Raw genomic sequence first — 238,048 nt, forward strand, 5'->3', positions numbered from 1 at the left:
GTGTAGTAAGTTCACAAGTGAACTGTCTCTAACATACTAGAGTGAAATAAGTGCTACTCATCTTCCAGGACATTATTACTGGTTGAGCAAAAAGACCTCATTTTATGGCATTCCCCTTTATCTGGTAAATGATCTAGGCATCAGTGGGCAAAAAGGTATTGATTTTGGTGAAAAGGAAAGCACAGAAGGGGGAGACAAGGGTACATGCAGACACCCTTTCAAATTTATTTCCCTGAGAGAACAAAAAGGAAGAATGGGGGGGGGGGGGGGGGGGGGAGGGTTGAGTAACGGGCTGCAGGCACAGAGAAAGGAAGGGAAAGGGAAGGCCACACACAACTCCAGCCAGAGCTGTGGTATGAGGTTGAGAGAGTGAAGTGTACATAGATCTTCTGGCATGGAGAAGGGGTTGCAGGGAAACCCTGTAATAAGGGGAGAGAGGAGAATAGCACCCAGGCAGCCCCTGATTTGGGGCTGCAAACCCAACCTGCAGGGACAACATTGTATGTTCTGTTGTTCATGGTGGTTAGAGACGTCTGCAAGTAAGATGTCTGCTGTCAGTGAGGAATGTTCTCCTTCCCCGCTCTCCTGCCTGTTGAGAATAAGCAATGCCTTGCTATTTACTGATTCTGCACACACAGCTGCCAACAATTAAGAAAAGTGTATTTTAGTTAATAGTTTATATAAACAGCTTTCTGCAACACTGTGCTTGACGGACAGTTATCAAGACAAACAGCAAATACAATTTTATTTTATTTACAGTGATTTTTGGAGTGGGAAAACTACTGTGAAAACTGCACATTGTGAACCCAGGAGGTCCTGGAGCCAGCGGGTACATGTTCATGTGTTTTATCTTGATAAAATACTTTGAATGAAGCCACACACATTATACAAATGGAGCTGCATGTGGAAAATTTTGTGGGCCCTTCTTTATGGGTTTTACTTACTGATACCTGTTGTCCACCTACTGCTTCTTCCCTCTCAGAAAATAAATCCTGTCACTAGCATTAAAGCCTCTTTGTCCAATCTCTTGTCAGAACCAGAAAGAGATTCAGTTAATACAATTGAGCAGTGGATATAAATACAGTTCTCTAAAATCTCAGCTTCGTGAGAACCTGGACAACAAAAATACTCATCGGCTGACAGCAGAGCCAGAGTTCATTCAAAACTCTGAATTAAAATTCTAGATATTTTGAAAACAAATATATTCCTATAGTTCTTTACACATGTAAAACTCCCTTTATAAAATTAAAACTACTTCTCCAACCCTTACTCCCCTCTCCACTCCCACCCCTAAAAAACCCTGAAGAATCACAATTTTGCAATTCCTATTTGGCAACATTGTATGTCTTTAAACAGATTTGTATCTTCATCCCATTATCAGGCTCTTCACAGACTAAAAACAGTCACCAAAGCAAAGAGAAGTGACTATAACAAAAACTCATGGATACCATGTACACCTTCTGGGCGTTCAGTGCAGAGAGCTATAGAAATTGCACATAGTTTTCTGGAATAAGTCCTCTCTTGCCATTTAGAGTTCCTTCTAGCCATCCTGGTTCTCTGGATAATTGCACTAAAATAGGAAGATAAAAAAAGACCTAGTTATTGAACTATTTTTACAGTGTATTTGTGTTCAATTTGCTGCTTCAATTTTTTTTTTTCAACTCTCCTTACAAAAAGCCCAGAAAAAAAAAAATCAGACCATTTGCACAGACCAAGGGCACCAAACACCTAGCTCACAGGCTGGATCTGGCTGGCAGAAGCCCTTCATCTAGCCGTAGGGAATTTGGGGGCATGGCCAGCAATGGCCTCCTGTGAAATGCAGCTTTTCCTCTCCCCCCAGCAGCAGGCATATAAGCAACCCTGGGACACCAGATACGTTTGACACCCTAGTATACAACATTCTAGACAACATGGGGCAGGAAAAGGGCTAGTATCTCTCTGCTTTTTTAAATACTTGTACTCGTTTTCAGTGGAAGGTGGCCTGTGAAATCCAAACTGGGATGTTTGTAATATTCTTCTAAAGGAGAGTGGAGTAAGATTGGACAGGGGTGTTGGCTGGTCTCAGGATATAGGCAGACAAGGTTCTTTGGGTAAATCAGATATCTTTTATTAGACCAACTAAAATTGCAAAGAAGAATTTTGCCAACTATTTTAGTTGGTCTAATAAAAGATACCAGATTTACCCAAAGCACCTTGTCTATAAGATTGGGCAATCATTTTTGGGGGGTTGGGATGGGGGAGGTTGTTGAACAGAGAGATCAGGATATTTATCTGGTGAAAGGAAGCTCTGGAAGGATTAAGGATAGAAGTGCAGAAGACTGCAACATAAGGTACAAAGAGAAAGGTTTGGTTTTGGCTCTCATCAGGAGTTTAAGGCGATAAAGTAAATTTAGAAGCCTAGTGGGGACTGGCTAGAACTGTTGTCAAGCATGATAAGGACAAGTTAATAGCTGGGACAGAGCAAGGCAAGGCAAAAAAAAAAAAAAAGCCGCCAAAATAAGACACTTCCATATGTAATCATTCTACTGATCACTATAAGAATTGCTGTATATTATCTTCTTTGCAAAGCTGTAATTACATCAGCCTCCTGCAATTTCTGTGTATGCCTCCTGGGTTGACATTTTGTTTCTACAGTTGCCTGAATAACAAAAGTTTAAACAAAATAGTGCAACACCTTTGTTTAGGGCTTAATGGAGAAGTCTGACAGCTTTGAGCTCAAGGTAAACGTCAGACTGGGTTATACTATATGCAGTTTAAGTTGAACATGTGGAAGAAGGCGGGGGGGGAGGGGGGACACACAACTCAAATCTCATAACAAGGAAGTGCCATCTCTAGACAGATGAACTAGTTGCATCTCGAGTCATGCGAGGGCCTATCACTTCTGTGGTGCCCTTGACAGCTCACTGAGAACACCCCTGCCCACTCACATGCACAAATCTGGAAAGAGGCAGTGGAGCCACATTGAGGGTGTCTCTTGCTTCAACTCTTGAGATCAGTCTCTGTCACTTGACAGCAGCAGCAGGGCCCCTTCAGGGTGGGTTCATCGCATCATGTCCTGCTATGTTACTCATAAAAAAAAAGTTTGCCCTATATGCTTTCCTTCCCTAGGTGGGTACTATTGCCAGTTTATATGCAAACCATGCTGCTCAGACAAGTACAATAAATGAAATGTATTTTTTAAGAGGACTTAAAAAATCAGATAGCAAACCTGCTTTTAAATGACTGTATTACACTTTCCAGTCATGGCAAAAATCTAGGAGTGTATTCACAATGGAAGGTTTTGATTAAAAATTTGCCACAAAAAAATAATACATAGAAAAGTACCTTTTAAGCATCTCTGAGCACACAGTAACTTCCAGTGCAATTAATAATTAGCACGCTCTCCCTCCCTCCCTTCGTCACTTTCATCCCGTGATTATACATTACACACAGACTTGTACAAGCAATGCTCTTAACTCTACCACAAACCTCCCTCTGGATATCCCACCACCACAGCTGTAATTCTACCACCTCGAGCAAACACAATGACAATGCTAACAAAGTGCTTCCCCTTTTCTGGAGTGAACATATCAGCATGACTGGCCGCCACAGGTTTGGAAGCTTATCTTTATTAGAAAGGAACTTGCAAACAAAAGAACAATAGAGAGACAAAGACAAAAAAAAAAACCCCATCAAAATATTAAACTCTTCCTTGCACTTTGGAATTTAAAGTCAGTATATTATTTGGGTCAGCCTGGTGTGTAGACAAGATGAGAATTTGGATAGATGGTCATATTTGCAATTCGAAGGCCCAGTTTACCATCCAAAATTGTGTGATTAGTTAGATTTGATATTGTGTTTAAGAAGAAAGGGGCCGAGGGCACCACAAAGTGAAGTTCTGAAACTGGTGAAGAGGAAATGTTTGATGAAGTACACAAAATAATTGGTCTGGCAGCAACATAAGTTAATTTTAAGAGAAACATTTTTTTTTTTTTTTTTTTTTTTTTTTAACAGAAGTTGATTTTTTCATACCAAAACCTAAATAACACAACCTTGGGATGCAGCCCACAGAAACAGCCTCGGGTGACAGTGGCATTTTGTCACTCAAGGAGGATTAGGAATGGACTGGCAAAGATGCTGCAGAGTCAGAGTCCACAGCAAGTGCAGCACAGCTTTATTTAAGAAGCACATGCAGCAAACATCCTGTCGAGCTCAAGGCAAAACTATTTGTGCTCACAAAGCCCGACAACACTTGTGTGCATTATAAAGACTAAAGATAAGGACAAAGCAAGTAGGACAATGGCCATGTCAATACTGCTTCCACAGCACTCCTGAGAGGTAGTCCTCAATATGGTTTCGCTGCCTTGTTTCCCAGTTTGGCACATATGGAGCGGGAGTAGGTGGGTAGGTGTGCTTCTTGGCAGCGTACTCAGGAAAGGCTATGAAAGCAGCCCAGACATGTTCAACAGGACTGCCATGTTGGGAAATGTTGATCTGTTCCTCACTGTGTGGGCAGACTGTTGGCACTTAATTTTAAACTGTCTTGATAACTGTTCCATTTATTAACTGGTCCATTTAGTAACCAAGGAACAGCCTACAGATGGGCTTCCCCACAGGTCTAGAGAATAATAGGGCACTACTGATGTAGTACAAATGAAGGAGATGCCCAAATTGCCAGCATCTTCCACAAGGCAAGTGAGAATAAAAAAAGGGAATGGTCCACAGGTCAACCTATTTTAAATTCTAATAATCCACTATTCCCTATTACTATTTCTCCGAAGTATACTGTACAAACACATTCACTAACAGTCTTACCACATTCAGTGACTCTGGGATTGCACACAGTGCGCATGCTCTCTTTAAAGCATGGGTTGTTTAGATCCATTTTTCCAGCAATCTCCTGCTCAGGAGAGGTTCTTCTGCAGTGTCCCCTTTCTGTCATTCTCTCTCAATCAGCATACAGTCCTTAACACTTTCTCGGGACTGCTTCATTTAAAAATACCTTGCTGCAAAATCTAAGCATTTGGCCTTAAAACGACTATCCATTATTGGACTATGGATCCCATAGGATTAAGTTCTATATTGGCTGGAGACAAGAAGCGAAAATATTTGTAATTTAAAAGATATGGGGACACAAAATTAAAATGAACTGTGACACAATGACATTAAATGGTACGTGGAAAAAAAGGAACTGCAGTGCTGGCTACAGAATGACTGTCTAAAGTTACTATCTGTCGAGATAGTGGAATAGCAGCTGGACTTCTGAACCCAGAGCAACAGAGTTTCTCCTTGTTTTTGTTTCTAGGATCCATTTTATTTGCCCTTGTTATATTAGTTGAAGCACCATCTTTTTATTGGGCAGATGTCTGTCACCGGAAAAGATCAAACTGCCATGGGAAACTATGAAAAAATACACACAAAACCCTGAGACATGTCAGAATAATATTTCTCTAGGTAAGCAATTGAGAGGGTTTCCTTTACATCTGTAGTACACCTTGTCTTCTTTGAATAGTGCCAATGCTAAGTAGATATTTAGGCCCAAAGCTTTCTCCACGGGGGGGGCTTTAAACTTGACACCTGGCATCTCTAGCCATGCTGCCAGATTGGGGGTGGATGCACAGGGGGGAATGAGAGGCTCCTAGGGAGGAAGAGGGAGTGGGGGGGAGATGCAACAGATAGATGCTGGCTATGTGGTTTTGATAATTAGCTGACTGCCTGCCCTGAACTGGACCTAGAACTATTCATGATTGGGGCTGATAGTCAGCTCTGGATCTGGCACCTGACCCAGGACTATCCAGGTAGGGCCAACAATTAGGTAATTGTGAGGCCTGTGTGTGGGGCTGCAGCACTCAGTTTTGACCTTGCCAGTACAGAGAGCACCCAGGATGAATAATCCCAGGCTCCTCCTGCACTGGCAAGTAGCAATGGTGCGACTGGGATCTGATCCCCAATTCCAAAACCGTGCCTCCTGCCATGCATGTGTGGCATGGCAGAAGGCACAACAGTTGGGATCAGGGACCAGATCCCACCTCGCTATTAAAAGAACGTGTGCCAGAGAAATCTCATTGCAAAGAGAACAGCAAGAGCAAACTGCATTTTGGAGACATCCGTCCTACTGGGCAGTGCTGAGGCTTAGAAATGTTTGGAGCAATTTCTAAGGATAAGTCTACAGCAGAGATGTACAAATGTTTAAACAGGTTAAGATCAATATGGAGCTAAAGCACATTTCTAAACAGCTCGCTGCTTCCAAAGTAATTCCAAAACCCTGAAATCCATGAGGAGAGAAAGTATTATCGAATGCATCAAGCATGGGACTAGCAGCCAAGAGTTCTTATTTTTTGCTCTGCTGCAGATTTGCTGTGAGATCATAAATGACGCAGTTTGCTTCTGTGTTTCAGTGACTCTGTGTAAAATGGAGATAATTAATGCTCCCCAATGCATAAGAGCATTGGTAAGGTGCTCTGAAACGTGCAGATAAAAGGCGTTGGAGGAATGCAAAGGAGTATCACCATAATACTTTATCCCTGTTTTTCTCTTTTGGCACAAGGATTCTGTCCATGTACCATTTAATATTACATCAAAGACCAAGGCGAAGTAGTCCTCCAGGAAGGCTAATCTTTCATTCCTCGATACCACGTGCTGAATATGAACCATTGTAAAGCCAGAGCATGAACTGGTGAAGAAAAAGCCTTAGAAGGCAAAGAGCAAGAGACTAAATAAGCTGATGTGTTAAACCAGCAAAGATACTGACAGGCAGAAAAGGCACGCTGCATCTTCCATACAGAGAGAGGCCCCATGTCACCAGGTGACTGAGTGATACTCATAGAAACTATACTTTTCCTGTGAAATGTGTGAGAACTAAACCATTTTGCTAGTTTCCTTCTCCTTTTCCTTTCCTCTCAAAATCTTGATTCAAGTTTGCCAAAAGACATCTAGCCAAATGAGTTAGGAACTGCCAGCATTTGAACTGAAAGCACTTGCACAAAATGTCTAGTAATGCTAAACTGGCATACATGAAGTTGTGTAAATACCATCTATGCTCTTGGAACAACACTTAATACATTGTTGTCTCCAAGAAGGCAAGATTCCAATGGACGCTGGTTTGATTCTTCTTTCCCGGGACACTGGGAATGATGGTCTCTGCAGAAATATCCCGCTCGTGTACTTATCTAAAAACTGCCAAAATTCTTCCCAGCTGTTTCCTTATCTAGCTGCAAAGTCCTCCAGCTCTGCCGCTAGCTAATTCTATGTTGCCGTTTATGTGCTGTCAGTAATACAATCTGCCAGGATCAAAAGAGGTGGGGACACCCTACAGTAAATTAAGACTTAATGACAACACCAGCAGTGTTGTTCTTCTGGTTGTATGATTCACTTGTAAGTATTGTGTTCAGATGTCCAGCAAATGACATCAATCCTTCTTACAAACTTGAACTAGAAAAACAATTTGAGGTAGATATCAGCTATTATTCTCAAACACTAAGAGGGAAAACTGAGGCATGGAGTAACAGATTACACCTATTTTTGTACCAAACACTTAATTTCCACAATTGATGCAGTGGTGTATTGTGATATAAGCCATCATTTAAAGCCAGGATGAGCAGAAGGATTTTGTCCATGACTAACTGGTGGGAGAGAACTACTGTAATCGTCACTAGAGGCCAAAGACAAAAGCAGAAGGAAGGGAAGGAAAAGAGAGGAGAGAGAAGGGAAAATGGGAGAAGGAAATAGGCAAGAAGCCAGAAAACAGCAAGAAGAGGTGACAGAGGTACAAGACCCTCCCTAATGGAAGCAGTGCTCTTATCAGACATTAATTTATCAGTTACTTTAATGGTTGATACTAGCTGTATGTCAACTTGATTGATGCATTGTCACTTTGATAGTTAAGGTTATTGGTAGAGCAGCAGAACTGATGTATTATTACTTTAATTCTTCATTTGGGGGATTATTAGGGCATGTGGGGATTTAAATTGAGTAAGTAAAGAACCTGAATTGATTCACTGGAGTCTGGTTTCACTTTTTTTTTAAATGCATTGGGGTTAGATGGCATGATGGGGAGGAAAGAGAGAGAGATACCTCTGTGAAGGAATTTCACAAGATTGCTGAGAATAAGGAAATGGCTTTAAATATTTAATGTATATGAAACCCCTAAACACCTTTCCATTCTGATAAAGCCTATTTGTGCTATGTCTAACTATGAACAATTATGCACCACTGTTTTATCCTGATTACCATGTTTGGTTACCACCTTGACTATATTACTTATATACTGTTCCCTTCTCCTTGCCCATTGCCTGCCTGCCTGTCTTATCATTTATACTGTAAGACCATTGACTATGCCAACTTTATGGTTGTACAACACCCAGAAGAGCAAGATGATATAAAAACAAACATATAAAACCCCACAGGGACTCCATAAGTGAGGCTATAATTAGCTTTCAACTATAAAAACTTAATTTTATTCATGCTCACTCCCCTCTCACTTCCTCCAAACAGACACTTTTACTGAAGCTTCTTAAATATAGATTCCTGGACTGCAGTGAGTTTGTTTTGGAAAGTTTAAGGCCTAGTGAATTCCTCGTACCTCCTGAAAATTACTTAATTTCTGCCAACCTTGAAAATATGAATTTCTAGAGAACCCAACTTTATTTGAAAAACAAACAGTCTGACAGCTAAGAGCATTGCCCATGCAGCCAAGAGCTTTGGGCGGGTGACTTACTTGTAGGAGTCTACTATAGATCCCCCCCACCAAGAGGAAGACCTAGATCGGGAATTCAATAGGGAACTGGTCGAAGCCGTGCGCTCCCGATGCATGATCATCATGGGGGACTTCTACTTCCTTGACATCTCTTGGGATGAGTGCACGCCCAAACCTGACAGCTCACGTAGCTGTCTCACGAGCATCGAAGACCTCTACCTAAGCCAGGAGGTCTATAGGCCAACTAGGGGAGAGGCATTGCTTGATCTGGTCCTAGCCAAAGGGGAGGACCTGGTAAGTGATCTGCGGATCAAGGGGAAGCTTGGTGACAGCGACCATGAACTGGTCACCTTCTTAGTTCACTGAAGAGCAGGCAAACCCCTCAGTAAAACAGAAGTCCTTAACTTTGGGAAGAGTGACTTCTGCAAACTGTTAGAATTGATCAGTCAGGCAATCAGAGGCCATGCCCCCCCCCCAGAAAAGGGAGTACATGAGGACTGGTCATCTCTTAAAAACATAATCCTTGAAGCACAGGACAAAGCCATACCAACTTGCAAGAAATGCAGTCAATGGGCAAGGAAGCCCCCATGGCTGAACAAGGAACTGTTGGACCTCATTAAGCTCAAAAGAGTAGCCTACACCAGCTGGAAAACAGGAAACATTATCAAAGAGGATTACTCCGCACTCACCCACACCTGCAGAGAGCGGTCGAGAAAAGCCAAGGCACAAACCCAACTTAGGCTAGCTATGGGGATCAAGGACAACAAAAAGTCCTTCTTCAGATACGTGGGAAGTCGGAAAAAGAACAAAGATAGCACTGGGCCCCTGAGAGATCCAATGGGGCAACCGACATCAGATGCGCAAGAAAGGGCCAATCTCCTAAATGACTTTTTTGCATCAGTTTTTCACCCTCCCAGGTGGGTCACACTGCCAAGAATGGCACAAACCAATTTGGGAGCAGGTGACGGGCTCAAAATTTATGTGGATCAGGTGACGGAACACCTTGAGGAACTGGACGTTCACAAGTCCGTGGGCCCAGACAGAATGCACCCGAGAGTCTTGAAGGAGCTGACAGACATCACTGCATCCCCCTTAGAGAGATATTTGAAAAATCGTGGTGCTTGGGTGAGGTCCCGGATGACTGGAAAAGAGCTAACGTGGTCCCTATCTACAAGAAAGAGAGGAGGGATGACCCGGGGAACTATAGACCAATCAGTCTGACATCTGTCCCTGGAAAAATCCTGCAGAAAATTGTCAAGGGATCCATCAACACCAGACTAACAGAAGGCTGGCTTCTGAATGCCAGCCGACATGGCTTTGTGACTAGCAGGTCTTGCCTGACTAACCTCATCTCCTTCTATGACCAGGTAACATGTGCCCTGGACAAGGGAGATGACGTGGACGTCATATATCTGGACTTGAAGAAGGCCTGTGACCTGGTTCCCCATGATGTCCTCATGGTTAAGCTGGGGAAGTATGGCCTTGATCATCATATGGTCTGATGGCTAGGCAACTGGCTATGGGGTTGGACCCAAAGAGTACTAGTTGAAGGGAGCAAATCAACATGGCACAGGGTGACCAGTGGAGTCCCTCAGGGCTCAGTACTCGGGCCGGTACTCTTTAACATTTTCATTAATGATCTGGATTCGGGAGTCAGAGGTGAACTGGCCAAGTTCATGGATGATACCAAAATAATGGGGGAGGGCGGTCACACCGCAGGACAGACTGGGAATACAAGATGACTTGGACACACTATCAAGGTGGGCTGACCAAAACCTGATGGCCTTCAATGCAGAAAAGTGCAAGGTGCTGCACCTTGGTAGGAAGAACCCCCAGCATACTTACAGGCTTGGCAGTGCTACGCTCGCTAGCACCATGACCAAAGGGAACCTGGGGGTCTTGATAGACCACAAGATGAATATGAGCCACCAATGTGACGTTGTGGCTGGTAAAGCTAACCAAACTCTGGCATGCATCCACCAATGCATCTCAAGAAAAAACAGGGAAGCCATCCTCCCACTTTACTCAGCCCTGGTGAGGCCACAGCTGGAGGACTGTGTCCAGTATTGGGCCCCCACTTCAGGAAGGATGTGGAGAAGATTGAGAGCTTCTCGTATGATCCAAGGCCTGGAGGAAAGGCTGCACGAGGACAGGCTGAAGGACTTGGGACTCTTCAGTTTGGAGAAGAGAAGGCTCAGGGGGGACTTGGTGGCAGCCTACAATTATATAAGAGGGGTACATCAGGACCTGGGAGAACAGCTGTTCACCAGAACTCCCCAAGGGATAACAAGGTCTAACAGCCATTAGCTCCAAGATGGCCGATTTAGACTAGACATAAGAAAAAAAAAATCTTTCCAGTGCGTGTGTCCAGGGTCTGGAACAAAATCCCCGTAGAGGTGGTGCAAGCACCTACTCTGGGCTCCTTCAAAAACCAGGTGGATTTATTTCTTACTGCAGTCACTTGATCCCAGCTGACTTCCCACCTATGGCGGTGGGGCTGGACCCGATGATCTCACAAGATCCCTTCCAGCCCCTAATATCTATGAAGAGCATTTGGCCCAAAGTGATTGGGATTTTACCTCAAAACTATCTTGCTTGCATAAAGTAGGAGGGCTGAGCAGGGGAGCAATACAGAGGAAACTGGATTCTGGATAAACCTTGATGATGCCATAGGAAATATAGCAATATGCCTCATGGCTAGCACCTGCTACATTTCAGCAAAAGCCACCAGCTGAAAGACAGTGTTCTGTTGGGCTACCATGGAGCATAGCAGCTAGCGGCTGACTTGTGGGACTCTCCCTTTGCTTTAGATAAGAAACGACCTGTAGCAAGGCAGAAGCACCAGCTCTCTTCATCTGCTTCTCCCTTTGAGAGTGGAACCCACTCCTTTGCATACTGTGTTCGAATTCTGATTTCAGAAGCCATTTTCCCTATATGTACCCCTATACCTACAAATCCTTGCTAGTCTTGATTTTTTTTCAACCTAAATTAAAATAACTTGTGGTTGAGACTTTGAAGAGAAAAATCATTTTAGCTAATTTCTCTTTAAAAGGTTTCCCACCTAACTTGATTCAGACGTGATCTGTTTCCAAGGCAGCTCTCTGAAAGGACACACATCCGACAAATACATTCTCTTCATGTGGGAACTGCTGATGGATGGGATGATGGGGCACAGGGCCCTGGCCCCTCTTGTCCGCTGTAACACACACAACTGAAATCAGGAGTTGACTTGTCAAGGGGAATCTGGCTTGGGTTTGTTTTGGGTTTTTTTTTGGGGGGGGGGGGGGAGGTTTGTGCGTGGAAAAACAACACACACACACACTGCTAAAGGTCATCACTTGTTTCACCTTGTTTAAAAACAGGAATGTTTCTGGCAAGGCTGGGGGTGGACGGGATGAAAAGATTTTTAGCTTGAGAAATTTTCCCACACAGATTTGGTCCAAGGTAACAAAGCTGGTAGGGTGCATTGTGGGATTTATAGGCCATATTTAGTTACTTTTTTTTTTTTTTAAATAAATGCTTGTGGGTTGATTTTTTCAACTGCTCTGGCCTATGAACTTTTCTCCTTTTCCTGCTGGATTTCAGCTGGGAACTTGGAATTCGCTCTACTTCACTGGACATACAAACAGATTTTCTCCCTTGGCATCTGGGTGACTGCACAGCGCATGCCAGCCAAACATGGCTGGGCAGACTTCAATCCCACCCACTCCTTCGATAGGGTATATCAACTTTCTGACCTCTTGGCCAACTGAACAGCTGAGAGAGAATTAGGACTGGGGAGGGGTCATAGTAGAAGGAAGAGCTAGCTCCTGGGTTCTTCAGGAGTCAGAGTGCTCTCTTGCAAGATTTTCAAGCAATAAAATGCTAAAGATTTTGGGGCCCTTCAGACCACATCAAGCTCAGGTAAGCATCACAGTGCATTCAGGTTTACACTTTTTTTTAAATGGAATGTCTTTTTTAATTTTTTTTTTTTTTTAAATCAAGGCCTCATAACAGTAGCAGTTTTCAGGTACTTGCTTGATGCTTTCCTGGGATAGCAACACACTGCATTCACAAAGCAATAATTGCCAAAAAAAAGCTTCTCTTAAAATTTTCCATTTCACAACAGGAGCTTCATCTCCTCCAACTACCCTCACCTTCTCTATGCAGCTGACATTGATGATGGTGGGGAAAAGGAGAAAAGGGAACACCTGGCTCTAGTGTTTTTAGGAGGTAGCTGATATACTGAAACCCATCCAGGATCTTCAGGGCCCTTGGTAGCAGAAGGCTAAAACTACAAGCAGAGCTGTTGTCAGCTGGGAGTTTCTGGGGCAAAGGCAGTAGAGTAGAAGCCAGGATGAATTTAAATGTGGGGTCATGAACAACACAGAATATCTGGCAAGTATGCCATCAAAAAGGTCCTTTGGGGGACGTCTATATTTGTGTGGATTTGAGTAGGTACACACACACACACACACACACACACACTCAACAGACCCCAAGAATAACCCTCTTATATACATGTATGCACTATCGCCTGGTTCCCCCAACTTCCAAAAAGACCAAATGCTTCTTCCCTTTAAGTTGAAACCTTGCATGCATGCTTTCAATCCTCAAGTATATTTTTTGGAAAGTACTTTGTAAATTCCACATGACTATCAATGTTTATTGAGAGTGGGTGTATAAAAAGGTAAAAAGGTTGGTTTTCATGGGCCAAGTTGCTTCTCTATGCTGCCAAATAGCCTTTTTTTGTATTGCAGTTAAAACCTCTTGAAAAATGCTACCAACCAAAACTGTCTCCTCACCTGAACTATCACTCTGCAATCCTCTAATACATGCCAAATATCATTTATATCAAGAAGCCAGAAATCCTGTAGGTTGCTCATTGTCTGCAGTCAGCCATCTTGGCAGAACAATTGTTAGGCTAATATTTTTGTTCAAGGACATTTCAGGAGGATTTTCAGTTTGTTTTCACTGCTTGATGCTTATGCATACAGTACTTACCATCTTCAAAAATTGCTCCTACACGAAAAGATAATTCAGAGCTATGTTCTGCCTCACAGGGATACACCGCTCTTGCTTTTCTGGGAACAACACTGGAAAAAGAAACATAAAATGAAATACTCTCACTAAGGGTTGAAGAAGCCACACTATCCATTTCTAACACATTTTGAGATTACTTTAAAATCTTAACACACAATTTCACATGCACAACTATGAGTACCAAATTTGCATATATTAATACAAAAATTGCCATTTCACAGCTTGCTGTCTGCACCCCTAAATATTTAATTTGCACATGCAATCGTAACTATGCATGCACACACATTTTGCACATCTGATTTTAAAAACCAACTGACTTCAGAATATGCCGCAAGGAAATCAGAAATGAAATCAATGCTAGGTAACCTGTACTTGATCTCAAAATAATCATCTTCAGATCCTTGGACCTATTTCTTCAGGGAATTTCAACTTTGAATTTCTATTATACTTTCAGAATCCTGTTCTGAACTGTCCTTTTTTATATCAGAACCATCTAGAAAACTACAGAGAATATACTGTCTTAAGTAGTGCAGAGAATTTGAGACACAAATCTTTTAGAGGCATATATCAGATGCTCAATAATGAACCTTCAATATTAATTTGTCCAAGATAGATATGCATTTCTCAAGCTGCCATTAGAAGAGATCTTGGAGCTTTATTTCACCTGTCTCACTTAAAAATGCTTCCACAAGCTAACAATACGTGGGGGCTCTAAGTGCTTTATTTTGACAAATCATTAATTCATCATTTTTAAACCCTGGCAGGAGAAACTGTACAAAAAGGTCTGGAAGAGATTGTCTCTGCCCCCAGGAACTTTCTTATAGACAAGACAATCAGTATACACCATGCAAGAGATGACCAGAAACAAAACTTATGACAAAGTATATCTGCTTTACTTTGCAAAGCAAGTATATTCTTTTGTGCCAAAGCTGACACACAAGAAATGTTTAAAAAATGAAAATTGAGAAAGCAGAGGCGTGATGCATCAAAAGAAAGACGCTGGCTCATAAAGGGGACATTATGGAAGAAGGCATAGGTGAAGAGAGTAGGAGGCAAGAACACAGAAACAGAGAGAAAAGAAAGAACAGATATGGGCAGGGGGAACCTTTTGTAGAGCCTTGAGATCAAGAACAAACCATCTGAATATGAAATGGGAGGCAAAGAAATCGCGCATGTGTGTTTCAATGGAGACAGCATGTAACTGCAAAATGCTGAGGAAGGCAGCAATTACAACATGGGCAAGTAGTAGAGGGCTATGCGAACAAACTTATCCCTTGGTCTTACCCACCAAGCTGCTAATCCACAATCTTAAAGAGCACTCTTTGTCTCTCCTGCTGGTTAACAGCTGCAGTCCTAGTTTTGATTTGGTTTCTCTGACAGGGCAGAGATGATTGCTTTTTCTGTATTACAATGATGCAAGAAAACAAAACACCAACAAGAATTCCAGTGCACGGTGTACCTTTCCGCCGGTCTGTCACTCGCTGTGGTAGGGGTGGGAAAAGGGATAGATGATGGTGCTGCAGTAGCAGTAGCTGTAGCTGAGGTAGCAGTTGTCGTGGATGGTGTATTCATCCAAGAGACCATAGACGAGCGTGTCAGATTGGGGCTGAAGAGGAAAAAAATCCACAGGGGAATAAATTACCTGCATGCAATTCCCTTTCACAGATTCTAGGAGAGTATTTTGCACTAGAGTGGCTAGTTAGCTCCTTGCAACTCAGGATTAATGATGTCACTGAACTGATTTTTCCAGCCATGACCATCATATGGTTCTGCCTTGGCTCTCTTCAAAGTACTTCCCCTATGTGACCTATATTCCAGGACAAGGAGACTTTGCCCAAATGGATGATATACTTGACAAAAGGCAAACGGCTCCCTACTCCTTATTACATAAGGCAGATACAATGAAGCCGCATCTAGCAGACTATTATTTGAGCTGCCACTATGCCTTTACAAGTTTTGACAAATCTATTTTAAAACCTTCTTAATACTACATTATGGCATCTGCGGCTGGAGGCTTTCAAAAAAGGCTGCAGCTAATACAATGGAGAGATCACAATGCCAGCACTGCTAGCAGTCACCGCTCAAGCATGGCACGTGCCTTCCTAGTCTCTGTTGGTTAGACTGTGGTGATGTTGAGATCTAAAGGTCACATAGCCAGGCCAATTCAAGGAAGTTTCTGATTGATCAAAATCTTTGAAAGAAGAAATCTGGTGGATTTACAAGTCACCATGCAGATTGGAGTAAAGCAGGGGTGACAAACTTCTCTGACCCTGTGGACTAGATGAGTGTCATAGGGTTGGTCAAAGGCCAGATAGGGCCCACAAAACCCCTCCCCCCCGCAGTGTGCTGGATCCAGTGTCCATGGTTCCTACCCTGGGACCCATGCCACATGCTGCACCCACTGTAGCCTGTCCAGGATTTGCAATGGGTGTGATCCATCCTCCCCTGGCCTGCCCTCCCTCCCAACTTGTGGGGGCATCTCATACTGGCTGGATGGGAGCACCACATGCAGTGTGGATCCTAGACTGGCTGCCACATGCAGAAAAGATCCTGAATTGGCCAGTCCCAAATCTTGTGTGCAAGGTCGGTCCCATGTGCTATGCCACATGTGGGTCAACTGAAACCCAGAGGCAGCATCAGGGACCAGATGACAGGACTCTGTGGGCCAGATCCAGCCCCACAGGCTGTATCTTTTACAACCCTGCAGTAAAGGAACTTATTCTTTTTTCACATTATTTTTATTTGCTAAATATATACAGTACATTAGCTCTGTAGAGAACAGAAAAGACAACTCCTATTGGGACAATGTAATTACTATATGAAAACATAAGAATGGGTGTGGATCAATGGCTGGCTGGACATGTGCCAGCAGAAAAGGACACACACTGATCAAAGCATATGCATAAGTTCTTCTCCTGCAACATACCCAAAAATACTTCTAATTCTGTCAGTTAAGAGTAAAAGACACCACCTAAAGGCTGTCCCTATTTTAAATCCCATTTCAGTTGGCAGAATATTCATGAAAGGCCAAGTCATTAATATCAATATCTTTTTTAGAATAAAGGAGCAAGAGTTCAAGCAGGGTTTAACTGACTGCATCTAATGAAGTAAATTCGGGCTCATGAAAGCTCATGCTATTATACATCTATGATTTAATTAGTCTGTAATGTACAAATCTATCCTCCCTCAAACATCTAGTAACATCCATTCAAGTTACCACCAGTACCCTGAAGGGCAAATACTCACAGTATTTACTAGTTTGATTTAATCTGAGAACAGACCATCAGCTGGTATAAATCAGCACAGAAGCAGTTAAGTCCTAGAATCCAGTCCTAGATCTTTATCTGACTCAGGCTGGAATGCTTTTAAAGTGAGGAAGGGATTTAAAAATTACCAACTTAAATCAGGATTAAAATCAGCAAGCAGGAAACCCAGATTTTAAAACTGGTTTTCACGTTTAGTTTCAACTATTTTTCTAAAGAAAGATTTATTCTCGTCAATTGAGAAAACCATTTACAAGCAACTATAGCCTTTTACAACCATCTTTGTTACTTCTTTTTATGAATCGAAAGTATACTGTATATCTATGCAAATTAGTCTATGTTCTTTTTTTCTTCATCTATTCTGTTATAAAACAATGAATGATGCATTTCTTGTTTAATAAATGATCTTTTTTTAATCTAGATTTGTGTTGATAGCATTTGGATGCAAACTGGAATCCAAAGGTCCAAAAACACCATTTCAAGATCTATTTAACTAATAAAAACAAGCTACCTTAAATATACTACATTCTTAAGGGGAAAAAAAAGGTTCATCAAAACATGTTTTGCATTTAAGATTGATTTATTAATAAAAAGGAGTGTGAACTATATTTAGAAAACTAACAGATTGAAACTTTGGACTCTGGGAAGTAGAAATAAAGGTGTGCAGATGTCTAAAGATACAGTCCAACATCATTTTCTAAACTGTCTGAATACCTGAAACGCCAAGCTCCTATGGAAATCAATGGCAGCCCAACACCTATGTGGAAATTTTTGAAAATCCTACTAGAAGCATATTTCCGTGTTTAGACACCTGTTCTTAGCGGTTCTTTGCAGACAAAGGTGTTAGGAAGGTAACTACCCATGCCAGTTGCAGGTCTGCAGGTGACTAATCAGTCCAACTGCAGAGAGACAAATCCTGCTGCAGTGGTTCCACATATATGGCTGATTGCTGCTAGATGAGAGTGTATCTTTCCTCCTCCTCCTCCTCAACCTTAATGTTGGCTCTGCACTGACATTCAAAGAAGCTCTTGCCTTTTTGATTTGGAATCACCAGGCACCACAATCTGCAGTCTGTGTTTCCCACAGTTTCTTGTCAATACCGTAAGTAGAAAAGGACCTCTTCAGAGTGTCCTGGAAGTGCTTGCATGGCATCCCTCTGTCGCATTTCCCAGTCATCAGTTTCCCATACAGCACGGCCTTTGGTAGGTGGTTGTCATCCATCCGGGCCACGTGGCCTGCCCACTGGAGCCGAGTGCAGGACAATTGCCTCAATACTGGTGGTATTGGCACTTTGTAACACCTCCATGTTGGTGACATAATCCTGCCAGTGAATCTAGAGAATGGTGCAGAGACAACGCTGATGTAAGCGCACAAGGTGTACATGGTGTAGATATAAGACCCATGACTCAGTGCCGTACAGTAGGGTGGAGATAACAGCTCTGTAGACCTTGACTTTGGTCTGTGCCCATAGGCTGTGACTATTCCAGACCCACTTGTAGAGTCTGCCAAAGGCACTGCTAGCTTTTGAGAGTCTGTTGTCTACCTCCTTGTCGATTGTAACGTCATACAAGATGACACTCCCCAGGTAGGTGAACTGCTTGACAGCATTTAGGCTCAGTTCCTTCGATAGTCATGTTCAGTGGCACATAAGCTTGGCGTGGAGCTGGCTGATGAAGAACTTCAGTCTTCCTCAGGCTTATGGGTACATCCGAAGAGTTGTGCTGCTGTAGCAAAGCAAGTGGACATGCGCTGCGGATCATATTGTGTATGGCCCACCTGAGCACAATCATCTGCAAACAGAAGTTCACACATGAGCTGTTGCGAGGTCTCTGTGTGAGCCTGTAGCTGTCTGAGGTTGAAGAGGTTTCCACTGGCCCGGAAGCAGATGTAAACACCTTCACCTTCCCCACAATTTTCTGATGCTTGCTGCAGCATCATGGTAAAGAAAATGGTGAATAAAGTAGGGGCAAATATACAGCCTTGCTTAACTGCACTGGAAATCAGGAAGGGACCCGAGAGGTTGCTGTTGTACTTGACTTGTCCACGCTGACTGTCACTGAGTTGCCTGACCATGGTGAGGAACTTAGGTGGGCATCCAAGCTTCTCAAGACTCTTTCAGAGGCCATTTCAGCTTACAATGTCAAACGCCTTAGCAAGGTCAATGAAAGTGATATACAACCCTCTATTCTGCTCCTGGCACTTTTTCTGTATTTGCCTGAGCACAAATACCATATCTATCGTGCCTCTGCTTTCTCTGAAGCCACAATGGCTCTCCAAGAGGAGCTCTTCTACTATGGCAGGCACCACCCTGTTGAGGAGGAGTCTAGCTAGAATCTTCCTAACAATGAACAGAAGGGTGATCCCTTGGTAGTTGGAACAGTCTAACTTGTCACCTTTATTCTTGTACAGGGTGACGATTACTGCATCATGCAAATCTTGTGGAATTTTCCCTTGCTCCCAGCAGGCTATAAAGAGTTCATGACACGGAGTGTAGGGCGGGACCACCATATTTCAGGGCTTCACATGAAATTCCATCAATTCCAGGGGCTTTGTTGCTTTTTATCTGGTTGGTAGCAGTGAAAGTTTCTTCCAGTGTAGGACACTCATCTAGTTCTTCCTTAACAGGCAGCTGCTTGATGCAGTTGATGGCAGACTCGTGTACTGTGCATTCAGCACTAAAGAGAGTTTAAAAGCGCTCAGATCATTGGTCCATGACAGTCTTTGTCAATGGGTAGGGTCTGGCCGTCAGAGCTCCTCAGCGGGCTTTGGATCAAGAAGGTGGGGCTACAGGCAGATTTCAGTGCCTCGCAAAAGCTTCTGGTGTCTCCATTATCAGCATATAGTTGCATTCTTTCCACAAGATTAGTCCACCATTCGTTTTGGATGTCACGCAGTTTCCGCTGAAGGGTGTTACATGCCTGGCGGTAAGCTGTCTTTCTTTCTTGGCTAGTTGGCTGTACTAGAAAAGCTTGATAAGTGGTTCTCTTTTTTGTAAACAGGGTTTGGATGTCTTTGTTGTTTTCATCAAACCAGTATTGGTTCCTCTTAGTACTGAGCCCAGCGATCTCCCTGGTGGTCTCCAAAACTACTGACTTGATGTGGTGGTCTCCAAAACTACTGACTTAATGTATTCCCAGAGTCCATCAGGTGAGGTGCCTGCAGTATGGGCTTGGCTTTCAAGCTTCAACTGAAGCGTTGTTTGAACTTTTTGTTGGCAAAATTGATTTTGCAGCATGGAAGCATCAAATTTATTTGAGAGGTTGCCTGCGTTTGGGCTGAGGCTTGAAGTGGAAGGACAACTTTGAGCAAACGAGTTGGTGCTCAGTAGAGCAGTCAGCACTAGGCACAACTCTAGTGCAGAGGGTACTTGGGAAGGGGCAAGGGAGTATGTATAGGTGGGCAGGGATGGAGCCCCACCACCCACCACCCTGCACCACCACCTCCCAGGAGCAGGGCCAGGTGGGGGGAAGCGGGGGGTGAGGGCAAACAACTACCCTCTGTGGGCCGCACAGGCGCCTCCCGGCAATGGGGGGGGAGGGCTCACACACAACTGTTGCTGCTATCCACTACCCTGAGCCGCCACATGCAAGCCCTCCCCCACTCCGCCTGAAGGGGTACACTCCTTAAAAAAGGCTGAAAACCCCTGCTCTAGTGTTCAGGACTTCCAAGATCACAGTGACACACTCAGATGTAATCTATCAGGTGCCAATGTCTGGATCGGGGATGCATCCAAGTGGTCTTAAAATGATTTTTCTGCTGAAACTGGGTGTTGGTTATTGCCATCTGTGTTTCTGCACAGAATTCCAGAAGCAATCCGTTGTTATTATAGTTTCCCAATCCATGTCTTCCAAGCACACCTTTCCATGCTAGTTACTGCCAACTCTTGCGTTAAAATCACTCATAATGACGCTCCTATCTTTGGATGGTATTTACTGGATAAGATCGCAGAGGTCAGTATAGAACTTAGGCTCCTATTGATTTCCATGGGAATTTAGCACCTATGTGGAAAATTTTGAAAATCATACTGGAAACATATCTTCATGTTTAGACACCTAAGTATTTTTTAAGAACTGGGACCTGTATATTGCAAGTTTATAATAAAGTAGATCTCAGCCTCCTGCTTCTTGTTTTTATTTATTGGAAATAGAAACAGCTTATTCTTGCTTCTTCATAACACACTTTCTCAACTTTAAATGAACTAGTGCAAATGGGGAATACATTCTCCCCAACTGCTGGCTAAATTGAAACCAAAGATAATTGAAGCAAAAAGCTTTAAACTAAAAGCACGTCATTTGGAAAACTGTAAATACCAGCACTCGCTCTTCATCATAATGACTCAAAATAGTAGCTACACTTAATGGTATGCCTGATATTGCAACATTTATAAAGCTTGAGAATATCTTTACTTCCTGGCCCTTGCAATTCTGCAGATCAGTGAGATGTAACCTTTTTGCTCAGTGCACTACAAATTAGCTCCACATCCTTCCTGGGTGTGTCTACACACAAAATGAATGCTATAAAATAAACTCCAGTGCATATCATGCCAGGGCTGACTGCTCCCAGGCACCACATCTTCATGTGTGCTCAAGCCTGCAGCATGTTGAACCAGGTCAGAGTAGCCCTGGCTGGCAGGGAGCCTGGGAGGTCAGCCTGCCTGCCTGAGACTGCTCTGACTCAGCTCAACATGCTGCAGAGAGTCTGGCTGGGGCATGAGGGTACTCCAGCATGAAGCTAGCCAGCAGGAAGTCCCTGCAATGAAGTTGTGCCCCAGCCAGCCCCATCAGCATCTACACGTGCTTTGCTGAGTGCTAAAAAATACTGCTGCAGGATAATACTTGTGTTTACAAGTACTGACTTCCAGCGAAGTTAATTAGTTTACTGTGACCTAATAGGGCCACTCATGTAGACAATGGGCATGTCTACACGTTGCCCTACGGCAACGTACTGATGTGCTATGTAGCCATATGGTGTGCTATGGTGACACAACAATTATGTGGGTCTACAAGTAATTGCTAGCTACATTGCCATAGCAGCGCACTCCCCACTTATAGCGTTATGCAATGTAGCCAGGAAATCTAACTGTGTGCCATCCGTACAATGAAGTACAGGCAGTTACTGTGCCGTGTTTCAGTATTGTCAAGAGGAAATACTAAAACACGGCACCATAGCAATGTTGCCATATGGTGATGTGTAGATGTGCCCACTGAGACTTTTCTGTGGAGCTAATTAGTCAGCTCCATAATAAATGTCTCCTGTAGATGCACCCCATGAGGGCCACACTGATCTCCTTCCTCTACCTGATCTGCTCTGCTTTCTCCTTCCTGCTCTGTGTTGCCTGCCTGATGTCCTGTTCTGCTTCCTGCCCTATCTGGTCCTGCGGTGCTTATGCCTTCCCTCATCTGTTGCATGCCACGCACGCACGCACAGACACACACACACACACACACGTTGCCCATGCCACTTGTACTTTGAGTTCGCCATGCCTACTGTCTATCATTAAAATATAGCGCTGTCTCATAAAGCCTTAGAGCCACATTGATATGGCATTTAAATTATTTTAACAGATTATAGTAAAATTCATACTTAATGTAAGTTGCCACTTTCTCATCAAATTTTAAAATTGATTATACATACATCCTTTTTAAAAATATATAACACTATAATTTAATTCCAACCTATACATAATTTAAATCCAAACTGAGCTATTTTATATTTAAATTTATAAAATATTATTATAATAATAAAGTAGATTGGTCTCTCATTTTCCTTAACATTTCTAGCTTTCAAGATAGCATCAGGTAAATGACTGAAACTTGCAAAAAACATAGGAAAAGGGAGAAATAGTCTGGATGTCCCTTACTGGCAATATTAAAAAGTCTCTAATGCTCTTAAAGAACTCAGTGTAGCAGTCAGAAATGTTTCATGGATATTGTCCTAACAAATGGAGCCTCCTGTGACAATGCAGGTCAAATTTGGCATCCTTGGCTCTAGACCAGTGAATAGTGAAAGCATTCTTTTGTGACCATTTAGTTAAAAATTTGACAAGTATCTATGTCAGTATTTCACTGGCTTTACTAGGGAATACTACATAGTGCTGTGTGCAAGATAGAGGGGTGTGGAGTTCATAACAATAGTTATATTTTCTTTAAAAATATTCTCTCTCACAACAAAGCAGAATCGTGATGATACACAGAATATAAAGATTGTTCTCCTGTTAATGTTTTTAGGAGAACGGGGGGGGGTGGAAATGTATGTCTATAGGGAGACTGGCATGGGATGAAATACCATGTTTAGCCAATGGCATTATATTTATGTTCTGAAACCATGTGGGAATTTTTACAGCAGACTGGTATCATATTAGCCAAAAAAAAAAATACACTTCCAATCACACCATGGCATTGTATTAAATCAAGTGGAATCTAGATATGTTTTCTAGGATACTTGTATGGATCCAACAGCACCAGTGGAAAAACCCTTTAGAACTGAAGGCACCTCTGAGCTCTGTGCAGCTCCCTCCTCCACTTTTTGATGTATTCATTTAATACATTTCAGTGGTAGAGAAAGCACTGCAGCACTGCTCTTGAATTCACCTGTCAGTTTCAGCTTGTGGTTACAGATCAAGAGTTCATGGTCTACAATGCCGCAATGAAAAATTCTATTTCTGAATATAACAGGGTGAAACGATCACTAACAAGAAAAAAAGGTTTAATAATGTTAAATATTAAGCACTTAACTGACCTACTTGTATTTCAAGTATATATACTTTTTTTTTTTTTATTTGCTACGCTTGGCTATCTCAGGAATCACTGACAAAATTTATTTTTAAAACATAGGTTTTACTTGCAAGAAAAACATCTTTTTTCATTGTTCTGCTGGTTAAGCCACAAACTGTAATTTTCTTTCTTTTTTCATTTTTCCCCCCTTTAAAGATTTGTATGATAGGAAAGTTAACTTGCAAGAAAGCTTTCAAGCCTTGTTTACTAAAGTGATCATGAGCTAAAAAAACCTGTTCTCTTATCATACTGTATCTCAAATTTAAGGAGGTTTGTTAAAGAAATCCACTCTCTTCACAGAGGAAAAGTAATGCAAAGCATTTCCTTTGGGATGGAGGGGGGAACCCTGACATAATCATCTCTCTTGGAGAAGAAATGTTATTGTCTAGTACAGGGAATCCGGGGTGGGGGTGGGAAATGGCGGGAGTGAAAATAAGCTAGAGATTTTGTAGTGATATTCGGAAACAAACTCCTGAAAACACGATTTTATTGGATCGTTATCTGGCTGGTTCCTAAGGTAACCCAGCTGAAGAGAAGCCTCTTATCTTAAGAGTGAGCAAGAGAGAGTCTATGAAAGGAATCTACACTGTAACTCTTTAGAAAATAGGTTTGTTTCATAGAGCAGTTTGGCAGCTGTGTGGCTGTCATAGTGTCTGACAGACATGAAGCTCAGTGAAAGCCTTTTTAAGAGGTTTTATTACAATAAGACATAATATATCAAAAGGTATTGGCTATTTCTGTTTCAATATGCGATCCAATACTCTCCAGCACCAGACAACACACTCCATGCATATTAAAACTTTCTCGCTGTATGGCAGCTCATGCAGCGTGGTGGGGGCGGGGAAGGGAAAGGAAAGATACACTGCTGAATACAGTGCCTGCTGCTAGTTGTAACTGCTGTAGTTTCAGCCAACACCCAAGAGCAGAGCTCCCTGATACGGGCTAAGGAGACTCGGCACCAACGCTCTGAAGGGAGTGTCTCCCAGTATTTAGAAAATACATAGCTCAAAAAGCCTCTCTAAATCTTCATGTGTTGAACAACAACAACCAACACTAAAACAGAGGTTTCTTTAATCCTACATAGTGACATTTCATCTCGGTAAGGCAGCCAACACATTAGTCCAATGATCCTTAATGCCAATTGGACAAATCTGAAGTATAGATCTACAGCAGCCTGTCCTAGACCGAAGCATTCTATAACTGAAAGTTTAGTTAGAACAAAATAAAGTATACGCGTCTGTAGGCTATAGCACATTGCTGACCAAAACCAATGGTTTGTTTCTCTTACAGAAATTTTATGAGATCATACTGTTTTAAGGAAAAGAAGAAAATGGATTATGGTGTTTTTTTCTGCATCCCCTAGCATATATACTGTTTATCCCACACACCAAAACAGTGATTCTGGTGTAATGTATCTAGCTGTCTAACCCACTTTTTAAAGACAGTCGAAGAGATGGCCAGCCCTGTTTTATATGAATCACATGACTACAGCACTGTGAATTAGATTATTCCTGCTTCAATGGAATTGGGAGAGGAAAAAGATAGCTATCACTCCCCTTGCATGACAAAAGGATGCATAAAGTATGTGACATGTGACACCACCCCCCCCCCCCCCCCTCAACCCTCCCACCCCCTAGCCAACATACCCATCCTGGAAAACTGTAGAGTAACTAAGTGGATATTGCAGAGATGAAACACCAGGCTACAAAATGATCAAAACTACAGCACATGATTTCTGTGTAGCTGGACTCAAGCTAGTAAGTGTTTTCCTTTCTAAAATAAAGACATCAGATAACTATATAGGTAGACTATAAAAAGATTTAAATCTTTGGCATTAAAATCACCTGTCACCTGTTCAGAGATGGTGAATTCACATCACTGCCTGGAGCTACACACAGACGCTTCACTTTTCAGGGAGATTAGCTAGCTGACTGTAGATATAACAAGGCTGATGGGAATTCATTTAGTAGTCAGATGAAAATATGTAATTATCTCCAAGAATTTTGTTGCATTTAGGACATTGCTGTGTCCTCCTCTCATCTGACAGCTCTTTAGGCATCAGTTTGCCTCTTCTGGAGTTCAGCCATCCTGTGATTTCCTGGTGCTTTGCCTTTATCATTGACTTCTTCACTAACTGTTCACAAATATACAGAAATGCCTTTCTTGCAGTGCAGCATAGGCTGGTCACTGTTTATGAAAAAGTATCCAGTAAGTTTTGAAGAGTAAGAGATGGATTAGGTAGTATGAGTGGAACTTGGATGGGCCCAGTAAAAGAGGACAGATTATACGAGTCCTGACTTTCAGTCTCGGGTCTGCCACTGACACACCATGTGATCTTAGATGAATCACTTTTCTCTATATCACTGTTTCACCTCCATATTTTTTTTTTTTTTTACTCTTGCCTATTCAGATTTTCATGGGGTGCCTGATGCGTTTGTACAGCACCTAGGACCATAAAGCCCTAAACAGATTGAGGATTCTAGAGGCTACTACAACAACATCAATAGCAGCACTCAAATCTCATGAAGCCCTTATGGGTACTTTGGTTTATGTTCTTAAACATCTACTTCTTTAACAAGGCTGAGTATCATTGGTATTCACCTTCATTTACAACAGGTTTAATGTTAGAGATCATTTTGCTAGACTATGAAGGATAAGAATCCTCTTGCAACTGCATTTTCTCAATCTCCAACTGCAAGTCCATCTCTCTTTCCACATTTATCTGCATCAAGTGATTATGGGACAAAACCAGGTATAAGGCTCAAGTTTAAACATGACACAATTTCCACTATATAAAAAGGAAATTGTGCAATGTCAACTTTTTTGTGCATAAAGTAGTTTAGCGATGAAATATTTTGCACGTACTAATGTCTTCTACCCAAGAATGTTATTATTGAAGTGCTTTATAAAATCACTATGATTTATAATAATTTCCCCATGTTAGGCATGAGGAATCCTGTGGTGTTGACAGATTAAGTTACAAGAAACATACAGGAAAATCTACTGCAGAACCAGGAACATTAAGTGGATCCAATTGTAAGCCCAATAACAATTCACAAAACATTTTCTTTCCTGTTTTAGAGGGGGATGGAGATATCAGTAAGATAAGTACCTTTTTGCAGAGAGTATCTATTAATTATAAATTTTAAAAGAAATACAGATGTAACAGGTATGTTCAAAGGTAACAATTTACAATGTAGACTAAAAACAGAACTGGAAAAAATGGCCTTTGCCCCACCTGAAAGATTCCAGGTTTTGGATTCCAACATTAAGTCACTTCAATTTAGAAAACCTAAGCCTATGCAGCATACTGTAGGAACAAAATACAAGAGACATCAAAAGGTATATTTATTTTAATCACATGAAATTCATGCCTGACATCACAATTTAGGCTTTAACTTTTCTGCTCTAAGAAGCAAAGTTGTTACAAGGCTGTGAAGAGACAAATTCTTTATCCTGTGGGTTCCAATTTACATGGGCTATGCATAACTTTTGCCTGCATATGCAAAGCCAAAATGCAACTTGTGATCTTCAGAGAGCACTTTGAATGTTCCATTTCAGCTGCTCCTTGCTTATATATATGGTTAGCAACAATGCTAAAATCTGGTGCTCAGTCATTGCCAACCCAGTGCGCCCTAAAGCCAACACCAGTCACTGAAAAGTTTAGGGACTCTTCAGAAAAGCCAGTCAAGTTTCAGTGTACAAAATAAGAAATGAGAGTGTGACCAAGATGCTTCTTTCCTACTGCCAATCGGAACACGAAAAGGCACTGCCAGAGTCATGTCCATCAATGAAAAGCTCTTGAATCCCTTGCAAAAGAGAAATAGCAATTTAAAAAAAAATAACCTAGAAGAGTGCAATTGAAAGAACTGAAGCCTGGGTCAGGGCAACAACTCCATCCAAGGAGACTATTCCAGCTTGAGTATACACAGAAGTTACTATGTAAGGTAAGCTAGAAAGCACTAGATACTCCACATTAACTCAGATCTTATTCCACCTACTAGGAACCTAAATGGAGTTAGGGGGGCAAGTGTGGCCTACTCTACCCTGTTCAAGTCCCTGAAGAAAAACATCAATGTGCCAACTTTAGTAACATGCATTACAATTAAGTCACAACAGCAACAAAGAAGATTACCTACCCATGGTTGCACTGACTTTTCTATGGGGACTTAAGCATGGTGGAATGGAATGGGATCACACATAAAGTGTCTAAGAGGAATAGGATCTGACCCTTAGGGTGAACTAAAAGTGGCTCTGGGCAAAAACAGTTTACTTAAAACTAAGTGTCCACAAAAGAAGTATGGGGGTCTAGTGCATGCTAAATTCGCACCTTAACTCTCTGCCCCGATGCAGACAAACCATGGAGGAAAAGGTTTCTCATCTTTTGATTGCTGTTACAGCATCCCTTCCCTTTCTGAAAATTTGGCAACACAGCCTTGTCTCTAAATTTTCATAGTCTACTATGGCATTGTTTTGTCCTCTTCCCCCTCTTACCCCTCTTTTTTGTCTTTGTTATATGGCTCATTTCCAATTGTTTTCAACTGTTTTACTTCCTGGTTTTCATTCCCATTTTCATTAATCCCCCTTACTCTCTCCCTGCCAGGTTTATACTCTCCTCTCATATATCTTCAACATACCTCTGATGATTCCAGCAACATCCCTACAAAGTGTTTACTACCACTGAATTTCTGTAGGTTGCCTGTTTCCACAGAGTCTGCAGAGAGCAACAATATAAAACAGCACACAGAAAAAGAGAGATAGCAAGGCATTACTATTATAGAGTGGGAGAGAATATATGCCCACTGTCAGGAAGGAATTAGAGTCAGATTAGTTTGCAAAGGGGAGACATAAGAGAAGAAGTGCTAGAAAATAAAAATGACCACCACAAGAGAGAAGAATGATGAGTATTTATTCTGCTAGTAGCACAGAAACAAAGAGAACCACTCTAAATTAAAAAGACAACACATTTTAAAAGAGATTAGATATAATTTATGAGCAACACAACAAACATGCAAGTTATGGGGTTTTTTGCAGCATCTTGTGAGAGTGAATTCTTCATCTTAACTGCAACCCTTAGAGATGATGTACACGTATAGCTGGATCCGTAATAACATCAGCCTCACATATGCCTCGTGTGGCACTATCTGCGCTCTCTCATGCCCTGTGCCCTCTTATGCTCCTGTATAAGGATAAAGAGCAGGGTAACTGGGCCCCTCCCTCAGTTCTACTGCAGTTCAAAAGCCAACGGCTGCCAGAGACTCAGAGGGGATAGAGGACTGGTTATTGGCTCTATGACATCTAAAAAAACCACAATTACTGTAGAGCAGCTGCTTTCCCCACCCCTCACTGTGCATCATTATGAATCCTGTTGTAGGTGACTTGCAAGCTGCATCCCTTCTGGAGGGCAGAAATGACGAGCTGCAGCTGCATCAGTCAAACTGTGATTGTAGTACGGCTCTCCTAAACTTGGCATCTGGCTCAGCAGCTACGTCCAAGGCAGTGTAATAAAGGTCAGTGGGTCATTCCACTTTGTTGTTTACAGATTTCAGATACTGTCAAGTTCCTGAAGTAGGCAGAGGATGTTGTTTATGCTCTAGTAGCACGAGTCTTGATGTCTAGTGGAACAAGTACACCCCCAGTAAGACTGGTAGTGTTAGGAATTTTAGATATTCCTTGTAAGGAGACGGCAAGACCTTTAGAATATCTGGCTGTGGCAACAAACAGACAGAGGGGCCGGAACGGATTGGTCCTATTGAATATAATACATCTAGTGTACACAATTTTCTTCCTCCCAAAAAATCAATTATGGCCTCAGAAAGACAGGTTGATCAACTGGTTTTGATGAATGAACTCTTTGTGATCTCACTACCACCTCATCCTGCTATAAACTCCTGAAACCTGCTCTTCTGGCAGATGTGATAGCTACTAGGACCCTGTTCTGAATAAGTGTATGCAGCAATCTAAGAAGTCTACCAAATCTGCGTTCTTTGGGCCCCTGTCCTTAGACGTGCCCTTTGTAGAAACTCTGATTTTCCTTACACTGTGGAGACAACCAAAGAATCTGAGTCAGAATGGGCACAGAAGTGCAGAAAGCCTTTTTTTTTTGTTTTGGTTTGTTTTTTTGGAGATAAATAGTAAGCAGGGCCCAATTACTATTCTCTGTGTGTTTGGAGATGAATGGAAGAGTGGCTAGATATCTGCCATGACCCTTTGGCTGATAGTTAGACTTTTTGTTAATGGAAAAATTAATTTGGGCTGGTGATATCAACTCACAGTGGCAATTTATTATACTTTTCCTTTAAAACAGGCAGTTTCAGTGTTCTGTGACCCTCTCATTTTGGGCAAGGGGTCCTGGAACTTTTTAAAGTCACTGAGTGGATTCTCATATCATTGCCTCATCCAATAGCAAAGGAGATTGCTAAGAAAGAGGTGGTAAATATTGTTCTGTACACCTCCTATTCCACATGGTAAAGAAATGTTATCTTTAACCAAATCCATATAGGCGTACTGGAGAGAATAGCTGGTTGTACCTTTACTGAGTGATATCATACTGCCAACAGAGACAAGGGAATTTTCTGCTCTCACACACCGAAATAAGAAAGGAGAGGAGACATGCATGGCTCTGGCAAACACTGCTAGTCAAAAACTCCAAATCTCAGGCATGCAAACATGTAAAAGTAGGGACCATCTTGACATATTCAAAGAAGAACCTCAATAACATTCAGTTCAGTAAGGTTCCGAAAATATTGGCAAGTATACATAGAAACAACAGCTTCTAGGTGTATTGTATATAAGCTTTAGTATAGAAATACCCGATTTCTTCTATGCCTATCAGCTGCCAGATCAAAATATTCACATGACATTCATGGCATACTTTTTAAAAGGTGGGGCAGGGAAGTGAGATGCATTACAAAAAATGCTGTGACAACAGCGATTCTCAAGGGAAATCAGGGTTTCTTTTGTTTAAAAAAAAATATAAAATGTCAGCTTGCTAGAGTGCTCCATCACAGGTACTTGAGGACTATTTGTGTAGAGAAACTACTTGATAGATAGAAAATTATGTTGGTACACCTGAAAATTTTTGACCTAAGATATAGTATCCTCCAGTGAAACAAAGCAAGTGATTGTACTGCAGCAAGAAGAATCTATAATTCACGTTACTGAACAGCTCCATACAGACTAATCACCAACAAATGATACCCAGAAGTTAGGAACATCAGCAGAAACTTGAGAAACCAGATTTTCCTACATTTCTATCTGCCCTAGGCTCTGTATGGCCTAGCCTAGTTGCTATAGTTGGGTGGAGAACTGTATCTGTTTCAAAGAAACTAGCCAGATTTTTATATTTTACTATCCTTCCAATTTGGAACAAAACCCAAACGTTTTAAAATCCTCAACTGATGTTTTTTGCCCTTGCTGAGGAACAACAGGCCTTGTGGATTCAGTTTAAGATGCACACAATTCTCTCTCCTGGTGTGGCTGACTAGTGCCTCCAACTAGTAATAAAACCACTAGCCATTCCAGTGCCTTCCCCAACCCAGAAGCTTACCTAGTCTAAGCAGCCAAAAAGCTGTAGTAGAACACACTATGCCAAGATCCACCAGGATTGCATAAGTCTTTCATGCATGGTCTCAACAGCCTGGACCTGTTTCTGACTCTCCAGGGCAAATACTTACCAGAGCCGCTGCCTAGAACCAACATTTCCTTCTCTATTCCATGAAGCTTACTAAAACACATTTACTCAATTAGCACTCCCTATCTGTATAACTACTGAGGGGTTTTTTTTTAATTATTCACAGCACTCATTTTGCCACAAATATTTGCTTTCAATAAACACTATTTCTTTCTCATTGGGCCTGTTACTTGCACATGAACACCTTTAGCTCACAGAAAAAAAAAAACCTAAATCAGAATAATAGCAGGGGGTAAAAATAAATAAATAAAAGATTACAATTCTCAACCAGAAATTATTGCATTTGTGCAAAAATCATTGTGAATCTAGTGTCCTTTCACCGTATTTGGGGAAAATATTACAATCAATAAGCACTCACTATTGCTATTTATGGAAAGAGCACGCGTGCACACACACACACACACAGGTCAGGCCATTCAAAATGCCATTATGGAAAATATCTGTAACAAAAAAGCAAAATCTTTTCTCCAGACTTACTTCATCTACCTTCTTGGCACTCAAGGTTGGAGAGTTTTTCATGACATTTTGTAGGAATAGTGAACTAGGGAATTCACTCAGAGCTTGATTTATGATCAAAAATGTCTAACTCCTTATGTTTCAGACATGGACGTGTTGTGAATTGAGCCATGGTGTACTAAAACTCACAATGTCATTTTTACTGAATTAGAATCAAGCTTCCTAACTAAAGAGCTACAAAGCCTATTCCAAGTGACAAACTGCACAGCAGTTTAATTTAATGTATGGAAGCATTCTTATATGTTAATGCACTATCAACATCTAATTCTGCTCTTGACTAGCAACGTTCAACTCTGATCAACTTTAGTGCACTTGGTATGTATATACCCAAGGATAGAATTTGCTCCTAAATCTCAAACACAGTGTATTGGCCAGAGTTAAACTTTGTCTACACCTTCGGGCTAGCCATATAGGTAGATACATTGGTTAGAAAGTCACTTGAAATAAAATATTCAATGTATAACATTATTTTTTTTACCTATGCAGTGCCTAAATAAAACACTAAATTATAAAACTGCTAGAAGCAAAATATCTTGACTCTCTATGTGATGAAGCTAAAGTGTGATTTGGTGTGTGATTTGATATACTGTATTTACTCACATAGCATACACACCTTTTCCCCAAAACTTGGCTACTGGGAACTTGTGTCGGGGGGGGGGGGGTTCAAATGAAGAAATGCAAGGACCAGAGGGCCTGATCACATGGGAGCATGCTGCCCAGCTCCTCTTCTTGATCCAGCTGGGCATTAGAGGTGCCCACCAAGTCAGCTGAGTACCTACCTGGCTGGCAAAGAAGGGGCCGGGCAGTTCAGCTCAAGCAGGATCAGGTCCTCAGTTAACTCAGCAGGTGCTGGGGTTAAACCAAACTTCCTAGCCCTGCTTCGTGAGCTGGGTGAGGTTTCAGATGACTCAGCAAGTGCTTGCTGCCTTCCCACCCAGCTCAAAAACCAGGGCCAGGAAGTACCGGCCAGTCAGCTGAGGGCTGACCCTGCAGGAACCAAATTGCTTGGCCACTGGCCTCTTCTTCTCCAGAGGGCAGCCAGCAATGCCTACCATGTCCTGCAGCTATGGGTTAAACAGAGCAGCCACAGGTTTGCCTCCCCGCAGCTTACTGCAGCAGCCTGTGTTCTATCTGTGGAAATGGTTACTGATATTTTCAAGGAAAGATCTTTTTTTTTCCCCTCATTCCACCTTCCAAAAACAAGGTGATCACCTTATTCGGGAGCATGTGGTATGTAAGAAAATATGATAGAACTGCTTTTTGTCATGTAAAGCCACACCAAAAGTCTTTTTTATGGATTTATTTATGCGATTCCTTAGTTAAAGCAATGTAGTCTATACATTCAACTACAGTCACTTTGGGTGCATCTACTAGGAGAAGATGAGGGAAATACATTTTTTGAACACATATTCGTGTTAAGGCAACAGAGCATTTTTTTCCAAAACCAACTGATTCAGCATAACTTACTGATTGGTTGCCCATTCCCCTCCGTCGCCACTATCCAAAATAAGATGATTTTTGTCTGGCCCAGAAGGGCTGCTGGAGATTGCAGGTGTAGGAGACTGGGATGAAAGAGAATCCATGCTGCCAGTAGGAGTGTCCTCTTTGGGAGAGCTATGACTGTCACCTACAGAAGGAAAACATAAGAATAAAACAGGTTAGAAAATCAATTGAATACTTATTACCTTCCTGTCTTAGAAGTATCCACAAAATATGCTGCATGGGTATCACTCTAGAGATTTCCTGATGATGTGCCGCTCCACCATTGTTAGAAGGTTACTTTTGCTAAGCAACCCACATCTGACATTCTTCTGAGTAGTCTTTACAATGGATATCCTAATTCAGCTGGCAATTTTATTGACAGATATGACCAGTCACCTTTATTTGTTGTAATTCTGTTAACAAAGTTCATAAAACAGTTAATGTTGCCTTACAATTACAGTAATTACAATCCTATCAAAGGTTAGAAGATGGAATTTGCAGAGGTCACAATAAGCCACAAATCTGTAAACAGCAGACACTTGTGAAATGCACCAATACTAAAAGTATTGATTTTAGGGTGTTGCTATTGCTACTCTGTAATTGGCCTCATTGTTTCCTTGTCAACTGATTGATGGATAGGCTGCTCCAAAAACATCAACCTACAGCGTACACATTCAGAAGTGCATTTACTTTGCTGGTGCCTCCATTTCTCTGGTATTGAAGACCACAGAGAATGTATTTCATTGCAAATGTTAAGGAATAAAGTTGAAGGTATTCATCACTGCAAGCTACTACATATGAGATCATTCTGCCATAAATACATCTTTTATTGATGTGTTCTGCTTATATTTATCCATTTAGAAATGTCAAATTATATTTTTGTATGTGCATTTAAAACCAAATAAACATATTTATATAATATATACCAACAAGAATGAATATTCAAGGCAACCTCCTTGGTCTCTCTGAATATCAGATTTTCTCTCATTTCCATTCTATTCCCACTATATATCTATATACCCATGGCAGTGGCTATTAATTTCATTTTTATGTTTCTCAACAGTAGACTAGTACATGTGCAATGAACACACTTGTGCCCTGGTTTAGGTAGCTTAGCTTAAGCTACCCTAACCCAACCTGGGAAAAGTGCTGGCAGATGTTTGCCACTGTTGGGAGGGGGATGGGCAGACAGAGTAAGTAACTTGGAGGAGGGGGGATCCACCTTCGTTAGGTAGATCCAAATGTAATGCTTGTATGTACCCATAGGGAGTTGGCCATTCAACCTCCATAAAATAATTCAACTCCTTCAAGAAAAATAGTTGAAAAGTAAACCCCTACATCCTATTATGACTTCATTTTTTTTAAATCAAAGCCATTAAAGCATGTATTAGCTTGAGGAGCTGTAGACTCTATATACAATATTGCATACAAAAAGAATAAATCTTTAAAATTTTCTGGTCCAGTTTTTATAATTTATATAATTAATCTTTGTAGAGGACAGCTGAATTTAGCTCAATTTAATCAGAGATGAACTATACTATTATAATGATCATCTCTCCTCCCACCCTTTTTTTTTTTTTTTTAAGTAAACGCAGCCAACCAGGACTCACCTTCCGGGATAAAAGCCGTTGCCCTGACACCTTACAACTGCTTTATCTAAATCAATTCTTTCTGCTGAAAAAGTAGAAATTCAAAGCAGTAAATGCCTGCTTTTGCAGCCATCTCCAGTAATTTTGAAAGAACTTCTCTAGAGATTAAAATGACATACAACTAAAACACTCAAGTGATAAAAGTGATCATCTGAAAATTTCTCCCTAAAGTAACTGCTAATTTAAGGATCTAAATTAGCTTGTAGTAACAAAGTATGATAAGCTCTGAGGAGAAGATTGTTAGCCTCAAAAAAATCATTCAGATTAGCATTCCAACTTAATCCTGCTCACTCACGTAGCAGCTGCATTACACCTTACTTCTGTGCAATGAAGCCTTTATGTTGCAGCTGAAATTTGCATGACATAACTAGAGGAATGTCAGGTAAAAAACAATTCATTAGGTTTCATTTGCAGTCATACATGCTATGCTGATAAACATCTGATAAAACAGAAATATTATCTTAATTTACTGAGAAATGTAATTCTTTATTGCACATTTCTCTTCAAAGACTTTCTTTCCAGAACCACTGGTACAGGTGCAGCTCAAAGCCATCTATTAGAAGGATTTGTCTTGTTTCTACGAGTCACTAAATAACTATCAATCAATCAAAAACCAAACAGGAATATAGCCTGCATAAATGTATACACTGGCAGGTGAAAAATATGAAGTATCACTATATGAGATTTTTAAAAACAGCTAGAAAGCACTTACATATCACAAGTGGAAGGTACAGTATAAATTCCTTAATATATAGGGTGAAATTTTAGCCCTACTGAAGCCAATGACAAAACTCCCAATTTCACAAAAACAATTTCACTACTCCACTAGTAAAACTCTTTTGATAATATATTAACTTCTAGTCACATGAAACATTTTAACAGAATGTAGCTATAACCAGCATCTCCCAAACTTCCAAATAGAGGGTGTATGTACATGTCTGGGAGGCTGCTCTGACATGGTGTAATTACAGTGCATCAGAGCAAATTCAATTAATCGAGTCTGCTGGAGTATGCTAATTAGCATGCTCCATCCAGCCTCCGCATCTTTTGCTTCAAAATGGCGGGGGGGACGCTTTAACAAAAGCTCATTTGACCAGCTTTAGATAAAGCACCCCCACTGCTATTTTGAAGCACGGGATCCTGATACACAAGACACTGTGGGCACTTTAATTAGAACAGCTGTCAGACCTGCTCTAATGAAAGCGCTCCCACCTCCAAAACACATGTAAAAATGCCCAGAGTGTTTAAGGCCATAAAGGGACCATAAGATCATCTAACCTAGCCTCTTATGCATCACAGATTATTAAATTTGACCTAGTTACCTCTGCATTGAGTCCATAACTTGTGTTTCATTAAAGCATATTCCAGAAAGATGTCCATTCTTGATCTGAGGACACCTAGAGACAGAATCCACAACCACCCATACCAGAAAGTTAAACATTACTACCACTCTCACTTAAGAGTGGGTCTTCCTTCCAATCTGAACTCATCTTGTTTCAACTTCAAACCACAATTTCTTTTACCCCATTCTTTCCTAGTTCATAGGCCCTTTTGGTATCTAGTGCTTTCCCCCTACAAATATACTAACACACTATTCAATTCATTTATCTACCTCCTTTCGGACAATTAAACAGACTGAGCTTTTTAAATCTCTCACCGTAAGGCATTTTCTCCATCCCTTGTGTCATTCTGCGTCCCTCTTCTATATCCCTCTATAATATTTGAGCATTGTTTTTAAACTGTGGGTATCGGCCATGTCACAATGTTCTGTTGTCTCACCAGTGTCTTCTTCAGAATTAGAAGTCGACTTTTAGTCATGACTGCCTTGTTTATATATCCAAGGACCACATTATTCTTTTTGGCTAGTGTTGCTGTAGGGAAATTATGTTGAATTGTATGTTTACCATGAGAAAAAAGGGTGTAGTACAGTCACGGATTTCTAGGATACAGTCCTGTATCCTGTAAGGAGTGGGCTGCATTTTTCTTCCTAGATTCAAGTTTGCATTATAATACAGCCAAGTACATTTTATAATCCAAATTCCTCTGTATGACTGCCCTGTCATCATTATTTACCACTCTGCCAATCTTTGTGTCATCTGCAAATTTTATCAGTAGTGGTTTTATATTTACTTCCAAATTGTTGACAAAATGCTAAATAGAGTTAGACCCAAGAGCAATCCCCATGGAACCAAGTAGAAACACCTCCTATTCACAGCTATATTCTGAAACATCAATCAGATGGCTCTCTGCAGTGCCTAAAAATTAGGTGGCTGGCTTCACTGAGCTCAAGTTATGTTCTCCCCTGCTTGCTCTCTCTCTCTCTCACATTTCTTTCTGCCTAGTTTCCCACCCCATAAGGAGGAGTGGAGAATGTCCCATTATAGACTATCATATTTTCTCACATACAATACAAAATAAGCCTCCCAACATTGGGGTACATATTTTAAGCAGGGAAGCTGTTTTCTTCACTGAAAAAGAAGCATGCCTAGAGACACTGTTCATGTTATACAGCTGCTAGAATGGTGGAGCCCTGTGTTAACCCCTGTCACAGCCATAGCTATTGACTGAGCACTGTAGCTTGTGCCTGAAGCAGCAAGTGACCTGCTGGTAGTAATTTTGATGAGGCTTGTGATGTGAAATCAACATATATGCACAATTTTGACACCAGCACCCCTTGTTTTTTCTCCTCCTCCATTTGTGTTTCCAAGTGACACTAATTGCAGCATTTTGCACAGGGTTCAATACAACTCAAGGTAAGTTAAGTGTAGCTTGATGGTATCATTTTTTCCACATACAACACATACAGAACAGCTGCTGAAAATGTTATTTAGCATATGTGGTTTCAGCATATTGTTTCAGCTAACAGTGATGTTATCACCAGTGGGAAGAGCTTGATGGTCACCAGGTAGCATTGTAAATGGACACAAGTCAACAAAATGGGACATAGTTTGCCCTTGGTCCACAAGGGCATTTATTGTCATTGTGAACCCCCATTGGTATAGATTTGAGACAGTGACCCTTCCCAGATAAAAACCGGTTGAGAAATGCCCAATAATGGCATGGCCAGTTAAATCCTGGTTCACTGAGTGTAGGGTCAGAGATAATGTGGTGACTGATTGGTGCTTGTGCTGACCATTCTTCATGCCAGTGAGTAAGTCAGAAAAAGTCAAAAGGTTTTGAAAGGGTGGACCATATTGGGCACCTTGAGGGGAGCTGAGCTATTGGTGGGTGAAATATGTTCCAATACACTAGCAGCATAGGATTATCTTGGAGTCTGGCTAGTAAGTTTACTTCAGCATTTGTGAGGTGGAGATGAGGGGAAGCAATGTTACTGAGTATTGGTAACCACAGGAGTGGCGTGAGGCACAATGCGCCTGACACAAGACGCACTGTAGCATGCAGTTGAGTGAAAGCTGGAGTGCGCCTATACGTGAGAAATATGTTAAGATCAGAATCTGCAGTTTACTGGGTGAGACCAAAAGTAAATTTCTGCAATGATACATTGAAATCAATACAAATAGCAGGGTTAGCTTCCTAGCTGCTGCTATGTAGTTGCTTACAAGGAAAGGTTTTTTCCTTCATTCCGTCTTTCAGAAACTAGGTATGTATAATATTTCAGGGCATGCTACATGTAAGGAAATATGCTATCTAACAAAATCAGTAGGGGTGTGCGAAGCAGGCTGTATTCGATTCGGATTCAGCCCGATTCGGGGGACAGTGAGAAGTCCCCGAGGACTGGAAGAGAGCCAATGTTGTGCCCATCCACAAGAAAGACAGAAGGGAGGACCCAGTAACTATAGGCCAATCAGCCTAACTTCCATCCTAGGGAAAATCCTAGAAAAGTTCATCAAGAAGTCTATCTGCAATAAGCTTGTAGAAGACAAGATTCGGAATGACAGTTAGCATGGCTTAGTTGCGGGCAGGTCTTGCCTTACCAACCTCGTCTCCTTCTAGGACTAAGTAACTCGCCACCTGGATACGAGACAGCAGGTTGACATTGTGTACTTAGACGTCCAAAAGGCCTTTGATTTAGTATCCCACAATGTCCTCACCAGAAAATTGGAGGATTGTGAGTTTAACTCCAAGATAACCAAGTGGGTGAGAAACTGGCTGCAGGATAGAACCCAGAGCGTCGTAGTGAACAGATCTGTGTCATCCTGGCGAGAAGTGGGTAGCGGTGTCCCGCAGGGGTCGGTGCTCATTCTAGTACTTTTCAACATCGTTATTAATGATTTAGATGTGGGGGTGAAGACCTCACTGGCCAAGCTCGCAGATGACACCAAGTTATGGGGAAGCATGGTTACGCTTGAAGATAGGGTACAGATACAGGCGGACCAAGACAGGCTCTCAAGTTGGGCGGATCGGAATCTGATGAAGTTCAATGTTGAGGAATGTAAAGTGCACCACCTGGGGATGAGCAACCCCCCAACACACCTACAGGCTTGGCAGCACCAAATGAATGAAAGGGACCTGGGGGTAATAACAGACCACAGTATGAATATGAGCCGGCAGTGTGATGCTGTAGCCAGCAGGGCAAATAATACTCTGGAATGCATCTCCAACAAAACCAAGGAGGTGATTCTTCCGCCCTACTCGGCACTGGTGAGGCCACAGCTGGACTACTGTGTCCAGTTCTGGGCACCACACTTAACAAGGACGTGGACAAGCTTGAGAGAGTCCAAAGAAGAGCCACCCGTGTGATCAGAGTCTTAAAAAGCAAGTCATATGAGGAAAGGCTGAGGGATCTGGGACTCTTCAGCCTGAGGAAAAGAAGGCCGAGGAAGGACCTGGTAGCAGCTTACTGCTTGCTACACTAGAGGAGTACATCAGGGGCTCAGTGAGCAACTGTTCACCAGGGCACCCAAGGGGAAAACCAGGAGTAATGGCCACAAACTCCTGGAAGATCGATTCAGGCCCAACATTAGGAAAAACTTCACAGTCAGGGTGTCCAGACTGTGGAATAAGCTCCCTCCAGACGTGGTGAAATCACCTACCATGGAAATCTTCAAGAGGAGACTAGACAGTCACCTTGCTGGGGTCACCTGACCCCCCAGTTACCTTTCCTGCTTGGTGCAGAGGGCTGGACCCAACAATCTTCTGAGGTCCCTTCTGGCCTTGCAATCTATGAATCTATGTGATAGGGGTACATAATCCTGCTTCTTTCCAATTACTGAATAAAAATGCTTATTTAACACTTCCATCTTCTTTGCATCACTAACAATTCTACTGTTGCTATTATTTCTTTTGTGCTTGAAATGCTTAAATTCATTATTTTCCTTGATGCTGCCCAGCCATTGATTCTTCCATATATGTTTACCTTCCCTTATCAATTTTCCTCCCCTTTGCAACTTCTAAATTATATTGTTTGACTTTTTTTTTTTTTGTTTAACATATTACTTTGAGAAGCCAGTAAAGATGCTGAAAGGTTTGAAAGGTAAAAGCAACTTTTAAAACATTGCTTACCACTCTAGCTTTACTAGTCATAGCACTTGATTGGCACAGTCATTATTAACAGCATTACTGTTGTTATTCCTGTTGCTGCTGTTTCTGCTTTAACTGTGTTACTTAGAAAACTCTAATCATAATGCTTCTTATTTTCTCTCTCTATACACCGCTTCTACAGTAAGCAACACTGTCAACTCCTCCACCTGTAGGAAATATTATATTTGTATATTGGATTGATATCTTTTATGCTTTCTATTTTTTGACAGGCGATCCAAGAACTTCCTATTCTTCCACCCACTTTCCCCAAAAGCCCCATCATCCTGCCATTATCTGTATAGCAAAACAAACAAGACAAGGTAACTTGTGAGGCTCATTGATGCAATTCTCTAAACTAGCTAAAGCACTCTCACAGATAATTTCTTCTGTATAATCTCTGGCGGATTGCTGTTTTCACTTCTCATGGATGTCACTAGCTTCCATCTCCACTTCTCAAGATGGGTGTTATCATCTGCAAGCCTGATTTTGGCCCAGATGCTGAGAACTATGAGAAGTATCTGTACGAAAAGAACCGTCTTCACAGCACCTCCTTCTTGACTCAGTTTTCTTGTTGAGTTTAATTGATAACAATCAATTAAACTCAACAAGAAAACTAAGTTCGTGATCCCAATCCAATCTTCTGCAATGCTGGACAAAACCACCATTCTCTGTAGATTATTTCAGTCAACAACCCAGGTATCAGCTTTGACTTCATCTCCTCTCTAGAGTAGTGGATCTCAACCTTTTTAGACTCAAAGCACCCCTCTGAAAGTGCCATTCTTAGTTTTCACTTGGTTTTTTTGACTGCAGAAAAATAATAGATTAATTCTTCTCTTGCAAAGGACTCAGAAACACCAAAGCAGGTCAGAATGTTATTACTGTGGATTCCTATTTCAAACCTCTGAATTTATCTTGTGAATCATATTTGCACATCTAACAGGACTAACATTGTGTGGCACTTCACAGCACCCTTGAAAGGATCTCAAGGCATCCCAGGGTCTCATGTCAACTTGATTAAGAATCACTTCTTGAGAGGCATACCTTCAAGGCTACCTCTTGACATATTTTGGGATCTGTCCCAAAACATGCAAGATCCAATCTTTACTTTCCCTATACAGAGCTAAAAAACTTATGCTACCAAAACCTCATCACACCTTGTGTCTAGACCTCTTCCTGGCTCACTGTTCTAACCACAATACCCATCTGAGCCGCTCTGCTAGCTCTCCATTTCTCCCCACACTCTACACAAGCATTTTATCTTTACAGCACTTCAACCCAGCACTAACTAGCAAATCTACTTGACTTACATAATACTGTTATTCACCTCTCAACCCACGCCGTCAGCTTGTACTGCCCACTGTTCCACTTCTCCCTCAAAAACCTCTAACCTTTCTTTTGTGTCACCCCTTATACTTAAGGAAGCTGCCTAGTAAAAGCCATTTCAGCATTAACGTATCTGCTTTTAAAGCTCATCTCTCTTATACTGTACATAAAAGCCTGCCCTGTCTCCCAGCAATCATGCACCTTCATTTCCCCTTCCCCTCAGAGTGCATTTGGGACGAAAGCCTTCTCTCTATAAAATGTGATATTAGCTCTATCAGAATCTGAATTAATCAGCACTTTGCTGACAGACCAGCTAATTCCACCCCCCAAAAGCAACTGGAACGCACGTTCTCATCAAAGAATATTTTTTGTTGTCGTCCAAAACTGAAAGAAACTGAAACATCTTGGAAACATCACTAATCAGTCCTTGGCTTCAATCCAAGAATTTTAAAAAAGAAAACATTCATTTGTTACAAAAATTAGGAAAACCAGACCGTTAACACCCTCAATCAAGCTATTAAGCAAATTCTCTGCAAACCTTAAATTGAGTAAGCTACGGAATTACAGATTTCAGCATCAAAGAAAAAGATGAATCTTTAAGGTTATCCTTTCTACCAACACCTATGGATCAAAAGTGGTCATAGGATAAAAGCCATTTATAAAAGTAAAGCTTCTATAGTAACAGTGGAGATCACACTTTTTATTTACACCATGATTATGAGCCAAATATAATTCTCAGGCAAGTTGTAGGTGTCACATTAGCTATCCAGATATGTCACAATGGGAGGTTAAAAGACACCACACTTTTTGCCTTGTCATCTGTAATTGAAGTCTAATGTAGCCAATTAGCCAATAAATTGGAAGCATTCCTTCACCAGAAATTATTTTCCTCAATAAGTCACAAATCTAACCAAGCAGAAAGTTGCTCTATTCTTCTGTGAACTTAAGAGTATATCTGATGTTTTCGTTAATTAGGAACTTCACAGGTTGGGGATGAAACAGATATGCCCAAACAAAGATGATCTACAGTTAGGAAGAAGAAGGCTCAACATGTTACAGCTTTAGTGTCTAGAGATACACAACTTAAGATAGAAATGGGAAGCAAACATGACAGAATCAATTGTGCCTCAATGTCAGTGTGAGTTAAAAGAAACACAGATCACATTATGAAGTCAGTAATGGCTAATAGGCATTACATTACGACACGAAGAACCACCTCTACTTCAAAGGTTGAATGAATTGTTATGTGAATTACATTACAAACTGAAGGGAACCACTTAGGTTACAATGTCAGAGAAAGTCAAACCAAATTACTTTATACCATGAAGCAGAATATTTACATTATAATCAAAAAGGAAGTCAAAAGGAACTGATTCCAAGAGAAGATATTTAAACTTCCAAAAGGAACCAGCCTACTGCTATTTGCTTCACCAGAGTTATCACTTAACGAATGTTATTAGCCCCTGTAGCAAGCAGGTGCAATTTGTACCCAATTTGCCAACAGAGGCAGACCACTGCCACAAAAAATTCAATCCTTGGAAAAACTAGTAGTGTTTACTGATATCCTATATCCAGGGATTCCACTGGAGGAAGGCAGCTTTCTACTATTGACAAGACTCATTGGATGACACCATGGTGAAGGCACTCTGGGAGCTGTATTAGTATTAGACTATCTCCAGAGTGCATAAGAGGTACTAGCCAAGTCTGGCTGGTTACAGTTTGCAAACTCATGTTGCTGCACCCACCCACTCTCATTCAGGGTGAAGCTTTCCACAATTACAGTTCCCATTGTGATAGATGTCTATAAAATCATGAAGAGTGCGGACTAAGTGAACAGGGAATTACTGTTCACCAAGTCCTAGAATACTACAACAAGGGGGCACACCCAGTGAAATTAGTAGATGACAGTTAGAACTAACACGAGGCAGTACTTTTTATGCAAGAGGTAGTTAACGTGTGGAATTCATTGCCACAGGACATGGTAGAGGCAGATAGCATAGGCAGTTTCAAAAAGGGACAGGATAAACTCATGGATGATAGATCTATTAATGGCTATTGAATACAATGGTTGGAGATGTTGCCTCTGGCATCTCTAAATCAATAAATGATGAATGCCAGGGAGGGTAGTGAATAGGAGGTGGATCCCTCTAGAGTTTGGTGCTTTCCCTATATAGCATCCATTCCTAAGACAGTTGGAGACGGGATACTGAGCTAAATGGACCATTGGTCTGACCCAGTATGGAATTTTTTATGCTCTTCAGCTTTCCACAACTGCAGTTCTCATTGTGCTCCACCAGAACAAATAGTAGAACTCATAAGCGTTCTTCTATTTATTTTAATTTCTTTCAAATTTACTAAGGACCCTTCCAGTGCTGAGTAAATGAAGATGGCTGTGTAATTACCTCCTTGACCTGAAAGAAGTAAGGAGAACTCTGATCACTACCCATATTAAGTCTACCGAAGCAGCATTATTTAACAATACCAGCTTCTAAATTGACATAGATAAATCAGTGCAACTGTGGTCAGCAACCATTTAGCTTATTTAGTAGCAATTTATAGTAAACAATACTAAAATTTAAAAGGGGGAAAAAAGCCCTTTACATTTCAAGGTTCCTAAAAAAATGTACACAGAATGAAGGATAGCTCTATATTACTGCATTTCATTAGATGAAAAATAACAAATGGATTGCATAACAAATCCCACAGACTTTCACTGCTGTATTAGTATTCAGTTAGAATACATAAGAAGTGGTATTAGCTCTTACATTTAATTAAAATGTTAAGAAGGACTCTTTCACCCTGGAACCAATACAGATTTATCTGAGATAGCAGACAGCAAATGACCTGCTTATCCATCAATACAATATTCTCTTTCAACACAGGCCCTGTAAGAGTTCAGGTTGCAGACTCTTATTCAGTCTGTTTTTTGCATGACAACAAAAGAATTACTATCTGACTTCACTTTTTCTCTGTCAAATAAACAGTTTTGATTTATTTTATAGTATGTATACACACAAGAATGCATGTCATACATGAAGTAGTTTTCCTGTAGGAAGATGATTTCCCCCAACTCTGCAACGATTCAGAAATGGTAGGAAGGAAGGAAGCTAGAACCGCAAAATGCTGAACTTCCTTGAAGATTGGCCTAAAGTCTGCAGCCACAATTGGGGGGGTGGGGGGGGTGGAATTGTCTATCTATAAGACATCCATGAACTTGCAGGATTCTCAAGGCACTTTTGAATCTCTCCTCCCCCAAGATTTCTCACTGATTTTCAAAGGGAAGGGGGGGGGGGGGGGGGTTTGTTGGGTTTTTTTTTTTTAAAGAAGAATCATAATTAGTTGTAATTTTCCCTATAATATCATGGAGCTACCTTCATACAGATCTGTTTCTCTTCAGATTCACCTTTAGAATTCAGGGTGAAGAATTTTTAGATTGCCTAATTCCTTCAATAAAACCCACATGTGCAGAGAATGGTAGGTGAACCTTTCACTGGGATAACTAAAAATAAAATGCTTCAAGAATCACAAATTCTTCAACCTGTGCAAAACAGTTCAAGGCAGACTCACAGATCCAGTGTTGGGGTGTTAATTTAGACCTCATAATTAAATTCTGAGCTACAAGAGACGAAAGGGGAACTGTGTGAAAGTCAGATAGCAAGCAGAGGGTGGAGTTCCTCTCCCTATTCTGTGGGTATGATGTCTACACACTGGCTGCATGCTGAAAATTAAACCTCTGCCCATGGGTCTCCAATAGAGTGGAAACCTCCAGTAGAAAAGCCCTAGATTCCTAAACGATGAAAATGCTACTGGAAGCAAGAACAATCTCAGAGACACGATTATTGGTGAGAAAGCAGTACTAGGACCAAGACCATACAAAAATACCTAATGATGGGCAAGCAATGGTCCTCCTCACAAGGAACTGAATAACCTCAAATCCAGAAATACTTTCTTCCAAGTTTTTTTTTTTCCTTTTTGAGGCAAATGCTATTTTGCACACCTGTAACACAAAGAACAAATTCACCTGGAGCATCAGTGTATTATCAGGTAGAGGGTGCATTTACAGTGAACTAGAAACCCTGCCCTAATCCTCCATGTGGACGCACTTACACACACACTGGGCATGTCTAGACGAGCACACACATTAGCTTTGCGGTGCCTTAAAGGATTTTGAGATGCCACAAAACGCACGTAGCACGTGTTAAAAGGTTTGTGCTGCATATTTTCAGTGAGGAGCCAAAATCAGACACCAGGAAGTCCCAGTATCTAAAAAATTGTGTTAAAAAAAAGCAAGGTAGTGCACATAGCTGTAGCATACACCACCCAAAACCAGAGCCTGGCTGGCCACAACCATGCTCCGGCTGCTGGCCAGGCTCTGTGGGAAGCCCTCAGGGCCCCAAGTAAGGCTGCTGGGGCCAGTCAGGTGCTGGCCCCAGCCTCCTCTACCACCACCCCTCCCCGGGTGTACTGAATGCCAGCAAGTGTGTGCAGGGGCATTCCCCGGGGACAAGTAGTAGTACCACAACTATATGCGACTGCTATTTATCCTGCAGAAAATGCACATGCCTGCTCGTCTGGATGTGCCCACTAATCACAAAGTAAATTACTCCACTTTCAGAAGTGAAGTAAGCTGATCTCACACAAAGGCATTCTTAGACCACAGTAAGGCTCCACCATTAGTGCAGACTAGCTAGCGCACTGCAAATTCACAGCTTTGCATACCACACATTAATTTCCCCTGTGTGGACAAGCCAAAGACATGTGATCTGGGCAGGAGCTCTAGACGAACTTCTGGCTTTATTTTGCTCTGCCTTCTAAGATCTGAATTCTTTGGTTTGGCAATCAAAGGAGCCATGTCCGATACTGCTGTGGAACGCTACAGTTCCTTTTTCCAAAAAGAGAGTCAAAGCATTCAATTAATCTCTAGCCAGCTGTCAAACAAAGGCCAGATAACTTTTTTTTTTTAATCCAGTCATCTTTACTATTTGGTATGAAAACCAAACAAAACCTAAACACCACACACTTCCTGCATTTCAGAAAGAAGCCACAGTCTTAGCAGTAATTGAACTGGTTGTATCAGCACCACTGTAACAGAAACTGGGCCCCAGTCACACTGCCTATTTCATAGTTTCATAGTTGGTAGGGTCGGAAGGGACCTAAGCAGGTCATCAAGTCTGACCCCCTGCCATGGGTAGGAAAGAATGTGGAGGTCAAATGACCCCGGCTAGATGAGTGTCTAGCTTCCTTTTGAAGACCTTTTGAAGACCACTTCCCTTGGAAGTTGGTTCCAGCTCTTAGCCGCCCTGACTGAGAAGTAGTGCTTCTTGATGTCCAGCTTGAACCTACTCACAGTCAGCTTATGGCTGTTATTCCTTGTAACTCCCGGTAGTGCTTGGGGGAACAGGGACTCTCCCATTGCCTGCTGGTCCCCCTTGGCCAGTTTGTAGGTGGCCACCAGATACCCTCTCAGCCTTCTTTTGTGAAGGCTGAACGGGTTCAGGTCCTGTAGCCTCTCCTCATAGGGCCTACCCTGCTGCCCCCGATCATGAGTGGCCCTCCTCTGAACCCTCTCGATGCTTTCCACATCCCTCCTGAAGTGCGGCACCCAGAACTGGACGCAGTACTCCAACTGCGGCCTGACCAGTGTCACATAGAGGGGGAGGATCACCTCCTTGAACCTGCCTGAGATGCGTCTGTGGATGCATGACAAGGTGCAGTTAGCCTTCCTCACTGCGCCCCCACATTGGCGGCCCACGTTCATCTTGGAATCAATAGCGACTCCAAGATCCTTTTCTGCATCTGTGCTGACAAGAAGAGAGCTCCCCAGCCCGTAGGTATGCTGCTGGTTTTTCCTCCCCAGGTGCAGCACCTTGCACTTGCCCATATTGAAACCCATCCTATTCTCATCCGCCCACCTCTGTAACCTGTCCAGATCTAGTTGTAGCCTGTCCCTCTATTCAAGTGTGCTCACTTCTCCCCATATCTTAGTGTCATCTGCAAACTTGAACAAGGCGCTTTTCACCCCCTCGTCCAAGTTGCCGATGAAGATATTGAATAGTGCGGGCCCAAGGACCGAGCCCTGGTAGACCCTACTGCCCATGTCCCTCCAGGTCAAAAATGACCTGTCCACCACCACGCTCTGGGTGCGGCCCTCCAGCCAGTTTGCGACCCATCTGACTGTGTAGGCATTCACACCACAGACGCCTAATTTTTTTAATGGGGATTGGGTGACAGACAGTGCTGAAGGCCTTCCTAAAGTCCAGAAAGACTATGTCCACAGCAACACCTGCATCCAGGGCTTTTGTGACCTGGTCTGACAGGACCTGCCTCTAATGAACCCGTGTTGGTTGCCCCTAAGCATAGTCTCCCCTGCTTGTCCCTTACAGATGTGCTCCTGGATAATTTTCCCAAAGAGCTTCACCAGGATCGAGGTAAGACTAACGGGCCTATAGTTTCCTGGGTCCTCCCTTTTTTGAAAATGGGGACCACATTGGCTCTTTTCCAATCCTCTGGCACCTTGCAAGAGCACCGTGAGTGCTCGTAAAGCTGTGCCAGGTTCCTACAATGACCTCTGACAGTTCCCTCAGCACTCTGGGGTGGAGATCATCAGGACCTGCTGATTTGAACACATCTAGTCCCACCAGAAGTTGCCTGACTAGATCCTCGCTGACCCTAGGCCTGGCTGCACCTGCCCTGGGTCTGTCTGGATTCCCAGGGGGGGGGAGGGGGGGGAAAAATGTCCCTGTCCCTGCTCAGAAAAATGGAAGAAAAGAAACTGTTAAAGAGATTAGCTTTGTCACCTGGTGCTACCACCAGATTACCAAGCGTGGCCTGCAGAGGCCTCATGTTACTTGGTACCTTCTTTTTACCCACTATGTATTTAAAAAAGGACTTCTTGTTATCCTTGATCCAGGTCACTAGTCCCAGTCCCATCGCTGCCTTAGCCTTTCTAACAGCCTCCCTACAATCTCGAGCAATGGAGGTATAATTCCTCCTTGGTGATGGCCCCTCCCTTCCATTGGGTGTATGCCTTTTTGGCTTTGAGGCGTTCCTGGATGCTTTTGGTGAGCTATGTGGGCTTTTGCTCTTGCCCCCTTTGATCCGCGTGGGGATTGTCACCCTATGGACTTGGAGGATCGTCTCTTTAAGGGACGACCACTCCTCTTGGACTCCCAACCCCCCTCCCCTCCGGGACCTCAGTGCCCCCCTGACTAGTCTCCTTACCTCATTGAAATCCGCCCTCCTGAAGTCCAGGGCTGCTGTCTTGCTGCAGGCCTTTGACACCCTGCGCTGGATGGTGAATTCCAGTAGGCGATGATAGCCTACTGGAAGGTTAACAAGGCAACCTATACTGAAATGTCTGCAAAACTCTCGACAATTTCCCATTTTCCCCTCTTTTCCCATTTTCTTTAACACATAATTTCAGTCTCCCTTGTAGGTAGGTCTTAAGCTGTTTACACTACAAAAACGCCTGCCACAATAACATGCCAACACAGCCCACCAGGGTAGACACTGTACATCAGAATCTTCCATGTTTGGGATTCATGGTTTTTAGTATGCTAAACTGTCTTGCTTATATTATTGTGTGTCTGAGTGTCCATGTGCAGAAGTTGGAGCATTAAAGAGATGATGGAAAATTACAGAAGATCCAAGGTTTCTAATGATGCTCTCTCTCAAGGAAAGTCTGAATGTGCATCCAAGAGTCCCCTGTATTCCTTTATTATTTTCACTTTTCCCAAGTGCCCTTTCCTCTGCTTTCAATGACCACTTTACTTTTAGCTATTATTTTAATACTCCTTTGAGATCTGTGTGTTGCCTACTGCAAATTGGAAAGCATATTGTTTCTGTACTTCATTTCCCAAGCTGGACTAATGCCAGAGCCTACTGAAGCAGTGCAACAATAAGCAACAAAGAGAGGTAGGGCAGGTGGACGGGCAGAGCTTGTGTGCGTGGGGTGGGGAACAGGGAAAGAGGCAGCACTGGAGCGGCGGGCCTAAGGCTAACCGGGACAGAGGCTGTGAGGGAAGGCAACCGTTATAGCTCCAGCCCCAACCCCAGGTCATGGGGAGCAATTGTCTGCCCCCTGCTCTCGCATCATACTTGAATCCAAGATGATCCCCCCTCATGTTAAATGAGGAGGAGGAGAGACCTCATTTTACAGGGAGACATTGGATATAGGATGCTACATGCATTTCTGCTCAACTAAGATGAAGCAGCAGCTATACTAGCTATAACTCCAAAAGTTTTGTACTACCTATATCAGTTATGCTACTGCAGAGATGCACAAGCTTTGTAAGCAACTGGTGCTTACTGATGAAGAATCCACCTGAGAGCCACAGGGCAAAAAAAACCATAGCAGACCCTGCAGAATTGCAGTGATGAAATCTGCAACATCTTAAATTCTACAATAGCAAACAACATACAATTATGATCTTTCTTTTCCTTTTACTGTATTGGGAGCACCTATTTGATAACATATCCACATGTTCCAGTCAGTCCTAAGCAAAAGCTTTGCAAACTACTGATGAAGCACTTATGTCTAATCCATGTTGCTATGGAGCAGCAGAAACACAGAGTAAAGTAATAGTCTACCAGGTTATCTAAATACTTTTATCAGCAGAACCTAACAGCAACAGTGTCTCTCGGTTGAGATGATCCAAGCACACCTCATGCCCACCTATTTTTACACATGTGCTCCAAACCAAGAAATACACTAGTTAAGTCACTCTGGGTGCCCCTCTGCAACCACTCTGAAGTTCTCACACTGCAGTGTGCCTGGGAGCAACCACTAGAAAAAATGCAACTTTCGGCAACATATTTCTGGAGCATGCTTAACTATCAATAGGAACAGGTAGGCAAAGTATGCTAGGGATTGTTCTGGTGGCTGCTGCTTCTGGCCATGTCTTCAAAAGTAGGGTCTAAACCATACACTTTACAGGTTTGCATTTCTCCAGTTCGAGGCTACCAAAATTATTACAAATCCAAGGCCACTGCCAACTACCTGCCTCCACTTTCAAGAATTTGGAGTAATGGTTCTATTATGTCAGGGGCAGGCAAAATACGGCCCACAGACTGGATCCGGCCTGCCTGCCCATTCTATCTGGGCCATGGAGCCCCTAAAAAATTTAGAAAATTAATATTTATCTGCTCCTAGCTGCCTGGAGACAGGGGCAGTAGGACCCAGGGGAAGCCAGCAGGACTCAGCAGCCTGCACGGCCCCACCCCACCCCCAACTGGAAGCCCTGTGCTTAGCAGAGCCTTCTGGCCTGGGCCCTTGGGGATGTTCCTGCGTCACTACACCCCAGAGGGAAATTCAGATGAGAATGGCGGGGCAGGAAGGGGAGAGCCGCGGGTGATCACCCTGATCCTCGGGGCCGGGCCAGGCTGGGCCAACTCCTCCCAAGTCCTGCAGTCCGGCCATTCAGCCAGCAGCCACACGGTGCTGGAGTGGCCAGCAGCCAGCAGGAAAGTGAGGAAATAGCAGCTACAGGTGTGGGGAGTGAGAGCTGGGCGAAAGCACAGGGCCCACACTGGCAGGGCCCAGAGCAGGGCAGGCAGGAGTACGGGGTCCCGCACCAGCTGTGCTGGAGGGGGGGGCAGGGGTCCCATGCTCCTGCTGCCCCACTTTGGGCCCTGCCAGCACTGGCCCCGGGACACCAGCACAGGCCCCATACTCCCACCCAGCTGTCACTGTGCTCCATGTGCCTGGCTGCTGCTCCTTCCCCCAGCCTGTAGCTGCCATTTCCCCACTTTCCTGCCTGCCGCTCCAGGTACCAGGGCCAGGAATGGGAGTGTGTGTGTGTGTGTGCGTGTGTGTTCGTTCATAGGCCAAGTTCCACACTCACACCCCACCATACTGCCATATACAGATACCTACGCCCCCTCACACACCCCATCCTCCCTACCCCCATACAGCCCCCCCACAAGCCCCATACCCACCCCCATATATCCACACACACACCCACACCTATCCACCCCCCACAAAACCCTCCCACACACACCCACAGCCTCCCCCACACTCCACAGACCCACAGGCCTCCACAAACCTATACCCACCCACCCACAACATACAAGAGTAAGACTTCATTTTAAGCAATTATATACAATCACCTCTGTGTACACTACACAAATACATGTAAAATAGGACAAAATATTTTTTTAATCAAATAAATTAATGTTGTAGATGTTCACTTTTTAGAATATAATTTGATATTTTTCTGGTTCCAAGATGGCAAAGCCCCTTGCTGAAAGGAGTACTGGCTGGGGCAAGGGGAGGGACTTTTGGCAGCAAAGGTCAGGGGCTAGGGGGTGAGACTTCCAATCACAAGATGGTGACTAGAGGGTGGAGCATCTGTCAAGGTGTGGGGCTACCCATGTGGCCCTCAACAGCTTGCCAAATTTGACTCAATAAGGAGCCCTCCACCCAACATAATTTCCACTCCCACCCTGTATTATGTAGTTATTTTGGGGAAGAAAGAGAAGGGTTGGGATCAATGCCTGTTTTACCATTTTCTTATCACAGCATGGGCGGGGGGGAGCAGGAGGGGAACTGACACAATATTTCTGAGGCACAGTGCAGACTAGTAGCTTCAGCACATGAACTGAAATTCAGAGACACAAAAGACCTATGGCCGGTTATTATTTATGACACTGCCAACCCAGTCTCCACTAAAACCAACATCTTGGAAAAAATTCTCCCATCTTTCCAAAGGGAATAATACAATCCTAATTTTAAGGGTTAATGTTTACAGAAAGTTTAAGTATGTAAAGTGTTAGGCAATATTCTGAAGTTATAAGCCATATGGTTTTCTGGAAGTTTGGAAAAACCTTTTTTTGTGCAAGTATTATAAGTATGCCCTATGAAGTTTAGTTCCAGCCATAAATAACACACCTTATAAGGTATAGTAATAAAAGAAAGAGTGCCCTTTTCAAAAGAGACCATTCTGTTTTTTGTATATGAAAGAGAGAGAATGATTTTGCTCTCTAGTAGCTGGCTCACAGAGATGGAACAAGCTCATATTACAAAATAAGTTTCACTTCAGTAAAGGTCTATTTTTCCGTAGTTGGACAAACCCAAAGCTTGAGCTCTACTTTCCTACTGTGTGTATAATGTGTGTAACAGTTATCTCTCTGTTGTTTGTACTAGTTAGATGACAACCTAGGTATTTTTTTTGTCTATTTATGTAAAACTTTTTCAACTGTGTTGTTATACTGGCTTTGCAACTAAAGCAATTCATTAATTGCCATGTTGATGGCGTGCAAAAGGTAAAGCAAACAAAGGCACCTGCATTCCTTTTAAACTATCTGAAAGAAAATGGGGGGGGGGGATGTAGAATGCAAATATTATGTTAAATAAAAAATAATAATTTCGTTCCCTTGCAATTTTATCTTTTTCAATGTCTTTTGGATCAAGTATAAATAGACGTCTCCTCTGACAATCAGAATGGAAAATATAGGCTCAGTGAGATTTTGGGACAAAAAAAGGATAAACTGCCTCTTGTCCCAGTCAGTAATCTCTCTCAGTAGAACATATTTTAATATTAAATAAAAAAAAACTCTATCTGCCTATAGCTGAATTTGTAACAGTTAGTATGACATGCTAACCTTAGGAGTCACTGCACCCCAGGTTCTGACTCACTATAACATTCTCTGGGATAATACATGAAAGACATTCTTTCAAAAAACAATTTCTGTTCTATCTGCTAGCTGTAAGAGAACAAGAAAACTCTGAAACAGATCACAGTATCATTCAGAGTCAAAACTTCTATACTGCAGTGTGCTGAGAACGGTGGTTCAGGTCATATCTGAAAATACGTGACAGTTCCCTCATTAAGTGTGGTTCAATTTGAGATACTGAGATACTGGAAGACTTTAGTATGAAGATTTAATACCTAGTTTTCTTAGGGAAAGCTAACTGGGGAAAAAAACGGGAGCATCTTCTGAGACTTAGTTTGTCTCCCTCACAATGAAGATCTTTAGGTTAATAAAAAGAATACTTAAATTGTTTGTAAATAGGTTTAACATCATCTAATTACCATGTGCAAGAAAAATCCATGTGCTATCAGAATTTACTGCAGCTAATTCCTTGAAGGCAAAAATAAAGATTTTAATCAAACAGAGTGTGTTCTTCTAACTATTATGGCCATCAATATTTACTCCAGTTACAGTCCTTTCTGGTTGGTTTCTGCAAACAGTATGTGTGCATTTAAGAAGGCTTGTGACTTGAATGTGCTTTTTAAAAAACAAATCTGGCCCAGACCCTGTGTTTTCAATCCAAGCTGTGGATTCTACAGCCTGTTGACTCCCTGAAGCAGCTGATAGTTAAAGGCTTGTTTCCGCTTTCTTAACAATTTCCTGGTTTGCATAACAATCCTAAATGAAACACACTCAACTAGTTTTCCAGAAGAACACTGCCTCTAGCATATTTTTTATACTTCAAGTTGAAACAAATTCTTAAATTTTGTTAATAAACGATTAATAACTGCGCACGTTTTAATGTATATTTGTCTCCTTATAGATGTTTATGTAGAAATATATTGCAGCTACTTCAAACAGCAAGCTCATGACAATTTGGCCAAATCCAGGAAATACAAAACTTTAGCTGATGCCTGATACTTAAATCATGCCATTGTGAATAAAAATGGGGGGAGGGGAATGATTTAATGTTTAATTTCCTGTTAAAAAAAACATACACGTGGGATAAAATCTTTCCAGAGCAGTTATAAAACATGTATTTGTTAGCCAAGAAGTTAGGTAAATATGGACTAAAGCCCAGTCACACTTCTTATTCCTTCTGTCTTCCTCGCCTATAAAAAAAACTTTGCAGAGCATATTTGGAGCTGTTCAAGTCTAACCAATGAGTAGATAATTAATCAGCCTGCCTGAGGTATGTATTGTATAGCCAATCCACGGGAATAGTTATTTCGATACTATAATGACATAATTGGGCTAAACATACTGAACTACTGTATGCACTGAACCGTGCATATGAAATAATCAGGGAAATGACTACCAACAAAAGTTTCTGATATAACTGCATAACTAAAATTAATGTGCAAGCAGTACAGGGTAGCACCTGTCAAACCAATTCTTAGCAACAAGAAGGGCTGAAGCACCTTTAGCGAATGCTACCAACTTCAAATTTAAACTAAGGATACTAAAGAAGACATTTTTCAAAAGGCATAAAAGGAAAGTAGACATTTAACTTCAGCTGAAATTCAGTGGCAGCTGGGTAGCCAACTAAGCCAAATACCTTTTGTATTTTTGAAAGTTTCCTAGTAAAAAGTTACTGATGGGTAGGGACCTACTCAAATCACAATTTTGCATTTTTCACAGAAACCTCTATTTGAGGTGGTTTTCACAAAAAGTGGCATTCCCCACAATTTTTGGTGGAATCACTGGGGGGAGGAGATGGGGGGGTTGGGGATGGGGGACAAACTTACTGAAAATAAAATGTTGGCTCTCCAGTGGGAGCCAGCACTTCTCACAGCCACCGGCACAGAGAAAGGGAGCCAAGATGATGGCTGCCACCTCCTCCTTCCACTGCTGATTGGCTAAGTAGGCTGCCCATCATGCAGCCCTGCCCTCTCTGCCAATAAGCACTGAGGGGTGAAACCACATGAATGGCAATCCATTCAGGCAATCAGCGGTGAGGGGCAGGGCCATTGCCAGGGCCCCTTGACAAATCAGCGGTGTGAGGGGCCTCACTGCAAAAAACCATGAAAATGGTGGCACGTGTCACGATCGACCCGCAAAATCACCCACCTGCCTCCTAGATTTCGGTAGGTCCTTACTGATGGGTCCTTTGACAGGACAAAGTCCTACATTGTGAAATCTAAGTCATGACAACCATGGACTCAACAAAACCTATTAAAATACCATCACATTGGGTGATCATGCAACATCAATTCAGCACCATGGCAAACCTCAGGTATAGCAGTTTATCTCAGCCTGTGAGATCCTTTTCAGGGTACTGTGCATTAGCATTGATGGGAGGAGGCAGGGGGAGGGAAGACATCCCTGCACATGGTTTACAAGATAAACACAGAGATTTAAAATAGGAATCCATAGCGTCAACAATGTTTAGACCTGTTGTGGTCTTTCTTTGCAATAGAACAGTGGTTCCCAACCTTTTTTGTGTTGTGGACTGGCACGGGAACAGCGCAGCTGGCTGCCTCCCTTCCAGGACTGCCCCGCCCCCCAGCTTTAACCCCGCACATCACTACTGGTGGCAGAAGCCGCTCACCCAGGCAGACAGACAGGAGGCTGAACCGGGGGCTCATGACATGATCCGACAGCCAACCTGCTGTAACCTGCTGTGGCCCAGTGGTTAGAAACGTCTGCAATAGAAAAAATGCTCTATCATTTTCCATAGTCAAGAAACAAGTAAAAGCAAAGAGCTGGCATTTTCCAAAAGGCTCCTTGAGTTTAATGACGGCTCCTGGGAGTCTAAAAGGTTGAGAACTACTGCTCTACAGGATCACAGCAAGTGTTGAATTTTCTTGTTATAGACTGATAATCAATTTTTAACCTCTGTACTTCTTCGTTATTCAAAAAATATTCAAATTAAAATCACAATATTATCCTGGATTAATGGAAAGTCTCTACAATATTTATCTTGTAACTGATACCATTCATTTTTTAGACCAAATCCTGTCCCCAGTGAAGCCAACAACAAAAATATTTTATTGGGCTCTAAATCAGGCTCTTAATGTAAAGAGCTGCAATGGTGTGTAGGGAGAGGGGGAGATATGGGTGGGTGTGCATGCATGTGTGCATGTAGGCCAGAAAGACGACTGGCTCTTTGCATGCCCAAACAGAGCCTTAATTCGAATGGTGGACATATGGTTGGCAGAAGCAAATCTGCTCAGCAACTACAGCCGTTTGAGTATTTTTTTTCAACTGAAAATTAATTTATGTCGAAAAAACGTTTAAGATTTCTGTTAGTTTTTGGCAACATGGTCTTTGAACCATGATCATGCCACAAAGCACACCTACATGCTATGTTATCCCTTTCTGGGATGTGTATCTAGTTTGACTGAAAGAAAGAAAGCAAAAAAAAAAGAAAAGAAAAGAAAGAAGAAAAGAAAGAGCACAATAGAAATGAACTGAAAAATACTGTAGACATGCTGAATCTTTCAGTCATTTCTCAGACCCAGCCACCTGACACAGCTGTGCTGACTCTGCTTCTACCGCTTGGTTTTGCAGCTAAGGTGGTCCAAATTCACCAATGTATCAATAAATCCTATATTCATATATAAGGTTCAAATCTTGAGCTTTGTTTACTTCCCTGGTAACTACACTATGTTTCGTGGTCCAATGCTTCTTCTATGAAGGGATAATTAATTAACACCATTAAGAAGAAGAAAGGGGATAGGGTGGGCAGGAACTGCAATACAAACAAAACTACCCTGCTTTCTCAGAACTGCACATGGCCCCAAAGCAGGATACTCAAAATATTTTATAAACCCTACTCCGCTGTATGGCACTTCTCTATATGGCACATTTTCTGTTTTTCACCAGCCAGACCAGCCTGCAAGTATTTACTTCCACTGAACATCAAGGTACTAAAGATACAAATACAAGTAGTAGTATTCTGCAGTGCAGTGGGTGATCTGAGCCTTTAATCCAGATGAATTTAACAATAGAATGCATTAGCTCTTCTCATAAAAAGATCTGCTTTAATTTTAGTTCTCTCTCCATTTATCTTATGGTTATGTAATCTTCAGTAGAGGTCAAACAGATTTTCCCAAAGAAACTACAGCTGCCTTTTTTAGAAAGGGGAAAAAATATTGATGCTTTAAGCTGCCACACTGATTTTAAATATGATGTGTAGTATGACAATCCCCACGCTACCCTCCCAGCCCTTCTACATGTAACAAATTAAAAAATACAAATGAGAAATGAAAAGCTCCGCTAGACCGTCCCGACAACACAAGACATAACAGCAACAGCAATCTGCTCCCTAAGTCGGAAAATACAATTAACATCTTACCATCATCCAGATCAAGACAAAGATTGTAGACAGCCACAGGCCTCTTATTACGCTGCCCTTGTCTTCTTGATTGCCTTGGTGGGGCATTTGGAGGAGCTATCGACATAGAGATTGGCTCAGGGAAAGTGGCATCAGGCAGGGTTCTGAAAATCTGCAATCAAGAACACAAAGGGCATTAATTATTTACCACGAACAGCAACCTGTGTAATGCAACTGTAAACCATTATCAAACAACATTTGTTTTGGATTTCATTCAAAGCAGACAGGAGCCAAAAATCTATTCCTTCAAGTTTTGGGAGTGTGCCGTGGGTCTTTAATGAGTGCTTTAAAAATAAATAAATAAATACAAAATAACAATAAGCAAGAGCACAGTCTACCCATTAACCAAGCTGCAAATCAGTACATCCAAAAACCAAATATGTGCACCTATGCTTGCCAGAGGGGGAAAACAAGTTTATTTGCCCACTAACCAAAACCAAAAAACAATAAAAAAAGCATTCTACGATTTTAGTTCAGACCTGTAACTTAGCTAAAGCGCCCATCTTTAAATTTTCCGAAAACTTATGACAGAATGATATGATTATAATATCATCCAGGTTCCTTTCTAAGGAAATATTAGCATGCTCCTGAAGAGAGTGGGGATTTGAGAAGTGGGAGCCTAAGGAGAGAAGGAGGAATATTATATTGGTTTTGGAACGTTCTCAGTTAGTCATTTTATATTGAGTTATGAGGCATAACCATGAAGACACCCACAAGGTGCGCACAAAAGGGATTATGTTTCCTTTCACCATTTTATCTTTTGTTTCATGAGCAGCAACATCCAATAAAGTGCTGTGTCACTGCTCTTTGGGTGAAGCAGCAATAAACATTTGTTCAAGTGTGTTTTTTCATTTCATTCAGACAAAAGGAGAGTCTAATGATGCTTATTTACCTATAGCAGCTGATCAACAGTCTAATACAGTAATTAAGTAGCCTTTTCCATTTGATCATGGTGGATTCACATAAGCAAATAAGCATGCTATTGGTATATTATTTCATTAAAAACAGCAGTACTAAAAAAGAACAAGCACACACAGCTTCACAAAAATGAAGCCTTCTGCTTGTATTATACCGTACAGCACCAGAGCATGATAATACAACAAGACACAACATAATAAAACAGTATTTGACATTACTTTATTCCAGAAGTCTACAGAGCTAAACACTTTGTATGCAAAATGTAACAAGGAGAGGGTTCATAATGAGTGTTCTGAGAAGACTTTTACTAAGCAAAAATGCATACAGAAGGTGTAAATAAAGAGACACTGCAGGCAGCACATTTTTGGATTATTACAACAAGTCTCAGGTGCGGCATGAAGCTAAAAGCCAAGTGACTAAACACACGAGGACAGTAATCACAGTGTGATAAACCACTCTGGGCCTCATGCTGGCCTATTATCCTGAGTACTGTGTATATACAAAATTAGATTGTAACAGTAAATATCCTCAAAGGCAGAAACTCAAATTTATGCTGGTTTCTTCATGGCATCAACTTAGGTTTACCCTGATGTTAGGTTGTAGTGGCTGTAAAATAGCCAGAACCACTATTCTACAAAAAATGGAGGTGGGGAAAGGATGAGAACATCACAATACTAAGCATCATTGACTTGGCAACAGACATGTTATCCAAAGGAAGGCAATGGTGGAATGTGCCCCCTCCCACAGAGCAAATACCCCCTATACATTTATACATCCACACACTAGCTTTAAAGAAACTATTTTCTCTTGTACATGTCTATAAACATTGATTATATGAGAGAAAAAGAATACTGCATGAAACCCTTGAAAAACAGAATTGTCTGGACAAGGAAAAAAAAGACTGAACCATGACAGTTATTGCCTGTGTAGGTGCCATGCAACTCAAGACCAAGTCAGAAATACTAATTATGATCACAGTTCTAAACCATTTCTTAAAACCTAATGCAATATTTAATAACATCTGAAGTGCACATACAGGGTATTTAGCTAACAGTACCATACTGCCCCCTTATGTGTAAATATAACAAAGCTGGATTAAGCTATTTTATAGACAAGTATTTGCTTTTGGACAAATTCAAGAGACTGCCAAAAAAGCCTAATGCCATATTTTCATGGGTTCAGTGTTGTATTCAGGCTCTCTGCAAACAGCAAACCACCTAGAAATCGTTAAAAGGTTTTGATGTTTTATTTGCTGCCCTATATTCCACAGTGGGGTTAATCTAACTCATATCCAGATATCTCAGTTAAAAATCAAATGATATGGATGGGAAGAGAAGGTATTGTCCAGTGGCACAACAAAAAAATAACACTATCTGTATGAATATGACTTTGCATGAGCTAGAGTAACACTCCTCGATTCTCTCAGTCCTGCACAAATTACATTGTCCTATAAAATTACTGGTGTGAGAAACTAAAGAAACCACCAAAATAAAATATAGAAACACCAAACAAACCATAAAACTAATTTTTATTAGGCAATACTAATCCTTATTTAATGACATGTCTAACACCATGATAGGCACAGGCAGTAAGTAAGGTAATGAACTGGATACTGCGAATAAGCCCATTAAGAACTCTTAACTGTTATTAGCAGCATGATGATGAAAAATATTAGTTAAAAAGCTATATGCTACACAAGGGAAATAACCAGCAATTCCAAACTGACTGTGCTAATAAGCTAGAGAAAGTAGACTACTGACCTGGGAAAACAGAACACATACCTGAGCACTCATACAGCAACCTGTTACTGCCAAGTGCCATGACAGAAGCCCTACAGGCAATTTACAGAAGAGTTTCTTGCCCTTTCTTCCCTCCCCTCACCTAAAACAAAGGAGAGATAAACAGCACCAAGCTTTCTCCTTTGTTGTTACCAGGGTCCCTATAAAGTTTGGTTTCATCTCCTGGCTAATTCAGGCATGCCAAGCCCAACTTCCTTCATGCAGCTAGGCAGAAGGCAGGACAGACCTTATAGACTAACTAAATAAGAGATGCATAAGCTGCTGTGAGTTCAAGCTCACTTCATCAGGTGCTATGAAAAGACACAGCTGTCATCATCAGCTGCCAAGTGAAATAATAATGCACTACAGTTGACAATATTAAAAGTTGTTTAATTGGTGAAATAGCAAAGTTCGTAACAGTACCACCCAACTCAAGTCACCATGCAAAGCCAGCCTGGGTTCCTTTATGAAATCATTCAACAGGGCATCAAGCTTCAAAAACCAGTGTCAGGCCATAGGCAGATAAACAGACTGTTATAATTTATATCAGTGTTGTATTCCAATGTAAATCACATTAGAGATCAGGATTGGACAGATGCATGGCTATCTTGTAGTAGCTACCTACTGTGTGAACTATTACAGCTGCTCACCACTAGGCAACAGGAGAATGAACAACTACTCCAGGATGCATGGACAGATCAAATTTAAACTCATGTAACATATAGCAGTAGAATTTTACCCCTGATTTTTTTCAGGAGTAATTCTCCACTGGCTTGGGCAAAGTTATTCTGGTTTAGGGGCTTAGATGGTCTATCCTCCAGGTTTAACCATTTCATCTGTCCATGCTCTCAGAGCAGAACCCCATCTCTCCCTTCCTTCCTAAACTCTCCAGACATGTCAGACTGCAAAAGAGGTATTATTTCTGGTGCATGGTAGGGGAACAGGGAATACCTCTACAGGTAATATATTTTTCCATAAGGAGCTCAAATTATCTCCAGGGCACTTTCAGATAGCTTGTGCCCCACACTCAGTGGAATTATAGTATGAGTAGAAGTAAACCTCATCCTATCTTTACAAGATTTCCTTGGTCATCTGCTATACTAGGGAGATTTTTGCCAAATTCCAGGTAATCTCCATCCACCCTTGCTGCATAGGAAGGGCACCTGAAACCTACCTCCCAAATCTGGATAAAAAAGAACTATTTAGATAAGGAATAGAGAAATATAGTCACTTAATTGTTAGCAATAGCTCTCAGCAAGTCACACTTAACAACCATGACCTGTCTTACAAATGCTAGTGGTTACTGTGCTGGCTAATGTGGACAATCCTATAGGACTCCATGTAACCAACTCACAGCAGTACTTTGCAAGCTCTGGATCTACATACACTAAAATGTTACTATGCATATCAAGACTATCCAGTCACAGATACTTTACCAGGACATTAATGTAGAGTTACTTTTGTTCTTCCAGGCTTTTCATACATTCCAGTAACACAAGCTTTTTAACTGGTTCCATTTTTACAAAAATGGGATCTAGCATAACCTTTTCACAACTAGACCTGTCCTTTCAATAGCAGTAAATTGTCTCTGAGGTAAACGCTGCAGTTCACACCAATTTTGCACAGTGTTAGTATTTGCAAAACAGGAAGAGGACCAGAAACTGCCCCCTGAGGGGCACACAGGGCTCTCATGGACTTCCCTTTTCTCACTTTCTCCATGTTGGTGTAAATGATTCTACCTTCCCATAACATAAATGCCTTTTATTGTGTCCTGACCAATATTTAGCTGTCGCCAGTTTTAAGTTTGATTGAGAATTTGAGTACAACCTGATAGATCTAAAAGAGAGGGATGGATTAAAAAAATAATTTCACCTTTATTTTGATTAGTGATCACAGGAAGCATTCTAAACATTTTATAGTCAAAACAAGAGATTACAATCTAAATAGCTTATATATGGACAGAGATGGAAAAGCTAAAAGAAACAGGAGATGATAGTTTACAAACACTTAGATGCTTTGACTTAAAGGGGAGTGCAAACGTAAAACTGACCAAGCCTCAGTTGGCCCTTTTGGTACAATGAATCATAAATATTAAATGTGCAGCAAGTCTACTGAATGCATCCAAGAGTGTGGAAACCCAATCCAGGCAAGCCACCAACATTAAAGCAGTACTAAGCATGCTATTTCATAAAATCTTTAGTTCCCTGTTACGCCAAAGGAGCTCCCCTCAAACATAAAATAAAAAATAATAAATAAATAAAGCTCCCACTGTCACTGTTCACATAGATTGTAAAAGTTGTGACAGCAGAGACATTAGTTTGTGTCTAGGCAATTAAATGAACAAACTTTAGCTATTAAATTACCTGGGTTTAGCAGAGATAAAAACAAGTAATCAAACTTCAAGAGGATAAGAAGATTACAGTAACATGGTGTGATGTAGGCTTGAGAGGCTGTCACCAAACTGTGCTGGATTTACAGTAGAATATTAATACTTTTCAACTTTGTTCTCACTATTGTTCAGCATTTTTCATTTCCCAGTGTCACTTTACTTGCCTTAAATCAGCTTGTGGTCAAATACTGAAGCTACCTACATAAATGATTTGTAGTTACCTAAGAACCAACACAATTACATAAGCCATAAAAAGCCTGCTCTCAACCACTCTCTTCCATTATACTGATAACATGCGAGAGGAAATTTTAAGTTTTTAAAGGTGTTTTTTTAGGGGGTGGTTTTTTGTTTTGTTTTTTGCTTATAACGCAAGGATTTTTTTTTCATCTATATACACACACACACACAACCACACTTACCTTGTGTGATGGACAAGGAAACCTCAACTGAATACAGCTTACTCCTCAATACTGCAGTCAGCCATGGATTGTACATGGAATGGTAGACCCTGGCGCTATAGAAAAGGCATAGCCAACCTGTGGCAGGCATGGCACAAGTGTCACACTCAGCCTCTATATAAGGCTTGCGCAGATCGCAAAAGGGAAAGGTGTAGCACGTTGGTAGACAGAACAGAAAGCAGAGCAGCAGATCAGGCAGGGGTTGGGGATCACAGATTCCCATAAGTTTAGGGCTGGAAGGGACCTTGTGAGATCACTGGGTCCAGCCCTTCAGCTCTGGGCAGGAAAGACTGCTGGGATTATAACCCCAGCAAGGCGGCATTCGGGGAGAATGCAGGCTAATGTGACACACTGGCCAGAAAGGTGCTCCCACTGCCATTCAAGAACACCAAATACAGTCTGCCACCTCTCAGGCAGAGGTAATTCATAAACTTTGTAGCAGAAAGCCCCCTTTTTCTTTTGCCTGCAATTGCTCACCCCTCTTTGGATATGTTTCTCTTTTTCTACCTTTTCTTCCTTCCTCTCTCTTTCACTTTAAGATAAGGAATTGTGTTTTAAAATTTGTATGTGTGCATTTTGTATCTCCCCTTGTATTTTGGTATTTTTATCTATTTGTGTGCCATGGCATTTGCAGCTTATATTTTATACGCCTCACCTTTCAACTTTCAACTAAATGTGTTTAGTTTCATAAGTAAGTTATACATTGTAACAATGTTAACAAGGGCAGGAATCAAACTGCCCTTCCCTGTATCAGGCTGGCCCCTGAAAGAGCGAGTGAATCAGCGATTGAATGTGTAACACTGTAGCAGCAGGCAGCAATTAACACCTGGAAGCTGCAGATCAGCCAACGGAAGAACTCAATAGAAGACAATGTAACAACCGGGAAATCTCTAAATGTCACTGATCAAGGGCTACAAGCCCTGGCCTGAGTTAATCAACGCCGGGGACCAACTTTTGGGCTGAGTATCTCCAAATCGACCGCTCCCAGAGCCCTATTCAAAATTCATCAACAGACTCCCAAACCTGCACGTACATGCAGATGACCAACAACTTGATACTACCTTTAGAGCATTAGGGGCAACTACAGTTCACTTAAAATCAGTGCAAGGGAAACATTAAGGAGAAGATGCAGAAAAGAGGGAGGAAAAAATAAGGGAACCAGACAGAGCTGCAAGGAATAAATTTAATGAAAATCCTTAATATCTGAAACTTGCCCCCAGTTTTTGTCATGAGGCAAAAGATCATCTATTTTCACATTACTCGCCACATGGAGTATGCATGTAGTTATCCCTTGAGTATATGAGCAAGAATCCAAAGAGAGTCATTTACCAGTTAATCCCAGGATGTTGGAAAAGTGGGGACACGTCATGTCAAGTCCTAGATCAGGGGTGGGCAATTATTTCAGGTAGGGGGCAGCTTAATGAGTTTTATTGAACTCTCGAGGGCCACATGGGTAGCCCCGCCCCTTGACAGTTGCCCCACCCCTGGTCATAATCTTGGGACCTGAAATCCCACCCCCTAACCCCTGACCTTGGCCACCAGAAGTCCTTCTTCTTGCCCCCCAGAAATACTCCTTTTGGGAGGGGTGGGGGTTGCCATCTTAGAACCAGAAAGAAACCAAATCATAAACTAAAAATCAAACACCTACTATAATGTATTATAATTTTATTGCAAAAAATATTTTTGTCATGATTTGTATTTGTACAATATACATAAATATAGACAGGTGATTCCATAATAACTGAAAAATAAATTCTTAGTCTTGTATAGTGTGTGTGTGTGTGTGTGTGTATGGTGGGGTGTTGAGGAGGTGTGGGTGTATGGTGGGATGTGGGGAGTGTAGTTGTGGGGGTGGGGCATAGGGTACACTGTGGCCTGCATGCTATGGGGAGATCGTGGGGGGGGGGAACCCCTCCCACCCATATGTTGCACACCTGAGCTGCATGCTGCCACCACCCTCCTGGGTGCAGGCTCCACACTGCCACCAGCCACAGCCCATGCTCCGTGCTCCCACCCAACTGCAGCTCTGCCCCTGCTGCTTCCCTACCTACTGCCAAGCCAGCAGAATACCTGGGAAGCTGAGCAGGTCCTCAGGAGTTGCAGCAGTGGCAGCAGCAGCCCCTCCCAAAAGCTGTGTGCTGGCCAGTCTGAGCCCCACCATCCACAAGGGTGGGAGCAAGGCGAAACAGAGTATGTTGGGGGGGGGGGGAGGGGGGTATACACATGGGCACCTCGCTCTTACCCTCATGGGCAGAAGGGCTGGGCAGGACACAATTTGTTGGTGGGCACCGTGGGCTGAATGAAAATGGTTGGCAGGCTGGATCCAGCCCAAAACCCATATTTTGCCTGCCTTAGTCTCTCTCCCACCAAGATAATGTTTTCAGTTGGTTTCTAGCCTCCCAAAATAGTACTCTTTCAAGGAATTTGGTGCCATAATACAAGATTTTATCTTGTAATTTCCTTCAGTAGAGGGGTCCATTGGAACTGATAAATAAATAGAAACATACACAAAAACAGTTCAAGTAATTTTTATTGAACTTAAAACACTAACCTTCTGGATGAAATATACCACTCCACCCTTGTGCATTATATGGTTATTAATCCTTGTTACTCCTCGTCTTCCCATGGTAACTGGCAACCATTTATGGTGGCCTAAGAATATTTCACACATTAAACAGCCAAAGTAATAGTCCAGCAGAATTTTTTACTATCACAACTCCTTCTTTTCTGGTTAATTTTTTGTTTGAATACAGGACAGAACTAAATGGGTTTAAACCAGGTAACCTGTACAAAAACAAACAAAAAAACACATTTATTAGAGATATAACAATGCTCAGAAAAAAAGGAGTTAAAATGGCTGATTTACAATGCACGCTTACTCTGCTGGAATCTTTATCCAGTTCATCTCTTGAAGCAAGAAGACAGTGACTCTGGCATTCCTTAGGTCATTTTCTGCAACATAAACCAAAGATGTATTTATAGCAAATCAAGTCTTTAATGTAGACAAGCAATCAGAAGCAGTTTAGGATGTACAAGGTGAAATCCACAGAGTGCTATAAAATATAAAGTATTCTACATCTGAACCAGTAAAATAATATCTTAGAAAAAATGCTTAAAATATTCAACAACAGTACTCTTCAATTTAAAAGTCTGAGCAATAATCTTCCTATCTCAAGACAATACAATAATCACAGATCCTATGTCACGATACAGCCTCCCCGGGATGTTGCTAGGGCACTATGACCATGCCGGCTCTACCCTATGGGTGCCTACTAATCTCATCTGCCACGCCTTGCTTGTATAAATGATAAATCAGGAGGTTGTCCTCAAGTTGCTGCTCAGTCACAGTCCTGACAGACTCCTCTAAACCCTGTGGGTTGTTGGACCCCTTACTGGGTCCCATGCTCAGGAGGTGCCTTACAGTACCCCCAAGCCTTATGGGCTAGGTGCATGGCTCCAACACCTCCTCTTAACCATGCCCCATGCCTTGTAGGTGGTATTTAAATGTTGTCCCTATTTTGATGAGGCCTCAGTCTAATTCAGCCTCCTGTCATCACAGGACCCTTGGCCCCTGTAGCTGCACCCTCTCTGGTGCCGGGCTCGCTGCAGCCCTGTCTCTGCACCCTTTCTGGCACTGGGGCTCTACACTGTAGTGTACCCCCTATAAGGCCTCCTCCTCCCCACCAGCCTCAGTCCGGTCCAACATAAATATGAACTCCTGGGCTATAACATAATACAAGTAATGCAAGCCACATTCTATCTCTTTAAAACACAAAACTACTCCTTGGGTATTGAGTGCCTCCCTGCCCCAGGTACCTTGTAGACTCCTGGAGCCTCATTAGCCCTGTAAACAGTCTATCCAGCAGCTACAGTGTTCCTGGATAGTTCTTCCCTGCAGGAACGCCTTCCCCTGGCAGCTTGCCAAAGAACTCAACCCTGCTGGCCTCAGCCCAAGGGCTTATATGTGCCCAGGCCCTGACTCCTTCCGGTCATTTGACCGGGTGCAGATGCAGGCTAATTCCCCCATTAGCCTGCTGCCCAGGAAATCTGCAGCTGTGGAGCTCTGTCTAGTTCCTCAGGCTCTCTAGCCAAGCAGTTCCTGCCCTTAAAGAAGCAGGCACACCTTAGTGCCCTGCGACATCCTAGCACCAACATAAGCAACGTTTTTGGCTGGAGCACCAAAAAAAGCACAGTCTACCTTGTCAGATGCTGGCATGCCATAGAACCAAAACCAGGGTGGGGATACATGGCAGGATGCACTGCATATTAATATAGTTAATAATCATAAATGTTGTTTGTTTGTTTTTACAGTAAATACCAGGTTTTCTACAAATTATAAACCTGGTGACAATAAACAAAACTTCATTTGCTACCTCTGTTCTTGAATATTTTTTGTTAAGCATGCTCTGATGAGAGAGAAAAAAGAGAAAGGGAGAAAGAAGAGAAAAAGAGAGAAAAAACAGAGAAAGAGGGAAAGAAGAAGAGAGAAAAAAAAGGAGAGGAGAGAGAGAAGACGGAAAGAGGGAAAGAAAAAAGGAGAGAAAGAAGAAAAAAGAGAGAAAAAGGGGAGAAAAGAAATATAAGAAAAGGAGAGAGAAAAAAGATGAGAGAAGAGAAAAGCCCTAACCACCTGGGTGGGAGCAGGGTGGGCTCAGTTGCACGGGGCAGGCCATGCAGTCAGGGCAGCGCTGGGAGGGGGAGGTGGCAGTAACACAAGCAACACTGGAGGGGTGGCTATGGGGGCAGCTAAGGTAAATTTTGGGGTGACTATAGCCCCCCCCCCCAAGTTCTCCCCTAGTGCGGCCCCTATGCACTGGGTTCTAGAGCCTCAACCAGGGGTGACTGCATGCACCCTTCTGGGTGGATGGCAGGGGCGAGGCATGAGGCAGTGTAACCTCAAGACCTTCCCTGACCAACTGCTCTGAGGCGCAGGGCAGATGATGGGTTGGGGCAGCACAACCCCAGCCCCTCCACTGCCGTCCACCCGGAGTCATGCACGCCTACACTGCCTCAGGTCGCCCCCCTGCCCTGCAGCCCGAGACACGTGTGCAGTTGCCGCTAGCACGGAGCTGATGCTGGGGCTCTGGAGCACCAGCACCAACTCCATGCTGGCAACTGCACATGTGCCTCAGAGCATATGGTGGGAGAGGATCCTGGGGTTGTGCTGCCTCAGGGCCCTCCCCCACCACCTACCCAGAGGGGTGCATGCAGCTGCTGCTGGCACAAAGCGTGGGTGGGGCTCTGGAGCCCAGTGCACAGAGGTGGTGACTGGGGGGGAGGGAGGGAATTGGGGAGGCTATAGCCACCCCAGAATTCACTTTAGTCTCCCTGTAGCCATCCCCCAGTGCCGCCCAGGCCACCATTACTAACTCCACAGCGTAGTTCCCCCATCAGCTGCCACACCGGGAAGAGGCTGGCACCAGGTTCTGGGTAGCTGCTGCCAGCCATGGAGCTCGGGCTTCTTGCAGCAGGGTTTGCAGCCTCCCAAGCCGCTGGCTGGAAGCAGCCCAGGCTTCGTGGCTGGCAGCAGCTGCCCAGAGCCCAGGCAGGCCATGGCGTGCCAGGCAAAATGGCCTTGCATGCTGTGCTCTGGCACACATGCTGGGGGTTGTCAATCCCTGCCCTAGTAACTTTTGTAAGACTAACATTTTAGAAGTACTGGTCAACACATTTTAAAACACTGATTTTTTTTTTTCACTTGTGCTTTCGCCATTTTTCAGATTGCTAAAACTAAATATTTTAGATATCAATTATTTCATAACATATGAATTTTATTTTTAGCATTTCATCCTGTTTGGGCAAGGATCAGTCCATTTTGCTCTTGTTCCGAGTTAGTCATGGTCTATTTCACTTTCCTGCCCTCATTCCCACAATTTGGTAAAACAAGGCGTCACACTGCAGAGAGTTATCTTTACTTAAACAAAAACATTTTTTCATTGTAATAGACAAAGCCTTTTTTGTTTAACCAAATTTTTCACCAATACCTGAATTATGCAACATTTAGGCAACACAACACTTTAATTGATATTTTAAAGTTCCTTACCTCTCTCTGTGTTCACCATTTTGCTTATTGAAATACAGGCATTCCAGCAACACAACAGCTTCCTCTTCTCTTGTTCTTCTTCAGCAACATCATAACATAGGATTTCCTGTACACTGGATAGCACAAGGTTTCTGGTTCTAGGGCCCTTTTGCAATGTGAAAAACACCTCCATACAGCATCTGTGATCCTTAAGCTTGAAAAAAAATTCTGATGACAGCAGAATGATGCCTAGATATCAATTTCTTGTGAAGAACCCATCAAAAGGCTTCAGTATGACCTTTGCTGTCCGCCTTATCCAACCTTGAAATAATTATAAATCATCGCATCTTTGAAAAGGCAATGGGTAAAGTCAAAGCTAGAAACAGGAACTAACCACGAACACACTACCGTTTTCCTGAAATAACAGGACATCCCCAGACAGCCTCACCTTCATTAAAGTTGTACTGGTCAGACTGCCTCAGTTAGCCTGACTACTATAGCCTAAAGTGTTACTTGTTGGAACCTGCAGACTCTACGGGTCTCAATCCCATACTAAAAATGGATCATCCATCTGCTCCTCTTTATACAAGGCTCTTGAGCTCATGACACTGCCAAAGCAGCTAAAATTTGGGAAAATTTCACTCAGATCTGATGCATCCATATTCTCTTAGACCATTCATTTGGAGTTCTTTGCTCTGGACTTTGTGGCTCACATCAATATTGTCAAGCACTATAATAGGTAAGTAGGTTTTCTAAAACAAGATTATGGTTGGAAGGTCAGTTGTGCAAGGGTAAAAAAAGAGAAAAAAAATCAAGGTTAAAACACATCCTTTAATCGTTTGCAAGTTATGGGTGTGTTGACTCAGCCTTTTCTAAAAGTAGCAATCCTGGTACAAAGACTGCAACTTCCTCTGTATCCTGATCTCATTCCACATTTTAACAATTCATAGCAAGAATGCTCCTGGTAGCAGATAACGAACAGGTATCAGCCAGTACATTTTGTTGCTGTTTTCTGAAGAGTGGAAGAGAGAGTTAACAACGCATATGCAAGGATTGAAATACCCACACTTCTCTTCATGGTGTGAGCAGAAATAGCAAATCCACCTTCTCTTATTACTGTAGTTACCTACCCTAACCTGCATGAAGGAGAATTAAAAAAGGAATGCCTTTCCTTAAAGGACAGCCATGGATAGCAGGCTTTGGACATCTTACAAGAGATTTAAAAGGAATACAAATGCCTTTAAACAAGAAGGGATATTAGTTAATCCTATTTTGTAGCTATCTTAAATACAGCATACATATTTAGTTACCAAAATGCAAACAGGGAATTCAGGAACAGAATATGTGTATATCTCTTCAAAGAGAATAAATAGCAGCTGCAAAGATAAAAGGCTGCTTTACTAACCTAAGCTAAGGTTTAACCAAAGAATAGCTATTCACCAAATTGAACAGACCACAACCATGCCCGATTAGGTAATATCCCATTTTGCCTTTGGTGATGAGAATGTATTCAATCTGTGCAAATTTTTATATTAATAATGCAAGCGGCTTTTGACTTTGAATCAATGTGCTAGCTGTATAAAACATGGGGAAAAATGGTGTAGAGTCGGATCCTTCGGCAAGGTGTAATATTCTACACTAAAAAAGAATGGTAAACAACAGTACGGAAGTAGCCTGGAAATTTATTTTTCCTCCAGGAAGTACTCTGATGTTACAATAATGATTTGTATTGTTAGCTGAATTTATGGTTTGACCACAACTGTATATCTCCTTCCTAACAGATCTCATATTCTTCCAGGCTGCTTTTATATTCACCTCCTGGCCCTTTTCTTACAATTAGCCTGTAAGGACTCTGGAGTAAAGACCACTGTTTCCAGTTGTATGTGCAACATTTATCAAAATGGGGCACGAATAGATGAGCAGTGCCAAAAGGCATGACCACAACTGAACTGGCAATGGTCCACTTTGGTTGCTTAAAATATTTGGTTTCTTAAATTAAATGAACACCTAGCTTGATTTGCAAGATGTCCTCAATATGGCAAAAACCTGGAAAAATTCACAATGAATGAAAACCAGATTATGAGCTAATACCCAGTGCTCTCTAGCTGCCAAAACTGGACAGGATGTAGCTTGGATGCACTTAGCCAACAGAAAGCAACAAGCTGGAGTTTATTTTGCTTGTCTGTAAATTCTGTGTTTCATTTAGTGTTTGCCTTCAAAAAGGGAAGCTGAAGTAGAGGGTAATCTGAGGTTGTACTCTTTATATCTGGACTACCACCACAATCACGTTTCTCTCATAGGATGTTTTACAGCATATTCCTTGATTTGAAGCAGTAAACATTCCTTCTGGGATTCTCCACTGTGATCTCGAGGCTGAACACATGCAAGTGCAATACTTTTGACAGAGCCAGCAACCCAGCCCTAAATACAGTATTTATCATCAGAATTCCATTTCTCATCCTCATGTTTGTTTGCCTGCTTAGAAATTTTGTCAGTGCTTTTAGAGAACAAAGGTCTACTCCGCTTGAAAACTGTGCATGAAACTGGGGGAAGTATCCCAAAGTAATGCACTGCATGTGAAAAAGAAAAAACGGAGAATCGTGTGCTTCAATGCAATGCCCGTGCACACCGAAATATTTTTACTGCAATGTTTTGACAGGCTGCTTTCAATCCCTAGAATCTGAAGGGACTGGTGCTATACATTTTGGTTTTCTCATACTGCAATACACTGATCATCAGTATGCAGTTCTCCTGCTATGTATAAGTTGCTCCAAGATTTACTGAAAATGAAAACATTAAAAACATTTTTGGCAAGGGGGGGAAGAGATCTGTGACTTCATGAGAATCTCTTGTGGCTCACCATGGCCCCTTTGCCCAACTGCTAACTTTTGGGAACCAACTCCACAGAAGATAGAAAGAGCTTAAAAACCTACCCACTTCAAAGGAGTAGAGCACTGCCATCACAGTACATTGTTTTTTGTTGTTGCTGCTGCTACTGTTCATAGCACTGAAACGGACAACTTCATCGTTACTCCCACCGATGTCACCAACCACACATGCTTAACTTTAAGCTCATGTTTAAATGCTTCACTGGATTGAAAACCATGTGTTTCTTTATAAACCATGTTACAAAAACAGGCTATGAGCTTTGAAAGGCATTCTCCACAGGCCATGTCACACATTGTCTTTACTGATTTACTGTATTTACTGATACTTCTGCCATTAAGAATAAGATGGTGCAATAATGCTGTTTCCTACCATTGGTACAGGTTGAGCTTCCATGCAGCCCTGCCCCTCCACCACTGATTTGAGGTTTTGCTGTTTTTCATTTGCGAGACTGAGGAGGAAGCAAAAGCTTTGTCTTAGGAGACAGCTCTGTCACCCTGCCCTCGAGGGTGCAGGAGTGGTGCCCCTTCAGCAAACACTAAAATATCGCAAAGAATGCTGCCTGTGTAGCCACACCTGGCTCAGGCAGCAGGCTTCATCATCTGACTTTACCATCTGCAAGAAGGGAATACTTCCTACCTATCTCATGAATATTGTGAGACTGGTTTCTGGAAAGTGCTTTTAAGACAAAGAAGTACTAAGTATTATTACACGAAGCAGCTCTTGGTTTAACAGGGAAATATTAAAATACTATTCCTTGTGCTAAAACTGGGTTTTAGACTTAAAAAGAGTACTGTGATGTCTTCTTTAAAACAAAATGATGAAAATAAATTAAAATGTGTACCTTAATGAGTTCCCCATATGAACAAGCTAAAATAGCACATAACTCAAATATACATTCTAACTAAGCTACATGAAAACTAATTAATTACCCGTAGCATTTATCAAATTGAACAAGCAAAATGGATGAACACATTCTTCACTCTTCCGACAGCAATTAGCACAGCTTGTAAAAATGAACGTTTTTTGCCTATAGGTTTAAGCTTTCTGAATTCTCTGGTGGGGGTCTTTCATTTTCCTTTCTTCCTTTCTGTTCCCTTTCCTTAGCAGACTCTGGTTTCCTCCTTTCCTGAAGGAACTCTTGTCTGGCCCCTTTGTTCCCTCCTCTCAAGTTTCTTCCTTTGCAATTTTCATTTTCTTCTGTTTTTGCCATTCCTTCCTGCTCATCTTTCCTCCCCCGCAAGCAGACTTGTCCATTCAATTCCCACTGAGACTATTCCTAGTCAAAAGTATTCTCCCTCCTCTCCTAACCCCATCTTCTAGCCCATTTAGTTTTATCATATTTTCTTTTTTTCCACCTTTGTCTAAGCATTTTTTTTTTAAATGGAAGTTCAGAATACTGGTAAATACGTAACGTGTTCAAAAGCAGTGTCTCAGTTTAAAGGACTTTTTTACCAATGAAAAACCAACATAGTACACTGATAAGAACACATTCCATTTCATCCCTGTAGCATTTTAGAGCTTAGACCACTAGCTCTAAAAAAAGAGCTGCCAAGAATTCCTGGCTTTGGCAGCTCCTGGAAAAAGAAGCTTAATAAAAGCCTTTAGTGCCACAGGAAAGGAAAAAAAGAGAAGTCAAGGCCTTTTTCATCCAAAGTTGATTATTGTTAAATCAGTTAATAAGGTGTTGCCTCAGGACCAAGAAAGAATGGTGCCTTGTTGCAGTATGCAAACAGAGTATAGTACCCCTTCCCTAGAGTGCTCACTATGTAAGATGGACAGAAATGGGATAAGAGGGAGGAAGGGATACAACACCCAAGCAAAGCAAACGTGGTGGCAGAAAATGTCCCGTTAGCTCCTCTATTTTAGAACATGGGTTTTGTTAGAAAGGGATAACCCAGGGATGAGCAAAATACAGCCCGTGGGCCAGATCCAGTCTGCCGAGGGATTTTGTCTGGCCCATGGTGGGTCCTTTAGCTCCACCCAGCTCAGGTATGAGGCAGCCCAAACCACGGTGCATGCAGCCAGTCCCACCACCCCCAGGCATGCAGAGGGACTGGAGCGGCGCAGCAACCAAACTTGCTCCCCAGCAACCCCCCCCCAGCAACAGTGGCTCCTTCCAGCTGCCACTGCCCGTCTCCTCTGACACCACTGAATCTAGTCCTGTTGCCTGGGCATCCTGGCCCACGTGCCCTGCACCCACCACTGGGAGTACCGAACAGAGTGGGCAGGCAAGGTCTCTATGGAGACCAGTCTGAGACCCATGGAGTAAAGGAACAGCATCCAGGAGTGGCACGAGTGAGTGGGGCCAGAGCCAGGGCTGGAACTGGGACAGGACAGAGCCATGAGTCACTGCCTGCACATCCCTGCGATGGATACCGATTCTATGGGCAGGGGTGCACGGGGAGCAGATTGCAGCTCTGCCCTGGGCCCATGCTGTCAACACTCTGCAATCCCGATCCTGGTCCGACCTGCCTGTGATGCTGCTCCTTGTCTGCCCACATCCCCATCCCATCAGCATGGCTGCACACAGGGCAAAGCCACTTAGGGAATTTTGGTGAGCAGGCAGATGGAAGAGGAAGGAATGACCCAACATTGGGGGGGGCTGACCTGACCCACAACAGCTCATCAAAACTCTTTAATTGGCCCTCCAGCTCAAATAATTGCCTACCCCTGGGATAAGCTCAACAGAGAGGATATAAAAGGAACATGGGACATTGAAGTAAGAGTTAAGCAGGGCAGGATAGAAGAGCCTATGAAGGCTAAAATGTAAAGAAAAGCAAAGGTGAAAATACCTGAAAGTTGAGGGAAAGAAGGATTGGAGCAAACAGCCCATCAACACAGGCAAAGGAAGTCACATTAGTTCTGTAGAAATGACTCAATGTCTGAAGGTCCCTGGCTCTGGTTGCTTCTATAGCTACCCCTACTGGATAGAAACTTCCTTGAGTTTTTCCCCTAGGCCACATGGCCTGGTGTCTGGCTCCCCTGAAAGGGAAGTAGCTTCTTTGATACAGTTCCTGGTTTGAAGAAATAGTACTCAGGAAATCCTTTCCCCATTTACCCCTGTGTTATTCAGAGCAGCAGTCACTAGTTTGGTTGCTTCTGCAACTTCCCCTTCCAGCTAGGGCAGGCACCACTGGATCAGAGATAGAAGCCACCAGTTATACCTATCTATATTGGACAACTACAAATATTGAACTGATATTCCCTTAATCCTTATCTGTCCCCTTGCATCCTTACTCCTTGTTTAATTTTAATGCCGGGTACTGATATCTCAGGGTTTTTTTACCTGCAGCAATCACTGTTTCCACAATTTCAATACCGGTCTGATTTTCCTCTACAGCCAGTACTACAAAGCTACTGTAATTGGCTTGCCACCACCAGTTGGAAGTACATATAAAACTCTGTAAATAAGGTGAATGTGGCACCAAGTAGTTTCTAGCAAGCAGAAAATAAGTGTACTTATCAGCAAATAGCTTCTGCATTAAGCAAATAGCTTCTGCAATAGCTTCTGCATTAAGCAAAATATTCTTATCCCAGGGCAAGCCCCAGAGCCAGTTTTCACCACGCAAACTACATAAAAGTTCTCTAATTAGGACTCAGTCAAGTAACGATGCTTGAGTTACTGGACCAGTACTTCAAAGCTAGCAACCTAATTAACTATTTCTCTTACTAGAAATGGATTGTGGAGATTCTTCAACAGCAGTACTTAGTGAACACTAATGATGTCTAATGACAGCATGATGGCATCATAAATAATGTGCTGCAGTTTTACCAACGTTCAAAAGTTATAACTTACTGAGCAGATTAGTATTTGGAGTACAGGAGAAGGAAACCAACTGATTCAATATCCATTTCAGAAACTTTGGTCTTATTTTTGATTATCTGATTGAACCTGATGTTACAGTAAAGAACAGCTTTTCCTGAGTAGTATGCTAGAGCCAGCCATTGTGCAGGCAGAAGCCAGGAAAATGTTACTTCAGACTTCTGTCTAAGCCCCTCAGTCTTGACCCCACAGCACACCCTCTAGGCCAATTTCATCTTCTCTTAAAGAAAAGCTGCTAATCACTAGCAAGGACGCATATTTCAGTCTGAAAGAAGTATGTAAAAGGCCAGGATTATACCCACAGCTGTTAGACTGTTTCCTGAGATTTCAACAGGGCTATAAATAAACTAAAAAATAATATAAAGTATCTTTTGACAGTCTGATGTAGATGTTCAAAACAACAAAAACTGACTGTGCAAAATCAAACACCTGACTGCTGCTGCTAAACTGGTTCACATATACTGCCAACTTCTTGTTGGGAGCCAGGGAAAGAAAAAGTAATTTTTAAAGGAAGCGTGCTTAGTCTGTCCACAACTGCTGCAACGCTCCCACATCTATTTGGCTATAATATTTGGAGTTCACCTACCTGTTATACCCAAGCTCCCTGACAGTTTGGACAGCAGCCATCTGTAAGTGGCAGAAAAAGGTCAGTGGAATAGGCAAACCCTTGGCAAGATGGGTAACTGTAGAAACTGAAGACCTTTTAGGCAAAAATACAAATTTTAACCTATTGGATCTGAAAAGAGGCATAAAAACTGAACTGTGGAAGCTGATGCAATATCACTTTGATGTACTTTCCATACTGCTCTTCTACAGTTTCTTCAAGAACAAGAAAAAAAAAACTATAACTAATGTTTCAAATATGAAATTGCTGTCCTGCTTTTAAGTAAAAATAAGCAGCTGAACTGGCCTAGTACTCAGCATGGAAAACTGTACGGTGGTTTCGGAACTAAGCAGAAACTCAACTGCCCACCCAGGGCTCCAGATTTCACTTACAATTGCCAATAGGTTGGACTTTATTCCCCCCCACCCCCCCTTCTTAATATCCAGAATCTAAGCTTTCCTTTAAAAAAAAAAAAATCTCCTCCTTTCTCCCACCAAGTAACATGAACTGAGGCTGATGCTTTCACTTGCAGAACGTAAAACCAAGTGTTCTGAAAGGTACAAACTTTTACCCATTCAGCTCTTTGCCCGCTATCTCAGATCTGCAATTGTAACAATACTGACATTAAAAGTAACAACTTTCACTATTTGAAGAGTGTGAGAGGAGAGGGCAAGATCATTTGCTTGAGTTCTGCCTGATCTAGTATGACAGCTTGTGTTGTCAAAACAAGCTAATGGCTTTCGGAGCTTTTGCTTTTCTTCTTTTCTCCCAATCATTACAATCTAAAAAGAACAAAACACATAAGAGCCCAACAGAGTCAAGCAAGGCCCCCTGGTGTGTTTAAACTACAATGATGTAGTGCAGCATCAGCAATTTCCATTGTAACTATTGTGATGCTTGGGATCAAAGACTTGAAAATTAAATTCACAGCCAAACTTTTAAAGAAATATTCTTAGTGCTTAGCTTTCACCCAGTACTTTTACCTGTAAAGTTCATAGTACATTATGATATTTTATTGTATGAGTTCTGGGGGGGAACAAAAGGGGAAAAAGATTAAGTGCTTTGACTGAGATGTCACAAAATTAGTGTCAAATGTGAAAAAAGAAAGCAGGTTTTTTCCCATCCAGTCTCATATTGTGTCCACTGGATCGAAAGACCCCGTTTACCTTGCATAAAAAACCTTTTTTGCACAGCTAGCACTAAGGTATGGATAAACTGAATAACTGTACATCTAAATTAATGAATGTGCCTGTTGATATGTCAGTTTAAATATACACAAAAGGTAGCTAAGCACAGGCATATGCACATATGCAAAATGTAAGAATGAACACAATTCCATAAAATGCAAGAGTTAATTCATGCTACACTTGTATGCTTACTTGTACACTTGTATTTACATTTGCATGTTTACAAATAAAATCTAAATATTGAATATACACACACACACGCACACAGTCTTACCTTCTCATGGTTTTCTATAAGGATTTCCACCACAATATTCTGAAACTTTAGGTCCATGATGGCTGCCACGGTTTCTTCCTGAGGCCTCATTAAGGTTGGTCCAAATACCACTCCTAAATTTGCTACAGTCATTAGATTCTTCTTGGCGTGATTTGAAACACTTTTCAAAAAGATTTGAAGTTAAAAACAGGAATTAGGTTATGAAAAGTTTCCATTACTCCTAGAAAATGCAGTATACTTTACAAATGTAAACACTACATTTCCTTAGCCCATGTTTTAGAAGTTTATTTTGTGCAAAGGTTCTTCATATAAAAGCATAATGAATTCTGGAAAATAGGAAAAGCCATTTTCCATCAGTATTTTATGAAACAAAAGCTGTCGCTTATTGAACTTATACATGCACAATGCTTTTAGCCTTGGACTTGGGTGTGAAACCAACCTAAATTTGCTAACAGTTCTCCACTATTCTCTTTGCCAGAATTTACAAAGAGAAAGTATAGTGTTCCTTTTCTCACTTCAATCAAACATTCAATTGCTGGCAATGTCACTAAGTAAATGCTTATATGGCTTCATTAAGAGATTAGATTTCTGCCCTCTTCTCCAAAACACACACAGTGAGAATCAAACTTCTCGTCTGCTTTTGCAGGTTTGTTCTTGGTATTGTACATGACAGTGTCATGACCTGCCTTGGCTCCAACTACAATTAATTTGGTCCACAGTAGATCTCTCAAAGTGATGGGAGAGGGGCCATATTGGGGGAACTTCTCTGAAAAGTAATAAAATGAACTTGGGGTGCTTACTTTGCTAAGTGTTTCACCAAAATGTCAAGCATCTCTTTGTTTTTCTCTGGAAGTTTATGAACCAAGAAGTGTATGGCACTCACTCGGGACTCCGGACTGCCACTTTCTATATGAAAACAACAGGAATAAGCAACTTCATCTGAAAATTAGAAACAAAGGTCTTTTCCCCCATCCCAACAACAAAAGCTTCCTAGGATAGCTTGCTTCAGCACTAAACACCTCTTAATACAGCAAAACTGAACATATGTGCTTTGTTTTCAAGTAATCCTGCTTGTTGCTTATCTGTAAAATGACTGTCAATCCACCTGCAAAAGGAAGCTTTTCTCTGCTCATCTATATTTAGAAACTGGCAGATGTAGTTATTCTTCTGCTGTACTCATCTGCTTAGAAACATACTGCAAGGTAAGAAATAGTGTTGCTGGTAAAGCCTCTCATTGTAAAAGCCAGGTGTGAAAGAAGACTTCCTTATCCTTTTAGCATCATTTATTAATTATCATCATAATTTACATCCAGTTTTGTAAGTGCTAGACAACTGGTGACATTGCATCTAAACACCCTGCATCAGCAACTGCACAGGATAACATTCAAGGGGGACTAACAGGCTCCAAAGTGATAACACTTAAAAAGAAAAAAAAAAATAATCCTAGTCAGATTGCACTGCTGAGTTAGATTATCAACATAAAGGATTCTTGGCATCAGCTATGTCCTTTACTGGGTGTAGTTAGTTAGTAAATCTGAGTGTAATGGATTCCTTGAGGATAGCCAGGGGAAGAAATCATTTTGGCTACTTAGGCTTATATATTAAATAGATGAGAGCAGGGTTCTAAAAAGCTGAGAAGTAAATCAGCTTCTTTCTATTTTTCCTAACTTGATAAAACAGAACAATCAAGTTTAAAGAATGACTAGCCGTAAAATGCCTGTAAGACCTCCCTTTGTGTCAGAAAGTACCGAAGGTAAGAAACAATACAGAAAAGCATGAGGAGCCATAGGAAATAATATGAAACAGGAAGTTCTGACACTATCATCATTGTCAAACACTAGCTGTGATAGAACTAGGGTTACCATATTTCCAGTTCCAAAAAAGAGGACATCTGTTGCATGCCCTGGAGAGGTGGGGGTAGAGGTGGGGAGGGGGAGGTATACAATTGTGAGTGCCCTGGCCCTACCCATTCTGTTGACCCTCAATCCCAAGGCACAGCTCCTCCCAACCCTGCTGCTACAACTCACTCCAGACCCGGAGACCCCTGGCCTTGCTGGAGCCCCTCATTCCAAATCCACAGTCCCCTGCCCCCCTGGGCCATGCTGGAGTCCCTCACTCCAGACCCGCAGCCCTGTCCCATACTCCTGACAGTCCCCCGCCCCACCCTTCCAAGCCAAAGCCCCTTGGCTCCCCTATCTCCCAGCTGCCCCACCCATGCAACCCTTATTCCCCACAGTGGGCTGCTGCCTACAACCCAGCCCTCTCTACAAGTTGCAGTCCCCATGGTGATCAGATGCTGCTGCAAGAGAAATAAATGTAAAAAGGCATGTGCTAGGATCCTTGGGACCTCTCCTCTGCCACCAGGCAGCCCTGCAGCTCCCTGCTGCCCCTGAAAGGCCTGGGCCCCCTTCTCCGCCTCTCCTCTCCTGCCCTGCTGCAGCCCCAGCACCTGGTCAGCTTCTCCCAGTGCCAACAGGCACCCGCTCCCTCACACAGCTGAGCTGACCAAAATCCTGGACATCTGATCCTATTTAAAACAAAAAAATGACCAGATGGAGATCAGAGGACCCAAAAAGAGGACAAGTCCAGGAAAACCAAGACATATGGTAACCCTAGATAGAACTGCTTTTATACTAAATACTTATTTATTAGATGGTTCCTTTTCTAGGTTTAAAAATATGTTTGTAGAGAACATGCTTAGTCATAATTCACCAGGGAAAAAATGTTACCAGAAGACAAATCAAAATTCAGGGGCAATCCTAATAAGCCTATCAAAATTCAGGGGCACCAGATTGTAACGCCAGGGAAAGAAATCTTGCCAAGATTTTGTACAATCCTGACTCTAGTGTAGTGTTATTATTGAATCATAAAAAATTAGGGTTGGAAGGGACCTTAGGAGGTCATCTAGTCCAACCCCCATCAACTGAACTGTATGTAACAGTCAAAGACTGACTACATAGTTACAATCAGTATTGTTAGCGTTTAAAATTACAGATGCAAACCACTTTTACTAAACACCCTCAAAATATTCCTTACACTCTGCTTTTCTACTCAGGATTACAAAGACAATTTGAAAACCTGTTTTTTAAAACTTTAATAGCCAAAGTCCATTGGGTGAGTTTCTCCCCTTTATTTTTCAAATTCATCCCTTCAACTAAACTGTTAGCATATTTGGATCTAGGACCTGGACCCTTGTTTCCCTAAAACTCTTCAGCTTTTTCATGTGCATTACTGAAATGGAGGAAGAGAAAATACATGCCAAAACTACTGTCATATTGTTATGACCTATGAGTAAAATAAATTAATTGAATCCAATCTTACATGTCTGTGTAAATACATATTATCTAGGTAAGTATCTTGAATGTTACAAATTGGCCTCAGTGATATTTTATGGCTGTTTCACAAGACCTGTATCAACTGAGTTAGGAATATTTCCTTTTTAATGTTATGACTTCTGAGCTTTACAAGAGATCTAATTTTATCAATGACCACAAATAAGCAAGCAGACAGACAAACGGTCTTGTTTTGTAACTCTCAAGACAGTAAAAGCTTTATTTTTCTCTAAGTGTTAAAGCACTCTAGTAAAGAAGAGAAACCTGAATTCTGCTATTTGATGCCAGTTATAATAGCAGGCCAACAAGATAAAATAATTGTCCTCAAAATTTACTTTAATTTTTCTTCCCATTAATTGTCAGAAGTGCCACAAGCTAGAAAGCAGATCAGTTACATATTTGTTTGATATTTTGCCAAAACCTTTTTCTTCTTTACAATTTCTGCTCAAAGAATTCTATTTACATTAGCTATCATACAGCTGAAGTATAACTGCTGCTGTACCTTCTCTTTAACTGCAACAGTTTAATTTGGTCTGTATGTTCCCTTTTTCTAGTGATACATGAGAAAACTTCAGCTGGCTTTAATACAGAACTCACAGGGAGATGGCACTAAAAACAAGAGTCAGGAGTCATCACTTTTATGATCCAGGGGCTTGTATGGTTTTTCTTTAGCATAGTGTTCTACTAAACTTATTTTTTTTAAAAGTGATTAGATGGATTGTGACTAGAGGATATGAAAATTTAACCAACCTGAACTACTGTAGGGCGTTCTACTGTGCTGTATAGAAAATGTTCACTATGATATAACCAGTCAAACAGGAAGAAAAACAACTCCAATTCAAACTTATAATTTCATATAAAAATAAATACACAGTGAAAGGTACTAAGTCAAAGCCAACTTTGTCCAACTGAAATTATCAATATGCTGTGCATTTAAGATTTCTGTACTTTTAAAAAAATTACTCCATGTGTTGAACCAAATTATGGCACCTATGGTATATTTATATATGATTTCATACAATAGTCTTACTTCCATGTAAAAAAAATCCCAGTTATCTTTTATACCTATTTCTTTCTTACTTAGTTGAAATAAGCATTTGTCCCTGAAACTGCATTTGCAGCATCTGTTCCTGAACCACAATAGTGCTATCATAAAAAAAAGCAAACAAAAAAAACATCGTTCTATTTGAACTCGAGTCAAATATTTACTGGCAGGAACGATGAACTCTCCATGCAACTCGTAAGTCATTAGGGGCTCTGGAAGGCTTCTGTAAGACAAAAATGACATGCAATCACCAAATACAGTAAGTTCACATAGGTTCATTCCTATTTGTATTTCTGCTGAGCAGGAAAGCCCTTCAAAAATACTGATGTGTTACCTTTCCACTGGGAACAGCCCTTTTTAGGGTCAACTCACAAACTGCAATGATTTGCAGCACACATGGAAATGGTGCGACATTAAGCTCACAATCTAGGGAAAACAAGACTAAACAAACTTTAAATTCCATCAGATGAAGTGAACCTTCTAATACAAAATAAATGCCTTCCACAGATCTTGAAATTAAGAAATCATAGGGATGCTGTATACCTCATCCCTTTTTTATTTTCTTTTAAAACTGTAAAAATAAGGAAGTGTGACAGAACTGATTTGTAAAAAACCCCGCCCCCCACCTCAAGTGGGTTTATCCACTTAACGTGCTTCTTCTTTGTTCCTGGGATATTCAAAAACCAGGATCATGATTTTCTTTAATGTTCTTATACACAAGACTCACAGCTTTCTTGTGAATTTATGTAACTATAGAGTGATCACAAACAGTTATTTGCAATTCTTTTATATTTTCTCCACTGGTTAATCGTGACTGGTCAGATAAATGGCAACACTGATATGGAACCTGAGGTACTTAAACTTTAGGTTATTTTGGGGACTAGACTTTGCAAGATGCACCACTGGAAAAGTTAGGCCCCTTGCAAAGATCAGGCTAAATACTCAGAATTACTAGTAAAAATTTTAGCCCTCAAGAAAAAACCTTTATTACATAAAAATAATCACAGAACAATATAGGAAACAGATTAAACCTCCCTCATTTCCTGGGCTGACTTTCTGAGGTTTTTAAATTATTGTAATACATAAAATGATTTTATACTTTGGACAGGCAATTTTAATCTTACGCATGTGAACAATTATTTTTCCTCCTATCTATCTATATCAGTGGTTCTCAACTTTTTTGTACCAGGACCCATTTGTAAACATTGATGGCCAGTCCTGATCCAGTGCCCCTTTTCAAGCCACTGCCCCCAGGCCCCAGCCCCCAGTGTAAGGGGGGGGAGGGGGGGCAAGCAGCCTCTTGGAGGCTGGAACTCTGACAGCTTGCAAGGGAAAAGCCACAGTTTCCCATGTTTTTCTCCTTTAAAGGAGAATCCATTTTTAAAGTCTATTTGCGACTCTTTCATATATTCTTGCGACCCATTTTGGGTTGAGAAACACTGATCTATATGTTATACTTAAAATCTTAAGATTAATACTCCAGAGTTCCCACATATTTTCAGATACCTATGCTGGCAGTAGCTGAAACCTTATTTTCACTAACTTACGTTTTTAAAAGAGCAATTTACTTTTTCCACATGCACTCATTTAGTTTTAAGTTAAAAAAAAAATCCATGCTGTGCTAATATGAAACCATAACGGGCTAACAAAAAGTTGTATGCTGTGAATTACAAAAAACATAAAACTTAATACAAAGTCAGATTGGTTACAGAACTGATCCAACACTCTTAAAACTATATCCACCCCGCCCCCTGATTCTATCTGGGAAACAAAAGAGAAAAAATGACAATATATAAACGTTGGCCAAATTCTTCAAGTTTCAAAATGCTAACAATTTCAGATTTCTGCATTTTAAAAATATTTTCATTCATTTCTCCCCCTTGGGGTTTACCAAAATAAAAAAGTAAAGTAAAGGGTTTGCAAACAATCTAACCTGATTTTAAATAGCAACTTTTGTAAGAATGACCAACTCTGAAGAGGGAAGCCAAACATTTAGGCATCTATCACACCTAAACATTAAGTTGTGTCACTAATCTTAACACACTCTTCATGAAATTATGAAGCTTTTCCTCCTAAGGCATAAAAAAACCAGTGCCTTAAATACATATGTGGGATTGACATGCAGTGTGGACTTTTGTCTAAACAACAGTAAAAGCAAATAATCAAAACAGTAACACAGCTCCAGGCTACACCAATTAGAGTTCAATTATGAATAGTTAACAAATAAGCTTGCCTCAAGTACTGCTTCATAGCACTAGTAATCGTCTTCACTTCCCACTCGACAGAATTTTCCAAATCAACTTCATTGCAGGTTTTTGCATCTGCAAAGTGATCAAAGGGGGGAGAAAAAAAATCTAAATCTGCACATATATTAAAGCTGGTATTAATCTAAGTCATGGGACAGCATATGTATGTTTGAAGTCAGACAACAATAATACAATATTGAAAAGATGCAATCAAGTGCAAGACCCAACACAGGTACAAATCAAATTTAAAGTAGATTATTCAGAAATATGTTGTCTTTATTATTAAACTAGAAGTTGAATTCAGCATCAGAGGTATACCCCAATCTTATATTTTTGTGCACTGTTCAAACTATTTCACTGACCATTCTTTCCTCAACTGTATGGTACTGCTCCAAGTTATTTATGGACATTGGTATTTCCAGGCTCTCCTATTTAGAAAAGCCAAGATGCCTTCTTAAGGAGAGAATTGCAAAGAGACATAAATCACAAAATCAATGGGGGGGAGAGGGGAAAGGGAAATCTTAATAAGTGACAGTTTTGGGGAGAGCAGGGGAAGCAGCGATATTTTATTTTTTTCCCCTCGTTACATTAAATTGAAGTATGCTGAGAAAAAATTTCAGATACTTTTAAATAGATTTGTTTTAAGGATCTAATTTGATCCTTGGTGCTTTAGTGCAAAAACATTGAGCATCTACTACGTGATGCTGCTTGCTGCCATTAGGAAATGATGGAAGTGAAAAAGCATAAGGTAAGAGTTTTCTGTTGGTAAACAGTCCCTACAATTTAAGTCAGATGTATGTCTCTTGAATGTTTTTTTTACAGTGTTCCAGCAGAAAGACAAAGGCTTTTGCTTTTTGACAATTTTGTCATTCCACACAATATCCGTGATCTTTTTTATGTTTAGTTATTACCAAGCTAATAAAATAGGGTTGATGAAATTGAGCTCTCATGAAGACTTATGACCAAGTTGGGCAGATCCAGGATTGCAGTAAAGGAGATGCGGCCACATCCCCTTCGGCAGTGGGGGTGGGCACAAGAAGTGAAGAGACACATAGCCAAAGGTGACGTGGCTACAGTCCCTTGCTGTGATCCCGAGGGTGCCACTGAGCTGTTGGCAGCTCCTGGTGGGAAGTCTACATATGATCTCTGAGCTCACCAGTGCAGGGTCTGCCCAGATCCTGCTTTCAAGCAACTCCAGGACTTGCTGGTCATCTTTCCACCCTCCCATTAATTGAGCAGCCAGGAAAGGAGGAAATGGGATGAGAAGCAGAAGCATGGACCTATGGAGCTGCGTTGCTACCAGCTGCTTCTCCCTCCCTCCCACTGTTGTGCTGAATTCAGAGGGGGATGGAAGAAGAGAGGGGAAGAGCAAAGAGAAGCAGATACTCCAGGCAGAGCCCAAACCAAGTAGTGGCAAGCTCATAGTGCTCCCAGAGCTCACTGTGCATACAGCACACAGTCAAAGGCGGGGGGGGGGGGGGGGGGGGGGGGGGGGGACATGAAAGGGACCACCTGGATCCCCTGGATCTACCTTTGATGCCTGTGAATATAAAAAGAAGCAAGACAACATACTGCCACTTCCCAGCAATTTTAAAATTTAAAATCAAGTCTCAGAGCTTTAGAACAGGAAGTGATGGCTATTTCACAGCCAAAACATCACACGTACATAGCCAAATTACCCGAGATGTCTTGTGACTTTAAGCACTTTCAGCATCTTTTGATTACAGAAGCTGACAGAAACATGAAGTAAAATACAACGATAGTAATTGACACTGATTACATTTTGATCAGTTTGTACAAATCAGAACTCATTTGTTACTGTGCTCGTCAGACAAACGACAGATACATGTGAAAAATCAAATTAGGCACCCTGATTAAAGGTGCAGTCCTTTCTAACTGGGACTAAATAATTCTGTTCTAAAAGCTGTGCCAACCAATTATTTCTGTAACTGAATATTCCCTCTCATTACATGAATCATTTAAATCTCATTTTAAAATACAAGTCAGATAACGTTTTCTATCAATTTGCTATGAGCCAAACACCATCCAAAAACCTGAAGTCTGTCTAAATGAAATCTTTCCTTTTCTTTTTTTTTTTTTTTAAATGTGCTATATTCCTCTGTTCTCTGAGATCACATTCTTTCCACTGAGAAGGAAACCTTTCTGCTAACTTCATGGAATAAAAAGAAGCTGTCACATCAGAAACTAATAACTCTATAGAGACTTTGTTAGCAATCCACTATTAAATCTTCACTGTTTTCAAATAACTCCTCAATCATCATTGATTCTCCTTTGCAATCAGAAGATGCACTTGGTTCAGTGCAATTTGTTAGTGACATATTTGGAATTCAGACTTAAACATTTTTCAGAAAACCCTGCTTAATTAAAAGATATCGTTCGTCTTGCAAGAAAATGCTGGGAAAGGATTTAATTACTAACCCCTGCCGCACTGGAACCTTTTAAGAATACCCTCCTATTAAGTCTAGCTCAAAAAATACACAACATGAATGAGAATGAGATTTAAGGCATTTTTTCTTGATGTTCACTCTGACTGCTGCCTTATCAGTCATATTTGGCTGTTACCACTCTACTTTTTCTGAATATTTAAGGACACACTTGGCAAAAGGGCCTCAACAGCATTTCTAAACTGGTACCAGCACTTGTGCACAAACCACTATTTGTCAATGCAACAACTACATTTTCATGCAAGAACAGCATGTGCAGATGCAAATATTTACATATGCACAAATAACTTGTCAGCAAACCATTTTTGAAAATCCAAAGTCTTCCCCTAATATTTCTGGCATGATGGGAATAGGGGTTATAAAACCAGCATGTCTCACTAGGTGCTAGGTTATAAGAAGCAGGTTTGTTTCTGTTTTAGAGTTTAAAAAAAGACTATTGAGCAAGTTTAAATGGATTATATCATATATAAAAAAAAGGGCAAAACAAAGAATTCAGTGTTGAAGCCCTGACTGTTGTTTACATTAAAAGGTAGATGTTCTCCAAAATTATTTTCTATGAAATGCAACACTTTTCATTTTTTACGGTTATCAGTGTCAGAAGCTGAATGGGAAGCCACCGTTAGAATATTCAAGCCGTTAATACCCCCCTCATCATGAAGCAATCATTTCATGAAAACTGGCCTATATTTTACATACAACAAACATAACAGCACATTGTTTATTTTGCTGATCATATGAAAAGTAAGTGGCCCCTAGAGCATATTTGAGCGTTCTAGAGGCTGATAGTGTGTTCTGAATAGCTTATGATACCTTTGAAGTTGTGATTATTGTTCTTTAGAATAAATTAAGGAATTAAATTCATATACATTTCAGGGGAAAGGGAGAGAGTTGTTTACAAAGTATTTTTGTTATCCAAATTTAAAATGAGATGATGTTTAGAAGTCAGGTCACCACAGCACCGTGCAAGTTATAGGCAAATTCAAATTATAAGTTAATTATGAACTTTTCCCACTTCTACATAATGGTATGAACTTTTGCTTTAACCTAATTTTATAATGGGTCAGGCCCAATTACACAAATTTTCACTTGGACAGATGGGAGGCTTTGTGTGCCTAACATATTGTAGAAGCAGGACCATAATTTGGGTCTTTCTATCAACATGCTCTCCTCACCTCTCCCTCTGATTCCAGAATATTTTTCAAAGAGAGACAAGAGCTATATGCAAGCTCTTTGACTAACATTTGGAAGTTTAACTCATTCTCTTTGCACTCCAGACCACTCAAATTTGGTAGCTCATGGTAATTAAAAAGTAGCTCAAGCTCACTTCAGAATCTTATTAAAGAAATAATATAAAAGTTTTAGATTAATCCAATTTCAGTTTTGTTACTTTTAGCAAAACTAGAAAGAGCTTTTTATCTCAAAGGATATATAAGACGCTTTATTACTCAATCAGATATTTTGTATTCTTCCATAATGCTGAATAAAAAAGAAATTCTTCTCAATTCTTACATGAGAATAGAGTCAAAATGTACATATACCTTCTGGCTGTACTGTAACTATTTTCTATTCAGTGTTTCTCTGTCTTGATACCAGTGTAATCTTCTGATTCCAAACGATTATGTGAAACTTGGAAATGAGCAAAAAAAAGTGTTTCTAATTTTAAAATTAAGTAAAAGCAGATGCTGGAATCCCCATTAAACTCTTCCAGCTGCTACTGAACCACTGGCAACCTGAATCTATTTCATTTGGATACCACTAATGGTAAAGAGGAAAATATGACAGCCAAAACTGCACACCCAAGCTAAATGAGCGAACAGAAAAAACAAAAGATAGCCAATGACAGCAAATGCATTCTAATAAGGTTCTTTGACCAATGACAGATAATCCTTCCTGTGGTTAATGGCTAAAATGGGATATTGATTATTAAGTCTTCAATTCCTAAGCAGATAACCAGTCATCAGAATCAGTTGCATGCCAGTTATTTATTGTTAATGTTATTATTAATTTTGGTTTATCTTTCTTAACATTGTCTTGCTACAATGCTTTATGAAGCAGACAGGTTTATGCGCATTGACTGACTACCTCAGCATACTGTTAATATTGATTAAAGTAAGATATCATATAAATTAATATTTAGCAAGGTCATTATGACGGATTGATATGACATACAGGTCCTCAAGCCTGATGTCGTATCACTCCTGAAGAGACAGCCTGTAAAAAAAGTCTTACAGGTGGCACTGAATTGACAGCAGTATATAATATAAAAGCGCTTTGTCATTCACATAATGTCTGGGGTAATGAAATGAATTCACTTTCTGGTTTCCTCTAGTCTGCAGTGCCAAAGAACACTGTGTTATCAGCACAGATGGAGCATGCATGGTTCTGGAGAAGAGCCTGGTGCAAACTGCAAACAAGCTTCTCTGCATACCAATGAATCCCTGAGAATCAGACCCTTGCTGTCAAGTGACAGGTTTGCAAGCTCTATAAAAACGAACTAATCCCAGTGGTCTTGTCTGACTGCATGCACTTCCAGTGCTCAAGACAAGAATTTGTAAATGTTGCACATCATGCAGTCATGGCTACTGCTTTGATGAGAGATTCTAAGCTGGTGAAAGATTCCTACCAGGTGCCAATACTTTTCTAGGGGGCAGTAGAGTGGCAAAAGATGTAGCTAAACAAGCATCAGGTTCCCCAGAAGGAAATATATATTACACACACACAACCTTCCCGAACTTGTGTAACTTAAACTGCTTGAGGCATGTTTACACTAGTAAAACTGCATTTGTACTAGAGTTTATATTCATATTTGTGAATACATATTATACAGACACACAGAGTCAGGTGTGATTTTTACACACACACACACACACACACACACACACACACACTATACATGTCTATAAATCAAATCAAACCCTAACAACTGTGCTAGCATAAAAATAGAATGTAGACCATACTTAAGTTGCTTAAAGGAAAACTAGGAACAGGAAGATATAGTAAGAAGAGTCTCTTATCCCTAACTTGTATAGACATTTTCTTCAAAAGCCAGATTCTTTTAACCATCTGACACCACACCCATGATTTGTTCCAGTATATTCTTTTGGCTGTTTCCTTGGTTTACACTAACAGCTAAGTCTTTATACATTCCTTATCCGGGTGGTCACAGTGAGTGCTGAATGGGACATTTATCCATGAGTAGGGCTAACTCACTTTTCCCGAAATGAAGAATATGCAAAATACATATTACATCAGATATTAACAGTGAATTATTAACATTAAAATTAGAATAGCCATGAATATAAATCACAATATAGTAAAAAAAAATATTATAAAATAAGAGGCGTACCCATCAACAAATTCAGAAGTCTCTGGACCTTAGAACTCACCCCTACAACTCTGTACAATCCTTGGTCATTAATACCTATTAGGAAAGGAAAAAAAATAAATGAAGGTCAGCTACAGCATTAAGGTATATAGGAAAATAAATTAAAGCTTTAAAATCTTTCCCCGGCTATCCTCAAAGTCCTTTTTTAGCCAAGATTACAAAAAAAGGATTTGTTGAAGGCCAAAAACAGTTACCTGTTATCTGTTTGCTGACCATCCATGTGTTAAAGATAAACAAATCTTAAGTTACATTTTGGTCAACAGAATTACCCTATTAGGACATTTCTGACAGACATTTTTTTTCCCTGTTTGCCTATAAGTAACTAAGGACAAAGAAGGTTTTTTAAAAGATAACTGTTTGCTCTCATTTACTTAAGAAGAAATCATCCAGTATAAGCATTTCCTTATTCACATTCTGACAGAAACAGACCCAGCAAATGATAAATTGTCATTTCTTACTTTAGTTAAATTTTACCCTTTCCACGATGAATGAAAAGATTTGGGGGGAAAAGAGGAACCAGATCTTTTCCCAGCATTTCAAACTAAAGCTGCTTTTTTCTGTGTGCATACTTGGGTGCAAGTTGTATATTCCACGTACAAGGTATCAATCCAACCCACTGCACTCCCCATGCTAGGTACACCCAGAAGGATTCAACCCAAGACACTGTAGTCAGTACTTCCTATGTAAGCGGGACACAACAGCTGTAAAAGCTAGAAATATTTACTAAATGTTCATAAAAAGAGTTAAAGAAAAAAGGTAAGGTCTGTCTGTATCACTCTGCTGTTGCACTCTTTTATCATATGCTTTGTTAGAAATCAATTTCAACTTACTGAAATATAGTGTTGACACTAAATAAGGCCTTTGTGCACTAGTGCAATTAAAGCAAACAAAAATAAACACCTCTATTACCTGTGTTCAGATGGACCTAGAAATACTAAAATACCACAAAATCGGAATAATATGAAAAAAATCTTTAAAATTAAATTATTTAAGAATACAGCATACAGAGAGAAAACTTGTAGAGAACTTCCAGATTCAACAACAGATGGTTCCAACACAGAGAAAAAGAAAAAGAAAGCCAAGTAGAACTACTCAAATAATGGAAAGTTTATTCCTGAATAAGTATAGGATGCACTATCCAAAAATTCATTTGCATTATTCATAACAAATATTATTCTTAATGAATTACTCAACCAGCTGCATAAATGAGACATACCACCACTATCCTGTTATACTCAATATTAGTATCTTGAATTCTGCAAAGTAAAACATTCTGCTTCTAAGTTTACATCCTCTTCTTCTTGGCCTTATTTCTCAATTGCAGGATAACCATAGGAGAAATAGATGAACTTCCTAGAGAAGTCTGCTATTATAGAAGTATATTTAATTGTATTAGTGGGCAGAATTAAAAAGTAGGCTGTAAACTAATGTTATTATAAAGTGAGTTTACCAAAACTCAGAAAGATTACAAAAAAAGACTGTCAATCTCCTTCCACTAGATTTTCCAGTGGGTCACATTATTAAAAGCATAAGGTCTTCAGACAGTTTATACTGTGTAACTTAGAAAACTGCCAGCACTAATACAGAGTAAGATTTTCTGATCCACCCTAAAGCAGGAAGTACCGGCAATTTAGGGTTATTGAGAAGCATGTGAAGGGAAGGGCAACTCTTGCTTCAATTTCCCATGTGTTCCTTTGAGATCTTTAGTGCAAAGATAATCTTTGACACAAACACCAAATTTCATGAGGCTCTGCCAAACTGCACCAGGCCTTTTGCAGGATGATTCATCATTAGTTTTAGTGCTGCAGAACAAGCCTTTTGCATATCACGCAAGAATCTAAGAAAAAGCTGAAGAAACATTCTTACAATCAAATGTATCTTACTGCTTTTTGCTCATCTCAGAAGCTCAAGCTCTCAGATTGTGTATTGATTTTCTGCATTGCTAACATTAAAACTAATATGAACAAAATTGTGCTGACTCAAACTGTTGGTACCTTAAGTTTAAGGATTTAAAAATAATTTAGGCCAAACTTCAGCAACTCATTGCTCAGTATTAAAACAGTTGTGCAGCTGTGAATGTGTCTGAAGTGACAGTGGCATTGAAACCAGAAAGTTACTTGAGTTATGGAGCAATAATCATCATTCAGTGCTGGTAATTACTATCAGATAATTGATCCAGTTAAAATGACTCAACCTAAAAGAAGCAGAGTTAATTGCTAATGCAAAATGAGGTGTGCAGAGGGGAATTAATACTTCAGTACAGTCCTTACCTTTTAATGAAATTTTAAATAAAACATTACACATAAAAACAGTTGGAAATTATGTTATTTCTGATCTATTCTATGAGAGCCACAGAAGTCAGACTGATAGCTGTGGAAGAGGTTTCCCTAAACACTGAGGGATTCACAAGATGATTCTTTTTAGATTAATGGCTTATTGCTGATTAAAAATTAAAATTCTGACTGGTTCACCAAACAGAAGTGGCCCTCAAACCAAGCACCCCAAGCTGCTTTAAGTGCTGCAAGGTTTCTTAGTACATATTCTGATTCTCTTTGTGTTTACACAAGTTAGAGGTGACTAGCACTCAGATACCAGAGCCTGACATGGCAGCCAATTTGTTAGACGTGCCTACAAATAATAAGTATAAGCCGAAACTACAGTCTCAAAATTACACTGTAGCAGGCAGAATATGTCCACTAAGCAAGTATGGCTTAAGGTTTATAGCTGATGTAGGCTTTTAATAGAGCTACAGAAATCACTTATTTTATGTCCAATTACATGGTACAGAAGTGATCACTCATGCACGTTCACAATTCAAGGTAATATCAGGTTGTTTCCGTGGGAAGGCTCTCTATTTTCTTCCCGCCAGTTAAACAGAAACATTCTTACCTAGGAAAAAACTGGGATGACAGCTCACTACTGCCATCTGTCTCTACACCTTGAAACAGCTGCTGCTGCGAAACTAATATTAAGTGAAATGTTATTCATCCTTACGAATGGCACTTTAGAGAATGCCAACTTTGCCATTATACACCAACACATCTAGCTGTTACCCCTGGAATTAACTGCACTCAGGTAAATCTCATGCATTATTTACTGAGGTACAGAAATGTAAATCTAAATGGAATAATAAAATCAGAACCTTGAGCCTTGCACTTGTATACAGTGCCTGAGTATAAATCCCACTAGATTTGTGTGTTGAGTGAAAATAATGGGTCTGAGGAGTTAAAAATACAATTTTAAAATGTTGGTTAGGTAACTCTATTTTTCCAGTCCAATAAATAAAGGCTACAGTCATAGCCTCTCAGGAAAAATATTTAAGAATTCCAGTCCACTAGCAAATATGATTTTTTAAGTCATATACAGTATTTGGTTTTTCTATTCATTCAAAATGAATAATTCTTCTCAGTTTTATAAAAATGAACACAACTGAGAAAATCATCCAGCCATTGACAAGTTTATGTTCAATATGTTATCCTTTTCTTCTCTCTCTGAATACCAGAGTTTTTCTGCTATGACATGACAAGACTATTCTCAGTTTCCACCCACACTAGACTGTCCTCTCTTTCCACCCACACCAACCTCACACCCGTTATGATTAAAAGAGATAAAAACATGGCATATAGACACAGACTCTGAAAAGGCATCTGTCCTCTATTTTCTTCTATTGAATATAACGTGCTCTTGAAAATGTACTGCAAAAGTAAAATAATCACAGTAGAAGTTGTTGTAAGAGCAAATATTGTATATTTTCCTACCTAGACATAAAATCTGGAGGCCTGTAGGATATCAAACTTTCCTCAGTGCACAGCTCATGTTATTACACAAGTGCACCAAGGAGACTTGTACAAACAGCATCCTCTCCTAACACCTGGATAGCTCAGCAGACATCATTGGGTGTAAGAGAGAAGAAATTAATCTCGTCTCCCTAGGAATGATTCTGCAAACTATGTGCACAAAACAAGATTTAAAAAAATAGCTTATGTTCATTCTCAGTAACTAGAAACAAAGACAGCTTTGTAAGAGTACAAAGGATAGTGGACATGACGCCTTCAGTTCCCTCCCACATGTGGCAACCCTATGTCTGCTTCATTTTGCCTGACCTCAACAGCTATTTTGGGTTTTAAAAAAATCACTCTTTCATAGGTTTGGTTTTGTTCCTCTTCCCTCCCCATTTTTCCCCCAAAATGTTGTGCCAGACGGAGCAACATTCACACTGTCACATATAAGCAAGACCACATAACTATTAGAAATGTGGTGCACTGCTCTGCTTACAATACCTCAAAGACCTACAGTTCCTGTAGGGTAAGAAACCAGTCTTTTGGTCCTCTTTTGAATTTACATTTTGATACAGTCTTCAGGTACATAACTGCATACTCTTTTTTCCATAAGATTTTGGCCCCATTCATTGTACAGGACAGACCTGTTTTAGGAATTAATCAGGTTTTTGTAGTGAAGGAGCTGGCTTTTTGTGTGCTTTATTTGTGATATGTCCTAACTCAAACACAAAAGAGCCTAGATTTATGTGACTGATATAAAGCAGATACTGGTAATTTGACAGATATCTGAAAGCCCAGAAAACCCAAAAAAGTGTCAACTCAAATCTAATCTAATCTGAATTTATTCACAAATCTGTCAGACTGAACTGATGTAAATAGAGTCCAAGTATAAAAGACTTCTCAGATTTTTCTTTGCTATTCATGGTTAAGTCCCCAACATTTTGGAACTACTTGTATTTATCAATTATATTGCATTCTAATCTGTACAGGTGGAAGATTTTGCCTAATAAGACCTTGCATTCATTGCAAATAACTGAACTACTATTTTATCCCACTATATCTTCTAAACTAGAAATGTGGCATACAAACAAAAGTTATCATTGTTGTCCTCTGTACAACATCAGGTCACTGGATAATTAAAACAACCAAATCCAGCATAATCATATGTCTAAATTCCCCTTCAGGAGTAGAAGCTCTGAAACATTTAGATTGAAAGAAAAGCTCACACCCTGAAATTCCAAACCTTTTCAAAAGGGGGACAAACAGTACTAAAGTTTCCATTTTAATTTAATCTTTTCCTAAAAAGGAAAAGCTTTACCAATAATAGTTTGTTTCACTTTCCAGCCTAGCTAGACACATTTTTCTTCTTGAAAGTCAAATCTAAATAAACCTTTAAAAACACAAAAATCCTCATGAGGCATATGTGAAATGAATATATTAAATGTGTGACGGTCGGGCTCAAATGCAGAACAAGAAACTGGAATCACATACATCTTTGGTGACAGATCAGCAACAACTGGCCAATATCAACAGTTCTTTGAGAGGAAGTGTCCCTTGGTCCTGGGCTAAATTGAGAATTAAGTCGCACACAAGGCTGAGCAGAAGCAAGCTCCAGCCTGTTTCTGATCTCTCAGCTGCTGCTATTCCTAATGGAGGGTATAATGAGACTAGCATCCATTACATACACTTTCCTTACCTCCGCCCCCGCCCACTCCCACCTTCTCCCAGTCCTAAGACATTCATTCATTCTTTCATTTGTTACCTCGTGTTTCAATGGCACTGATGCATTTCCTAATAATTGTGAAACCTATCTTATCCAACTGCGCACCTACAAAATAAAAAAAAAGAAAAAACATTCTGAGAAATTTTTCAGCACAATTAAGTATACACCTCATAAAAAGTGAGGGTTGGAAGGGACCTCAGGAGGTCAGCTAGTCCAACCCCCTGCTCAAAGCAGCAGCATCCACAACTAGATCATCCCATTTCATTTTCTTACAAGGCTTTCCACATTTTTATATTTGTAAAGGCTCGACTCACATGTAGGGCACCTATATATGTGCCAGATATCTGCTCTGACATCTGCTGAATAAATCTGTCACATGTATTCAATGTCCCAAGCTTCAAAATGGCTGTGGGGGCTCCTTAACTAAAGCTCGTCAAATGAGATTTAGTTAAAGCGCTCCCACCGCCATTTTGAAGCATAGGCTGCTGAATACACATAACGCTGCAGGCACTTAATTAGAGTAGCTCCATTTTTAAAGATATATATGTGCATTATTTCACAGCAGCTGCCAAACAGATTACACAATCTATGAATACATCAGTGTTTTGTAACACTTGAGGCCCAAGTTTCTTTGCAGCCCTCTCAGGGGCAGGGTAGGGTTTGAACCTATGTCAAACTTCCCAGCATAGCGCTTTAACTACTCGGCTATAGTTCAGGCACTCCCCTTTCCAAACCTTCTTCTTAAGGCTGGACCCCTGAGCAATCAAGACTGAGAGATATGTGAGATCAGAAGGAAGAGACAAAGCTAGGTGGCTTGTAGTTCAGCAACATGGATGTTGCACTGGTGGGAAAAAGGGCCTGGTGTTCTAGCCTGGATCCTTGTTCACAATAAGGCAGTAAGTTCCATACTGCTCGTCATCCATTTTATTTACTGAATACTGAATGAGAGGGTCAGTGGTCCAACTTCAAAAGAAATGCTGGAGAGGGGACTGGATAATGCCTGAGCTATGGCCAGATGGTTGCAGCACAGCCCTGGAAAGTCAAGAGAAACAGGAATGCCCCTTCTATTTAAGACTCTCATTCAGGTATAAACGAACATAGATAGCCTCATACCTACCTAGCCAGTGCATAGCCTACTGTGCATTCTCAGTGGACATTTACACACTCACAATGCACAGGTAATAGAATTACAAACTCTACATAAATACCAAAAATGCCACTTACATCACTGGAAAACTGCCATTTGGGGACATAGAGTGTAACAGCATTTGGCCCTTAATCTTTGCTATGTTTTAATACACATGTAACAAGTCACTGAGTTACAGATTCTTTGACCCAAAACATTGAATTTTCTGGATTCTGTGCATTTATATTCTGAAACAATGCACTTTTGTTATGTTTAAAAATAAACTTTGTCTTTAAAGTTCTTTGAGCATGAAGTGAGATGAGACAAATGATGGAACAATTTTTCCTCAGAACAGGCATGAAGCTGAACTCTAATCCTACAAAGGGGTTTCTACTGCAAGAAAATCTGATAACTTCTATCAAATTATTCATAAAAATCTATGTTCATAAGTGCTTGCAAGACCAGGGCTTAGTTGATCAGAAGTAAGGTCCTTTACAGACCTAGTCAATGTATTTCAGAATTTTAAAAGTTACCAAAATTTTAATTTTAAAAATAGCTCAAATACTTACTCCCTTCCCTTCTGGTGTTAGGTCTATTCAAATTGATGAACAGCTAGTAGAAAAAACACAAAAAAAATACTGTTCAGTGCAAAAAATATTTATAAACTGAGATTCAAGATGTCCCCTGCTTAATGCAAAAAAGGACAACTACAGCAACTAAATGACTAAAACAATGGGTCACAACCTTTTTAGACTCCAGACACCTCTTTGAAAATGTCAGCTCTTGGTTTTCACTTGTTTTTTTTTTACTTTGGAAAAGAGAAAAGCTATTTCAATGAACTCAAAAGACCACCGCAAGTCAGAATATTGCATTGTTAGGTGTGCAAATACAATTCGCAACATAAACCCAGAAATACTAAATATGAACCCAGTATTAAAGACTTTATGGGGCACCCTGCAGCACCCCTGAAAGGCTTTCATGGGACCCAAGGGTGCTATGTCAACCTATCTGAAAATCACTTGGCTAGATAATACAAGCCTTTACCTAATGTGCTGGGTTGTAAGGTATCTGGAATATTATGACACCTTTCCATCCTGAATCAGAATGAAGGGTCAAAATAGTTACACTATTTGAGATGGGAGAAAAAATTTAAACATTTCTGGATCTGTTCAACCTGAGGTCAGGCAATATCAATCTATACCAAGGGTGGGGCTAAATACAGCCTGCAGGCTGGATCCAGCCTATGGCTGCCCCTGCAGTGCTCCGCATGGGGCTGAGCCCTACTCACTCCTGTCGGGGAAGCCCACACCACAGTCCCGCCCATGCCTGCTGGCCCAGACCCCGACCAGCGCATGCAGTTTTGGAGAGGCTGTTCCTAAGTGCTGCCCTCCTTCCCTTACCTCCAGCAGGAACCGCCCAGCTGAAGCTTCCTTCCTGCCCACCCACCCTGCGATGCAGCAGGGGCAGTAGGGAGAGGGGGAGCCACTGCTGGAGGCAAGGAGAGCCGAGCTGTATCCGGCTGGCTGCAGCCACACTGGGAACAGCACCGCCAGAAGCTGCGTGTGCTGGGTGGGGCCCAGACTGGTGGGGCTACTCTGCTCCCCTCACATCTGATCCACCTGCAGCTCCTCTTCCTGCTCCTGCCCCTGCTGCACTCTGGCTGGGAAGAAGCTTCAGCCGGGTGGATCCTGCCTCCATTCACGGGGCTCCGGCACCAGCTTCTGGTTGCCTTCCACCCACAATGTCCGCCTGCAGGTGGCTGGTCATCATGGGCTCTGAATACTCCTGAACGCTGCTCCCCATCCACCCAAAACCCCATAGGGAGTTTTGTTGAGTTGTTGTGCTGTGTGAGGGAGGCAGGGGGTGATGACCTGGCCTGCAACAGATCATCAGAACTCCCTATGTGGCCTCAGGCCCAAATAATTGCCCACCCCTGATCTATATCTATCTGTTTTGTGCTATCAGCATAAGGGAATTCTAGCTTAGGTATTTCATATTCCCATTCTTTCCGATGGAACACACTCCCCAGACAGATGAATCTCTCATAAGTGCACTGTAGTTTCTCCATCCAAACTGATCCAATGCATTGTGGGAATCCATATATTCATGGAAGATGTAATTTAGCCAGGAAGCCGAGATCAATGTGTGAATGGGGACAAGGCATCTAAATGACAAAAGCCCAAGATACACTATAGTGACTCAGGCAGACAGAGATTAATTCAACTTGAATTGAGATAAAATATTTGATTTTATAGAAATATGAGCAAATGCAAAATATTTCCAATATGGTTTAGATTTTTGTACAGATCTTCTATGAATTCTCCCCACTTCCTCAGCTAACTCAGTCTAGTTATGTAAACTGCATCCTCATGAGTTACAGTAAGTTACATCTCCAGAGTTCTAAAAGTTTTTCACTGCAATACCAAGAATAAAAGAATCAAATTCCAAAATTTGCAGCAACCATCTGTTGTGACACAGAAATAGCAGCACTATCAACTCCCTTTATTCTTGGGCTGCATAACTAATATGCTAGACCAAATATCCTTCAAGCATAACATTAGTGAATCAATGTGCATTCTAATTCTTCAATTCAATTGTACCTCTAAAGTACAGTGAGATAAATCAAAAAGAAGGACAACTCCCCCATTCACTGATTAAAAAAATCAAGTCAGCTTTAGGAAACTGAGAAGTGACATTCTTGAGTTTGTAGTTTAAATTTTCAAAACTATTTTTCACTATATTCACTACACAACTGGCTTATTCAAGTCTGTGCCACTGTAAGGTGGTAAGGTCTGCCAGTAAAAGTGATTAAGTTACATTAGTGATTAGCTAGAAAAGTGACACCATCATTGTATTGGAACCTATACATAAAAATCACTGTTTCTTTTCTTGTTATATGGAGAAGCACCACACCTTCACTTCAGGATTTACAGATCTCTGTCCTATTCCATTGATAGTCTTTCGTCAGTAAATCTATCATTTTCAGAAATATGCAAATACAATGTATTAAAACGCAAAAAAATCATCATTACATAATAACTAAAATAGGGGCTGGAAAAAAGATTATATACATACACCTCCTTTACTATCCAAGGCTTCCACCCACAGCTTCCGTTCGTCTTCAGAGAAGGCCTGCATGGTCACAGGAATACCAGGTCTACAAAATACCAACAGAAGCAAATAACATACATATGACTTCCATTAGCGTGCACTGTGTGCACTGGTACGTCACTGAACATTGCCCAATACACACGATGGGCAAATGTTTTTAAATTTCAGGGATAAGCAATGAAGAATACACACACATACACATCACTGCCATCAAAACCAACAAATCAACTATGAAATATTTCTTTCTTTCTTTCTTTCTTTCAAGTAGAAACTTGTTAATTCCATTAACTAGAATCACTGAATTCTGTGAATTTTAAAACAAACACATGCAAGAGGAATATTTTATCTAAAAATTACTTTGTCTATTTGAAATGTATAGTTCAATTTTAAAATAGTGAGGAAAATAAGCATAGTATTCTTATAAATATTCCAATATTCTTTACAAAAAAATAATCATTTTTAACATAGCGCCTCATTAAAAGAAACCTTCTACTAAAACTTTCCTAACAAGTGAAGGACAGTAAATGTCATTTGTAGGATATAGAGATTAAAATAAATCTACTCTCTCTCTATTTTTGTTTTATTTTATTTTTAAGAGTAGGCAAAAACAACGCCAATAATGATGAAGCTCAGCACAGTGTACACACTTAAGGGAAGTTAAAAGCTGAAATGAAGCAAGAGCAGAGATGCTGGCAATACTGTCTTAAGAAAACAGGGTAGATGCACCTTTATAGACTAACTAAATAAGATCTATATATAGTGAGAGAAAGCACGCACAAGCTTTCATGAACCCAAGTTCACTTAATCTGAAGCTGAAAGATGCATATTTACCCTGCCCTTCTGACTGACTTCAGACTAACAGGGCTAACTACCTCCCTCCAATTACTTTCCTGCCAATTAAAAAAGGGTATTATTATACTCAGTCTGCCACTGAATATTTATATATATGATATATACATCTCGATTCTCTTAATTTCTGCCTTCCAATTACAGAACTAGTCTTACGGAAAAGAAAGTGCCATTTTAATAAGGCAATAGTATAGAGAAAATGTTTAAATTGCTCCCCAGCCTCTATCCCAAAATAGCCTGGGGGCTGCATTCATGTTTGTACTACTAGAAATATTTATGCTTCATCCTCACCTACTTTTTTCAGACTCGTAAATTTATTTGTCTGCCCAATTTAATTTCAGTATAGCAGCACACAGGTAAGTATTAAGTTGCTTTCCTCCCCACCTCACACATGATTCCTTCAGATTACCCTTAAGGCAAAATGCTTCACATAGTCCAAGTTCTTTAAATGAAAGCCCTTGGCCTCAGATTTTAAAACTGTGGCCTTCCCCTTTAGTAGTCCATGCAGAACTCAAGGGAGCCAATTATAATTATGGAAAAGAATAACACGTGGCACAAATATTTCTCTTTAGATCAATTAAAATGCAGGTTCTATCAGAGCATGCATATTTCATCTCCAACCGTCTTGAAAGACAACCAGCACCCCCACCCCCCATTGAATGTAAAAAGCAAACCATGAAGAAAAGCTCCTTGGGGCATTTCATTAAAATTTCTGCACCTACTACTCTTTGTGGCTAAATGTAAGCTAATGCATGCTTATAATAGCAGTAAGATGTGAGAAAAACATTCCTTTCAGGCCAAACAGGCTTTTCAGGTCTTAAATTGGCCATTTAGTGGTATTTAGTTTCAATCATCATAAATATAGAAACTTAATCATTCTGCAAGGGAGAAAAAATGTAGGGAGTAGCTGAACTAGCAGAAAAGACCACACACTGCTTTGGCCCTTTTCATCTCCTTCCTTTCAGTAGTGAAAGCCAAAACCAAGTCACTTTTATACTGTATAAATGTTCTTCCTCCTCACTGGAATTGTAAGTGAAAGCACAAAAATCTGAAATCTAGACAAACAGATCAAGCAAAGTAATCTCTCCAGAAGAATGTTAACAAAATAAGATAAGAAAGACCAAAAAAAATTCCACAAACTTTTTCAGGAGGATCATTTTGTATACTAGTGAAAAGCCTGCCAAGGAGAGATACTATTCCTTCTTGTCCACTTAGACTGAGTACATGCATTCAGATGATGTGGGAGAATTCTCCCAGGTTTGCTTTCCTGGTAGAAAAAACTTACTCAGAGACACAGACATTTAATGCTGAGCCACAGAAAAGGAGAGAGCTGCAGTACTGATGCAGCACAGCCAGGGGTGTCCTATGCATACATCACAGATGGCTCTGCAAGCTCTCTCGGTCTCCCTGGAGAAAGATTGCAGCAGGGCACAGAGAAACCCTGGCTGGCTGACCCAGACTGCTCAGAGCCAGCCTGTCTCTTCCTGCAGTGCAATGTGGGGACTGCAAAGGAAGTGTATTCTGTTCCTTTTTTGGCTGGAGCAGTAGAGTTCAGTGAGGAATATAGCATCTCCCTGGGGGTGGGGGGAAAAAGCACTTTGGGATGCTGGACTGTGCTGTGGCTTCTCTGAAAAGAGAGCTTGTACAGATATTTGCTTTCCCAGGAGAAATTCTCCTAGGATATATTTAACCCCAGTTATTTTGCTGGCGTAGCAGCCATTTTTATGCTGAAAGAAAAATCCTGAACATCTGTACACTCATGGTTTGACCTGAGAGAGCAGTGACTCTCCCTAAAGAAACTTAACATCTGTATGTGGCCCAAGACTATTTCTCTCCATTGAAAATTTTACTTCCCATAATTTGTCACTATTACATCTAAGCTACAAGAGTGATAATGGAGACAGTGTCCTTAGGCTATGATAGCACTTCTCACCATTTCTACGTTTGTTGGAACCAAACCAACTGGTATGGTAGGGACCATGGGATATTTTAGGAAAAAAATCCCAGGTCTAAGTAAAGCATACTGCATTGATCTCCCATCAGTGCATAAATCACGCGGTTATAAAGCTTCTTACCAAAGTAAGATAGAGCTTTCGGGGACATGCACAAATACTACAAAGACTCCAAATCAGAGGCTGAGAAGGTGAATGTTAGACACACAGGGCATGGACAGAAGTAATAACTGAAATATTTCAAATGTCTCTGAAACATTTCAGAGAGCCAGCAATACAAATATGGTAATATTTTGAAGCAATTCACTTTTTGTTGCGTCTGCATGGAAAAAGACGACCCGTGTATTCTCCAAAATTCCACAGTACACCCCTCAGCCCCTCCATCTCTACAGGAAAAGAAAGAGAGCAGGCTGAGTGATAGCTGGCAGACTATACAGCTATGAGTCCCACTCCCAGTCAGGGCCTGCCACTGCCTCCAGCAAGAAGGGGAGTGGAGAAGCAGAATGGACTGGAGCTGGAGATGCCCAAGGAGCTGCCACCACATACAGGGATCTTCATCCCTAGTTCCTTTTTATCTCTCCACTCCTGAGATAGAGAGGAGAAGTAGAGAGGATTGGGGCTGTCAGTACACAGTTAGGAACTCCCCACCACTGCTCCCACCCCTCCAGAGATATCCTCTGCCACCCTGCACCCCTTGGCTGGAAAGCTACTGCTGTACGCAGCCATGACAATTTTGAAATTTTCCAGCTGGGATGAGAGGGGAGGCATAGGAGCTTAGGTATGTTCCCCCGGCTGAAAATGCTTCCTCTTTGATGCATTTTTAAGTGCACTTCACTTGGAAATATTTCAAACGTTACTTCTAGCTGCACCCACAGAATACAGTATAAAAAGCAACATCATAATCTGATCAAAAATTACTCCTGTTTAGGAAGAAGTAGAAACAAACTCAAAACTGTCATTGTAAAGACAAACACACTAATGTGTAACAATATTTCTCAAGAGGTGGGAGTATTTCAGAGCATTCAGAGTTATCTACCTGGTGGCCTGCAGGCTGCATGCAGCCTGCAAGGGGTTAATCTGTGGCCCCCAGGCTCTCACTCAGCGGCTGTTCCATATCATTCTAGTTCCAGTGGAGCCAGGGGATCTAGCCTTCCCTTATGGCTTCTGATTTCTGCTCCTGCCCCAGGGTGTGGCACAGCATGCAGGAACCTCTGCTGTTGAGTTTTTTGTTTTTGGGGGGGGTTGGGGTTTGGTTTTGTGTGTTTTTTTTTTTCAGGGGGTAGGGAATCCATAGGTATACACAGTATAATGACTGCTTGCTGGAGCAAGCAGGGAGATAGGGGGTGGTGGGGAGGGGAACGACAGATTGCCTGCATGTAGGATGAAGCAGGGAAGGGGACTGCCCATGCATTCTATGCAGCAGTGGAGAGGCCCTTAGATTGCACCACTGCAGCCAGCACAGGGTGTAGCCCCCTCCCAGCATGGCTTGCATGGGGTGCAGCCCCGACCGCTGAGAAGCAGGACAGGCCTGCATTAAATGATTTCCACACCACAGAACCATTCTTATTTTGTGCACACTGGAGAGTCAAAAGTGCCAAATATGGGGGGAAAAAAAAAGACATTAGGTAAGAAATCCTGACAGCTGTTTGCTATTTGACTGAGCCAACTGTGAAGTCCACAATACCCACAGCCCTGAGCACTTTGAATTCTGAGGAAAAATGGACAAATCTCACTTGTCTCTATAAAAGAAAAATGGATGTCACTTCCTTGTTACAAGATCCTGGGAAGTATCAACTGATGGCAGCATATTGGCAAGGCTAAACATTTTCCATTGAGATACTTGCCTTAGATTCTAGACTCACTCTTCCTGCCAGGAAAGCCACTGGGATCCATAAAACTAGGGCTTGGCAACATATGGCTTATGAAGATGGAGAGTTTTACCTATGCACCTGTGCACCCTAGGTTTAGACAGAGAGGGCAGGGTGGAACTGCACTAGGGTTGGGCAGCTTGACTCCACACCAACACTGTCACCACTTCCTCTAGCCCCCTTCTCCCTGGATGTGGCACGGATGCGCACCCTAGCCCAGAGGTTCCCAACCACCAGACTGAGGCGGGCGGGCTGGCTGGCTGCAGGGTCATGGCACAAGCCCCCCCGCTCGGAGCCCCGTTCATCCACCCAGTTGAGTGGCTTCCAGGGTCACATCTGAACTTCTGGAGTTAAAGTCAGGTGGTAGGGGAGCCCTGAGAGGGAAGCAGCTGGCTCTGCGCACTCTGCCCTGCTCCTGCCGGGCCATGGTAAAAAAAAGATTGGGAACCACTGTTCTAGCCACTGGGGAGCTGCACTGTAGCTGGGAGGTGGGTGGGGACAGGGAGAAGCAGCAGCACTGAAGACACCATTCCCAGGTGCCTGACCATCATGCATCCCCCCAGCCCCCAATTCTGCTGCCACCCAAACTGCATCAGATCAAAGCAGGGTTGTTAAAGCCTGTGGCTTGTTAAAGGTTGCCAGCTGCTGCATAAAATCCATGACCAGTGGTCAGTCTTTTGGACACATTTTAGGAAAGAAAGTCTAAGCCATATGGGGCTATGCTGCCCAGACTGATACTTATGAATTTAAGTGTGCTGCTGCTCACCTACATCAGCTGAACACTTCCATCTCAGGCAATGCCTTTACTGAGCAGGCAGCATGGTATCTAACCACAAGGGGATACACCTCTATATCAGGTGAGGTGGACTGGTCAAAAGGTTACAGTGGACAGAAACAGATTCCATTTTTTACAGAGGGCAGAAGGATGTGAATCGTCTTGCAAGCACAACCAAACATCTCAATTATCTCTATCTCAATTAACCTTCCTGTGTTGAACATTGCCAAGCACAAAGAGCTGACATGCAAGGGCTAGGGGAAGATATGCTTCCAGTCATAACACATGGGAGGGAACGGGGGGCGGGGGGAAATAAAATCAACTAATGCATTCTAGACTGGATTTATTGCACAAACTGAACACAATGCTGAATAAAAGGAAAGGGCAGAGAACAGAGAGTCAAATCTGTAGTAAGACATTTTAACCAAGCCCTACCAGTGCAATGAAAATGCAAACTCTCTGTCCTCTGCCTTTTTCTCTCTTTTTTTTCTCCAAGTCATGAGTGCTTGAGCCTCACTCTGGACTAATGTTGAATACTGCCCCCAGTAAACCAATCTACAAGTTGTCATTTGGACTGTTTAGGCTGGGGAATCAGAGGCAGCTGGAGATGACGCTAATCACCTCACTCCTTTGTGTGCCATTAGCTATAGAAACTAGTCTCCCAACCACACTGGCTCAAGATACAGTTCAGCTCAGGATGGTTCCTTGTGAGCCCAATTCCAAAAGGGCATCAGGAAAGCATCACCGCAGTTCTGGAAGATTGTGAAACCAGCTTTTCTTCCTTAGGACTGTCACAACCCAAGGGTGTGATTTTTGTTTTGTGTGCGCTTTGGCACCACTGAATTATTTTCCCGCCAATTTGTAGCTTTCTTTGCAGTGTGCATTTCTTCTTTGCAGCACAGAAATGCACTTTGCAAAGAGTTCCCACCATTTGTATTATAATTCGAGCCCCATTATTGGCTTGCATTAAATTATTCACACATGGCGGCTAGTGATTGGCTTGCTAGCCGTATAAAAAGCTTGAGTGGTTTCCGCCCAAGTTGGAGGACTCCATGAACACCAGGAGGAGGAGACTTCACACTGTGTGAAGATCTCTAAGCGCTGCGGAGCCTGTCGGACCCAGCGCATTTCAAGCAGGCAACAGGGGTCTGATCAGCCTCTAGCCTCTCCCCGTCACCGAGCGCAATCCTCGATGTATCCCTCTTCCCTGCGCGCAAAAGGATCCACGGAGCCTCGACAACTCCGTGGGAGAGATCCGAATATTGTCTGAGTCCTCAAACGAGGATTTAAGCGGAGCTGTGCCTGGGAAACTGTCCAGCCTACACCGCGACCATCTTCGGTGTAAGTAAATAATCTTGAATCAACCATTACGCGTCCATGACTAATTCTAGCGTGCCGCCTGTTTTCTCCGACCCAGCGTGCCCAGGCTGCTGGCTACAGCCCGTGCGGCACGAAAAAGGGCCCAGATCGCTCCTGGCCCGCACAAGGACTATAAAAGAGAAAGGAGTTTGGTTCTAGCTGGGCAGCTTTAGGTGCCAGAGTTCCTAGGCATTGGGAATGGTGCTGGACAGTTCCCTGGGACAAAAGGGAAGGAACCTGCTAGATGGAGGCTGCAATGGAAGAAATCCCAGGATCAGGAAAAAGAGGAAGACTTCCCAGAGGATGAAGTAGGACATAATGCCTGGGGATGTGCTAAACTGAGAGAAGAGTGGGACTTGGTGAGTAATTTTCACTGTCATTCAGGGCCCTGGAATCCAGCAAAGTAGAGTAGGCCTGGCTCATACTACCTCTCATAATCAAGCATCAAGAGAAGTGTTTGGATGCTTCCTCTCAGCAGAAATTAAGATTTACCTCAATGAGTGATTGGATCAGCAGCATGCACCATAGAAGAGTGAAGCTGTTAAAGAAAAAGGGTTCTCAGAGTGTTATTAGCTCAGTGAAAGCCTCTTCAGTGTTACTACCTGGGAAAGGGATGATAAAAACCTCAGATGCTTCAGGCAGGCATTTTCATGTCTTAGCCTCTCACATGAACTGGTCTTTTTCACTGATGTGCATAGTACATACCAGTATAATCTAAGAAAATCACCACCACTGTAGATAGTGAATTGAAAGCATTGAACACATTATAAAAATGAAATGTTTTAATCTTAAAAACCCAATTAAGTGACATTCTGGAATGTCTAACTGGTGAGAAGAGGGAGTAAACTAAATGGGTCTGAAGCCAGTAGCTGCAAAGGGGTGACATTAGAAAAACATTAGAAACTCTTTGACTTTTTTTAAGCTGGCAAAAAGGAACAGATTATGCATAAGAACAGACAGGTCATCAGTGCCTCTTCATGAGAAGAGATAACAGATTGACAGGGAAAGGAAGGGAAAAAAGCAAAGTGGCATTTAAAAAAAATAATTCTGCTCAGATTTTTAAAAAGTTCCTAGAATCTCTGGGTTTTTCCAAACTCATGGAAGTGCACAGAGGTAAGAGTAAAAAAAGCAACCTTTCCTAGGGACCTACCAGTGTATTACACAGTTTTTGTCACTGTCGTGGGGATTAATAAAAGAGAAAATATACAAGAGACACTGCAAATTAACCAGTGACAAGTGGGACTGTTACTGACAGCAGACATACAGGGAGAGTAGTCTCCACTTCAATACATTCAGTCATGCATCAGTGTTAAGGAGTTGGTCATATCTGAAGGAAGAATATAAATTCTGAAAACTTGTATGGACATTTCCTCTGACTACATGTTCAGGACATTTCACCAGCTTACCTGTCTGCAGCTTCCATGTCAAAACAGAAACGTCTATCTATAGTATCCATATTTCTTTTGGTACAGTAGGTAAGAAAGAAGGCTTCCAAATCACCCTGTAAATAAGAGAGATTATTATATGCCTGACAGCAGAACCAAACTGAAATCCAAAGAGTCAGCAAGCCACTGATGCAAACTAAATATGATAACCTGTATTAAAATAATAGCAAAAGCTGGATTGGAACTGACAAATGCAATGGAATTGTTACAGCTGCAAATCAGTACATAGTACTGCAGAAATCTCAAGGTTATTTTACAGATTGCAGGTGCAGCAAATATAGAACTTTTTGGTTTAAAATATGGGAGCTCAAACACCTTAATAAAAAGAATTACTATTCTGCACCAATGATATCATCAGGGTAAATTTTCTGTAAAAGACTGTCACTGTACTATTTTTGTCAAAATAGTAATATTCCAAATTCTGCTTTATAGTGTTTAAGGCAAAATAAGGGAGTTCTGATACTCTGAAATTTGCCTCATAGGGTATGCCTTCCCTTCAGAACAAGCCTCTGTACACTCAGATTATAAACTGTCCACCCATCCTTACAGTACCCAAAGACTAAATACCTTAACTAACCTGTGAGTAACTACAAGTAAACTGCTCTCTATAAGCATTGGCATTCACCAGAACATGCAGCTATTTCATTTTAGTGATGTTGCTTTTTTGGTGCATCCATACCTATAGATTTCATTGTTTTATCTAGGAGGACTTAATGCAATTGCATTAAACTAGTGTGAAAATATCTGAAAGCCTCTAAAATGACTAAGGACCAGAAGTGCTATTGCCTTACAGTAGAACTTGGTTTTGAAGTCAACTGAGCAATTTTGAAAGTTTTACCCAACAGCCATATAAGCAAAATGAAAATAAAAATATTTCAGAAGGGATTATGCACACAATCTCCTTTCCATCAAGAACACTCAAATATGATCCCCTAAACAAACCCCATTCTGAGAAACTTTTAAAATTACACTTAAAGACAGGGTAAGAAACAGCATCTAAACTGTAAGATTGACCAGAAGATATAAATGCCTCTTCTGTCTTCTATTTTTTCTTCTGCTTCTTCATTTAGCCATTTCAAGCCTAATCCTGCAACATGCTGAGAACCCTCAATTTCCAATCACTTCCACAGGAACTAAGGCATTCAGCATCCAGACTCTTTAGCCCTGAATATCAAGGCTATCAGGGAAAGTTTATATTAAGATTTTCAGTGCAAACTATGATGCCAATATGAAAAGGATTTAAAGGCTTCCTAACCAGGCTCTCTTCCAACTCTCCCATCCAGCTACCTTGGAAGAAGAATCTGGATGGAGAGTATAAAGGAGAATCTCCCCAGTTTACTGTATTTTCTTGAGTCACACTTTAACAAATTAAATCCCTATAGTGCAAACTAGACACTAAAAAGATAGAGAGAGGTGTATTCTAGCTCTTATAGACACTGTTTTTAGAAGCAAGCAATTGAAATTTCTACAAAATTCTTATCTACTAAACCATTCCATTATTTTAGTTTAATATCCTGAAAGGGCAGAGTGTAAATTGCATGAAAAAGAGATATTTGATATATCTTATCTGGCACATTCTCTCACTTACATACATGGCATGAAAAAAGTGCAAGTGAAATATACTTACTGCTTTCCCTCCTGACCTGTGTTCAAATGGGATCATGCTGAATGTTTTTGTCTGTTTCTTATATGTGCAGTAGTGTTTTACCCAACTGGAGCCAAATGGGGCAGGCCCTTAAACAAAATGGAAACATTAATTTGGTTCTCTTGCTTCAGATAGTTTATTGCCCTTTGTCAGTTTCTAGCAAGAATATACTTTGTATACTATTAAATTTATAAAGAAATACCACATGAATATACCCGAAGTCAGCCAATGATCAAGCACAATAAAATATTAACTTCTGGGTAGGGGTGCACCAATAGAAATTTTTGGGGCTGATCCCGATAGCCAATATTAAAGGAGGCATGCTGATCTGATTTCTAATACAACCCCCTCCAGCTGGTAAGTCCATGTGGTAGAAGGAGAGGAGGGAGGGAGGGAAGCAAGGGGTTGGTGGAGGGCAGATCAATGCCCCTCGCAGTGAGGGAGCGGGCAGGGGCAGGTGCTGCCCAAGCAGGGAGAGGGGTTGGGACCGGAGCTGTGGCTCATGGTGGGGAAAGGCAGCTCCCACTGCTGCTCACACCCGGGGGGGGGCAGGGGGGGGCCCAAATCTGTGTGGGGCAGGGTGGGCTGTAGCCGGGGCTGCACCAGGCTCTTCTCGGTGGGGGCTAGGCTCAGAGTGGGCGCCACCAGTGCTGGGAGGATGCTGCATCCACCCCAAATTTTGCTGCCACTCCACTTCCAGTGCCACCACCACCAGCTGCTCAGCGCAGCCCCAGCTCAAGGCCCTGCCTCCACCCACATGATGGGAAGAACCAGGGCTGCACCAGGCGGCTGACAGCAACGGTGCTGGGAGTGGAGCAGCAGTGAAATTTGGGGTGGATGCCGCATCCTCCCAGCAGTGCCGGCGCCCGCTCTGAGCCTAGTCCCCGCTGAGAAGAGCCCCACCTAGCCCTGACTGCAGCCCGCCCCATCCCTTACAGATCCAGGGAGCACCCCCCCCCACCCACCATGTCCTCCCAGGGTGCAAACAGCAGCAGGAGCCACCTTCTCCTACCCATCCCAATAAGCCACAGCTCTGCCCCCTCCAGCCTGGGCAGTGCCTGCCCCTGCCCCCTCCCTCACCACACAGGGCATTGATCTGCCCCCCTGCCATGCCTCTTCCACCACACTGGACTTACCAGCTGGAGACACCTCTCTCTCCAGACTGCCAGCTCTGCTCTTCACTGCCTGAGTGCTGTGCTGCAGCTGTGTGCAGCATGAGCATTTATCGGCCAAATTGTCGGCTCTATCGGGTGGATATCTGATACAGACAGTTTGCTTTATATCGGTACTGATCCGATACTGGGCTGATATATCGGTGCACGTCTACTTCTGGGTAGTACTCTGTTTAGTAATGTATGCTGCATTTTATTCTTTGTAATTCAAAGGAAAAGAGCTCTGTAAAAGGGTCATTTCCATCTTTACTGCTAGAAAAAGACTGTTATCCATACAACTACTTTCAGTGAAGAACCCAGTGAGATCAGTCATCAGACAGATGTCTGATTATCCAGATGTGTGGAGGAGTGCTATCTTCCCAGAATGCTGGATAAGAACTGCAGTTCCTACATGAATATTAGATTCAAGGACACCAACAATAATTTTAAAGTAACCTAAAGCAGAACTCTTATTTATTTATATAGTACAGCATATTTGTTTTCATAGGCATTTCCAACCTTATGTAATTCAGCCCAGTAAGTCAAATGCACACCAGGGTACTTTAACATGACTCCTAGTTACCTAGCATTTTCTGCAAGGTTTGTTGGGACCTTTACATATAACGTAGGCCAAACTAAAAGTATTAATGCTTTTGTCATCTCCAAGCGTTTTACTGTGATGCAGTATCTGTGTTTAATCTTTGACAAATCCTGGAAGCCCTAAATCAGTAAGGGCTATAAATATAGACTTTAAATTCTGGTGCCTGGAATTGTGAACAAAACCAAACTCAGACCAAGACAGAATGTAGAACTTGAAGCACTAATGGTGCTATAAGATATAAGATATACATATAGATATTAATATAAAACTAAGTTATTTATAAAAACCAACTTGCTTTATGCTCCATTACAAGCAGCTGGAATCTGCAAGATAATGTTAGCTGTTAAAGCTTGGACTCCAGTTTTCAGGAGTTGGCAAGATGAACAGCAGTCTCTTCGCTGAGAGTTGTCACACCTTTAGCCTGAATTGGATATAAAAGTAGATATACCCATCTCTCATAAGCAGCCACTACATTTACCAAAGAGAACCAGTGCTGCCAAATTCAGAAGTATGATTGGCCAAGCAGAAGCATAAAGCACCATATTTGACCAACTACTGCCCCTTGTAACTCATGAAAAAAGTTGCCAATCAAGTCAACAGGAACTGCTACTGACATATTGCTGTGCTGCCAGCACTCAGGAGCTTGTCCTGCTACAAGCTGATGGGCTACTCAAGGTATCCACACTTTCCCTAGACTCTAATCTTGTTAGGAGAGAAACCCATATGTGTGTGTGAATGGCTGCCACTCATGTGCCTCAGAAGTATTGCCTATTGTATGTCTGACCAAAAAAAACCAAACAAACCCCCACAGGAACTCAGAAAGGGAAAAGTTCAGTAAAGTCTGGGGGGGGGGGGGGGGGGAGTTGAAAATCAGGGCAACTGACCCGGGTGCTGTGCTTTGGGGGCCCCCACAGATAGCGCCATACAAGCCCCGTGCCACTGCCATGTGCCGCAGGCACCACCGCTCTGCAAAGTCGCTGCGTGCTACCGGCTTCCTGCTCCAGCTGCTCACCACCCTCCCTCCTGCACAGGCCCCACACAGGCTGATATGCCCCAGGCCCCACACATCCATAGGGTCAGCTCTGAGTGCAAGACCTCAAAAATCACCAGGATCTCAAGGTACTATTGTTGGAAGCAAGTAGAGCTCAATTTTTCTGAGATTGGATGAGTGTTTAGGATTTTTTTTTTCTATTTCAAACTTGAGACAGAATAATAAAATTAAATCAAGATTCAAAACAAAGTATTTATGAGAATCTTGATTAAAAGTTTCATTTTGGATTTTTTTTAAGTGTGTTGTTCCTCCGGATAAGACCTGAAATATTGATTTTTAAAAATTATTCAAGACCTGCTTCTTATGCATTATATAAAATGATGTTTTCATGCAAAATGTAGTTGAATATAAGATGTTTTTCCCAGGACTAACATAAGATGTGTGGTTTACATAAAGAGGACACTAGAAAAAATATGGCTGCTGGAAACCCTAGCTCTCAGATTCCCCAGCTCCCTTAAAAGTTCCTATGTAGTTCCTCATGCTTTCCAACTTATCATAAAAAAGACATGTCTTTGTAGTTTCAGCAGTTTATCTTATTATGCAAAAATTGACACAAAGATGCCAAAATGTTTATATTTATTTATGGACAGGAAAAAAGGAATGAAAATATACGATGCACAGAGCACATTTGTGGTTTTATACATAGATACATTTTTTAAGAGTGCATAGACCTTTAAAAGTAAAAAATATATGAAAATTGAATGCTTTAAAAGCCAGGTTTGAATTCACAGCAATTTGTCAAAGGTTAATATCACTATTTTCTTCAACTATATTGAAAAACTTATAAGAGTAAGTTGGCATGAAAATCACATCTTTTAATACACGACATATTAGTATATTAAAAATCATGCTATCATCCGTTCAACATGTAGGCCTGTTTTATCCAACACTGATCACAATTAATTAAAGTACATAGGTAAACTATGAAGTGACTCAAACTAAATTGGCCTGGTTTTCCACAAATATTAAAATGCTCAGCACTTCTGAAAAAATCAGGACCAATATATAGTTGTATCAGTACTGTTTCATAACGTGTGCATGCTTTGTTTAAGTAATGACTCTGTTTAATAAATATTACCTTAGCATCTTTATTTTCTGGGATAATGAAATGGGATCTGCTAGTTATATTAGTAGATATTAATTCTTCCTTTCAGTTACAGTAGTTATACAGTAAACAAACATACCACTAAATCCAATATAAATTTTTATATTTTTATATTTTTATATTTTTATATATTTTTATATTTTTATATATATTTTTTATATATATATATACACACACACACACACACACACACACATATATATACATATAAACAGTTGTTTTTATAATGGGTTTTATCCTTAATAAAACATTTAGTACACAGTGATTTGTGAGTTGGTGCTAAACTCCGTTTAGTTTGGCCACTCAGTATAACTTTGGAAAAATCACAAGAGCATTCCTCACCTCACAGATTCCTCATCTGGAAGGTAGGAATGTTACAGTTTTCCTACCTAACAGCAATCTGCTTACTTGACGGTTATATAGAGCTCTGAGATCACCACATGAAAAGCACAATATTCTGTATTAAAGTATATTATTAAAATTGTAAGAAGATTAGAATATTGTGAATTACAAAAATGTACTTTTCTTAAAATAGAAAGCTCTTTCAGAAGAAATTGTATCTGTATGGGACATTTGGGTTTGCATTTGTGCACTGTGTGTATTTGGGGCACCACCAGAATATAAATAAATTAGAAACATATCTTACTTTTCTCCTGAACGTAAAGGTAGCCTTCCATTGTAGCCTGATCAGCTCTCTTATGTTCCTGAGGATTTCGCTTGATTTTGTTCATGAGTTCCTCTACCTCTGACCTTGTTCCTTCAAAGCGATTTCTTGTCTACAATTAAAAAAAAAAAAAAAAAAAGAAAAAACCCACTGAGAAAAGCATTAGCAGAGGAAACAATTTTTTTTTTTTTTGACAGAAAGAGGAAGTTGCAACAACTGATGAGAAAATGGGAGGATGATTAAAGTTGGTTTGTGGTTTCCATCAACCTCTATTCTTGGAGTGTTCTTCAAAAGACAACATGTATTTTAGGCAATAGCTGCAATAACAGTGAGAAGGGAGCCAGGAGATCTAACAGTAACAGATCTCTAAAGAATCTATTGTCCTATTTTAGGGAAAGAGCAGATGGAACAGTAAGCAATGATCATCTCATGGCTGAGCCTGCATTTGAACATGCTGGTTCCATAGGCAACGTATGTGCTATAAATGTTAGCTTGATAAGTAGCATGCTTTCAGGTTAGAAAGTGATGCTTTCAGTAGTTACTAGGGAGAACGTATAAGTAGGTCATCACCTATTCCTGCATATTCTGTAACTGCCCACAGTGCCAGACATCTTGGTCTGACATGAAAGAGTACAGGAATCTTCTTACTATATTTTAACAACTCAGTCTATTTCTTCCCTCCTCCTACCCTTCAGAACTACTCTCCCAGGTCCATAAGCAACAGCAGCTTTTATTCAGAATATTAACAACCGCCAGAAAACAAATCATATCACACTAGGAGTGATAGGTGACTAAGCTAATTCATTACACTGTAGCAAAACAATGAGAGTTTATTGTTCTGAGTGAACATCTCTGATTATAAGGCTCACTGTCTATCAAGGACTACCATTCATCCAATAAATAACTATGCCACAAAATATATGCTTTTACTGTATGCCTGTTTGTTTAAGCAAACCAGACATACAAATCAACCTACTGGATTTGTAAATGGGGAATTTACCAAGCTATTCACTTGGGCATACAGTTTCCATTTCATAATTTGGGTAAGGGCAAGAAATGACAGTTGTATGTTCATGTGATTTACTGCATGTCAAAAGCCACCTTTTTGCGATATTCAGTCAGTTAAACTACTTGCACTTGGTCTGATTTTTCAAAAAGACCTTCAGCTATATACACAAAAAAAATATTGTACACCTAAATAAAGCATGCACAAGGCCAGTTACAACATGCACTTGACTAGCCAGATATGTAATTCCAGATTTATGCTTGAAATAAATGTTACTTGTTCTGATATAGCAGACTGGCTTTCAACCAGTCTATGGAAATCAAGCCCTAATGATCAAGTTCCTGCTAGGTCAGCCTTTAGAATTTGTATCATAATTATTTTCTGGTTCTGCTCTCCCCTCAGCATCTACATCTATTGGAAAGGAAGGTTGCAACTGCTACAGTACTGTCCATCCAAAAGAATCCTATGCAGTGTATACAAAGAATGGAGAAGGGGCAAGAGCAAGGGCAAGACAGGGAGGAGAGTAGAAAAGAGAGGGGGAGAGAGAGAGATGAGGAGGAGAGGGGGAGAGAGAAACAGGGCAGAGAGAGACTTTTTAAACCTTTACTATACAAGCTAGCCAATCTGCCATCTTGTCAGATCCATTATGAACATCCACCTTGCTCGGAAACAACAAACACAGCCAAAAGCCACATGAAGGACTCAACACCAAATCTCTTCAAGATGCAAATGTCTGTAAGGATTGCCAACAGCGTCTCCATGTAAAGCTTTCTGCCCTATCCACAAATGAAGGCAACACTGAGGAACTCTGGAAGAGGTATGAAACCACCATCCATCTGGCCTGTGCTGAATCCATTGGTTACACCACCTGTCAACAACAAGATCAGGTCGATGAAAGTGACACTGAGATCCAAGCCCTCCTTGACCAGAAGAGAAAGGCTCCTTCTGCTTGGCAAAAAGACACCATCTCAGCAGAACAAAGTGGCATATCAGCTCCTCAAAGCTGAAGCTTAACAGAGAATCCAGAAATCAAAAATCAGTGGTAGCAAGACAATGCCAAGGAGATCCAGGTCTATGCTAACAAACATGATCTGCATAGATTTTTCCAGGCAACAAAAGCTATCTACAGCCCAATTTCCCATGGCCCTACTTTTTTACAATTGCAGGCTGGCTTTACATTCCTCAAAGACAATGAATCTATCCAAGCTAAACGGAAAAAGCACTTCGAGGCATTCTTGAACCATGAGTCAACTGTGATGGATACCACAGCTGAGTCCATCCATCCCGACACTCTGAAAGCAGATCCCTCTCCAATCCTCCTATTCTAGAAGTCTGACATGCCATCAAAGAAACCAAAAACATTAAATCTACTGAACTGGATGCTGAAATCTATAAGGCTGGTGGCAAGGAACTGGTACTGAGACTTCATGAATTTATTCCTCGAATTTGGAATAACAAAGAGATCCCTGGGGGATCTGAGGAATGTCAACATCATGACTATATTCATGAAAGGAGATAAATTTGTGTATGGGAACTATCAAGGTATCACCCTCCTTTCCACGGCAGGGAAAATCCTTGCCCGCATCCTCCTGAACTGTATTCTACCTCTTGCTGAAGAAGTCCTACCAGAATCTCAGTGTGGTTTCAGACCATCCTGTAGGGCTACTGGCATGATATTTATTGCCTACCAGGTTCAAGACAGGTGTCAGAAACAACTTCAGGACCTATATATGGCCTTCATTGATCATGAAGCCTTGTGGAAAATATTGGCCAGATGTGGATGTCCTAAAAAGGGCATCAAGGTCCTGGGACTGTTCAACTATTAGATAACTGCAACCGTTCTATGTAGCAGATTGGACATGGATCCATTTGGCATCAGAACTGGGATCAAAGAAGGATCCATCATTGCCCCAACCCTGTTCTCCATTTTTTGACAGTCATCCTACTTCTCATTAAGGACTGCCTTCCTTCCAGAATTGGCACTGAACACTGAATGGATGGAGAGCTCTTCAATCTGGGTTGCTTTTGCTCAAAGACCAAAGTATTCAAAATAACTACCCTTGACCTTTAATATGCCAACAACTGTGCCATCCTTTGTGCACACTGAATAAAACCTCCAGATCACACTGAATCTTTTCAGAGAAGCCTACCAAACTTTGGGCCTCTCTCTCAGCATCGAGAAGACTGAAGTGCTCTATCAGTCTGCCCCATGCCACAAATGTGACCCCCCACACACACACCAAAATTTGCATTGAAGAAAAAACCCTAAAGGTAGTCGAACATTTGGTAGCCCCATCTCTCAAAGTGAACAGTGCACAGGATCTGATGCACAAGCGCCTCCTTCAGGAAACTGTGATTGTGATCTCCAGAAAGACACCAAGATCGAGGGGTACAACGCAGTCATCATCCCCACCCTCCTGTATGAATACAAAATGCGGGTGACTTACCATCGTCATTTCAAGAGCCTGGAGAGGTATCAAGATGCCTCTGGAAAATCCTCCACATTAAATAGGAAGATCACCCCACAGACACCAGCATCCTAGCTAAAGCCAATGTTACCAACATTGGAGATGGTGATCCTGATCAACTTCATTGGACTGGACACTGTGTGTGGACGCTTGACTCAGCTCCCAAAATGAGTGCTTTGCTCCCAGCTTAGTAATGACCTGAAATCTTCCAGTGACCAGAGGAAACACTACAAGGATATATTGAAAGCATACATCAAGAAAATGGATGCCAACATAGAAAGTTAGGAGAAGCTGGCTGCCAACCCATTCCAATGGTGCCACAACCTCAACCAAGTAGCAGCCAGTTCTGAGATAAAGCATCATGCCTTCGAAGCAGAGAAAGGAAAAGGAAAGAAATCTCAGCCTGCAGTCTACTCTCCTCTATGAAAAGACCTGCAACTTCTGCGGATGGGTCCATAGCTCAAAGATTGAACTCTCAAGTCATCTGAAGACCCATCAATTAACTGTGGTAGAGATCATCCTCAAATTGAAGGATTGCCGATGATGACACACGTGGGACCAACTATCCATCTCTTCCTTGCAGAGGGCCCCATCAATGACCCAACATGAGACAAACTGGTTCCTGTTCTGTTGAAAGGTGAAATTTCAAATTCAAATGTGACATGTACCCAGACCAAAAAGCAGAAAAGTTGGAGAGCATCATTGGAGCCAGCCCCTGAAAGCTGGTTTCTGCAGCTTTTAGGCTTGCCATCTTGGCCTGGCCCAGCAGGATTATCAGCCAGGAAGACCACGCTCCCCCTGGCTGCTCAGTACAGGATGTTGGGACCCAGGGCAGCCGGCCAGCAGCTCTCCCTGACTCCCACCCGGGCAGATAAGGGTCCAGGGCCTTAGAAGGCCGTTAGGCGGGTACTTGTGACGCGTGGAGAGGAATTAATTAGGCAGACGCTTATCGATTGCAAAGCAAGATTGTTTACTCACGTCAAGGTGGTGTAAGATGGAGGTCAGAGATACTTAGTTAGTTACAGCTTAAAGATCGTCATTCAGTTATTCTGCAGATATATATATACGGGCCGGCGGTCGGCTTATCGGGCATGCGGGGCAAGGGTACGCCAGGGAGGTCGCGGCGGGAAGACGCTGACAACTGATCAAATTGTTAGATTTACTCCAAGGTGTGAGCAGAGTTGTCTTAGACTTTGCGAAAAATGTAAGCGGGTTTTGTTTGTATGATAGCCAATTGTTTTTCGCCACGTCATAAATCTAATTAGAATCACCAATTATCTAGCGGTCTTCGCTAGGGTGTTATTTTCACAGGGTTACTCCTTGTTTTCTTTGACCAATTATAATGATTTATATAAAGCAAAGAAGGCAAAAGTTTTTATCTCTGTTAGTGGCGCAGCAATAAATTTCTTTTTGACATGCGCAGAAAAAAGCGGTTACTATCATTATTGTTAACCCTTAGTTAACCTAGTGCAGAAAAAACTGTTTTAAATGGTTATTACTTGTTTGTGACATGGGCACTACTTAATTTGGTTGTGACACAGGACAATGCAGATGTATACAATTTCAGAAGAGTCCAAGTCCAGCACGCTAAAGAGTGCTGAGGGCAGCAAAGGGGAGCAGCAGCCAGGAGGGAGGGGACAGTTCATGAAAATATGGAAGAGTCTTCTGCACCTGCTCTTCACAGAAAGTGCAGGCTGCCAGTGCCACCAGGTTTAAGTGGTGGACATAAGGCAACAGTTCTCTTGGCAATGGGTAGCTTATAAAGGGTGCCCCAGGTTGGACAGGCTTGCTCTGGTGCTGATGCCACTAGGCATCACCTTCAAGTCATCTGAAGGCAGGCAGCAAGGACACAGACGTGACACACTTTGACTCTCCATGTGTACAGGTCTTTCCCAGATAGGCTTTCAAGGCAGATCCCTCCAATGTTCTTGCTGGGCACAGGAGGGACAGGTGAGTGCTGGGTTTGCCATTCTCACTGATGTCCACAGCTGGAGAAATACAGCAATAGAGGGAGGTTGTCTAGTGAGCTGCCAATGGGGAGGGCTTGTCACTGGCAGAGGTGGGTTTCTAAGGTGGCAAGCACACCCATGGGAAGGACAGCTTTCACTTCAGTCAAAACATGCAGAGCAAAATGGCCAGCACAGGCCCAGCCAATCAGCCAGAACTTTGGCTGAAAGCCAGGTGGACCAAGCTAAGTTGAAGAGGTGGGTCAGCTTTAAGGTGTGTGGCCAGACCAAGAAAGCAAAGAGGCTTCCAGAGGCTCAGCTCGGCACTCCCTGCTACAAGACCAAGTTTTGCATCAGGGGCTCCTGTACCAGCTTTGGGAATCACCTGCCCTGGCATCTCAGAAGTAAATCTGCCAGGCCTGAAGATGCTGCAGTATAAGGACAGCAGAGCGTCCCAGCGGAGGTGATCAGGAAACAACAGGAAAAATTCCCACGGTTTGAGGTCCCCCACCTGACACAAGAAAGCAAGGGCCAGCTGTAGCCAGGGGAAACATTCCCCAACAAAAATCAGGCACTGAAGGCTTGCAGGCAGAAGGCAGCCTTGCTGCTTGTCAGTTTTATTAGCATCTGAACTCCCTTGCTGGTGGGTAGGCACAGGATAGCCTGCTGAAGCCAGTGTTGCCTGTTTCAGAAGTCCACAAAATGTTTCTGGAACCTCTTAAGCAGGTTCATTTGCAGGTCAAGGATGGCATACCTGTGACATAGAGTATCAGCTGCCAAGTTGTTGATGACAAAGACCCAGACTTGGTAGGAGAGGCTGGGCAGGCACCAGTGCCACCACTATAGTTGTGCCTCAATCTCCTCAAGAAGGCCTTCCCAGTTCCTGGGTAGATACTAGGAGCAGTCACATCATCAGTATGTGCCATCACTGTAAGTTGTATGGAGCAATGGCCAGTGCTTCAGCTCATCAGAGGGTCAGGCCCATCAGGCAGTGCCACGCTGGAGAAGAAGGGAAGGAGAGGGGGAGGGGGCCCCTGTGCATAATGGCCAAGTACAGACATTTGGGGCATTAGGGGGAAGTTAAATCAATTCAAAATGGCTGCCCAACATCAGGTAAGTCCAGATGGGGGGACTAGTGGAGAGATCCTCTGCGGGATGGGAGGGAGGCACAACCCAGAAGTGGTCTGCCAGAGGATGGGAGGAAGGCACAACATCCAGTGAACCTACACCCTCATCCCTGCCCTTCCCCTCCCCCTACTGAGACTTACTTGCTCAGCTCTTGCAGCGGCAAACAGTAATAAAGGTGGCTGCACCAAGTGGCTTGAGGGATGGGGGTTGAAAGGGTGGCTGGTCAGGGGGAGGAAAGAGGGAGCAAGGGCCAGAGGAGCAAAAAATAGTCCAGTGCAGGGGTTAGAGGGGTGTGAAAAGAGCAGCCCTGGGGCTGGGGCCAGTGACTGGGTTCTCTCAGCCCTGGGGCTGCACAGGGAAAGTGTACAGAAGTTCCATGATCCAGTTTGACCTAAATTGAGTAAGTTTGAAACTACACAGATCCAAGTTTATCTTAAACTTGCTTCTGCAATTTTTAGACCGGTTTGTGTGCATGGAGCTTCTGTACAGTTACAGGTTTAGACTGATTGTCAGTCACTGAGACGCGGTCTGTAAGTGTAAAGTCAGCACCAGAACGAGCTAAGTTTAAATTGGGTGGCCATTTCGAAACCTATTTAACCTCCTGAATGTCTGCACTTGAGACAAAATGTTGAAAAAGCTATATGGACTATGGCGGCAGTGTTAATCAGTTCCACATGTGTTCAGGTTTTATGATCACAAAATATTTGTGTCTGGCCATCACAGAATGCTGAGTTAATTCGATCCTTGGTTTTGCAAACCTAATTTTGCTGAACTTCTAGCCAGAACACGTGTCACTTCTGAATTTTATCAAATTTTGCACACACACACACCCCAATATTTTTTCATCTAAGCCTTGTAAATCTCACATGCTGAGGCAAGTTAAGCATGGTCCAGGAAGGTGATGTCAGATATTCTATGGACGCTTCAGCAATCTTTCCTCCTAACCTCTGTTCTCTCCTGTTCAACCCTGATATAACATTAAGTTCAGATCAGAAGTGTCAGGGTTGGATGACTCACCAGGGTCAGCCAGGCCATGGGGTGGATCTGGAGCACAGAGCCATGTCATTTGGCCAGCAAGGCCAGAAATTTGGCAGCAGCAGTGTTAACTGCCACAGCTCCAAGAGCTCCAGAAGCTGCTGCTCAACCGCCTGCCACATTTCTGGCTCTAGGGACAGCTTTGCAGGCCAGATTATAAAGCTACATGCTCCAAATTCAGACCATGGGCCCAGAAATTTGACCATGGAGTAAGCAGAAGTAGAATTAGTTGCACAGCAATTAACACCGGTATACTCTCTCCACCATCAAATTTCTGATGTCAAAGGCTAGATGATATGGCTGCACTCTGAACTGGGGCTCAGGAACAGATAAATGTTATACTGTGGTAGCTCATACTAGCCAGATGTTATTGAGCCTTACCTCTAGGTGACAGAGAAGGAAGTAATAGTCAGCTTTTCTTTAGCTAACTGCTACCTCGGGATGGATGCAGACAAAACTTAAACCACAGTAACTCACACCAGGAGGGTTCCACTCCTCCCACAATTCTCGGTTCTTTCACCTACTGGATGGGGTGATATCATAATGTACAAGTGGCATTCCTGCAAGAAGTTGGACTAAATGACCTTGAGGTCCCTTCCAACCCTATGGGTGCGTCTACACATTGATACGGCGACGTTGTTGGTGCCATTATTTAGTACTTCCTTTTGAAAGTATGATACCTTTTATGTTCTTATGACTTACAAGTCACTGTCCAAAGCCCACCAGTCTCTCCTTGCTCAATCCTGCACCTCTATCTCCAACATATAAACTATTTCAACTGCAACATGGCCAAAACCCAAGTCATTTTCTCTTCAAAATGTTCTCCTGCTTTGTCTATCTTTACATAGCCATCCAGGTTCACAGCCTCAGAATACTGGACTCTTCCTTTTACGCTCTTCCCACATAATGACTGTTGTTACTCAGTCTTACCTCTTTTCCCTTACAGAATTTTTAAAATCCAACTCATCTGTTCAATCCAGCTCTATATTCTCAACTGTCATATCCCACTTTGATTAATTCAACCTGTTCTCTAACCATGACACTTTCCCCTTCAAGCCTCTCTACTGACTCACTTTCATCTACAAGTTCAAATTCAATTCCTCATCCACACTTGCAAAACCTTGCATAACTCCACCCTCATCTCACATTTAATTTCTTGCCCAGCTCCAATTAATTTTTTTTAACTACAACCACAGCATCAGACTGAAAGGTGCCTTTATGCCCCCCTCCTACTCTCAGCTTTGTCCTTGAAATAATCACTCATTTTTGGTGGGATACATACACTCCCCCTTCATTCAAGTCCTTCCAGGAAAGGCCAACTTTCTTTGAGGTTCCCTAGCACTAATTCAGAATCATCAAATCCTCCTTGCTAACCTAACATAACTTGAAGGGAAACTTCATGAGTGAAGACAGAAGATTTATATGTACAGCAGAAGAGGAAATGAAAGAGCAGTACCATCAAGATGTGATCACCACATCCTTCAGTAATCAAATATTATTGTAATCTTAATCTTCACTTTTTCCCCACTAGCATCTACTTTTCCAATTCATTAAATTATGTCTAAACTTAGACTTATCTCCTAGAAGGATGGCTTGTGTACTAATTCCAGACAGCCCTGAAGACTAATAACCAGCACAGCTTAATGAGCTGCTTGCTGGCACATTAGACAGCAGGCCTCCTTCCTAGCCTAGCAAGAATTCACTACTCCCCCATCGTCGTTATACAGCAGCTTCATTCTTCTGCTAAACTTATGCAAAAATGTCAAAGAGGTTGTTCAGCCCATGCGGGGCTACTCCTTTCAATCCCCTTACTTCTAGATCTGCTATAGGAAGGTGTCTGTTCCCATTCTGCAGCACTTTCATCCTTTTATATAAAGTACTCAACTGCTTCCCAGCCAAGTCTAACAATTATAAAGGTCTCATTTTCCCCTTAAAATGGGTCAGTGTTACATATAGCATAGGTAATAGCATGGTGCAACCCACATGCTTCAAGAACACAATTTTCTAATAGTGTTACTTCTAGCAAAGAATATCTAGGCTTCCAAGCCATTCTTTCTTTGGATCTCAAAGGAGGTGCTACTGAGTTTATCAAACATTAAGAAATGTAATCACTTCAATTTTATGTTCTTCAGTTACATCCAGTATGTTCCTATTGTAAATGACATTCTAACCTAAATTAAAAAATATACCTAAAAAGGTCAAGAGATCTATTGCTAGTCCCAGTTTATGAAGAGGATAAATGTTTTCCAATTAAAACATTAAACACTTGTAATGTGAGTATAATGAATTTGAAGACATTATCTAAAAAAATGTGTGTTTATGACCAAATCAAAGTATTTTAAAGGGTATTACAAACCACTAGGTGGCAGGACTTACTGCATTATCAGTCATCAGATAACAATTTATTCACTCGTACAGCTGGTTAGCCAGAAGATGGCATTATATGCCTACACTTTAAGTGATTAAGTAACATTACTAAGAAACTAGCATTGATTATAGCTGACCAAACGCAGTAACATACATTTTATTAGAGAAAGTTATAAATGACTTAAATGTAAGAGATCTTGACTTACATTTTGAATATTAATTTGTAGATCCATTTTGTAGTGATTAAAGTCTTTGGCAAGTTCATATCCTTGATGATAGAAAGTGAACAAACCCTGAAAAAATGACAGCACCTGAAATATAAGCAGAAGACAATTTCAGTTATCAGGGAAAGGTTGTTGTATTTTCTTGTAACCCTTTAGAAAATTAAAACCAAAAATTGTTTTTTGTTTGTTTGTTTCTCAAATGTCCCCTATTCACAATGAACTAGTTAATTTAATTAACAGATTGGTAAGGAAAAAAAAAGTCAAAACAGTGAGAGTAATAACGGAGTAAAAGATGGACTTCTGTATTGTGTATGAGAGGCACAGCCTGATTTAACAATACTTTGAAGCTATGTTAAATGGAACATTTTAAGAGTGCTTTACCACCTTTACAAAAATAGAATCGCAGGTTACATTCTCAGGGGAAATTAAACAGAAAAATAATTCACAGAGTCCCACTATATCAAGGGGTTTCAACCTTTCTTTAGCAAGTATACCCCGTCTGGTGGTGGCGGCTGGACCGGGGGGGGGGGGGGGGGGTGCTCACATACAGCAGCCGCCAAGCTGCCACCCACTTCCCTGCACTGCTGACCCTGACGCCCAATGCCCCACACTGCAACTGCAACCCAAATTCCCATGACCATTTGCACATGCAGCTCTGTAGGCTGCTGACAGGCCTCGCACCCAACCAGTTGCATACCACTCATAAGCAGCCTCCAGAGCCGCAGGTGCAACTGGCCGTGGGAAAGCAGGCCAGGCAGTGCCTGCGTGGTATGCAGAGGGGCGCCACTGACTTTGTCCCCCACTCCCTCCCGGCCCTGCCCCTGGGAACGGGCATAGAAACACACTTTCCCCACCACTGCCATTGAGACCCTCGCAGCAGCCAATCAGGAAAGCAAGCTGGGGTGGGGGCAGCGAGACACCATGATGTGCCATGAGGGGCCGGCAGTGCCCAGCGTCTCTCTCTCCCCCAGGTAAGAAGCAAACGCACCAGGGGAGGTGCTGCCACCATGCCCCGGGGCATGTTCCATCCCCGCCCACCCACCTACGTGCCCGTCCGTTCATGCGTACCCCCGAAGATCTTTCTAAGTACCCCTGGGGGTATGCATACCCCTGGCTCACAACCCCTGCACTATATAGTCAGATACAAAGCAAACAACAGCATCCTCTCAGATACAGCTTGCCCAGTCTACAGGGCAAAGATTTTATCAATAGGTAGCAAAGCTTCAAATTGCAAAGGCACAGACATAAGTCCTGAAAATGCATTCTAAGACATTATTTGGGTTGGTCTAATAAAAGATATTAAATTCACCCAAGGAACCTTGTCTGCCTATGTCCTTAAACCAACACAGCTACAACCTACACCCCTGCTTCTAAGACAGACTGGTTTCAAACGAGGCTGTGAAGAAATGGCTCAAAGGGCTTGTGTCAAAGAATGACTAAATAGCAAAGAGGCAAAGCTTCTGGGTACATTTTTTTTTAAAAGGGGAAATTTTGAAAAATGTTTAAGGCCTTGTCCACCACTACTTTAAAACGAAGAAAGCAAAGCAATAAACTCCTATGTTATTTTACAAAGCTAACATATAGTTAAAGAGTTCTTATGCCAGTATAACCTATCCCTGCTTCCCAAACACAAGCAAATTATGCCAACATAGCACTTTAATACCAGTAGATCTAGGCATTTATGCTAGTATAACTATTTTGATAAAAACAAAATAAAGTCTATATGCCCTTAACCAAAATAGTTATATTTATTGAAAATCTGAGTTCTCTAGGCCTAATGAATTTGAGGATTTAAGTCAAGGGGACTGTTTTGCCTAGACCCCTCAGCTTTGCAGAAAAATCCATTCCCCCATTTCAACAATTAGACTCTAAGCATTTCATTAAAATAAAAAACTTGAAACCATGTAATATTGGCCTAAGTTTAACAGTGGGTTAGACTCCTAACTCAAATATGAGGAAACTTTAGGACAAGTCCAGCCAGGAACTTTAAATAAGCCTTAGTAGCATGTTTATGGATTGCATTAAAACCCAAGGGAAATTCATTCTTTTTCCAAAGCTTCGTCTCTCACAAAATTTGAGAATTTCAGATTACCCCTATTTTGGAGATTCAGAAATGCATGCTGCTTTCTAGTGAACAGGTACAAACATAAATTAAGTCAACAGGACCTCATCTTAGATTAAAAACAGGTCTTTGGATTACTAACATTTAAGTGACTCTGAATTAAATCAAAATAACCAGTCTGCCAAAAGCCCCCATAAGCCAAAACTGACAAATGATACTTTTTGTTTCATGGTCTGTTATATTTCCCCTCTGTCACTTAACTAAAAAAATAAGTTGTGTTGCTTTCTTAATAAATTGCATTCCATAATACTTACAGGTTCCACACACTCAAATGTCTTTCGTTCCTGTATCTCCTGCAGCTTACACACATACTCAAGAGAGACCTCATAGAAGTGTTTTCTATTTTGCTCCACTTGGCTGTCAGCCTGCATGCAAAATACAGTGATTAGAAGTTTCACAGACATAACGTATTGAATGACATGCATTAAGTATTAAAGATGGTAAATAAGATGTTCTCCAGACCAGGGACTCGCTCACCTCAACAGTATATACTAGTCAATAGTTTACTTTTTAAAATATAAAAGCCTTGACATGCTCTATATTGGAAGATTTTGTTACATTGTTTTGTTTCAGAGGGTTCATTTTCTTCACATGCACACAACTAAAATAACATTTCTTTACATTTCCATTTAATCTTATTTCAGATCAAACAAGTTGGTGCAAATATGCACTTAAAAGAAGGCCCCTCAGGGACACAGAGGAGGGAATACCTGGATTCCTCTCCTAAAAGGGGTGGAAACTGCCTCCGTTCAACCTGGAAAAGTAAGTGTTAATGCAAAAGATCCCTCTGTCTCACACCCCAGGCCCACCCTCCTCCCCCACAAAATAGGTTCATCTGAAAGGTATGGAAGTTCTCAGCCATTTCCTCATCTGCCCTCCCTACACTTATATGGACTGAGAAAGCAAAAGATAATTTTCTGGCTCCTAATTTAATTGCCGATTTGTCATGGGTTCTCAGGATGTATTGCGAAGGATATCTGTGTGACATACTACTGGCAACAAAACAACAATTTAAAAAGACCCCCATTCATTCCATATATTAAATGTACAATGCAGCTAACAAAATATTGGAAATTTAACAAATGCAACCTTATTTACAACCCAAGCAGCTGTTTTATTATTTTGGCTTTTACGAAGTGCCAGTGATACACTGATCCTGTGTATCTGTTATGCTTCAGCTACCATTCATTCCTACCCAGACACAAGTATTACTTCATGCAGTTTGGAAGTTAATATATGCTATTAAAAATGACACACATGTCCCAGTCAAGCCTCATGACTGCAGAAGAAATGAATAACTGGAATTCCTTTTATTGGAATAAATTAAGAGACACTGACTACTGGCAAACTTTAAAATTATTATGGGATGGGATCTGATTCCTGATCACAATTGCACATCTTAACATGCCCTTGCCATGCCACACACACATGGTGGACATACAAGTGTTGGGATCAAGGACAGATCCCAAACATGCGACTGCTGGCAGCCACATGCAAAGTAATCAGAGGCTCTTGGCTGGGGAGGCTGAAGGGCTCCGCCCACTGGCAGTTTAAACTTCACATCCAGCAACCCCACTGCGGCTAACAAGACCAGGGGTGCTTGGTAGGCTCTGGACTACTGGGTATGAAGCTTAAACTCCCCAGCAAGGGAACCCCTCTGTGTCCCCTCCACCAGGAGCCTATTTATTCTCCAGGGCTGCTGGGCATGGGGACATTTGAGCCCAGGGGTTTAAACTCTTCAGCAGGAGTCTAATTTATTTCTAAAACTACGCAATCAAGCCTGTCTCACAACTACACGTTAACCTGCCACAGGTAAAGCAGGGGGACAGCTGCTCTGGTGTTCTGCTGCTGCAAGGCTTATTGAAATGCACTCAAGAAATCAAACGGCCATGCTTTGGAGGAGGCCAAAAAATCCCCTGGTATTTTCTGATCTGACCACGCGGTAAAATTCCTTCCTGATTCCAAATGTGGAGATCGGTCTGACCTGGGGTGTAGGGGCAAAAGCCTCTAGCCAGGAACCTCCAGGTTTTAGTCATATTCTGTGTTTGGACATATTTTCATCTGACCATTCAAGATGAGAGCTGCCCAAGTGTACCAAAGCCCATGCCTCTATTAATGTTTAAAACAGAAATAAAATACAAGTTTCAAGTAGCGCTACACACTAATATAGTCATCTACTTTCCTCCACAGTCTAATTTTTTTTAACTTGGGGAATATAAACAAACTAGATCTACCTCAGTAACTACCTCAACACAGGCATGTTCCATGCTACACTGTATTCTGCACAGGCCCCACATACAGACAAATAGGTCCAGGAACAACCCTGTATTAATAGGGTCAAGCGCTACTACTATAGTGTAAACATAACCACAAAACAGCTCAATTTCTTAGCTTGTTAAATTCACTTCTAAATCTCTTGTTTAAATGCATATTCCATAAGCAGGTAGGAAAGGACATAGAAAGCTAACTGGATAGCTAATTTTGTAGCTAGTGACAACTCCATCAACTTTTTGTATGTACATCTATCTCAAGCAGTCCACCTTTCCTCAGATGGCCTGCAATCCACATCTTTATCATCTTTGTTTTTTTAACTCTCTGGATCCTCTCCAGTTTCTCTACATCCTTCTTAAATTGTAGATCCCAGAATAATGAAGAATATGCTAGCTGAAACCTAACTAAGACCAAGTAGGGCAATTATCTCCCAGGTCTCCTGTAGAGTAAGCAACCATCAATCCTCTAGATCACGGTGTACACATAAGAAGTCTAGGCAGATGCCTAATGAATCCATTTGAGGCTGACAAGTCCAATTCAACAGCACCACAGCTTGTTACAAGTTTCAGAGATTCATACGTTGTCTAAGCTGGAATCCAAATTTGCAGCATGCTGCGTTCTTCTCTCTCACTTTGCTTTCATCCTCTGGATCAAAAACACTTCATACTGAGCTGCACCTAGCGCCAGATGTTTCCTCCAGATTGGACAAGACTCTCCCAGTTCCTCCCAGTTTTTACACGGATGTTGAATGATTTCATATAATTTTTGCATATATCATGGTACTGCCATAGAGGGCTACCCCACTTTTTAGAGCATCCTTGAATCTCACTATACAACATATCCTTGGGGATATGATCTCCTATTCTCCTGACAGCCAATCCATTGCAACCTTTTTTTCTTGACAGTGGTTTCTAAGTGTTTCAGTCCTGCACGTTCCAGTACCTCTGCATTTGGTATTCCATTTTCCCACTTTATTTTCAGGCTCTTATGTAGACATCTCATATGGAACCTGTTGATATGCTTAGCACATGTAGTCCACATTTCTGAACCATAAAGCAAGGCCGACAACACACGAGTCTCATAGCTGTTAGTTTGCTGTTATTCTATGCACGTTTCTGTAATAGCTCGAAATTTTTAGCTGCTTTTCTGATTCTGTTAGTCAATTCAGTCTGAAGGTAAAGATTCCTGTTTACTGTAGAACCCAAGTAACAAAAATCATCAACGACGCCAAGAGATTTATCCTCCAGAGTGATGTCGGGTATTGGTACTTACTTGCCTTGGTACATGATCACAGTCTTCTAGAGACTAATTGCCAACTTGAAACTCTTGCAAGATTCTGAAAATCTGCACAAGAAATTTTGCAGAGAAGATTCACCATGGGCAACCAAAGCAATGTCATCCACAAACAGGAAATCTCTCAGAACCAATTCTTTCACCTTGATTTTCACTCTAAACCTTTCAATGTTCAAAAAGCCTCCATCTAGTGTGGTTCACAAATAAATGCCATAATTGCTATCTTTGACTGCATGAGAAAGCAGGAAAGAAAAGCAGATGTTAAAGAGAACAGGGGTTAGGACACACCCCTGTTGTTGATGTCAAAGGCATCTGATTTCATAGATTTCATAGACATTAGGGCTGGAAGGGACCTCGGAAGATCATCGAGTCCAGCCCCCTGCCCAAGGGCAGGAAGTCAGCTGGGGTCATAGGATCCCAGCAAGATAAGCATCCAGTTTCATCTTGAAGGTGTTCAATGAAGGCGTTTGAACAACCTCCGGTGACAGGCTGTTCCAGACCTTGGGGGCTCGGACAGTAAAGAAATTCTTCCTTATGTCCAGCCTGAAACGGTCTTGTAGTAGTTTGTGACCATTCGACCTAGTCGTCATCCCTTGGGGCGCTCTGGTGAACAAACGTTCCCCCAGATGCTGGTGGTCACCCCTAATAAACTTGTAGGTGGCCATCAGATCACCCCTGAGCCTGCGCTTTTCCAGGCTAAAGAGCCCCAGGGCTCTCAGCCTGTCATCGTAGGGTCTGCTTCCCTGACCTCTGATCATGCACGTGGCTCTTCTCTGGACTCTCTCAAGCTTCTCCACATCCTTTTTGAATTGTGGAGCCCAAAACTGGACGCAGTACTCCAGCTGCAGCCTCACTAAGGCCGAGTACAGGGGGAGAATGACATCCCGGGATTTGCTTGAGAAGCATCTATGGATGCAAGCCAGCGTTTTGGTCGCTTTACTAGCCGCAGCATCGCATTGCAGGCTCATGTTCATCTTGTGGTCAGTGATGACCCCCAAGTCTCTTTCTTGCATAGTGCTAGCCAACATAGCACTGCCGAGCCTATAAGGATGCTGCGGGTTTTTTTTTCCCCAAGGTGGAGAACCTTGCATTTATTGGCGTTGAACACCATCAGATTCTCGTCCGCCCATTTGCTGAGCCTGTCCAGGTCAGCCTGGATCATCCGCCTGTCTTCTGGTGTGGATGCTTTGCCCCAAAGTTTGGTGTCATCTGCGAACTTGGCCAGTCCGCTTCTGACTCCAGTGTCCACATCATTAATGAAGAGGTTGAACAGTATGGGTCCAAGGACAGAGCCCTGGGGGACCCCACTGGTCACAGGACACCACGATGACTGACTTCCATCAATTACTACCCTCTGGGTCCAACCCCGGAGCCAATTTTCCAGCCAGTGGATCGTGGAGGACCCAAATCATCTGCAAATTTGGACAAAGCGCTTTCTACGTCCTCATTCAGGTCACTGATGAAGATATTGAACAGCATTGGCTCAAGGACCAAGCCTTGGGAGACCCCACTACCCACATCTTTCTAGGTCAATACAGACCCATCCACCACCATTCTCTGAGTATGACCCTTAAGCCAATTGCCACCTGCATGACTGTGTAATCGTCTATGGCACAGCCATTCAATTTGTTTATAAGAATCAGATGGGACACCATGTTGAAGGCCTTCTTAAAGTCCAAGTAGATGACATCTACCTCAGCTCCTGCATCTAAGCTCTTTAGCGACCTGATCATAGAAAAAAAGCAGGTTAGTCAGGCAGGATCACCCTGCTACGAACAGGTGCTAAACCAGTAGCTTCTTCCCTAGTCTGTGAATAAGGGTTCTCAGAGTTGTGAATTCTTCCTATCCAAACATCCTGCTAAATTTCAAGTCAAATGATGACAGTTTAAATGTCAACTTTTGATATTTTTAAAATGTGAATTGTACTAGCACCTAAAACCAACAAGTTTGGAAGCCCATCCTGTTAAGTGTTGTATAAATATAAGGAATAACTCTCTACTCAAATATACTAGTATTCTTAAGGACAATACATACGTTATCACTGATGGTTTAACAGAGTGGATGGGAAAGAAATAGGGAGTTGCTGTAAGGAAGAATAAGAAAGTGGTGAAGACAGGAAAAAAAGAATAGAAGGGAGGGCAGTAAAGAAGAGAAGAGAAACTATAAGGGGCAGAAATAGCAATAAAGAAGACAATTTTCACTCAGGGGTGATGCTGTTAAATAATTCCTTGGAGTCTCAAACCAGCAGAGACTCCCTATGCCCGAAGAAGGGTGGCTGTGCCCGAAAGCTTGCCAAGAACTTTTTTCCAACTACTCAGTTGGTCTAATAAAAGATATCACATCTACTCAAAGAATCTTGCCTGCTGCTAAATAAGAAACATTTCCTCCCTCTGCACAGTTCTTACAGCTGTGGTAAAACTATGTGTTGTACTTTAGAGAGAAACAGGTGACATTTTGAAAATAAGAAAACAGCCACAGACTCTGAAAACAGACTTGCTAGTCCCCAGCAGCCTTCCTACAAGCATCACAGGAAGCTCTAGTCTCTGATTCATCTCTCCTGTTAGAACTAGTTCCGATTATTTGTTTTCATTCACTATAGCTGCCTTCATACCTTGATGTAATGCGCGGATAATGTCCAACAGTTTGGGGGGACAACCCAGTGCTTTCAGAACAGTGAAAAGGCCCTCTCTCTTTACTATATTGCAGGCCTTAGTCAGATTGATGAAGACTATAAACATTAGTTTTACATATGCATTGGTATTAGTTTTTCTCTACACTTCTCTTGCAGTTGCTTGACCAAAAATATTATATCAATGGTGGAACTTCCCAAGTAAGAACCACATTAACTTTCAGGATAGATTCTTTCACCTAGAAATTGAAACCTAGGGAGCATGATGTGAGTGACAATTTTTCCAATTATGCTCAACCTCTATAGCTGTCACAGTCACTTCTATCCCCTTTATTTTTGTATAATTGTACAGACTGAGCATTTTTGAAATTTTGTGGTAACGCTTCCTTTTTTCAACAGAGCAGTATAACTTTGTGAAACTTTTGAAGTAATTTGTCATTGGCCCATTTGTAGATTTCAGCAGGAAAACAGCTGTTGCCATATGCCTTGTTCCCAGGACTTCATTTAATGGCTTTCTGCAAGTCTTCTAATGTAGACTCGTTGCCCAAATCCACCATCATTTTGAACTGTGGTAATCCTTCAGGCTCTTTGTGTTTGATTTCAGTCTTACTGGAATCTATAATTCCATAGGCTACTTACAGATGTTAAAAACCAAAAAACCCAGCACTTTACTTTAAACTCAGTGCACTCCGGCAAAGAGCTCAACACATGCCCACAAGATGCTGTGCAGTTGGATGCGGCTTGCCCAAAATCTGTATAAATTGGACACTTAGTGGGGCTTTTCTGGCACTTTTATCTAATAGCTCAGGGGTTGGCAATATTTTTGGGCAGAGAGCCAAAAACTCCAGCAACTTCAACTTGCAAGATGTTGGTGTGCCAGGGGTGGATGGTGGGGGACGCATGAGGGGCCTGATCCTTGTTGTGGTCGTGTAGTCCTGGCCCCTTCCCTGCCATCCACCCAGAGGTACATATGCCAAGTAAAATGCCTTAAAGCACCACAGTCTGGCGTGCCAAGGGTTGCCTACCCCTGTAACAGCTGATTGAATCAGTTTTAGATAAAAGTGCCAAAAAGCCCAGCTGAAATACCCGATCTATAGATGCTGCAGAGCTGAATCAAACTAACGTGCTGCTTCTTCCAGGAAAACCTCATTTTTTTTTTTTTTTTTGGGGGGGGGGGGGGTTGTTTAAAAAGTTGTCTGATGATGAGCAGGATGTTGAATTATGTTTCCTTCTGGTTATGTTTCATATTCCACAGGAGGATGGGTTGATGGAAGGCTATGCTAGGCAAGAAATTTCTCTTGTATTGAGGTAGCTCTGTGCTCAGTGAACATGCAAATTTGCCTCAAAACAAGAGGCAGGAGCAAGGGTGTCAGCTTTATAATTTTACAAGAAGGAAGTTTTCATTTAAAAAATGGCTAATTTTGATATCTTCCATGTTGCAGGGATACAGGTTGTAGCCATATTGGTCAACAGGCAAAAGGAATCAGAACTTGTAGTAGAGGTGATATCTTTTATTAGACCAACTATATATTTGGTAATAACTAGAACAACTAAATGTTTGGTAATAACTAGATATTTGGTTAATACACTGCTCTAACTTTTATCTGAGCCTAATTTGCACAAAATGAACTTTTCCAACCAGGAGATCTTACAACACCTTCAGCTCTCCTGTGAAATACAAATTTTCATTTCCACCTGGGAGAAATTTTATAATCTTTGCATTCTTCTGTGCCTGAAGAAGGGTGCGTGTGTCCAAAAGCTTGCAAATAAAGATTACTTTTTTTTGCAAATATCTACTTGATCTAATAACAGATACTACCCTCTACCACGACTTGTGATTCATAAATGTGATACTGAATTCAGTCTTCCTGAAGTATATCACATCCCCTGTATTTCCTTCACTGAAATTAATCACCCCACCAAAGGAGGAAAGAAATATGGCATGATTTTTTCTTAACAAATTCAACTTGGCTGCTTGGAATCACCACTCCCTTCTCTAGGTGTTTACCAGTTGATTGACTTATCATTTGCTCTGATAACTATCATAGAAGAGATCACAATAGCTATTCTAAGTGGATTTTCTGTACTGAGTTTTTCAAATAAAATTCAATACATCTACTTTCTACTCCTAACACAAGGTTCTGCTATGCACCTCAAGATGGCCATCTCTGGGATGTTGTACATTTCCTTCCAGGTGGTGTCATGTTTCTGTTTCAGATATCTACAGGTCTTCTGACCTTTAGATATGCTTCTACAAATAAAGCTTCTAAAAAGGCTAAAATAACTCCTCTACATTTTTCTCCATAACGTTTCTTCAGCATGTGATCAATTTTTCAGACAATTTCTACCTATGCTTCTCCAAACATTTATCTATAGGCATGTGAAGGTAGTCCCAATCGACTTCAGTGGGACTACTCACCTCTTCAAAACTAAGCACATATATGTTTGCAACATTTATGAATAATACAACGTTCAGAGATAGTGTGTAGAAGAAATCCAAGTATGTTCTGGTTCTTCAACTTACCGAGTAGCTTACTGGGTGTGAAAATGATTTTTTGTGAAGGAGGCTGCTGGGAACATTTTGTTCAGAAAAACCTTATCTTTGGGGAATTTTTAAGCATTACCAAAATATATGAAATATTCATAGACAAAAGCTGTTAAGAATTTTGGGAGTTTTGTTCATGGTTAAAACAACTCTTCTGTCTACAGAGGCTCTAACAAAACTTCCTCAGCTCGTTTTCCCATACATTATTTACTGGTCTTCCAGAAATAAAAACTAAAGGAAGTACAATGGACCCCTGAGGGGACAGAAATAATACCATGGAAAACAAATTGAATTTTAAGTTCTATGCTATAAAGACATTAATCCCCACCTCCTCCTCCTGCCTCCCATACTTTTTGGAGCATCATTTCATAACATGACTCTTCAAAAATTAAAAATAAACGAACAATCCAGGCACACAAGCATTGTTGCGCTTAACATTAAGTATAAACACAGGGCATATTTTAAAGACAATTTTCTTTCTGTAAGTGCATCATCCAAATCTTCTCTATAAAATAAAAAGTACAAATGTGCATGTGGTGAAAGCTTAATAAAAATGCAGGTTTAGTCATAATGCATTCATGGTTTGCTATTCCTTCGACTATCAACAGTACTGATTGTCTTACCATACCTTCTTAGTAGATGGCAATTTATTTTTCAACAACCTCAGTGATCCTGTTGTGCTAATATTAACTTATTTGATTACCTCAAACTAAAAGACCTGTGTCCACAGCAATGCTGAGAAAATTGTAGCAACCATACCTCTTGTAACTGCAGCTCTTTCTTCTTGGCTGACAAACTCAAATGCTTCTCTATCAAACTGTAGTTCTTCTCTGTCTCTTTGTCAAACTTCTTCTTTTCTTCCTGCAAGTAATAAATTCAACATTTATTAAAACATAAAATATGGGGACAGCATTTTATCCACTCAGTACAGGTGAAAGAGATGTGAAAGCAGCCATTAGAGAATAGAGAATGCAAAATACTACATCCCCAAGTGAACAAACTGATATTTCAAATCGATTTTTAATCAACTGAGTGCCTGAATCTAGTCCTGCTGAGCTCTGTTACACTAAATATGATCCCCATGCTAAGCTCATCTAAACATACAAATGAAGGGTAAGTCCCTGTGCCAGAACTTTCACTGAACCCAACCCCAAACATATTATTAAATAAGCTTTGAAAACTGGAAGGAACCACAAACTAAAGTGATGTGAGATAAAAGATGACATTGCATTTGGTGCTTACTAAAACTTGGAGAGACTACTGAAAACAGATGCACTTGCTTGGTTAAATTTAACTTTTAGATTTATCAAAAGAGTCTGTTTCTGAAGAATTAATTCAGTAAGTACTCCTTATCTCACAGGAGATACTAACATTGACATTAGTATGGAGGTTAGACGAACACCTCGCTAGGGCCGTTTGACCCCAGTACTTTTTCCTGCCATGGCAGGGGGTTAGACTTGATGATCTGCTCAGGTCCCTTCCAACCCTACCAACTATGAAACTATTGACTGAGTAGGTAAGATCCTATTCCTCAAGACTCACTTATCCATAAGAATCCTCAGAAATTGGACAACATATTTATTTTTCACTTTTGGAATGAGTATACCTTGTATTTTTGCTATAGCAAACATAGATTAGCATCCCAGACCAGAGGTGTTCAACCTCTGGCTTCCAGGCCAAATGAGGCCTGCAGAGCCATCAAATCTAACCCACAGGTCAGGAAATTTGGCGGCAGGGAACCAGCAGCCATTAATAGAGTCACCCTTCTCCCTGCCAGATTCCCAAACCCCAAGCCCCAGGGGTCTGGTCAGAGCCAGGCTGCAACACCCTTTCCATGGCAGGGCTGGGTTGGAGCTGGGCCACAGCCCCTTTCCCCCCACAGAATTAGGTCATGCCCCCTTTTCTTAGCAGGGCTGCCCCCCCTCCGCAAGCCAAGGCCAGGCCAAGCCCCCTTTTCCCCAGGGGTCTGAGTTACTCCCCCTTTTCTCCCACTGGGCCAGGCCACACCCCCCCCCCCAACACGTAGCAGTCTTTTCATTATGCAATTAAGTGAACACAGGGTAAAGCAATGGGGTCATCTATTAGCAATATCAGATCGTTGTGTGAGGGATTTCTTGTACCCAAGACAAAAAAGAATAAGGGAGGGAGGGCAGGGGGAGGAAGAGGAAAAGACACATTCCTCCCCTCCCAGCACAAACTTTCCATTTGTTTCTGAACCAAGTTCCCAAAGAAAAAACAAAGTGGTACGTAAAATTATATAAACATCAGCATTTCTCCGCACTCTGCCAAATGTGTCATGAGAGCACTTTGATCAGAGAAATCAAAATCAACTGTTTCAAAAGAAAATTAAGGACAAACCTTTACGGCTCCTAGCTGCTCTTTTCTAAACCTTTCCAAAGGTTTGATCAGAGTCTCAGTAACACTGAGTGCCTAAAGAAAAAAACAAGAAGAGTACAGCATTAAATTTCTGTAGGATAGAACACAATTTTATTTTTTTCATTCCACATTAAAAAAAACTAAAGCTCTTGGGAAAATTTTCAAAGGCACTTAAGAGCCTGGATAATTTTTCAAAATGACTACAGCTCCTAACTCATGAGCAACATTGAATTTTCATCCCTGAGCCTTAGCACTGAAGTAAAAACTACAGTATTCCCCAAACAAATGTGGCACTAGGAATTTTATAAATTCTTTGATAAATGCAACCAAGCTGATCCTACTATACATGCATCAGTTTTTCTGGACACAGAAAGAATTTCATCATTCACCTTTGGCAGTCTTAAACAAAAGCATTTTTATTTCATTTTCCATAAATCACAGCCAAATATTTTCAAGCACTCAACAGAATGACACAAGTGAACACCAAGCAACCCACTTCTCATACACAATTAGAAATTCAGCCTGTTAATTAATTAGGCTTTGAAGTTTATTTCTTAAGTACTTACATTAATTATATGAAATAGCCTACATTAAAAGAAAGTATTTAGATTGCATCAGTGAAAAAACAAGAAATGCACTTGCTGTGTAACCTATATTCTACCCCTCCACCCCATGCCTCCACCCTGTACACTAAAGACATAAAAGACAGGGTCCTAGAAAAAATAGTCTGTGATTACTCAATTAAAGAATGTGTCAAAAACAGAGCTGGAGGAAAAGCAGCATTTCCAGTTTGCAAGATTTTTTTTTTTTATTTTAATAAGCCAAAAGACTTGGAACTGGATCACGCCAAAACAAAACTGTTTGGAATTTGACATGCCTGAAGCTCCCCAGAGAGGAAGTTACAAAAAGGTCAGTATCATCTAATAGCTGCAGAAGTTTCCCAGGGTCTCCATTCCCTAATCAGACTGCAAGGTAAGTCTTTCCCCAGGCTATTAACCCTGTAACTTTCAGCCTCTCCAGCAGGATCCAGGGCCATACAGGTGTTCTTTGGAGCCCTGCTCTGAATTTGGTGAAAGGCCATTGAACCTGAGATATTCCAGATGAAACATTTCAGGCTCAGAAATCTTCAGTGAAATTATTTACTCAAAGAAATTCTGACCAGCTCTAATCATGGCAAGCAGGGAAAATTGAGGTTACACAAGACAAGCTCAGAACAATGCTTCCTAACTTTGCAGTGCTTGACTTCGTAGGTTAAATGATTTCATTTGGGGGAAAAGCTGTACTGCTACCCAGAGAGTCCACAGGTGGCGAACAGTGGAATGACCTTCAGGGAAGGTTAATGTAAAATAAGCATGGGTAACTGACAAGTAAGAATCAAAAGACCAAGCAGCAGCACCACCACCAGGATGTGGCCACTGTGTGCGGGTGACTGACGCTCATCTCCCAAAGCAAGTCCCTCTTCTCTCAACTCAGGCATGGTAAGTGGACCTGTGGAGGACAGAGGAAGCACTTCAAGGACACCCTGAAAACATACCTTAACAAGGGTAGCATCAACCTTACAAATTGGGAAATGTTGGCTGGTAACAGGTCTCAACAGTGCTGCACCATACATCAAAGTACAGCCCACTTCGAAGAGAATGGTCACTGCTAATAAGCCTGCCCAGCCCCCACAGAAGGGTCTACAAGTCATCAGCGGCAGAGCAGGCAGAAGATGATGTTAGACTCTCAACAGCTGTGAAGGCAGATGAAGGCTGCAGTGAAACGAGATCCCCGGTTGTCTTGGTCTCCAAGCCATTGGATCAAGGTCCCGTTCTGTCAAGAGTTATGTGGAAGCTGTTGTGCAGCAGCTTCTCCACAATAAAAGAAGTCACACACAGGTGTCTTTCGTGAAAAAATAGAGTCATGGAAGAAAATCATTCTCAACTGCAAGAGATTGCCGGAAAAGAAATAACTTCAAGAAATAAATTCCGAAGATTGCTTGAGCAACAGTATTAGTTGCCTTAACTAGGAAAAGCAGGGACCAGAGGCATGAAAAGGAGAGAACAAGTCAAGTCATTGGTTCCATGTGTTATGTCCAAAAGAACTTACTGAAGGAGCATCCTAGACCTCCCTGAAAGTTGGGGGAAATCTTGCTCTGTGTTGTACCTCCACACTAAGGGATGGACCACCAGTTTTCAGGTGTTTCCAGTACAAAAAGTGATCAGGTGGGTGTGGATGCTTTGAACATTTGTGCCTTTGGTGATTTATGCCAGAATGCCAAACTTTCCTGGCAAAAAGAGACAAGGGCAAATTTTAAATGTATAACTTCAGTCAAACCCAAAAGGAATTTCACAGGACAAGCCAAAAGCACATGTCTAGCCTCAGAGCTGAGCATCTATGGTGAACAACAGAAGCATGAGGGTTCATCTTGAAAAGGCTAGAAGTCTTTACCTAATGGAAAGTTTTATGCAGTTTATCTGTAACTGTTGCTGTGGAAACTTGTGGTAACCAGACTAACATCTCAGTGAGGGAACAAATCTGCCCCTAAACAGAATTCAACTTAGCTGAGAGAGTAGAGGCAAAGTTATGCAGCCTGGAAAGACTTGTCACCCAACTGCCAGTGCTTGCCAGGAAGACAGTACACCTCTTATTAAAGAGAAACCATATGTTTAGGGAAGATTGGGAGGTAGTTAAAGGTAGTTAGAAAGTTTGGGAGGCAGTATAACCTCACTGCTTTTACTCCAGATTCCCAATGATACATTCAAGAATACATTTGTTCTCGTCACAAATGACAATCAGATGAACATGATAATCACAGTCACTACTTCCAAGATAATCATAGTCACTATTTCCCAGGATATAAAATGGCTTGCACGCTTTGTTCCTAGATGCATGACTATGTAGTCATCTGGATTTAAATCTCCAGCTTGCTTGCAGCAAGCTAAGTGATCTGGGCTGCTATGTATCAATGGCCTATCCTCCTGATTATTTAGTGCTACCCAGTTTTGTACATCCAACACAAGTTGTATTGCCAGTGATCCATTAGAATAAATTTAGTCACTGGAAAACCTGTCAAATAAGGTAGGGCCAAATCAATGATCTTTATGGAATCCATTAAAAGACACGCATTCAACAGTAACTCCAATTGACAATTACATTGTAAGATTTGGCATAGAGCCATTTTTAATTAATTTATGTGTGCCCTGTTGATTTTGTATTGTTCAGTGGTTTAAAACAAGCAGGTAACTAAAACAGTTAACTGGCACTGTGACACGGCCAGGAATGCAATTACAAGCAGTTCAGAGCCAGGCAGTTTTCAACTGTAAAAAGTAAGAACATGATGAAATACCATACCGGAGGTCAGTTGGAAAAGGAGAAGAGAGAAAAGAAACTGAAGCTGTTCATCTGAGCATTGTAGAGCTTTATGCAGAGAATTAAACACACAGAAAACAAGAATGCTGAAGTTTACTGCCTAGAAGTACCACAGCTTATGCTGCTTAGTGCTCACCCAATATTCATCTGAAGGTTTTTAATTAAAAATTCTGCTGGTACAACTTGGAAAACTGTTTCTGAAGCACGTGCATGGAAGACAAGATTTTCAGCAAAGGGTTACGATTCCATCCCTCTCCAACACCACCCCGAAATGAAGGCATACGATCAATAAGGTATCATTTGTGAAAACAATCAAGCCTCAATAAAAATGGATCCAAGGAAGAGGAATCTATCTTACCAAAAATAAGACATACAGAAAAGGGACAACAGGGAGAATGGAGAATACTCAGGTATACTCTTGCAAAACAGAACACTACTCACATTTGAGAAATTTTGTTGCAACTGCATTTCTGAGTAAAAATTATACCATAAACATTGTTTGGCTAATGCTTACAGTATCAATAATCAGTAACTCCTTTAGGGAGAAGCTCTGTCTCCCACCTGAAGATTTTACAACTCCATCTTTTAGTTTAATAGATTAAATTTCCTTTAAAAAAAAAAAAAAAAAAAAAGAGGGTGCAGGGGGGGACAGGGACAACAAGTTTCTGTCTGAATATTTTTGCTCCCTCCAACTCCCTTTCTATAAAACAGCTTGTCTGATTTCTTAGACTTTTTCTTGCCAAGTATTAATTTCCATATCCTTCCAAGAGTCCACGTTCACGTTCTCACAGTTGTGGTCTCTGTTCAGCATGCTGACTTTCCCACCATTATGTACTACAAGCAGTGGGATGTCCCTCAGCCACAATACAGATATTTGTGTTAAATTGGAGACCAGTGCTTGCTCAGCTCCAGCACCTGAAAGTCTACTTCTCTTCACAAAAAGTCTCTAGCTGTTTGTTCTCTACTCTGCGACATCTCACAAACTCTGTAGTACTAAATACTTCAGGGATTTCCATCAGAAAGTTACTAGAGCTACAAACTCAAGAGTGTGCTCCTTTTAGAACTAGGTCCTCTACAACGTAGCACATTTAACAAGCAGTTTTGTGCATCCCAAGACCCTGATGCTTAAATGTGTATAAAAAATGTGTATAAAATAAATGTGTATAAAAAAATGTACCGGTAAGCAACAGAAGAGAAAGGAAAGCAGGCTTCCCTTCCAGGTGAATTTGTTCTGAGGGAGCAATAAGTAGCAATCAGCATATCAAAAGTGATAGCATAACTATTTTCCTCTCTTTTGTAAGAGATCACAATCTACCTGTAAGTAAATCAGTCTTCTGTTATTTTAAAAACATCAAGCAACTACCAAAGTGATTTGATAAGAGGAAATGTTTCTAAATTGCCTCAATAGAGAATTTCGTGGTTTCTTCCAAGAGTACTGTCTGCAATGGAAGTAGAATCAGGTTCTTCATGCTTCTTTATATTAAGGGAGTGCTACTGGCTTACAGATGAAATACTGGCAGCACTCATGGGTCTCCACTTCAGTCAGAGTCTTTTTTCCATTCAGTGGAAGCTTATGATCTGGTCCAAAAGACACTCAAAAATGTGTCCTGTGACCTATATGCTACTCTGTGTTCCACACTGAAAGAACACTGTGCATTCAGTTTATTGGCAAAGGCACTACTGACCTCACAGAACTTTAATAGCATGAGCAGAGAGAACAAAAAAAGCTCATGAATTCTTTAAAAAAAAACAAAACATTAAATGAGGAAAGCAATATGAAGATTATGATTTTCAACTGAAGAGTACTACATGTGATTTGGACTGCGAGAAAAATAGCTTGTTATAAACAGGAATAATTGAACTAATTCAGGAAACAATGAAAAATGAATTGGAGAACAAGGGAGATCAAAAACAAACTTAAGTGATAAAAAGTTTCACAAACAGACTCAGTATTTCCAATCTGGAAGGAGAACAGGTTGGGGAAAACACCCCTTCAAAAACAGAAGATCTAGGATATGAATATTAGACAACTTATCACATGGGTGGCCAACCTGCAGCGTACATGCCACATGTGGCATAGGCAGCTGCTGCATGTGGCACTTGAGCCTCAAGCACTCAATAATATATGGGGACAGGGGGGCTCAGAGCCTTCAGTCACAGAGTGAAGCGGGGACAGGATGCCACTAAGAAAGAAGCTTTCAGTGTCAGGAACCAAGTGACACACACCTGGCCCTGCAGCCAACATCTAATTCAGTGCTTTGGATCCTTCTTGCCAAAAACACTGCAGTGGCTCCAGGGCCAGGGATAGGTTAACCTGCCTGTTGGTGGTGACACCTCCTCTCACAACAGTGTCCTGCCTCTGCTCCACACTGTGCAGCTAAAGATTCAAGCCCCCTCCCCACCTGCCAGACTATCCTCCAACACCCCAGGGTGCAAACTCTGTGTGCTTCTGAGAGCACACACTTTGCCAGTGTATTTCACAGGTATGCGTTGACATGAAAGGGATGGTGATGCTCATCATGAGTCTTCAGTTCCCTTACAGAGACACAGATGGAGACATGAAGCACTGGAACTCACAGTCTAGGGGGCAGGGAGACAAGATGGACTAAACCAGAAGTGGGTAAAATACAGCCCGTGAGCCAGATCCAACCCTCCAAGCACTTTCATCTGGCCCGTGGCACCCACCGAATAACTGTGCCCCGCCCAGCCCTTCCACTCAAGAGGATGGAAGCAATCCTCCTCTTGCCAACAAAACCTAGGCTCTCAAAGTCTGATGCTCAGGTGCTTTTCTGTGGCATAAAGTGCCAGAACAGGGACAAACATCTCACCCACAAAGAGACATTCAAGAGAGGGAAAAATACTCCCATTTTCACAGTTTGGTTCCCTAATTTTTTTTTTTTTTATTTTAGTCCAATTCAAAAGCATAATGATGTACTAATATGGTTGTATCAGGAGCTCTTTAACAACCTGAAAATCAAAACAGTATTAAAGAAGTAAGACAAAACAATGATTATATATAGGGCTAAAAGTCTAATGAACAAAGAAGTTTCAGTTACCAGCAAATATAACTAATGGACCTCTACTTTTCTTTGTTTTCCTTTTACTTCTACTGCATTCATAGACCATTTTCTTGTTGCCGTCTTAAAATGGGGAAGGAGAAAATAATAGATGACAAATGGAAGGTTCAAGTGTCCATTACTTCCTTACTTCGGTTTTCACAAAAAAGGTAAATTTCCATCCATCAATTTTAATGAAGGGATAGGAATATGAGCCAGAACAGGAAAAGAACACGCTAAAGAATATTTAGATAAGCTTGATGTATACAAGTTGGCAGGGCCTCATGAAAATGCCATCTTAGAGCAAAGCAACCTCTAAACCATTAGCAATTATCTTTGAGAACTTGCAAACATAGAGGAGGTTCCAGAGGGTTGAAGAACAGCAAACACAAATGTTTATCTTAAAAGTGGGGGGAAAGGAGGACCTAGGGAATTATATAAAAGTCAGCCTAATTTCAAAGCCAGAAAGATGCTGGAAAAAAACATGTTATATAATTTATCTGTGCCAAGAACAAGATAAGTTGATAAACAGTTTATATGAATTCATTCAGAACAAGTCATGTTGAACTAATCCAATTTCTTTCCTAACAGGACAAGAGAAAGTAAATATATATGATAGGATGACTTCAGTGAGGCTGTTGGACATATAAAAAACTTAAACACAAATTATGGAAATATGGTCTATGTAAACAAACTAGCTGGTTTTGGTTCATTATGCACAAGTTCATATTGCTACACTTAAGGAGAAAAAAAACACCAAATGCACAAACACAAAACAGGAAAAAATTGGCTAGGTCAAGGATTTGCAAATAGTGGAATAGGAGAGCCTGGCAGTGTTCCAGGAGTGAGGGATTTCACCTGTGCCATAGCTGAGCACCAGGGAGCTTTGCCCAAGTGAAGGCTGGATGGCAGGGAGAATCAGCTCTGTGGCAGTGGGTTTCTAGCATCCACTTGCCTTGGACCCAACCTGGGTCACTTCAGCCTACAAGCAGAAAACACTGTACATAAAGGCAAATATCATCCTGGGATGAATTAACTGAAGTGTCACAGAAGCCATTATTCTATTTTACTTAATAAAGGTGAAGCATGTTACTTAATGAAGGCAACAACTTTGATTTCAAGACAGATAACAAGTTGAGTTTGTTTGTCCTAAAAAAGATAAAACCAGGTAGGGAAACAGACAGTTTTCCAATATGTGTAAAACTATATATACAGGGTGGTGAACAAATGTTCTCCATCCCCAGTGAGAGTAAAATAAAAAGGAAAAAAGTCATTGTTACCTGCAACAAATTAGAATTCTTTTTTCTTCCTCTAATAGCCAAACTAAATACAGGCAGTCCTCGGACTTAGGACACAATTGGTTACTGGAAACTGCGTCTTAAGTCAAAACATTGAAACTCGGAATGTATTTTTCCATAGGAAACAACGTTATAAACAGGGAATTGGTTCCTGAACCAAGGGCCAATATCCTGTTTTCACCAAAAATAAGCCAGCATTTTGTACCCAATCAATTATAGATGAGTAACATAGCCACATTAATGTATTTATATTGTAAATAGCGATCATATTGATTTGGAAGTACTTCTTTGAGGCGACTTTGCTGGACTTTTTGAAGGTCTCTTGGTTGGACTTTTTGAAGGGTTCTTGGCTGGAGTCTTCTCAGGAGTCTTGGCTGCAGGTTTTTCTGAAGTCTTGTCTACTTTCTTAAAGAAAGCGTCCAAGCAAGTTTGGACAGATGTTCTCCAGGGAGATGAGAGACGCAGCGAACTTGTTCGCTGGTGTGGCATCACATCGGATCAAGTGTTGTAAAGTCGAAACTGATGTGAGAAAGTTGAAATGGGGTGTCAATTTATAAATGTCGTAAGTGTGAAATGTTGGAACTCAAAACGTTGTTAAGTTGAGGACTGCCTGTACAAGGATAAGGAGATAAATGCTAGAATGCAATACCTAAGGGGAAACTGTGGGATCCTCCTCACTAAAGGCTTTTTAAGAACAGGTTAGACAGACAAAGGTGATTAAGGTGTCTTTAAGATTAAGATCCTGCCTCAGAGTAGCTCGATCTTTTGGATGTCCCTTTCAACACTTCATTCCTAAGATATTTTTGTAACATTAAAATTAGCTGGCCATGACTCTTAGGATTCCACTCATCCTTAATATACTGGAACCTTTTATAGAATGTCCTCTGGGGAAAAAGTCATATCTGAAACTATGGAAAAATGAAATTTGTTCCATCTGGGCCACTATATGACAACTCAACTGAATTCTTGGCTTAGTGCCTGGTTCTCTTTTCACAGGCCTACTAAATCCCTTGATGTTTAGAAACATATGATTACAGCAGCTAGTAGAAGTCACTAAACTGAGCACTTAAATTACTTGAACTATTAAACACTCAACATATACCAAACAAATGTGATAGCAGCCAATGAAGCAAATTTGTGGCAGACAGTAATGGAAAATTTTAAAAACCCAAGATTCACTTTGACATGTTGCAACTGTTTCACAAAACCCTGAGAAATTTTCTTTAAAAATATCTTGTTGTTTCAGATGTATACAAAGTCTGACATTCTTATTTATTTACTGTATGACTATTAACTTATTGTGCATTTACTGAATACATAAATTTTTAAAGAACCGGCAACATATTAAGTGCTATTAGTCTCATTAAGTTAGCAAAAGAATCCTTATCTGAAGTTCTTATCAGCTGAAGCCAACCCTGCAATCAAGGTCATTCAGTAACAAACCTCCAGGACAGCAAGTAAGCAAATGTCTGATAAGATATTGGTATAGGAAAAATTATTTTATGCAAGGTTTTTAAAAGAAACTTCTGCTATAAATACTGCACCCCTATCCAAAGCCTTTATAGTGCTGGCCTGGTGCCAACCACGGTGCAAAAATCTTAGTACATCCTAAGATTCTCCTGGCTCAATGGAAGATCCATGGAACTTTTGGCATAGCTGCAGCATACATTGTGAAGCCACACTGATGTACAGATGATGAAAAAACACACCTCAGAAAAGCTATTTTTCCTCCAGTAGGAATTAAATATTTGTTCCATGAAGAGTTTCTAACATACCTTTTAATCACCTTTGTCAGTAGCCTAACATTTACCACACGAAGACTTTTCCATTCCTGTTAGTATTTTCTTAAAGCAATAAGTCTATAATAAGTGCATAGTATTATAACATTTCCTTAGATGCTTATCAGCAAGCAAAAAGTAACACCATTACCATGACATGATATTACTGTCATAGGATTTTACAGGCTACAGTTGATTCTAAGAAGACGTAACATGATAAATGCAGCTCTCACCATGACAGAGGTGCTGAAAAGGGCAATGAAATGTGCCACAAAATTCTATTATTTTCAATGCTAAATTGTATAATACAAAGGGGATATTCAATGGGCTTCTGCAGGTCTTCCCAGTTCAGCTCCAACACGCCTCCTGGAAATGAAACGTTTGTGAAGGAACATCTTGAGAAGCTGGATACCTTCAAGTCAGCCAGCCCTGACAATCTTCACCCCAGGGTACTCAAGGAGCTGGCGAGCATCATAGCCCAGCCTCTAGCACGGATCTTTGAAAACTCATGGCGCTCTGGTATAGTGCCCGAAAACTGGAAGAAGGCCAATGTGGTGCCTATCTTCAAGAAAGGGAGGAAAGTGGATCCGGCTAACTATAGGCCCATTAGCCTGACTTCTATCCCGGGGAAGATCTTAGAAAAGTTTATTAAAGAGGCCATCCTTAATGGACTGGCCAACGCCAACATCTTAAGGGATAGCCAGCACGGGTTTGTTGCAGGTAGGTCTTCCTTGACCAATCTCATTTCCTTCTACGACCAGGTGACCTATCACCTGGACAAGGGAGAAGAGATTGATGTCATATATCTTGACTTCAAAAAAGCCTTCGATCTGGTTTCCCATGATCACCTCTTGGAGAAACTGGCCAATTGTCGCCTTGGGTCCTCCACGATCCACTGGCTGGAAAATTGGCTCTGTGGTCGGACCCAGAGTGTAGTAATTGATGGAAGTCAGTCATCATGGTGTCCTGTGACCAGTGGTGTCCCCCAAGGCTCTGTCCTTGGACCCATACTGTTCAACATCTTCATTAATGATGTGGACACTGGAGTCAGAAGCAGACTGGCCAAGTTCACTTATGACACCAAATTTTGGGGCAAAGCATCCACACCAGAAGACAGGCAAGTGATCCAGGCTGACCTGGACAGGCTCAGCAAGTGGGCGGACGAGAATATGATGGTGTTCAATGCCAATAAATGCAAGGTTCTCCACCTTGGGAAGAAAAACCCGCAGCATCCTTATAGGCTCGGCAGTGCTATGTTGGCTAGCACTACGGAAGAAAGAGACTTGGGGGTAACCTTAGTGAGGCTGCAGCTGGAGTACTGCGTCCAGTTTTGGGCTCCACAATTCAAAAAGGATGTGGAGAAGCTTGAGAGAGTCCAGAGAAGAGCCACGCGCACGATCAGAGGTCAGGGAAGCAGACCCTATGATGAAAGGCTGAGAGCCCTGGGGCTCTTTAGCCTGGAAATGCGCAGGCTCAGGGGTGATCTGATGGCCATCTATAAGTTTATCAGGGGTGACCACCAGTATCTGGGGGAACGTTTGTTCACCAGAGAACCCCAAAGGATGACGACTAGGTCGAATGGTCATAAACTACTACAAGACCATTTCAGGCTGGACATAAAGAAGAATTTCTTTACTGTCCGAGCCCCCAAGGTCTGGAACAGCCTGCCACTGGAGGTGGTTCAAGCGCCTACATTGAACACCTTCAAGAGCAAACTGGATGCTTATCTTGCTGGGATCCTATGACCCCAGCTGACTTCCTGCCCTTTGGGCAGGGGGCTGGACTCGATGATCTTCCGAGGTCCTTTCCAGCCCTAATGTCTATGAAATCTATGAAATCAGGGTGTTCAGGGCAGTTTCTCCCTGTAGCACCCCTAACAGGTTCTAGGGGTGCCCTGGGGTGCCACAGAATCCTGGTTGAGAACCACAAACATAAAGGCACCTAAATCTTGTGTTTGTCTGGTGCTTAAAGTCTTGGGCCAAAGTGATAGAGAACTATATTTTAGAGCTCTACATATCTGAGGTTCAGTACCTGCTTAGAACCAAAGCCCAAGGATCTATACATTTTCCATTTTTTGTTTTTTAATGTAATAGGCAAACAAAATTCCATTAATTTTGTTTCAGGTATCCAGGTTGTAGCCATACTGGTCTAGAGGAGAAAGCAGGCAGTTCTTAGCTGGTCTAGAGGAGAAAACTCCACTGGGCAGGCAGCTCTTAGCTGGTAAGAAGTCTCTCAGCACAAGAGAGCTATTGCCTCCTCTGTGAAATCCTATGAAATATGAACTTTAATTTCTACCCAGGAGAACTTTTACAATATTTCTCCAATGCCTAATGAAGGGTGTTTGTGCCCAAAAGCTTGCAATTAAAATTTTTTTTTTGCAAAAATCTTGTTGGTCTAATAAAAGATATTACTTCTACTGTGAAACCTGATTAATTTTGTTTTCCACTTTGACTTAGCAGCAAGGTTAAGTACAAGTGTTCAAGAAGCTTGCAGCGGAAGTGCTCTAACCTTTAAGCTTTACTTTAAGTGTCCACAGTTAGGCCAGGAGGAAGCAGAACACGTGTTAGCCTTTGGGGTGCGGCTCAGACCCTGCCTGCACAGACTAAGCACAGCAGGCAGGAGAGAACTCTCACATGCCTCCCTGCATGCCCCCAAGCTTCCCAGGCTGCTGAAGACTCCCGAGTGGAGCCAAATGGCTGAGACACCCTTGATTGGCTGATGGGGACATCATGGCTGCTACCTGGACCTGATGTAGCAGCAGTTCATCATGGCCACAAGCAATCAGCTGGCCGTCCCACGCGTGTCCACCCAGAACCTGCCAAATATGCACGTGTATCCCGGTCACCTCGGTTCTGTGGAAAGGGGGGGAGGAATTGTGCGTGCATGCATGTATAAGCACTCTGCACACATGCATACACACATGCATCCAGAGCATGCCTGGGCCACTGACTTTCACGCAGCTGATCAGGATTATGTCCGAGTCTTGTGCAACTCCCCATTCTCTAATCTGATGGAGGGTGGGCGCTAGACTCCCAGGGTCCCTGATTTTGTCACTAATAACATCACTCCCTCCAATCCTCATTGGGGCCTGGTCTATCCCTTCCTGCTCTGGCTCATGACGCCTTGTGGGTGGCACCTGGACCACCGGAAGGAAAACTTTAACTACGGACTGGGCATGGCACTGTGAGCACACATGGCACAGATTGGGAAGAAGGTGAACCCCCCCCCCCCCCCCCAACAGATGTGCGTGACCCTGCCCACACACTGCAGCAAGCTGTCCTGAGCCACAAAGCCCTGGCCGACTGTCTCCTCACCCACATGGACAGGGAGCCCTCTCTGGATGAGTAGCGCTGGAGGGCTATGAGTGCCCATGCCATGGCACCAAGCTGCGGGTCTCCTGACATGGGCTCTTCTGGCCCTGTGTCATGGGCACTGGTGCCCACAACCCAGGCTGCTCAGGCACTGGGCACTGTCCCCTGTCCCCCTTCTCCTCTCCCTCCCCAACCCTCCCCCTACCATGGCACACACCTGTATGTGGGGGAATACACCACAAGGAAGAGACATTTAAGATGTTGTTGTTGCCAAACTTTTCCTGTCTTTAATAAAGAAAATCTGCTGTACATTGCTCAAGTCTCAGCTTGGTCCCTCCTCTCAATTCACACAAAATAGAAAACATTTGGTGGTGGTGGTGGCAGGGTGGGGATGGGGGGTTGAGAATGGGAATGACAGAACCTGGAAAGGGGCTTCGGGTCAGGAGGAACACCTCAAGGCTTGAACTCAAACAAACATAAAATCTTGAAGACACACAGGGTAGGGAGCTTTTAACTTGGCACCCTACTTTCGGGGCTGAGGGGGAAAGGGACGACTGATGCCTAGGCTGGGCTCCAGGCTTCAGCAGAAGAGGGCAGGGGTGGGGGGAAAAACAGGCAATTCACCTTCCCCAATGCCCTAGCATTCATGCCCCTTCCCTCAGCCCCGACCTCTTTGAACCCTTTTCGGACATAATGGCCTGAGAGAGGGCTCTGACAGCAGGGGGGTGGCCTGTGGTGGCCTCAGCTCCCCCTTTCTTTCCCCCTGCACTTCCCGCCACAAGGCCTGAATCCTCATCACGGTCATATGGAGCTGGGGTGAACCTTACCATCAGAGGTTGCATGGCATCCTTGCGCATAGCATGGCTCATCAGGAGAAATGCCAGAACTGGGAGCGGGTCCTGTGGGTCATGTCAGCGCAGCAGCCACTTTTCTGATACTAGGGGTGCTGGTACATGCTCTGCACCTCTAGGAGGGCACAGAGATGTGCAATAGGACTTGGTCTGGAACAGCTGTGACCCCAGTGTGGGGAACAATGTTGCAGGACCTCCCTCCACTGCCTCCTCCTCCACTGGGGTCCATGCAGGAGACTCCTCCAGAACACCCCTGATCCTGTGGGTGTGGGGGGAGCAGGGGGCATCTGCCCTGTTGTTGTCAAGGAAATGGGACAGGTCCTTGCAGAATGGCATGCTCTGACCCCGGCCCATGGACTGCTTTCTAGCAACAAGCATGCAGTAATAATGCCTTCTCATCAAAATGATCTTGGCAAGACACTGCTCCCAGTCTCTATTGTGACCCCTCCCTTGCATCTCCTGGGCAATACACTTGAAGACGTGTCTAATTCAATGCCGTATCTGGGGCCAATGCTGGATGTGTTCCTCACCCCAGATGCCACTGAGTTCCTTTATTTCCCCAAACTACTGTTTGCATCCCCATGTTTAGCTGTTGGGGCAGACAAGCTGTGTTCATCCAAGGTCTGTGAGATAGCTCATTAGGTCTCGGTGTCCGTAGGTGAGGATCTGGCTGCAAAGGGATGGTTGAAAGGCTGGAAGGGTGAACGGATGGATGGAAGCAATGGTGAATGCACAACATTGCAGTTCCCAACATGTGGCTCTCATTCTCACTTCAGAGGCTTAGGACCCCTGTACCTGCATCACCTGGGCTCAGTTGCTCAGGTTACCTCCAGAATCCTGAATTGTCCAGGAGCTTTCAGCTGTTGCCTCGTGATTCTAGCAATGCCACATGCCCCTCCCAGGCTGTAAAATTCAAGGGTCCGCAGCCCATGCGGTGCCTTAGGATCACAGGATGTCTCTCTGCTTGTCCTGGCTTGGAAGTTCAGTGCCCCAGCCCCATACAACAACCACACGCCCACACACCAAACTATTGTCTGCTAACTATCTGATCAGTGGGAAAGAAAAGGGGAAGTCCATCTGCACTGAATGAGAATGAAGGACACTGCAGGAACCTTCCCTCCAAAATAAATAAATAAAAATAATTTTTAAAAAAATTAATGGATGGCAACCCCAAATAGTACTTGACAAATTTTACTAGATTGCATTTTTTCCACTTTTACCTTCTCTTTCCCCATCCTTTACTGGCACTATACAAAGTCCCTGTATGGAGGAGATTCCAATATAACTACAGATGTCACAAGTGAGGAGGCACAAGGCAACACACAGTCAAGTGGCTGTTTTGTGTTAGTATGAATTCATTTTGAAAAGGAAGGAGATTACAAAAGGGTGTATGAGATAGAGATAAGGAGAGATCAACTCCTCTCATTACTTTCCATCATTCAGAGCTGTAACCCTTGAAGAACAGACATAAGCAGAACCATTTTAGTGTCGAAACCAAAACCATGTGCCAGATTCAGATCCAAGACTCTAATGTAAACCCTCTCCTATGCACCTAAATTGAAATTTCATATTTAAGGCTTTAATCCCTTCTGTACATTAAAGTGATTTTTGAATGAACTGGGAAAGTCCAGAGAGCTTTTGCTTCAGAACTGAGAACTAACCTAAGTCTTAGGAAAACACAAACATAGTTTGAAGAAGACACTGTTTGCATCAGGACATTAAAAATTACTGAGTGTAAGCAGCCACTTACTGCATCAAATGCATCTGAAATCACTTTGGAGAATGCAAGATGGAAATAGTATATATTATTGATTGTAGATACCAAAAACAAAAAAGAGTTTTCTTTTTGTTATTATTTTCTCCACAAAAGCCTTCAGAAGAAGTAAGAAAGTGGAGTGCTATTAATATATTTCAGACAAGACTTTACTTCCTAATTTAGACCCCCCACACATAACTGGCTCTTATTCCTATTTTCTTTACAGGTATATAGCACTCAACAGCTTCACCTGATCAGCCTTATTTGGCTTCATTCACCTCTGTAATTGCTGTTTTCCCCCTCGCTTCCCCCAAACTGTAAAATGCTTTCATATCTGTAACTGCTCTTAATAAATTACCCACCTGGGGATGTGATTTTCCCTAGCTCAGACAATTTCTCTAATTCATTGTTTGAAGACAAAACAAGGGAAGGCTAGTAATGTAACTTATAGAGTACATAGTACAAAGATCCAATCCTGCTCCACTTGAAATCAAGGCAAAATTACCCCAGTTTTAGATTTAAGTGGCACTACATTTCAACAACCTGCATGTGACTGAAAGTTTGAGTGATAAACTTAAACCCCGCCCCTCCAAAGCACTATCCATTACAACATTACAGCACTTCAGAAAACACACAATGGGAACACTCTATTGCCCTGAATGCAAACAATCAATGCCTTTTAAAACCTTCCAACAATTTCTTGATAAATAGTGTATTGTCCTGGCCCTATGGGTCACAGCTTCACTTCTTGTCTTGCAAACACATAATGCTTCCGATTGGCTGGTAACGTTAGGACATCACCTAATTAGGCAATTAAAACAGAAATGATGGAATACTGACACAGTACCAAATACCTGGTGATCCTAAATCATCCTTTCTGGGGCATGAGTTGGTAAATGGGACAACCTGACTGCCTCCACTCACTACAGCTTTAGGAGGGTGTCCCTGTGTCTCCCCTGGCTTCCAAAATTCTGTACAAATTTTAAGAAATCTACTGGATTCAGAAAGGAAAATGAAGTCACCGCTTCTTTTGCAGGCAGCAGATTGGGAAGGCACGGAAAGAGTTTCCTCTCCTCCCATTGAAGAAATGTGAGGTGTTTCTTAAAGGGAACGTCTTACATACTGTGTCCCAGAGGGTTGTTTTTTTCTTTAAATGGGGGGGAGGGGGTTGCTCTAAGAAGGGAACATTAAGGCTAGCAAAACTATTGGATATTATTATTCACATAGCCAGGAAAAGCAACAACTGAAAAATGGTAACTAATAAAACAGTGCAAGAGCTTGACAAAACCTGTGTTCCAGAACCTAGCTGCACTAAGTATGCACCTGGGGGACTCCCAGCAGCATACCTCATACTCTGTAACAGACTGTCTGAACCAGCTTTCTATCATGTGCACATAGTTCCAAACCATTACTCAACGGACCAGAAGTTTCAGAAATAGCCTTGAAGACATGAAAAAAGAGAAACACACTCTGCTTCTTTACGGGCTATTGAATACATCCAAGATTTCTGGGATTTCGTGTCTGTGAGCTGGACTCAAAGGTTTCTGGTCCTACTTCCTGTACTGAGTACAGGCAGTGTAAGTTATTTCTCATAACCTACATTTTAGACATGTAGTCGGTTTCCTCAGATTAGTTGGAAAGTAGAAATGCTATGTAATAGTGTGTGTGAGTGTGCTGATGTCCATTTTGGGCATGTTCAAGTAAATTTTTATTTCCATTGGGGAACTCGCCCATTCCCAGAATTCAGTGAAGATGAATCAGTCCTTAAGACATACTAACTGTGAGCAGAGGCAAAATAGCAGCAGACCCACACGTTTAGTACTTGCTCACTAGCACCCATGACAATAGTCAATAAGAGCTATTCAGCAACAGATTTCTTTGTGTGGATGGATATATGCTACCCTGGAGAATGGATGCAGGCAGGCGTGGAGACAGAGGCTCTGCTGACTCTCACTGATGAGAGTCCAGGGGCAGGGCTGGCCCAGTGCTCGGGCAGAGGAGATGAGTTCTGGCCTAGGTTAGACTGCCACCCCATGGGGGGGGGGGCGGTTAGCTGGGTGCTGCAATTCTCAATGGTATGTCAACAAAATGTGACCTACCTTAAGTCAAGATGGGATCTGGCACAGATCTTCAGTACCACGCTCTAACCTACTGCACTGAAGTCTGATAGCACATCAATCCAGGGTTATCTTAGAGTGGGACCTACCATTTTTATGGTGCTCTATGTCCCTTGACCATCAATTCAGTTATGACTGTAGAGCACTTTCTGCACACTTACTGTACAATAAGTGTAACTTTTGTACCCGCCCTCATCTAGATTCTGGGAGCTCTTCATGAACGCCACAGTATTTACCCCTTAGTCAGGAGAAGCTACAAGTAACTTAGTAGCAAATTCAAAATTGCCCAATAATAGTTTACAAAAAGACTGATGCCAACACCTTGCTGTTTAACTTGAGGACAAACAATTTTAATTAGGTCTCATTTTAATCCTTGTTTTATGCTCACTTTATTTTTACTGTAAAGAGCTTTCAACTCACCAGAATTTCTCTTTGTTCTTCAAGATTCTTTAAGAAGTTTGAGAACTCGTGCAGAGATGCATCTGTAACAGGGGAAAAAAATGAAGACCTCATAGAAATACATTACAAGGCCAAAAATGTGTGCACAAATTCAGCTCTTTCTTACCTATACATCGCTCATCATCCGTCTCAGCATCACCAATGAATTCAAATTTAAAATCCCTCAGGGAGTGGGCAAATTTTCTCTGGGCTGCTGAAAGGTCTATGAGGAAAAGAACAAGGATTTATAACTATATTTGTTTAAATTTAAGCAAAAGCCTTTAGCAACTGCAACGCCATTTAGTGTGATATCAAACTACAGAAATGTGCTGCTACATCTTTGAGCAGGGTTCAAAAATTTCCTGTCTTACAATTATGGCTTAAGCTTCCCCTAGTGGAGATGTAGCTTAAACCAGAAAACAAACTCTGCCAATATAGCTTAAACTACTTCCCCAAATGAAGTAAGGTGTACTGAGAAAGATGACCCTACTGCCATAATAGCACTGGGGCCTTGCCAGAAAAGCTGGCTTATGCATGAGATTTTTCCAAACTCCCCACATACACAGTTAAACTGGCAAAATCTTTTAATTGTAGGCAAGGCATAAATGAATGACTTAGTAGGACAACTGAGTTCCAAAACGATACAATTCTTACATCCCATTAAAAAATAAAAGTGTGCAGAGCTGCAAATAATTTCTACAGGTTCTTCCTATTGCTTTTAATGTTAGTATTGGACTATTGTCAGACACAAAGCTGTTTCCACTCAGTGCAGACTTACTTCAAGAAACTACCAGATACATTTTTTCCACAGTTTCAGTATTGTTGTTACTAAGTATAACAGTTTTCTAATATTTCGATTAAAATTGCGGCTAAGAGCAAAACACATGCTTTCCTGCTGTAGTGTCAGGTTATAATACATAAGGAAGTCTGGAATGTTGTGAATGCTGAAAAGCAGACTTCTCAGTGGAAAAAAGTATTAAAGTCCTAGTACATTTGTCCTAAGACAATAAAAATTCTATTTACGTATCTATTATCAGTGAGGGATAAAGGGAATATAATATATTAAGCTAATCTTCCATTTTTTCACTGTATCTCATGCTATTCAGAAGGGCCAGGAATTGCTCATGCAGAATCAACTGTAAACATTTTTGTCTCATTATGAGCTGGAGCAAAAATATAACTTGTTTTTACAGCTTCTTATCTGATACTCTTTCCAGTCAACAGTTACACTTCCTGCTCCCAATGTGAATAAAAGATGTACTTCAGCCAGTTAAAGGGATACTACATAGACCTATATGCTGCAAGATATAGCCTTAAAGAGAATTCTTTCTTATGTCTCAAGTTTCCTTCCTCCTCCTCTCTCTCACCCATGTTGCAGCATGCTCTTTGATCCTAGGCTGCTGGATTCTCTCTTTCCTCTTGTGTACAACAAATACTTGAGCAGGGAGTCTCCAGAGGGAACAGAGACCTCACCAGAAGACTAATTCCCACACAAAAGAAAACGGGACTGAAGATTTTACTCAAAATTCAGCATGTTAGCTGCAGGAGAGGCTGTAACACAACAAAGTATGGGAGCTGAAGCCCCCAATTTTTAATAGGTAGTTTGTAAACAAGGCAGGCATTTATGATTTAAGCATAAGGTTATGAAGAAATGTACCTTCCAACTTATTTAAAAAGGGAAGGGGGGAGGCAGCCACTCAGGAATGCAATTCAGCTGTTAGGCTGTAACTGTTAAGTCTGCATGCTGCTATAGTGATAGTTTAACAAAATCATTTTATCTTTAACCTGGTTTCATTCTAGATTTAAGTAGCAATGGTTTTGCTACACCTGTGTTGCTACGTAAGTATGTGGCTGTAACAGTTACAGTGTGTTATCAGTATAATTTGACATGTATACAACAGCTAGGTCTGTCTATACCCGGATAGGGCTGGACTGCTGTTGTAGCCTTAATAGCCCAGAGAACATGGAAGCAGCAAGGGGTTTTGTGGGCTTTCAGGCAAAAGTTTGTATAGCATTTCTCCAAACTATACAGTTGGTCCAATAAAAGATCACTAAAACTTTGCTTCTCACATATATCCTAAGTAGTTCTTAGCCATCTCACTATTTGTGAGTCAGGAGACTAGATGTGACAGTAGGACTCACAAGGGTACAAAGATGACAACAGTATGAAGAGTCATATAATATCCTTCAAACAATATGACCTAGAACCAAGTGTAAAGGGATCCTTCCTCCTGCCTCAGATGCTAAGGAGCTAAATAGGTGAATGTGACAGGAGTTTAAAAAAAAAAAAAAAAAAAGTCTCTCCAACTCTTCCGAGCCCTTCTAAAGAAATTCCAGAGGGAGGTGTGGGCTTTCAGCCGGGGCCAGGATAAACTAATAGGATAAGAAAGGGTATACATCCCAGACTATTAACTTAGTATCTGGAAGAAGACAGACAGAAGAAATAAAGTCTCCATTTTGCATGCTTTATATAAAGGGTGTTATCTTCTTTAAAGCCAGACAGAATAGCAAGTGCAACCTTAGTATGGAGTGCAAACCAACGGTGTGCAAAATTATTTGATAGTGCCATAGTGCAAGGCAATAGGATTAATCACCCTAAAGTTGATAGGGGAAAGCAATCTCATTTGTAAGTTTCTATACCAGCAAGGGAACTGGGGGTTGTGGGAAGACAAGGCAATAACCAGAAAAGAACCAGAACAACCCAATGATTATAAAAATTAAGCATAAATTCCAGGAAGGGGATAACTATCAGAAACACATTTTGACCTAATTAGGTGATGGATGAATTAACACATTTAACCAGCTGCTGGAAACAGAGTACACAAGTATGGCAACACACATTTGTAATTAAAGACTTTTTTTTTGCAAAAATCTTATTGGCCTAATAAAAAATATCATCTCTACTACGAGTCTCTTGCCTTTTCCTCTAGACCAATACGGCTACAACCTGGATACCTGACACATGGAAGATACTGAATTTTAGCCGATTTTTAACAATGAAATCTTCATATCTTCCCAAGCAGGAAGCAGCTGTGACCACCTGAAACCAGAGATCCTGCTCCTGCCTTTGTTTCAAGGTAATTTCCAACATCACAGATCCTCACAGGAGGTGAGAGGCTCCATACCACCTATAAACTGATTGCCCAGAGGAGTTTTCCACCTAGTGACTCCTCTGTGAAATCCTATGAAATACAAACTTGCATTTCTACCCAGGAGAACTTTTACAATCTTTTTTCTCCAACGGCCTGAAAGCTTGCAATTAAATAATTTTTTTGGCAAAAATCTCGTTGATCTAATAAAAGATGATATCTCTACTATGAGTCCTGATTGCCTTTTCCTCCAGACCCATACGGCTACAACTTGGATACTGCAACACACGTGACATTTAAACTGTTTAGTCAATAGGTTATATAACCATAATCTATTGTTATAAGTTATAACAACCATAGTATTCATCTCTTCAGTGGATTTTGCCTAGCATCCAACACACTCAAATTATTGTGATTAAAACTTGCACTTAAAACCTATTTTCCATTTCTATTTGTTATGCTAAAAGAGACTCTCTAACATACAGTACTTGGAATTGGCATTTTATTAAAGACAGCTACTGGGTATAGCTGTGTTTGCCAGAAAGAAAAATGTGGCCCTGCCTTCCTTAAGGGCTCAAACTAGACGTAACAAGCTGGAATACTGAGTCAAAAATACACATGTGGAGGCAACTGTTTCTGAAGCGTACTCAAGAACCAAATTAATTTCACCTGAAGCATGAGAAATACCTAAAGAGGGGGGCTAGGCTTGAGAAATACAGTTCTGTGTAACCTGAGGAATATGTAGTTTAGCCAGACAGCACTCACACTTATATTACCTGACTCTACAGTAAAGACATAGTTGTTCAGGTAAGTTCCACAATCATACACACATCTAAAAAACTACATGCTGACCATCAGAAGAGTCATGTAATGCTCCACTCCCTCACTACTGTATCAAAAAAACAATAAAAGCAGTCATTCATTTTCCTTTAATCCTGTATTAGCACAGAAGCACGTCAGTAAAATCCGATTAACCCCTAACAAACATGTTGCATCTTAAGGCTCTTCCATAAAACATACTCTTTCTATGTGGCAGCATTTTTATTACTACTACTAATAAATAGTATTTTAGGTTTTAAGTTAGTGCCTTCAAAATCAAAAGACCCAGAAGTGTTTAAAGTATGGGCATAAATCCACAAAATGGCAAGCATCCTCAGCCCTTTAAATATTATTTTGAAGTCAAGAGGAAAAAAGACACCAGAAATCTCAGAAATGACATGCAGCATCTTGCAAGACTGGTGTCAATACATGTACACTTTACAGCAGACAGGCAGACATGGAACACATTCTGACCTGATGAAGAACATCTTACATTAAAAAATGTATTTAACTCTATCCCTACTACACAATAAGTCCAATTTAAAATACCATCTTAAGAAGTCCTTGCCTCCCACAATTCTTGAATCATCATGCTACATCACTCAACATCACTATAAATATATTGGAGATCACAAACCATGTTTGTTAATATGTCAGTAGCTAGATGATTTTTAAGCATTTTATAGAAATAAAAGGAAAGTATATTATGAAATCATCCTACACTTAAAATAAACAGCAAAAGTTTGTATCGTTTAGTAGTATAGTTAATAAACACCATTTTAGTTTAACTAAATTAAAACCACAAACATAACGTTCTCTAAGCATCTTCCAGCCAGACTCAGGGTCCCTCTAGACATTCAGGTAAAGGCGTGATAGGATCTGATGCATGTTCCACACAATCGCATCTCTGCCATGCCACACATGGATGGCAGAAGGCATGACTGTGGAATCCAGCATGAGATCCAATTATGCCCTACTACCAGCACAGGCAGATCCTGGGCTCTCCCTGCACTAGCACATAGCAAGCTCTACAACTAATGGGGCTTCCAGTCGTAAGGACTCCCAACTGAGGGAGCATAGCTATCACCCAATGTATTCCTTGCTACACATGTAAATTAAAGCTGGTTAGAAATCAGCTATAAGGTTATTACACATTTTCAAGCTCTAACTTTATAGCTGGATGGACCTATTTGTAGCATGATACTTACCTTGCACACATAAATAGTCTATTAACCAGCTAACTGTGCAATACATATATGTAGAGAGGGCTTCACCTACAGCCACAGATGCCAACCAAGACCCTTTTCCTCTTCGCTTACATCTGGTTAACTGAGAAACAGACCTGTTGGCAAGTCAGTTGGGCATTACCCACATTTTGTTGGGGACCTTTGGCATGCTGTCTGGAGATGGCTTCTTTCTGTGTTGCTTTCTTCTTATTTGTTCTCTCCACCTCCCACAACCTCAGCTGATTTCATTTCATGCTGTCATTTTCAAGCAAGTTAACTGGGGCAAATTCAATTCATAGAAATGAATATAGAAATCCTTCTCCTTATTTTCTACAGCTAGTCTTTGATTATGTAATCACAGACTTTTTTTTTCTCCTGAAAAACTCCCTCATTCAGTACACAGTAACAGAAGAACAGCTAGTCCATGTTTCATTCTTGTATTATCTCCTTAATCTACGGTCTTACCCCTCTTATCTTTTCATACTGAATACCACTAAAACCCTGTTAAAAATGCAAGATTATATACTTCCTCGTGTGCTTTTCTATGAGGACATTACAAACATTAGAAAATTTATCTCCCCCTATGAGGCAAACCCCCTATGAGGTGAAATGACGTTTGTCCCTCACCTGTAAAACAGAAACTAACATTGTCAAATGTTTCCCCTAAATTTTGGATACTTAAATTTGAAATGATTTTGGACTGATCTTTCAGAAAAACCAGCATAATATAGCACTTAACTTGTTACCTTAAGAGCACAGCTATTGATGGTGTTAGTTGCAGTGGAGAATACTTGGGTATTTCTTTACATCGGCCTTGTGCATCTCAAGTTATGCATACACAAAACAAGGGATACACAGTTAGTGACTGCTGGTGAAAATGTAGTACAAGTGATTTTCTCACCCATTTCCCTGCTGCACCTGAGAAAGTCCTACTCAGCCCCTGAAACTCTTATCTAGTGCATGCCTACTACAGACAGTCTTCAGAGAATTTATCCAACCTTATTAGCTACCTGTGCCATGTATGATACTGTAGTATTATTCATAGATTCATAGATGCTAGGGTCAGAAGGGACCTCAGCAGGTCATCAAGTTCAACCCCCTCCCCAGGCAGGAAAGAGCACTGGGGTCAGATGACCCCAGCCAGGTGTTGTCCAGTCTTCTCTTAAAGGCGCCCAAGATAGGGGAGAGCACCACCTCCCTTGGAAGTCCATTCCAGATGCTGACAACCCTTACCGTAAAGTTCTTCTTGACATCTAACCTAAATAATTATTAGCATATCCATGTTTAAATGCTCTTACCGCACACTTGCCACAGTGGATAATACTACAACACTAAGAAGTAAGATCTGCTTTAAATGTAAATTCCTGACATCATGACTCACGGGTGTGTAGATAAGAAACATATTTTTTAAAGTGTGTTTTGTGTTTTAATGTAGATGGACCATGTAAACAACAGCTGTGATTCAGTTACTGTACTTGTTTTATCCCTACCAAATGCTACGAACCGTCTAGCATGGAAGTATTGTATATGTTGTGTATTTGTGATTTTAGTCTTGAGCTAGATTTTACACAAACTGCTTAGACAACAGGAATCTAATTTTTTTAATTATTAAAGCTTAGAAGATTCATAAACAGATATCAATCCCTCCCACTCCTTACAGAAAAGCTAAAAGCCAGCCAAGCAATCCTAAATAGCCTTACAAGTGAAAACTGTTTATTAGGGGGGGGGAAATATTTGGTTTTGGAATGATATTACATTAGGTCAAGTATAAGACCATTCTCAGACAAAAATAGTTGTACACATGAAAACACTGCTCTTGCAGGGCTTACCCTTTTGTAAGCAGGAAAAAACACATAACAGGGACTATCAAATGTTAACATATATTTTAAACACATGCATGTTACATATTCCATCAGAAATATCCACCAACCTAAAAATACAAAAACTGTAATATTTAATGTTGCTTTAATAAATAATTCAGGTTTATATACAGGACTTAAACAACAGTATTAGGAACCTTATTGATGAGTATTTTTTCTTTTTTAACTTGGTCACATTTAGCATTTTTGACATTGCACTACACCTAAAATCCAAACATATCAGGGCCAAACTAACACACATGAAAGTGAAAAAAAACCCTACTAGAAATAAGATGTATTGTCTAGTCTACCTTCACTGTCTAAACAGAGAAATATAGGAAGTAAGTAACTGGGGTCGGTGGAAGGTGGGGGGAAAGGAAGTTAGTCCATTCTTCAGGAAAAGTGTCTCTAACTGGCTAGTGTTATAATAAAGGGGAAAAATAGTAAATCCAATTAGGAAGATTAAGATAACTGTTTTGTATATCCATGAAAATGTATAACATGGATAAATATAAACTGCTATGCGGCAGAGATAACAGTTAAGGCTTGTTTGGACGAGCATATTTTGATTTCTGGAGGAAATAACAGTGCTTGCACTAGATTATGGAAATGTCCATCTAATAATCACTTGAAAGTTGTGAGTTCAAAAATCTATATAAGGAAGAAGCTCCTGAAGTGAAAATCTGCAAAAATATTAAGTTACTCTTCCTATAAACAATTTTATAGGAAGTTAACACTCAATATAATGGGACAATACGGAAAACAGAATGAATCATCCATAAGTAGCTTAACTTAAAATACAGCCTATTAGTTACTGTAATTTTTGGAATGAGATTGAATTAATTTTTTTAGATTTATATCCCACCCTATCCAAAAGGCTCCGAGTGCCTTAAAACAAAGCAACCCACAGACAAGATTCCACAAACAATCCCAAAGACATATGGAGGCACTCTCCTGTAAATAGAACCACAATTGCTCATCCAAAATATGTACACAAGATTGTAGAAAGTTATTGACCTTACAAGTTACCCATGTACACAGCAAGCTTTCCAATTCAGCAATGAAAAGGCACTGGGTTGGGATAGAATCAATACAATGCTGAACTAGGATATGAGAATGGAGTTGTTGAACATGTTTCTAATTATATAAATCTGATGCATCAGACTACAAAACTATTATAGAAACACAATGGAGACATTTAACTCAGTCAGTTGGATCCCACATTTACTGTAGATGGACAAAGGCGGATTTGGAAGGAAACAAAGGTGGGGGGGAAAAAAAAAGGAGATAATGGCACAGATGACGGGTGAAGGAGAGAACATGCAATAACTTCCTTTATTTGATTTCTATGCCAGCTTCTAAACAAAATCAAATCTAGTCAGAAGGATTTGGTTCTACTGTCCCTTTACAAGTCAGATTCCACTGTCATCCTTTACCTGATCAAATACAAATTATGTCTTTCTTTATCGTTATCCAGGCACCCAAAGTAAGCAAGCATTGCCCTGCTTTCCTAATCCAAAGAAGTGGAAGAATATATTAGTCCCTGAGAATCACAGGGACCTACATGCTAATCAGAATGCTCCAGGAGCCTCAGCATCATGTGTATTCAGTGTCCCCAAGTTTCATTTTGAAGCACAGGACACTGAATACAGGAGATGCTGTGGGAATTTTGCAGCTCCCAAGATCCTCTCTAATTAAAATGTCCCCCGACCTCCACCCCCACCCCAGAGCATTTATAAAGATGTGTACAATTTACATCGCTGGTCTGGGAAACCGTTCCTAAAAGTCCTGTATTTCTAAACATAACATGATGCTTAGTGTGATTCCTCTGAAGTTTTTGGTTGAGCTAGAACACACTGCATCTTCTAGTCCTGGTTTACTTAAAAAAAAATTCTTATGATACAGTTTTTATATACCATAATTCATTTGGCAATAATGTTAGCATCACTACACATCTCTGGAGCTACACCCATGCTTAGGCTAACAGGGGTAACTAACTCTCTTTGCAGAACTAAAGAAAAGTACCCCTTTCCACATCTTAAATTACTGCCAATAAAAGAACACAGAAGTTCTTTAAATCCTAACATTACCTAAGGTGTGGGGGGGTCTGTTTTTCCACCTGAGGACTAGTAAATGAAATCACATTATTGTCAAATGAATTATGTTATATGAAAACTATATCATATGATTTTTTTAAAGTAAATCATGACTAGAATTGTCATTTAAGAATTTCAAGAAATCCATTCTACCCATCTCTCCTGTACATATTAATTTTGATAATGAGGAAAAGGCTGGAAGATAAAATTAGTTCTAGTTCAACCAAAAACTTCAAAGGCAAACTTTTAAAAATGTATTTAAATACATCTTGCACATTGGTAAATTCTGTTTAACTTTGAGTTTACTTCTGTTCTGTTAACTGCACCATTAGGGAGCTGGAAGCAAAGAGTCACAGCCATAGCTCAGGATTCCATAGGGTGTGATGAACGAGCATATAAATGTCAAGGAAGAGACGAACTTCTCATGTGTTGGTGACTATCAGCAGTGACTGGAAAATCCCAAAGTCACTTAAAAGAAAATCTAACTAGCTTTTTTGTCCAAGCACATATGGTATCCATGGATTCAAATTCTTGTAATCTCAAAGACTTGATGGCCCTTACGCGTTCACTTAACTGATGATCACATGCCCAGGAAGGGTGTTCCCTAGAGATTTTCATATCCTTATTATAGATACTGACATATCAAAAGGACAGTATTCATACAAGAAAAAGTCAGGGGCACAACTGGCCAGTAGTGCACCCTGAGCAATGGCAGCACATGGTGCAGGGGCAGCAGCTAGAGGTTCACAGCTAAGCAGATAAAAGAACAGAGGAAGGAAAAGGAGAGGAACCCCAGTCTACAGCCTACTCTTCCCTGTGAAAAGACCTGCACCTTCTGCAGACAGATCTATGGTTCAAAACTTGGACTCTTTAAGTCACCTCAAGAGCCATCATTGAGTCATGGCAGAGATCATTCTCAAATTGAGGGATTGCCAATGGACAACTACTAAGGGAGGGTCGAGAGATGTCATCTCCTTTTGCCACTATTTAAAAACCGATTTTCATCAACAACAAAAAAAGAGGTGACATCACGCTCCACCCCACCCTGCAGCAGTGAATCTCCAGCTGCTGCTCCTGCACCATGCATCACCACTGGTGCTCTACTCTCCCTGCTATCTGCACCACCGCCACTGCAGGGAGCGTGCAGGGCAGCAGGGCAGGAAGGTGAGACAGCCCCATAACTCCATTCTAGCACTGCCACCTTAGACAGCACCCAGGGCTCATGCCCCACTCACCCACCTATCATTACACTATGATAAAAAGGTGTTCAGTAGTAGGCAGATCAGAAGATCAGGTTGCTTTGCACTGAGTAAAGCTACTAAAGCACTGAGACCATCCTCTTTTCAGCCACACTCATCAACTGTAAAGTTCTGAAAAGTGAGAAACCATTAACACAACAGAAGTATGCTAGTTCTTACTCATCACACAGATGCATGACCAACAGTATCACTATAAATTATTTAACTGTAGGGTAGGCTTCCCTACAGACACTGAAGCATGTATACTTAATTACATGCAACAAAACACTCCTATGTTGCAACGTTGTTTAGGTTAAAAAGGAAAAAACAGATTCACAGTTGCTAGGCAACCTTAATTTTGCCCTCTTTTGGGTCCATTTTCTGCAGTGAAGGAATGTGGAGAGTAGGTGTGATCATGACATTAAAATATGAGTATAGATATGGGGACACAAGTAGATAAGCTACCCAGACTTTGTTTGGGCTCAGGAAACAACACAAGGGAGTAAGCCAATTTGAGATGGGCAATCTCTTGTCTTACTCAATGCAACAGCTCAGAGGTGTTTCCGGAGCAGCACCCACTCCTGCTGCAGCCACCGCATAAACCTAGCCTTACAATGTTTGTATATAATTATTACTTTGGGCTGGTCACAAATGACTTTCTAATGTAGGAAAGCAAGGGAAACAAAGTAGCAAGTTGATGCAGTTTATATCCCAGGAAAACCTGAACAGAATTTTCTGGGATAAAGAAAAGATATTTCTGTCTGCTTCATTTCAGCCATCTGCAGCAAATGATAACATGTGATAGTGCTGTATACAAAGGACGCAAGAAATATATGTAATGGAAAAAATTTTAGGCAGCCACCAACAATGATTCTTAACCAGGGTGCTGTGACATCTTATGAAGGATGATAAGTGCTAGGAGGAGATAAGTAGATAAACACATTCTCAGGCTTGTTCCTGCCTGGTTGATTCCCCATCCCCACTGTCATAAGAAAGCACTGCAATACATAAATAAGCTTCTAAAATTGGGTGCCATTCGATTCACAAAAGTTATGGAGGGGTGCCCTGCTGTTCACTGAAGATGCATCGAGTTCAAAAAAAGTTGAGAACAGCTGGTAAACATCATAATCTATTCCAAACAATTTTCTGAATGTTAAAAACATGATAAACACTTTTTTTTTTAAATGTAATTGCTTAAAATGCTATAAGTTGGTTAATATGATACATCCCAGGGAATTAGCACAGAAACATTCAAAATTATGCACCATGCTCCAGGGGCTACACTTGGTGGCACAGAAGCATCCTGGCCTGGCCTGGCCTGGCCTGCTGGCACATGCCCACACACTAGACCAAGCTGGCTCCATGACGGCATGTGGGGCTCACAGCACTGCAGACTGGAGCTGCACACCACTGGGCCAGGCAGGTTCCGTGCCTCCACATGCAGCTTCCCAATCGAGTGCTAGAAGCCCCACGTGCAGCTATGGAGCTGGCCAGCCCATGGCATGTGGCTCCCACCAGCAGTGCTGCGAGCCCCATGTCCTGGCACAGAGCCAGCCTGTTCTGGGTGGACAGCACATGCAAGCAGGCCAGCCAGGCTGGCTCCATGCCACCATGATCAGTCCATGGGACACAGCTGGAGCTGCATGCCGCTGGGGGGCTCTGCCTGTCATGGCCGCAAACACCCTGAGGGCCTGGCACCTACTCCTGTGGCTGGCGCCAGTAGTGACAGCAGGGGCTGCGTACGATGGGGTGAGGGGGAGTGTGGCAGGGGGGCCCATACCCTCCACCCCTCCTGTAGGCAGAAGCTCCCCTCCATACTCACCAGCTGTCCAGTCGTGCACCACCACACTTGGTACCTGCACATAAGGCTCCCAGCTGGAGCGCCGGGAGCCCCACGGAGGTGAAGGCACGGAGCCCACTCACCCAGGTTAAATTATGCAAGTATGCACAATCATACTTTTTATGCGCAAAATTGTGCAGGTACATTATACCCTGGGGAATTACGCAATTAGGTGAAAACATGGGGTGAAAGGTTGGGCAGGAGCCTCTTTCACAATAGTTGACACCTCAAACACTGTCAGCTGAATGGAACCACTATCTGCCTGAGTTTTTTTGCATGTGCAGACAAAATCCAGCAAGGAAATCAAACTTGCAACATACTGTGAAATAGTTAGACAACTGTACATGTCAAGACATGCAGTCATCATTCCTCTGTTGCAGTCCTACACCACAGCTGATGAACAGTTAGTATTACATTAAGTTCATTAGGGATCAAATATGAAGTTACACCAGTTTTCCCATTTCTTTTGATATTGGAAACATAAACAGATTTTCTCTGACACATAGCAGGAAGGACAAAGACCCCATAAATCTCATTCCTTGACTCATCCTCATACAGGGACAGAAAACCATGAGAAATTACATGAGTGGAAAACTGACAGATTTAACTGTCACAACCCAAGGATGTGATTTTTTTTTTTTCTGTGTGCGCTTCGGCACTGCTGAATTATTTTCCCACCGTTTGTAGCTTTCTTTGCAGAGTGCATTTCTTCGTTGCAACACAGAAATGCATGTTGCAAGGAGTTCCCGCCATTTGTATTCAGATTCGTGCCCTACTATTAGTCAGTTCTAAATTATTCCTACGTGGCGGCTAGCGATTGGCTTGCTAGCCGTATAAAAGGCTTGAGTGGTTTCTGTCCAAGTTGGAGGACTCCACGAACATCAGGAGGAGGAGACTTCATGTCTTGTGAAGATCTCTAAGTGCTGCGGAGCCTATTGGACCCAGCGTGAATATCAAGAAGGCAACAGGGGTCTGATCAGCCTCTCGCCTCTCCCTGTCGCCAATCGATCCCTCGATGTACCCTTCCCTGCGCGCAAAGTTCCACGGAGTCTCAAAAACTTCGTGTGAGTGCAGAGTTCTTTCCGAGTCCTTAAACTAGGATTTAAGCGAAGTATTCCTGGAAACGTTCCAGCCTACACCGCGACCACCTTCGGTGTAAGTAAACAATCTTAAACAACCATTAAGCGTCTGTGCCTAATTCTAGCGCGCCGCCTGCCTTCCCCGACCCGGCGTGTCCGGGCTGCTGGCTACAGCCAGCGGCGCAAAAAAAGGGCCTCGGATCGTTCCCAGCCCGCACATTAACAAGCTAAGAAAGGCAGTTATCTAGTATCCTTCCCTCCTGCAGCATCTTCTTGCCCAGATTTTTTTTTTTTTGGTAATTAGCTTTCCAGCTCATTGTATTACCAGATAGAGACATCGAGGTCCCATTTTATACTTCTTAAGTTCTTCTGGTTAAATATTAGGTTCATCAATATAAACCTCTCCTTATAGGAGGGTGGACTACTCCATTGAAGGCTTTTGAAGGGGTGGACAAAACCCAGAATTGGTTTTGTGATAACTAAGATTCAAGCAAAGAATAAATTCAACAGTTTAATGAGACAAACTGCAAAGACTGTCCATGAGAGCAGCCCATACTTGCATATAATCCCCTGGAAGAGCACTGAACAGCCTGCCATGGCCTGTGTCATTCAAGAAAAGATGTTCAAGACAAACACCTTGAAAAATTTAGCCTAATCTCTCGGCAGCTTTTGAAATCTGCCTACTGAGACTATCTAGGGGGCTAACTGCTATGGCATGCAGATGACCATAGGAAATCTTTCCACTGGATTTAACACAACATGGACTATACCAACAGTATTGTCACCAAAACCTTCATTACAACAAACAAAATTATCAGGATGTAAGGAAAAAAATGCTCTGACATGCAGCTCATCTAGAACTCACTACTGTATATGGAACAGAGACTGCACAGAGAATAGAAAGCACTGGTATCCATGGGTAGATAGAACACAGACTTTCCTCCTCTCCTGCTGTTACTGTTCTTGCCTGCTTGGTGCTGGGGAAGTCCTTGATTTGTTGTAGACTCCACCCCAAAAAACTTCTCCACCTCCTCCACTGCTGCATCCTATTCAGCAGGAAAAAGAGGGCAGGGAAACAAGTGGCATTTGGGGTCAGATGTTTCTGCCAGTTGATTCCCTTCACTGCAAAAGAAATTCCCTAGCTGCTCATGTTCACTGGCTGCTTAACCTGGAAAAGGCAGGGTAGAGTTACGCCTTACAGACCAGGGATGTCAACCTCAGCATGCCCAGCAGGCTGGATGAGTGGTGAGGCCAAGTCATGGGCTGGATCAGGCCCACAAACCAGTTCTGCATGCCGCATGCCAGATCTGACCCTATGTGTACCATGTGTCATGCAGGCCCAGTCTAAGACCCAAGGGTAGCACAGTGGATCAGATGATAGGGCTCCACTAGATTTTTGACACCCTTGTTACGGACCAACTAAAATCAGAAATGAACTTTCATATGCAAATTTCCCTTACCGTGTATGGCCTCACTGGAGCATGGATTGGTGCAGCCACTGAACAGTGCTACTGAAATCATACAAAGGCCTATTAACAGCATGAACTAGAATAGGCCTTAGTAACAGCTTGTGCCACAGGCCTTGGTGACCAGAACGCAGACCATACATAGCCTGCGTGGAAGCACTGGGGAAGTTAGGTGTATTAGCCTCTAGCACCTTAGAAGGCCAATGGATAGAAAACAGTGGATAAGAGGAGTACAAAACACCAAAGCAGAGCTCAGAGTGTCCTGGTAAACTGGCCCCCCTATCTGGTAGGAGAGCCACAATGTCTGGTGGAAATCAGATGTGAATGACATCATCTAAACACATTTAGTTATTGGTGGATCTAGGAGGTACATGCCGTAAACATAAGTTTTGATCACCATATAAAAAGGGGCCTGAGAACCCTAAATACTTTGATATTGTGAGAGGGGCCATATTCTATGCCAGTGCCTTGTCTCACAAATAGGCCTCCCTGGCATCAGGCCAGATGCATGGCATTAGTGTCTGGTTGTTTAAAGAACAATAAAACCCAAATTCTTGATTCCTAAGGTTTCTCAAAGGCTTGATTACTGTAGTATCTGGCCCGCAGTCTCTTTATTACACCTAACAGGGTTGTTAAAAGTGCTAATAGTATAGTATAGTATAGTATAGTATAGTATAGTATAGTATAGTATAGTATAGTATAGTATAGTATAGTATAGTATAACCAACAGCATCCTGATAAAGCGTTTATAAACCACCAAAACAGGGAACCTGACGTGACCAGTACAATTACACCTAAAGCACGCTGGACGCACTGGTGACTACAGCACTGGTGACAGCAACTGATTGGAGTCCACTGACAACACCCTGTATCAAATTCTGCCTGAATCTCCTGGCAGCTTCTCTCTTTTTTTTTTTTTAAATGCTAGTCTGTGCAATACAAAGTACTCTTCAGAGGTAAACCTGGTGACCTGCTGCACAGATCTCTCTCACCTCTAGTTAGAATGGCTTAGCAATATTCAGACTCTGTAGAGACAGGGAAATCCCTCAACCCCTGCTTCAATCTGAGGATTCAATTTTCACAAAAATCTAATGAGCCACATCCTGTACATCACAGATGAATACATGTCTGCTTAAATCAGAGAAAAGGCAAACAGGATTATCCAAAATGTATTACTAATGCTGATAAAAAAATTACAGGGATATAGGTTGTAGCTGTGTTTGTCTAAGGACATAGGCAGACAAGGTTCTTTGGCTAAATCTGATATCTTTTATTAGATCAACTCAAATAGTTGGAAAATTTTTTCTTTGCCAGCTTTTGGGTACAAGTACCTGACAAAGAGCATTTGTACCCGAAAGCCTGCAAAGAAGAATGTTTCCAACTATTTGAGTTGGTTTAATAAAAGATACCAGATTTACCCAAAGATAAAAAAAATGAAGAATATTTACCATTAAAATAGTAATAGATGTGCAACAGATGTGTGAAAGCCACTCTGCAGCAAAAGAAACCAACTGAAAAAGTAAACAGTGTCAATTAACACCTACATCAATAGACAGCAGACAACAGAAACCATTTTTTATTTAAGGAAACTAGAAAATGAAGCACTCTACGAAAGGATTAGATGGCAAGACAAGACCAACTCCTGATTCAGGAAATATCAAATAAATAGCTATGAAATACTCCAACACAACAGGAGCCTATGACAGACCTTGTTGAAAACAGCCAATGGTATGCACAGCAGTCCTTACAGAGCAGTCCTTACAAATACCCAGGAAAGGAACTGGTAGCCTCTTAGCACACACAATTGTGTGGTTTATGATTATTATATTGAAATTACACATTTTTTCTCACCTGTAGGATATACTGTATAAAAGCTTACAGTCATTTCCTCTCTACTGTTTTGGATAGATTCACTCTATCTTCTTTGTAGGCTCTCTGTACCCATTACCTTCTTCCTCAAAAACTTCCTCATTACCCACTACCTTATTTCTCAAAAATTCAGCTGCCCTTTCATCATCATTCTGAACCCCAGCAGCCAATTTTCTGCCTTGGCCAGAAGTGTTCAACCTCTGGTACAGAGGCCCAGTCTAGTGCATGCAGCGAAATCTGGCGCATGGACCCAAGTCAGTATGTTGGATCATACCTGCGAACCCATCCCAGGCTCAAACAGACTCATGACCAGGGATCCAGCTTTTCCGTTTGCCATGGGAAAATGTGGTAAATATGGATTTTTTTTTCATTTTCAGGAGAAAAACGCAGAATTTCTCTTTTTAAGGAGAAAAATGCAGGAAACTGCAGGTTTCCCTGTGCAGGGTGGCAGAGTTCCAGCCTGCAAGGAGCTGGGGAGGACAGAAGGAGGGCGATCAAGCAGGGGACTCATGTGCATGCACACGCATGCATGTGGCAGCCAGGCAGCATGAGAGCAGCTCCCGCAGTGCCCCATAGGTAAGTCAGGGTAGAGGGGAGGAGGGGAGACTGAGGTCCCCATACTAAGGGAATAAGGGAGAGAGGGAGTTAGGCAGGGCTGGGGGTGCTGCCCAGCCAGGGCAGTGCATGGGGCCTGGGGTGGGAATATGCAGCCCCAGGGCCCAGCTAGGGTGTGGGACAGAGCCATAGGCATCTCATTTGGGGGAGGGGGGAGGCAGCTCCCTGCTACTACGCAGACTCCTAGAGGGGCCTGGGGGGTACATGTCCCCCAGATTTGTGTGTCAGGTGGGAGCGGATGCAAGCTGCCTGCTACAGGCTCAGGGCTTCCTGCCCTCCTCCCAGAGGTCTCTGTGGCCCAACAGGTGGGACCCTGTGTGGGAGGACAGAGAGAAGCAGGGAGACCATGGCAAGGCACCCCCTGCCCACCTGGCAGCAGCAGGGGTAGTAGTGTGGAGCTATGTTCCCCACTGCTGCCAGGTGGGCAGGGGACACCTCGCCATGGTGGCATGGGGTTTTCAGTGGTGGCACCAAGCCTCCCCGCCCTGCTCTGTTCTCCCATGCCATGTCCCACCTACCAGGCCACGGAGACTCTTGAGGGAAGCCAGCAGGATGGGGAGCCCTGAGCCCACAGTCACCAGCCCAAGTCCACCCCGCCACCCATCCCCATAGGCTCTGCTCCAGCCACACCACCCATGGCAGAAGGGTAGCTAGGCTTCACGCTCCACCCAGGCCACAGCAGCAGGCAGGGCTTGGGCACTGCTGGTGAGGGCAGAGGGCTGTGGACCCGGGTCCCAGGTCCCATAGCCCTGGCAGCTGGGGGCCTCCTCCAGTAGGCCTGTGTGGGGCAGAGGGCTGTGGGTGGGGAGCAAAGGACACCAGCAGGGCTGGGGGAGCTGTGAATCAGGAGTGAGGGGCACTGGTATGGGCAGGGCATCGACATATCAGGGTTGCTCAATGCCAATGGGTTGGCAGCCACAGCTAGATCTGTGTCGTGGTGAGCAAAGGGGGTAAGGGGAGCTCTGATTTTCCATGATGAAACCCCCCCCAAAAAATCAAATGTCAAAATATACAGGTATTTAGAATTTATTTCATTATAATGATTGAAGCATTAGTAGGCTTCCAAATTGCTGTAAAATTTTTAATATACATCAATAAAACATTGTATTCAACTGACAGCTATATACTCTTTTTTTTTTTTTTTTTTTTAAATCAGAAGAGAATTGCTATTTTTAAACAGAGAAAACCAGGATCCCTGCTCATGACCAAACCAATGTCTCCCACCTGGCCTGCAGGGTTGGAAAGCTACGCAACACTTACCTAGGTTTTTTACATTCAGCATATTGAACAGATTACAATTTAATTTTTATTCCAGTCTTGTATTATTTTACCTGAAGAATCTATAAAAAGCTGCTGAACGATCAGTTTGGCAAGTTGTAGGGAGTTTAAGTACTATCACTTTTTCCTCAGCCTTTTCCTGTTCCACTTTTTAAACTTTACTTTCCCTTCTTAATATTAAACGTAACAGGCACCAACACTCCACACATGCTGTCAAAAAGAGGATCCTGTGAACATGAACTGATTCTCTGATCAAACTGACCCAAATCTACTAAGGAAGAAGTGAATTAAAACACTAGTCAACACTACCATCTCATTAGAACCAAAGAGTAGAGTAGCAATTTCTTCACAAAGAAGCATGTTGTTCAGAGATGATTCCCAGGTGATTTTGCTGTATTATCCTTATAAGCAAGAGCCACAGCCTCTCAAAGTAGCAGCTTGTTCAGTCTCTTTTTATTATACAACTTTTTAATTTAGCTATTTCTAACAACCAAAGATTGCAGTGATTTACAGCAAAAAGAGCCTTAAGAGTAAAAATCCCTGCTTGTGCTGCTATGTTAAGTTCATGAAATCATCCATTTTAAATGTACTGTTCAACTTTTGGAGGTAAACTTCTCACAGTGGAATAATTGCTGAAAAGATATTTTGAAGTGTTGATCTAGATGAGTTACATTCTGTAACCCTTCCATGATCAAAATGAAAGTCCACACACAACTGTGATGACAATTCAGCTCTGTTTTGGCTGTTTTCTTCTATTTGTTGGCAAACAGTATGTCTAAAGTATATAACATTTACATGTCTGAATATACCTAATTCTAACTGCACAGATATCAGTTACTAACTTTTAGCCTTTGTTAAGAGTTTAAAGCCTGTAAAATAGGTACAACTTAGGTTATGTTAAAAATAAATGCAGCAATTCATGTAGTTTAGGTCTTTTGTCTATTTTTTTAACTGGATAAAGGATTGAGTTTAATAACTTCTCATAATTCATCCTTAATAAAATTAAGAATTTTCCTGGAGGTTCTGCATCACCAATACTTCTTACTTTATACTCCTTGTCAATCATTACCTAAACGTCTTTCTGGTCTCAGTTGCTAGGTATCTTGAGTTTCTGAAACATTGCATTCCTGTATAAGATAAGATAGCCTACTTCTGCAGAAGGCAAGCAGCACTACATAACCGCTGTGCACTATTACTCTCCCCTCCCCCACCAAGAATCTACAGTCTACTTTCTGAACTTGGAGCAACAGTCATCACTACTTTCATGATACCATACATAACAGTGTGGGAGTTAAACAGTGCCTAACAAACCTACTTAGGAAGATAGAAGTGAATAATTAAGTTTAAAAAAGAAAAAAAAAATCTGTTCTTGAAAACTTTTCATTACAAGGTCCACAGAGTTGCTATATTAAACTAGCAAACTGCCCTTCAAGAATGATGGAGGGGGTAGGGAGGGGTGGGCGAGGACAGAGCCCAGTATCTGCCCCTCCCCCACATTTGGGCCCGTTCCCCCTCTCTGCCCCCGCCATTTGGGGTTCTGCCCCACTCCCCCCCTCATCGGGCCCGGGCCCGCTCCCGCTCCTCCACTCCCCCTCCACCCCCTCCCGCTGCATTGGGCATGGGCCCAGGGCCCAAGGCCGCTCCCCCTGCCATCACTTGGGGTCCAGGCCCACTTCACCCACCGCTTCCAAGGAGTGGGGAGGGGCGGGGGGGGGTACAAGGCCAGCAACACTGGCCTCACCCCCCTGCTCTGTCCCCACTGTCACGGTGGCACTCCACTGCCGCCTCCTGTCCAGAACACTCTTGGAGCACTCTGACTGGTTGTTTCAGATAACCAATCAGAATGCAAATAAAGCGTTATGGTCAGACAGACTAAGGCTTTTATAATATTAGAATTGGAAGCTCTTCAGGACAGGATCAAGATTTTTGTTCAGTATTTGCATAGTGCTTAAAACTGAGAGCCATGATCTCTATTGGAGTTTCTTAGCATTGGCATACTACAGACAAGAAACAATAAAAACAACAGCAAACAATGTGAAGAAAGGAACATTAAGTCTGAAGAACAGTTGCTCTTCCCACTAAGTGCCACTTGAGTATACACTACAGAACTGAAATGATATATAGTAGGCTACATGCATGCACAAGTACATGGGTGTGTGTGAGTATGCACACACATACAAATATGCCATAAAGTGAGAAGTCACCTAGCCAGGTCACAGCCATGCCTATGCTACCCTTACCACAAAGCTTGTGATGGGATTATGAAGCAGCACTACTGGCATTCCTGGGTGGTTGCTTTATTACAAGACACACACGCTCTCTCTCACTCTGAATAAGCCAGGGAGGGAACGAGTGTCTGCAGGATTCATAATGACAAAGATCTAGTAGCTCAAAACTGCAAATATAGGATGTGTACTTGGCCAGCCACTAACTTTCCAAGCCAAAAAAAAAAAAAAGGAAGGAAATTGAGCAGTTATAAAGAAGCTCTATGGCACTCCAAATACAGAGCAACTGCAGTTTGGAGTAAAATCCACTCCAAGAACAGCTTAGACCCCAGCCACACTTATTTGGCGTCATGTTACATGGGAGAGAATGGCAACTGCCAGCTCAGTTCAAGTCTTTACCATACATGCATTCCACTTTGCATAGAGCCTACAAAGCAGCACTAAAGCATAGTAACTGCAGCATACTCTCCACCAAGATATCCAGTTTCTACCCTGCTTAAAAGATCAGAGCAATGACCTTGTTCTGACACTACAGTTGCTGTGTCAATAAAGAAAGTTGCTGAAAAACAAAACTGGTGCAAAATCACAGGAAGCAAAATTACAACATTATCTAACACAGTCTACAGCACTTCCTAAAACAAGGACAACACAGCAAATAGCAGACGCTGCTTTTTACATCATAATGCTTAAGTCTTCATGTGATGGAGAATTTGAAGGAATAGAAAGAGTGAATAATGTGTAAATTCCATAGGACAACAGGAATCCTCTGGAGATGTTAAAAAATGAGTTGACTGCTGTTATATTTAATGAACCTCAGTATTTCTTACACACAATGTTGCTAGAAGTTAGAATATGCTGCATACCTAGCTTTGGTACACTACTACAGCATTAAAGATCTAAAAAACATTTCAAGCAAAAACAAACAATAGAAGAGCCACATTTGGCCTATAATGTTGCATTACACCAGTGAAGGGTTTCGTCTGACCGCAGCTTATGAAGCTGCAGATACAAGATGCAAGAGAACTCAGAATCTTGTTCTTGTGTTATCAGAACACACCAAAAACACCAAAATAGGGGTCATCTAGACCCAGCACTGGGGTCATCTAGACCCAGCACTCTTTTTCCTGCCTATGCAGGGGGTCAGACCTGATGATCTATTGAGGTCCCTTCCAACTCTAACATCTATGAATCTATAGGGAAATTCAAAATCTGTTACACAACCGGTCTCAATTACAAAGAGGTTTAATAACTGTATGGTAGCAGCTCAAGGATTGAGTATTCATTTTCAGGATACAATCACAATTCCATTTTGGATGGTAGCATAAAGTCTGTGCTTGTTCTGTACTTCAATATTTATTGGACAAGAACTGTACCTGCTCATAAAAACATGAGGCAGAAGAAAGGGCAGCACCTTACTGTTTCTTTGAAACCATTTTAAATCTGTGGAATATTATGCTGTCAAACTTAGAAAGTCTCAGAGCAGTCCCAGGTTACGGTGTAATACCATCTCAGACCTGCACAACTGTGACTTGCCAGTAGGGCTAAGTACAGACAGTCAAAAAGCCAGAGGCCAAATCAATTCAATCTTTGCTGGTTAGTCGAAACTGCGTAGACTGAACCCAGAAGCAAGTGAACAGACATTCACTTTTGATTCCAGAAATGCAGCCACATGACTGCAGTGGCTCAGGCCAGAGGCTGGAGAATGCTAGAACATGCCTCCACTGCCCATGAGAAAGGAGGGAAGCTGAGAGAAAAGCACTCTGAGGCTTCCCCTCCCAGCCCAGGCTCCAGTGGAAAGAAGGAGGCTTCCCTCCCTCCCACTCGAAAGAAGAGAGGGGGTATATGGCCAGCCCACTGACTATGATGGGGGTGGGATTTAAACCCCTACCTTGGCCTGCACTGACCCTAGGAAGGGGGAAAGAGAAGAAGCCCCTGCCAGACTTTTCCACACTCGAGTGGAGGGGCATGGCTAGGCCCCAGCCTCAGCTGGCTCACTGAAATGGAGTGGGGTTTAAGCCCCCTTCCTGACCTGCACAAGACCCCAGCTGGGGTCTGCCTGGTACGGCCGAAGTAGCCCCTCTCTGAGGGGGAAAAGCCTGGCAGGGGCTGCTTCACCCCACCAGGCAGACCCCAGCTGGGGTCCAGACCCGGGCTTCACCCCCGACCCCTTTCTCAGCCAGGCAGAGCAGTGATAGTGTTCCAGCTAGGGAGCAGAGGGGCAGGGCCAAACCTGCTCTGCTGGAGCAGACAGCATAGCCAGGGCTGCAAAGCATCCTGAAATGCTGGGGAACTGCGAGTTAAATTAAACCAGGAAAGGGTCTGGGACAGAAGTTCCATAAACCAGTCTGACCTAAATCTGTTCAGTTTGATACTACATCCAACCAGGTTTATCTTAAACCAGTTTCAGTCATTTTGAAAGCAGTTTAAGTGCACTGAACTTCTGTTGTGTTACAGGTTTGAACCAGTTTCTGATCACTTAAACCAGTTTCTGTGTAATTTCTGTCACTAGCATAGAGGGCCTGGTGAGCAGGAGCATGGACAGGAGCCAGAATACTCTCCTCCAGTGTTGGAGAGAAGGGCAGCATTTAGCTTGGAGGCAGAGAAACCAGCCTAGGGCAGTGGCTTCTACTCTCTAGCAGCATGAGTGAAGTCAGAGCTGCAGGTGGGTGGGAAGAAATCTGAAAAAAACTGTTTGAAGCAAAGAGCTGGGGAAAGGGAAGAAGTAGAGAGAAAGGAGTGAAAAAAACAAATAAAAAAAAAGAAAAATTAAAGGACCAAAATCTTGTATGCATCCAAATCAATTAGAAATGAGTCAGGTCATAGGAGTTGGGCAGCAAGGGTCATGCTGGCTGGGGAGCTGACAACCAGCATGTTTGCTGCATGGTAGAGACCACAGCACTCACACCATGGCAAGGCTGAGAACCAGCATGCCCACTGTACAACAGGTCACAGCACTCATGCCAGGGCAGAGCTAAAAACCAGCCAGGACACACCCCCTGGGAGTTGTGGGTGTGTTGGCTTAAAGCTCGTACCACCCCACTGGGCAGCAGAGCTCAGATAAGTGGAAACAGAAAGAGTGGGGGACATGGAGGTTGAGAATAGTGCATCCTGGGATGCTGAAGGACTGAAAGTTGATCACATTCAACAGACTAGCAATATCGTATTTTGATCTGAGTAGAACGAACCAAAGATAGCCCTCATCCCATGTGGTGTTGTTTTAAAACACTTAGGGTGCATCCCCACATGCAAGGGTGTGCACTTGCAGCAGCAAAAAAAGGTAGTGGCACAAATTTGTGCCACTACTTTTTGCCGCTGCACACGTCCCTGCATGTGCACCTTGGTGTGGGGCAAAATTCCCTGCTTCAGGGAAACTGCCATTGCCCAGCTCCTCCTGGCATGCTGGAGGAGTCAGGGCAGAACTAGAGGAGGGGAGACACACTGGCCAGCAGCCAGAGCACCTCCTGGGAGGACCGAGTATGTGTCTGCTGGTACACACTCCTGTGGCATGTGCTGTGCTACTTTTTTCACAGCTTTTTTTTTTTTTTTGCTAGCAGGATTTCCTGGTAGCAAATTCTGCCCCTATGCTGTAAATTTGTGGCACCTCTGGGCGTGCAGTTTGTGGCACCACAAACTGCACTTGCCTGCAAGTCTGAATCCAATCTTAAAGGGGATTTAGAAGGGGTTAACACTCTTTAACACGAGTGCTACGAACTGACTTGCAGTACCAACGGTTCACTTGATGCCAAGATGAAAACAGGAAAATTAATTCAACTCTATTTTCACATGTATAAAGGTGTATCATGCAGTATATTACCATCCAAGAAATTATCAAGGGAATAAAGCAATCAAATCACCTTGACCAGTGAGCAAAAGCCATAGCCCTGCCCTACACACTCCATGCAGGCAACCTACTTGTGCCCATGGGGTGCCTGAAAAATACTTGCCTCACCTTCTGGTATCATTCAGTCTGCTTGAGATAAGGGCCTGAAGTCAACAGAAATTTTTCAAAAGATTAAACCAAGTTGTGGCTCCAGTCTCTTCCTGTTCACCCCATTTACTTTCTCACTACCACTGAACTTCTTTGCTGTACTCTCCAAATGCAACTTCTCTCATTTTCATCCTTTGTTTTTCAGACATATCTTTATTTTAAAAATCCCTTTTCAAGAACCCTTCATTTCTCTTTTAAAACAAATTAGCTAATAAACGAGTCCACTCTTTTATAAGACAAATACTTTGCTTTTATGTGGGCTGTCAGTTGTTGACTCATTAGGGAGTTTTGCTATTGTTATCAATCATTCTTACTCAATGTTGCTACAATCTTCTGTCACAAGTGCAATGAGGTTATGTACAATAATGGCAACGAACAGTGCAGAGTACAAGAAAGCTAATACTGCATTCCCTAAGCTCATAACAATTCTTGAACTTAATGCATGTGCAACACATAACCACAAAACTGCCTGGGCTGTAAAGCTGCTGAAACTGTCATCTGGCAAGGAAGAGCTAGCACTGGAGAAGCAACTAAAGACAACAGACATCAAGGCAAAACCTCTGCTGGGTGACACTAGTGCCTTTGAACAGGCAATGGGATGGGTGCAGAGAGGAGAGAAGACACCTGCTATGCCACAGCAGCAGTTGAGCATAATTTTTTTTAATAAGTATATTACAAACTAAAACAAAGTATTGTTGTTGGAGGTTGTCATTCAATCCACAGCAGCAGACCAAAGTTCAGCGTGGCTTACTACTTTGTTTTAATGTAACAAAACATCTGCTAACACAAATGTTATTTCAATCAAAAGGTCCTTTTCCAGAATTACAATTTTATTAAAACTTAGAACATGTTTGCCTTTAATGGCCTCTGATTTTTTCAAAGGTATCTATAATACTCTGTTTTACATTTAGCTTCAGTTTAAAAAAAAAAAAAAAAAGCTCACATGCTCAAGTTTTAGTTTATTTTGATCATCATCATGCTTAGGAAGGTTTCAGAAACTTAAAAATTACATTTACAAGCCTGCTAAGGAGCTCCTAAGTTTCGGAAACCTTTATAGTCAGGATGACTAACTAAAACAGACAAATACACAATTCATCTTTGATATTAAAGGGCTAAAAATATCTTTGTTTCATACATACATAAAAAGTAAACCCCTAACAAGTTTTACTTTTCAAATTAAAACAATTTTTTGCATGAACCAGAGACTTAACCATAAGAGCTTTTTCAGTTAGAGTTCTTGCTTACATCAAACTGGCAGAAGGCAGGACAGAGTGGCAGCTCTGAAACTAAACTATTCTCTGAACTACTTGCTTTTACATAGAACTGAAAAAGAAAGGGCTTTTAAATAATGCAAGATGGCTTTCTTAAATCCTACCTCATCTTTCTTGTTTGCAACTCCAGAACCTCTCAAAGTGAAGTCGGCCAAGTAAGCAGAAAGGGAAAGAGCCATCCTAGGAATGCAGGGCAAATCAACTGGGGAATTGGAAAAGCAGAAGAAATGGACTGAAGAAATTGTGAGTTTGGGGAGGGACAAGGCAGCTATGCACGTGCACCAGACAATATTTAAGTGCTCACACGTTCAGTTTATTAGAGAGTGAAAAAAAAACAAATGTGGAATGGACAAAGATCAAGAGAGAGAGAATTTGCACCTTAAAGTATAGAGCAACTACTGCTAGGCAAAAGAGTAGGGTATGGCCACATCCTTTGACACACAGTCAATCAAATGCAGCATGTCAAACAGTTAAGTGTACTCTATGTAGCCTGTGACAGAGAACTGACAGTGGTAAAGTCACGTGAAGTGGGGCAGGAATCTCTCACAATAACTCTCCTAGCAGCCACACCTGCACAAATATGGGTGTCAAAGACAGAGGGGGGCCACAGCAACAGAACCCAGCACTGGCTGAAAGATTAGAGCTACTACTGTATGATCATGGCTGTCCCTTAAATTCCCACTTCAGCAAAAAAGGTATAATACTGCCACAGTAAGAGCCAAAATAATCCAAAGAAAGTAAGAGTCAATATAATCCAAAGCAGGATCAAATTTCTGTTAGAAAATTTTAGGTGCTTAGAACAATTCATAAAGAAAGTAGCAAGTGAATTAAGACTCAATAAAGTGTTGTCCAGTACTGGGAAGAACATCCCATGCTTCAGTGAATTTTAAGTATTCTAAGTAAATAGGCCAGGAGTTGAAAATTCCTCTGCAACCACAGCTCTTCACTCCAAGGATGCTATAAGACATCTCTCGCTATTCTTTCTCTTGCTCCTCCTCATCTTTGCTATTTGTTAAGCTACAGTTTGGGGCCTTCAATACCCAAGGGAGCAACCATGGCTGCAGATGCTGACCCCTGAATAACAAATAGGCAAGAAAGCACTTGTATGATTAGTTAAGTGATGAACTTCCAAAAAGAGATGGGCATTTCATCTCAGGAGCCTCTTCATATCTGTTGTAAGCACCCAACATGGTTAAGTAACACCCCCACTACATTCCTCATCGGAGACCTCCGTCTATCAACACTACACAAACAAACTACCTTCCATGACCACAGGATTCAGGATTATCCTGCAGAAGAGAGCCCTCGTGTGACTGCTGGGACTTTTAAAAGTGTAGTAATAAGTACTCAGTGAATGAATGGACAGACTTCTGGCTTCAGTGGAGCAATATAAAACCACAATAAGACAGCCAATTCCCTTGGCAGTCATAGTCCACTTTAAAGAAGGGGGACAGTAATAGACTGTGGACTATGACTGCCAAGGGGATCAGTTGGGAGGGATTTTCTTCACTGGTCTTCCTATTTTGCTGGTTGTAATTTTTTGCTAAAGTTTATATTTCTCAAAGTGAACAAGCTATGGGGAAAGCTGACTGAAAATGTAAGGGGGGAAGCCAGTGAAGGTTATGGTCTCTCTAGCAAATACTGGTATATGTAAATTACCCTCTTTTAATCTAGCAGCTTTGTTTGAAGTTATCTGTACTAGCAAATACTAACCGATTCTTTGCTAAAAGGTCTTTGTTTTTGCCTGGATTCCCTTTCCCTGGGGTGTTTTCAAAGTTTTCCAGAGGTACTGCAAAAGGAATGTCACAGAGGAGTGGGTAGGGGCAATCATGCCAGAAAGTCATTTGAGGGGATGGAGGTGGGGGATGCAGGGGCCTGTCTGTGGAGAGCTGTGGGTCAAGCCAAGCTCCATGGTCTTGAGATGCCTCCAGCCGATTTGAAGGAGAGTGCAAAAGTGATGCCACCAGATTGTGGTTGCCCCCCTACTCACCAGTGTGTTCAGCAACTGGACGTACAGGCATTCCCTCTTTGATGCTTTGAGGAGGATGGCAAGATGGCCAACAGATCCCTCTATGTCAGTACTATGTACACTTCCTGCTGGACAGGATGAAACAGGTAGAAGGATTCCCCCATGTCCTCCTGGGACTGCCCCTATCCTGAGTTGGTACCTCCTTACAGCTCTCCATCATTGCTGTCAGTCAGACAGTTCTGGATCCACCCCAGAATGAGTGACAGAGCAAGGCTCAAAGAAGTGATTACCAGCCAGAACACTCCACAAATTCTCACAGTAAGGGCACGTTCCCTGACAAACACCCAAAACCTACTTGGCATCATCGGTTTTTTGTACGACACCTTCAGGCCCGACATTGATTCCCGATGCCATCAGTGCCACAATCAATTCATACATGGCCTGGTTTCTGATGGCTCTTCTCGAGGAATCACTTAGTGCTCTCCTTGCCCCCAGAGGAAGAAAATATAAAATCTATGACCTCCTCTCAACTCCAGTTAGCATAAAGTTTGCAGATGCAGACACTTTGGGTACAAGCAGTGTGATGGGTAAGTGGATGCTCAACAGCTTCTGAGCTGTGGTGCACAAAGTGCCGCTTTAAATAAAAGGCAAGATCACATGTAGGTCAAGGCCAATGACCCCAGGAAACAGAAGTTGGGGATGAGTAACAGAGGGGGGACCTTGAGGTGGTTGGAAGAAGGGAACAGTGGGATGCTGGCAGACTGATTACCACATTTGGGGGAAGGTTTCAAATGTAACTTAAAAATGTTTGCATTGAAATGCTTCAAATTTGTTCCTGGTTCATTCTTTTTCTTTTGAATATGGCTTGAACTGACTGGTAGCAATTCAGCACCATACATTATCTTACCTCTTACTTTTTATGGAACTTGTAAGCCACTTGAAGTGCTATAAAAGTTGCATCTGTCCATGCCCTAAGAAGATAGAGTGCTTTTCCCTATCACTTTTTACCATATTGAAAATAGAGAATAGTACAGAATACCTGTCTTCAGCAAAGGTGTAGCAAGGTCTGGGGCAGCCATGACTGTGCACCTTCCCCTCCTCCCCTCCACCAATGTAAGTATATGTGCGTACACACACACCACCCAAGGGTTACAAAATGTTGCAAGAAATTGTACATACTAACACAGAATGCATAATGTGAAACAATACCAAACTTAATGGTACAAATAAATACAGTAAAAGTTAAGAAAACAGCTTATCATGCTGTTTTTGATCTTTTTAAGGGAGACTTTCAAGGGGGACTTGTTATTGGAACCACTGTATTGAACTTAAGAGCAGAGCTCTAGGACTTTATTAATAAAGCTAAAAAAGAAAACGGTTTACAGTTACAAGTCAGTAAAACAAAGCTGCTGTTCAGATAATTGAAGTTGTGGATAACCAAGAATGTACTGTACTAGAAAAGCTCTCATTGCAGTATCTTCTTCAAATGCTAATCTACTGTAGATATGGGAGTATGGTATTTGACATCTCTTACCAAACAGCTCAATTTTGTAACACAAACACTGACTAGAAAGTGAAGCTACACCCAAGCAGCATGAGAACACAGAATCACATATCTAAATAGCATATGCAATGTAATATACAAAATGCAATAAATACGTTATTTAGGATGTCTCTTTTTCCTTTTTAGGAATAGAAGGCAAAGACTCTCTCTAAAATTAGTTTGGACTTTATACCCTAAACTAACACAATCATACCCATCTCTGAACTTCATGTAGTTGTTAATGGCAGACTACATAAACCACTGTCAACAAATGAAGCCTCTAAGTCTAGCTTTCTTATCCATCTGTCTGCTTTCTGCTTATATTTTTAAAGGTTATGCTAGAAGGAAAGAACAACTTCATTTAATTGCACAAAAGTCAGTCTAGGGCCAGAGTCAAAGTCTAGAGATTGCTGGTCCTATGATTACTCCCATAAAATGAAGCAAGCAAGAAGTGGGACAGCACACACTTCATCCAATAATCAGGCTGGTAAATTACAGAACAAAGAAACAACATATTATGTAATTTAAAAGAAAAGAAAAATCCACAAGGGCATTACAGAGATGCAAAAGCTGGAGTTACTTTCCTGAAGGAAACAATCCCATTTTTTGTCTTCTTTAAAAAGATCAAAAGGTTTTTCACCTTCAAAAAACAAACTGATCAAAATGCATCAGAACCCCCACCCCCAGATGTTATTAGAACTGTGAGAACAGGTTTTCTAGATGAAGAAACGGCAGCTGCGACATAGCATACACAAAGGTACCAAGCTGGCTTTGATCTTCTATCCCACTACCAACCAGGACCAACTTTGCTGAGTGTGCAAGATCTATCAAGATTACCAGCTGGCAGTTTGAATGCAGGCTAGCAATTCCCTCTCTCTCCCATCTTTAAAAGAAGTGCCATTTTGTAGTTTAAGCAACATATACAAAATTATTTTTGAAAATATGAAGATGTGTCAAAAGTAGATAAAGAAATGATTACACCATTTGAGTGCATTGCTGCATATTTTTCATACCTAAGAAAGTTACAGAAGTCTTTTCAAAAGCAATGAGCAGCTGGCCCCAAATTAGAAGGAAACCGATGCAGAGCACTTTTGAAAAAGCTTTTATGTTTCCATAAAAAACTAAGATGGATCGGAATCAATAATCCTGAACTAGACACACTGTAGTAAAGAAACAGGAGCTGCAGTAACAGAGCCCATTCCTGAAGTCTGGCTAACAGATTTTTTTTTAAATGTATGTTACTTCTGAACTTTGGGGATCTTAAGATCTAGACTTTGTGTTTCATTTTCTGTCCAAAACTCAGAAGCACTGAAATGTAACAAAACTACAGGACTACCCAATATGTGGAGGAATCGAGACCAAGCCTACATAGGGAGAAACAGCAATGCTCTAGTCATTCTGCAACTCCTACATACTTGCTGAGACACCAAGACAAAGACAATTGACACGAGGGGAGTCAAACTCATTGGGCCCTATTGACCAGATTTAAACCACGGAGCTTCTCATGAGCCGGATAAGCTACAAATAGCAGCAACAGCATTAAGCCCTGCGGTGACTAAAACCCACAATTTCAGTGGTGAATAAGGGAGACAGGAGGAGGGGGTAGGGGGAGGTGAGAAGTGTTAACTGCCTGGGTTCTAGAGCCACAACAAAACAGCAGGGATTTACACCACTGCAAGGCCCAGCAATGGCAGACAAGTCCTGGAGCAAACTGAGGTGTTTGGTTCCACCCACAAGGAGAAAATCAGAGGCCAGATGACCCACCTCTGCAGGTTGAATCTAGTCTAGAGGGTGGATGTTTGATACCTCTGCTATGTAGTATTCTACTAGTTATCCTAGAAGGTTCTGGAAGTTGCCACCAATTTCCCAAATAGAAAGAAATAGAAAGTTTTTGTTTTAAAGACAAATCATAAAAAATTGTGGGCACTGACAGACATAGGGAAAAAACACCCCAAACATGTGCTTTACCGGAAGCAGCAGTGCATCACTTTGAGCATCTGTATAGATCAGGTGCTTCAGCAGGGCTTTTTTGGCATGCAGCAATGGGGTGCCGGCCCCCACACCCCACCTAAGCCTGCAGCAGGCAGGCAGCTGGGAGTGGGAGCTGGGCTTCATGTTTTGCTCTGCTGCAGCAGCTGTCACCTCCTATGGACGGCAGACAGGGCTCGGGCACTGCTCCAGGGAGCAGGGGGCTGCAGACCCAGGTCTCTGGCACCATAGCCTTAGCAGCTGTGGGCCATCTTGCAGAGCTGGGGGAACAGGGGGCCTTGGGGGTGGGGCAGGGAGTGAAGGGCACCAGCAAGGCTGGGAGTGAGGTACCTGGACCTGCGTTCTCTGAACTAACGGGACAGGTAGAGCTCTGATTTTCCATGATAAAAAACCCAAGATCAAATACCAAAACTTATAGGTATTTAGAATGTATTTTATTATAGTGACTGAGGCACAGGTAGGCTTCCAAATTGCTTTAAAAATGTAAATATATCAAGAAAACATTGTGTTCAACTAATACATAAACATATATACATACATACATACACACACACACACACACACACACACACACACACACATATGTATGTATGTATATCACACATGCTGCAACCCCCGGCACATGTGCCAAGCATGGCACGTGAGGCCATTTTGCTTGGCACGCCACAGCCAGTCTGGGCTCTAGGCAGCTGCTGCCGGCCATGAAGCCCAGGCTGCTCCCAGCAGGTGGCTGGGAAGCTGCAAGCCCTGCTGAAAGCAGACTGGGCTCCGTGGTTGGCAGCAGATACCCAGAGCCTGGGCCGGTTGCAGCCAGGAGGCTGCAAACAGCTGCTCTGGGCTCCGGCATCAGCTCCATACTAGCAGTGCACGCACACCTTGGAGCGAACAGTGGGGCAGAGGCCTGAGGCAGTGCAACCCTGGCCTCTCCCCCGCTGCCGGGACAGAGCTAGTGACGGCTCCGGAGCCCGGCACAGCTGTTTGTAGCCAGCCTGGGTTCTGGGCAGCTGCAGCAGGCAGACTGCAAACAGCTGCACTGGGCTCCACAGCTCTGGCATCAGCTCCATGCTGGCAGCAACTGTACGGGCATCTCAGAGCAGACAGTGGGAGGGCTATGCTGCCTCAGGCCCTATCCCCACCATCTGCTCCGAGGCACACGCGTACCCACTGGTATGGAGCTGATGCCGGAGCCCGGAGCAGCTGTTTGCAACCTCCCCGCTGCAGCCAGCCCAGGCTCTGGTAGCTGCTGCCAACCACGGAGCCCAGGCTGCTTGCGGCAGGGCTTGCACCTGAGCCTGCCTGACTCCCACCTGCTCCGAGCCCAGTCCCGGCCCAGCCCCCTGACTGGGATGAAGCTAGTGCTGCCCCTTGCCAGGAGAACGGCACCTTTTGTGGGCTTAGCTGTGCGGGGAGGGTGGGTGGTTGGGCTGATGGGCAGGCTCACAGATTTCCCTTGTCACTCAGCACACTCCCCACATTGTGTGCAGCTCCACAGGTATGGTGGCAGCAGCAGCACCACCACCACCACCAATAGGCTGGGGTACTAGCAACATTACACAGTCAACCCTGACATAACTACAAGATATAATGCCCTAATCTGCTACAGGTATAGCAGGGGGACCATGGCAGCCAGCATCCTGTTGCTGCAAGGTTCTTAAAATATACTTGAGAGTACCAAGGAAGAGCACCATGGCCCCACTACAGGAAGGCAAAAATCCCCACAGTCCATATCAAATCCCACAACTACAATTTACAATGCTCTGTCAATTCAAGGCCTCCCCTTCAGTCTCTATGGTGCCCCTACCACTTTTTAGCATCTGCTGGGTATGGTTCTGGGGCTACAGCAAGAATATGCTGCAGTCTACCTCAGTCTGGTGTTCACTGGCACTTGGAAGAAACAGCTTCCTCAGGTCAAGGCCATACTACAGTCCTTTTGGGCTGCAGGCCTGGCAAAATACCAACTTGGTTGTTAGGAAACCAAGAATTTGGGGTATACTCTCAGGAATGTGGAGATTAGACACCATAGACAAGGTAGAAGTGTTGGTGGAGTCTCCTGTACCTAAAACTAAAGAGGTGGATAAAATCCTTCTCGGGGTTATCCAGCTACCATTGACACTTTATCCCCACAATTCTCAAAAATCACCTCTGTATTGGTAGAAAGCTATGAAAACAGCACCCAAAACAGTACAGTGGTCACCACTGTGAGCCTTTGGAGAGATAAAGTGAATATTATGTAACCTCTTGTTATGCAGCCCAGACTTTAGCCATAAGTTAATTTTATAAACAGGTGCCTTAAAGCAAAGTCGTGAGGGCATTCTCTCCCAGGACTTTGTAGATGGGAAACCCCAGTCCTGGTCTGAAGCAATAAGCTCATTCCTCACAGAAGAACTATTCTGTAATTATAAAAAGGACGCCTTGCTATAAAATGGGTAGTTAAGTCCTTCTGCTATTCTCTTCAGGGCCCCATTTAAACACAGATCATGCCCCCCAGACACAGCTACACAGGATACAGCAGAGTGGATTTGATTTAAAACAAATAGATTTAAACCATGATTTAAAATCACTGGTCAGGAAGCTTCGATTTAAGCACTGTTTTCTATAAAAAGTACATTCTTGTTGTCTGATATGCTCTATTCATTTAACTTCTTGAAACTTGGCACTTTTAGAGAGAGGTAAGGGCTTGACTCTGTGTACACAAACTTGCAGAGAGACACTAGGGCTGATGGGCAGGAAATCAGGTCTGTTCTCTCTCATCTCCATAGACTGCTGTTAACAAGGATGTTATCTCTGGAAACACAAATCCACAGTTTCAGTTCTCAAACTAAGCAACACAGAGATGCTTAACGGGTTCTTCAGACCAGCAATTCCCAAACTGACAGATTGTACACCACCAGTATAAAACAATACAACCTTAGGTACCACCAGCAATGTTTTCAGTTCATCCTTAAGTACCACCAGCAAATTTCTGTCATATAAAGTAATTATAATAAATCTGTTAATGTGTACCACTGACAGGTTGTCTGCGTACCACTGGTGGTACCTGTACCACAGATTGGGAACCGCTGTTCTAGACCGAGCACTGAATCCCACTGGGTAGAGTGGTTTCTTTAATCTTTACTAATCTATAGAGCAGCCTCTAGGAACCCCATAAGATTTGGCCCCCAGCATAATCCATGGCCTGTTGTGACCTACTTATACACTTTTTCTAAAAAGGTTTTTTCTAGCATATCTTAAATTAAAACTATCTTTATATAGGTTTATTTAAAAAAATAGGATTAAATAAATAATAGTTAATAATAATTAAAAAAAATAGGATTAAATAGGATTAAATAAAAAATCTGATACAAGTAAAAAATAAGATTTTTTTTATTTTTAAAAAATCATTGGGTTTTATCCACCCTGTCATAAAGGAAGACAACACAAAGCTAACACATTGGTACATGGCATTGCAACCCTACTCGTTTGATGTATGCCTCTGGGGTAACAGTAACACAGACTACTACCCACGGGGTTGGAATAGACTAAATGAGAAAAAGAGGGTTTTAGGAAGCTGGGGGGAGAAGATAGGTAACAAGGCAGCCTGGCCCTTTAAGTAGAGTACAACCTGTGATGGAGGCCCAACTACTAACATTAGCTACTCAGGGAGTGCCCACAAGCAGTTAAAAACCCCAGAGAGAGAGAGCAGGGAGCTAGAGTTACAGGAAAGAAGTGGTCCCCAAGAGGGACTGAAAACCAGAGAAGCTTGATGAGGGGTCAGAGTGAAGGGCCTCTCCCTGTCTGAAGGAGAGCTATCAGTTTTTGTTTGTTGGTTTGTTGTTTGCATGAGCAAGGACTGTGTTTGGCCTTTAAAAGGACCCACTGAAGAGTCACCTTAGGGCATAGCCAGGCTGCACAGGCAGCAGGCTCACTAACCAGTTTACAGGGAGTGACCAGCCAAAGGGTGCAACAGTCCAAGATCCAGACAAACCTGCTGACTCTGATTTACCTTTTCCTCAGTTGTTTCCTCATTTATAAATACCATGCACTCAGTCAACAAAAATATTCTCCAGTACCAGTGTTTATAATGCAGCGTCACTTCCCCTGCCTACTGTACAATCCCTCTGGTCAGCATTACTGCACCTAATCTCTGGAAGCAGAAGACCCATCAAGTAATCTTATCTTCAATTACCAGACTTGCTTTGACTCATTTCACCTTCGGTTGCAGGGCATTAGGAGCACCTACACAGCAAACACACATCAGCGTAAGTGCGTTAAAATCCAACAAAAATAAATATAAATAAAAGGTGGCTCACAGCTGTGTGTCTGCAAGTATTTACATACTGCAAAACAAACCAGAGTGAAACTATCACTTCACATGGAAAATGGAAAGATGAAGTTGTATGTGTAGTGGTGGGGGTAGAGAAGAATCCAATTGGAACAGTCAATCACAAACCCAAGGAACTCCTGCTTGACTCCATATGCAAAGGGTAATTTTGTTAAAACCTGTATCTTTCATATATAAAGTACAGACTGTATTATACATCTCCAAAGATGAAATTACAGAATTGTCACATTACTGGCACAGAACTTATGAATGCACCATTTGCAAATGCACATCGTACCTGTTTGGCTGAATTAACCCAGTTGCTGCAATGCTGTGATCACTTTTTGGATATGCACCTATTTACAAGCTTATTAAGTCAGGCTTTATAACAATACAGTATCATCATGTTTTACACCTTAAGAATCCTAAGAAGTTCATTCCAGATCTCTTAGAACACTTTTTTACCTTTCATTAAATTGGGAAATATCATGTAAATCAGAACCTGGATAACAGAGGTATTACTCAGACAAGTCATCTGGACAGAAGTAGCTTACATGTAATGTACTGAACGTTTTAATCATCTTGGGCATGTCCACACAGGCAGGCATATATGCTTGCAGCAGCTCAAGTAGCAGTGGCACAAATCTGTGCTGGGGATTTCTGCCTCAGCACACATGTCTGAATATGCACTTTGGTGTGAGGCAAATTGTGCCGCTTGGGGCAAACTGACCTTGCCCAGCTCCTCCCGGATCTTCAGCCAGAGGGAGCTAGAGGCTAGGGCCCGCACTTGTGCTGGTCCCAGCAGTATAAAAACTTGCCACCTGTAACAGCGTCCGCCCCCTTGGACCTGCGGCCCCATGGTTGCGTGCCTGCTAGACCTGGATGGGGACTGCACGGCTGCTTGGACTTTGGTATGGGCACTGCAGCAGAGCCTTCTGCACTTCTGGGCAGCTGCTAGTGGGCTGCAACTGCTCATCTGGCCTTTAAATGGCACTGCTGTCATCTTCCAGTGCCCCCACTCTGCTATCTGGGTAGCTATCTTCCAGAACATGTGCTCATTGCTGGTAAGTCTGTTGTGATAGAAGGGAAGGCAATGGGGGGGAGGCGATCATAGCCCCCCACGGTAAGGGAGGGGCTGGGGCAAGTTGGTCACCTGGCAGCTCCCACCACTCATCTGCGAGGGCTTGCGCACCCAGATAAAGGCGGGCGAGGCCGAGGCTGTGCCAGGCTGCATTCCAAGCAGGTGGTGGTGACTCAGTCATTCTAATAAAATAAATTCGAAATATCTATATACTTTGACATTTGCTTTTGGTTTTATCATACAAAAACAGAGCTCCCCCTGCACCCTTCACTCACCAGGACGTGGGTTCAGCTGCAGCCGTCCCCACAGCTGCTTTTTGCTGCTGAGCAGCATTTATATGCTGGTGCCCTGCCCATGCCCTTGCCCCTCACTCCCAACCCACAACCTCACCAGTGTCCCTAACTCCTGACCCACAGCCTCTGCCTGCCCCCTACTCACTCCCTCCCAGCAGCATCTCCCTCCCTGCACCAGGACATGGGTCCAACTGCAGCTGTCCCACCCACTGCTTTGTGGCTGCTCTGTTCCCTGCACCCGTGCCCAGGCCCCAGCAATCCCCCTGTCCATCCTGGGAAACCACACTACATATATGCAGCACAAGGAACATTTTCTACTTCATAGAGCGCCTTCTGCATCATCTCAAACTGCTTTGAGATGCTGCAACAGACACGTGTGAGCTCGTGTGGACCCAGCCCTTAAGTCCATTTTGTTTCATGAAAACATAGGTGGTCTGAGTAGCTTCTTCCTCTGTCCTACTATATCACACTATTAATTATGTGAAAACAATTAGCTCAAAAGTTGCTAGACTGTAAAAATTACACAAATAGTGTTCATGTAGGTGACACAAATACAATGATGTGGACAAGGGTGTCACTTGATTATTACCCAGAAAGATTTTTAAAAGGTAAATGTTTAAAAAAATCTCTCTGATCTAATACTCCCTGATTATACTCTCATCCAAAGACACAAAATAAACAGGTGGAATGAAGTGGACAACCTACTCGGAAATTGAGAAAACAAAATACACATATGCTCATACACACGTGCACACACAATATTTTTAAGCAGACAGGGTCAAGACACTCCAACTTCTGACATAAACAAGTTGTATGAATACGTGGCTCACTGGATTTCTTTCCCAAGAAAGTCTGCCTATTTGAAAAATTCAGGCTAGGTAATCCAAGCAAAATAAACTGCTCAATTAAATTGGAACCATCGCTCAGTAAGTCTTGAGCAGAAATTGGCAGCATTGCCCTTGTTTCTGCCAGTTCCCCACTGCACAGATGTAAGTTCACCACTGAACGTGGAAGCAATTTCCTATTTGAACGGCTGTTCCAGGGTCTTATTAGCCACTGGCAACTCAGAGTCCATAGAAAAAGGCTGTTCTCTGCAACCTGAAAATACTGGGAGAAGAACAACTCTTCTGGAGGTGATCCATGTGTAGTTGCATTAAAGAAGAACTGAATTTACACATCCAGCAAGTCTAAAACCAGGTAATGAATAAGTAATGAGCCTCAGCTGCATGCCTAGCAAGGTCCTGTACTTGGAACCCACCAAATCATGTGTTCCTCCCAAGTCTGAACAGAGTTTTGGCAGTGTCCCCTAGCTGGGATTTCTTGAAGCACATCCTCTGCCCCTCAGCTGGTAATCTCCAAGAACATCACCTGTCTAGCATCTCCTGAGAGCCAGGACCTCATGGTCCAACTGCCCAGTCCCTGAGACTACTATTGCTATCCTCATAGCTGAAATGCATCCTATCTAGGACCTCCAGCTACATAAGGCAGTCTGGGATTACAGTTTAATACTTCCATAGGCAAATGACTGTGGTGAAGCACTCTATAAAGGATTCTTAAAAAAAAAACCAAAAAACAACACACACTCACACACACAAAAAACCCACAAAAAAACCCCAAGCTTCTCCTTCGTGCAAGCAATATACCAATTAAGACAAAATAAATACATATGTACTTTTTTTTCCCTTGCCCAGGTTTCCCCCCCACTCTGGAGAATTCTTTAGGCTTCTGACAGAATCCACAGAGTATCCAGGATAGGCTTTTGAACAGAACTTCTGTCTGAAGCACTGAGCTTGTCTTTAACTCAGCTTACTTCCATTTACCTTGGATGTTTTGGCAGTTAAAGAGGACTCCCTGCTACAGAAGCTCCCCTACCCAAGATTCCTGTGTGTCCAAGTCTGCCTTGATTCACCCAGCCTCCAGTTTTTAAAGGCCAATACCAATACTTTTGTTCATATCTAGAGGATGCTTCACTCGCCACTTTCCACACAAAAATTGAAGGAACTAGGTTCTCCCAGCTTCAACCAACCATTATCTCAACATCCTGCCACCTGAAGAGTCAAGAAAAAAAGTACAAAAACTGATCTCCCAAATTTACTTTTGCAGAACATCAATAAATGTACTAAATTTTAAGATTCGCTACATGGCAACTAGACATGAATTGTTCAAAATCTAGGTCACCAAGTTGAACTGAGCCCAGATCATGACTAACAAACAGATGTTTCATAGCCTGATGGCCAATCAAAACAATTAAGTTCAGATGTGAAGTCTTATTTATGGAATTTAGAGCAGTGTAAAATTCAGAGTTCACATTTCATTATTTTTTAAAAAGGAATCTAATAACCTATTTTATTGCCATCATTTGAGGCCCTGCCAAGGCGAGAATACTCTTATTCAATTTCAGATGTACTTTCAGTTATTTCTAGTTTTCTAAGAACTGGACTTTGACTAAAAGGAGAAAGTTACTGATCATTTTCCTAGTCTTACAGTCAGATATCTCTTTCCCATGAGACATCCATACTAGATTTAAAGATGCAGAAATCTGACAACCCATTCAAAGGCTACTAGCTAAGAGGACGCTTACAGATTTGTTTCCTCTCAAAACTGTATTTTATATCTTCATGAAATGGAACTCAGAAAGCAAACAGCAGCATAGCAGGAAGATTTCTTTCCCAATTTCTCTGCTGCTACCCATTTATTGTTAAAAGAATAAGGAGCAGAAGCCAATCATGAGAAAGATTTTGAAGGGGTGGGTGACAAAGAGGGGTATGGGTGACAAAGGGTTGTTTAACAAATTTCCAACATCAGAATTACTTTAGGAACCAGCCATTCCGTGTTTACTTTCTACTACTGCTATGCAATGCATTCACCTGTACTTTTCTTGCCTATAATAAATCAGAACTTTCCACTTGTCATCGGTGAATCCAGTAGCAGTGGAGAGAAAGAAAACACAAATTGTCAGCCGGCTCAGATGGCTCCTTTATAACGTAATTGAGGAAAAAGAGTAATAAATATATTACTTTCTGGACTGCATTATATATTTGTCTTCTCAACATGCCTCTTGGAAGTTTTTTTACAATATGAATTTCTGCTTGAATTACCTGAAAATGGCTCACATGTGGCTTTCTAATAAGCCAAAAATATATCATTTTCCCACTATGAAAGGGGAAATAATTTGACTTATGATTAATAGGAAAGCCATAACAGAACAGAACAAAGTATCTCTCTCAAACTACCTGTGGGCGTTTTTTTCTTCTGTAATAACAATAGCAGCAAGATATTTGGGGCTAGTGGAGGAATTTATTTCAGATGGGAACTGTTAAAATTACTATGATATGGTGCTTGGTAGCTAAAAGCACAGATACATCAATACTCTTGCACATTTCTGCTTCAGATAATTGTTTTTGTGTCCTTCTCTGCTTCATTATTATTGACAGGCAACCTGGTGGTCATACATAAAGCAACTAATAGCGCCAGCTACATGTTGTTTAATCTAACCTATTAGAGACAGAGAGAGAGAAAGAGAAGGTGAAAAACTGGAAGAGAGACAAAGATGACATCTTCCTGAACTATAACTCATTCTGTCAAACTAATAAAAAGGGGTTCAACTTTTTACAACCATTATTAGTTAATGTTAAATTAATTCACGTACTGTTAAATGTTTGTATGTTAATACTGTCAGACTGCGTAACATTTGTTCTTGAATGAACGTTTTTTTTTTTTAAATGAAGTGTACAATCAGGTACCAGAGGGGGAAACTTGACATATTATTTCTCCATGAGTAAACAAAGTACATATATAGGATTCTTGTAGGTATTCCCTGTGTAATATCCTTTTTTCCTCTAGCTGAAAAGTGATCAGCAGGGATCCAGGGTTTCCATTTGCCATGGAAAAATGCAGATTTTGTCCCTTGAAAGAGAAAAATGCAGGAAACCGCAGGTTTCTTGTTGCAGGCTGGCACAGTTCCAGCCTGGAAGGGGCTGTTTAGGGCTGGAGCGCAGGGGGTGCCAGGTGCATGTGTGCACACACACATGCATGTGGCCAGCAATACAGCCAGGCAGCAGTGGATAGCAGCTCCCCCAGCTGCCTGCAAGTAAGTCTCTGGGGGGCACAGGTGACATAAGAATGTGGGGGGCAGACTGAGATGGCCACAGTGAGGGAGAGAGTGGGACAGAGTTGGCGGCTATGGTGCTGCCCAGCCAGGGTGGGGACCGGGGCCAGGTGGGAATGCACTGCCTCAGTGCCCAGCTGGGGGAGCAAGACAGAGTCACAGGCAGCTCATCCCGGAGGGGAAGTGGGGGCTGGCAGGGAGGCCAACTCTCTACCACTGCACACCCCCCCGGAGAGGGGTCAGGTGTACAGCAGGGGGGCAAACTCCACACCACTGCCACCACCCTCTCTGCTGCCAGGCAGGCATGGGACATCTCACCTTGGTGATGCAGCTGGCATGGGGGTCCCAGCAGCAGTGGTGGTGGTGGCCCCTGGGGGGAGGGGAACGAGGCAGGGAGCCCGGAGCCCCACAGCAAGCAGCTGCATCCTCCCTTGCCCCCATGGGCTCTGCTCCCGCTGTGCCACCTGTGGGGGGGGCAGGCTCTGCTCTCCACTCCAGCCACAGCAGCCGCCACCTCCCATGCATGGCATCTGGTACTCAGGTGCTGCTGGCTGGTTGCGGCTGACACCCACAGGGCAAGGCATAAGCAGGATGCAGCTGCTGGGCCCTGGAGCCCTGGTACTTTGGGACCCCCTCCAGCAGGGCTGGGGGGGGGGGGCGGTCAGTGGGCTGTGGGTTAAGAGTGAGGGGCCCCAGTGAGGATGGGGGAGGCTGTGAGTTAGAGTGAGGGACAACAGCATGGGTAAGGACACAGCACAGACATAGCAGGGCTGCTTAGGACCACAAAGTAGGAGGGAAGCAAGGGGAGAAAAGAGACAGTTGTCACTGGACCAGTGACCTGGTGAGCAAAGGAGGAAGGGGGAGCTCCGATTTTCCATGATGAAAACACAAAATCAAATGCCAAAATATACATATTTAGAATTTATTTTATTATAATGGTTGAGGCACTGATAGGCTTCCAAACTGCTTTAAAATTGTAAATATATCAATAAAACATTGTGTGAGACTAATACTTATATATATATAGTGGTGTTTCATTTTAATTGAGGGAAAACATGGATTTTGAATCAGAAAATTTTGGATCTTTTATCAGAGAATTTTGGTTTTTTAAACCAGGATCCCTGGCGATCACTTCCCCACCATATATAAACATAACAGCTGAAGGAAGGGCAGAGAGGAACCATGTAGACTAACTCATACAGAGAGGCATGAGATTTTGTAAACTAAGCCTGCTTCAACAAATGCTATGAAAGGCATCTGACAAAGTAGGCTGTAGGCTACAAAAGTTTATGCCTCCCTGAACGAGTCAGTCTACAAGGTTCCAACATGCCCTTGCCTTTGGCCTAACTTTAGGCTAGCATGGCTAACTGCCTCTCTCTAAACATAACCACTGTTAATAATGCACATGACTGCCATGCCTCTATTTCAGGTATCAGCTCTGTCAGAACAAATTACCATACAAAGCTTGACAAGATCCTCCACAGCATTCAGTGAACGCTCTGCATACAAAGACTCCAGAATAGGGCATGTTGAACAAACAGATCTCATGTAGGTCAGGGAGGCCTATGATTTTGTTAACAAACCACACAATAGATTACAGCTCTGTAATTGCTGACTAACAAGCCATTAAGTATATTGTCATTTTTTTCAGCAATCCATGATGTGCAAACAGTGCGGCCTGCTATCTCTGTGATCAAGTATGTCATTAAAAAAAAAAAAACTCCCAGGAATATTACTTCAGAGAAGATATTTTACATACAAGAACTGTATTGTCACTACAGATATATTCGTTTTTCACGTGTTACTGGTTATTCCACCTGGAATATTAAAACCTGCAATTAAATGAATAACCACATTTAGCAAAACACTTGCATATCAAGGTGGTGACTCTACCAAACCGGGACTTTTTCTCATTAGTAACTAATTCTTCCCTTCCTCTCCTGCCACAGATGAAAGGTTTACAAAACATTTATGGACACAAACTAAGTTAGAGCTGCTCAACATGATCGTTTTGCTGAGCTACCTTTGGATAATTATTTGAAGGTTTCACTGGCAATTATATCCCTGGGCAACTATGATTTGCAGATAAGATTTGTGTAGCTGAACTAAAAACATCTAGACTACATTTCTAAACAAGTAACCTAAAAGATTTGAAAGATTGAATTTTTTTTATTTTAATTTCCCACTGAAAACAGCTTGATAGAGTCTCTATCCAATATGGACAATATTATATATGAGTTAAATACAAACATACTAAATTTTCAATTAATTTTTAATATGTATTCTTAAGCCAGAGTATATGCTTACTGTTGAAACATACTGGGTGCATCTACATGTGCAATCAGTGCGGTGCAATGACATCCGATGCAGTTTTCACTGGAGCTCACAGTTCCCAGGCATGGCATCTACATGCATGCCCAGGACCACAGTGATTTGAGCAAGAGAGTAGCAGTCCTGGATGGTGAGGGGGTGGGCTGCCAACCTGGGCTCCATGGGTTGTTAGGCAACAGAGGGGCTGACTGGGACACAAGAGTGCCCAAACAGCAGAGCCATGTGACTAGGGGAGAGGCAGGGGTCTAGCTCTCTGCTTCCTTGGCACAATTTACGCCAGGGTCAGCATTTAGGCACAGTTATTTTCACTGCTGTAAGAAACTGTTGTTCTCAACAGTAGTATCTTATGCTGGTGAAAATTAGTTTGCTGTGGTCTAATAGTGTCGCATGTGTAGACTGTGAGGCTTTACACAGCAGCAAATTAATCTACTGCCCAGTTAAATGCATGTGTAGATACATCCAGTATGTGTGTATTCACATACACACCAGCATACTCAGTTGATTTCTTCAAAACTCTTTATCCTTCATCTACAAAGATATAATCAAACTACAACAGATTATAAATTAAATATATATCGGTGGTTAAGATTTAGATAGCATTTCAAGCGAGTAGGCCAAACCTAAGAGTACACAATCAATATGATTCAGGTCAAAGTGCTAGCAGCCTGACTGGCAAAAGTCCAGGGTTAGAATAGGCATATATGTTGCGTCCTCATACATGCCAGGAAAGAGGAGTAGCAACAAAGGAAAAAAGACATGATAGCTTCCATTGCTTATAAAAGTCATGTGAGTAAAGACCATTAAATGCTCAACTGCCTCTTTTTGCTCCAGTCACTATAAGCACGCAAATACTTGTATAATAAAAGAAATGACATCTATGCCTTCTACTAATAGACTCACAGGAAATATACAGGTAGAAGATAAGTTCTCTATAGAGCATGGAAGTGAAAACAAACAGATGCAGAAGCATTACTAATCTAATACGAAAGACAGCAATTCTAGCCTTGCTTGTGTCCGCTTCATAAAAGTTTCAGCCACACCTAACAATGCAGTGGTATAGCGTGTGTGCTGTGCACAGAATACACAGTGACTTCTGCAGATGCTTCCTCAGCCTGATGAAGGGTGTTTGTGCCCCAAAGCTTACCAAGAAAAATTTTTCCTACTAGTTGAGTTGTTCTAATAAAAGTTACCGGATTTACCCAAAGAACCTTGTGTGCACAGAATATAAACTCAGAGTAAACAGAGGTTTGAGTCTGTAATGTGGCCTGTGGTTTCTTTGTCTTTGGTTCTTTGTAGGGTTTGATATAAATTATAGTTCCAGGTTTGAAATTATTTCCACAGAAAAGCCTGTGAGTATGTGCTGTAGGATGAGAGAGACAAAACACTAGTTTGGGGGGAGATCATGCAGAAGATCATATTCATTCCACCCTTTCCTCACAAACCCTAAATATACTTTCCAGTAGCCCCTGACACTTCACTGAATCTTTTTTTTTTTTTTAAACAACAATACTGCTCTGTCCTGCGTTATCTTTTCCACATAACCTCCTGCTTCCTCCCCAAGCAGACCAGTGAGGACAGGGCATTTTGTGACTGCAGCTGCAACAGAAACATGCTGCTACGGAACACGGGGGGAGGGAAGCTAGGTCATCACCATCTTTTCAGGAATCAGATCAGATGGATGCACTGAATATGTTTACAGGTGAGATGCCATCCTGTGGTTATCACTCTTTCACATTCATCTACATTTTGTTGCGAGGCATTTCTATGGTTCTAGATCCAATATGTAATGCAAATTCAGAATCTGCATTCCAGGCACAGCAATACAGTGTAGCAAGATTTACACATTTTGTGTTAGTTCTAAGACAAAACATGAATGAATCACTCCTGACCTAAGAGCGGCATTCCATGTTTGATGAACCAATCCTAAATATACCACATCCTCTGATTTGATGTGGATTTCCCCATCTCTTCTGATCTCGCCCAACAGGCAAAACAATGACTAAACAGATCTGGTAAATCTTGCTCACTTCAGTAACTTCATCCCCTAGGCAAAATTCTCTCCCCTCCCCACTCCCTACCCCAGTAAGAGACCAGCAGTAGGACTTAAGTGTTACAGCATCTTTGAGCAGGGCTAGGAGTTGCTAAAAAATGTGCAACAGAGCTTTTCTCTATGCCAACTCACTGAAACAAGGGAAAAGGCAGTAACAAATTCCTGCTTGTTACCATTTTGCTACTAGGCATAGAACTACATAAGAAATTATAATGGTCATGGTACTCCTTCTCATCAGCGTTTGTTCAAACTAGGTGCATCTACGAATGATATTAATGCAACACAGTAAACTCTAGCACAGTTCAAGCCGGAGTTTTATTGCTCCCAAGCATGCGTGCCTGGGACTACAGCACATTGAGCCAAGGCAGGGGGCCCAGGAGGTCAGCTTGATACCCCAAAGCTGCTCCTCCCTGACTCAACATATTGCAGAGGGGCTGGCTGGGGCACAAAGGTGCTATGATGTGGGACTAGCCGGCAGGCAACCCCCACACTGAAGCACCCTCATGCCCCAGCCAGGCCCAGTCACAGTCTACATGTGCGTTGCAGAGGAATAAATAACTGCTCTAGGATAGTACCACCCAACACATGTACTATCCTATGAGAGCTAACTAGTTTACTGCGGCCTAATAGGGGCACATGTGTAGCCAGTGACACTTTATTGCAGAGCTAATTAGTCAACTGTAGTAAAACATCTCATTTAAATGCACCCACTGACTATATGGAATTTGGGGGGGATGGAACAGATGATTTTAAAATTCGCTCACACACGCTTTCTATTGAGTTCATAAGCAAAGCCAGTTTTGTTCAGGTATTGTAATAAGGATTATGACTTTGGACAAAACTGATCATGATGTTGCTAAAAACCTTTTGAAATTAGTCTTCTATTAGAAATTTAAATTCAAATGGTTTCTCACTTGCACAACAGCTACTCAGTTTGTCAAACCTAAAGTTACAACTACAAGCAACTGAGGGAAAGAAGTTAAACCACAAAGTAATCCCCATGGACTTATAGGCAGGGCATTCTAATGTGCTTAGTATAAGCTTAGGAGTCTGACCCTTTAACTACTATCTCAAACTCTGATAAAGACTTGTTGTATGACCATACATAAATCACCTTATTGGCATCTCACTTCACCCATCCCTATCAAGATCTATATTTAACCTACCTTACACGATGTCGAAAGACTAATGTCTCTCAAATGCTTTAAGTTCCTCTAAGGAAAAGGTTCTATGAGGGTAGAGTGTATTGCTCTTTAAGACTCTGAAATGCTTATGATCTAACATTTTGGATAGTCCACAGCAACATGCTGCAAATGGAACAAATGAAGTCATTATCAGGGATTTAATATGGGTGTAAGACTGGGCAAATTCTAGGTCAATATTTACATTAAAAATGATCTTGCTAGGTTGTTTTCTTTTTTACTAATGCCATTGCAACCTCTCATTTGCTTTCAATGGGTTTAGCTAATTGTAACAGTAAATACCATATTTACTTGAAACCAAGACAGGCAAGGGGGTGGGAGGAGGGGCTGGGGCCATGCTGCTGCTGACTGCCTTGGAGGAACAGAGCTGTAGAAGGTAAGGAGGGTTGGGAAGGAAGCTGAGGGGAAGACAGGAGCACTGGAGGGCATATGGCAGGGAAATAAGTCTGGCCCCTGACCTTTGCCACTGCCTTCCCTGTCAAGGCAGCATGGGAAGGAAAAAAAATTAAGATGACCTTTCACTAATTAGATTCTATACAAGCAATAATTTTAACAAATTTATTATTTTCCATATATACATTCTAATTACTGGGAGGTCATCTTAAATTCGAATTCATCTTGGATTTGCGTAAACACGGTAAATAGAACCAGGGATTTAGACACAAAACACTGGACAAGATATTAATTCAGATCACAAAATGAAATTCAGATAAAACAAATTCTGGTTTTTTAAAGCAAATTCATGAAATCTAATTATCAGAACAAGTCAGTGGTTTCTAACTGTGCCTTACAGCATGCAAGTTATCTTGGTGTCCTTGACAACAAAAAGCAGCACCAATTCTCAGCTTCTCTGATTTTGTCCTTTCCATTTATTATGCACTTAAATAATAACGCACCAAAGAATTCCGAAAGCTCCAAGCCACCTCGGAAAAAACCGACATGCAAGTATTATCATCCCTATTTTGCATTCAGAGAGCCAAAAAAAATTTTTTTTTAAAGAAAAGAGAAGCAATTTGCTGGCATTCCAGGATTCTCAACTCCCAGGGCTTCAAATAGCAAAAACTGCCTCCCTGCAATAAACGATCAGGATCAATCATGAAAAGTACCAATACGATGAAAAGAAGGCAAGGGGCCAAAGCTGTTCACCATCTTCCTTGGAATTACTCAATCTTTCTGCATTTAACTCTTCTCCGAGCAGGTCTATGTAAGGCTGGTAGCTGCCAAAGCCTCCTCTATGCTGCTCCCAAAGTTGCTATGACAGAGCTTTCCTGGTATTAGCCTGGTGTTTCTCTCAGAGGAAAAAAAAACAAACTTTTAGATTTGTAGACTAGGCTGCACGTACCTGCAGTCTGTCAGCAGACCACAGCCCAACCCTCCCTTCTCTACTTCCACCAGCACCTCTCTCTCTCTCTCAAATGGGAGAAACACAGCTGAAAGTGAGTGAAATCAAAAGAGAAATCACATCCCCACTTTAAAGAAAAAAAATCTCAAAAGCCAATATACCAACTGGGGTGAAGGGGAGTAGAAGTATTAGTTATGGATATATATAGCAAGGCAAGGATGATGGGATTTCAGTACATAAGTATAGTTAACTTAACCTAACTCTCATAAGTAACAACAGTGGGGAGACTCAACAGCAGGAGTTTTACAGCGTATACACCCAGGGTCCCTACAAAGTTTGTGTTCCAGTTGCTAGCGTGGGTTTAATCTTGCTTCCTCACTGTTATTACTGTTACTCATACAACTTGAGGTAAGGTAACACAGGTATGCTAGCATGTGCCACAACTATGCTTTCATCTTACTGCACAGGCATATTGAATACTGCCACTGTAATGGGACATGGCAAGAACAATGCAAGGAAAGGAGCCAGTAGAAGTATCCCCAGCTACCCACTCACAGAAGGCAGAAGTCCTAAAAGAAAATAATGATAATTGGATGACACTGAGCTACTGTCAACTATTTACAAAAGTAAATTCCAGAGTGGATCCACCTTTGTTCTTATACTTATCACGATTGGAATTCCATGCAGTTCCACCCATCCAGTGACTCAAACCGAACGCTCAGCAGCTGTTCATCTCTCTCAGCTACCATGCTATTAATAGTTTTCAGGAAGCAACATTCCAGGGACAGTGGCAGTGAATAGCCTCATGACATCTGAGGCTAACTCCCAATCATAAATAAAATGTGCATTTTCCATGCAACAAGAGAGAGAGAGAGGACAAAAACAGACAAATCTTCATGTGATACAAAACTGTTTCCAAACAACATATTCTAGTTTAGGGACAGAAGATCCAAAACTCTCTTAAGTTTTCAAAATGAGCCTTTAAGTACACAATGAGGTTTGTCGCCTTGCTTTCTAGGTCCTGAACAAAAAAAATCTTGCAAAAAAAACTATGTTTAGGGCATGCAATCTAAACAGAAAATTTATGTAAGCAGTTTTATTTCATTGCCTAGAAGTGAAAATACGGTTGGGGTGCAGAGCAGGGAACAGGGAAAAATGTAAATATTGTATTGCCTGCCTCTTTGGGGGAGTGGAATTAAATGCTTTTACCCTACAAGGGGAAGTCCTTTGCAAGTAAGGACCACAGTTAGTTATAAACTCTTGCCAGCATTCTTTTAAGAAACTCTTACATAAAACATTTTCCCCATCTACTCCATTTGCTTGCTCCACGCAAAATAAATCTTCTAATCCTTTATAACAGCTTCACTGATCTCTCAAATTTTTTTAACTTTGAATTTAACACTACAACACAGTAAGCAACAAATTGAAATTCTTGGAAGCAAGCAAAGAACCATTTTCCTTGCAAACACTCTCAGTAATTAATAACCTAATTATCCTACCAACCTAAGGGAAAAAAATAGAAATGGAGATTCTCTCTTAAGAATTACCAGCTTTAATAAGAGAAGGTATTTCAATATTTGCCATAAAGCTTAAATATGGCTTTCAAAAAGCCTAATTTAGGTTACAGACAGAAGTTGACATGCCCCATTACTCTTCGTAAATCACTGATGAGTGTGCCCCATACATTGGTTGCACTGTCTGAAGTAAGTAAAAGCAAAGGCAAGTGCTACAGACTGAAGTTTCCATTCACAGAATCAGCAACGCAAGCACAGCACAGCTGCTCTGTGCGCTCACAGAACAGTTTGCTCCAAGCAGAAATAGCTACAAGTTCTGTGGGGAGAGGAAAAAAAAAAGATTTTCTCCTATCAGATTCTATTTTTTAGCATATTTCTTAGGAAAGGAAAAATGGTTCATTTTATAACATTTTAGTTTAATCCAAATGCTGAATGCAGAGGTATTTTAAGGTTATAGGGTGACCTTGGAACACTACCACTGTACAAAATAAGCAAATAGATGAAGTCAGAAAAGTCCCCAGGGTGGTGGCACAGTGATTCAACACTTAACATTTCTTTATGATACACATCCAAAGCACCTTACAAATACTAATCTACACAGCATCTGTGAGAGATATACAACTGTTATACAGGATTGGTAAGTGATGGAGATAAAAGACTGAAGAGACTTGCTGAAAGGTATACTTCAGTGCTCCACAAATCTTTTTTTTTTTTTTCCTTTCCTTTTTTTTTTTAATTGTGAGGTTTAGACTAATTCCTCACTTGCTTTTTGGAGGTAGTGCTTAAGAATAAATTTAAACTGGAACTACAGACTTTAAATGGAAAAGAAAAGAACCAGTCTTCTGGCCACACTTATCTACAGCTGTAGTTTAAATTGTTTTGGTCAAAATCTTGAACAAAGCATAAGATTTTTTTTTTTTCTTTCAAAACACTCACCAATCTAAATATTGCTCTGACTACTACCAGTGTTATTGATGACTAAAATCAAACCTCAGAATGTAACATTATACAAGACTGGTAGTACTAGGCATTCATAAAGCCAAGGAATCATGCATCTGGCAATGGTGTGGAAAAACTTTTAAACAGGGGTCAGAAAGGCAAAAGTCCTTTTACAAACAATTAAGAGGAATGCTTTTTTTAAAACAAGCAAAACAAACAAATAGCTGTTACTTGCAAGTTAACTAACACCTGAAAGCAGAGGAAAAAAATCCACCCCCCTCCTTTTCTTTAATTTGATGATACAGGCTGTAAAAAGCTAAAATTTTCACTTATTCGTTGGGGGCATTTCACACAACAAGAAGCCTTTTTTAAGAAAAGGATTAAGGGGGATGTCAGACAGGACAATTCAAGGACAGGTGAAACATCTGGAACATAAATTTAATGTGAAATCTGATCATTTTTATGATAATTTTAATGAGCCCCCCCCCCCCCCCCCCCAATGCTGAATGGTAAGAGATTCACAGTCAAACACAACTATTTATAAACCTAACATTGAATTCTAAAACAAAGGAATAAGTTCTCTATGAACAGTGCTTTTTAAAAGGAATGTGACAATCACATCTAAATACAGTGTCCAATGATTACCTAGATCTTTTCAAGTAACTGGGAAACACATTTTCATGTTCCTTAATGTTGGGCTCAATTGAAAAAGTGTGCCATTTTACATACCTTCCTGGACATACTTTTTAATTTATTTTTTAATTTTAATTTAATGTCTTCTCCAGATTCATCTGGATTGTTTGTTTGTTTTTCTGGCCATGATACATTAGATCTATAAATTGTATTTTGTTTTAAACTTTTACTAGGCAGAGATGAGTTTGTTCAAATCAAAGTATTATTTACAGTTCCAAATATTTCCCTTTAAAAAATAATCAAATAAAAAACTATTCAGCTGTACCTTATCCATTCCACTATCATCTTGCAAGCTACCTTAAATTACTGGTTAATAATTATTTAGCATTTTGTAAAGCTCTCACATTATTGCTTGATTTCTCCAAATAGAAAACCTTTTGAAGGAATCAGTTTGAACAAATTCAACTGAAAACATGTTTCACACACAGGCACACACAAGCATTTTAATTAAATACAAATTAAGAACTCCTCTCCCAGCAACAGTATGCCAATGCATGAATAAGGAGACAATGGAGAAGGAATGCAAGATATTCTGAATTTGCTGCTAAAAAGATCTAGTTATTGCATGAAATATAGAATCTTGCCCCTTATCCAGAAGCATTTTTCTTGCAATGATATACAATGTTTCAAATGTAGTTTTAATACACAAGCACGAAAGTTCTTCAAGGCTGTTCAAAATGTATATAGTAGCTGTTACTTGAACAAAGTATTCATACACTATGTAAGAATTAAAAATGAATTAAATTACTGGAGCAAAAGGAATTGTGAGGACACAGTATGTGGACTGAAGCACAGAATTTTAATCAAGAATCATATCAAGCTTTAAAACTTCTAAGAGAATTAAACCAACAATATTTTTAATAAATCTTGTTATGCCATTTGCCTGCGGTGATGGCTTAACGTAGTTCCATTTCATAAACTGAGTGTTTAAGATTAAGTTTTCTCTTAGTATCAAAGTAACTGCCATGGTTACCACCTAGTGGCATAGGTTGTTACCCAGTATTCCTAAATGGGTATCAGACCTTGGGCCTTCATCGCTTCTGGGATGGACTACTGCAGTTCACTCTCTTGGACCAGAACCTGTGTTACAGCTCCCTGAGTGTCAACTACAACTACTTCAGCAAGTCCAAATGGTGTTGGACCCTGCAAAGGATTCCTACTGGAAGCTGTGACAACACCTCAAGCCCTGTGAAGCTACATATCTGAAGCAGTCCTATCATGTCTTTGTTTAACTAGTTCACTTCATTAACTACTGAATGAATTAATCTCCATTTTGAAGGTTAGACCACTCCAGTAGAGATCACAGATAAACACTGCTGCAATAGAAATTGTTAGTGCCAAAAAAATATGCATCTAACCCAACCCTTCTCCCACAAGAAAAAAAAAAGAGAAAGGAGTCTCCCCAAGCAGAAACTCATAGGCAGATCCCTATGGAACAGTGGAATCTGGTGGGAGTGTTATTAGTAGTTGGGGGACGGGGGGAAGGGCGGTTTCTGGTTGATATATTAATTTGGTTTTCCTAGAGGAATTGAAAACTATTTAGTAAAATTATTTTATACACTTGCATATTGCTATTAGAAAGCAGGCAAGTTTGGGAGCAGAGAGGTTATTGTGGAACAAAATTACTTTTCATTCTGGAAAAAGGAACGTTTGGACACAGGAGTTATAGGGCATGGTTCTAGTAGAATAGCTATTTGAACTACAGCAATGCTTGTCAACACTCGGAAATGAACAACTTCTCACTTTCTCCACAGAAAATAAGTTGACAGCTTTTGTTAACCAAAAAGCATAACCAAATTGGAAAATAAATCAATGGAATTTTAAAATAACATTTTTATATTTCAAGGAAAATAAATCTTCACACTATGTGGATTAATTACTAGTTCCATCATCCCACAGGCTTATAGAATAGTGCCCACCTACTGAAACACTATGGCTCAAAAGTTTATTCCAATTCCATTGCTACAAGGCAGCACGTTTCTTTCAATTATACCTTCTTCTTTTTTTTTTTTTTTTTTTTAAATGAGGCTTTATCTAACAATTGGCTCTTATTTTTATCTTGGCTACAAACTCACATTAAATTTAAAAAACTGGTTTTGCTCTATCACTTAAATACAAACATTTTTAAGTCTACTGGATTGCATAACTAATATTTTTTGAGACAGTGTATTTTGACTTTTGACTGAAGAAGAATTAAGTTATTCTGTGTAAGTCACCATTTAGGAAAAGATGCACTTAGATCAGTGATTTTCAACCACAGAGCTGCAAAATCCTTTTAGGGGTGCAATGGGGTACCAGGCAATTAGGTATGCAAACATTTACACACCATTCACAAGATAAACCCAGATTTAAAATGGCAAGCCAGAGTGTCAAGAAAATTTGGACTTGTGGATTTTCCGAGTTCTTTGCAACAGAAAAATTGCTATTATTTTTCTGTAGCTAAAGCACAAGAGAAAATAGTGGCCTCCATTTCAGAAACTAAGTTAAGAAGAGTTATAAAGAGGTGCCTTGAGCCTATAAAGGTTGAGAACCACTGCCTTACAGCTGTGGTGTTCAACCTTTGGGCCCTTCAGGCCAGATGAGTGGCCGAAGCCAGTCCACAGGCTCATGAAGTCTCGTGTGTCAGGATCAGGCCCTGGGGCCTGGCCTTGCCTCCTCCCTGCCCCACATGCCAGGACTGGGCCCAGTGCTGTCCCCGCCCAGTGCAGTGTGCTGGGGCTGGGCACCTGATCAAGCGCACAGGACCTGTGGCTCTCCATTGGTCTGTAAATTTGGTGCGCCTGGACCATTTAGTTTTCTATTCCTATGGAGCCTGTAAACATGTATATGCTTAATTTCTCATAATGAATAAAGCCATTGAACCTGATAGGACTTCTCCCATATGTGCACTTATGCATGTGCATAAGTGTCTGCGAGGGTTAGAGATTATACTGTTAATTTTCTCTCCTAATCTATTGAAGAAACCTGCTTCTGGAAGACTGGCCTAAGAGATCTTAAAGAACAATTCAAGGGGTATACTAGACGCATCTACACATGCACATTTACTACGCAGTAATTTTGGTTACTGCGCAGAATACAGTTTTAACTTCTGGATCACCAGTGACAAAGATTTTTACACAAGTAGTTTGTAGAAAACATGTTCGTAGTCCATGTCTAATTCCTAGCATGAAACACACACACACACACACACACACACACACACAAAATTAGTAGTAAATGCCAGAAGTGGCAGTCTTAGCAGAAAGGCTAAGGACAAAAAAGGGCTGAAACTCAAGGAATTCCTCGTTCCCCGAGGACTGGATGGAGAGGATGGATATTGGAAAAATAACGGAACAACAGTGACAAGTTTGTACTGCTCCGGCCTTTGCTATGCCTTTCGGGTGAACATATGGGATCTCCAAGTTCCTGGGGTATCAATCTGCCACATACATCCTTAAATTCATTGTACTTGGCTCCAGAGCACTTTGCACTGATGTAAATGGCTATGCAAAGTAGATAAAAATGCTGCCAAAATGCTTTACCACAGAACATCAAGCTCTGTTGGATTTTGAAGAGAGCTGACAACTGCTGTCAGCATACAATGCTGCATTCTCAAAACTATGTGATAACCCCACTTGAACACCAATTCATACAAGAGAAAGAAGCAAGCATCTGTGAGTTCTGAGAGGTCGAGTGTTCCTGCCCAAGACTGCAACAGTTCCAGCCTGATCTTTTACTGTTTTATGCAGGGGTTTCAAAATGAACATCCTAGATTCATCCTGCTTTATAGATCCTTTTTATTCAGGTTCTGCAGAACAAACTTTTATTTAAACCACTTTTTTTTTAATTTGACAAAGCTTAAAGAGATGAAATAGACCTAACAAAGGCTCTGAGAAATGTGAATTACCTGAATCACTTCAACTGAGTTTTCACTTTGATGCCTGGTAAACTAACATTCTTTATCTGCCTGTAGGACCTGAGCAGTAGACAAGAGGTATAATCAGCTATAGTCCTAGATATGCCTCCCTCCTCCCTGCCCTCCCCACCCTCATTGATATTAAGTGTTTTATCAATTTACTAAAAAGTGAGCTGCTAGGTAATTAAAACAATTCTTTATTGTTGATCTTTAAGCAATGATAATCACCAAAAGAACTTTCAAACCATAGATAGTATATAGTCACATGATCCTAGTTTAGCAATCCCACAATTTAAAATGGTAATTTGCTCACAAAATTATGTTTGACATTTCTGTCTTAGAACAATACCAGGCTATTTGCATAACAATAACTTGCTTATTTTGGGTGGGACTAAATGGAAACTTTACAGAACACTTTCTTATGAAATATGGTCCTTTGATATTAGCAGAAGAGTTATTGTTACTATGCTAATTAAAAGGAGCAATAAGAAGAGTGTCAACCACTAGCTTCAAGGCAGGACATACGGGGTGGAGGGCACAATGGTACAGCTACCCCCGCTGCTCTGGGGTGTAGCATATGCACAAGGAGCTCTCTGCCATCAAGAGCTCTGGTCTCCACAGCCGGTTGTACTCCCTGTGCCAGCAAATTCTCCAGTGCACTCCCATTTATAAAACTCCTAAATCTGCACCTGAGCACTAACTAAACTCTACTATTAATTCTTCCTTCAAAGAAACAGTCTGATAGGCCATGGCCTGAAATTTCTGTTGGTTTTAGTTCTTCTTGCGACAGTTCCTATCATTCTGTTAGAGAACTTAAAAAAAAAAAAAGTAGATTCCCTAGTTGCATATGCAACAGAAATTATGATGCTGTACACCTGGAAGTATAACATGGATTTAGTTATTTTCTAAGCTAAGAGATGTGCCTGGAATAAAATATATTGAAGAGCAAATGAAACTGACGTTTAAATCAATTTAAATAATCTGAGTGTTTTTGTTGGTTTGTTTTTGTTTTTGAACCAAAGCACTAAGCACTAAGGTCAAAAGCCACAACGGCATTTACAGGCTTGCAAGGAAGATTTTTTCCAACTATTTGAGTTGGTCTAATAAGAAATACCAGATTTACCCAAAGAACCTGGTCAATGACATTTAGACACCTAACTTTCAATACAACATGACCACTGCAGACTCAGGAAGTTTAGCAAATAAAAGCTGAATACTCTAGATTCCCCTCCAACTCTCTCTCTCCTTCACGCCCAGGCCTCCCTCCTCCACTCCCAAGAAGAGCCAGCTGAAAGAAAACTTGGGTCATACAACTGCCTCAGAACTTTTACTGACTGACCATTTAAGTTATAGAAATGTATGAAGTTCCAGACTGGCTGCTTTACTTCACTGCTGGGTATTGCAGTTCTGACAGAATTACATTTTTTAGCTAGGGTAGAAATAATTCCAGTCTTCAGAAACTGCCATATATTATACCCTCTAGTCCAGTGGTCACCAACCAGTGGATCTCGATCCACTAGCCTCTTGCAGTAGATCTTGGAGGCTCTTGAAGTTGATCTGAGGCAGGGGTGGGGGACTGAGTGCCCGCGCGCAGCCCAGCGGGTCAGTCTGTGGGGGAAGGGGCTAGATTGAGGCCCCCTGCAGTGAGGGACAGTGCTCCAGAGGCAGGAGCAGTGGTAAGTTGAGTACAGCTGAGGCCAAATGAGACTTATCTGCTGGGGAGGTGTACCCCCAAATAATTTTTTCTCCCTCTGCCTCGATCTGCCACCCCTTCTGTACCCACAGACTTACCTGCTGGGCAGGGGAAGGGTTGGGGGGGGTGGCGGCAGCACACAGTAGATCTTGGGTTGGTTTTAAATGCCAAAGGTAATCTATTTTTAAAGGTTAGGGACCACTGCTCTAGTGGTTTCCACACGTTCAGCTGATTCTGTGATGGAAAGCTTTACAAAGCTGATGTTTGAGTAAAAGTCACATGACATTTTCATCAAACATTAACCTGAACAGAAGTTATGCTGGGACATTATGGAGATCATAGCAGTTTTTATTATTCAAACTTAAACCAAACTTTCCTAATTTACATTTAATCTTGAACTAAGGATTCATTTAGGTTTGCATTTCTCTCACTGCTAGAATGGCTAGATCTGTATAGAAATCACCCTTTTAAAAACAAGTTACATGCCAGATTGTTGATGATATTTCTTACAATATTCTAATCCAGCCAAATATTTCTGCTGTAAAAAATGCAACTAAAATACATGAAATAGTACGTGCAAACACTGAAAAACACTCAAAGTTGGAATAAAGGGAAGTGTAAAACAGGTCATCAATTGTTTACTCAAAAAGACATCTCCATGATTCAGAGATGGTTGGGCAGGAAATGCAGCTAGGGCAGACTTGAAGCAGTCTCATCTCTTTCACATTCATGAAAGAATTAGGATTTAGATTTTAAAGCAGCATGAGATATCTGGTTCATAAGAAAACTAAGAACTTCAGCTTGAAGCTAGAACAAGAGCTGCTCTATTAAGGTGACATAGCAGCCAAATTAATCTTACAAATTTTCCCTATAAACAAGTCTTAGGTGAGGTTTAAACTCCATATAATATAATTGAAAAGTAAGTAAAAGAAGACAGGGAGGGACACCATAAAACACACTGCAGACATGATCCCAAAAGGTACTGTCAACTCCTACCATCAATGCAAACAATATATACCAACCTCTCAATGTGTGGCCCAATACTAACATCAGTCTTTACAACAGTGTCTGTAAAACAGGAAGTGGAACTTAAAGCTACATGAATTTCTTTCACATTCAGCAAGGGTACCTGGAACCTCATGAAGTTTCTTGGAAGCCTTATTTCTTCCTTTCTTTTTTTTTTTTTAGTTAGGAAAGTTCTGTGTCCTACCAAGTGTAGGACTGTGGCACAAGAGAGGGTGGGTCTTGTATGAATTAGAATTGGATATGCCTGAAATTCAGTCTCTAATTTTTTTCAGCTATAAAAGTCCAAAGCATTAAGAATGCTTCTAAGAAAAGCCAATATAGTTTACACATATTCATTCTGAAGACTGAAAATTAGCTAAGTATTCTTTGGACTTCGTGGAGTCTCGAGGAAGTGTCTATGGATTCCCATAAATACTGGAGGCAAAAGTCTGACAAAAGCTGAAATCAAATGCAAGGAACAATGGTAACAGAAGAAAGGCCACAATCACAGTCACTATGTAACTAGGTTTCTTTCCTAAAGGGTTTTAAAAAAAACCTAAGATGCTTCCCCACCCTCTTCTGCATAATATCTCCACCCACAAGAAGTTAATATGATTCAATATCAATTAACATGGGTGAGATTTCTTTTGCTGCAAGCCATTTTTTCAGCAAAAGTAGGAATATTAGTGTAACACTGCAATTTGTCAGGATGACACTTTCATTCTACAGAACAGAACTGATAAATATGACAGAATGTCAGTGCCAGTCTTTAAAAAAGGACATTACATGTCTAATCACAGACAACTCTCAGGTTCCCCCACTCTCCCACACACACACCTAAATTTGCACCCATGAACATAGCCAGATCTTTCCCAGTTTCGACAGGGTTGGGACAGCTCTGTACTTAGCTGGTCAGGCTTTGACAACTGGACATTCCTCTACCAGAGGGGTCTCATCTGCTAGACCTACTCAGAGTACAAGTCATGGATGGGGCTCCTCACCACAGACGTGGATTTTTATTTTGATTAAAACAAAAACCATTGAGAAAAGGGAAGAAAATACCTAAACCACTAGGATATAAAAAAATAAGAATCCATCTTGTGCTTGCTGTTGGCCCAATTGATTTGTAGTCATTACTGTATATCTGTACAGCTTCAATAGGAATGGAGGAGAGTGCCACTGACCAGCTTAGCCTACAGGCTAATGCAGGCGCAGGCAATTATTTCGGGCGGAGGGCTGCTTACCCAGTTTTGGCAGGCTGTCAAAGGCCACATGGGTAGCCCTGCCACTTCACAAGTGCCCTGCCCCTTGACAGGCACTATGCCCCCGGTCACCATCTTGGGACCAATGTCCCAATGTCTTTGGTCCCAAGACATTGGTCCCATGTCCCAGGGCCAGCACCGGTGTGGCCTAAAGTGGGGCACAGGCTGGCAGGGATCTGTGGAGCTGGGCTGGGCTGCACCAGCTGGGAGAGGGGTGAGCTGGCCCGGCTCCAGAGCCCCTGCCGGCTGGGACCCCGTGCTCCTGCCACCCTGCTCTGAGCCCCACTGGCACTGGCCCCAGGGCACCAGTGCAGGACCCGTGCTCCCACTGGCTCCCCGCCCACTCACACCCAGTGTTCCCCAGCCCCGCAGTACAGGCGGGGGAAGGGGAGGCAGTACACAGCCCCAACCCCCTGCTCGCCAGCAGGGAAGAAGCTGGTGCTGAGCACGCAGAAAAGCGGCCCCTCGCCTACCCCATGGCTGGCGCTCCCTGCTGCAGGCTCTCGCACCACACGCGGGGCTGTCCTGAGCAGGCATAGGCAGCCCCATGCGGGCTGCGAGTGACTACAGCGTGGGGTGCCGGCCATGGGGTGAGTGAGGGGCTGCTTTTCCTCACGCTCAGCACCAGCTTGCAACCCAGCCCTGCTGCCAGCCAGGGCTCCAAGCCAGCTCCGGGCTCGCCCGTTGGGGCTGCGCGTGGTAGCAGCAGCTGCAGTCCCCCCCTTGCTGCACTGGGCAGTGTTGGCTGCTGCTGCCTGCCCAGAGTGCGCGCTGGGCAGCCCACAGGCAACAGTGGCAAACACTGCCCAGCGCGGCAAGCAGGGGGTAGCAGCTGCTGTCACCACGCGCAGCCCCAATGGGGAGCCCGGAGCTGCACGGGGGCGGGGGGGAGAAAGCAGGCCTCCCCCACCCCGTGGCCAGCACCCCACGCTGCAACTGCTCGCAGCCCACATGGGGCTACCTATGACTCCTCCAGATAGCCCTGCGCAGGCTATGAGCGGCTGCAGCGTGGGGCACCAGCCACAGGGGGTGGGGAGAAGGGCCACTTTCCTCCACGCCGGGAAGGAGCAGGGAAGGAGCCCGGGGAAAAGCTGAGTGTTGGGGGGTGGAAAAATGGCCCCTCGCCCATCCTGTGGCCAGCGCTCCCTGCTGTAGCCACTCGCAGCCCACACGGGGCTGTCCTGAGCAGGCACAGGCAGCCCCATGCAGGCTGTGAGCAGATGCAGCGCAGGGAGCCAGCCACGGGGCAGGGAAGGGGCCACTTTCCTGTCATTTTTTACAAGAACCAAGGGCAGAGAAATATTAATTTTCTAAATTTTTAGGGGCCCCAAGGGCCAGATAGAATGGCCTCATGGGCCAGATCCAGCCCATGAGCTGTATTTTGACCACCCCTGGGCTAGTGGTTAGGGCAGTCTCATTCTCCTTGGAGGCAGGATATGCATTTGAATTTCCTCAGGCTTAGAATGGAATTAAACCTAGGTCTCCAACCTTCTGCACTGTTTTGGGTCCCCTTTTAAGTTGCCTAACTTTCTCCACTGGTTGTATAAGGAGCTCATAATATGCAAGTGCTGGCACCTAAGGGCATAGACAGAAGTGACAATTTTCACTTGATCTGGCCCCAGAAAGAATTGGATATGCCTGTGTCAAACAGACCAACCAGAAGTGCACGGCTGCACACCCCTTTAAAAGGATCTGATTCTGCAAAAATCATGAGGGTTCAGATGAACATACTCCAATGTTCTGTAACTTGTGTCTGTGGCGCTCCCAGCCTGTCACTGTTTTCAGACTGGGAGGAGGGAAAGAGAGTGGTCTGTGGGGTTTCAGCAGGTGCTGGAGGGTGGGGTGGGTGGATTGGAGGCCTCCTGCAATGCGGGCTCCAATCCACTCACACCACCCTCCACAACTGGCTGGGAAACCCCAAGAACGGGCTTTCTCTGCTCCCTTTCCCCACTCCCAATCTGGAAAAAGCAACAGGCTGGGAATGGTGCTGCTATGGAGACTGGGCTGCAGATGCTGGCAGCAAACAACTCCCAGACACAACAGTGAACTTCTGTTTGGTCCAGGAGATCATTGCAACTCATAGTGCTTCTGGTAAAGCACTACAAATTGCGACAAGGAGCTGCTCTTTTGTCCACACCCTAAATGCCTTCATTTGTATTGGTTTTAACACCACCTACTATGTAGGTCACGTTTTGAGATGGAGTTCCACGAGAGCTATGGAAGACTGAAAAAAAACACAAAACAAACCCCTGAACTTCTGTAGTTTCAGAAAATGCAGATATTTCTTCAACTTCCAGACTTCCATCATATCCAGCCAGTTATTTTATCCCACAAACCATCTTGGAGCCCACTGGGTCCTGCAGTCTGTGCCTTCAAACCTTTCATCTCTTAAAAGATCCAAGGTACTTTAACAAATGCTGAGCCAGATCACTGGACAAAGTGAAATAAATCTTTAGCCTGCTTTAATAACCAGTAGATTCAAATGGTCCAATAAACATTGATAAACTGCACGAACATGTCTGAGGTGATATCAGCACACTGGTACAAATAGGCCTATTCGTTGCGCTTGGGGAATGTGAGCCTAGGCCCACCATTAAAATATAGTGAATACCACCATGAATATATATAACATATATAGTCTTATAGCTATAAGCCCCCTCTTAAAGAAAGCTGCTAAGATAGTAACAACTGATTGCTTGGGACAATTAATTTTTTTTTTTAAATAGGAAGGGGAGGGAGGTCACAGGTTCAAAACATCAAGGGTATCCAGCCAGCACCCACTGCCCCTTGAATGAGTCGAGGGAATCTGTGGACTCCAACCAGTGAAACTCTGCCTGGACACGAGCAAAGGAGTGAGAGAAAGACAGCCCCACGTTCACCCGGGTTCCCCACCCCACCGCCAGAGTCTCCTTTGTGGTCAGGTGTAAATCGCTAGCTTGGCTAGGCCCAGGAGAAGGTGGACCAGGAAATCTTGGGGCTTCATGGGGCCACAATTGGGGAGTGTATAAATGAAAAAGCACAGACAGAACTGCAGCCAAAACTTCAGCACTAGGTTCTGGAGGAGGTGGAAGAGAGGCTGCAACCCGGCACACACAAGGTAGGCATGTGCAGAGGTCTCTTTCTGTTGGCAAAAGGGGCAGGTGTCGAGGGTGCCTGCGAAAATCAAGTACCTCAACACTCAAGCATCCCACCAAAACTAAATCATCTCCACTGCGCTCCTACAGGTGAAAGTCACACAGTGGGAAAGTTCTACTGACTTCCGAGAGGCCGGAGGCACCCTTGGGAAACTAAGCTTTGCCACCCCCCAACGCCATCTCTGCATATTCAAAAACTCCTGGCACAGGCAGATTAACACACAGGCCAGCTGCCAAGTCCAGTGCCCCCTGCCTCGGTGCAAATGAAACCAGCAGCCGGGTTGGACCTGGCGTGCACAACACAGCAGGCTGTGGCTACCGGGCACCATTTGCTGGACGCCGCTACCACCAGACTGAGCTGCGGCAGGACAACGGAGCTCAGTCCATGCTGCACATGCCCGGCAGGCAGTGCTCCACACCCTGGTGCCAGCTCCAGAGCGGACCTGTAGGCAGGGGTGGCCACCGCTTCTACCCCAGGCCTGAGGATCAGCATGTCCTGCTCTGCCTGCAGTTCCCACTGCACCAGCTAGGGAGAGCGCCCTTGGCTGCCAGGAGGGTGCTGTGGGGAGGTGGGCCCAAATGAATTTTAATCCACCCCCAAGCCTTTCACCAGCAAGACTGGCACTGCCTGCCACCTGCGCAGGGATGCCGGCTCCACACCTTGCTTCGAACCTGACGCTCACATGAGTGAACAAAACCAGCCCTCCCGAGGGGAGTGCCAGGGGGCAAGGAGCAGATCTGTACGTGTATCTGTGCATGTGCGCGTGCGTGCGCATAGGTATTTTATCCAGGATCTCAGGCTAGCTGAGGCTTGGAGACAAGCGAAGCAGGCCTCTCTGCCAGGACAGCGCAGCGCAGCGCAGAGGGAGCTGCCGGTGCAAGCGGCCCACCCGGGAGGGGCAGCCCCCCTGGCCCAGGTCGGGCTCACCCGGGGCGGGAAGGGGGCGAGGGAGGCAGGCAGAGCGGCGGGCAGCGGGCAGAGCCCGAGCTCCCGCCGCCGCCGCCGCCGCCGCCGCAGGGCAGGGCGGGGCAGGGCAGGACAGGGGGTGGCTTACTCTTGGTGGCGGCGATGAGGGTCTTGCCGTCCTTGAGCAGCTCCTTGATGAACTTGTTGGTCCGGTCCAGCTCGGCCTCGTGGGCGCGGATGCGGTCGCGGAGCTGGGGGCTGTCCAGGTAGCAGTCGCTGAACTCCAGGGCCAGCAGCCCCATGGCTCCGCGCAGCCCCTCCGGCCCGGCGGGCTGCGGCGCGGCGCGGCGGCGGCTCCCGGGGCCCGGGCGGCGGGGTGCCCGCGGGCGGCTGCTGCATGGGCGGCGAGGCAGCTGCGGCACCTCGGACCAGCCAGCGGGGGCGGGCCCGGCTCGGCGGCAGCGGCAGCCGGGACAGGGACCGCCCCCCGCCTCGCCCCGCCCCGCCGCCTCAGCCCGCGGCCAGGGGGCTCGGCGGGGTGCGAGGGCGGCCGCCGGGGCCTGGGCGGGAGGGGGGGAGCGCCCCAGAAAGCCCTCTGCCTCCTGGCCCGGCCCGGCGGGGCTGTGGGAGCGCAATAGGGGCCGGGGAGGGGACAAGCGGCATCGGGAGGCTCCTGCTGTTTGCAAGTCGCCAATAAGCAGGTCCTGACAGGCGGGTGTCGCCCAAGCGGGCGATTTGCTCCAAGGGAGACTTGTGTTTGGCTGAAATTCTCGTGTGTGCGCGCGCATCTGTTCGTGCATGTGCATCTGTGTCTGTGTATATATGTGTGGGCATGCATCTGTTTGTGCATGTGCAGCTGTGTTTGTGTGTGTGCATGCATCTGTGCATGTGTGTGTGTGTGCGCGCATCTGCATGTGCATCTATGTGTGTGTGTGTATAGGTTTCCCTCGCTTTATGCTGTACGCACGTTCCTGGAAAACGGCACATAACTCAAATTCACATAAGGGGAACCCACTTTACAATGTAACAAATAGGGATACGTTTCCAAGACCTCGACTGTACTGACCCCCAGACCCATTTCTACCACTTTTATGAGACAATGTTGGTACTCACCAACAGCAGACAGTCCACACAAGCACAGGACGCTATCATAATGGGGATGGTAACAACAGAAACTTGTCACAGACAACGAGTGAGGAGCACAGATCCACACAGGAGACTATATTTTGATGCACGGCACACCCACACTGTATCGCACAAAGCAGCTGACTGCGGGCTTCCACCACACCAATCGCATAAGAGTGTATTTACCTCACATATAATGAATTTTGGTATAAAAAGGGTCATTGCATAAGAGTGAATTTGCACATACAGAACCCGCTTAAAGCGAGGGAAACCTGTATCTGTATATCTGTAGGTAAGTGTGTGTGTGTCTGTGTATATGTGTTTAATGAATGCATATATTTATAATACCTGTGAAAAGTAGTAAGTTTTGTCAGGAACAACAAGTATAACAGGTTTATTCCGCTCTTAATGAGATGACATATCTTTAAAAAGGGACAACTTTTTCTGAAGGATTATTTCATTATATGAAGCACTATGTGATAGACTGAACATAGATACACAACTAAGCTTTCTAGTTTTATGAACTTTGTATCGTCTTCCAATCAATTCATGATTCAGGGTTTCCTGCTACTAATCTAGGTATTAACAGTAATCCTGAAGGTACATTTAAAACTAATTGAAAGTTAATTGGAATATGTTATTCACATATTTAAGAATTTTTGCCTTAGACTTCCAGTATTCTTGTTAATAGGCTCATCTCTAATTTGCTAAAGCTTTTGCCAGGAGAGTTCTTCTACACTTACATGAAAAGCATACATATGCAATAAAAAACATAAGCTAGTATCTGAGATCTGTATGGTTGCCACTTCACCTGTATTTTAAAAATGTTCTCAATCTGTCAATTCAATTTATTAAGGATTCTGGCTGAAAGCCATGCTCCCAAAAACAATGTAACAGATATACAACCATAATATAATTTAAATAAAAATAATATAAATGCAAATATAATAATAAAATGGGGCCGACCATTATAAAAGCATTATTCCGTGATAAATCAGATCATGAAGCTATAAAAATGTTGTGCATAGGTTCACAATTAACACATTAAAAAACAAATATAATGATAACGTTTATTGGTCGTATCAACAGTAACGGATATTTAGCTCCAATCGCTTCAGCCTTGTAAGCAAAGATTGCAAGATGGTTTACTAAATATGGATCTGTCTGCTGGAGAAGCCATATTCATTTCTCTGTATTTGAGAAGTATGTCAATGTCTGCAAGAACAGTGATAAATACTTTCTTCTTATGTCGTTATATAAGGGACATTCTAAGACATAATGAATAATGTCTTCCAAAACTCCTGGACAGGCTGGGCAGCATCTTTTAGCCCTTGGAATGGAAAGTCTATGTCCAGCCAAAACAGCTGTGGGCATCTGTTCGGTCCTGAGTCTAGTCAAAGAGCTTCACCACTTATTGTTGAGAGGCAGCTGTAAATACCTTTCTCCCCCTGGTCTAATGTCCAAAGAATATATAAAGGGGCCATGCAAGTAGCCCTGGCCACTGCAAAATCATTCTGCCTGGCAATATCTTGGAACCTCTGGAAAACCCAGACCTTTTCTATGGGGGAGAAGAGTCTTCCATTGTCTTTGACATAGTGTCCCATCTGGAAAATGCAAAAGTGTGGGAAAGAAAAGCTAGCCAGGGAGATTTAAGAGAAGGGGGATTACTGATGTCTTCTATATAGCACAATTTGAGCAAGCAGGACAGTAGAAGAAGCAGGATTTTAAGCCAGAATCTTGACATTCTAATAATAATATTAGTTAAAATGGAATCTAATCTCATCTCAAATATCAAGAAGGATGCGGGAGGTGAAGGAGGAAGACCCAGAAGAGCCCAAAGAAACTTATTCTGAGGTATGTCTCATTACTGGCAGCATAGGCCCATACGTCAGCACCATACAGTATCTGAGACGCAGCTTTGGTTTTATATGCTAATGTGTGTGTATGTGTGTGTATGTGTATCATTGGCAGCCATCAGTCTTGGGAGACCATGAAGATTGCGTCTTCCGTGGGTTAGTATGTGCCACCACAGCTTCTTGAGTGGCTAAGTATATATGTGTGTATAGATGCAGCTGTGTGTGTACATGTGTATTTGCATCTGTGTGTATATCTGTATTTGTGTTTATGTTTGTATATAAAATATAAATATATATAATACAAATACAAATATTTATTTTTTATTTAAGGCTTCATGGATACGAGCACGAGGGAAAATGGAAGGAGTTAAATCACTCTAATGGCACTATACGGGGTTATACACTAAACCACAACAACTCTGCTAATGGGGTAGTGAATATCCTAAGTTACTCTTACCTGGACTGTACTATCTAGTCAATTCCGGGGATGTTTACAGGTGAAAAGCAGTAAAAGGACATTTGTTTTGTCCATGAGGATCTGAAAGTTGGGTTTTATTGCCATCACTTTTTATATGGTTTTGTCTCAAGGCACTAAGGTGCCTGCTCTTTTAAGGACTGAAACTGCTAGGGCAGAGCTTTCCAAACTGTTCATGTTGGTGACACACTTTTTAGACATGCATCATTTCGCGACACAGTAATTCAGTTTTACTAGCAAGCCGGAGGTTAAACTAACCCATTATAAGAGATACGGACACATACATAAATTGTAATAACGAAATGTATGGGGACACAACATATCTCATGAAAACCTTTCATTTATATTTTTAAAAATATATGATTTGTAAGATAATAACATACATTGTTGTCATTTATGAGTAACAGTATGTAAGTATGTGCAAGAATTAAAAAAAGTTGAATAACACCAATAACTACTTACCATTTTAATGGGATGTATGAGGTTGATGGGATGAACACAGTTTCTGAATATTTGGTGGAATATTAGATAAAGACACTCGCATTTCGTCATCAAGCATTTTTAAGCTTCCACGTTTCAGTGTCTTTAAGTTTGCCATCGTTGCAAAGGATACTTCACAAATGTATGTAGTAGAAAACTGCAGAAGAATTTTTAACGCTTTTTTAGCTATGTTTGGATGCATTTTTGAAATGCGAATCCAAAAGCTGTCTAAGTCACCCTCTTCATACATCATTAACAGATTTCGATCATTTTGTATGTCAGCTAATTCTTCTTCTTCAATAAGTGAAAAGTTCCTCGTTGCAGTTGAAAGAAATGGATTTCTGATCCAATCATAGTCTTGGATTTCAACATTTGGGAAGTAATGCTGAACTTTCTCTCCGAGCAATGTTAAATGGTCAACAATTAGCGAGCTGGTATCACATTTTAGCTCGCACTCAGCAGTTTTGGAAAACATTTCAAAATTTCCTTCTTTCACTTTCCTTTTCCAAATTGCTATTTTGTCTCTCATAGCACAAATTTTATCTACCGCTGTTATTTTCTCCTTTTCCTTGCATACTGGTGTTTATTTTATTCAAATGTTCATATATGTCAGCAAGATATGCCAATTTTGTGCACCAAAGTTTGTTTTGAATTAGATTGCAGAATTCATTTTGCTGATTTTCCACAAAAAGTTTAAGCATCATTTCCCTCAATTCGTATACACGACAAAGCACTCGACCTCTTGAGAGCCAACGAACTTCTGTGTGTAGTAGAAGCTTTTTAAACCTTGCCCCCATTTCTTCACAAATATGAGCAAATAATCTTGATTGAAGAGGTCTACTTTTAATGTAATTGACCGTTTTGAACCACTTTGTCCAAAACTTTTCTTAATTCATTTCCAATGGTTTGCGCGACTAGTGCTTCGCGATGTAAAAAGCAATGAGTAATTATAATATTTTCATTCTCTTTCTTTGCTAAAGCTATAAAACCTTTTGTTGAACCAACCATTGAGGGTGCACCATCTGTGCATATTCCTACACAATTTAACCATTGCAAATTATTTTCCTTCATGAAGCAATCTAAAGTTTTAAATATATCTTCACCTCTAGTTCTCATTGGAAGTTCTAGACAATACAAGAATTGCTCAATAATTCTGTCAGTATGAATGAAATGTATAAAAAACAATAATTGTGCTAACCCACTGACATCTGTTGCTTCGTCTAATTGCAATGTAAAGATCATATTATCGTCTTGAAAAATATCCTTCATTTGCTGCTTAATGTCATCAGACATGTCTTGAATACGTCTTCCAGTCGTGTTATCTGCCAAAGGGATTTTATTAACTTCTATCTCAAATTCGGGCCCAAACATTGTTCGAACAATAGCACAGCAAGATTCCTTTATGGTGGTTTTGGCAATAGTGTGTGGGTCCTTGTTTTTGGCAATTATTTGAGCAACCAAGTAACTTGCCTTTTGAGCTTTCTCTGATGTCTTCATTCTCTTTGTGAATGATGCAGACTGCTTCTTTATAGATTTTGAAAGCTCAATAAAGTATTCTACTGGTTTTTCTGACAAATGACTGTGTTTTGAGGTAAAATGACGCTTTAATTTATTTGGTACCATACTTTCATTTGCAAGTATATCCCCACAAACTAAACACTGAGGACAAGGATTGTTTTCATTACCAGAAAATGTGAACCCCAGTTTCATATAATCTTTATTGTATAAACGAGGATTGGAAATTTTTCCTTTACACTTCTTACGTACTAATACAGACCGTTCAACAGTTGATTCTTGCCTAGTTTCCTCTATAGCGGCTACATTTTGTTCATCGCAAACATCATCTTCACCAGCTTTTCTTTTCTTAATTAGAAACTTATCCATTTTACGGGTAATTCAACTGCAATTTAATGAATAAATCTATGCGAATTTATTTTTAGGTTTTAGCATTAACTAAATATGAAAATAACAGGACTGTTTTTAGCGCTTATCTTTCTCTGTTTTTTCTTATGAAAATAACAGCACCTGCGCTCCACTCCCACAGTGATAAAGTGAGATAAAGATAGGAATCAGGACCAGGAGAAAATGTGAAAAATAAACAAAATTAACTAAAGTATTTACAATACATATTAGGACACATAGGTCCAGGTAGGAGCTCAGCTGCAAAAACACATGAAGTAGAGAAGCAAAAGTCCAACAAAAATGGTGTAAATATATATGTCTCACTACAAGGCTATATTGCTGCAAATATTTGCAATGCCTATGTCCAGAGTCCAGTTCCAGCACTCTCCAGTGGTACGCTGCCGGTGGGTGGTCAATCCACAATTACAGCAGAGTAAAAATAAAAATAAATGGCAGAAATCAAATTATAAGTGCCACGTGGTGAGTGGCTTGCTGTTTGCCACATTGGGTTTGGGAGGGTGGCCTACCTTCAGCCAGCAGCAGGTGGGTTGACTGGGTGACAGCCTGCAGCTGCGCTCGCCTGGGTGATTGGGAGCACGCTGATTCCGAGGCTTCTGGCCTCCACTGAGCTCCGTTCCGATTGGCCAAGATGGCGGACGGCCCGCTCGGTGCAGTCCCAGTCCAGGACCTCCGGGGGACTCCTCCGCTCAGCACAGCCGAGAGTTGGGGGTGGTGTAACTCACAACTAATTGCTCCATTAATTGCTCCATTAAAGGAGTCTCCAATGAGAATTCCGAATTCTCCACATTCCTCGCCGTACCGCTCCGACACCGCCAATCACATGCGTCCTACGTCAAGACGCCACACGATCTTATAGCAGCTAATGTTAAAGCAGCTAAGCCTTAGCTGCTAAGGCTTAGCTGCTTTAACATTAGCTGCTTTAGGAAGTTCCGGGGGAGGGGCCAAGGGAAGCAGACGCGAGTAAGGGAGCTCCGCGGTGCCCTTCCACAAAATTTTCTGCATTTCACGCGACACACCTACACGCTGCCGCCGACACACTAATGTGTCGTGGCACACAGTTTGGAAAGCTCTGTGCTAGGGAGACAGCCCTAGCAGTCAGTCAGGAATCCCTCAGCTGCAAGTTGCTATGGCCACAGGAAGGAAGGAATTAGCCCACACCTGCCAGCGGTCAGCTGACCAGAAGAGCCAGGGCCTGGGGCATATATAAACCCCAGGGCTGGGGCCAGAGGGGCAGTTCCCTGTCAGCAGCTAAGGGGGAAAGGAGCTTTCCTAGAGGAAGCTGAATGAAGAGGCTTGACGGCCCATCTCCTCTTTCTGGTAAGATTAAGGGAGTTTAGTTGCTCCCCAGACCCTGGCCTCTAAAGCATGTTGTGCTGGGGGAAGGGTGATTCATTTAAAGGGACAGAGCACACCTGGAGCTGCTTGCATTATGTTATAGCCCAGGGGCTTGTATTTTGACTTCTGTTTGGAAACCAGTAGATAGGGCTGAGGCTATTGGGGAAGGAGGAGGCCTCATTGGGGACCACTACAGTGTGGGGACCCCAGTGCCAGTGTGGGCACAGAGAGAGACAGGGCTGCAGAGAGCCCGGTGACAATCAGAGGCCAAGTGAAATTAAGGCCTCGGTGGGACGCTGTGCGAATACCATCTGCGAGGCTTGAGGCAGGTAAAGGGGCGGTTTGGATCCACGCATCTAGCCCAGAAGGCTGAGGGTGTCCCAAGACATCGATTTTGGAGTGACCCAAAAGGGGGTCCAAGAACACACAGGGTTCAGTAGGGTCCATCAGGATCATGTCCAAACAAATTTGAGGGCAGCCTCCCTATTTATTATAGTTACACCAAGACGTGGCGGGCGAGAAAGAGGGTGCCCATTAGGCACAGTCAAGGGGCACTTGTGGTCCCACGGCCATTCCTGGGGACCCCGTCCCATGACAGTTTTCTTCATCTGTTTCAGCTTGTATTGTATCAGTGCCATTCCACACAACTTGCGTAACATTCAGATCTTTAAGTGTGCTGCAAATCAACCAAAACACAGGTGTTTACGTAAAATGTCAGTTTGACAATGTGCTGACTAGGTGTTATATGGTTCAAGACCCCTTCCAAAGGATTGCCAATTTACTGATTGTGACAGGGTGGAACCTAAGTTAGGTTGCCTGAGCTGTCTGTATGGTCCTTGCCTGCCATGACTTTGCTGTGATTTTCAGGATGCAGTTCCCTGTAGGCAACCTTCCAGGTCCTTTACCCTGTTCTCTTCATGGGGCACCAAACCTTCCCTTTATCCCGCCCTAACCATGTCCTGTCTCTGACGACGATGGATGTTGTAGGGACTTCATAATGGCTCTAGCAGTGTGTATGTTAACAGCAACCCTAATGGCATCCTGCCACTTGACTGGTCCTCACCCTGGCCTTGGACATTCTCTATGCCGAGCTACAAAGTTTGTGGCTGCTAGTCAGTCAGCTCAGAAGTCAAAGTATAGTCCTGTGTGTAACAAGTGCAATAGTCAATACACCAGTGGCTGCAGCTGTTGCTGGATAGCCCTGTTGCCATGAGAATAATTATCTTCCTCCAACAGGAGTCCCTCTAGTGCCACTGCCTTCACATGCCCTTGTCCTGCTGCTCGAGGCCCCTTTTATCAGTCCTACTGGGCTTCAGTGACCTTCATCCCTTAATTGTATGATTGGGTTGAATGATCTGGGGCTTCCTGCTGCCTCCTGTCCTCTTGGTGCGTATGGTCTAGGTCCGAGGGATATTCTCCGTACCAGTTGCCCATCTCCATTCCCACATCAACTGGTGGTCTGGTCCTGTGGTCAGTGCTCCTCCAAGCACCATGCTGCTCAGACTGGACCAACAGCTTCACTCTGGTAGCTGGCTGTTCCCCATCCAGGAACCGCTCACCCCACCTTCCCTGCTGTACATGGCTGAATGCCCTGTGTCCCTTTCCGAAACGGGAAGTACTCTCCCTTGTGTGTTTCCCACTAATCCAGAGTGTCAGGCTGCTCAAGAAGTGCTGCAGCGCTTCCTGTGCACCACCTTCAGGGACTGATTACGCCATGGTAAGTTCAGGAAGCCAGTCATCCCTCACTCTTTCTTCTCTCTCACAGACAGATACTAGTCTGTTCTTAGAAAACGAGTGAAAATGATTCAGAAGGAATTTTGGAAGATCCTGGGTGGCCAGCTCATTACCAGTGTTATCTAATGTGATCAGACCAAATAATTTTGTCATAAATTTTCCAGAGGCACGACTACCAGCAATTTAAAATTACATTAGTTGCTTTGTATGTGCGATGTGCTCATAATCCATAAAGTAGACATAGCTGTATTATGATCATTACAAATGAGATTAGACAGATTTATACAGAAATGTTATTGAAAGGCCTGAAGAACAAAGTTCTCAATGTATCATCAGAAACTATGGCCAGAAGAAATAATATTGCTAGAGGTAGAAGATAATTGAATAATAAAATGGATAGACCTTGATCTTTAACTAATATGTGAGTGTTTGTAACATTCAATCTGTCAAATTTAGTCTTTTAGTTTCTTCTGTACTGTACATTTCAGCACAGGGATTCCAATATTTTGGTGAGGTTTTTTCTTATATTACCTAATCCTTTTCTCCAGGAATTCAGTAAATTCTGTTATTGATTTCAACTATGGTAGAATCAGTCCCGTAATTAATCCTATTTCACTCTGGTTTAAGAAAACTGTACAGAAAACACATCAGCATTCTCCTAGGAAGAACTGTTTTAAACCAACAATATCATTTAAAAAATAATATTCTTGCCTTAATGTTTACTGTTCTTAAAAAAATAAGATCTAAGATAGCTGCAAAACCAGCTGTGCAAAAATATGAGAGAAATATTTTCTTTCTATTGTAATTACATGTATTTTGCACAATAATTATTATGGTGAAAATGCTTTGTGTTAGTCCACGCCTTGCTAAGCATTCAAGTTTAGAACAAAATGCCTTGTTTATGAATATGTACAAAAGACTGTCTTGAAGCTTACAGATCATTACTATTGTGAGAAGAAGAATGAGGCTTTCTTGAGAAGAAAATAAACAGCATGTGGAAACAAGGGATTTTTATGACCCTTGAGACTCATCTAATCCAAAAACAAAGCAATTTCATCATGACTGTTGTAAAATCATACTTTACACAATATGTGAACATAAGATATAACAAAATTGAAGAACACATCAATTCATGAACTTCATCATGCAGTGCCTTGCACTGGCCTAACATAGCTTTGAGCATTCTTTGAACACCCCACTCTTGTACCTCTACAGCCTACACACAAACTAAGAAACACTAATTCTCTAAGCAAAGCTCTAACCTTTTCATCCCTGCTTTTGCTTTTCATAGCTTAATTTAGCTTCTTTGTCCACCATATTCATTTTTCTCATATACAATGTTAGTAAATTTAATTTTGCTGTTTCTTTTGTGATATTTTATATATAACTATTTCGGTGCTGTTTTAACCAACATGTATATAGTATATGGAGACACCTACAGGAGATATTAAAATTAAATGCAATATTTACCATAACTTTTTGGTAACTAGTTTCTCATATTGCTCATGACATAATAAAATACTTTCTAAGGGTATAATATTAAAACGCTGTATCAGCGGGATGGTCTCATATGACAAATTGGCACTTAATAAGATAGTTTACCAAAATATGTATATTTATAGATCAATCAATTTGAATATCCTATTTTCTCTGTTCTACTACGTCAAATTTAATCATAGCAATAGTAATTACACTTTAGCTTCCATATAGCATTTTTCATCCATAGATTTCAAAAGACTTTCCACAGGCATTTTATCATCTCCAATTTCTAGGCGGGTTAACAGAGACATACAGAGCCAAACTTCCTAGGGAGCCCAGAACTGGATTTTCAAAGAGCCATCTTGGAAATCATCAAAACATCAAATCAGTGTGGTAGCAGGGGGAGATGACTGCCCCAGGTGCTGAAGCAAAGCGGTGGCCAAAAGGTACTGCCCAGCTGGGCAAGGGGTGGGACCGAGCTGTGAGCCACTAGTTTGGGGGGCACTGGGATGTGAGGAGGATGGCTTCTGTCGCTGCATACACTCCTGGGCAAGCATAGGGGGGGCATATGCCCCCTGAATCTGTGCACAGGGTAACGGTGGGCTGCCACTGCAAGCTTACCCTGGGTGCCAAACTTCCCACTATGGCACTGCATTAAATCATCTGAGCTCCGAAAAAGGTCTATAGATTTTCAAAAATAATATTCAGCATCAATAAGATCCTGTTACAACAAATTTTCAAAAAGGTCAATATCCAACCTGCTGAATTATGTTACAATCTTCCCAAAGTAGATCTTGAGTTCATTTGAAAACCTGTAATATATAAATTAAGGACCTGATTTACAAAGCAGCCTCTAAATTTTAGATGTCTTAGTTTTTGGGTGTCCATCATAAGACATCCTGAGGCTGATTTTTTTTTTTCTTTCAGAAGAGTTGAACATCTACACTTCCAACAGTAGGCACCCCCTTTGAAAATTAGACCTGTATTCATCTTGGCATGTTCACATAAGTCACAGCTCTCAGAACAAGTAGCAGATTTTGTTAAGGAGTCTAAATGATTTGTCTAAAGTCACTGGGGAAGTTTAGGAAAAGAATCCAAGCATCCTCACTCAATAGAGTACCCTGTTTCCTGGATAACATTATATGTTGCGCCATTTATTATTTTTATTATTCCAAATTGGTTTCTTTTATTTTTAGGTGAGAGGCCATGATGTTACTGGACATTCAGAGTCATGCTACATTTAAGGTTAAAAGGGTTAACTCATGTTAAAAAATAATATACGCTTTTTATCTCTGTTTAATTATTAAAACAAAAAAATAAAAATTAGTTTTACTTTTCATCAATACTTGTATAATTTTTGTTAGTCATTGGCCTCAATAATGAAATTAGAATAAAAATTTTCCCGTTTATAGTCAGTTTTATTTTCTGATTACAATTTATTATGAAGATTGTAATATTTGGGGTTTGTACACTGTAAGGAGTTTTTAAAATCAAATTAAAATAATTAAGAAAATCATGTGAATGCTTGTAATGACTCTGAATTTAGTAACAGATTATAAAAATCAAGAAATTAATTGTACACTACCTTACAGTGTCTCTACTAGAAACTGATATTCCATAATTATGTCATGTAGAAATACATTATATTCACAACTAGGAATTTTATTTAAATTAGTAATATAATACTGAAACTCAATGCTTCAAAATAAGAAAAAACAATGTAAAATGCCAGAAAATTATTTCCAGGATAAGGATAAACACTTTTTATACTTACTATACATAAGAAAGAAATGGAATACACTACTTTGTTGATATCCCAGTTGAGTTCTTATACACTAGATCATTTTCCATCGTATATCTCTGTGTGGACTCCATCTAGCAATATAAAACTTGATTGTCTGATCCTGAAGTAACAGGAATCAAGACGAACAAAGAAGGTTCTGTGATGTTAGATGAGCAAAACAACATATCCAGTAATTTAAAAATACACACAAATCAAAATTACATGCATAATAAGCAACTGACAAAAGTCTACTAGGGCTTTACTTTATTGACCAATTAAGAATATTAATATTTTTGGATCAGCAGCCTAGTAAATACTTTCGTCTCTCTCTCCATCCTTCTGTTCCCTATTCAAGATCAGTGATTTACAGGCTCGTGCCAAAATTTGCAATCCTGTGCCAGGCTGCTGTGCAGACTCTGCAGATTGACTACGCAGCTGCATAGTCAATATTTAGAGTATTTACTCAAATCCAAGAAGATGTTTTTTCTACCATTCAACTTGAAGGAAAAGCCTCTCATCGTATATTTGAGTACAGGCCAATGAGGCGGGGTGTAGCGGCTACAACTCCAGCCCCAAGCCCTGGGTTGCAGTCAGAGCTGCAGCTGCTGCCCTCTCTGTCGCATAACCCTGCAGCCTCTGCTTTCTGCTACCATCCCCTGCTGCCATAGCTGTCCCCTTCCCCGTGACTGCCTTCCTATTGCAGCGCCAGCTGTGGCTGGGACCTCCTTCTGGCTTGGGGCAGGGAACTTGAAGCACATGCTGCTTCTAGCCCCCACCCAGCCACAGAGCAGTGGCGGTGGCAGCAACAGTTCTAGCCCCAGCCAGACCTAGAGTTGTCACTCCTGCAACTGCTGCTGTGTGTCTGGTCAGTGGCCAGAGGCAGCAGGTGGGGATCCAAGCTGGAACTGTGACTAGAAGGTAAGTAGGGCAGGGAGGGGACATAAGCATGGAAGGAGTAAGTGGAAGTGGGGGGTGAGCAGCAGGGGCAAAGTGAGGAGAGGATATGGTGACCACAGGGGGAGGAGGCAGGCACCACAGTAGGAGGACAGGCAGCAAGGGGCAGGAGTCAGGCCACTTTATTCCCCCACCACCTCTCCCACACCATTGCTTGCCCCACTGCAGTAGTAGGGGAGATGAATTTAAGATGACCCTCCAAAATTAGATTATATGGAAAATTATAACATAAATTTTCCACGTCTAGAACGGTAGTGTAAGTGTGATGTTGTAGCCATGGTGGTCCAGACATTATGGGAGCTTGTGGTACCAACTACGTACCACAAGCTCCCATGTATCTTTTATTGGACCAACTATGTAGGTGGGATAAATTAGGTGGGATAAGTTAAATAAGCTATCAAATGCAAGACATGCTTCCTCAGGTCATATCTAGAATCTAATCATTGGGGCATCTTAAATTCAAAGCCATCTTGGTTTTAGGTAAATATAGTAGTTACTGTACTATGTCTTTGGTCTTCTTGGTGGTCTTCTTTCAACTGTCACTACCCGAACCGTCCTACCAATATAGTCCTCAGGTCTTCACAGAACATGCCTGAATCGACATAGCCTTGACTCCTTCAACTGGTCTTCACTTCTGTGACGGAGTAATCTTTCTGTCTCATGGCTGACTATACTCCCTAAACTAGCATGGGGCATCTTTGTATTGTAGAGAAGCTCTGTGATGCTGATCACCACTAAGGAGCATGTCACCATCAGCAACCATTACCCAAGGTATATGAAATTCCTTTACCCTTCTAAGCTCCCCTCCAGTGATACCCTTATCAAATATGTTGCCTTTTCTGTTTTTGTAAGTTGCCCTGCAAACATTTCATCCTACATTTGGTTGACCATTCCCTTGTTCGGTTAACATACTCTTACTTCCTTGGGCTCACTTTACTCATTGTTTTTTTACTCCACACTGTTTAAACCAATTATCCATTTCTTTGGAACATACCAGGTTCATTCTTATGTCTTATCATTCACTGTCTTGTCTTTACAAGTTGTAGTTCTCTCTCTCATGATCCTATCAGCTAGAACAGTGATGCTTACAGTTTTGGCCATGCAAGCCAGATGACTGGCACAAGGCTAGTCCACTGGATGGATTGGGCCCCACATGCACCAGGATCAGACCCCAACCCACATGCAACCTCTGACCATTAGGATCGAGACCTGGGGGCCTTGTGCTGCCCCTGCCCGGCCCCCATGCCCCAGAATTGCCCTGTGTGCTCAATCTAGCGTACAGGGCCAGGGTCCATAGAGGTTCCCACAGATTCATGGGGGGCCCCACAAACCAGACAACATGGTGGTAGGGATTGGATCTGAACACCCCTGAGCTAAAAATGTGTCTCTAATTATTCTTGTAGGTACTGATATGCTTATTTTGGCCTTTTTACTTGTTATATACCGCAACGGCATTCAAACTTCTGACCTGAAAATTTATAAAGCGTGCTTTTTTCTTAGTTGAATATACTTAACAATTCTACCACCAAGTTTCCATTTTTATCTAACTCAGCAATCATAGATTCATAGACATTAGGGCTGGAAGGGACCTCGGAAGATCATCGAGTCCTGCCCCCCCCCCGCCCAAAGGGCAGGAAGTCATCTGGGGTTATAGGATCCCAGCAAGATAAGCATCCAATTTTTTCTTGAAGGTGTTCAATGTAGGTGCTTGAACCACCTCTGATGGCAGGCTATTCCAGACCTTGGGGGCTTGGACAGTAAAGAAATTCTTCCTTATGTCCAGTTTGAAATGGTCTTGCAATGGTTTATAACCGTTCGACCTCGTCATCCCTTGGGGCACTCTGGTAAACAAACATTCCCCCAGACACTGGTGGTCACCCCTGATAAACTTATAGGTGGCCATCAGGTCACCCCTGAGCCTGCGCTTTTCCAGGCTAAAGAGCCCCATATCTCTCAGCCTGTTGTCGTAAGATCTGTTTTCCTGACTTCTGATCGTGCGCGTGGCTCTTCTCTGGACTCTCTCAAGCTTCTCCACATCCTTTTTGAATTGTGGGGCCCAAAACTGGACACAGTACTCCAGCCGTGGCCTTGCCAAGGCCAAGTACAAGGGGAGAATGATGTCCCAGGATTTGCTTGAGAAGCATCTATGGATGCAAGCCAGCGTTTTGGTCGCTTTACTAGCCGCAGCATCACATTGATGGCTCATGTTCATCTTGTGGTCAATGATGACCCCCAAGTCTCTTTCTGCCATAATGCTAACCAGTGTAGCACTGCTGAGCCTATACGGATGCAGCAGGTTTTCCTCCCAAGATGGAGAACCTTGCAATCTAGGACTTCATATGCCATTTCCAACCCAGTTGACTTATTTTATTAGTGCCATTTCCAACCCTTCTGACTCCAGTGTGTAGTCAGAAAATCTACATATTCTTTTTAAATTATCTGGGTTTTTTTCCATCTTTAAATTTCTACTAGTTTGGCCTTTCTAATATTAAAGTTTTTGAGGTCTGTTCTTCCAGGCCATGAGAAAAGGTCTGTGTTGGCTCAGACTGAACTGACCTGGCATTAGCCTATAATTGATTATTCAGATTCAAGACATATTTCTTGTTAAAAAGAAATCCGTTCGGGATTCATGTCCTCTGCAGGCATAGGTTATGAGCTGACTTGCTTTCTTCTGATGGAAAATGTTGGGAATCACCAAGTCCAGTGCCCCACAAGGCTGTAAAACAATTTCTGCTTTGGAATTCCAAAACTGTGCGCTCTGCGTACTGCTTCATATTCAGGCTTTCCAGTGCAAATGCATGCATTCAGACCCACTTCAACATTTTAATTGGATGGTCTCTTCCAAACAGAAGTCATTATTCTTCAGTTGGTCTGATGCCTCCAGCATATACTTTTGTATGGCTTCATCCACAATAACCACTCACTAACAGTTTTTTGTAACTTTTCCACTTAGCCTCTCAAATGTGTATCACATTTAGTTAGTCCTTTCCTTTGTAAGACCAAGATCCTTTCAATCAATGTTCTGATTTTCTAACTTGCAGATCTCAATATCCTCATTAGCTTTTGTAGTTACAGTCACAAAAAACTCTCAGTAGTCCTTGCCAGGTTACAACAGCTGGGCAAAGCTTTTACACGTTGTTTATGGGGAATGCCCTAACCCTCCAAGGTACACACACAAAATAGTAGTTCATAGGAGCATATCGAACAGATGAGTTTTCCAGACCAGTGGCCCAAGCCTGACACCCTTAGTTTGAAATAGGAATTTTCCTTCCCTTAGATGAGCTGCAGAAATAAATCATGTATGCAAACCCCAGATCTTTATAAGAGGTAATGGTGATAAAATTAAATTGGTGCAAACTCCTACAACAGTTACGCTATACTGTTTTAAAATGTGAATTTCATTGCTATGGCTTAACCCATTTGCAAAAAGCAGTGAAAAATAAGCTTAGACTGCTTTATACAGTCAGTGAAGAATAAATAGGGACAACCCACTACACAAGCCACTCTTTCAGAACCTTAAAGAACACTCTGCGTGGCTGGGGAAAAAATGTGGTTAAGAGATATGGAGTGCAATCTCCATATCTCTGATCCTAAGGAAAACTGGCTGCTTGGTGCAAATCCAAGGAGCCCAAAAGCTGCATTCAGTTGTGCCAGGGGCTGAACAAGCCCTAGTGAGTCCTAGGATCCCAGGTCTAGGTTACAAATGCAAAATGTATCTTGTAATTCATTCATGCCTGTAAAGCCATTCATACCCTGAGGTGGAAGGTGTAACAGAAATATAGAGCAATAATTAAAAATAATTATAATGAAGATGTCACTCAGCTGGATGATGTCTCATAACCAACCTTTTGAAAACAAATAATGAGCAAAGCCTTAATGCCTAAAAATGTACTTTGCAACGGGAAACCATTATTTTTAAAAGACAATTTAATAACCATCACCTCTTCATTAAAACAAATAATCCCATTCTCTTTTGTTTTCCATTGATAATGCATGTTAATTTTGAAATAACATAGTTCTAGGCTCTTCTTCTGTGAAAAGTTAAAATTATAAACGCATTCAGTTCATGAAGTAGTATGTGCTTGCACTAATCACTAGCACCATCTACCTCTACCACAGAGCACCCATCTTAGTTCAAGTTTGTACAAGGAATTTCTATTAGATTTAGTAATGAAAGAAAGAACAATCATAACTGGCCACCAGGGTTTTCTAGTAGAAGTTTTCACCAAATAGAACAACATTAGAAAAGTAGTAAGAAATTTATCTGGATGTGGCACTTTTGCATTCTAATAGAAGTTAACAGTACTGGCAAAGGTGGGTAGTTGTAGGGATCAAAAGTAGAATCCCAGTCTGAAAAACAAAGCTCTGTGCTGGAGACCTCCACAGGATCTAGAGGCAAGAACCATTTCTCCCACAAGGTATTTCTGATCCTAGGCACATTTTCCACAGATTACAGTGATTTGTACATCCATTGCTGCAGAACTACAAAGAAAGGTAGTTAGCTGTGTTAGTCTGAAGTCAGGTAGAAGGCAGCCCATACACTTTATAAGCTAACTAAATCAGAGATGCATATGCTTTTGTAAGCAGCAGCTTATTTTTTTAGATGTTATGAAGGGATTGCAGGAAGCAAAACTTCTAAATATGAAGTCATTAGGATACAAAATGGGGAGGAAAGGGGAGAGCGTAAGGGGGGAAGAAAAAGGAAGGGACACTGCTGTGAGAGGCAAGCGTGTAGAAGAAAGAAAAAGTAGTTAACCCACTGAGGGATATAGGGGCTATAAAAGCAAATCGAGGTAATTGGATGAGAATTCGTAATCTCAGTTTGGATCCCAGTTAAAAAAATCAAGTCTATATATGATTTTTGTTTCACAATTTGCTGTTCAAATTGTTTTTTAAAGTTTCATTGTCTAAAAACAGCTACTCCGAGGTCAGTGACAGAGCGTCCATGGAGGTTAAAGTGTTTTGCTGGAGGCTTACAACAAAGAAAGGCAAGATTCAGGCTTACTAGCTTGCATAAGGGAACTGAGCGTCTTGCAGAGTCATAACCCACGTGAATTAAAAATCACCAGATACTGCGACATCACTGTGCTGAGGTCAGTGGGATTGCCCCAGTGTAAAAGCAGCTTAAGAAAACAGAGAATCAGCCTAGTGGGAACTGAAGGCACTCAGCCCTGGAGCAGGGGTTCTCAGACTTTTTAGATTCAAAGCACCCCTTCAAAAATGCCAGTGCCTAGTTTTCACTTGTTTTTCTGACTACAGAAAATTAACAGAGCAATTATTTTGTTGTAAAGACCTCAGAAAGACCCCAATTGGTCAGAATGTATTTAGCGCTCTGGATTCCTCTTTGAAACCTCTGGCATTACTTTATTAGTCACATTTGCTCACCTAACTGTGCTCACCTAACT

General features: G+C 42.0%; 1 protein-coding gene across 2 annotated transcripts; it reads right to left on the reverse strand.

Moving 5' to 3' along the window:
- Positions 1-732: 732 nt before the first annotated feature.
- ARHGAP10 (Rho GTPase activating protein 10) lies at positions 733-219,917 on the reverse strand. Of its 2 annotated transcripts, XM_014593702.3 has the most exons (24): positions 219,648-219,917; positions 156,419-156,514; positions 156,274-156,335; positions 138,318-138,389; positions 136,719-136,820; positions 127,476-127,586; positions 125,082-125,186; positions 114,908-115,037; positions 110,336-110,442; positions 108,670-108,764; positions 100,425-100,506; positions 97,919-97,961; positions 96,263-96,328; positions 90,683-90,757; positions 84,859-84,946; positions 82,790-82,848; positions 79,049-79,154; positions 78,249-78,408; positions 57,868-58,018; positions 33,409-33,568; positions 15,156-15,302; positions 13,658-13,749; positions 11,736-11,870; positions 1,484-1,570 (listed from the first exon to the last, which is right to left on the reverse strand). In XM_014593702.3, exons 1-23 carry the CDS (start codon positions 219,799-219,801, stop codon positions 11,746-11,748), a joined length of 2,388 nt encoding a protein of 795 aa, XP_014449188.1. In that variant the 5' UTR covers positions 219,802-219,917; the 3' UTR covers positions 1,484-1,570; positions 11,736-11,745. The 2 variants fall into 2 exon arrangements, with proteins under 2 accessions (XP_014449191.1, XP_014449188.1); XM_014593705.3 differs by lacking the exon at positions 11,736-11,870 and having other exon boundaries at positions 733-1,570; positions 219,648-219,914.
- Positions 219,918-238,048: the final 18,131 nt, after the last annotated feature.

Source organism: Alligator mississippiensis, chromosome 2 (assembly GCF_030867095.1).
Source record: "Alligator mississippiensis isolate rAllMis1 chromosome 2, rAllMis1, whole genome shotgun sequence".
Lineage (NCBI taxonomy): Eukaryota > Metazoa > Chordata > Crocodylia > Alligatoridae > Alligator > Alligator mississippiensis.

Bases quoted from the DNA above. Each gene is read 5' to 3' on its own strand.
- ARHGAP10 (XM_014593702.3), bottom strand. From the start codon at position 219,801: ATGGGGCTGCTGGCCCTGGAGTTCAGCGACTGCTACCTGGACAGCCCC. The intron at 138,390-156,273 runs GTGAGTTGAAAG...TTTTTTCTTTAG, and splicing joins AAGAACAAAGAGAAATTCTG to GCACTCAGTGTTACTGAGAC. The intron at 110,443-114,907 runs GTAAGATATGTT...ATTTTGTTTAAG, and splicing joins CCTTTACGTTCAGGAGAAAA to GGCCTGCCCCATTTGGCTCC.